At 43.8% G+C, this 288,358-nt stretch overlaps 4 protein-coding genes across 8 annotated transcripts; 3 read left to right on the top strand and 1 right to left on the bottom strand.

Annotated features, from left to right (window-relative positions):
- Positions 1–28,418: 28,418 nt before the first annotated feature.
- On the top strand, positions 28,419–29,937 carry DIO3 (iodothyronine deiodinase 3). Its single transcript, XM_066607953.1, has one exon. It carries the CDS (start codon positions 28,495–28,497, stop codon positions 29,299–29,301), a length of 807 nt encoding a protein of 268 aa, XP_066464050.1. The 5' UTR covers positions 28,419–28,494; the 3' UTR covers positions 29,302–29,937.
- A 78,265-nt stretch (positions 29,938–108,202) lies between these two features.
- PPP2R5C (protein phosphatase 2 regulatory subunit B'gamma) lies at positions 108,203–180,402 on the top strand. 4 transcript variants are annotated; one of them, XM_066607949.1, is made up of 17 exons: positions 108,203–108,392; positions 111,755–111,820; positions 116,339–116,501; positions 157,376–157,575; positions 158,570–158,680; positions 159,162–159,254; positions 159,346–159,476; positions 163,936–163,995; positions 165,581–165,689; positions 168,000–168,053; positions 168,330–168,500; positions 168,589–168,716; positions 170,606–170,707; positions 171,104–171,176; positions 172,148–172,201; positions 176,404–176,520; positions 177,136–180,402. In XM_066607949.1, the coding sequence occupies exons 1-17, from the start codon at positions 108,366–108,368 to the stop codon at positions 177,265–177,267; spliced, it is 1,791 nt and encodes a 596-aa protein (XP_066464046.1). In that variant the 5' UTR covers positions 108,203–108,365; the 3' UTR covers positions 177,268–180,402. The 4 variants fall into 4 exon arrangements, with proteins under 4 accessions (XP_066464046.1, XP_066464047.1, XP_066464048.1 ...); XM_066607950.1 differs by lacking the exon at positions 172,148–172,201; XM_066607951.1 differs by lacking the exons at positions 108,203–108,392; positions 111,755–111,820; positions 116,339–116,501 and adding an exon at positions 133,436–133,629.
- A 14,390-nt stretch (positions 180,403–194,792) lies between these two features.
- On the top strand, positions 194,793–246,556 carry LOC136632782 (cytoplasmic dynein 1 heavy chain 1). 2 transcript variants are annotated; one of them, XM_066607948.1, is made up of 77 exons: positions 194,793–195,083; positions 199,868–199,955; positions 200,813–200,986; positions 202,166–202,421; positions 202,914–203,100; positions 203,235–203,506; positions 204,468–204,695; positions 205,345–206,421; positions 206,501–206,680; positions 207,678–207,827; positions 207,905–208,051; positions 208,136–208,276; positions 208,669–208,956; positions 209,578–209,697; positions 209,819–210,058; positions 212,566–212,721; positions 212,826–212,939; positions 213,016–213,126; positions 213,205–213,414; positions 214,013–214,159; positions 214,361–214,527; positions 214,792–214,965; positions 215,691–215,856; positions 215,946–216,134; positions 216,220–216,417; positions 216,523–216,805; positions 216,893–216,993; positions 217,073–217,232; positions 217,361–217,601; positions 217,800–217,983; positions 218,098–218,310; positions 219,198–219,436; positions 219,533–219,689; positions 220,748–220,975; positions 221,186–221,416; positions 221,504–221,644; positions 221,722–221,955; positions 222,045–222,251; positions 222,388–222,509; positions 223,030–223,195; positions 223,270–223,433; positions 223,522–223,651; positions 223,767–223,900; positions 224,694–224,808; positions 224,890–225,051; positions 226,466–226,680; positions 226,767–226,971; positions 227,126–227,299; positions 227,437–227,556; positions 228,681–228,801; positions 230,699–230,894; positions 232,462–232,579; positions 232,737–232,952; positions 233,050–233,262; positions 235,501–235,628; positions 235,731–235,884; positions 235,986–236,132; positions 236,206–236,356; positions 236,525–236,778; positions 236,873–237,007; positions 237,217–237,311; positions 237,536–237,710; positions 237,790–237,865; positions 238,654–238,814; positions 238,938–239,049; positions 239,149–239,209; positions 240,178–240,301; positions 240,406–240,519; positions 240,592–240,762; positions 241,739–241,956; positions 242,563–242,666; positions 244,251–244,462; positions 244,545–244,698; positions 245,004–245,146; positions 245,248–245,416; positions 245,785–245,912; positions 246,101–246,556. In XM_066607948.1, the coding sequence occupies exons 1-77, from the start codon at positions 194,831–194,833 to the stop codon at positions 246,227–246,229; spliced, it is 13,938 nt and encodes a 4,645-aa protein (XP_066464045.1). In that variant the 5' UTR covers positions 194,793–194,830; the 3' UTR covers positions 246,230–246,556. The 2 variants fall into 2 exon arrangements, with proteins under 2 accessions (XP_066464045.1, XP_066464044.1); XM_066607947.1 differs by lacking the exon at positions 230,699–230,894 and adding an exon at positions 230,026–230,221.
- A 27,253-nt stretch (positions 246,557–273,809) lies between these two features.
- On the bottom strand, positions 273,810–282,575 carry LOC136632781 (amyloid beta precursor like protein 2-like). The gene is made up of 5 exons (XM_066607946.1): positions 282,427–282,575; positions 280,049–280,125; positions 279,747–279,821; positions 278,010–278,165; positions 273,810–275,402 (listed from the first exon to the last, which is right to left on the bottom strand). The coding sequence occupies exons 2-5, from the start codon at positions 280,115–280,117 to the stop codon at positions 275,301–275,303; spliced, it is 402 nt and encodes a 133-aa protein (XP_066464043.1). The 5' UTR covers positions 280,118–280,125; positions 282,427–282,575; the 3' UTR covers positions 273,810–275,300.
- Between the last annotated feature and the right edge of the window lie 5,783 nt (positions 282,576–288,358).

The raw sequence follows: 288,358 nt of genomic DNA, 5'->3' as shown, positions 1-288,358 counted from the left end.
ACTGTGCTGTTTTCCTGCTAATGTGTCACAGAACGTGAGGGTAGCAGAGTTATTAACTGTGGCAGAGCAGGTATTTTTTTTCCCAATTAAGGAAAGCAAATGGCGAAGCCAGGAGTAAAACGTAGCTGGGTGCGTATGATTTTTACAGGTTGCACACGCAGCCGACACGTGTCCACCGGCGTTAGGACGGACAGAGGCAGGACAAATAGAATTATTTTCACTTGTTTTACAAGCAAAAGGCAGCACTGCGTATATTCAATGAATAATAACTGTGTTGTGGCCCTGCCTATACAATTCTTTCCCTGCAGTATCAATGGAGGGTGCAATGCTCTGCAGAGGCGATTTTGAGAAGCAAAAAAAAATGCAGCACAGCTAACAGCAGCCTGGACAGTACTGCACACGGATAAATATGGCCCTAGAAAGGACCGTTGAGGTTCTTGAAGGCTACACTCACTCCTAACACTCTTCCTGCCTATGCAGCACTTCTGTCCCTAATGCCGGGTGCAACGCTCTGCAGAGCCGATTTTGAGAGAAAAAAAAATGGCACTGCTAACAGCAGCCAACACACAGCTATCAGTGGCCCTAATAAGGACCTTTGGGGGGTCTTGAAGCCTACACTAACTACCAATTCTTTCCCTACAGCAGCTCCGGTACAAACAGCACTGTCCCTCATCTAACTCACACGGCATCTGAGCCGAACCGCGGGAGGGGCCGACTTTTATGTTCGGGTGACAGCTGATCTTCCCAGCCACTCACAGCAGGGGGGTGGTATAGGGCTTGAATGTCACAGGGGGAAGTTGTAATGCCTTCCCTGTCTTTCAATTGGCCAAAAAAAGCGCGCTAACGTCTCAGGGAAGGAAGTGAAAGTAACCAGAACACCGCATGGTGTTCGTTACGAATAACGAACATCCCGAACACCCTAATATTCGCACGAATATCAAGCTCGGAAGAACACGTTCGCTCATCTCTATTCACTATCCATCATCCTCTCAGTGGTTTATAAACTTTTTCAATACCTTAAAAGGAAAAACTTGCATGCCATCTGCATGTACTGTACATCTCCAAAAGGGTGAGTTGTCACCAATATGTTGGTGGCCTTTTGACGACTGACATCTAATAGACGTCTTGTAATGCATATATTTTTAACTGTCCTGTGGTGCAGCCCACATACTGCTCTCTGTATATTTCACACAGGGCTAGGTAAACCACGTATGACATATTACAATTTTATTACAGTTTATAGAATTGCAAAGTTTATATTTTTGACTCGTCACATAAAATTCAAGCTCTCCATAGATAGTGTAATTATATACCAGAAGATACCTAGGTCATCACAGCATGATGATTAGATGATTAGAGATTGTCCTCAGGAGCCGGTCACATAAGGTCTCTGGATCCTGCTCTGAACTGTGGCCTGAGTGACAGCTTTACTTTTACAAACTCCCCCCATTGAAGATAATTATTCTTGAAGTCAGTGCCCCTAGTTCACCACAAGAGGCCAGATGGGTCAGGGATTAATGAACATGCTTGTCGAGTTTACCTAGATGTCAGTTAACATAAGAAACAATAGCAGTGGTCCTGCTGGAGAGAGAATAGAAATTCAAGGGTATATAGAAGTACAAAACAATAACATAAAAATGTATATAGTACAACATGAAGTAAAAGCATATTACGTATCAATAATGAAAAATATTAGACTGCCCCTGTTGTTTAGAACAATCCCTCAATGTTAAGCTGATCACTGCCAGGAAAACCCAGTGATCAACTACTATATGTGAGGGACCTTGACTGCAAGTCTTGCCCTACCACACCAGCATAAGTGAAATTAAGCACTACACAGTCCGCATTATTGGGCTGCCTGTGTAATGTATGGACATGCTGCTTCCACCAGAGCAAGAGATGCTCCTTGCAGATGATTCCCACTCAGAATTCTCTAAGATGTCATCCCTGCAAAAGTCAGCATCCTCATCACAGGGTCCTTATTAAGGTGCATTTAATTTAAAGGGAAGGTCCAGATTCTAGGAAGTACATTTATAACAGCTAAAAAATATATATTTTATTGCATTTTTCTTTTGCTCGATTTGAAAATTGGTTTGTGTTTTGCAGTCTATTAGAATTATAGGGGTTTCTCCATAACTTGAAATTACTTCACAACCACTTTGTCATGGTTGCTTCTGACCAGGACATGTGACTGCTGCAGCCAATCACTGGCTCTAGAAGGTTAAGGCAGTGGCTAGTGATTGGCTGCAGCAGTCACATGTCTTTGTCAGCTATAATCAGGAAGAATGGAGTGGTCAGGAAGTAGTCATAATCCTCTTTAATTGCAGAGTCAATTTGTAAGGCTGCGCTCACACGGGGGTGATTTCTAGCAGAATGTCCACAGCGGATATTCACTTGCAGATAAACCGCGGAATGCCTGCCTCCAAACTTGCACTATGTGCAGAATTCACCCCCTTCATGTCAAAGAAATGGGGATACAAAAAGACAAAAATACAGAAACCACGGTTACATGTAGTAATCAGTTGAAGGAAACAGTAGGGATGTGGGTCCTGCTCCAACGAGCTTACATACTACAAATGATGGGGTGATACAGAAGGTAAAGGTCTGGAGATGTGCACGGTATGGCGAGGTGGAGAGTGTGACATGCTAAAAACATAAACAATGGTCAGACATTCAGCCGTGGGGTGGCTGAATCGGTATGACTGCAGGGGGCGGTTGTTGGTGGCTAGCAGGGATTGCAGTCAGTAGGTCAAGGAGCATGTTATCAGACAGAGTACAGAGGGGTTTGCTTTAGTAGATATGGTATGCCTCCCTGAAGAGGTGTGCGTTTTTAGGGCTTGCCTGAAGTTACAACTAGGTTCACTGTTCTATTACAAACTAACATAGTAAATGTCCTGTTCATTTTTTGGAAATTCAGAAAGTCAAACTCAAATTTGTTTTTTATCTACTGATAAATAAAATAAAGTATCTGTAAGGTATATAAATAAGTATATAAAAGTGATTTTCATATGGATTTGTGGAAAAATAATCCTTTAAAAGTGGGCTGATTTTCCATGACATTTAGTCAGTCAAATATTAACAGAAGACGTAAAAATAAGATTTTTTTACTTACTTTATGGCCAGTCACATGTACTTCCAAGTATCGTTGCCCATTTTGTATTATTTGAAAGTACAGATGCCTGTACAACGCCTTTTTGTTTGTTTCCTTCAGTTTAAATTGCAATTATTTTTCCAGGCATCTTTATCCAATTCAATGTTCTCATTGGACACGAGTCAAGCATCTTCATGTTTACTCGGCACGATAGCATCGCTCAATGACGCCATTACTCATGTTCCAAGCTTTCTAAACACAGTATCCAGATATGTGATAGTATATTTCTAAACATGGACTCACAAGCTAAAAAGCGTCTGGTAAGGACTTCTCCATAGAGAGCAATTTTATAGTAAATACATTCTCTACACAGGAGCAGTATTATAGTAGTTATATCCTTGTACATAGGAGGCAGTATTATAGTAGTTATATTCTTGTACATAGGGGCAGTATTATAGTAGTTATATTCTTGTACATAGGAGCAGTATTGTAGTAGTTATATTCTTGTACATAGGGGGCAGTATTATAGTAGTTATATTCTTGTACATAGGGGCAGTATTATAGTAGTTATATTCTTGTACATAGGGGCAGTATTATAGTAGTTATATTCTTGTACATAGGGGGCAGTATTATAGTAGTTATATTTTTGTACATAGCAGGCAGTATTATAGTAGGTACATTCTTGTACATAGGAGCAGTATTGTAGTAGTTATATTCTAGTACATAGGGTACAGTATTATAGTAGGTATATTCTTGTACATAGGGGGCAGTATTATAGTAGTTATATTCTTCTAAATAGGGGGCAGTATTACAGTAGTTATATTCTTGTACATAGGAGGCAGTATTATAGTAGTTATATTCTTGTACATAGGAGGGCAGTATTATAGTAGTTATATTCTTGTATATAGGAGGCAGTATTATAGTAGTTATATTCTTGCACATAGGAGGCAGTATTATAGTAGTTATATTCTTGTACATAAGGAGCAGTATTATAGTAGTTATATTCTTGTACATATAAGGCAGTATTATAGTAGTTATATTCTTGTACATAGGGGGCAGTATTATAGTAGTTATATTCTTGTACATAGGAGCAGTATTATAGTAGTTTTTGTTCTTGTACATAGGGGGCAGTATTGTGGTAGTTATATTATTGTACCTAGGGACTAGTATTATAGTAGTTATATTCCTGTACATAGGGGGCAGTATTATAGTAGTTATATTTTTGTACATAGCAGGCAGTATTATAGTAGTTATATTCTTGTACATAGGGGGCAGTATTATAGTAGTTATATTTTTGTACATAGCAGGCAGTATTATAGTAGGTATATTCTTGTACATAGGAGCAGTATTGTAGTAGTTATATTCTAGTACATAGGGGGCAGTATTATAGTGGGTATATTCTGGTACATAGGGGCAGAATTATAGTAGGTATATTCTAGTACATAGGGGGCAGTATTATAGTAGGTATATTCTGGTACATAGGAGTAGTATTATAGTAGTTATATTCTTGTACATAGGAGGCAGTATTATAGTAGTTATATTCTTGTACATAGGAGGGCAGTATTATAGTAGTTATATGCTTGTACATAGGGGGCAGTATTACAGTAGTTATATTCTTGTACATAGGAGGCAGTATTATAGTAGTTATATTCTTGTACATAGGTGGCAGTATTATAATAGTTATATTCTTGTACATGATGGGCAGTATTATAGTAGTTATATTCTTGTACATAGGAGCAGTATTATAGTAGTTTTTATTCTTGTACATAGGGAGCAGTATTATAGTAGTTATATTCTTGTACCTAGGGGCTAGTATTATAGTAGTTATATTCCTGTACACAGGGGGCAGTATTATAGTAGTTATATTCTTGTATATAGGAGGGCAGTATTATAGTAGCTATATTCTTGTACATAAGGAGCAGTATTATAGTAGTTATATTCTTGTACATAGGAGCAGTATTATAATAGTTAAATTCTTGTACATAGCAGAATGTATTATACTATTATACTCTTAAACAAAGGAAGCAGCAGTAAAGTGGTTGCATTCTTGTTCACTGGGGATAGTATAATAAAAATGGACCAGTCTTTAAAATAGAAGCAGGGAGACTATATCCTTATAGCACGTGTGGAGTTGTGGTTCTAAATACGCCAAATTAATCACTCCTTATGGGCTAGGCTGAAGCTGCATCTACACCTGCAGCTCTGCTCCTGCACACTTCCTTTGTTTAGGTCCATCCTCAAAGCTGAACAACAAAAATACCGGAACCGCTGTATACAGCACATGCTAGAGCCGAACAGACCCCAGTGACTATTAATGGGGTCCCTCCGGCTTCCAGCACTCCAGACGGTATTTTTTTGGACAAAATAGCTCAGTATGCTGCTCTATTTCATCCAGGATTTTCTGCTGGATCTGCGCAGGACGCTCTGAATGGAACCTGCAAAGCAGAAGCTAATGGGCCCTAAAGGTATCTTTACACAGAGTAACTTTAACGCAGATAACACTGGCTAACAAAAAAAATATTTTGGAATGTTTCCTTAACTTCATGAGTCAAATCTTACTAATTTTGGGCTGAGAAAAACGAATATGACAAAGAAAAATTTTTATTAGCTCTAGTTTCTGTGATATACAATAGGTTTCGGAAGTATGTTATTTTAACAGATTAAGGGAAAATGATACATTTTAATTGCACATGCTAACAACATTGAAAGTGCATTTGAATTTTTTTTTTAATGACAGTTACATTCTAAATTGATGGAAGAATTCCTGGCAGGTGGTTCGGTGTGAAGAGAATCATGTGGCGACTTCATGATATCGTTTTCTTTTGTCTTGCCTCTCGTAAGGGGGTTCCGGAGCATCCCTACACACAGACCAGCAGTAATCCGCAAGCATTGCTTCAGTCCAACGGCCCTGATATCTTTGTTCCCTTACAGAAATATCCTGGTGGAATCTTTCTCCATGTTCATCATTGACAGCTCCACAACGAGGAGGGAACAAGTCTAGGTGGGAGTGGAGAAAATGGATTTTCAGCATGTGTTCAGCATATTTGATTGAGTCGAGGAGGGCTGTCCTGTTTGCATAAGTCTTCTTCACGTGAACTGCATGACCAACAGGAATAGAAGGAAGACTGTTGCCGTTGTGAAGTAATACAGCTTCCAAACTAAGCTTGGAGGAGTCTATGAATAGCCTCCATTCAGTTGGATCATGGTTCAAATTCAAACATTTAATCAAGCCATTAACGTCGCAGCAAACAACCAGATTGTTTTTCTTCTCAAAATAAGGTTCTCTGTACTGTGAGACCCTGACATCACGTTGGAGAAGATTCCATTGCTGTAGTCCTGACCCTAGAAGTTCCGCCTTTTCCTCTGACAACTCAAGGTCTTGAATGTGATCACTCAATTCCGCTTGACTCAGTCTACGCGGTGTATCATCTTTTACCTCAAAGTCAGGGTCATGGGGTGTGGAAGGCTTGTTGGTTTCTTCTTTTTCCACACTTTCTTCATTTTCTACTTCAAGCTCATAATGTTGGGGTGGAGTATGAACTGGTTAACTATCTTTATGTGGAATAGGTTGAATAGCAAAGGGAAGATTCGGGTATTGAACTGTTCCTGTTTTCTTCATTGACATTCCTGCCTTTATAGGCGGAGCCAAGCAGAAATAGCAGTCATCTGTATGGTTCGTAGGCTCCCGCCAAACCATAGGCACAGCAAAAGCCATAGATCATTTTTTATTTTTCAGCCATTCTCGTAGTTTAATTAAACAAGAGTTGCAACGTATATGTGGAGCCCATGACTTATCCTGGTCCCCGAGCTTCATACCAAAATAATGATGATAGCCAGTCTTAACAAGAGGCGTCACATTGCGTTTCTGTGACAAAAATGTTATTTCACCACAAATGTAACAAAAATTGTTCACTAAATTTACACATTTTCGTGGCATTTTGATATGGCAAATTTTACACTTCAAAAGCACTCTAAAACCAGAAATTCCAAAAAAAAGAAAAACCAGAAACAATACGAAACTCAGTCATAGTAACATTTATTATGTTTAGAACCTACAAACATATGAAGAATGTTGTGTTATGTCAGTTGAGAGGTGCTTTTTAGTAATGCGACATTGCCTGTTGGTGCCTAAGGTTGTCTGAACTCTACCTCGTTACCCAATAAATGATCAGAAGCTGTTCTGTCCCTCCGCCATGTTTTACACTGCTGCTCTGCTTGTTTAGATTGGCTGCTGTACATAAGCACATTCTCAAGTCAGTACATAGAGAAATTATTTTCATTACAATAAACACAATGATTATAACCTACAAGCAACTAAACCACCAGTGAGGAACTAAAGTTTATACGGAAACTGCTCCTCATATACTACAAGAATCATCAACTCTCATCCAATATAGTTACACGCTGACTGACATGAAACCTGTTGCTTCAGTCATGGTACAGAAATTAAGTTGAAATAAACAAATATTTCATTCTTTAAGATTCAAAGGAACTTCGTAACATACTTTAGGGCTAATTCCCATGGATGGATTTCTGCCGGCGGTGTAAATCGGCTGCGGAATAACGCAGCTGTTAGGTTCTATTGAACCTAATAGCTCAGTCCTCACATGTGAGATTCTGCTGCGGATCTACGGCATGTTCTATTTTACAAGTTTTTCCGCGGCAGGAGGTCTCCATTAAAGGAGATGTCCCGCGCCGAAACGGGTTTTTTTTTTTTTAAACCCCCCCCCCCGTTCGGCGCGAGACAACCCCGATGCAGGGGTTAAAAAAACCACCCGCACAGCGCTTACCTGAATCCCGGCGGTCCGGCGTCTTCATACTCACCTGCTGAAGATGGCCGCCGGGATCTTCTGTCTTCGTGGACCGCAGCTCTTCTGTGCGGTCCACTGCCGATTCCAGCCTCCTGATTGGCTGGAATCGGCACGTGACGGGGCGGAGCTACACGGAGCCGCTCTCTGGCACGAGCGGCTCCATAGAAGACTGCTGAAGACCCGGACTGCGCAAGCGCGGCTAATTTGGCCATCGGAGGCCAAAAATTAGTCGGCACCATGGAGACGAGGACGCTAGCAACGGAGCAGGTAAGTAAAAAACTTTTTATAACTTCTGTATGGCTCATAATTAATGCACAATGTACATTACAAAGTGCATTAATATGGCCATACAGAAGTGTATAGACCCACTTGCTGCCTCGGGACAACCCCTTTAATATAGTATTAATGGAGGCCGCGGAAAAACACACATTTTTCCGTGATCGCCAGTGGGGACTTCTTTGTTTACCCCGCGATCCCTCTGGCGTAAAACCGCAGGCGTATCTTGCTCCGTCTGCGGGCAGGAGACCTTAGTGTTTCAGTTCCTCCGCTTACCGTCATTGAATCAGTCTTCTTTCCTTTCAGATGCGGAAAACCTGCACTTATCTTGTCTAGTTGACTCAGTTGTACAGTTTGTTACAGTGTATCAGAAAACTCTCTTATAAAGAGCAGTGCTCCTGTCAGTTCGACACGATTAGGATGAGTTTATCAGTCTCTAGATGTAAACTTTGAATGTTTTCATTCACTGAAAGCAAGGAGAGAACTTGAAATAGTGAGCAAATGAAACACAAGTATATTAGAAAGTTTGATAACTTTTCATTGCACATTCAATAAGATTTATCTATATATAGCAGGAAGAAACAAGCCCAATACTCCCATTTTCTAGTGTTTTCCTTCTTGCAAAGGCAACAGGAAAAATTAGACAATTATTCTAAATTTCACAGGACCTGTTCAATAAGCTGGACAGCGAGATAGGAAACATATAAGGACAATCAAGAATTGATGTTACCATGAGCCAGTGGATGAGACACCATTACTCATAGGCAGGACTAGAGTATGGGGTGGTGATTGGGGTGGAAACACAGTTAAGGACATTTTGTTCTAGCGGCAAGAGTTATGCCAACTTTTTCACTGCAGTAAATTGCATACAGGCTTTTGTACTCACGTACTGTGGCCAGCTTCATACAGTAATGTAAGGCCTGGCTGCCAACACCAGACAAGCCAAAGACGAGACAGCTACAGATCTCTTCTGGATAGAGCAAATGGTTCCAAGCCGGAAAGCAATGAGAGAAGCATGCAACAAACTGATCTATCTATCTATCTGAAACATAAAGGATTGATGGCAGAAAAGGCTCATACACCGGATCCATCTAGTCTGCCCTTGTATCTTTTCTCTTAGGATAGATCTAATCTATGCCCATCCCAGTCAATTTACATTCACTTATTGTTGATTTCCTAATCACAATAATATTTTTTTACATAATTTCTGATCTTCCCCAAACTAATCTCAAATTGTGCTTCCTTGTTCTTGTGTTCAGTTTCTTATTAAAAACCTTCCCCTCCTCATTTTAAAACTTGAACATATTTAAAGATTTCGATCTTGTCCCCTCTCTCCCCTCTTTCCTCCAGGACATCCAGATTAAGTTATTTAAGGGCCGTTGCACCAAAGTTTTGATCTGAGAGCGACAAACAGTTTCTTCTACACAGTTTAGTCCATCATCATAGTTCAAATCCAGGTTCAATTTGATTTCCCAATTTGGGCAGATCAAACTACCCTGTTTCCCTGAAAATAAGACATACCCTGAAAATAAGACATAGCATGATTTTCCAGAATTTTTGAGGATGCAAAATGATTTTTCAGGCTTTTTGAGGATGCTTGAAATATAAGCCCTACTCCAAAATTAAGCCCTGCTAACAATTAATTTAAAAAGTCAATTTAAATAGTGTCCAGGCAGCTATACATGTAAAAAAGTTAAACCTTTTTGAACAAAAATTAATATAAGACACTGTCTTATTTTCGGGGAAACACGGTAGTTGAACTTAGTTGAGCGAAATCCAAGATTGTGGACTCAGCTGATCAAATATAGCCTACTAGGCTTTTCCTGGGTGGTAAAATTGTACACACATTTGCTGCTGTTAGCGGCACTGTTTTTACGATTTCCAGAATGATTGAAAGATCGTTATGAATGCTGGGAAAATCAGCTCACTACAGTAACCAATCACCTTGCATGATACATTACTTCTAGGTCGAATCTTTGATCACACATTACTTGAACTTAGTTTCACAAATCTTAGATCAAAAAGCAATGCTTTTTCCATAAACCAAGTTCAACAGCTGATTGCGGTGCAACCAGTCCTCAGTCTTTCTTCATAAGTTTTATGCTTAAGACCTTCTACCATTTGTGTAGCCCATCTTTAGACCCATTTTATTTTATCAATCTCTTTCTGCCAACAATGTCTCTTTCATGCCAGGACTCAATAGCCGATCATGAAAGAGACTGCTCATGCGCATTATCCCTGGAGTCTCCGGTTACCGTGGTAACCAGCATCATATGACCTTACGACGTCACAACACCCCCCTCCCCCCCAAACACCCTACTTTCGGTGATGTGCGGGAGGATTGTACAAATAATCGGTACCTGGCCATTATGATCGGGAAAGTTTTTGGACAGATCGCAAGACCACTTCCCGAGCAGGTGTAGTGGTTTACCCAGATAAGAAAAAGGGTACTGTAAGCATCTACCTTATATCGATTTTGTCCGAAATGCTGTTGAGAAAGGCGGGATCATCCAATTTACCTATCTCCTCCTCTTCTGTGTGATTGGACCCTGGGAATTAATCCAACCCTGAAGGTGGTACATGAGTCACTATATCTGGAGGGTTTTGACCACAGACCCATTAATGCCTGTAGCCTACCATCAAGGTTACAGGCAAAACCTCATCTTTATTATTTTGCGCCGCACCCAATTTATCTTGGATAGACAGTGTCAGCAGTCACTTTGGTCACAAACGAGGGACTCGAGTACAGCAAGAGTAGTTGCCTTTTTGCTACACAGCAATTTTTCGTATCTTTAAGCTGGGAGCATTAGCAATCTATTGGTTGTCTGTAGCTGAGCCACTTTCAGTGGAAAAGGCTACAACACTGATAGTATTTTGCTCCCCATAACATTGAGGGGCCTTTTCTAACAGAAGCGGGTTTTATTTAAGACAAGACCCACTGTATATTTCCCCTATTCTACTATTGGGTATCTGCCGACACATTGTATAGGTGCCATCAGAATTTTTTTCATTTGGCATATCTGCAATCTCATCGAGCATATTTGCAGCCTCGGGGCTCAGTCACACGGGCATTTTTTCACACGATTTTTTGTGCACAAAAATGATGCGCACAAAAAATCCCGTGACCGAAACCAGCGTCACGGCTGAAAAAATGCTGCTAGCAGCGTTTATCAGCCCAAAGAGCTCAGTCACACAGGCGTTTTACGCTCAAAAAGAGCGCTGCTGAATTCATGAATGGGTGAGTGAGTGCTGCCTCTGATTGGCTTAGGGCTGGGACCAATCAGAGGCAGTCCATTCAGCAGGCGGGGATTTTAAATCCCCGCCTGCTGAATACTACAGAAAGCAGTCGGGTGGACGCGGCTGATCCCCGGCGGCTGCAAAAAGGTGAGTATATATATTTTTTACACTTTTTTTGGATGGTTTTCAGGGAAGGGGTTATATTTGAAGCCCTTCCCCGAAAATTACTACAGCGCTTGCCAGCAGCCCATTGCTTTCAATGGAGCCTGCTGTATTGCTGGCTCCATTGAATTCAATGGGAGAACATCATTCTCCTCTGCCACAGCTGTGACAGCTGTGGCAGAGGGGAACGATCTTTAGTATATGTTCTCAATGGGGTCGACGCTGCTGCCCCTGGCCCCATTGAGCACATACAAGAACACCGATTTGCGCAGAGCGCAGTTACATGCGTTCTGCGAATCGTTGTGTCAAATAATTTTCGGCACATCCACATAAAAAACAGACATGTGACCGCTCCGATTGCAAAGCATTGGGTATACATAGATGTGGATCGTGAGCGCATCTGCAAATCGTGCAAAAAAACGCCAGTGTGACTAAGCCCTCATATTTTAAGCCACGGTTCCTAATGAGCTGTATTATTTACAGCGAAACGTGTTGAACCACGAACCGCTGAAATGTAAAATCGCATGATACTACCAAGTATTAGGACTCATTCCTTATGGCCTATAAGGCAGATTGCCAACTTACAGTCTACATCTGGGCCAAACACCTATTCCCATATGTTGGCTCTATGTAACAAATCTATCAAGAGGTCTTTTTAGTCCCTATCATACTATTGGAATATTAACTTGAGAGGCACTCTATCACATGCATCTGCGGGCTCTCGTGGATTATTGACCCTCGATTGTTAATTATTCCCGTTTCCTACTGTGCTTCCGCAATCACGATACTGTGACCAGGGGGCCAGGAATTCTGTGTTTGTCCTAGCCCTATAGTAATTATTTTTAACGCATCTTGAATAAAATTGAGTTTTAGTATAATTACATCTATTCTGTGATGGGGAACATCATAGAGCTCACCGAAATTGTTCTAAACTTTAAAAAAAGAACCAGAATGTACCTGTTCCAAAAAGATTCATCCACAGTGAAAATCCGGCTAATTTAAAATCTGACAATTTAGGGTTCCTCTAGCGGGGTTGTATATAATAAATCTATCTACTTGTAAAATCTGCTTACATTTATTCCATAATTTAATTTTTAAAGTAATAGTCCATATCATCCCTTTTTTTCCTCCTTTCATCCCTCTCTCACATACTATTACTATTTAACCCCACCCCATTTCTTTCTCCCCTTCAACTGTTGCAACTATATCCAAGCATTTGGAATTGCCAACCCTCCAGACCATTTATTTCTTTGAAGGGTCTCCAATTTAATTACAGCAGATTTCTTATTCCATAATGAATTACTAAATATCGCATAGAGTCTAAAAAATATCCCAATAGAATCCACACTGGAGAATTTTGAAGCATATAAAAAAAACATTTTAATAAGATTTCCTCTGCCAATTATCAACAATGGGAGACTATTCCAGACCTTGACCCCATCCTTAAACTTTTGTACCAGTGGAAGCTGATTGACAAAAAATATAGTCATGAGGCTTAGAAGATACCCCAACTCCCAAATATGTGAATTCCTTCATTATTGGTAACTGCGTATGTTCCAGTGAAAATCCATCAGCAAGGGATCTAAGGGAAGAATTACAGATTTCCGCAAGTTAATAGTGAGATCTGACATCTTACCAAATATATCAAAAATGGGCATAATCGAACTGATTGATGTACTCACATCCCCTTATATGCAACAGCAGATCGTCTGCATACAGTGAGATACGTTGCTCAAATTTTCCATACTGCAATCCAACAATATGGGGTGATTGCCTTATCAAACCAGCCAGTGGCTCGAATGCCAAGGGAAAGAGAAGATGGGATTCCCCTGCCTTATTTCCCTCTCCAACATCATCCATCCAGAAATAGGACCATTTACCTTCACTCTTGCCCCTGCCATTGAATAGAGCAGTTTAACCCATGCCAAAAATTTCTCACCTAAACCCTATTTCTACTTTTTGTAATTCCACAGTTTTTTTTCCTTTCTCTTACTAAAATACCTGAAAAAAGGGTTTATCACCCTCCTTAATAAGTTTGGATATTTTTTTGTACTTTAGCGGCAATAATATTTTGCTTCCTTCTGTCTAATTTGGATGGATAGATAGATAATCTCTATCTATCTAACAACACGTTTTTGGTCATCTATGGTGGAGTCGCCATTGAGTAAAGCGTTTTCGGGATAGTGCCTCATGTGATCTTTGACTCTTATGCCAAGTGTTTGACCCAATCTGATTCTTAACAAATACTCTGCCCTTAAACTCTGCATGTAGTTAAGAATCTGAGAATATCAACCTTGTGCCTGACCTGAGATGACCCCTTTGGTTCCTTATGTTGTACTCAGCTGTGTCCTCTGTTACCGACCTGGATTGTTCCCAACTATGTTACCAGTCACTGTAAACTGCTATCGGCTCTATGTTTATATAGTATTGATGGGACCTGTTGTTCTTCAGGTTCCTGTATAACCAGGATAGTACTTACTTGTCTAAGGCTGTTCAGCTCAAGTCCAAACATCAGCTAATTTCTCGGGAACATGAAACCACACCAAATACCACGAGAGTCCTTTAATCTGGTATCCTATAATTCAGAATATTTGATAATCTGGCACTTTTGTCCTGCAATATAATGTGGAATTTCAGAAGACCAGAAAGAGAAGAACAATGATGAACTCCAATGACTAGTAGATTTTGTATTATCATATGATTGTGGAAACTTGGGAGAAATTATTAACCCTTTCCAATCCACTGTCTGACCTGTGAAGACATTATGATTTAAGGCTGTACAGCTCCGATGTTGGAAGACGTCTGTCGGGGTTCTCTTACTGTATATTGCCAGCCTCTCTGCTGTCGGAGCCTATCCAACGTGTCACCTCATGCAGTACTGGCTTTAGCCAGCAGATAGCGCCGTTGTATAACAGCAGAAAAAGGGTAAGCCCCCTAGGAAAACCAGGATAAAAATTGGATTGGAAAGGGTTAAGGGCCGTGTTCCACTAATATAGCATTAAAAGTTGCACGTTTTTCCTTAAGGCTCTCTCCCCTTACAAGTGAGTCCAATATATTTTTCTATGACTATCTTCTAATCCAGAACATTGATCTGGAACTTTTAGGCTGCATCGATGGAGGGTGAAAAGAATTTTACTCTACAAGGAAACTTGACAATTAGGCTAGGGCTACACAGCACCTTTGACCGCTACAGGGGTTACATCATGAGCAAATATCACTGCTGTATAATCCTGCATCCTCGCACTCTCATTGAGGTCAAAGATGCAGGTTGCAACGACCCGCATGTCGCAAATAATCCGACCTCATTAGATTTTTAATATATTTAATATAATGTATACTACTATGTGTATGTAACTTTAAAGACACGGTGCCGCTGGAGCTATGGTTCCTGGGGTACATTACACGGTTGGAGCACATTCATTGCTTAACCACTATAAAATCCACGTTATAAATATACATCATATTTTGCGCACCGTCCTTGGATATGTTAAAAATAAACTTTCCCGGACTTGGAAACAGACACATTGGATATGAATGGTGCTGGGAACTTGCGGTGTGGGAATTGCTGCAATATTTCTAAGCGGGTTCATTCCTATGTACGCTTGAAGTTAAAATTGACCCATATTTCCTACAATGATGCAGTTGAGATTGTTGAGTTTATGGTCAGTCGCCTTGGTAGGAATATTTTTAAGGTGATTGCTGGTGACCTGAAGTGACCTCTATGTGTGGTCATCTTCTTACCACACTGACAGAACTCTGAGATGCTCTGAGATCCACATAGTCACCCGCTGTGCCAGGCAGGCAGACTCTTAGGTCTCTGAAGCCAAACTGAACCCCTGTCATCCCTGACTGCATACTCATGGGCAAATGTACTAAAGATCCTATATTCATATACGCGTTCACTTAGTATCTAATGCACAAGACAGGCTTCAGAAAAGCAAGGGGAGACCAGATTGGAAGGAACCGAGGCAAAGGGGGAGCAGCAGAGGTGAATTTTTTTTTACAGTATATTACATCTTTCCCCTTCTATAGTAGCTGCAGTGTCAGGGGGGCCTAGGGCCCCCCCTGAGACCTGGCCCCCGTAGTGGCCTTTATGGCTACTACAGTAGTATTTAGGCTCCTGCATTACCTTTTTTATCCTATACTGATCCAAAGTTGCAGCGTATATTATACTCCAGAGCTGCATTCACTATTCTGCTGCTGGATTTACTGTGTACATACATTATTTTACTTCTCTTATATTAATCCTGTATTATAATCTGCAGCAGAGTAATAAATGCAGATCTGGAGTATTATATAGGTTGTAACTCAGGGTCAATACAGGATAAATAATGTAATGCATGTATATAGTGATCAGAATAATGATTGCAGCTCTGGGGTATAATACAAGATGTAACGCAGGATCAGTATAGGATAAGTAATGTAATGTATGTACACACAGATACTACATTATTTAGATTAATTTTATCTATAAACAGTATGGAAACTTTGCATCTCTGAAGAGGTTATGCAGTAGCTTTTCACTCCTGTCAAACATTCTTTCACACTGTCCCATTTTGTGAAACTGTCACAGGGAATAAAACCTCAGGCTCCCTTTCACTTCCAGCACAGTTTCGGCACACTCACAACGTGTGGTTTATATAATGACTGGTTTGTGAATTAAGCTGCTGAAACTATCGCTTTCAGCATATGCAGTTCTGCGCTAAACATAGCAGCAATTACAGAAGGTCACAGGACGTTATGTACATCAGTGATTGTTGTTCTAGAGCACCCATCACAAAAACATTGCAAAATGACAAGAAGGGACATTTAGCTATTGGATACCATGAGGCTTCGATGTGAGGATGGACGATTTTGATCCTATATAGTCTGTTTCGTATCTAATGCAGAACTCTCAACTTTTGAACAACAAAAGTGGGGCAATTCCTGGAGTGTACTACGCAAGTCGCCCCATTTTTTTACATTGAGTCCCCTCACAGTACTAGTGCCTGTTAGTAATTCCCTAACAGTAGTAGTGCCCTTAAGTGACACCCTCACAATATTGATGTTTATGATACCTTCTATTGTGTGGTGCCTCCCCTTCCTCGGAACCATCCCTCCACTTTCCTAACCAGACTCAGCAGAAGAGGACACAGTGGAGGCTGAGTACATCTTTGCCCCTCCTACTTCCACCATACCTGCCCTAATCTTGCTTCCTGCATTGTTCGCATGCCAACAGTTGAGGAGAGGTGTGCATTGGGCAAGAGGTCACCTTTCCATCCTGTTGCAGTAGCTCTGGGACTCTCAGTGTGTATGCTTCCACTGACATCATTGTAGGCACATATAGGGCTCAGCGAGACGAGCGGGGTTTTTTTGCGCAGTTATGTGTGTAAAAAAAATGCGCTTCACACATGTAAAAATACGCGAGTCTGAAGCTCCGTGCCCATTGAAAGCAATGGGATGCATGCAACCCCCAGAGTGATTTTCAGAGAAGGCCTTGAAATATAAGCCCTTCCCTGAAAATCATCTATAGCTGCTGTAAAAAATTTTAAAAATTAATTCAATGAATCGCTGGGTGCTGCCTGTGATTGGCTGAGTGCTCAGCCAATCAGACCCAGCTCTTTCAGGAGGCCCAGGGGAGGGGGTTTAAATTCCCGGCAGGAGAAAGAGTTTCAGAACGTGTCGGGAAAGCCAGCGACAAGACACACCGGAGCCCCGACAGTGGCAGAAGGTGTTATTTTTAATTTTTTTTACAGCAGCTAGGGATGATTTTCAGGGAAGGGCTTATATTTCAAGCCTCTCCTCGAAAATCACTGTGGATGTTGCCTGCATCCCATTGCTTTCAACAGGGGATTACATAAACTCATCGAGCCCCATAGAAAAACTCAAAATTGGACCCCCCAGGCCCTTGCTTCCTCCCCAATACTCCTCATCAGGACTCGTACCAGGTGTATGTGGGCCCTTGGACAGTAGAATCTTAGTGCGACCATTTGCAGTGTGTGACGACATTCCAAGCAGTAAGACTGCAACAGTATATTCCTTTCTTTTTACCAAATCTGTTTATTGCATTTATTTAAAGAAAACCTAGATTTGTTCTAATATGAAGTTGAGGAGTAGAAGAAAAAATCCCATCCTGTCATGAGTCTTGAAAACAAACCAAACCCAAAGCACAAAAGATATGGGACGAGGTCTCCAAGGTGAAACGGCTCCAAGAAGAACACAGCTTCAAGAGACTTCTCGGGAAATTAAGGTTGATAAATTATTGCAACACAGAAAAGAACACGTTGCGCCTGTTCCAAAATGTCACTCTAAATTCATTAAGAGAATTTATCAGTCCGAATACTGCCAAGAAAATCGTTCAGCAAATGTATAGACAGCAGAGTTAATCCAGATGCCTGTTACGCATCTCCTAAGACATCTCAAAGTATCGCAGATGATGTGTCAATTTTAGTGAGACATTTATGGACAGGTAGAAGTATGGACTGCAGTCTGCAGGCACAAAGCCTTTGAAGATCACAAGGTGGCCTGGAGAATAGACCACATGTCTTGAAGAACTGGGGCCATGGGTTCAGATCAGGTCAACATCTTCTTGGATTCAGTATATGAATAAGCAAAAAGGAGCCCTCTGGAAGGAAGTAGTTCAAGCCTGGTAGTAAATACTCAAGAAGTAAAGTGTGGGGGAGAATTGTCTCAAATGTAACATGTTTCAGAGGAAACCTTCCTAGTATGGAGATGGTGTGTTCCCCACATGGCTTTCTTTAAGACTCCTTAATATAGTTTAGCCATTCATAAATCAGTTCTTGTACTTTTATTACTTCTCTTGGCTGATTATCAAAGTCCTTTTAAAAGTAACACATCAGAAAAGAGGAAGAAAGGAAGGAGGGGAAGGGGAAACATTCAGGTGCTTTAAATACTCCCCGACTACATTAAATCAATTGGTTTTACACTGTCAGGCTAGTTTCGCACGGATGATCGCAATTTTGCCACAAGAAAATCGCATCTTTGTTCACTGTGATTTTTGAGCGCCAGCGATGCTTTTTTTAGAGAGTAATCTCGCATCGCTGCCGCCCGTCATACAATTTTTATTGCAAAAGTTAATGGGACTTTCTAATGTTAAAATCGCAGCTTATGTCTGTTGTGTTGCAATGCGATAAAACGCAGGCTCCATAGGGATACATGGGAGTTAAAAAAAATAATATTTTTCACATCACAGAAAGATACAGCATGCTGCGATTTTTTTATCTCTCAACATCGCATCAGTGAAAACAGTGTGAAACTAGCCTCAGGGCTTATTCACATGGACCTATATCGGCCGGGTTTTCACGCCCGGCCGATATACGCTGCACCTCTCTGCAGGGGGAGGAGGCGGGAAAGGGTGGGAGCTAGTATGCTGAGCTCCCGCCCCCTCTCTGCCCCTCACTGCTGTTTGCAATGGGAGGGGCAGGCTCCACCCATCCCATCCCTCCCATTGCAAACAGTGGCAGTGGGCAGCCCCGCCCCATTCCGGCTCCTCCCCTTGCAGAGAGGGGCAGTGTATATCAGCCGGGCGTGAAAACCCGGCTGATATAGGTCTATGTGATAAATGAAAACAGTTCAGGGACACTTGCAGGTAAACAGTATGCACCTATTGTAGGTATATACATACATGTGCTCCTTCAATGTTCATTGCTGCAGTCTACAACTGTTAGGGCTCTTGCACACTTGCATTTTTATTGCATGCTTTTTTCACGTAAAATCACATGCGAATGTCAATGGGACTTTCCAATGCTAAAAGCGCATTGCACAAAAAAACGCAAGTTTGTGCTTTGCGATTTTTCTGCGATGCCTTTTTAACATTATAAAGTCCCATTGACATTCGCGTTAAAAAAACGCAGCGATATCACGTAAAAAATTGCACAAGAAAAACAAGTGTGCAAGAGCCTCTAGCCCGCTCTCACCCCGGATGCTTTTTAACTGCATCCCGAGCGCCGCACTAATTGCGGTGCAATGCTCTCATTGATTTCAATGGGGCCTCACAGACCTAATGACGCAATTTTCGAGCGCTGTCTGCTCTATTTTTCTGTGTTTCACGTTTTTTAACACACCTCATCATCACCCATCACAATGATTGGGTGCGTTTGAAAGTGCTGTCAAACGCTGTACCATGCGTTCAAAAGTGTTGCTTGAAATCATGGTAAAATGCCGTGGTTTCGAGCGGCGTTTATCTGAGCGCATGTATGAGCGTGGCCTAACTGTATCTATGACAAATGTTTTCCCACAAATAATTGGCACCATTCTCTATGTTACTTTTCTTCCCCTATTTAGTTGTGAGGAGTAAACAATGATGTAGCAACTTGACCGCACCCAATTTGCAAAAGATTTAGAACAACATCATAGGAAGTGGTGCATCATGGGAGTAGTGCTGGCCTTATATTAGATGGCACCCTGTGTGGAATTTTTTAACCCACCTCATAAGAAAAAAATTATGTACAGTATATAGCACTAGTAGACAGTCTGCCTGTATGCTAACAGCATACCCACACCAGAACAGGTCAGTGAATAAATAGTGTACCAGAACCAAGTTCATAACATAAATACCATACCAAAACCAAGCTCATAATATAAATACACGCCAGAACCAAATTCATAACATAAATACAACATGAACCAAGCTAATAACTAGAGATGAGCGAACGTACTCGTAATGAGTACTTACGCACCCGAGTACCGCCATTTTCGAGTACTTCAGTACTCGGGCGTAAAGATTCGGGGGGCGCCGGGGGGCGGGGAGAGGCGCGGCGGTGCGGGGGGGAGCAGCGGGGAACAGGGGGGAGCCCTCTCTCTCTCCCTCTCCCCCCCACTCCCCACTGCTACCCCCCGTGCCGCCACAGCGCCCCCCGAATCTTTACGCGCGAGTACTGCTGTACTCGAAAATGGCGGTGCTCGGGTGCGTAAGTACTCGTAACGAGTACGTTCGCTCTTCTCTACTAATAACATAAATATAGCACAAATCAACCTCAGTACATAGATACAATACCAGAAGCAAGCAAGTTCATAACATAAATACAACCATAGAACCGAACAAACTACATAAACACAGTATCAGAACTAAGCGACTGTTGTGAGGGCATTGGTGGACTGACAGCGGTGTCTCTGAACATCAGATGGGAGGAAACAGAGCCAAGAGGAGAAAGATTAGCTCCACAAAAGCTAGCTGAGGAAGAAGGTCCAATCTGGCCAAGCAGACCTAAAGGAGGCGATCGCTCCCAGCTTACATCCGCCTGGTGCCACCCCTACAAGCTAGTGGATGGTACCTTGTGCAACTGCACGAGTCGAGTCACATGTAGTTAACGGGGTTATCTGGGGATTTAAATTTCTTACCGGAATGCACAGTCCAACCTGCCTCTCTCAGTTGTGTTCCGACAAGAGGTCACTTACTATCTCAGCCTCCATAGTTGGGGATGTCATAGGAGAGAGACAGGCTGTCGCCTCATTAAAATGATTAGGCAAGGCCCTCTTTCTATCACTGCGTCAGCCCCGTGACCAGCTGTTCTCTACGTCAATGTGCTTGTGCTCTGATCTGATTTTTGCAGGAAGCATACAGCACCATTCTCACTGCAGTGGTTAGGCTTAACACTGCAGAACACGTTCCCATTCATTTCAATGCCTGCAATACCAAGCCTGGCCACTGCAGTGAGAATGGAGCTGTCTGCTTCCTGCAAAAATCTGCTCAGTGTATAAACGCACCAGGCCAGAAAACAGCTGATCAATGAAGTCCCGGGTGACAGACCCACACCTATCCTGATGATACGCCATCAATAGTTTACAACCGGACAACCCCTCCGGGTCTGGAGAAATAGAGATGGTCACACCAGCTTCTCTGACTGCCTGATGCACCATGTGTATTACTATGCATTCTTGGTCTAACACACTACACCTGTTTTGATGCCCACATGAGTAGTGCTGGCCAGTCAGAGCAGCATGTAGTGTCTTAGACTACTGATGCATACGATTCGGTCATCTTTGATTCTCTGGGCCTGGAGGGTCGCTTTAAAGATTAGCCTTTAATATTAATGAGGGGTGCAGAGGCAGAATCATATCTAGGTTTTCCTTCAAACTGTAAAAAATTAGTTTACTGCCATATTCCCTGGGCAAGACTGAATGACTGGTTGGCACCCAGAGCACATGCCATGACCTGCGTGGTTATGCCCCTGGACAGAGGTAAATGGAGATGGAGGTGAGATTAAGGTGCTCTGCTGAGCATCTACTTCAAAGAGAATTCCTTCGCCCTGATATAATAGCGGAGCCGTCTCCTCATTATTGTGAGAAGGATGTTATGTCTCTGGAGCTATCAGCAGCAGCAGCGAGGAGACCTGCAACAGCGAGGAAAGTTCATTTCACCGGCTTAGACTGAGCGAGCCTTGCCAAGTCCCAGTGTTCAGGAATTCATGATATGTGAGGTCTATAAGCATTGCAGTTATATGCTGCTGAAATGTACAGTTTGAGGGACCCCAGCAGACCAAACAAAGCTGGTGCACACACCCGGCCTGAGGGCTGGAGCCTATTACATTCCACATGACAAGCTCAACATAGAACCAATGAGTGCAAGAAAAAGGGGAACAGGAGGAGGTTCAGTTTAAAAGATTTCTCGATATCTGTGAGATGTCTCTGGAGCATCAGAGAAGACTGATAGATTGCTTCCTAGGGTCTATATACAGTATGTGGTTTCATAGTAACGATCAAGTTGAGGTTACGCCAGGACACTGAGAATCATTGCAGTAACAAATGGAGAAAAAGTTGTAAAACTACTGAGATAGCAAAGTGGCTTAAAGAAATAAAATGAATGTCCGCAAAGAATTGGCAACTTGCACATGATGGTTGTGGAGGAGAGAGCAATGTAAGATTATAGAATAGGTGCTCTATGACAATAAGCCACTATGATGGACAGTGTAGATTATTGTAGACTATTGTAGGGGCAACTGTGGTAGGGACTATTATAGGGGAAATGTGAGTGGCACTATTATAGGGGCACCTTAAGTAAAACTATGGAAGCAGCACTATGGCTAACATTACTGTAGAGGGACTGTAGGTGATCTATAGGAGCATTGTGGTTGGCACTACTATAGAGAAACTATCGCTGACAATATTTTATGGAGAATTTGACTATTTTAGGGGCTGAAACTATTGTAGGGGCACTGTGGCGGAAAAAACTACTGACAGGGAACTGTTGTTAACACTATTACAGTGGTGCAGTGGCTAGCACTATTGTAGGATAACTCTACCTGTCACTATTATAGGGGTACTATAGATGACAGTATTATAGGATACTGCACCTGGCATTGATTTAGATGTACTGTGGTGGACACTATCATGGGCGGTGTTTCTGATTCTGTTCTAGGGCAGTATCTGGCACTATTATATGGGCACTGGGTAGGTAACACTACTATATCATCACTGTGACTATGTGGCTATGTCTGGCTTGGTTATGAGGCACAGTGTCTGTCACTACTATAAGGGCATTGTAGCTATCTTTATTATATCAGTTTGGCTCACAGTATTTCCATTCCAAGTGCAGTCCTTTTATAGCATCCTATTATACGCAATGGCAATCCGTGTCGTAATTCACACAGCGCAGATTTTTCTGCATGTGGATTTTAAAATCCTTGTAGTGGAAAAAAAAGAAGTGCTGTGTGAAATTTTGGCATGCTTGCCTCATGGAAACCATGTTGGGTAGCCACACGGATTTACCATATTGACTAGGGCAAAATCCACATGAGAATCTGAGGCAGAACTCAAGGCTCAAAATCCAAAGTGGATCTGACAGTTCTAAGGCTGTGTGTATGATACCTTATAGTGGGACTGTGGCTTACTCTATTATAATGTCACTGTGGATGACTCTACACTATCACCATGACTGTGTAACTGTAAGTGCCTTAAACTTCATGATGAAAACATCACATTATTTCCAATGATTTGCTCAAGCTATAGGGTCTCCATCATGACTACCCACAAAGACATTAAACCTCATATGTACCCCAATGACACAAATAATCAATAATTCCATTCTCTGTCCATGGTGCTGACATAATAAGACCTCCAGTAATGCAGGGATGATCAATGTTGTTTATTGTCACACATTGTTCATGTTCTTCTGTCTGGTCCTTTGGTGCAGCCAATATTTTAAATTCAATGCTCATTGGACCACCAGAAAGATGGGTTCTGTTCATAGTTCCTATTGATTTTCAGAAAACATATATAACAATGTGCAAAACTTAGTTTGCCTCCCAATCACCCACAATCTTACATATCTTGCTTTCCATTCTTTGGAGCCAACTGTGATACAGAACATCAATGTTTCTGATGGGCTAACTCAAGAAGAGGACTAAGCATAGACCCTCACAAAAGTCAAGCAAATGCTCTTAACCCTTTCCAATCCACTGTCTGACCTCTGAAGACATTATGATTTAAGGCTGTACAGCTCCGATGGTGGAAGACATCCGTCGGGGTTCTCTTACTGTATATTGCCAGCCTCTCTGCTGTCAGAGCCTATCCAACGTGACACCTCATGCAGTACTGGCTTTAGCCAGCATATAGCACCGTTGTATAACGGCAGAAAAAGAGTAAGCCCCCTAGGAAAACCAGGATACAAATTGGATTGAAAAGGGTTAAATAATGTATTTCATTACATATAGGTGCCATTTACCCACTGTTAATTTTCTTCATCATTTGCTGATTTTTACCCCTGCTCCAATACAAGGCACAACTATTATTAATGACTCAAGCTTAGCTGCATTATCTGCCAGAGTCTGTGGTAGTCTGAGATCCACATTCTATCTCATGAAATGCTTAGACCACTGCCCAGGCCGAGTTGAACATTCATGTGGCAGCTGGTGTAACAACTGTCAGACGAACTATCATTGTCCGACAGTTGTTGAATGTCTATGGGCTGCTTTAGGGTCAATGACCCTTGCACATAGGGCACAGCTGTCCAGTGAGTGACAACAGATTTCCCACTGAGTCTTTCCCTATGGTGGAAACACTAACTGAGGGAGAAGAAAGGGAGATAGATGATATGTAGGCAAGTAACTCTGGGGAGGTCAAAGAATGGGGGATTGGCACATCACAGGGGGACAACATCCAACATTACAGATATTGGGTTTGTGTGTGTTTAATATATAAGCACAGCAACATCCACTATCATGCATGAAGTGACATGGTCATCCACCATAAGAGACGGAATGGTCAGAGCTATGGTTATGCATACCAATCACCAGTGTAGCCTGGCTGGACAGTAATCCAGTGTGTGACCACTTAATAGAATTAATCTGCAGAAAATGTTAAGTCATTTTGTGACTACGTTACTTAACTTGAAGTGACCCAGAGTTGCAGACTATATTATATTTCAGAGCTGTAATCACTATTCTGCTGAATGTTAGTGGAATATGTGACAACAATCTTGTTGATTGTTTCCAATAACGGCTTGGCTGAGTAAGGGTGCTTTTACGCAGAATGATTTATCGTTTACACGCGAGAATGATGACAGAGTTCGATCGTGCAACCTGTTTCTACAGGCAGATAAATCATTTACTCATTCGCTTGCAAATCATTCAGTTGTTCACATTCACTGTAGAAGTGAATGAGAAGAACTGAACCATCAGTATTTAAACTGAACGATTAGTGGATGAGCCAATGATGATTTTCATGCTTGCATGAAATGAACGATAAACAAAACGAATGATCATTCATTGTTCGATCATTGGCCGTGTTTATACTGAATGATTCATTCAAACTCGAACAATGCAGCGATTTTTTTAAATGATAATCATTCCATGTAAAAGCACCTCTAGTTTTAGATAACTGTACATTGACTCGTTTAAAGACAACACTTCCCAGGATGCAAACCACCAGAGCAAGATCTGTGAAGACAATGGACAAGCGGAAATGCTGGGAGATTTCAGCTTTGAAGACTGCAGTTCTCAACTTTTTATGGCGTTTAATTGTATATGCCTATGTAGCGGTCTGCTTGTTTCAGTTCCACTGTCAGGGAAGGGAACATACATAAGACCTCTTGAAAGAAACAGAACTACAGACTTGCATGCAATTTTTATTGGTTCCATAAGAGAATGTTTAGCAAGGTTTTGGACCAATACAATCCTTCTTTGGAAAATGAATGGAGTAGTGGTGGACATGTTCGACTACCACACCATTAATGCGGGGACCTTTGAGACTCCCATTCTTGAGACTGGTGGATGTCCCAGCAATTCAGACCCCCACTAATTTGAAAATAATCCCCTATTTTATAGATAAGGGACAGCTTTTAATCCTGGCACAACCTCTTTAAGATATAAATTCTCAAAAATTAGTGGGGTCTATATTTAGTTATTTTGTACTTACATAGGCCATCTGCAGACGGCTGGGTCGGATCTGGCTGCAAGAATTCTCGCAGCAGGACCTGACCCGAGCATCTGCAGAGAGCAGCACGGGCACTCACCTCTTCCACGGCCCCGGCTCTTTCATGTGCCGGCTGCCGGGCAGCCGGTGCATTCGCAGAGCGGGGCTGGCGGCCGGTGAGCGACGTGTCTGTGCGGGGCTCTGCGAGCCCCGCACAGAAATAGAGCATGCTGCGATTTGTTTGCCGCGCGAGATTTCGCACGGCCAAATCGCGGCCATCTGCATAGGATTGCGTTTGTTAACGCAATCCTATGGCAGCTTCCAGGGGCGGAAATTCCGCGGGAAATCCCGCCACGGAATTTCCGCTCATGTGCAGGCGCCCATAGGCACAAGAAATTTGGTTCTTAATTGTAGCTATTGGGGACCACAGCTGCATAAAGAGAATGTATTGATCAATCTATGTATACACACACACACGTAGCAGATTGCATGGACACTATGTATACATTAAAGGTGTTATCCAGTTGTAAACCATTGGTGACCTATCTGCAGGATAAACCATCAGTAGTAGATCAGCAGGGGTCTGCTGCCAGCAATCTGCTGTTCGCTGGGCAAATGTACTAGAGTACTGAGCTGATTTCTACAGGAAGCAGACAGCTCCATTCTCACTGCAATAGTCAGACTTGGTATTACAGGCATTGAAGTGAATGGGACCTTTACTTGTTATACCAAGCCTGGTCACTGCAGTAGGAACGGAGCTGTCTGCTTCCTGGAGAAATCAGCTCAGCATACGAGAACAGTGGCCTCGCAAATAGCTGATCATCAGGGATCCAATCTACTATTGATGGGCTATCCTAACGACAGGTTATCAATAGTTTACTACTAAACAACCCCTTTGGATCCATGGTATGAAGCAGCAGGGGCTCTGTATGGTGCCTCTCAGCAGTGGCTGCCATTGATCTATAATTAATCGATTGAACATGGCACATGTATAAAAATCAGGCATATAGAAGTACCATATGGGCACACATACTTCCAATGGTACTATATTTCAGTTCAGTAGATGTCCATCTATAGAAATAAATATTTCTGCCTGGTGCTTGGAATCAAATTCTACATATTGATTTCATAGCTGGAGCATATCTGTTCAGTTATACAAGCCCTATATGTATAGAACACTTTAAAGAGAAAAACAACTGTTATTAACAGGTTGCATGATACCTTAACAGTAATATGCCAGCTAATAATGAGAGCCTCCTACATTGTATCACGTACCCTGTTAAATGCATCTGATAGAAATAAATAAGTAAAGCATAAATAAAGTAAGTTAGAAAAATCAATTTATGAATATAAGGGGGGAAAAATCCTTCCTTGCTTCTGGGTGGGGTGAAATGAGAATTACTGTAACACTTCTTCGCAGGGTGACCGAAGGCTCCATGGAAGATCAGACAACAGCTACCTCTAGTGGTCATTGGAGGAACGTGTGCTGAGTCTTCCTGCCTACTCGCAACAGGTTACATCTGACAGTTCGCAGATAACTCACCCTGAGCTCAGTAGCAGAGCCGGGATCACCTGCAAATAACCCAGCCTACTACGAAATCCCTTATCGATTCCTCTTCTGCAACAGCATATTATTGGCTTCCCAAGGGACCCACACAAGGTCAGGCACTAAAAGGGGCACGGGTTTGGTAATATTTAGCAAATATACAAGCAGAACATGAGATAATAAGTCGTTTGCAAGGTTTAATAGAAATTTACATTGTATAGTCATTATGTAACTGCAGGCTGGTGCACTGACCCTACTGCAACCCATCATTGTATTCTACCCTTGCACCCCCAAATCTTTTATAGTTCATTATGAGCTAGGGAATAACTTGTAAATTAGGATACATTTGCATGGCTTTGAGTTGAAATAAGCAAATTCAGGAACTTCAGTATGAGATAGAGTAGTACAAGCAGTACTGCATACTTCAATGCCATGTTCTGACTTGTAGTATCGCAGCAGTTGGTGCAGGGTGCCCAAGACTGATAGAGGGGAATAGTGCCCCCACTCGTACAATGCCCATGTAGGAAGGGTTAATGCAATTTAAGTGCAGTCCTAAATATATTGCACACAATCCCAGAGCGGTTTAACCCTTGAGCAAGCTGACAGGTGATGTGTTATAGATGCAAAGTGGATACATAGATTTGGCTTTTGCGCACAGAAAAAGTTATAGTGGGATCAATAATCGCGATAAGCCAGAGGCAGAGGTAGGTGCTGGGTGTAGGTTGAGACTAATTTGATGGAGGCAGGTCTTGTTAATGAGCGTAGTGCAGAATGCCCTGGTACCCTGCATGCCCCCCTGGTGGCATCCTCTGCGCCTGGCAATCGTCGCTTTGTAGGTCATTAGAGTGGAGGGTAGGTAATCCCCAGGCTCAAGTACAGAGAGGCGGTTCTGTCCGGAGGTGGAGTCATCTTTTTCATTTAAATCTGTGGCTATAAAATGGGGAAAAAGAGAAGAGGGATCTCAGAAGAGGCTGGGAGCCCCTTAGGTGGTGGTGCGCCTGGAGCATCGTCAGGGGGTCACCATGCTGCACAGCTCTGGAGCCCACCACACCTGCAAACTTCTCAAACAGGTGGCTGCCTGCTGTCTGCTGCTGCCTCGCTTCCTGCTCACAGCCCTCATGCTGTGGCTTCTGGATTTCCAGTGCATCAGAAGGAGGATCCTACTTAATGTGAAGGAGGAGAACCCTGAGAGAGATGACCCCCCTCTGTGCGTCTCTGACTCCAACCGCATGTGCACTCTGGAGTCCCTCAAGGCTGTGTGGCATGGCCAAAAACTAGACTACTTCAAGTCAGCCCACCTGGGCTGCTCTGCCCCCAACACTGAGGTGGTGATGGTAGAGGGGCAGAAGCTGTGCAGGATCATGGACTTCTCCCAAGGACAGAGACCTCTGATTGTGAATTTTGGCAGTTGCACCTGACCCCCCTTCATGGCTCGCCTGCAGGCGTATCAGAGGCTGGCAACCCAGCACATTGACATTGCAGATTTTTTGCTGGTGTACATAGAGGAAGCCCATCCTTCAGACGGCTGGGTAAGCACAGATGCCTCCTATCAGATCCCAAAGCATCAGAGCCTCCAGGACAGACTGAAAGCTGCTGGCTTGATGCTCCAAGGTGTGCCAGGCTGCAGGGTAGTGGTCGATACTATGTCCAATGCTTCCAATGCAGCCTATGGTGCCTACTTCGAGAGACTCTACATCATCCTGGATGGCAAGGTAGTCTACCAGGGGGGCAGAGGACCAGAGGGTTACAAGATCGCTGAACTGAGGAACTGGCTGGACCAATATCACCATCACATGCTGAACAAGAGCAACCTGGTCATACAGATTTAAAGTGGCATCACAAAGTGTTGTGTATTTTCCCAGTACTGTAAGGCTGCAGTCACACTGGATGCTGCAAAACTGCATCGACTCAATTGCATTAGTTTCCACCGCATCCAAAGCGCCCCGTGTGACTGCAGCCCAGGCAGCCCAGCAGTATTATCAACGTGGAGGACATGCGTTTAACCCATGAGTGTGTCATGCGCCGAGGACAGAGGGGTTAAACGAGACCACCCATGTGGAATTGGAAGCTGCAGAAATAAGCTATGATGATTGCTTTTTTTTATTGTGTGAATGTGTAGAGGGGGTTATGTTAAGCAACAATGTTGCAAGTCCTACCATGGAAGGCTTGCTGGAACTTCTAGTTCCCCGTGTGACAGTAAAATCCCCACCCAGTGTCAGAGTGTATGTGTGTGTGAAGTTGCTTTACTGTAAAAGGGCTGAAGCTGGTGGGTGTTTATAAATGAAGATCGGTTTTTAAATGGCTTCTCGACCAGAAAATCGAGTCTGATGTTAGTAAATACCGGCAGGCTCAGCAGTAGTGATACAGTAACAATATTGTCTTATTTATGTCACTTTTGTAACTTTTATATAAAGGATTTTTTACGATTAAAAATGAAATGATCTAAATAAAAAGTGCAAAAAGAATATCTGAAGCAAATAGATGGTTCGTGTGTAATACAACTTGTAGAGTCCTTCATCGACGTGTCCAGCAGGGGGCGCGCTAAGTGACAGCAGACACATGAGTCAATGGTTTCTGGATGTGGGGTCCGCAGCTCTGCCAAATAACAGTGGTGATTGGTTTGGTTACTACTGAAGTACACAAAACGGATTGAGGCTGGAGGAAGAATTACATCTGATTGTCATATAAAATGTGCTGCAGGTTGGTGATGTTCAGGCTGCACTCACACTTAGTTTTTTTTTGGTTTTAAAAATTATTTTTTTTTGCTGCGATTTTTGGATTGCATGTAGTCTTGATAATGCATGCAGTTTTTTTTTTTTAATTGCTGTGTTCTTAACCCACAGCAAAAAAGCCAAGTGTGAATGTAGCCTGAAGATAGCACAGCATGTTCACCAATGTCACAGTTGCTTATTATACCTCAAACTAAGGCCAGCTTCAAACTAGCTTAAGCGCAATTGCGCACACCTTAGCACAACTTTTTGTGCTATGAACTAGGCATTTTGCGCGCATATCAGTATATTTTAATGCACTTTCTTCCCGCAAACGCACCAATTGAAATGATTAGTTCCAGATGTGTTCTTTACTGAATGTTGTGCATTGACTTCTATGGGAACATTTAGTGTGGCTTGCTAACAAATTCACTGTTCACTAGCTGTAAGTTGTTAATGAGCGCACAATTTTAGGCAAACCACAAAGCCAACAACAGGTTGGCATCATACAGACACGTTTGCATATGAAGTTCGCATTTACATAGTTTGCACGCACATTTCAGTCGTAGAAAAAAAACGCAGTATGCTCTACTTTTCTGCGCAATTGCATACCAAAGGTCGCAATAGAAGTCAATGGGGGTGTGCAAATACATGCGCAATACACAAGGAGATACGCTGCCTAAATGTGCTGGAAAAAGAAAACATCTGGAACTCCTTAGATGAATTAGTTATTTCAATGGGTGCATCTTTGTAGGCAAAAGAACATGCCCTACGGGTGGAAAAAGAAAGGTAAAATACGCCAATATGCAAGCAAAAAAGCCTTGTTTAGTGCACAAAAAAGTTGCACTGAGGCGCACGCAAATGCACAAATGCTCGTGTGACGCCAGCCTTAAGGCTCTTTCACATGAGTGTCGTTTTGCCGCTGAGTAGGTGCGACAGAAAAAAAAAATTGCACCTTAAAGAACCAATGGTTTCCTTTGGGTTCTTTCAGATAAAAGATTTTTTTGACGCGCCAAAAAAAAAAATTTGCACGTCAAAAGTTGGCGCATTTCTTGACGCAGAGATTTCTTTCTCTCAAAAGATAGGACATGCCATATCTTTTGACGGCACAGCACTGTGGGGTCCCATAGACTCCTATGGGAGGCGTCCGGCAAAGGGAGGGGAAGCGGCATACTTGCTAATAGCAGCCGGCTTTTAGCACTCCTCATCATTGATGTGGAGTGCTAAACACCCAAAAATAGAACAGACTCCACTCGAAATTGAGCGGCTGTGTGAGAGGCTACATTGAAAACAATGGGAGCTCTGACAGCGTATTATGAAACCAATGATATTCAATGGTTTCCTTCTCATCTGCGATGTTTTCACTGATGTGATGTTTAGAGAACAAAAAATCACGGCATGCTCTATCTTTCTGCGATGCGTGATTTTTTTTTTTTTTTTTTTTATCTCCCATGTTTCCTTATGGAGCCTCCTTTTTATCGCAACGCAACAAACTTGCATTGCGATGCAACTTTTGCGATTTAAAAATCGCACGATTGTGTCGCGGGATAATTTGCGAGATTATTCTACAAAAACCCATTGCTGATGCCCAAAAATTGCAGGAACAAAGACGCGATTTTCCTGCAGCAAAATCGCTATCGTCCGCGCGAAGCAGGCCTATGGGTGCCATTACACAAAAAAAATACAATAAGTAAAAGCATGTCCGCTATTCGCACAAAATTAGAACATGTTAATGTGTGCTGTCCTGCAGATCAGACAGCAGATGGGATGTCTGTATACATGTAGCCTAAAAGGTACGCGTGCGATAGCAGACTAAGGGCTCTTTCGCACGGGCGTATGTTTCATTAATATTTTTTGAACCAACACCATGAGCAGAATTTACAGAGAAAAAGTATAAAAGATTTGCATTTCTTCCGTATTTTGGACCCATTTCTGGTTTTGGCTTACAAAATACTGATGAAAAATACGCCCATGAATAAGCCCTAAGGGTGACTACCCAGTAGCGTTTTTTTTTCGCTGCGAATTCGCTGCATTTTTTTTCCAACTGTCAATGGGACTTTCTAATGTTAAAAATGCAACGCGACGCAACCTGCATTTTTGGTACGTTGCGTTTTTAACATTAAAAAGTCCCATTAACAATTCGGGAAAAAAAAATCGCAGCTGAAAAAAAACGCTAGTGGGTAGTCACCCTTAGGGCTTATTCAGACGACCCTATATTGGCCAGGTATTCACGCCCAGCCAATATACGGCGTCTCTCTCTGCAGGGGGAGGAGGCTGGAAGAGCCCGGAGCAGTGCTCTGAGCTCCCGCCCCCTCTCTGCCTCCTCTCCACCCCCTCCCAGTATTTGCAATGAGAGGAGGCGGGACAGGGGTGGGGTTAAGTTCTGGGAATTAGCTCCGCCTCCTCCTCTCATTGCAAATAGTGCAGAGGGGCGGAGAGGGGGTGGAGAGTTGGCAGAGAGATGGCGGGAGCTCAGAGCATTGCTCCTGGCTCTTCAAGCCTCCTCCCCCTGCAGAGAGGGATGCCGTATATCGGCCGGCGTGAATACGCGGTCGATATATGGTCGTCTGAATAAGCCCTTAGGCTGGATTCACACGGGGCAAAAAACCCACGGAATGTCTAGAGCAGGACTACACAAAGATTCTGCAGCTGAAGTCCCGCAAGTTTTGAAAGCAGCTTGTTCCGCTGTGGCTTGTTCCCATAGGGAGAAGAGAGCCTGCAGCGGAAACCGCGATAAAATTGACCTGCCGCGACTTTGAACTCCACGTGTTTTAACGCAGCAAGGCCACTACGGACTGTCCGCAGCGTGTGTATGAGATTTTTGCAAATCTCGTCCACTTTGCTACTTAATCTCGAGTTTAAGATTGACAGCGGAATTTCCATGCAGAAAGCCTGCACGGAAATTCCACGCCAATTCCGCCCCATGTGAACCCAGCTTTAGGGCTTTTTCACACAAGCGTGTTTTCACATACAAAATCTGTGCACGCTTAACACATAATAGAACCCATTGATTTCATTGTGTCTATTCTCATAAGTGCGTTTTGCACGCGCAAAAAGTAGGAACTGCTCGACCTTTCTGCATTTTGTGCAGCAAACATTCCATAGAAGTCTACAGGAGGTACGCAAATACGAAAGGGGAAGGGTGTGCCACTGGCTTTTAGTAGGCTTTAATAGCCATTCAACTCACCAGAAAGGATGTGTCATGTACAGTACGTGTGAACTGGCCCTGCATGCGCAAAAATTATGGGATTGTGCTCCAACACACATGCAAAACCCTGATTAAAGCCCTCTCCAAACCAATCTTTGGGTGTTCTATCGGAATGCCTCGCTCATCGTTTTCCATGGGACTTTAAAAGACATGCCGTGGGGTGCACATGCGAGTGCAATGCTCCGCATCGCCATGAAAAAACGAACGTTGGCAGGCGCGATAACGGACCAAGTTTCTCAGCCCAATATTGTACTCACCCATGTGAACTTAGCCTTAAAGTGCTTTCACGTGCGTTTTTTCTGGAATCCGCACCTAAATACACAGCTTCATCTGCTGCTACAGATCTCCGCCATGTAAACCATGTGTATACATTTAAATTTTGGTGCAGAATTCTCTATGCCTTTAGGCCACTCTCACACACAGCGTCCATAAAACGTTGTGTTTTACCGCGATTTTGATTGGAGTTTTTGAACACAGGTTACAGCGTTCGACAGCACTTTTTAACGCACCCCATCATTGTGGTGGGTGATGGGGTTTGATAAAAAAAAATTCACAAAGACGCACAAAAATAAAGCAGGCAGTGCTCAAAAATTCTCTCACACAGCCCGCTTTTTACTGCGATTAGCGTGGCATTTCAAATGCTGCGCTAACTGCGGTACAACGCTCTTATTGATTTCAATGGGGCTTCACAGACCAGGCTCAAACGCAGCGTTTCTGACGCCACAATTTACGAGCCCTGTCTGCTCTATTTTTGTGCGGTTTTTAGCGCTTGTTAACACACCCCGTCATAATGATGGGGTGCGTTAAACACTGTAGCATGCATTCGAAAACGCTGCGCATTTCAAACGAGGCATTTTGTGAACGCATGTATGAGCGAGGCCTAAGTGCTGATTGCAGAAATATTCCACTCATGCTACTACATTAGTGTTTCTTCCCTGCAAAACGTAGTTGGAGCTACACTGATTGCAGCTGGTACCTGGACTTCTCAGTTCAATGATTATGGCGAGTCCAGGTGCTGGCTGCAATCAGCGTTTCTTTGCCTGCGTTTTACATGGGAGAAATGCCTTGTAATAGCAGGTTTGTTGATGCAACATGCCAGATTGTTAAGGAAACCAATAGAGAAAACCACTGTATGAACTCAGGGGCACATGTGAGTACTGTATGGCCCCATACACTTCTGTAGGCACTGTATTACAGCACGCATGTAAGACTGGCCTTGTACCCATGTGTAATGCATTGTCATATGGACACATGAATTGGTATTTGTAAGGGCGCATTCAGACGACTGTATATCGGCTGGGTATTCATGGCGGCCGATATACAGCGTCCCTCTCTGGGGGGGGGGGAGGCTGAAAGAGCCGGAAGGAGTGCACTGAGCTCTTGCCTCCTCTCCACCCCCTCTCTGCCCCTCGGCACTATTTGCAATGGGAAGGGGCGGAATGGTTTCCCGGTGTAGCTCCTCCCCCCATCCCCCATCCCGCCCCCTCCCATTGCAAATGGTGCCGAGGGGCGGGAGCTCAGTGCACTGCTCCCGGCTCTTCCAGCCTCCTACCCCCGCAGAGAGGGACGCCGTATATCGACCGGCGTGAATACCCGGCCTATATACGGTCGTCTGAATGCGCCCTAAGACTGCCTTCAGATCGGCGTTGGAACCTCCATTCGGAAGTTCCGTCGCAGATCCGGTATAAAATACAGAAAGAAATAGCACTGCATGCGTCGCTTTTTCTTCTGGTAAAATGCCTGACAGCTGAGCGGAAACCAAACGCACCCCATAATAGTCAATGGGGTCCATTCGGCGTTGTACCGTTTCGTCATAAGATGGACCTATTCATCTCCTTTCCTTCTTCCCGAATGAAGCAAGAGAATGAAACCCCACACTGGTCTGAAAGCAGCTTAAAGGGGTTGTCCCGCGCCGAAACGGGTTTTTTTTTTTTTCAACCCCCCCCCCGTTCGGCGCGAGACAACCCCGATGCAGGGAGGTAAAGAAAGCTCACCGGAGCGCTTACCTGAATCCCCGCGCTCCGGTGACTTCTCTACTCACCGCTGAAGATGGCCTCTTCCTCCGTGGACCGCAGCTCTTCTGTGCGGTCCACTGCCGATTCCAGCCTCCTGATTGGCTGGAATCGGCACGTGACGGGGCGGAGCTACACGGAGCTACACGGAGCCCCATAGAAGACTGCAGAAGACCCGGACTGCGCAAGCGCGGCTAATTTGGCCATCGGAGGGCGAAAATTAGTCGGCACCATGGAGACGAGGACGCCAGCAACGGAACAGGTAAGTATAAAACTTTTTATAACTTCTGCATGGCTCATAATTAATGCACAATGTACATTACAAAGTGCATTATTATGGCCATGCAGAAGTGTACAGACCCACTTGCTGCCTCGGGACAACCCCTTTAATTTCATCTGACCTGGACACAAAAAATAAGCAAGAATCTTGGATTCCTTGTGATCACAGATCACCTGCAGTATTCTTTTTCTCCATAGGCGTTATATTGAATCTGAATTAAAGGGGTTACCACTAGAGATGAGTGAGCACTCAAATGCTCGGGTCCGCGTTATTCGAGTCGAGCTTTTCGTAAAATTCGAGAGCTCTACTCGAGTAACGAACTCCATTAACTACAATGGGAGACTCGAGCATTTTTGTATGTGGGACGCCGGGTGCCGAGCTTTTTTTTTCTCTCTTTCTACTTACAAGTAGACAACTCCTTTAAATATTCAATTACAAAGATGAGATATTACTACACAATAACGTTTTTTTACCTTCTGATAGTTGACTGCAGAAAAACACATACATAATTGCCATTTTTCTGAAATTGCAAGATATGAATCTACACTATCATATACAAAATTTGTAGTGCAACCTCATTTGAGGTCATATAGCTTCTAGAGATGAGCGAACCTACTCGGACACGCCCCTTTTTCGCCCGAGTACCGCAATTTTCGAGTACTTCCGTACTCAGGCGAAAAGATTCGGGGGGCGCCGTGGGTAAGTGGGGGGTTGCAGCGGGGAGTGGGGGGGGAGAGGGAGAGAGGGCTCCCCCCTGTTCCCCGCTGCTACCCCCCACGCTGCCACGCCTCCCCCCGCCCCCCCCCTGAATCTTTTCACCCGAGTACTGAAGCACTCGAAAATCGCAGTGCTCGATCGAGTAATTACTCGAAACGAGTAGGTTCGCTCATCTCTAATAGCTTCACATTCTGAAACTGCTTACATAGCAATTCCTCAGTCAGCGTAGACAGAATAATAAAGACACTGACAAATTGCTATTTAAGCGATTCTATAAGATATTTTGCAATAGAGCTCCAAGTCACGAGTACATCTATAAGGCAACAAGTCCACGGTGCTTCTTGGTAAATCACAGTGCAATACTGCGGCTATTGCTTTCCTATTGACTTGCATGAATTCAGGTGTTACATGTGACTGGGATATGGCATTTGCAATGAAAATCCTAAATTTTGTTTTTCAATTTGTGCAGATCAGGTGAAATTTCACTCCGATGTGGCCCTATTAAAATCATTCTCCATCGTTTTCTGCAATTAAGGGCAGAGCCTTTTCCCACGATATTGCATTTGATTTTACTACAACTTTATGGGTGGTTTCAGACAGGTTTAAAAAAAATTGTGGCAGCTTTTTTCATGCAATTTTTGAGTCAAAGCCAGAAGTGTATGCAAATATATGGGAAATGTAGAAGAGGAACTTTTACTTCTTCCTGCTGGATACCCTTCTGGTCTGGAGAGAATGCCACAACATCTGTGGTTCTATTCAGATAAAAACCCCGTATGAAACCACCATATGGGAAGAAAAGTTGCATTCCACTATTAGATATTTTGCCAAGTTTTCGTCCCATAGGGAACTATTGAGTTATTTGTGCCACAAATTGCCACTGGAGCTGTAGTCAAACAGTATGATTAGTGGATTACTATTCCAGATGTCACCTGGAAACCATCCATTAGGGCTCTTTCACATGTGCATTGTTTTAGCGCAGAAAAGGTGCGTCAAAAAAAGTTGCGGCTATTAGAACCAATGGTTTCCTATAAAAACGTTCAGATGAAGGAATTTTAGACGCAAAAAAAACTAGCACCTTAAGAAGATAGGACATGTGTGACTGCAATGCATGCATTTAAGGGCTTATTCGCACGAGCGTATATAGGCGGTTTTCACGGCCGGCCGATATACGCTATCATCTGAGCTGTCTTCCCCCTTCCCTTCCCTTTACCAGCTCTCTGCCTCTCTCCTCCCCTCTGGCTGTTTGCAATGGGAGGGCGCAGGACAGGGGTGGAGCTAAGCTACAATGCACGCATCTAAGGACTTATTTACACGAGCGTATATGAGCCGCCATTTTCACAGCCAGCTGATATACGCTACCATCTGAGCTGTATTCCCTCCCCCTCACCAGCTCTCTGCCTCTCTCCTCCCCTCCGGCTGTTTGCAATGGGAGGGGGCCTCCTATCATAGGCTCCCATAGAAGTCTATGGCAGCGGCCGTACTCCGTCCGGAAAAGATAGTTCCAGGGCTATCTTTCCTGCCCGGTGCTATATTGGCTAGCCGGGCGCTTTTATGCCGCAGGAATACGCCCGTGTGATCTGATGCATTGGAATCCAATGCATCAGATGGTAGCGTATATCGGCGGCCGATACACGCTCGTGTGAATAAGCCCTAAGGCTGTATTCACACAACCGATATTCTCGTGCTAGTTCTGTCCGTTTCTGAGATCTTGTACAAAAAATTGACCTATTCATTGGAATGCGTTTACTCACGACTCGGACTAGTGTTCCAAGTTTGAAAAATCACTGCATGTCCTATTTTTGTGTGAGTCTCGCATGAGAACATAACATATAATATGCGGTCTCCTATACATTGCACAGAACACGGACATAGGGTGCAACTCGCTCTCGGCTGTGTGCATACGGCCTTATGCAGCACATACTGAAATGTGCAATGACCACAGACAGGCACCAACTCTACACCAGAACATCTTCCAATAGAATTCTTAGGGACCTTCCACACGGGCCAGAATATTTCCACAACATGCAGCATAATTTCTAGGCACGAAATCCCAACCAAAACCCGTATGCGTAGGACCGGGCTCACATGACTGGATGTGACTTGTGGATTCTGCGATTGCCGTTTGAGCATATAATATATGGGCAATCAAATGCATTGACTTACGCAGTTTATCTGACACTAGTATGTAGGAATTGTGTATTCCGCAAGTGGAAGACAAATCGCAGCATGCTCTATTTTATGGCGGGTTCTGTGCTTATGAGCCCCATTGATCTTCAAAACGCAGTGCATCCACAATTAACATTGCGTATGGACGTGGATTCATACCATACGCACGTTACTAGAAGACCAAATGGAATAAAGAAAGCAAGAATTTGTGAGCAGACAATGCAGAGCAGAGTCTGGGAGCAGCACACCATCCAGGCTGCTGTCTGCAACCTCCGCTTGTTCTTCTGGGCTCTTCTTCCACAAGAATAAGGTCAGCTTCACACGGGCGATAAAATCACACATGTGTAGGTTTTGAGACGCACAACTATGAACCTCAATCATTTGAATGAGTTCATACACATGAGCGATGTTTTCCCGCATAGTGCCGCGATGAGATGCTATGCGGGAGACAAATTGAAAGCAATGGGAGAACTCTGATCCTCTGCCCCAAGTGAGGCGAGACTACTTTTACATGAAAAAACCTGGCATCTCTCGGTATTTCACACGGTGGGGAGCGCCATATGGGGCAGGAATCCTGGCCCCCTTATCGTGCTTGCCTGAGTAAAGCTAGCCTGAAGCTGCCTTCACACGAGCGTATCCAATGCACTTATTCACATGGCCCAGTGTATATACGCTTGTATGAAGGCAGCCAAGGCCTCACACAGGCGTTTTTGTACAGCGTTTAGCGCTGCCTTGTCAGTGCTGCACTAAACGTGTACAAGGCTCCCATTCATTTCAATGGGGCTGTTCACACAAGCGCTGCATGTTCTATCTTTGGCCATTTTCAGCCCTGCGTCGCCTACTGAAATGAATTGGCAGCTGCTGAAAATGTGCAAAACTTCGTAACACGTTTTTGACAGCGCTAAATACAAGTGCTAGCTACACTAATACTCACCTAGCATGCGCCATCTGGGTCCCTGCCGCTGCTCTCCGGAGCTCCGGGCAGGTTTCCAGGCACTTGTCATCGCCGACAAAGCATATTTTGTGGTAATGGGGTTTGAAGACCCCGCCTCCAGCAAGAAATTGCTCTGATTGGTTCATCAAGTGCTGGCTCAGACAATCAGAGCCAGCACTCGATGAACCAATGACAGCCATTCAATACAGTACAAATATCCTGGCAGAAGAGAGGTCTGCGCGGATGCCACTGCCTGCACACACAAGTATGCAGAGTCCTCAGCCGCAGGCAGGGTGTGATTCCATTGTGGGCTCCCACCCACAGAATCTGACCCTTCTGTGGACATGAAGCCTAAATGTGGCTTTTAATGTGGAAGCAAGCCATTTTCAGTTGTGCGTCAATTTCAATTGAAAGGGTGAAATCCACATCAAAAACAGCTGCAATATCCACGCCTATCGCACAGACCTTTACATTTTGGTTTTGGTGCGGAATGTCCATTGCGGACATTATGCTACATGGGAAAGCACCCTTGAAGAGGACATGTCACGTCCTTTAAAAAGTGGAGTGACCTGCATAACTTTACAGCCTTGTCCGCGCCAATTCCCCCACGGTTTTCATATTTGCAGTAGCCCTGCTTATTCACCTGCAATGGCTCCCGTTACCTTCGGAGCTAGATACTAGTCAGTTGTCAAGCAGCCATTCTCCACCGCCCAGTGTCAATGGCTGTCGTGACGTTTGACTGGGCAGTGTAGAGCACACACGGGACAAATGACTCTTAGCAAAACTAACAGATAGTTTTGCAGGAGGGGATGGAACGTGTAATACGTGGTCTACATACGCCCATGTGAGTGAGCCCTTAAATAGGCAGCATGTAATACCCAGCAGTGGCAGCTATCAGGTCCTATGATACAGAAGAGGTTGTCCAGATAGTAGATCCCCAAAGAAACAGCTATATAGAATTTAATTGGCAGACGTTCAGCTGTATTAGTTTTTTTGCCCTTTTTTTTTTTTTTAAATAGTTAAAAACAGGAAAGAAAAAGAAATTGTAAATTGTCGCAATTCAAACAGATTTTACAGTACAAATTGGGAAACAAATATTGCATCACTCATGCTGCTCGTAAAGCACACGTCAGCACAGGTGAAAATCACCTTGGAAATGTACAACCTGGCGGTTTTTATCTGCGTACTTTTCCTTTGCTTATGTCAGTTATTGTGGAGGAACCGGATTCCGTCTGACATCCCTGTCGCCTCAGGCACACAGGAACTTCCAAATGAGGTGAACTCTGGACCTCACATGACAATGTGGAGCTCTCACTGTCATGTTTTATCTCTGACTGACTGAAGTCACCTGGGGAACTACAAGTTTTAGCACGGTGGATGAAGGTGGTCTGCATGAAGAGTTCTTGTGTATGCACAGCCTCCGCCATTTGTAAATTACATATATACCTTAAAAGGGCCAAAGACGCTGTGCACCCAGTGATCGGGGCACACCTTTACACTCCCAATCTTTAGGGGATGTCCACACAGGGCCGATTTGCCATGCGGACCTACCACACAGAAAATCTGCAGCATTTACAGTAGCAGCAAAGTGGACGAGATTGCCACACGCTGCAGAAATAATCTGCTGTGGAAATAGACATGTGGTGCCAAATTTTAATTTGCAGCATGTCAAATATAGAACTGGTGTTGCAATCAAGTTTGTGGAAATGTGCACATATGATGTAAATGTGTAATGATTGGTCCGTTATTCTTTTTAAGGGGAAGAACTATGTCAGTCTGCTCACCGTGAGCAAGAAAGCAGTGGCTTTCGAAACGCGTCTGTCCGTTGGCATGGTGTCACCCGATACCCATCAGTTATGATTTTATGGATTTTTTGTAATAAAAGACGTACAAAAGAAGTATTTTAAATGAGCCGGCTTTGCTCCTTTGTCATTGAAATCAATAGGTTCTATCCACTGCCTATTGCCCCAGCAAATTGGGCCGTGAAACTGGGCCTGATATCATGCACGTGCGATGTCCCCACGGATGGGAGGAGTTTGTGTCAAAAACACCTTCAGTAGAGTTGCGATGCCCTGGTGTGGCTTTCAGGTGCGCCAGAGGATTGACAAGTGTTTCCCATTGCTTTCAATGGGAAACTTCGCATCGCACTCACATGCACCTCGTTTCCTGTCCCATTGAAAACAATGGGAGATGCGTTATAAGGGAACACCCAAAGATAGGACATGCCATGATTTTTTCCTGATATGCGGGATGGGGAGGGGAATGCTGATGTATATGACAGAACTTTCTCAGTACTTACAGTACAAGCCATATGGAGATTTCGCTTGGAGAGGAAAATTTCTCCCCTGAATCAGTACACTGAAGTCTAAATCCACCTATTTATGCTAGTTTTCTTACATTTGGAATACAAGGGTTTAAACCCATAGTAGATTCATAGCAATTAGAGATGAGCGAGTATACTCGCTAAGGCACATTACTTGAGCAAGTAGTGCCTTAGCCGAGTATCTCCCCGCTCGTCTCTAAAGATTCGGGGGCCGGCGGGGGGCGGGGAGCGGCGGGGGGGAACGGAGGGGAGATCTCTCTCTCCCCCTTGCTCCCCGCCGCAACTCACCTGTCACCGGCGCCGGCCCCCGAATCTTTAGAGACGAGCGGGGAGATACTCGGCTAAGGCACTACTCGCTCGAGTAATGTGCCTTAGTGAGTATACTCGCTCATCTCTAGTAGCAATATACTTGGTAAAATAGACTCCATTTACGTGCAGATTTGGCCATTGTGGATTTGCGATGCATTTACTGCGAGTTTTCTGCTGCAGAAAGATTGCAGCAGATCCACACTGTGTGAAGACCAGAAAAAAAACTGCTTTGCGAATGGGGTGTTGGCACCACAAAGACCCTATCTGCAGTACCTTTCATATTTCTCTATTAACCTGCAGCAACGAAAGTCTAGAAGAATGTCACTAGCATCACCCTTTTTTTAGTAAATGCTTTGTGTGAAAGCACCCTCAGTGACGCATTCACAGGTGTGTCCCCATTAGTGCCCCAACCCAGGCTGTGCTCCATTATGCATCCCGACACCATATGTGTCCCTCAAAGGGGTTATCTGAGCCTTTTTTGATCCTTTTTACTGATGATCGGTGGCGGGGGGGAGGGGAGGGGGGCTTCTCAGATCCCCACCAATCAGCTGCCACTATGGACACATCATGCTGAACATATTGCAATGGCCTGAGTTGGTATTGCAGGTGCAGCTCCTATTGAATTCACTACGGTCAGCACAATGTACGTCTTGTGCTTTCGATAGTGACAGCAGTACCGGTGACTAGCTGATTGGCTGGGATCCAAGTATGAAATTCTGGATACAAATTCAATAGGTCCACATTCAGTCAGTAAATAAAACGGACAGAAAATACAACTGCGTGAATGGGCCCCAAGAATCAGCCACAGATGTACCACTTAAAGATATGGAACGGCTGGGCATGAGTTAAAACAAAATAAAAAAAATAAAAAAAACATCATAAGCGCTGATGCCAGGAGTTTGGAAGTTGAAGCTGTAGCCTCTGATTGGCTGAAGTGGTCATCTGATTCCCGCTGGACAGAGCAGATTAGCGCTCTCCGGCGCACTGAAGGAAGGCATGTGTTGTTATTTATTTATTTTTTTAAACTCATGCCTAGCCGTTATATATTTTTAAGTTGAATCTACACAATCCCTTTAACTTACCACAAAAGCGTAAGAGTCCCAATCATAGGCTTACCTAAGGCTCGAACATCCGGATGTCCCCACGCTATGTGATAGGGTACATTAACACACAGCAGTAATGCTGCAGCAGTAAATACACACTGTTTTTGCTATAGTTTTACCATAATTGCAGTTTTATAAAATCATTATTGTAATGGTGGTGGTGTGGTAATGGTGCAGCTTCCTGCCCACGTATGTATGTACACTGGACAGCGGGGAATCAGCCGCCTCACGTTAATTAGCTTCTTTTCTTTGACTTTTTTAATAATTTCAGCTACTCTTTGGCAGAATTCATAAAAAAAAATGTATGACTCATAGCAGAGAGTCCTAGAGGTAAATGTGATGGGCTACAATGTTACATTCACATCACAGAGAAGTCTACTAGCTGCATATAGAGCTCACAGCACTGTACAAGGTAACTCCACCCAATGTGGATGCTTGGGCTGTAGGGTGTACAGGTGAATCAAGGACACACAGCAAACTATTAGGGCTCATTCACATAACTATATGCGTAAAACGCTGCGTGGGTTACGCAGCGTTTTACCAGTTTTTTGTGAGCCAGACGACTATGTCCGCATTTGGCAGTGAGTGCACTGTGCATGACCGTGTATCTAATGCATGTGGTCATGCGCAGTATGACTTTTGTCTTTTTTTTTTAAATCCCTGCTCTGCCTCATAGTAGAGTTGCATATGTATCCTCAACCATACGCAATATATAATGTATTACATATGAACAGCGTTGCATATGCTACCCATAGAAAAAGAATATAGGGCATGTTGCAATCTTTTTCATGCACATATCTACACACAGTGTTTACACGCTAATGTGAACAAATCAATGAAAGTCCATGTACTTTCATTGACTCCATTCACCGTATATCATGCGGCTCTGCATCACAGGCGTAATATGTGCTGAAATTACGGTCGTGTGGATGAGCCCTTAAGGATTGAATGTCTGTATCTATGTTCATCGTATTTGATAGTGTCTACTGACTTTAAATGGGTTTTCTGGTTGTAAAATATTGATGGCCTATCCTCAGGATAGGTTATCAGTAGTAGATTGCCTGAGGTCCATTGCCCAGGACCCCTGCCGATCAGCTGTCTACACTGATCTACTGACCTTAATTCAGCAGGAAGCAGATAACTTAGTTCTCACTGTAGTGGCCAATTTTGGTATTCTATGCCAATTTCCCATTGAAAGGAATGGGAACTTTGCCTGCAATACCAAGCCTGACCACTGTGGTAAGAATGGAGCTGTTTGCTTCCTGCAAAAATCAACCTAGTGCACAATCACAGTGGCATGGAAAACAGCTGATCTGTGGATGTCCCAGACAACTGAGCCCAACCAATCTACTAATGGTGACTTATCCTGGGGATAGAAATTTCCTATATAAAAACCAGGGCTATAGATACGCACAACAAAGTTATAGGTTCAACGCATTTCTATTTTCTATTTATAAATAAAATAAAAGAGCAACAGCAACATCAGCCCAGGTGGCTTTAGCTGCCAGTCTACCATCTGGGCTGATGTTGCTGTTGCTCTTTTATTTAATTTGTTATGGGTAGCTGGAAAGGATTGGTCTCTGAGCTCTCGCATGAAGCATTGGATCTTAGGGTATCATGAAGCTCTGATTTATCTAGGGAGCATTCATTAAGATCATATACTACTTTCCTTTCTGGTGTTCATTTGAAGCGCCCGCCACTTGATATCTAGATGCCAATCAATTCTACTTCAGACTAGTTACTATATCAAATTGACCTACATGGTTCCTGACGAATTGTGATGTCTAATAGAAACGAGTTGAACCTATAACTTTATTTCATTGGGATTGAACCTATAATCCTGTTCTATTGGGATTTTTTTTATCCCCTTTTGATATAATTTGTCACATGATTATATCTGAAGTTGTTCCATACTTTGACATTCTGTGAATCCTTTCAACTAGTAAATCGAACAAACAAACAGTAGCAATTGGGCCTAATGGCCCAATAGGTATATATGTGTATGTTGAATTATCTAGTTCCATCCCTTAAAGGGGTTCTGTCACTAGAAAAAAAAAATCAATACTTACCTATTCCTCCCCAGGCAGTCTTCTTATCGCATCCTCTCCTTGTTGAACTTCGCCTCTCTTCTTCAGTCCCCGGGTCACCTCACCTCCAGCCGTCCGGATCCTTTACTTCCTACGATTTTATGTACATTCTCGGCAGTTTCCTTCTCGCAGGTCACTGTACCCAGTTACTAGTGACGTGCGTTCACTGCCTAGCAGGGAATGCTGAATCCTATGTCAGGCTATTGCCGTGATTGCGCATGTGCGTTGTCTTGCGGTAATAGTATATGAACACTCTCGGCGAGACAGTGAACATGAGAAGTCTCGGCCATAGTCCGGCATAGGATTTGGCATTCCTTGCTAGGCAGCGAACACTATGTCACTAGTGACGTAACGTACACTATCCTGCAGGAAAGAGAATGCCGGCAATGTATGCTTCATAACAGGAAGAAGAGGTTCGTCCGGCTGGAGGTGAGGTGACCAGGGGGAGTGCAGGAGTCAGGAGAAAATAGGTGAGGAGAAGATACGGAAAGAAGACTGATGTGGGACGGAGTATTGATTTTTTTTTCCAAATGACAGAACCCTTTAAAGCTTAGGACAGATGCAATCTGTGTCCTAGTTTTTGGGGGTCTGTAGTGGACCAAAATTGTCTGATATACAACGCTTGTTGCTTTGATCCCCTCTCTTATTGACCTTGAGAGGGTTCACAGTTTCAACTGAGGTGACCCCACTATAGGGACCCCTTATTTCTTGTGTGTTAATTTATAGCCCTGGTTTTTATGTAGATTAATAAAAGTTATATTTTAGGGTTCTGTTTCTGTGAAGGGCTTTCTCTACAAGTACTAGACCCCTCTGCCCCAGTGATTATCCTGGGGATAGGCTATCAAAAGTTTACAACCGGAAAACCCGTTTAAGCCTACAGTTTCTTACACTTTAATTAGTCATGTGTGATACTGTCTGCTGAGCTAGTCTATCTAAGCCTGTCATCACACAGCTCTACATTCCACATACTGTATTTTAGTGTAAAGTTTATAACTTTTCCACCTACACGTTTTACATATTTTTATTGTGCGTAAAACCTGTTTCTGAGAACTGTATAGAGGAATTCAGAGGGAGGAGTGTGAATTATCCCTATAAGACTTATCGCCACTGGCGTCACAGTTACATTGATGCCTGCATTTAGAGCTGACACATGTTGCCTGATGACCAATAACCTAAGAATTTGCCTGTAAACGTTAATAATCGCGGCAAATCTCCAGATCCTATGCCTCCTAGATAACATGTATATAATATTTATGTTTATTCCCTGGCCATAAATTCCAATCCTCCCCTACATTCTCTATCACTAATGCTTAGAATACTTCACCAAACATATACATCTACTACATAGCATTAGTTTTCTGGCTTCTATCTTACCCTAAGGTAAGGTGACCAGACGTCCCACTTTAGGCGGGCCAGTCCCGCTTTGGGACCCTGTATGCCGCTTTCTGCTCGAACCCCGCGGAACAGCCATTTGTCCTAATATTTGGATGTCTGTTCCGCTTTCGGGACGTCTGGTCACCATTAAAGTGATTACCGGCTAGGGTGAGGCAGCTCCTTGGCCAGTAATCACTCTGCAGCACCGTGGCCGGATACACACACTGACGGCAGTTTGTGTATCCCGGAGATTCCTTGCCTCACCTCTCCTCTTTGGTTCCACAAGAGAGGAGAGGAGAAGGGATGAGGTGCTGCTGCAGGCGCACACACCCCCACCAGCAGCAGCGGCACTGTGAAGACCAGGAGTAGGGTAAGTATATGGGTCTTAGGGGAGATCTAATACTACTGGACCACTGCGGGAATCACTATTATTGCTGGGGCTGATATAAGGGAGCGCTACTACTAATGGGGCTACTGTGAGGTGCAAGGGGAGGTGTAGGAACAAGCTGCTTGAAGTCCAACATAACCATGCTCCAGCCCTTGTCATCCTGTGATACTCCTTGGGATGAGTATAGTCAGCATGAGCAAAAAACACATTCTCATAGATCCTTCCTTTGCTTATATGAAGTACATACAGGCATGTGACATACATTTGTCTGTTATGTACAGGATGACAAAAGATGCTTGAAGACTCAATAATGCAAGTTCAAATCTGTGTCATGTTATTAGCTCATCCACTGAGAAATACAACATAAAGGAAATTTAAATATGGCTGTCCACAACCATATAACATTGCCTAATATCACACTTAAATTGGCTGTGCTAAAGCTTCTAGACTTTACTCCCAACCACAGACGTACAAATATGCTACATTATGATGGCCCTGATGACCTCCAGTGAAAACTGTGATTAGGAATAGTAAATCTCAACCCTTACCTGGCTAAGTCTACAAGTGTCATTGTCCTCTACCCTAAGTCTTAAGCCCCATTTACACACACAGATGATCGCTCAAAATTCATCAGAAACTGTCCGTTTTGAGCGATCATTTTACATTAACTACTAATGGGCTAATCAGCCCATTAGTAGCTGTCTTCATTTGCATGTGTTTAGAGAACAGCGCATGGTCTGTTCTCTAAATACATCACTATTGTTCTCCAGCAGGACAGCAGCTGAAAGAAGGTTATCAGCGCTGCCCGTGGAGAACTCAGCATGCGGTCCCTCTTATCAAGGACAACGGATTTTAAGCTGAACTGAACTCAGCGATGGACAAAAAGTACACGGTAAGCACATGATGGGCACACATTTACAATCAATGATTATCGTTCAAAAGATCACTTTTGAGCGATAATCGTTGTGTGTAAAAGGGCCTTTATGGTGTCATTGTCCTGTACCCCAAGTACTAGTGTGACCTTATTGTGTACGCCAGGAGTTAATGTGACATTGTTTTGTACTCTGTTCACTGTGTCATTGTTCTATACCTGAAGTGTCAGTTTCATTGGTCTTTCACCTCAAATGTCAGTGTGTTATAATTGTCACCCCAATGTCATTTAACTGCACCCTGAAATGTCAGCATGTCATTGTTCTGTAGCTCAAGTGTTAATGTGCTTTTGTTCTAGTCCAAAGTGTCAGTGTATGACTATTCTCTCACCCCAAGTGTCATTGCATTGCCCAAAGTGTCAGTGAGTCATGGTTCTGTCAACCCAACTGCGGGTGTGTTATTCTAGACCTCAAATGTCAGTGTGTCATTGTCCTGTACCCTAAGTGCCAGTGTCTTTGTCCTGTACCCTAAGTGCCAGTGTCTTTGTACTGCACCCCAGATATTCCTGAACCTCATTGAAGTTGACGTAAAAATGTTTTGTTACAATCTACCTCCATTGCTCTCAGTAAATCGCCCATGTATAGGTCTTTCTTGCTTATCAGTGGAGATAGCATCCCAGGCTTTGTGCTGGTATTTTGTGGTCACATCACATTTTCTCAGTAGGAATTCTCCTGCTTGCTTCTGTGGTTTACATAGCAGCGTTTTTGGAAGTCTGCACTAAACCGAGTCTTGCAAACAACATTATTTCACCATGAAATATTCTCTGCTGAGTTGATAGGCCTGGCTCCCATCAGGATGGAATGGAATCTGCGGCATCGTGGTCAAACATAAAGATAATGAGCTATAAAAATCAAAGTGTATAAAAAAGAGAGAGTATAACCTGCAGGAATTGGTTCTGACATGTCCTTCTTTCCTGGAATTCTTGGAAGGATCGTGATTCGTGAATATCTAAAAAGACGTTACTGAGTAAGCAATACTTTACTATTATACTGTATTTTACAGGACAGGAAACTCCAGAGGTGAAAGCTCAGCAATGTATGATTGTGCAACTTCTATTAAGTAATCCCAATGTTTCCAAAGTCTGTGTACACTGATCCACAAGTTAATGACAACAGCGCGTAGATTATGGTCAGGCCTGCGTCATAAAGTGAACACATTTAGCAAATATTTTGGATGCACTTACAATGGAAATACACTAGAAATTTCAAAAAGTAACAGCAATAAGCAAAGAAGTCAATGTAATTGTCTGCTCTGCCAATACAGGCATATTGCATTGATCATACAGAGACTCAGTGGAATATCCTACTGCTAGGAGAGAATACAGCAGTTGTCCTATGGCAGCTGATACCCATGATAAGGAACAGCTCAATTTCCCTAGTCAGACACGTAACATGGGAGAGAAGCTTTTTGGACCTTCTAATGATCCTTTGACATAGACTGATTTTTGGGACAAAGCATTCCCATAAACGCTCATTCGCTCAACAACTGGATAAGGCTGTAAGGGACTCACCCAAAGGGATTAATGTTATTATAGTGATGGACTGTAAAGATGTGCCAAAAATTGTACCGAACTTTCCGCTTGCATCTCATTTTGTGCCTAAATTTGGTGTCCTGGGGGAAACTAGCTGATTGGATGATGGTCTGATATAAAAGACAATTCCATAGTAGGCGTAGAGTGTGCATGCAGTGACTATAAGAAGAGACTACAGAGCTGAGCTTAGTGAGCTCCAGACTGGAAGGGCTGGAGAGATATTGCCTGAGCTGCCAGAGGACAAAGAGAGAAGGATCTTAATGTCTCTGAGCGAGAGAGAGACGATCAGTACTGATGAGGAGACAGAGAAAGGAGCTCAGTAGCACTTCCGGCCCTTCAAGATCCCATGGGTAAGTGAAAGCTGCAACTCCCAAGCGTCAAGCCGTAAGTGAGGGCAGCTTCAATAAAGACACAAAGCATGTACTCCAATTAGGAGAGGTACTAATTACCCAGCAGGCCTGCTGCTGCATACACAGAGTGTACTAAGAAGATTGGGCTATGAGAGAAGTTTGACAATGCGCAAGTTCCATATTTATGGACTGAGATACTTTGCAAGGGGAAATAGAAAACAACCAATAGAGGTGGAAAAGTGTTAAATCCTAAAGAGCAAATTGTGTGTTATATTCTTTAAAAATCTATTTCTGTGAGACAGAGCGTTATTGATATAGTTCAGAAGGTATAATTACTAGAGATGAGCGAGCGTACTCGGAAAAGCACTACTCGCTCGAGTAATTTGCTTTATCCGAGTATCGCTGTGCTCGTCCCTGAAGATTCGGGTGCCGGCACGGAGCGGGGAGCTGCAGGGGAGAGCGGGGAGGAACGGAGGGGAGATCTTTCTCTCCCTCTCTCCCGCCCGCTCTCCCCTGCTCCCCGCTGCGACTCACCTGTCAGCCGCAGCGGCACCCGAATCTTCAGGGACGAGCACAGCGATACTCGGATAAAGCAAATTACTCGAGCGAGTAGTGCTTTTCCGAGTACGCTCGCTCATCTCTAATAATTACGTTACGTTCTAGTTAACCGTAGATAGTGTCTAGATAATTCCATTGCTGACACAATATAACTTCATTGTTCATTTTTATTTCTGTGATCTTAAATAAATACTGTACACATTGTACAACTTCATCTGTTGCATCGCATCCTGAATCCTGCGTCGCTTTACCTCCATCTGCGACAAATCAGCTGACGAGAGAGCAAATGCTCATTTGTCAGCCAATCGGCTCATTTATGTGAGCACAAAAATGCTTGCTGGTCCGCGGTACATCTTCCAGTGTGAACAAGGACATGTACAGCCAGCCTATGAAGATGAACCATGATATTAGAGATCGTTCATCCCCATAAACTGAATCTAGGCTAGTGCACAAGAAAATGAAATGAGCGCCAATCAACATGTATGTCTATCAGTGCTCGTTACATTGGGCCAAGAAATCGGCCTGTGAAGAATTACCATTAGGCATCAAGGTGTGAGCTTCATGTTTTTCTAATCCTCAACAACCCCTGAGAGGTATGAGAATGATATCAAATAGCGATTTTTTTTTTACATGGGGCGATTTTTAGTAACACAGTCATCCAGGATTGTTTTTCCGATTAATGTGTGGGAACGTTACACATAAGGTATATTGTTACAGGGTGTTGGGAGGGGCAATCTGGCTTTTCCAGATATATACAATACATACAATATAGGAACCTTTCAATAATTTAATATAGCAAAACTTTTATCTTTCAGCTGACAGCTAGGTGTGGGTGTATGTAATTCTAGTCCGACGTGCATATGATATCCTACCTGTATTCTGAGCTTCAAGGGGTTTCCAGGACATTGAATACAAAGCGTGTGTGTTTAGATTTCTGGTTTCGCACATCCAACTGCATTTTTCTCGCATGCATTTCCGCCATGTGTTTTAAGGATACTTTTTCTCATCTTGGCTTTTTGCCTATAGTTTAGTTAAGTAACATTATGGGTGCATGAAAAATGGGATAAATTGCCATTACTGAAGTTTAATGTCCTGTAAACTAGGGAAACAAATCCAAAATTCTATACAAGGTCTGGGTCAGTAAAACATGTTCGTGGAGTAGTGCTGCCATTTCACCAAATAGTTGGGACAAACTGTGCCTAAATCATACCACCAGATAGTACCTTATTGTAGTACGAGTTCAGTACCAGCATAATGCTGTCACAAAGTATCTACGTAGGTGCTATGCAGGGAACACAATGCTATAGAGTGCCCACATAACATGCGGAGCCTATATAATACGGCCATATATTGTCTACTAAATAAGACTACCATTCAGTAAACACATAATGCATTTTAGTTTCAATATAGATGTGAAAAGTTTATGCATTAATGAATGAGAAGCCTATAGTGTCTGTTCTAGGGTTCAACATGGTAGATGAAATGGAGCAGATACCTGTGCCAAATTATTTCTGGCCACTATTAAAAGCATACCTATGCAATTTTAGTGGAATAGTAACACCCTGACACTTGGGGTCAGAAGCAGACTAACAAAGTTGGCATTAGAGGGCCCATAGCCAGATGACAGGATCTCGGAAAAAGAAATGAGATAAGTGATACGTGCTCCTTAAGTGCATTTCACTAACCCAAACAAGTGTATCATAGCTAAAGTCGTTGTTGGGTGCCATTGGCCTATAATGCCAAAAGGTTCAGATCACTGCTTGTCTCTGCTTGGAGGTTCAAGAAAAATTACACCCTGACACTTGGGTTCTGGGACAATGACATAATGACACTTGGGGTGACAGGACAATGATATACTGACACTTCGGGTACAGGACCATGACACATGGAGTAACGGAACCATGGCATACTGATATTTGAAGAAGAGAAACACCAGCTCAACTATGAAAATATATACCCAAATAAACAGCAGAAATGTTGCAGGCACAAACTAACAGGGACAAGGAGGACAAGGCAAAGAGACATCCAAAAAGTGCAAAAAAGGTCCTGCAACAGCAAATATTATAATAAAAACAGGTACCTTATTAATCCATTTTAAAAAATCACTACAAAAAAATTTCACATGATATTTACGTGTTTCGGACACAGGTCCTTAGCCGTAACATAAACCCTACAAAGAAACTAAATCCATATAACACATAATACCAATCAGATTATTCAAACAACCAATAAGAATAATATCCAGAAAAAAAATCATCAAAAACAATAAAATATGCAAAACCTCTTTGTTATAATGACAAATCAATGCTGATAAATAACATCTTGCTTGATACGCACTCCTTTGGGAGTGCAGGTCTCTAATAGATCCACAAGGTTTATCGATTCAACTATTTGCATTTCTAGTTTCCTCCCCTAAGTGGTCTGGTAACCCTCTGAATGCCTTAAAGGAAAAACCACTACAATCTCCTCTATGTTTATGTCAAAAAATGTTGTGAAATCATAGAAATATTTGAAGCATCTTGATTACTAAGATTAGAGAGATGTGGTTTGATTCTCACTTTGATCGCTGACTTTGAAGTGTCATTTTTTTCAACTGAAAATATTGATGAGATTTATACCCTAACACGAATATCAATGAGTAAAAGATTGGGAATGTTTCTACAGCGACGTTTAATGACGTGTCTCATCTTATATAGTTATGCCAGTGAACATATGAACTGAATCCTGAAACTGTGAATCTGAACTGTTCTTTACAAATGACTAGAGATGAGCGAGCGTACTCGCTAAGGCAAATTACTCGAGCCAGTATCGCCATTTTCGAGTACATGCCCGCTCGTCTCAAAAGAGTCGGCGGGGGTGAGCGGTGAGTTGCTGGAGTGAGCATGGGGGAGGGGGGGGAGAGAGAGATCTCCCCCCCCCCGTTCCTCCCCGCTGCCCCCCGACGGACCCCGAATCTTTTGGCACGAGCGGGCATGTACTCGAAAATGGCAATACTCGCTCGAGTACATGCCCCCGCTCGAGTACATGCCCCCGCTCACCTATGCTCACTCCCGCAATTCACCGTTCACCCCCGCCGGCCCCCGAATCTTTTCTCACGAGCGGACATGTACTCGAAAATAGCAATACTCGCTCGAGTATTTTGCCTTAACGAGTACGCTCACTCATCTCTAGTTACAATCCAATCGTAAAATTCTAATATGTTCTCCTGATATATTAGCCTTGCACTCCCAATGGTTTGAATATTAAGCAAGATTGTATCATTGTTGATTTGTAATTATATTATAGAGATTGTGTATATTTTTTCTGAATTTGCCAATTATTGGTTCTTTGAATCATGTGATTAGTATTATGTCTTATATGCACACTGATACTTGTGGTACAGGACAATAACTTAGCCCAATGTCCACGAGCGGATCTGATTTGCAGAATGCGCAAGCCACCCATAGGGAAGCATGTGCGTCCACACCCCAATTAACACTTGCGGATTTGTTTTCCGGATTCTGCGTGCGGTAAACAAGTCGCAGCATGCTTCATTTTAGCGGGGATTCCATGTGGATGGCTTCCATTAAAGTCAATGGAAGACATCTGATTCCAGGTTAGATTTCACAGGAAAAGCAGGAGATTTGAAAAAAAAATGTGTACTGCACATGTCGGAACCGCAGTACAGAAAATGTGAGGTACGCGCAGGAGCCACTGCCGGCAGGGCCGGATTCTGCTGCAGGATCCTGCAAGTGGATTCCAACCTGCCTGTGGACATAAGGCCTTACTGAAATCTGTGGTAAAAGACAATGACACGCTAACACTTGGAGTGCAAGGCATTGACACACTGACACTTGGGGTACAAGACAATGGCACCCTGACACTTGGGGTACATGGCATTGACACACTGACACTTGGGGTACATGGCATTGACACACTGACACTTGGGGTACAAGACAATGGCACACTGACACTTGGGGTACAAGACAAAAACACAAGGGCACCCTATGGCTCCTGGGCCCGGGTGTAACCGCATCCCCTGCATCCCCTATAGTTATGCCGCTGCTTGAGGTATAAGACAATGACAAACTAGTACTTGGGATGACAGAACACTGCTAGTAAAAAATCAATGGGTGGGCCATGTTTTCCTGTGTTCTCTGGTAGAAGCAACATAAAGAAATAGTAATGCAGGAGAATTACTCTATTATTACATTCTTCTAGTGGTTCTGGCTGGAGCCTCTAGTGACATCGCACTCGCACCGCCAGGCCCCATGGTTTGTTATGTTGGGAGATTTTATCGAAGACAAGCTCACCAGTGATGGACCACTTCCTTGAACTGGACTATAAACTACCATGGAAACGAAATACGATGGAAATGGCTTAAAGCGGATCCTGGAGGATTCATTCATAATCGCATATGGAAATCATTGCCATTGATTATTCTGCTGAGTGATCTGTCCTGGTGGTCTTCACCATCACTGTAAAATAAAACTCTTCTTCTGCTGCATTTAACCACAAAATAAGTATCCTGCAGGTCTACCACATGTACATGCTGATGTGTCTGCTGCTCCAAAATTCCATTATTTTCTGAAAATACCCATTTACAACTATATAGATAGAATATTTTCCTGGGAAATAGCAAATTTATGAAAATGAGTTCTTAAAGTGGAATTACAGGACCCCATTGAAAATATAGTAACTGAGGACAAAATAGGAAATAAAGTCACTTATTTAACCCCAATAAAGTCACTTATTTAATGATTAAGGCCTTAGTCAGACGGGCGATTTTTCGCGCGATTTGCGGATCGCATGACGGATGCGCATCCGCAAATCGCGTGACCAGTGCACGCAAGTCGCCCGCAAATCGCCCAAAAATCTGCTCCTAGCCGCGTTTCATTAGAAACGGGCCGGAGCTGTCCAGCGCATTGCATTCAATGGAGACGGCAATACAGCCGTCTCCATTGAAAGCAATGCGCTGCGGGCGAGCCCGGGATGAATTGTCGGTAAGGGCTTAAATATATAAGCCCTTCCCTGCAATTCATCCTAAAATGTGTAAAAATAAAAAAAAATTGTATACTCACCTTCTGCCGGCAGCCGGAGCTCCGCGCGGCTGTCCTGCAGTGGGTGTGAAGGGGGTGTGAGTCAGACCTGCCCCCTGATTGGCTCAGCGCTGAGCCAATCAGAGGCATGCCTCACTCACACCCATTCATGAATTCATGAATGGATGTGAGTCAGACCTGCCCCTGATTGGCTCAGCGCTGAGAGGCAGCAGTCACTCACCCATTCATGAATTCATGAATGGGTGTGTGAGTGTTTTCAGCCTCTGATTGGTCAGGGCTGTGACCAATCAGAGGCAGATCATTCAGCAGGCGGGGATTTTAAAGCCCCGCCGGCTGAATAGTGCCAAGAAGCAGTTCAGGAGAACTGACAGCGGCCGCGGCTGGACTCCGGCTGCAGCGGAAAGGTGAGTATACAATTTTTTTTTATTTTAACACATTTTAGGATGAATTGCAGGGAAGGGCTTATATATTTAACCCCTTCCCGACAATTCACCCCGCGCACGCCGGCAGCCCATTGCTTTCAATGGAGCGGCTGTATTGCCGCTCCATTGAATTCAATGGGCAAACATCATTCTTCTCTGCCACAGCTGTTACAGCTGTGGCAGAGAAGAATGATTTGTCTTCTATATGTTCTCAATGGGGTCGGCGCTGCTGCTGCCGGCCCCATTGAGCGCATATACAGAAGAGAACAGGAATCGCAGATCGCAGATAGGTGCGATCTGCGATTTTTTGTTCTATAATTTATCGGACGAGCGCATAAAAAGCGCTCATGTGTCCGATACCATTGCAAAGCAATGGTTTTATAAAATCGCCGGACGCATGCGCATGCGCAAATTGCGGCTAAAAACGCCCGTCTGACTAAGGCCTAAGAGTTATTGATACGCCTGTGTCCATGTCACATTCTGCAGATCTGGTATTCCCATTTTCAAAAAATGATAGCTTTTTTATTTTCAGGTGACATATCATCTACATGAAGGCTTGTTTTCTGCAAGTTCTATTTTTCAATGGTACACTTTTCAACATATCATATAATTTATAGACAAATATATTCAGACTCCCAGTATTAGGGCTCTTTCACACAAGTGCTGTTTTAGCGCTCATTAAGTGCGTCAAAAAAATGTCATTTAAAAGAACCCATGGTTTCCTATGGGTTCTTTTAGATGAGCAATTTTTTTGAAAGCTCCGAGAAAATCACGCATCAAAAAATCGCGCAAGAGGTGCATTTTTTTGACGCGGGGATTTTTCGCCTCAAAAGAGAGGACATGTCCGATTTTTTGACAGCGCAACGCCGGCAACTCCCATAGACTCCTATGGGAGCCAGCCGAATGGCAGAGGGAGGGGGAGCTAATCTTGCTAATAGCAGCCGCGACATGCTCGCAGCTGCTCTATATTCACACGATTTAACGCTCTGATAGCCGCGCCGTTTTAGCACAGCTATCTGAGCGCTCAAATAGGGCTCGTATGAAAAAGCCCTAATATCAGACTTATGACAAGATCTGGGAATCTACAGCCATTCCCTATTGGATTAACGCCTATGCTGAGTCCCTTCCACATTCAAAGCCCTTATATTTAGTGGAATATTTTTCTTTTTTTTAGGGGGTAAGGAGCAGGTGGTCCCAGTTAAATATTCACTTCTGGTGGGCTTTCAGAGCTTTCTACTTAAAATTGTCATAATGGGTGAGAAATATATCAGGAAATTAACCAGCGGTTGTCTGAGGATCATATAACATGTTATATTTAATGAACATCTGTTATTTCTTTCATGCCAACATATTTATGGCACTCTCTTGAGTTTTTCCTGGAACCTACAATGTCTATATCTCCTCCCCACAGCCAAATACGTATATAGCAACTATAATACAGCCTCCTGTGAACAGAAATATAACTGCTATAATACTTTCCCCATATATACAAGAATATAAATATTATATTACTGTCCTCTATGTAAAAGAATATAATTACTATAATACTGCTCACTATGTACAAGAATATAACTACTATAATACTGCCTCCTATGTACAAGAATATAATTACTATAATACTGTTCACTATGTACATGATAACTACTATAATACTGCCTCCTATGAACAAGAATATAACTACTATATACTGCCCCTTATGTACAAGAATATAACTACTATAATACTGCCCCCTATGTACAAGAATATAACTACTATAATTCAGCCCCCTATGTACAAGAATATAACTACTATAATACTGCCCCTTATGTACAAGAATATAACTAATATAATACTGCCCCCTATGTACAAGAATATAACTACTATAATTCAGCCCCCTATGTACAAGAATATAACTACTATAATACTGCCCCCTATGTACAAGAATATAACTACTATAATACTGCCTCCTATGTACAAGAATATAATTACTATAATACTGCTCCTATGTACAAGAATATAACTACTATAACACTGCTCCGCATGTACAAGAATATAACTACTATAATACTGTTCCCCATGTACAAGAATATAACTATTATAATACTGCTTCCTGTATAAGAATATAACTACTATAATGTTGTTCACCATGTACAAGAATATAACTACTATAATACTGCCTCCTATGTACAAGAATATAGCTACTATAATACTGCCCCCTATGTACAAGAATATAACTACTATAATACTGCCCCCTATGTACAAGAATATAACTACTATAATACTGCCTCCTATGTACAAGAATATAGCTACTATAATACTGCCCCCTATGTACAAGAATATAACTACTATAATATTGCCCCCTATGTACAAGAATATAACTACTATAATACTGCCTCCTATGTACAAGAATATAGCTACTATAATACTGCCCCCTATGTACAAGAATATAACTACTATAATACTGCTTCCTGTATAAGAATATGACTACTATAATACTGTTCCCCATGTACAAGAATTAGAGATGAGCGAACGTACTCGTTTCGAGTAATTACTCGATTGAGCACCGTGATTTTCGAGTACTTCAGTACTCGGGTGAAAAGATTCAGGGGGCGGGGGGAGGTGTGGCGGCGCGGGGAGTAGCAGCGGGGAACAGGGGGGAGCCCTTTCTCTCTCCCTCCCCCCCCCCCCCACTCCCCGCTGCAACCCCCCACTCACCCACGGCGCCCCCCGAATCTTTTCGCCCGAGTACGGAAGTACTCAAAAATTGCGGTACTCGGCGAAAAAGGGGTGTGGCCGAGTACGCTTGCTCATCTCTAACAAGAATATAACTACTATAATACTGTTCCCCATGTACAAGAATATAACTACTATAATACTGCTTCCTGTATAAGAATATAACTACTATAATATTGTTCCCCATGTACAAGAATATAACTACTATAATACTGCTTTCTATGTATAAGAATATAACTGCTATAATACTGCTTCCTGTATAAGAAAATAACTACTATAATACTGTTCCCCATGTACAAGAATATAAATACTATAATACTGCCTCCTATGTACAAGAATATAACTACTATAATACTGCTTCCTATGTACAAGAATATAGCAACTATAATACTGTCCCCTATGTACAAGAATATAACTACTATAATACTGCTCCTATGTACCAGAATATACCTACTATAATACTGCCCCATTATGTACAAGAATATAACTACTATACTACTGCCTCCTATTTACAAGAATACAACTAAAATAATACTACCTACGATGTATAAGAATAAAACAACTATAATACTGCCCCCTATGTACAAGAATATAACAACTATAATACTGCTCACTATGTACAAGAATATAACTACTATAATACTGTCTCCTATGTACAAGAATATAACTAGTATAATACTGTCTCCTATGTACAAGAATATAACTACTATAATACTGCCCCCTATGTACCAGAATATACCTACTATAATACTGTCTCCTATGTACAAGAATATAACTACTTTAATAGTGCCCCCTATGTACCAGAATATACCTACTATAATACTGCCTTCTATGTACAAGAATATAATGGTAATATTGTAAATTGTCACCACCGGGAGTTAGGGGTGGTGACCAGAGGCGTAACTTGAAGCTCCCAGGCCCCGATGCAAAACTTGGAACAGGGCCCTGAACTATAATGCTTTACTTATAGTACTGGGTTCCCTATATGGAGAAGAGAGGCCTTATGGACCCCCTAAGGCTCCTGGGCCCGGGTGCAACCGTATCCCCTGCATCCTCTATAGTTACGCGCCTGGTGGTGACAAGGTACCAGCTGTCAAACAATTCAATATCGCCCCCAGCTTCTGATTGGCTGGGGGGCGTTACTAAATTCAGACAGGCCAGTAGGATGGCAGAGCCAGAGGCGCCGGAGGAGAAAGGACACTGCCGCTCTGAGATGGCAAGAAGACACCACGGCAGCAGAGGCATAGAAGGAGACTGGCGAGGTAGGAAGCGTTGGCATGTTGAATCCTCTAAGTGCTGTCCTGACACAGCAGGAAGACCGTGGCCAGAGTGGGAGCGGCAGCTGAGGCACACGGACAGCGGACCCTAAGAGTGAATGACTGGGGCAATTGCCGGGCGGGATGGAGCTGGCAGCCGACAGAGCAGGTGCAAAAAAGTGCCCGCACAGACCACTGAGGGAGTGCAGGGACAGCTGCAGCGTGTGTAGTGATTTTTGCCTGCCCTGGAGGGTTACTCTTCCTATTAGGCTTACATTTATAACTGTAAAGGCTTCTGCATTTACAGCTAATAATGTAAACCTAACAGGAAAACTAATCCCTAACCCTCCAGGCCAAGCAAAAATCATTATACACGCTGCTGCTAGGACCTTACTGAATTCACCCAATCAGGAGATAGAGGCGTGACAGGGGCATTTCTCCATCCAAACCTTGTCAAACCCCTAGCTACCAGGTAATGATAAGATACAATAATACCGAATATAACTACTATAAAGGCCCATTTAGACGCAACGATTATCACTCAAAAATCGCTCAAAGCCATCTTTTGAGCAATAATCGTTGTGTCTAACTGCACAGACATCATGCAGTTTTTGTTAAGCCATCGCTCATCGTTGTCTTTCAGTGTGCTGGAAAACAACGATGCAACTTATCAGGGATTCACAGCGGGACACAGCTGATACTATTGTTTCAGCTGTATCCCGCTCCCAGATGACAGGCTGGGTATGAAGAACAGAGCGGTCCAGCTGTGTACTTCATACCCCACATGGAGCGTTCGGCTGTATAACAGCCAGGCGCTCCGTGCAAAAAACAGCTGGATGCAGAAGACAAGCGGGGACACCCCGCTTGTCTTCTGGATCCTCCGCTGGGAGGGCTCGGCTGTATGACAGCCAGGCGCTCCCAGCGGGGAATAGCTGGATGCAGAGAACAAGCAGCCCCCCGCTTGTTCTCTGCATCCTTTAGAGCGCAAGGTGATCGCTCAAAATTTGAGCGATCATCTTGCGATGTAAATGACACAGCGATTATTGCTCAAAAGTCGCTCAAAAAACATCTTTTGAGCGAAAATTGTTGTGTCTAAATGGGCCTAAATGCTGCCCCCTATTTACAAGAATAAACTACAATACTGCTTATAATATTTCCACCAAATTGGGTTTCAGCTAGAGATGAGCGAGCACCAAAATGCTCGGGTGCTCGTTACTCGGGACGAAATTTTCGCGATGCTTGAGGGTTCGTTTCGAGTAACGAACCCCATTGAAGTCAATGGTCGACCCGAGCATTTTTGTATATCGCCAATGCTCGCTACGGTTTCCATTTGTGAAAATCTGGGCAATTGAAGAAAGTGATGGGAACTACACAGCAACGGATAGGGCAGGCGAGGGGCTACATGTTGGGCTGCATCTCAAGTTCCCAGGTCCCACTATTAAGCCACAATAGCGGCAAGAGTGGCCCCCCCCCCCCAACAACTTTTACTTCTGAAAAGCCCTCATTAGCAATGCATACCTTAGCTAAGCACCACACTACCTCCAACAAAGCACAATCACTGCCTGCATGACACTCCGCTGCCACTTCTCCTGGGTTACATGCTGTCCAACCCCCCCCCCCCCCCCCCGCACGATGCAGTGTCCACAGCGCACACCAAAGTGTCCCTGCGCAGCCTTCAGCTGCACTCATGCCACACCACCCTCATGTCTATATATAAGTGCGTCTGCCATGAGGAGGAACCGCAGGCACACACTGCAGAGGATTGGCACGGCTAGGCAGCGACCATCTTTAAAAGGGGCGGGGCGATAGCCCACAATGCTGTACAGAAGCAATGAGAAATATAATCCTGTGCCACCGCCATCAGGAGCTGCACACGTGGGCATAGCAATGGTGAACCTATGTGCCACACACTATTCATTCTGTCAAGGTGTCTGCATGTCCCAGTCAGACCGCGGTTTTTTATAAATAGTCACAGGCAGGTACAACTCCGCAATGGGAATTCCGTGTGCACCCACAGCATGGGTGGCTCCCTGGAACCCACTGGCTGTACATAAATGTATCCCATTGCAGTGCCCATCACAGCTGAGGTAACGTCCGATTAAATGCAGGTGGGCTTCGGCCCACACTGCATGCCCCAGTCAGACTGGGGTTCTTTAGAAGTGGACACATGCAGTTACAACTCCCTGTGGACCCACAGCATGGGTGGCTCCCTGGAACCCACCGGCTGTACATAAATGTATCCCATTGCAGTGCCCATCACAGCTGAGGTAACGTTCGATTAAATGCAGGTGGGCTTCGGCCCACACTGCATGCCCCAGTCTGACTGGGGTTCTTTAGAAGTGGACACATGCAGTTACAACTCCGTGTGGACCGACAGCATGGGTGGGTGCCAGGAAGCCACCGGCGGTACATAAGTATATCCCATTGCAGTGCCCAGCACAGCTGATGTAACGTCAGCTTTAATGCAGGTGGGCAAAAAATTAATTGGATTACACTGTAGGCAAGGGCCCCAAAAAATTGGTGAACCAACAGTACTAATGTACGTCAGAAAAATTGCCCATGCCCAACCAAGATGGCAGATGAAACCCATTAATCGCTTTGGTTAATGTGGCTTAAGTGGTAAAACTAGGCCTGGAGGCAGCCCAGTTTAACGAAAAATTGGTTCAAGTTAAAGTTTCAACGCTTTTAAGAGCATTGAAACGTATAAAAATGGTTTAGAAAAATTATATGAGTGAGCCTTGTGGCCCTAAGAAAAATTGCCCGTTCGGCGTGATTACGTGAGGTTTCAGGAGGAGGAGCAGGAGGAAGAGGAATATTATACACAGATTGATGAAGCAGAAATGTCCCCGTTTTGGATGGTGATTGAGAACGATGCTTCCATCCGCGGGTGCAGCCTACGTATTGCTTAGGTATCGCTGCTGTCCGCTGGTGGAGAAGAGAAGTCTGGGGAAATCCAGGCTTTGTTCATCTTGATGAGTGTAAGCCTGTCGGCACTGTCGGTTGACAGGCGGGTACGCTTATCTGTGATGATTCCCCCAGCCGCACTAAACACCCTCTCTGACAAGACGCTAGCCACAGGACAAGCAAGCACCTCCAGGGCATACAGCGCGAGTTCAGGCCACGTGTCCAGCTTCGACACCCAGTAGTTGTAGGGGGCAGAGGCGTCACGGAGGACGGTCGTGCGATCGGCTACGTACTCCCTCACCATCCTTTTACAGTGCTCCCGCCAACTCAGCCTTGACTGGGGAGCGGTGACACAGTCTTGCTGGGGAGCCAGAAAGCTGTCAAAGGCCTTAGAGAGTGTTCCCCTGCCTGTGCTGTACATGCTGCCTGATCTCTGCGCCTCCCCTGCTACCTGGCCCTCGGAACTGCGCCTTCGGCCACTAGCACTGTCGGATGGGAATTTTACCATCAGTTTGTCCGCCAGGGTCCTGTGGTATAGCATCACTCTCGAACCCCTTTCCTCTTTGGGTATGGGAGTGGAAAGGTTCTCCTTATACCGTGGGTCGAGCAGTGTGTACACCCAGTAATCCGTAGTGCCCAGAATGGCATCCTAACATGAAGTCAGCCATGTGTGCCAAGGTACCTGTACGCAACACATGGCTGTCCTCACTAGGAAGATCACTTTCAGGATCCTCCTCCTCCTCCTCAGGCCATACACGCTGAAAGGATGACAGGCAAGCAGCGTGGGTACCCTCAGCAGTGGGCCAAGCTGTCTCTTCCCCCTCCTCCTCATCCTCCTCATGCTCCTCCTCCTCAACGCGCTGAGATATAGACAGGAGGGTGCTCTGACTATCCAGCGACATACTGTCTTCCCCCGCCTCTGTTTCCGAGTGCAAAGCGTCTGCCTTTATGCTTTGCAGGGAACTTCTCAAGAGGCATAGCAGAGGAATGGTGACGCTAATGATTGCAGCATCGCCGCTCACCATCTGGGTAGACTCCTCAAAGTTTCCAAGGACCTGGCAGATGTCTGCCAACCAGGCCCACTCTTCTGTAAAGAATTGAGGAGGCTGACTCCCACTGCGCCGCCCATGTTGGAGTTGGTATTCCACTATAGCTCTACGCTGCTCATACAGCCTGACCAACATGTGGAGCGTAGAGTTCCACCGTGTGGGCACGTCGAACAGCAGTTGGTGCACTGGCAGATGAAACCGATGTTGCAGGGTGCGCAGGGTGTCAGCGTCTGTGTGGGACTTGCGGAAATGTGCGCAGAGCCGGCGCACCTTTCCGAGCAGGTCTGACAAGTGTGGGTAGCTTTTCAGAAAGCGCTGAACCACCAAATTAAAGACGTGGGCCAGGCATGGCACGTGCGTGAGGCTGCCGAGCTGCAGAGCCGCCACCAGGTTACGGCCGTTGTCACACACGACCATGCCCGGTTGGAGGCTCAGCGGCGCAAGCCAGCGGTCGGTCTGCTCTGTCAGACCCTGCAGCAGTTCGTGGGCCGTGTGCCTCTTCTCTCCTAAGCTGAGTAGTTTCAGCACGGCCTGCTGACGCTTGCCCACCGCTGTGCTGCCACGACGCGCGACACCAACTGCTGGCAACGTGCTGCTGCTGACACATTTTGATTGCGAGACAGAGGTTGTGTAGGAGGAGGAGGAGGAGGAGGAGGAGAAGGGTGGTTGAGTGGAGGAAGCATACACCGCTGCAGATACCACCACCGAGCTGGGGCCCGCAATTCTGGGGGTGGGTAGGACGTGAGCGGTCCCAGGCTCTGACTCTGTCCCAGCCTCCACTAAATTCACCCAATGTGCCGTCAGGGAGATATAGTGGCCCTGCCCGCCTGTGCTTGTCCACGTGTCCGTTGTTAAGTGGACCTTGCCAGTAACCGCGTTGGTGAGGGCGCGTACAATGTTGCAGGAGACATGGTCGTGCAGGGCTGGGACGGCACATCGGGAAAAGTAGTGGCGACTGGGAACTGAGTAGCGCAGGGCCGCCGCCGCCATCATACCTTTGAAAGCCTCCATTTCCACAACCCTATACGGCAGCATCTCCAGGCTGATAAATTTGGCTATGTGCACGTTTAACACTTGAGCGTGGCGGCGTACTTGGGCTTGCGCTCCAACACTTGCGCTAGCGACGGCTGGACGGTGCGCTGAGAGACATTGGTGGATGGGGCCGAGCACAGCGGAGGTGAGGGTGTGGGTGCAGGCCAGGAGACGGTAGTGCCTGTGTCCTGAGAGGGGGGTTGGATCTCAGTGGCAGGTTGGGGCACAGGGGGAGAGGCAGCGGTGCAAACCGGAGGCGGTGAACGGCCTTCGTCCCACCTTGTGGGGTGCTTGGCCATCATATGTCTGCGCATGCTGGTGGTGGTGAGGCTGGTGGTGGTGGCTCCCCGGCTGATCTTGGCGCGACAAAGGTTGCACACCACTGTTCGTCAGTCGTCTGCACTCTCAGTGAAAAACTGCCAGACCTTTGAGTACCTCGGCCTCTGCAGGGTGGCATGGTGCGAGGGGGCGCTTTGGGAAACAGGTGGTGGATTATTCGGTCTGGCCCTGCCTCTACCCCTGGCCACCGCACTGCCTCTTCCAACCTGCCCTGCTGCTGCACTTGCCTCCCCCTCTGAAGACCTGTCCTCAGTAGGCGTAGCAAACCAGGTGGGGTCAGTCACCTCATCGTCCTGCTGCTCTTCCTCCGAATCCTCTGTGCGCTCCTCTCTCGGACTTACTCCAATTACTACTACCTGAGTGATAGACAACTGTGTCTCATCGTCATCGTCCTCCTCACCCACTGAAAGCTCTTGAGACAGTTGCCGGAAGTCCCCAGCCTCATCCCCCGGACCCCGGGAACTTTCCAAAGGTTGGGCATCGGTCACGACAAACTCCTCCAGTGGGAGAGGATTCGGAACCATTGCTGCCCATTCTGGGCAGGGGCCCGAGAACAGTTCCTGGGAGTCTGCCTGCTCCTCAGAATGTGTCATTGTAATGGAGTGTGGAGGCTGGGAGGAAGGAGGAGCAGCAGCCAGAGGATTCAGAGTTGCAGCAGTGGACGGCGCAGAATTCTGGGTGGTCGATAGATTGCTGGATGCACTTTCTGCCATCCACGACAGGACCTGCTCACACTGCTCATTTTCTAATAAAGGTCTACCGCGTGGACCCATTAATTGTGAGATGAATGTGGGGACGCCAGAAACGTGCCTCTCTCCTAATCCCGCAGCAGTTGGCTGCGATACACCTGGATCAGGAGCTCGGCCTGTGCCCACACCCTGACTTGGGCCTCCGCGTCCTCGCCTGCGTCCACGTACTCTAGGCCTACCCCTACCCCTCAGCATGCTGTATTACCAGTAGTGCAGAAACAGAACGCTGTAATTAAATGTGCCGCTTATTGGCCTGTGGTTGGAGGCTGACTTCCCTTACGGAATGCACAGCAGAGCCAGGAAACAATTTTGCGCACGCCTGTAGTGAGACGTAGGTGCGTATGACTGAGCTAGTGGAATTCACAGCGCAGAAGCAGTCAATTGGCCAAAGGCCAGTAGTAGGCCTTAAGTATTTTGCTTCTATTTTTTTAGAATGCTGAGCTGATACAGCAGACAGATACTGTAGGCAGCGTATAATATTATGTATACTCTTTCCCTCTGGCGGGATGACGGCGATCATGTAACAGAGACAGCAGATCCAGGAAACAATTTTGCGCAAGCCTGCTGTAACGCTTAGCTGCGTATTAATTAGGACTACTACCCCCAGCAGATAGATACTGTAGGCAGCGTATAATATTATGTATACTGTTTCCCTCTGGCGGGATGACAGCGCTGATGTAACAGAGACAGCAGATCCAGGAAACAATTTTGCGCAAGCCTGCTGTAACGCTTAGCTGCGTATTAATTAGGACTACTACTCCCAGCAGATTGATACTGTAGGCAGCGTATAATATTATGCATACTGTTTCCCTCTGGCGGGATGACGGCGCTGATGTAACAGAGACAGCAGATCCAGGAAACAATTTTGCGCAAGCCTGCTGTAACGCTTAGCTGCGTATTAATTAGGACTACTACCCCCAGCAGACACGCAGTAAACTGAAGACGGTCACAGGCAGTCCAAATATAGTATTTTTCCCCAATTTTTTGGAAAAAGCCCACTGCCTATATAGCCTGAATATCTCTTTCCCTGCCTCACCAGTACTGGCCCTATACTCTGTACAATGACTGCAGACTGCGGACGCAATGCTCTGCACGCCCGATATACAAAAAAAAAATTGTGCAACACTGCTAAAAGCAGCCTCAACAGTACTGCACACGGTCAGATGTGGCCCTAAGAAGGACCGTTGGGGTTCTTGAAGCCTAAAATAACTCCTAACGCTCTCCCTATAGCAGCTCCGGCACCAGCAGCACTGTCCCTGATCTCTGTCAGAATGCATCTGTGGCGAGCCGCGGGAGGGGCCGATTTATATACTCGGGTGACACCTAATCTCGCCAGCCACTCACTGCAGGGGGGTGGTATAGGGCTTGAACATCGCAGGGGGAAGTTGTAATGCCTTCCCTGTCTTTCTATTGGCCAGAAAAGCGCGCTAACGTCTTAGAGATGAAAGTGAAAGTAACTCAAACATCGCGTGGTACTCGTCTCGAGTAACGAGCATCTTGAACACGCTAATACTCGAACGAGTGTCAAGCTCGGACGAGTACGTTCGCTCATCTCTAGTTTCAGCTGCAAGCAGCATTTAACATGCCAGTCTTAAGAAACAGAGCAGTGGAGTAAAATGCAGTAAGATTACCAGAATTTTAGGAACACAGAAAGTGGACGACTAGTTAGTGTGAGCAGCATCCTACAATTTACTTCTCCATCATCTCAATGTTACACTGCTGATTAGAGATGAGCGAGCATACTCGCTAAGGACAATTGCTCAATCGAGCATTGTCCTTAGCGAGTATCTCCCCGCTCGGGAGAAATGGTTCAGCTGCCGGCGCGGGTGACATTGAGTTGCGGCAGTCAAGAGGGGGGAACGGGGGGGAGAGAGGGAGAGAAATCTCCCCTCCGTTCCTCCCCGCTCTTCCCTGCAGCTCCCCGCCCGCCGCCGGCAGCCGAATCTTTGCTCCCAAACGGCAAGTACTCGCTAAGGGCAATGCCTCATCGAGCAATTGCCCTTAGTGAGTATACTCGCTCATCTCTACTCCTGATATATAAAAAAATATGTGTACAATGGGAGTATAAAGAAGTCTCATATTCTTCCTACGAGTTAATTGGAGTTATAGACATTATATCGGATAGAGCAGCATGCTTGATACTCTCTTTTCAGAGGGTTCAATATTTATCAAAAGAGTTCTTGAAGCTGCAGCCAATCCTAGTTCCTTGCTTTAACATTGCTTTGTAAAACCCTATTGTGTACACTGTACAGTCATCAGACTATCAGGAAGTGGAAAATTTGTTACCATAAATTTGCATTTCCTGAAGTTTGCAGATAGCACAATTACATTAGAACAAATATATTTTTGTTTTATTTCTGGGGCTCTTTCTGGGGCATGCTAATTAATTAATGATTGTGTGTGCTGTTGATTAATTGTGTTTCTTTTATCTGGCAGACAACACATTTGTGCAATTACTATGGACCTGAGTAAATAAAAATTTCAGATGACAAATTTTCAACATAATACTGCTTCCTTTGCATAAGACCATAACTAGTATAACACTGGTGTCTGTGTACAAGAATATAACTACTATAATACTGCCCCTTATGTACAAGAATATAACTACTATAATACTGCCTCCTATGTACAAAAATATAACTACTATAGTACTGCCCCCCATGTACAAGAATGTAACTACTATAATACTGCCCCCCATGTACAAGAATGTAACTACTATAATACTGCCCCCCCATGTACAAGAATATAACTACTATAATAGCGCCCGCTGTGTACAAAAATATAACTACTATAATACTGGTGCCTATGTACAAGAATATCACTGATACAATACTGCCCCCTATGTACAATAATATAACTACTATAATACTGCCCCCTATGTACAAGAATATAACTAGTTTAATACTGCCCCCTATGTAGACGAATATAGCTACTATAATACTACCGCATATTTACAAGAATACAACTACTATAATACTTCCCCGCTGTGTACGAAAATATACCTACTATAATACTGCCTCCCTATGTACAACAACATAACTACTATAATACTGCACCTAGGTACAAGAATATAACTACTATAATACTGCCCCCTATGCACAAGAATATAACTACTATATTGCCCCCCATGTAAAAGAATATAACTACTATAATGCTGCCTCCTACAGTATGTACAAGAATATAACTACTATAATACTGCCCCCTACGTAAAAAAATATAACTACTATAATACTGTCTCCCTATGTACAACTACTATAATACTGCCCCTATTTACAAGAATATAACTACTATAATACTGCCCTCCGTGTACAAGAATATAACTACTATAATACTGTCCTCCTATGTACAAGAATATAACTTCTATAATACTGCCCCTTATGTACAAGAATATAACTACTATAATATTGCCCCATATGTACAAGAATATAACTACTATAATACTGGTGCCTATGTACAAGAATATCACTGATACAATACTGCCCCCTATGTAGACGAATATAGCTACTATAATACTACCGCATATTTACAAGAATACAACTACTATAATACTTCCCCGCTGTGTACGAAAATATACCTACTATAATACTGACTCCTATGTACAAGAATATAACTACTATAACACTGCATGCTATATACGGGAATATACCTACTATAATACTGCCCCCTATGAACAAGAATATAACTACTATAATACAGCCACTATGTACAAGAATAAAACTACTATAAAATTGTTCCCTATCTACAAGTACATAACTAATATAATACTAACTGCTGGGTATAATATAACTACTATAATACTGCCTCCTGTGTACAATGTAACTATTATAATATTGCTTCCTATGTGCTAGAATATAACTACAATAATACTGCCTCCTATGTACAAGAATACAACTACTATAATACTGCCCCCTATGTACCAGTATATAACTGCTATAACACTTCTTCCTTTGTACAAGAATATAACTACTATAATACTGCCTCCTATGTACCAGAATATAATTACTATAATATTACTTCCTATGTACAAGAATATAACTACTATAATACTGCCTTATATGTACACAAATATAACTACTATAATACTGCCCCTGTGTACAAGGATATAACTACTATAATACTGCTCCCTATGTACAAGAATATAACTACTATAATACTGCCCCTATGTACAAGAATATAACTACTATAATACTGCCTTATATGTACACAAATATAACTACTATAATACTGCCCCTGTGTACAAGGATATAACTACTATAATACTGCTCCCTATGTACAAGAATATAACTACTATAATACAGCCTCCTATGTACAAGAATATAACTACTATAAGACTGCCCCCTTATGTACAAGAATATAACTACTATAATACTGCCCCATGTACAAGAATACAACTACTATAATACTGCCCCCTATGTACAAGAATATAACTACTATAATACTGCCCCCTATGTACAAGAATATAACTACTATAACACTGCTCCTATGTACAAGAATATAACTACTATAATACTGCCCCTATGTACAAGAATATAACTACTATAATACTGCCTTATATGTACAAAAATGTAATTCCTCTAACACTGCCCCTATGTACAAGAATACATCTGAATTCCTACTGAAGTGGGAGAAAGAAAACACTGAAAGCTCCCTAAGACTGATTGGGCTGTTATTAGAGGAGGAAAAAGTATCCCTAGAATAAAAACACTAAGCTGTTAGCAGAGGCAAGGGTGAGGGCAAAATCTTTCTCCCTAGACCCTGACTTTCAAATGAAAGAGAAACAGTTACAGGACATTATTGAGAAATACACATATTTTATTATAGAAAGAAAACATCTGTATTTTACACGTGATCTACAAGATTTCAAGGATTATAAGGTGTACAAGAGTCTGGAACCTAGATCCGGAACAGATGTTAGTTCCTCAGAGGCGAAAGGTCTCTGAAGGGGAAGGAAATATAAACATGAAATCTGTTCCTTTTTTAGGGACGAACAAAGGTTGTCGTCGCTCTCGATCCTGGGAAAGAGGGAGACAAGCCTCAACAAGTTGGTCCGTTTTTTTAAGCCAGCCAATCGGCCCCTACTTTATGAGGGAGCGCCGAGACCTGAATTGACTCCAGTAGATGATATATCAATGGCATCTGGACCAAACAAATGGGTAACGACTCTCTGGCCCTCGATGGTATCAGGAACTCAGGTACTCAGGTTTCCTCAGAAGCGGAGATTCTCTGGCACAAGTACAAGCATCTAGGGACACCCCCCCTTGGGGGAAAGGGGAATGATGGAGTATCCTCTGAAACACATGACAAGATGAGAGTCCTCAACTTGTCCACTTGCCCCCTTTCTGGGGTACAGGTCTCCATTTTGGAGAGGGGCCTGTCTTTCGTCCGGCGTGCCACTTCAATAGGTTTGCCTGGATGAAGGACATGGCCCTCTTCTTAGATAAATTAAAGTGGAGAAAATTTTTCACCGTTCAGGATCAGGGCACGATTAATGAACTAGGCCTCGAGATGACCCTTCTACCGGACTTTTGTTACCTTGAATCATTGGAGGCGGATGGCCAAAAAGTTCTGGGGGAAGGTCGCTTTACAGAACTCAAGACACCAAGTACAAAAACTCCTACACCTTCCATCTCGCCGTACATTGATATCTTTGAAAAAATAATGTTCAATGAAATTAAAAATTTGCCAGTTCCCCCATGAATAAGAAGCAACCTGAGCCATAATTAACTGTTAGCATTGAGGAAACTTGAAGCAAAAGAGAATCTTGTTATAAAGTCCTCTGACAAGGGGAACAACATTGTGGTAATGAACAGAGAGAAATATATCACAATGTGCATGCGCCTTTTGGAGGACAGGGAAACATATTGGGTACTCACATCAGATCCAATGGAAGCTTTGAGTAAGAGTTTAAAATCTCTCCTCTCAAAGGCCAAAGAAATACGTTGCATAAACCTCATAGAATTTGCCTTCTCATTCTAAAATAGCAACATTCTACTGCCTCCCGAAAATTCATAAGGGCCTGAAACCCTTGAAAGGGAGGCCTATAGTGTCGGGGGTGGACTGCTTAACACAGAATATGGAGATTTATATAGATAAGATCCTACGTCTATTTGTCACAGCACTCCCTTCGTATGTGCGTGACACAACTGATGTGTTACAGCATATTGATGGAGTGCATATTGATTTGCATGCTTTCCTTGCGAGCCTCGATGCTTTATACAGCTCCATCCCGCACAATAAGGATCCCGAGGCTGTAAGTTTTTTTCTTGAGACAGAGAAGTCAATCTTTCGACGCACATAATCAGTTCACCATCGACTTGCTATCGTTCATATTTGCACATAATTATTTCAGGTTTAACGGACGTTTCTTCCACCAGCTCAGGGGCACTGCGATGGGGAGTTTGTGTGCTCTATCGTATGCCAACCTGTTCCTGGGCTGGTGGGAGAAACGGTTTGTGTTCACTGAAACCAATACTAGGTGGACAGAAAACATTTTGATTTGGCTTCGTTTTATCGACGATGTCCTCCTACTATGGTCCGGAACAAAGGAGAGTTTTGATGAGTTTGTCTTCAACCAGAATGAAAATACTATTAATTTAAAAATTACATCTGAAATCCATGAATCATCCATCACGTTTTGGATATCCAGATTAAGAAACAAACAGATTGTACTTTGTCGACTACTTTGTTCAGGAAACTTTTCCATGATCTAGTTGTTTGGCATGTGACTACATTGATAAAAGTGGTACATTTACAAGTGCACATACGAGTATCTTGTTCAAAAATATAACTACCATAATGCTGCTCTTATGTACAAGAATATAAGTACTATAATACTGCCCCCTATGTTCAAGAATATAACTACTATAGTACTGCTCCTATGTACTAGAATATAACTACTATAGGGCTGCCTCCAATGTACAAGAATATAACTACTATAATACTGCCCCCTATGTACTAGAATATAACTACTATAGGGCTGCCTCCTATGTACAAGAATATAACTACTATAATACTGTTTCCTATGTACAAGAATATAACTACTATAATACTGCCCTCCTATGTACAAGAATATAACTATTATATTACTGCCCCCTGTATACAAGAATATCACCACTATAATGCTGTTCCTATGTAAAAAAATAAAATTACTATAATACTGCTCCAATGTACAAGAATATAACTACTATAATACTGCCCCCTATGTACTAGAATATAACTACTATAGGGCTGCCTCCTATGTACAAGAATATAACTACTATAATACTGTTTCCTATGTACAAAAATAAAAGTACTATAATACTGCCTCCTATGTACAAGAATATAACTACTATAATTCTGCTCCTATGTACAAGAATATAACTACTATAATACTGCCCTCCTATGTACAAGAATATAACTATTATATTACTGCCCCCTGTATACAAGAATATCACCACTATAATGCTGTTCCTATGTAAAAAAATAAAATTACTATAATACTGCTCCTATGTACAAGAATATAACTACTATAATACTGCCTTCTATGTAGAAGAATATAACTACTGTAATACTGCTCCCTATGTACAAGAATATAACTACTATAATACTGCCCCCTATGTACAAGTATATAACTACTATAATACTGCACCCTATGTACAAGAATATAACTACTATAATACTGCTCCCATGTACAAGAATATAACTACTACAATACTGCCTCCTATATACAAGAATATAACTACTATAGTACTGCTCCTATGTACAAGAATATAACTACTATAATACTGCTTCCTATGTATAAAAATATAACTATTATAATACTGCCCCCTATGTACAAGAATATAACTACTATAATACTGCCCCCTCATGTACAAGGATATAACTACTATAATACTGCTCCCTGTGTACAAGAATATAACTACTATAATACTGCCCCTTATGTACAAGAATATAACTATTATAATACTGCCCCCTATATACAAGGATATAACTACTATAATACTGCCCCCTATGTACAAGAATATAACTACTATAATACTGCCTATTGTGGCAGTATTATAGTAGTTATATATAATTGTACCTAGGGGGCAATTAAACTGTCTCTGTTTAATTGCCCCCTAGGTACAATTAAACAGAGACAGGCTTTTAAGCAAGAATTATGTTAATTAATCAAGTACCATACTCCAATAAAGGCTGAACTAACGCTTCATTTACATGGGTGAATTTGCGCAGCTAACTTACAAGTGCAAAAGAAATGTGTCTATTAGAACCAATGGTTTCCTATGGAAACATTCAGAAGATAGAAATTTAGCCACGCCCAAAAAAATCGCAGATAAACAGATAGGACATGAGCGACTGAAATTCAGCAACTGAAATTCCTTGCTGCGTGAGAAGATAGGACCTGACCTATGTTTGGTGCCCAAAGCGCTGAAGGCTCCATAGACTCTTATCGTGTCGTGTCGAGTCGTGTCTGATCCAAAGAAAGCCCATATAATATTAGCTTGATAAAGAAGAGGTGTCACAGCATCCGTGGTGTCATATAAAACGTTCTTTTATTCTTCCAGGCACATAAAATGACGTTTTGACTCCTTAGAGTGATTTGAAAAAGTCTCTAAGGAGTCGAAATGTAATTCTATGTGCCCGAGGAACAAAAGAACTTTTGTATATGACACCACGCATGCTGTCACACCTCTTCTTTATCATACTCAAAAAGTGGTCATAAATGGCTGCACATCCAAGTGGAAGAATGTATCAAGTGGGGTACCACAAGGCTCTATCCTGGGCCCAGTGTTGGTCAACATTTTTATAAATGATCGGGAGGAGGGAATTGATGGGAAACTGATCAAATTTGCTGATGACACAAAGCTAGGAGGAATAGCTAACATTAGAGAAGAGAGAGAGAGAGAGAGAGAGGATTTAAAAATATCTAGAGAAGCTTGAAAAGTGGGTGGCCACTAACAGAATGGTATTTACCAAAGAGAAATGCAAAGTCCTACATCTGGGCAAGAAAAATGAAAAAAGCACATACGGAATGGGAGGAATTGAGCTAAGCAGCAGCACATGTGAAAAAGATGGGTACACTAATAGATCATAGACTGACCATGAATCTACAATGTGATGCAGCAGCCAAAAAGGCAAATACAATTCTGGGATGTATTAAGAGAAGCATAGATTCTAGATCACATGGGGTAATTATCCCCCTCTACTCTTCCTTAGTCAGACATCATCTGGAATACTGTGTCAAGTTCTGGGCACCCCACTTTAAAAAAGACAAAGACAATCTGGAGAAAGTTCAGAGAAGAGTTACCAAAATGGTGAGCGGTCTGCAAATCATGTCCTATGAGGAACGGTTAAAGGATCTGGGAATGTTTAACTTATAAAAAAGAAGGCTGAGAGGAGACTTAATAGCAGTCTACAAATATCTGAAGGGCTGTCACAGTGCAGAGGGATCAGCCTTATTCTCGTCTGCACAAGGAAAGACTAGAAGCAATAAGATGAAATTGAAAGGGAGGAGACACAAATTGGATATTAGAAAAAACTTTCTGACAGTGAGGGTGATCAATGAGTGGAACAGGTGACCACAAGAGGTGGTGAGTTCTCCTTTAATGGAAGTGTTTAAACAAAGGCTGGACAAATATCTGGGATGATCCATTGAATCCTGCACTGAGCAGGGTGTTGGACCAGATGACCGAGGAGGTCCCTTCTAACTCTACCATTCTATAATACTGACCAGGCAGATGCTACCATTCATAAACTGGCGGTTAGCGTGTGGCAGGCATGTTTAGCATTGACTAAATATAAAGGTACCCCTTTGGAAACCCCCCTGTGGGATAATAGAATGCTTCCACACCTTGTGTATCTACCAGATAAGCAGTTCCGGGTGAGCCTGGGAATTACCACGTTGGAACATCTATATAGACGGGGTATTGGCCTCCGTTGAACAGTTACAGCAACTGTACCAGGTTCCTAGGGCTTGTTTTTTAAGATATTTGCAACTCAGGCATGCTCTTGCGACACACTTCCTAGAACTCAGGTAACCTTTCTCTCTATACCCTCTGACAGGCATAATGCATACCCAAGGCCCACTGGGTTTGATATCGGTGTTGTATACCCATCTACTACACTCTAAAATTTCTAATATACCAATGGCTGTGATGGAGAGAGCTTATTCCTTCCCTCACTGGTGAGAACTGGGATGCTGCAATGTCTTCATATACCATGGTATCACCAGCTGCAAATAATACTAACCCAATTGTATATACTTCACCAGTGTTACATGACACCGATTCAGCTTCATAAAATGAACAGAGTAACTACCAAGCAATGCCACCGCTGCCAGGCACCTGGTGCAAACTTTAATCATTTAATACGGAGCTGCCCAGACATTTATGAGTACTGGGGGAAGGTCACAGAATTTCTAAGCCAGCCAATGGGGATACTGGTTCCACTTGACCATATTGGGTATTTTGGATGAGGAGCACTGGCAATTCCATGACAGGGTATTCTTACCTAGGTATTATTTCTGGCCTGTAAGGTGATAGCTCTACGCTGTGCTGATTGGCTGAGCGCTCAGCCAATAACAGCTAGTGCTTAGCTATTGGCTGAGCGCTCAGCCAATTACAGATAGTGCTTAGCTATTTATTCATGAATAACACTATCTTAGCTATTCATGAATGAATAGCTAAGCACTATCTGTAATTGGCTGAGCACTCAGCCAATAGCTAAGCACTAGCTGTTATTGGCTGAGCGCTCAGCCTTTTCAGGAGGCGGGGATTTTTAAATCTCCGCCTGCTGAAAGTGCTGGATAGCAGTGTTGGGGAGCCAGCTGTAAGACGCGTGTGAGCGGCGGATAGGTTAGTACTTTTTTAAAAACTTTTTTAACCACTTATTGATGATTTTCAGGGAAGGGTTTATATTTCAAGCCCTTCCCTGAAAATCATACTGCAGGGTTTGCCAAAAAACCACTGCTTTCAATGGGACCGGCAGCAGCGCCGATCCCATTGAAAGCAATGGGATAGCCACTGCCCTTACTGTTGGACAGTTTTGATAAATCTACCCAATTGTATTTTGATTAAGCAGTATTTATTAAAGGGTGGGAAATCTGTGCTGCCCATGGACTCCAGCAAATACAAATTTTGGGTAAATAAACTTACACTTTTATGATTGCTCTACAGCAGCACAGATGCAAATGGGATTTGATAAGCAATAACCTCTACATGGGTAGAGTAGAAGCATTTCTAGCACTTTTTTGACAAAATTGGAACCCTCTGCCACTTGTCCCATGTGTAGTGGTTGACAAAAGTGAACGAGGATGCCCACATAGCAGCTCTGCAAAACGGTTCCAATGGAATATGACCCACTTCTGCCCACTATGTCGCTGTGACCTTTAATATTTTATGGAGATGATCATTCTCAAAGCTCATAGCACTTTTTAATCATTCCCCTGATTTATCTTACCAATGTATTCTTACTTGCTTGTATTGGGACCCTAATGTAGAAAAAATGCTTCTGACTTCCTGAACGAATAAGTTCTGTAGATGTACATTAGTACTGCCAGAGTATGCCATTTTTCTTGATTTTCAATAACAAAATGGCGGGCAAATTTCTTGATATTACTTGGTGAAGCAACTTTTGGAATGAATCCTAGCTTGTGCATAGTAACAGGCAATCCCCCATATCGCTGACATCAGGTTCTTTGTATGATAGGGTCTATAATTCACTGATACGTCTATGAGACATAGTTGCCACCAGAGAAAAAGTTTTGAACGTTGAGAGCCTTAGAGAGTTATCCCTCAAAGGTTCAAGTGGTTGGTTCACAATAGTTTAGAGGACTTAAATCCCAAAATGGGGCGAGAGCTTGGATGGCTGGCGCTAAATTTTTCAAAGCTCTGAAGTAAGTCCTGACCATACTATTATTGGTGTACTTGCCTAGAAGCTGTGCATTAATGGTGGTAAACTACATTTTATTATATTTAATTTTGGGCCCTCTTTGAAGCAATTTTGCAAAAACTGAAAATAGCCGACAAAGACTCCAGAAAGAGCTTGTTAAGTATGTGCCGGTTTCTAAACAGAGATGAGACCATATTGTAGACTTTTACCATAGATTGTGTCATTAAGTTATCTGGGAATCCAAAGTCTTTCGAAAAATTTGCATTGAGCCTCCAAGCTGTCAGCTTCAACATGAAGGTGTTGGTGAAGAACTCTGTTTTGGGACAATAGATCCTCTCTGAAAGGGCCTCCAGAAATTGGCCCTCAATAGGGTCCATGTCTCGTAAATCCAGATTAGACATGGCCAAAAAGGAAGAATGGCTATTACTTCTGCTTGTTCTTCCAATACTTTGTTGAGGTACTTCTGCTTGTTCTTCCAATACTTTGTTGAGGTACTTGGGTATTGAGGAAAGAGGAGAAAACATGTACACCAGCTAGTTTTTCCAGCTGACTTAGAGTTCATCCAGAGCTAGAGTTCTCGGGGAATGGTAGGGGGAGCAGAACTTGTTTACTTTGGTATTTTCTACCATTGCCATGCCATCTAAGTCTGAGCTCCCCATTCTTTTCACTATCTGAGTAAAAGAACATAGGAGTTGAGACATCATTCCCCTTGAAGGACCGCTTTGTAGCTGAGTCGATCCGCTTTGATTTTTAAAGCCCCCTTTATATGGGTAGCTGAGATCCCTAGCAGATTGTTTTCTGACCATTGCATTAACCGTTTGCATTCACTGGCCATTTGTCAAGTCTTGGTGTACCCTTGTTTTTTGATTAAAAAAGTTGTGGGCAAATTGTCAATTTGTACTGACACCTGATGACTGCAAAGATGAGTCTGAAAATAGATCAACGCTAATCTAACTGCTCTTAGTTTTTTTATGTTGTAAATGAGAGTTCTGACCTTCCCATGCCAGCTCCACTGTACCCACAAATTGTCCACATGGGCACCCTCACCTCAGGAGGGGACATCCATAGTGAGGAGTTCCTGAGGCTGGTGACCCAAGTACCTTCATGTGAGAAGGTGATTGGGACATAGCCACCATTTCAGATCCTGACAGGTGGGTGGACATAGTAGGTGGGATCTGCCTTGAATCTTGTAATATCTGTCCCATGATGGAAGAATGTCAGATGGAAGCGAGATCTTCTGAACCAAAGAGCTTTAAGGTAAGTATTAAAAGGTTATTTTATTCAGTTGAGTAAAAGCAGAAACAAGTTAATGCATTCCACTGCGAAAACTGGAGGCTTCCTCAGACCAGTGGCGGTGAAATGCGTTACACTGTTTATGCTTTTAATCAACTGAATTAAAAAAACTTTTTATACTTACCTTGGAGTTCTCTGGTTTGGAACCTGTGAAGATTCAACTTCTATCTGACATCTGTATCCTCCTCGAGAGCCCTGGAAACATGGCAGCCACTAGCACAACCATCTATTGAATGCTGTGTATAGTCACAGCTACAACAGGTGAGCAGCATTCATCATTCTACTATCCCATTTAACAGAAACACACACGAGGCCCTTCTCTTCCCTGTTTCTCTTTTGTATGGACACTATGCTTACTGGGGATGACTGCATTCTTGGAGGTGTTGAGAAAACAATGATCTCAAAGGAGTTTGAGGAACTTTATGGTGTATCCTTTTTATGGTGGACGAGACCAAGGCATCTGAGGAAGTTACTGACCATTGTTTGAAAAAACTTTCTTAGCCTGGCCTTTATTTTGAGCTCTGAAAAATTGGCATCATACATCCTGGGTTTTTCGGTTGGATGATTTTCATTCGATGCAGCTCTGTCTCTACTTGTATGGAATCCCCTTTTTCTTTCAGAGAAGTTGTTATTCAACCTAAATCTCATAGATCTTTTTCTCGAACTCCCAAAAAACCTAGTTCTTGTTTAATTTCCTACATCTGAAAACATTTTCCCCTTGGGTTCTTTAAGAGTCTCTAGGATGTTCTTGTTCTCCCGTTGAGGACCAAAAAATGACTCTAGTTGGAACGAGAAATTGAAAAAGTGATGCTTAGAAGGTGCATTCCCTGGCCATTGTTTTATCCAGAGGCTCAGTCTGCACAAATTGATTAATGCCATTGATTTAAAAGATAATTTCATAGTATCTAATGAAGAGCCACATAGGAACTCCAAGGCTGGAATTTTTTTCAAAGATTTTTTTCCCTAGATACTGCTTTTTCTAGGTCTCTTGTTATTTTGCTTAGCCACTCTCTCAATCCCCTTCCTACCGGAATGGATGATAGCTATTCTGATCACTGCAGCTGAAGAAAAATAATCCTTCTTTAAAAATGATTCAACATTATGTTCTATGGGTTTCTTTTTAACCCTTTCCAATCCAATTTTGGATTCAGGGTTTCCTAAAAGGCTTATACAACAGTGCCATCTGCTGGCTAAAGCCAGTGTGTGTGCGCCAGAAAGGCTCTTAAAGCAGAGTGGCTGACAATAGACGGTAAGAATACCCTGTTGGACGTCTTCAAACATTGGAGCTGTACAAGCTTCAATCAGAATGTAGGAAGATGTCAGACAGTGGATTGAAAAGGGTTACAGTGATGACTCTTCAAATGGAAGAACTACACCCTTGGAGAACTTTGCTACCACCAGGTTCATTTTGGGTCTTTTTTTCCCAATCTGCAGAAACTTTTTCATCCAGCCTGTAAATTGTCTTGAATCTTGCGTCTCCATCACACCTCTTTTCTGGCTTGTCCCAATCTCTTTTTATCCATTCCTGTAATACTGAGGAAGATGGTGGGTACTCTCCTTATTGGTCAGCCTTAATTGGAGTATGCTACTTGATTAATTAGGGTAGTTTTTGCTTACTACCCTGTCTCTGTTTGATTTTACCTAGGGGATTTAATGCATTTGTGTCTGTGCTGCCGTAGGACAATTAGGAATAACTCCTATAATAATAATGCTGCCTATGTGTTGTACACAGAATATTGTCAGATTTTAAATCCATTCTTAACGAGGGCAAAGGAGTTAATATGTTGAAGGATTTTGAAATAAAATGAAACAGAGAAGAAAACTCCCTGAACCTGATTTTAAGAATAAAAATAGAATAGAATGTGGATATAAATATACAATGTGATAATTCCATTTTACCACCAGAGGGTGTAATTGTCATTCTAGACATAAGCCTAAAGGGAAACTCAGTGGTGTCAGTGACCTCAGCAGTTGGATGTAGCACAACTACTGTTCAGCAGATGGTGGTATTGGGACTGTTTTGGAAGCAGAAAAGTGAATAAAAAGTAAAATAAAAAGCCAAATAAAATATATGGTAATAATATAAATACAACTAAAATAGGTCGCATGGAAAAGTGAATAAAAAAATACTTCACAATAAAAGCTAAACACAGTGTGACTTTTTTAATGTCTCAAAATAAGTTAATTATTACAATAAATTAAGTTTTATAATAAAAGAATGACTATCTTACAATAATCTAAAAACTTTAAAGGAGTAGAAGAAAGAAAAAGCACAGTAGCTCAGTCATTACGGCTGTTGCTTTGTTGTGCTGAGATCCTAGGTTCAAATTTGACCCAATATATAATCTGTATGCTCTTTGTGTCTTTTGTCCTCCTTCTCCAGAGAAGAAAGAGAGAAAGAAGCACAATGATGGTGGCTCAGTTCTTAGTAGTCTTGCCTTGCAGTGTTGGAGGTCCAGGTTCGAATGTGACCAAGGATGATGTTTGTTTTGGTGGTTTATGCTCTCTGTTTATTCTTACTACTCTTCTATTTCTCTAGCAGTGAAAGAACAAGCATGGTGGCTCAGTCCTTAGCACTGCTGCCTTGCAGTGCTGGAGTTGTAAGTTCAAATTTGACCAAGAGTGATGGTTGTTTTTATAAATCCATAACAACACAATAACTATTTTATTAACTTATTTGAAACTTCTCTAAAATCTTGGTATTTCTAAATGACTTGCATATGTATACCATTCAATGTGTATAACTTGGCTAAGACTCAGCTGCCGTCTCACAGCGCAGCACTTTAGCTCAGAACTGGAAACCGTAGCATGCATTATTTAATAGAAACACATGAACATGCAATGGATACCTCCAGTGACTTTCAGGATGGTCATTAGAGAATCTGTACTGATTGATATGTTCATGTCCCGGTTCACAGTTGTATGCACTGACCCACAGATAAAAAGTCCAATAGCTTTGTGATACTGATCCTACTTAGGGTCTCTAAAGTCCCACTTTAAATTATTCTAAAGCCATTAAAATACTGGCTCAAATGTACATTACAACTTCATAATAAATTAAGTGAGAGCCTAAGGAGCTGAATAGGAAGTTGCAAATTATCCCATAATTGTAATATAATGTTATGCAAACTATGACATCTATGACCTTTCCATGAAGATATCAGAGAGGTTGTCACTGCCCCATACAATAGTAATAATAATTAATAATATCTTGTTTAGAGAAATACTCTAATATTAATATTCATGACATTTTCTGTAGATTAAAGGGTGAATTGAACTTAATTGAATAAGGGTCCAGAATTCTTTATAGGTGTAAGAATGCTCTAAATATTCTGCTTTGCTTCACATAATCACTCAGTTAAAGGAGTTTTTTGCTTTTAAAAATAGCTGACAGCGTGGCTCCGCAGCCCATGACCCCAGCAGATCAGCTATTTCCTGGGTTATCTGTCAGCTGTATGTAGCAGGAAGCAGATAGCTCCATACAATGTGCAGTGGCCAAGCGGGGCATTGCAGGCACAGCTCCCAGTCACTGCAGTGGGAGTGGTGCCTGCAATATCTTGTCAGGCCGCTGCACAAGCTATTTGCTTTTTACCCCATATAGGTTGATCTTGGACCCACGCCAATCAGCCATTGATGGCCAACTATGGTAATCAATGCTAGTCCATATACGTAAATCTCTCCTTATCCTATGTGTATCTTTTTCTCCCTATACAAACTTCCAGTATTTTGGAATTTTGGATAATTCAGCACTTTGAGGTTCCAATGTGACCAGATTCACAATCTTGTAAGAACCTTGACATCCCTGTAGCTTTAACCTGATTTGATTCTAAAGCTGGGTCTACACAGGACAACTTCTGGGCGCAGATGTGCTGCAGCCTTCCCAACTATTATCGCTCATGTGCTTTACACAAGGGTGGTAGTCATTCTGTGAATGAAGGCCAGAGATTGCTTCTGGACACCCATTCTTCCTCCATTCACTATAAACAGTCAGTAGATAGATGATAGCTCATATATGAAGAACTGCCTGTTTACACTGACCAATAGCAGTGCAACATAATAAAAACTATATAAAATTGGTATTGTCCTAATTATACTGACCCACAGAATAACGTTAACATGTCATTTATACCGCACAGTGAACACCGTAAAAATGAAACCCAAACTACAATGATAGAATAGCTTTTTTCCCTATTCCATCTTACAAACCTAACATGTTCCCCGAAAATAAGACCTACTCTGAAAATAAGCCCTGTCCAGATTTTTCAGGGTTTTAGGGGAGGTTTGAAATATAAGCCCTACTCCGAAAATAAGCCCTAGCTGCATTACATAAAAAAAGCAATACATCACGTAGCAGACTTGGTCAGTGTCCTCCTGCTGCTCTCTGGAGCTCCAGCGTGCTTGCTGCAGTCCTCGGCTGCCTACAGAAGATCGCTTCCTGGTTACGGGATTCATAAATCCCGCCTTAATGAAGTGATGGCTGTGGTTCGTTCTCGAGTGCTGTTCAGCAAATCAATGCAACGATCGATGACCCAATGCAATGGCTGTGATTGGTTCATCGAGCGCTGCATTGATTGAGCAGAGCTCAAGAACCAATCACAGCCATCACTTTGTGGAGGCAGGATTTATGAATTGGACAATCAGTGCCACAGCTCAGCCAATTCATAAATTCCACCTCCACAACGCGATGCCGTGATTGGTTCACCAAGCGCTGCATTGATTGACTGAACAGCGCTCGAGAACCAATCGCAGCCATCGCTTCCTGGAGGTGGGATTTATGAATCCTGTAACCAGGAAGCGATCTTCTGTGGGCGGGGATGTCTTATTATACTAGGTAAGTATAATAAGACATCCCCCGAAAATAAAACTTAGTGCCTTTTTTGGGGCAAAAATTAAAATAAGACAGGGTCTTATTTTCAGGGAAACAGTATTATGGCACTGCGTCAGGTAGACCATAAAGGGGACGTGTAATTCTTTGTACTACCATCGCCAAATTCAGCTCATTGGCAGGGATGTTAGGAGTTGGCTCTTCAGCAATCAAAATATTGATGGCCTACCCTAATTATAGTAGTTGGAGCTTTGTCTTTCTGATACTGAGTTCTCAAACATCTGTATAGCCATAGAGTTAAATGATGCCTGCAACCACCACTACGGGGATCTCAGGAGCTTAATGCATACTGCTTTATTATTGAGTTCTATGAATGACTAGCAGATGTATAACTATAACTAATCACCAGAATGTTCTGAACTATCTCTACATCAAGCTATTAATGTATCATTGATAGGGGTCCCATGGATCAGGATCCCCTCTTGGATGTGTTACCCGGCACATCCGAATGTCCTGCTGCATCTGGTACTGCAGTGCTACCCCCAGTAGTGCAACAGCCCTTTCATTCTGCTGGTCCGAATAGGACTGGGTATATGGACCAGGAATAGGTGCTCAATATGCATTCCCTTCAAATAGTTTAGAGTAAAGTGAAGTATGTCGTTTATGGATGCATAAATGTCTGGTGAGGTGCTTCTATGTGGCTTTACTGCATTTGCTAATAGGTTGTAATAGGTTTGCTACATTTTTTTATGTACTAAGCTTGGTGTTGACATGTGAACTCCAGGCAGTATGAATAATAATGTAACACTTCCCATTCCTAACATGTGTGATCCTGTGCAGTGTCAGTACCAGATGCTGTCGCTCCTGCACAATGACCTTTTCCAGCCGGATACAGGAGACATGAAGCCCTTATGGCTGCACAGTCAGCAGCGGGTTCTGTTGAATATTATGCAGAAAATATCCTGGGACCGGTGGGAATGAGAAGAAAAGGACAATTATTCCTGTCTGCATAAATAGAGACATGTGAAGAACAACATTGCACAGGGGCAATATTTACAGCATTCTCCCCCCATATTATGAAATAAATATTCACAATCTGCTGGATCGAAAACTTAACCTTCCTGTCCCCGAAACCTGGAATCAGACAGACTGCTGCCATGTATGAATCCCCAGTATCAGCTCTTCAACTTAAAGGGGTTGTCCACTTTTGTTAAAAGTGAACCCCAGTAATAAGCTAATCAAAGGTGACAAAACAATAGGAGCTCTTCTGTTCAGCTGGAATCTGTTGTAGAACCCAATAGCAAGTGCTCTATTTCACTGCAGTACCTCCATAGGGGAAATGATGCATTATACAGTTCTTATTTAAATCAATGGGCTCTCTATATAATGCACAGGTAGGCCTGGTCCTTCAGAGCAAATGAGATACTCTTTATAGCTGCTGTCTGCTCTTAAAGGGGTTTTTACAGACTTTACTATTGATGACCGACCTATCCTCGAAATAGGTCAATAGGAAAGTCTCAGAAAACCCCTTTAGGCCTCCTTAACATGGGCAACAAGGCATCACAGAGAGAAAATCGCAGCAATATGGCATTGCTGGTCTGTGCGATAGCGCTGTGGTTTCTCGCGATGATACCGCGATTTTGTAGTGCTACAAAGTCGTGCAAGGATTTTCAGGGGTGTGGCTTGAAATATAAGCCCTACCCCAAAAATATGCCCTAGCTGCAGGAAAAAAAAAAAGTATACATCACCTTAGAAGCGCTGTCCTGGGTTCCGCCACAGCTTCTTCTCGGTCCCCGACACTCTTTTTCTTCGTCGCTTCTTGCCAGGGATTGAAAAATCTCCGCCTCCTGGAAGCGCTGGTTATGATTGGCTGACGCTTAGCGCTCGATGAATGGCTGTGATTGGTTGATTGAGAGCTGGCTGTGATTGGCTAAGCGTCAGCCAATCGGAGGCAGCACTTCCAGGAGGCGAGGATTTTTCAATCCCTGGCCAGAAGAGATGAAGAGAAACAGGGTCGGGGACCAAAGAGAAAATGCGGCCGGGCTGACCAGCGTTTCTAAGGTGATGTATACTTTTTTAAAATTTTTTCCTGCAGCTAGGGCTTAGGTTATAGCTTTGATAGTAGGATTTCACGAAAATCGTGCAATGCAACAGAGAGGAAGGCTCCATAGGGAAACATGGGCTACAAAACCTCACGAGTCACGTGCATATCGCGGGACCTGTGTTCGGATGTTGCATGCCACAAAACATCGTGGGTTTCACATACATGCGATTTGTAGCATTGTTGCAACACGACAAAATCGCACAACTTTGTCACCCGTGTAAAGGAGGCCTTAAAGGGGTTCTGTCAGTAAAATAAAAAAAATGTATACTCACCTGCATCCTGCCCTGCATCTCTGCAAAGTATAAGCTATAAAAAGAAAAGAATGAAAAAAACAAAGTAAACTCACCTAACCCCGTTGTTCTTCTTTCCGCTGTTTACCTGGCGCGTGAGGGGTAGGCTCCAGCGACTCCTGCGTGCGCATGCGCGCTCTCGTCTACCTTGCCGTCTCTATCCTCTGCCGTCTTCAGAGAGTTCACAGCAAGTGCGCAAGCTTGTGGAAAAGGGGGTTGCATGCGCACTCGCCATTGACTCTCCATGGGCGGCAGAGGTTAGACGCGGCCAGGCCAAGCAGTGGGTGACGCGTCACTTGTGACACATCGACCACTGACCCAGGCTGCAGTAATTGCCATCCAGCATAGTTGGAACAGGGGCGGAAGCTGGAACTTCTGCCCTGTGATCGGACGGCTGCCAGATGGAAAGAAGAAGAGCAGCAGCCTCCCGGTGACCGGCCCCGTAGGGCACAGGTGAGTATGAAATGTTTTTCTCTCTGACAGAACCCCTTTAAGGTTAAGTTCACACTTGCAATTTTTATTTCCATCTAGCTGTTCCGTAGTGGGAGCAGCTAAATGGAAAGAAAACCCTTTAGTTTTTGTGCCCAAAGACATGAATTTAAACCGAAGATCTTCAATTTTAATCCATTTTTCAATTTTCCGCTATTCCATATTTAACCTTTTGCAATCCAATCTCCCTGCTCAGCTCTTATTTAATTTGGGTGGCAAACCATGTTGTGGATTCTTTTGAATTACTTTTACAGAAATGAACTGTCATGATGATCTTATAAGCAATTGTTTTGAAAATTAACAATTTCCAATCCAGTGTTGGCTCTGGTCCAACATTAAGATTTCCTTGCATAGCTCCGATGTCAAAAGGGTGTTCTGCATATGTATGCTACAGTATACAGGACAGTGGACCACTACTTTCAGCTTCACGTCCCACCTGGAGGACATTGACTTAGTGTGCTGTTAAGGATATGCAACACCCCTGGCCGTGCTTCTGGAACCCCGTGTTCATGGTCACATGCATGCTGCCACAAACAGTGTTCTTCAATGCCAGAGACACGTTATCACTCACATGGAGATGTAGGGCAGAGACGGTTTTCTGGGCAAAGAAATGACCGATGGGAATCTGGTACTGCAGGTTAGCACAAAGTACCATGTTGCGGAAGGCAACATTTCCATTGCAGGCAGCTGTGCAATGCTTACATTTAGGTTCTGTTTCCATTGATGGTTGGGGTGCTGTTTTTTCATACATTCCCACAACGGAGGGCTGGAGGGCTGGCTGCTGACCTTGGGAACGCTAGAATATGGGGAAGACATCAATGTTGGTGAAAGTGGTGGCTCAACTTCAACTCTACATTTTCCACTCTTGGTTCTGAAGTCTGCTTAGTAATTGTGGAGGAGAGGCCCAAAATGGGCAAGCTACTGCTTCTACACAAAACTGCCTCTCTGTGCTCAGAGGTTACTGCATTAACAGGGAAGGCGATAGAGGAAGAGGGCATGCACACTAACCCTCATCTTCCTCTTCGGAGGAAAAAAAAAGTTGGATGTTAGTGCAATGTCATGGTCAATCAATGTATTGGTCTTCCCCCTCTGGTTGTTTGGATTGCCCAGTTGACATCCATGACACTGAATGATCAAACTGCTCCTCAGACTGATCCATGTGGACTGCTTCGTAGGGTGCGGGGGATTTGGCGTAGAGTGAAGTAGAGCAGGAATGCTGATGGCCAACTAGTACAGACTGTCGCAGACTGACTGTTGCGTGCCTGCATCTGGGAGGAAGAGGAGGTGGAGGTACTTGAAGCATGCTGTCATCCATCTATGATCTATTCTGCATGCTGCGGATGTAACACACAGGCAGAACCAATTCTAAGAATGGCAGTGGGCTTGCCTCTTCTCCTGCAGAAGGTTTCATGAAACATATCAGCTAACTTTGTAGTTTGCAGAAAACCACTACTAGCTGTGTAAGGGTAAATGCACACGGGTGGAAATTCCGCAGCTGGATTTTCCACAGAATTTCCTATGCTGCGATTTGACTGCATGAAAACTCGCGCAGTAAACAAATCGCGGCATGTTCTATTTCTGTGCAAGCCTCACAGGGGTTCGCACAGAAAGGTCATGGCTGACGCGCCGGCTCTGCACTGTGCATGTCCGGCTGTGCGCCACCTGGCCCATTGCAGTGCAGAGAGAGAAGACGCCGGACGGATGAGTATAAAGTGAATGCCAGGGCACGGGATCCGACTCGGCCGTCTGCATAAGGCCTAAAGCCTGCAATAATTTGTAGTGGCCAGCCTGTCGACTTTGAGTGACATCTGAGGCCGCTGACACACACAGTGTGTATTTGCTGTTTCCCTGTTTACTTTTCTTTCATATCGACAAAAAAAGACAACAAAACAAACCGCAATCCCTGCGCAGCATGATGTATGAGAAAGCAACGCAGTACAGCTTGTATATTTGTACATTGTTGCTATATGACGCACCGAAATTGAAATCCCCAAATGACACTGTTGGTTGTGTAAGGCCTGAAATAATTTATAGTGGCTGGACTGGTGACTTTGAATGATGTCTGAAACCACAGGGAACTGCAATATTCTCCGCGTAAGAGTTTGTTGGTCTGCTTTGCTACTATATATGTTGACAGCAGCAGAAATATACACTCTCCCAATGTACAGACCACGGTTCACATAGGCATATAAATGTAAAGCAGCTTCTCTGCTACATACAATAAATCCCCATTTGAGTTCTCTGCTGGTATACAAGCTTTCACAACCAGTAGCAATATATCCTCTATAGAATACCTCTCCCTAACAACAGACCACGTATTCTATAAGCATATAAACAAGATGCAGCTTCTCTGTCATTAACTCAACTATAAAATGGCCACTGGTTACACTGTGCCTATGTTATATATGGCTAGGTCATGTGATGCAGGCGTCCAACGAAACTGCTGCCCATATGCAAGATAGAGGACACATTTGCTGACAGCCCCAGTTGCCCCAGCTGCTGATTGGCTGCATGCTAGCTTCTGTATCAAGCATTATGAGAAATTCAATGCTCCTGCGATTTTCACCAAAAATCAGTTTAGATTAACCCGATTCGATTTTTCAAAAATCAGGATGATTTCATCACTCGGCTGATCAAGACTAGTAACACTAGTCAAAATCTTGTTTCCCCTTATGGCTGATGCCCCGGAATTCTATAACAGATCCTATACAAAAGCTTGACTGGTGACATGATCTTTTAGCCGCAAGCTTGACTATCTCTACTGTCACATTCTGCTGTAATCAGTTTGTATACAAATAGTCAAAAAGAAGTGTTTTTGTAAAGTATTAGTGGTCTGCATAAAAGTCATTTCGAAGTCGGAACAAAAAAAAAATATTCTAAAAAGCTGTGCAAATAAAGCACTATTAAAAAGCAATTAGTGGAAAGGCTTGATTGTTAATTATGTCACTATATATATATATATATATATATATATATGTATATGTATATATATTTATATATATATATATACACAGATCTTTTTTAGCAGTGAGGTGATGGGAAAAGGTCATGTTTTTGCCTCTTAATTTTTATTTTCAGGTTATGTAAATCACCTTCGTCCAACAAGTAACAGCTGAAGGTCACGCTGCAGGACGGCAGCCAATTATCGCCATTCAGCAGTATTTGTAATAGAAGCGCCGCGCTCAGCCCTGGAACACACTCAGCTCGTTGTGTAGCAACACTTGCTTCTGCTGCTGTTTGTTTCCTGATTACCAAATGTAAAAAACCTCAACAAGTACAAAAAGGGAAACTTGACAGAATATTTTATTTGTAACTAAATTACAGAATAAAAAATAGTGCCCAGTTTAGGAGCAAAAATAATGTAGTGACAAATTCGTATAGCGCTTGATCGCCTTTTTTTTGCTTGTTCCTTGGTGGTGAAAGTTTTCACTTTTTTTTGCATTGCTTAGTCTGTTGGAAGCGAACGCTAAAATATAAACCACCACTAGCAATTTCTACTAAAATGTCAGGCAGCATTGTAGAAAAGTGCTGATGCAACGTTTCCTTTATTTTCAGTCTTTCTATTTTGGTGGCTGCACCCCACTATGTGGTGTTTGTGACTGATTTGCATGCTATAAAATTGGTGCACAAACTGTGTAGTATTGCAGTTTAGCCTCATTCACTTCAATGACAATGAGCAGCAATACCAGACACAACCCACAGACAGGCATGGCACTGTTTTTGGAAAAAGGCATCCATGTTTCTAATATTAAACAACCCCATAAAGCAGTGCTTACACACAGTGAAAGCCTTTTGTGGATGCCTGCGGCAGCCAACAGTTGCACAATCTTACTAATGTCGCCAAATTATGCAAGCATTGGCTGCCTTAAACTTTTATGACATGTCCACAGGTGACAACCATTGAGAGATTCATTGCAGCTACTTCCCAAATGCACTCGATGAAGAGCAAACTGTGCACTCTTTCGATAACTCCCATCGACCTCAATGGAGAGGACATGCTTAACCTATGGAATACTATGAAGACTGCAGTGGGCGCAGTACAAGGACTGGGCTATCCTAGGCAGTCCCATAGAGATGAATGGATTAGTGATGCGCATGTGTGACCAATACTGTATTCATGCAGGAATACTCAGGACTTCCATTCTTTTTTTATAAATTCTTTATTTATGAATTTTCCATTTTTCCAAACACAACAAGTTAAATCACTGTTAAGTAATTCAAAGTAATTGACAACCTGCAACCCAAACAGTGGTACAAAATTCCCCAACTGGATTAAGACAGAGCGCTAAACCTTAAAGGGGTTGTCCCGCGCCGAAACGGGTTTTTTTTTTTTTCAACCCCCCCCCCCCCCCCCCCCCCATTCGGCGCGAGACAACCCCGATGCAGGGGTTAAAAAAGATCACCGGACAGCGCTTACCTGAATCCCCGCGCTCCGGTGACTTCTTACTTACCCGGTGAAGATGGCCGCCGGCATCTTCTCCCTCCGTGGACCGCAGGGCTTCTGTGCGGTCCATTGCCGATTCCAGCCTCCTGATTGGCTGGAATCGGCACGTGACGGGGCGGAGCTACACGGAGCCCCATTGAGAAGATAAGAAGACCCGGACTGCGCAAGCGCGTCTAATTTGGCCATTAGACGGCGAAAATTAGACGGCAACCATGGAGACGAGGACGCCAGCAACGGAGCAGGTAAGTGAAAAACTTTTTATAACTTCTGTATGGCTCATAATTAATGCACAATGTACATTACAAAGTGCATTAATATGGCCATACAGAAGTGTATAGACCCACTTGCTGCCGCGGGACAACCCCTTTAAAGCGTTTACAATAAACCCCAGAAGGTGGGCCCATTCAGGTACTACCTATGGTATTGCAAGTGTGAACTGCAATTAGGCTTGGTCCCGAATTTTGCAATCCCTGTGAAGAGGGAAGAAGACCTTCATTAAAGGTCAATCTCCGACCCATTCCTCCCCACACCTCTGCCCAATCCCCACCCACCCCATGTACCCTCTATATTCCTCTATTCTCGTGATAGTGATGGAGAACCTCCTAATTTTAACACTTTCCAATCCACTGTCTGACCTCTGAAGACATTATGATTTAAGGCTGTACAGCTCTGATGTTGGAAGATGTCCATCAGGGTTCTCTTACTGTATATTGCCAGCCTCTCTACTGTCGTAGCCTATCCAGTGTGTCACCCCATGCAGTACTGGCTTTAGCCAGCAGATAGCGCCGTTGTATAATGGCAGAAAAAGAGTAAGCCCCCTAGGAAGACCAGGATGCAAATTGGATTGGAAAGGGTTAAACAGCTGACTGTGGTGTAACATTAGAACAGTGTAAGATGGTAAAACAAACCATAGCAAAGGAGAAAAAAAAGAAGAAGAGGAAAGAAAAAAGGGGAAATCAAAATCTAAAAAGGAACAGAATAATAGGGGGGAAGAGTACATCATAATGCGTAGTCTTGCGTTTGTCCCCATATTATTTGGCAGGACCTTGGTGTACTGCAGCATCACTTTCTGAACAGTACTAGGGGCGTAATTCTGCTCTTTAGCACTCTTATGAGTTGTATATGTTACGGAATTCCAAAGAATCCTGGAATTCGATCCAATAAAACCATGTTTTCTGAAACTTATCTTGTGTACCTTTTACTGAAGCTGTCAAATCCTCCATCTCCATTATCTCTAACCATTCTAAACCACATCTTAATCGTGGGAGACACATTCTGCTGCCACAGCCTAGGAATACACGTTCTTACTGCATTTACCAGATGGCGTACCACAGACTTTGTATATGTGGACACAGGTATGTCATTGAGATGCAGCAGGAACAGTCCCCCACTGCGGGAACAACATTAAGAACAAACATTTATTTCAGTTGACACCACTCTGGGATACATATAATGTATTGAATAACTTTTATTACATTTTTTTTGGGGGGGGGGGGCGGAGACAGATGAAACACCCCCCAGAAATTCCACCATCATTTTTTGGGTTTTATCTGGAGTGGCACGATTCCTGTGATACCAAGTTTATATAGAGGATATTGGACTGTCAGAACAGGGGCACAATTTAAAGAGGGAGAAAAGTGGTTTAGTTTTCCATGTCAACCAATCATATTCCAGACCTCATTTTCCAAATGCCCCTTGGAAAATGAAAGCAGCAACCTGATTAGTAGACAACTGCTCCATTCAGTTTGGATAAATGCCTCGAATGAGCTTATGTATAAAATAGCTGTGAACCAATCAGATTCCTGCTTTAACTGGCTCCCTGCAGGTTAGGACTGCAAACCGTGATGTGATTGTTATGATGGTTTCACTTTTTGTTTTGCTTCTATACACAAAGCTCAGTCATTCTCTGACTAACAGATGAGACTGAAAAGCAATGTCATCCAGCTTAATGAGACAGTTGCCAGAGAATAGGACGGTTGAAAGGAACTCAAGTGCCCCTTTAGGCTAAAGCTGGCCACACACATTAGATGTATATAACCGGCCTAATGTGTATGGGGCCTCCTGATTCTTGCCCAACGGCAGATGTCAGGGAAGGTAACGATCTGACAGTTGGATTACAACATGCCCAAACCTTTTTTTTCTCAGGTATGTAAATCGCCACCAAAGGGTTAAGGTCCGGACTGTGACTTGGCTATTCCAAAAAAAAAATCTTTTTCTTTTCCAACCATTTTTTAGTTGATTTACTTATGGGCTTGTGGCATTTTCTTATTCCATCACCCAACATGTCTTTAGCTTGAGGTCAGGGACTGCTACTCTTAGGTTCTCCTGTAAAAAGGTTTTGATCCACTTTAGAATCCATCATTCCCTCAATGATCACAGGGTGTCCGGGAACTGAGGTAACAAAGTCATGATGCTTCCACAGCTGGGATGAGGTTTTGGTACTGATACGCAGTGTTCTTTTTCCTCTAAACATAGAATAGTGCATTTGTTCTAAAAAGTTCCACTCTTGTCTCATCTGTCCATAGAACATTTTCCCAAATGCACAGTGGAACTCAGGTGGTGTCGGGCAAACTTTTTGGACAGCAATAGTTTCTTTTGTGGTGTTCTTACGTGAACAGAATACAATGCTCAGTTTGTTTATAGTAGTGGACACACGAAGAAAGGGTTTTGCAGTTTGCATAGTCGTCTGTAGGTCTTTTGCTGTGAGATTTGGGTTCTTCTCACCTCTTTTTCACTACTGCCTGTTGTGCTCTTGGAGTGATCTTAAGGCCCCTCTCACACATGTGTTCAGAAAACGACGCTCAAAATCGCAGCATTTTTACAGCGGTATTTAACGCACCCCATCAATCTGATGGGCGATAAGGTGCATTAAAAAGTGCTGAAACGCACGAAAATAGAACATACAGCACTCCAAAACTGCGGCGTTCAAGCACAGGTGTGCGGTCATCTGCAGATGCTCAGCTGAAAACGCAGCCAAGGAAGCTGAAAAAAAAAGCAATACTCATCTAGCAGGCGCCGTCCAGGTCCCACCCGCTCCGGGCAGGCTTCCGGCCACTTGTCAGCACAGACAGAGCATCTTTTGCTGGTAACACGGTTTGAAAACCTCGCCTCCAGCAAGAGATTGCTCTGATTGGTTCCCTTAAGCACTGGCTCAGCCAAACAGAGCCAGCGTTTGATGAACCAATCATAGACATTCATGTGCAGTAGAGATTTTTTTTTAAATCTCCTGCTCTACCGCGGAATCCGCAGCTCGTCTGCAATTAAATTGCGGACGGGCCGCGGATCGGATGGCTTATATTGACTTCAACGGAAGTCGCCCGTGCAGGAACCTCAGCACACTGTGATTTGTTTTCCAGACCAAAAGGTTCGCAATACTAATCCGCATGCTTTAATTCTGCTGCAGATGCCCATGTCTTCCTATGGGCAGCTTGAACTGCGGATCATCTACGCAGATACCCCGAAATTCAAATTTGCCCGTGGACATTGGGCCTTAGGGTGCTGTTACATAAGTGCCATTATGCTTGTATAACAGCACTAATTGCTGGGCTAAACCTGCATGTACATTTCTCCGAGAAAACGCGAGTGCTAACGGCAGCCGCTAGCTGTCATGTAATAGCTGTTACAGTTGGCAGGCACAGCTGCTGACTTGCCTGTCCTGGCAGCCGCGGCACATAAGCAGTCCCTCCTCGCAGAAGACGCCCGACTCCAGGGTCTGCTCGCTGTATGAAAGAGGCTGTGGGGGCACACACACTCTTAAAGGGCCACTGTTCACAAAATTAATTCTTCCCCTGCCTATCAACTGTTATCCCTAATGATATCTGGTATCATTTCTCTACAAAGGCTGCCTGAGTATTGTAGTATTTTTTGTCTGCTGAAGGTGCTATCAAGTTCATTCTGACTCTGGTTTCCTGATATTGGCTATCCCTGACTTCGTTCCCATCTCTGCTCCCGACTTCAGTGTGTTTTATCAACTACACTTCTGTCCGCTGCTTACGCTGGCGTTTGGCCTGCCTGTCTGTTCTCTGGCTTGATTATTGTGTTGAAGTGTGCCGTCCACCCCAACCCGAACCGTACATTCCTGCTCACACCTTCAGGTACTGCGCCAAGGCCAGCCTCCGCTGTTCCTGGCAACAGCACCCTAACATTGAATTGCAGCTGTAAGTAAAAGTCTGAACAAAAAAGTTTTATCAGCAGAACAGTACGACTTAAGGTATATTGACTGGGAAATTCCATTAAATGTGCCAGACTGCATGCAAGAGGGGTGCTTGTATCGATGGCATCATTCAGTTTAAGATGTTTAGAGAATCCAGAGAACAGTAATGACATCACCGTGCAGTTAGCATGATGTCATTGAGCCTGAGCACTGCACAATAATAACTCCACTGTTCTCATAGATGTGGGGGTGGACTGGAATACCACCCCTCCCTCAATATCAATCCCAGTTCCTACATTATATGACTCCACTGAATGGATTGTGCCGTGAGACATGATGCTTTGAAGCCTGTTTGGCTCTGTTATGTTGCTACTTTCTGGCTGCATAATTAGCAATTTACTAAAGACGTCATCACAGTAAACCGTTAGTCAGCAATAGAGGACTGTAAGTGTAGCTGTGCCAGATGGTGCGATCAGCCCGTGAACATGCCGCCCCCCTGCACTCCTATCAATAAGCAGAGAGAAGGTAAACACTATTTTGGAGATAAATCATTTAGATGAAAAAAGACAGAAGCTGAGGGAAGACAGAGAGGGTACCCGGCCGGGGCGATAGTGACTCCACAATGCCAGTAGGGAGATGTGCTAGTTTTAGAGGAACAGACCCTGCACTGGACTATAATACAAGTTCATTCACTTTTATGTAACAAAACACCCTTAATCATTGTATAGTGAAGTTCTGCAATATGTGCAATGTATGTTGCTTCTCAATGCCTCACAATTGTTAAAGGGCCACTCTGGTGTAAACATATTTTTCCATCCTTTCCCCCTCTTCTGATTGCCTGTCACAATCTGGAGGTTGCCTCTGTGCATTCCAGACACATTTCTGCAGTGCAGCCCCCTGTCTGATGCTTTATCAGGCACCATCTTTCAATCTATCCCATGATGCATCAGCACAGCATTAGCCAAGGCTATCTCACTTTTGCCTGCAGGGGTAGGCAGTTTAATTATCATTACCTTCTATATTAACCTAAATACAGTTAGGGCCAGAAATATTTGGACAGTGACACAAGTTTTGTTAATTTAGCTGTTTACAAAAACATGTTCAGAAATACAATTATATATATAATATGGGCTGAAAGTGCACACTCCCAGCTGCAATATGAGAGTTTCCACATCCAAATCGGAGAAAGGGTTTAGGAATCATAGCTCTGTAATGCATAGCCTCCTCTTTTTCAAGGGACCAAAAGTAATTGGACAATGGACTCTAAGGGCTGCAATTAACTCAGAAGGCGTCTCCCTCGTTAACCTGTAATCAATTAAGTAGTTAAAAGGTCTGCTGTTGATTCCAGGTGTGTGGTTTTGGATTTGGAAGCTGTTGCTGTGACCAGACAACATGCGGTCAAAGGAACTCTCAATTGAGGTGAAGCAGAACATCCTGAGGCTGAAAAAAAAGAAAAAATTCATCAGAGAGATAGCAGACATGCTTGGAGTAGCAAAATCAACAGTCGGGTACATTCTGAGAAAAAAGGAATTCACTAGTGAGCTTGGGAACTCAAAAAGGCCTGGGCGTCCACGGAAGACAACGGTGGTGGATGATCGCCGCATACTTTCTTTGGTGAAGAAGAACCCGTTCACAACATCAACTGAAGTCCAGAACACTCTCAGGGAAGTAGGTGTATCTGTCTCTAAGTCAACAGTAAAGAGAAGACTCCATGAAAGTAAATACAAAGGGTTCACATCTAGATGCAAACCATTCATCAATTCCAAAAATAGACAGGCCAGAGTTAAATTTGCCGAAAAACACCTCAAGAAGCCAGCCCAGTTCTGGAAAAGTATTCTATGGACAGATGAGACAAAGATCAACCTGTACCAGAATGATGGGAAGAAAAAAGTTTGGAGAAGAAAGGGAACGGCACATGATCCAAGGCACACCACATCCTCTGTAAAACATGGTGGAGGCAACGTGATGGCATGGGCATGCATGGCTTTCAATGGCACTGGGTCACTTGTGTTTATTGATGACATAACAGCAGACAAGAGTAGCCGGATGAATTCTGAAGTGTAGCGGGATATACTTTCAGCCCAGATTCAGCCAAATGCTGCAAAGTTGATCGGACGGCGCTTCACAGTACAGATGGACAATGACCCCAAGCATACAGCCAAAGCTACCCAGGAGTTCATGAGTGCAAAAAAGTGGAACATTCTGCAATGGCCAAGTCAATCACCAGATCTTAACCCAATTGAGCATGCATTTCACTTGCTCAAATCCAGACTTCAGACGGAAAGACCCACAAACAAGCAAGACCTGAAGGCTGCGGCTGTAAAGGCCTGGCAAAGCATTAAGAAGGAGGAAACCCAGCGTTTGGTGATGTCCATGGGTTCCAGACTTAAGGCAGTGATTGCCTCCAAAGGATTCGCAACAAAATATTGAAAAAAAAATATTTTGTTTGGGTTATGTTTATTTGTCCAATTACTTTTGAGCTCTTTAAATGTGGAGTGTTTGTAAAGAAATGTGTACAATTCCTACATTTTCTATCAGATATTTTTGTTCAACCCTTTAAATTAAACGTTACAATCTGCACTTGAATTCTGTTGTAGAGGCTTCATTTCAAATCCAATGCGGTGGCATGTAGAGCCCAACTTGCGAAAATTGTGTTACTGTCCAAATATTTCTGGCCCTAACTGTAAGCTACAGACCATAAGAATACAGTCTGGAAGATGAGTCGTGATCTCCTCTATTATAACTGTGCTACAAGAGCTGCGTTTTAATCATCAATAACTGTGACAGGAGTGACTTCAGAAGGGTTGTTGATCTAGGGATTTATTCTGATTGCCACACTTGGAGTCGGAAAGGATTTTTTCCCCTTTAATAAGAAATATTGGCTTTTTTCTCAATGGATCAACATTGGGGGGCAGGAGAGGGGAATACGCTGAAGTGGATAGACATGTTTTTTTTTGGTCGAACATACTGTGTTACTGTTTCTCTCTCTCAGCAATTTCTGTGGTAGATTCATGTAACAGCATCACACAGACTGAGAATCTGACTAGAAAATGAATACATAACCCCAAGCAGATTTCAGCTGGTCAGAACTGAGATGACATGATCATCTGAGGAAAAAGAGGCCAGGAATACCACACGAGCTCAGTTATATATACATGGGGAATAGCTACACAGTGAATGAATAAAAACAAATAACCTGAGTGGTTATTTAATATAACTGCTTACTTTCAGTGAATACAAACATTCCAGATTTCTTCCAAAGGTGGAAAATGGTCATGAGCTACGCTGGGTTCACACTGGGCGTATTCCCGTCGGAAATCTCGCGGTTTGGCCGCAGCAAAAGGCGCGAGATTTCTGCCGGGAGAACCGCCGCAGTTTAAGCCGGGGCGGCTTTGAAGCAGCCCGGCCGCTTGCTTTTCCGTTGCGGCCGGCGCTCCCATAGAGGAGAGCGCGGCCGTGACGTAAATAAACAAAACAAAAAAGTAAATAGACATGCTCAATCTTTTGAAACCGCGGCTGCGGCGGCCGCAGCCGCGGTTTCAGACGGATTTACCGCAGTGGATTAGCCGTCCCATGTGGACGAGGTTTTTGAGAAATCTCGTCCACATGGCTGGCTAACCCCGAGATTAGCGGCCGCAGGCGGTTTTGCCGCGGGCGGATCTGCTGCGGCAAATCTGCCCTGTGTGAACCCAGCCATACAGTTGAGAGTTTGTTACAATATATCAGTGTAGTCAGTACCATATGAGCTAAATACAGAAGCTGCATAAATCTCTCTCCTCTTCTGGACTTCAAGCTAATATGATATACCTTGTTTCCTTGAAAATAAGCCCTACCCTAATGTTTTGGTACGGGTTTGAAATATAGAACCTCCTCTGAAAATAAGCCCTAGCTAAACTACATGAAAAAAAACAGCAATACTTACCTAGCCGGCGGTGTCTGAGTTCCTCCCGCTGGTCTCCGGCGCTGCAGCAGGCTGCCGTGTCCTCAGCGTTGATATAGCACCTTCTTCCTTTTGACATGGCTTTGAATACTCCGATTCCAGCAAACAAGTGCTGTGACTGGATCACGAATGCCGCTGGCTCAGCCAATAAGAGCCGATGCTTGATCATTTACAGCCATTCAGTAAATGACATCACTGAATGGCTGTGATTGGTTCATCGAGAGCCGTTTCTGATTGGCTGAGCCAGTGGCGCTTCTGATCCAATCACAGCACTTGCTTGCTAGAGGGGGGTATTCAAAATCCCCGTTTCCAGGAAGAGAATGCTGTCAGCGGAGAGGACATGGCAGCCTGCTGCAGAGCTAGAGACCAATGTGAGGGACTCGGACGCCGCAGGCCAAATGAGTATAAGACCCCACCACTATCCCCGAAAATAAGACACTGTGCCTCTTTTGGGGCAAAATTTAATATAGGACAATGTCTTATTTTCGTGTAAACACAGTAGTACAAGAATAAACTAAAAGTGTATTGTAAGGAGGTAGCAGCATGGCAGTAGTGGTGATATGGAGGTTATAGTACAGTATACAGAGGTAGCATGATAAGAGAGGTAAAGTGTGATATACATAGGTATATGATGAGAATAATACACGATACGTCTGATGGTGATAGATGAAGTAGAGTATGCAGAGGTAGGACAATAGGAGTGGTGGCAATAGGTGGAATATTGCACCAAGGGTCAGGAGGATGGGTGTGATAGATAAACATGGCAGGTTTTATAGCAAATAGGGCTACAGACAACAGGACTATTTTTAGGAAGTTCTAATAATTTCAATATCATTGGTACTTTAGGGTGGTAAAGGGGTTAATTGTAAATTTCCTAGTTGCCTAAAGCAGTGAATGGGTAAGAGAGGTTGTCCAAATTATAATTTTTTTTTCTAAGCATTGGAAATGTTCTAATAAAAGAAGCTCTACTCAGCAGTTCCATCCTCTACAGCTCCAGCACTGTCGCTCCAGTTCTCCCTGCCAGGATTTATATAGATGGCTGCAGGGTGACATTCCCATACATCCATGTGAAGAGGGGGGAAGGAGAACTAAGGGCTCATGCCCACGGCTGTCGCAGATTTCCACCGCGAGAGTACCGCGGTGGTAAACAAAATGCGCCCACTAGCAAAAGCGGAAAAACACTCCATTAATACAAACATACCTCAATTTAGTTCCTGCGGCGGAAATCCACTGCAAAATTTTGTGTGTCGGCATTGGCAGGTTAGGTTCAATAGGACCTAAGTGCTGTGGAATTCCGCCGCAGGAACTGCAGTAAAAATCCGTTCTTGGGAATTAGCCCTAAGGCTCTGGCATAACCTGTTATACGTTGACTAATAATAAATAATACAGTCGATGGAATTGATTGTTTAGATGTCCACTATATTCAGGAGCAGCAGGTAACACGTTTTGAGGTGCGCAGACCTCTTCATCAGACAGTGCATTAGTATGCAGATAATACAAATTCCTCAGGTTCCAGTTTGCATGAAAACGATTTCCATTGGTGGCCAGTAGAGATGAGCGAGCATACTCGTGAAGGGCAGATACTCGAGGGGGTATTGTCCTTTTTGAGTATCTGCCTGCTTGTCAGAAAAGGTTCGGGTGCTGGCGGGGGTGAGCAGTGGGTTGCGGGAGTGAGCATGGGGGAGCACCCAAATCTTTTCTGACGAGCGGCAGGTACTCGAAAAGGACGATACTCGCTCAAGTATCTGCCCTTAACGAGTATGTTCGCTCATCTCTAGTGGCCAGCAGTATCAAGCAGAGTGGTCAGGATTGTTTTACAAGGTCTATACTTTAGGGCTGTTTCACGATATGGAATCCAATGCATCAGATCACATGGCCATATTCCCGCGACATAAAATCGCCCGACCGAGCCATGGCGCCGGGCACTTTTACATCGGGCCCAAAAGATAGTCCTGGAACTATCTTTCGAGCCGGGATACGTTGGACACTGCATGGGCTCCTATGGGAGGTGCAGAAGGGAGGTGGAAAGGAGTTTAGCAGCATGACTCCTAAACTGCCTCCCTCTTCTCTCCTCCCCTCCGGCTGATTGCAATGGGAGGGGGCGGCGCTAAGCGCCACCCCACCCCACCTCCTCCCATTGCTGGCTGCGGACAAGGGGTGGGACGGGGAGGAGGTGAGCCGTCGAGGGAGAGGGAAGGGGCAATGGCATGTCAGCCTCGGCGTATATGCGACGGGGCCCAGGCTGTCTGAACGGGTGCACAAACGTTAGATTTGTGCGCCCACTTATGAGCTTTTACACCTCCCATCATAGCGTATTTCGGCTGGCCGTGAAAACGGCAGCCGATATACGCCCGTATGAAAGAGCACTTAAAAAAGATCCATTTAATGGACTCTATTCTGCCTACATTTGATGTATAACAGGTTGAGCCAGAGACTAGATCTCTTTTACCTTTCTTCATCCCATATTGTTATGCTAATATGACCCATGTCAGCTTGTGTACTAGGACCCCCAGACCCTAATAATCTGCTAATTAGTCTTAAGGTGCATTTACACATACAGACGATCCCTTAAAATGTGTCAGAAACTGACAATTTTGAGTGATCATTTTGCATAGCTACTAATGGGCTAATCAGCCCTTTAGTACTTTATTTGTGTGTATTTAGAGAACAGTGGGTTGTCTGTTCTCTAAATACATCACTATTGTTCTCCAGCGGGACAGCAGCTGTTAACAGCTGTTAAAGAATGTGATCAGCGCTGCCTGTGGAGAACTTAGCGTGCGGTTCCTCTTATGAGGGACGAGGATTTCATGCTGACCAGAAGTCAGCAATAGACGAAAAGTGTACGCTAAGTGCACGATGGGCACACATTTACACACAACAATTATCTGCCCATATAAAAACAATCAGCCAACAAACGAGCAGATACGTCATTTGTCAGCTGACCAACCAGCTTGTTTATGTAAGCATAAAAAGACTTGCTTGTCAGCTGCACATCTCCCCGTGTATAAGGCCTCCTTCACACAAGTGATGCATTTTCACACTGGCCACATTGCCGCCGAAAATCGAGTGAATGAAGAATAGCCGTGATCAAGTACTGAGCTTCAGCCATGTTTTATCGTCCATTCACACAGCAGTTGTGGTGTATTAGCGAAAATATACGCCACCGCGTGGAAATCCCTCAGTCGGCATAAATCCTCGAAATGCCTTCTAATGGATAACTAGAGGCAGCTGTAATTCTTTCCCGATGCTGGACGCCGCTAAACTCCCTCCCTTTTTTTTCAGCCCCCGTAAGAGTCTATGGGAGCTTCCAGTGTATATTGGCAAAAAGATAGGGCAAGACCTATGTTTTCCAGCCGTGTATAAAATCGGCCGCCGTTTTCCTATTATTCCCGGAGCAACATTTTTACATGCCCAAAAACTGTTCATCTGAATGAATACATTGGAAACCAATGCTTCAGATGGTCACAATATTTTAGCGCGACTAAATCAGCCGTGAAAAAACGCTCGTATGAATAAGGCCTAAGGCTGAGTTCACATCAGTCTTTTCCGTTTTCTGTTAAATCCTAAGGCTGGATTCACACAGCCGTATGTAACAGCGCAATACACAGTGATTAGAACCCATTCATTTCAATAGCTTTGTTCACAAGACTGAATTTTGCATGCGCAATTCTGTCACACAAAAACTATGCAGCACATTCTATTTTCCTGTGAATTTCTGCAGGAAAAGAACACATTTTGATCTCATGAATCCCTTAGTAACGAAACCTGTTTGCGCCTTAATGACCAATTTTTCAGTTTTTTCCATCGCCACATTCTAGTAGCCACAACTTTTTAATTTCTGCGATGTTTTTTGGGTTTCATTTTTACGGCGTTCAGTGTGCAAAATCAATAATGTGATAACATTATTCCCTGGGTCAGCATGATTTCAGCGATGCCGAGTTTATACAGTTTTCTTTATGTTTTGCGATCATTGTACACAAAAATTTTTTTTTTTTAAGATTTGCTTTTGTGTCGCTACATTCCAAGAGCCGTAGCTTTTTTATTTTTCCATTGACTAAGGGCTCTTTCCCACGAGCGTAGGCATTTTTACATGTGCCCATCAGCGCATATACGCCGAGGCCGCTATGCCGTTACCTCCCCTTCCCTCCCCCTCGCTGGCTCACCTCCTCTATCCGGCTGTTTGCAATAGGAGTGGGTGGGATAGGGGTGGAGCTAAGCACCCACCCCTCCCCTCATCTGCAGCCAGCAATGGGAGGGGCAAAGCTTAGCTCCACACCCTCCCATTGCAAATAGCCGGAGGGGAGGAAAGAGGAGGAGAGAAGGGGGAGGGAGTTTGGCAGTCACAAAACCAGGAGTGGAGAGAAAGTATAAATGGAAAGATTTGCAGTTCTTCCATATTTTGGAACCACTCCTGGTTTTGTGAAAGCGCCCTAAGGGCTTGTTTTTTGCAGAATGAACCCTAGTCTTCATTTATCCAATTATTGGAATTATATAACATTTCGATTGCATTTTATTGCATTTTTTTCTAGAGGCAAAATCAATAAAATTTGCAATTCTGGTATGGTTTTAATTGTTATTTTTAACAGTGTTCACCGTGCAGCATAAATAATATGTTAAATGAATTCTGCAGGCCGGTACAATTATGTCAATACCAAATTTATATAGGTTTTTTTTTTCTTGAAACATTTTTCTTTTTTTTTTGTCAATGGTGTTATGAAAGGGTTTTTTTAGGTGGGATAAGTTGTACTTTTTAATGGTGCCATTTGTTGATCCCTGCAACATTTTAATCACTTTCTATTCCGCTTTTTGTAAGGACAGATAGGCAGAATTAACTATTTTCACCATTTTTTTGTATTTTTTTTCATGATGTGCACTGTGCGAGTTAAATAATGTACTGTATTTTCCAGCGTATAAGTCGACTGGGCGTATAAGATGACCCCCAACTGTCAGGAATACGCTGTAGGAAAAAAAAAACAATACTCACCTCCCACGGCGCTGCTGCAGGATGTCATTGAATGGCTGTGATTGGTTAACCCAGCGCCGGGTTTCATTGGCTGACGCCGCGCTGAGTTAGCTAATCAAAGCATTAGCTTTCTGGAGGCGAGGCATTCAAGCCCCGCCTCCAGAAAGCAATGCTCTGTCGGCGTGGAGGAGGGAGTGACAGACTGCAGTAGCGCCATGGGAGGGGAGTATTGATTTTTTTTTCTACAGTGTATTCCCGGCGTATAAGACGACCCCCGACTTTGAAAAAGATTTTCCTGGGTTAAAAAGTCGTCTTATACGCCGGAAAATACGGTACTAACTTTTTTCTCTGTGTCATTAAGAGCGCAGCGATACCTCATGTGATTTTTTTTTTTATTTTTTTTTATATAGTAAAGGGGTAAGGTAGTGTTTTGGCATTTTTATTTTTTAGGCTGCCTGTCCACGGGCGTTTTTACATTGTGTTCCCTATGGCAATAATCCAGCCGCGGGAAACGCAATGCACGCTTTCCATAGCATTGCTATGGAAAGTGCGGCCCCGCTGTCCACGAGCGGAGAATCATAGCGATTCTCCGCTCGCGGACGGCAAATCGCAGCATGCTTTGATTCTCCGCGGTAAGCCTATCTGTCAGATTGGCTCACCGAGGAGATCCGTCTGCTGGCTCCTGCTCCGGGCGGTGGCTTCTGGGCGGAGATCCGCCGCAGGATATCGCAACGCCCGTGGACAGGCAGCCTTATTTCATACTTTTTATTTTTGTCCCACTAGGGGACTTGAATATTAGCATTTTTTATCAATCTTCTAACACACTAATCTACTTCCATATAGTTGTGCATTAGAAAGCCTATGGAGCCTCATAGACCCCTGTAGCTGGCAGACCCAAGGCTATATTCAAGCCTTCAGGTGCCATAGCAACCCATCCGGACCCCGTGATCACAGCGTGGGGATTCGATGAGTGACAAAGGTAGCCTCCTGCCTCTGCAAGCCTTTTATATGCCACGGTCGCAGTGAACGTGGCGTGTAAAGGTTCAAACACCAGGGATCCGAGGTTTCTTTGGTCCCCAGTATTAAAGCAAGTGCCTGGCTGCCACCCGACTGCCAAGCACCCGCTCTTCCAGGCATGGGAGACCCACACCAGGCTTCTAATGCAGCAACGTCAAAAGATGGCGCTGCAGATTAATGCCCCTTAACTGTTGCTGTCAAAAGATATATGGGCGGTCGTTAAGGGGTTAAACTACTTGAACATTTCAATGGCTGACAGCATTGTTGCGTAGTTTTTTTTGTGAGCAAAGAGTACAGTAAAAAACCCAGTTGCGTGCGCAAATACACAATGTCCGATGTGCAAAGACGCATCGCATATAAGCATAGACTTGTGTAAATCCGGCCTAAGAGCAGAAAAAAGAACAAAAAATGGATCCACTAAAATCCCACTGCTAACAAAGGAACTTATTCCGTAAAAAGGAGACTGGACGGAATGGACCATTTTCGTTTACATTGTACTCTAAGGCCCAATGTCCACGTGCGGATTTGATTTGCGAAATCCGTGCAGAAGATCTGCAATTCAGAGTGCCCATTTAGGGCTCCTGTACATTTGCGTTTTTCTTGGATGTTTTTTTTTCACGCGATATCGCTGCGGTTTTTTTCACGCGAATGTTAACATTAGAAGGTCCCATTGGCATTCGCTTGAAAAAAAATGCAGCAATATCGGGTGAAAAAAACGTGCAAGAAAAACGCAAGCGTGCCTAAGCCCTTAAGAGAAGCATTGGCATCCGCAACTGAATTTAAGCATGCTGATCTGATTTGCGGACCGTTTGATGCAAATCGCAGAATGCGGATTCCGTGCGGACGGGCTCAATAAAAGTCATAGGGTGCGGACGAATTGCGGATGCACAGCGGATTTGAAGGTTAAAATCAATTAGGGAGGTGGGGAAAAGGCTGGGAGGTGGGGTTGTGGAATTTGTGCTGCGCGGATGATCTGAAGTGCATTCACGTACATCTGCACCAAAAAAAAAAAAATGCATCTGTGATTGCCGGCTAGCATTTTAAAATAATTTCTGCACTGACATGCAGGTCTTCCGCTGCGGAAATCCGCATGTGCCGTGGACATGAGGCCATAGAAGGAAATTATCTCATTTGTATTCCATTTAACAGATCCGTAAAAACTTTGCGCCGGAAAAAATAGCACATACACGACCGAAATCAGTGACTGGATTTATGCGCTGGCTCTATCTTTCGGCTGATATATGTCAGCGGCTTCCGTAGACTTCTATGGCAGCGGCAGATAAAGGGAGGGGGAGGCAGTTTAGCAGCGGCCAGCGCTGCTAAAACATGACAGATGCCTCTATTCAGGCATTAGAAGTCATCCCGAAGACTTATGTTTACCGAGGGAATTCCAGGTTGCGGTGTATATACTGTAAAAAAGTGATTGCACAACTATTTCACAATCACTGTTAGACGCCGCACGCTGACTGAACTCTATAAGGGTGGGTTTATGTAACATATAGGGTATGTTTCCATGTGGTGGAAACACTGCGGATCGTCCACCAGTAAGTTGTAATTAATGAACTGTGTTTTACAGGTCATGGGTTAGACTAAATAAAAGAAGCAAAATCATAAAACAAAAATAGTATCGCTGCGTCCGTAAAAATCTGATCTATGAAAGTAACGCATTATTTACCACGCGCGGTGAACGTCGTCCAAAAAAAAACTTAAGAACACCAGATATCAGCTTTTTTTGCTCATTCTGTCTCCAAGAAAAAATGCAATAAAAAGTGATCAAAAAGCCGTATGTATTCCAAAATGGTACTAACGCAAACTACAGGACGTCCGCAAGAAATGAGGCCTTGCTCATCTATGTGGACGAAAAATTTAAGTTATTGCATGCAGAAGATGGCAGCAGAAAATAATTGTTTTAAAAATTTAATGTCTTTGAAAAAAAAATACAAGTAGTACAGCAAAAAAAAACTGCATAAGTTTGGTATCGCAGTAATCGTAATGACCCATAGAATAAAGTTATCATGTCTTTTTTGTTGCAGTTTGTGGCCCGTAGAAACAAGACGCAGCAAAAGATGGCGGAATTTTGTTGTTTTTTTTTTCATTTTACTCCACTTAGAACTTTTTAAACGTTTTTCAGTACATTATATGGTACATTAAATAGCACCATTGAAAAATACAACTCGTCCTGCAAAAAACAAGCCCTCATACAGCGACAGCGATGGAAAGATAAAGGAGTTATGAATTTTTTTAAACCCAAAAAATGCTTTGCCACTAACGGGTTAAAAAAATTGAAAGCGAGACGTGCGGCTATTATTCTGTATTACCAGTGGAATCGGCAGGTTTTAGTTTTACGGAAACATAGCAATTACTTACTGTTACAAAAAAATTTAAAAAAATTTGTTGCCCAGTGTTCTGGTTGGTCGCTGGCTGCGGTTAGACTTAACGATTAGCAGTCACTTGTGCTGGTTTGAAGGATAATAGCACAGGACAATTACATCGTGATTACAGAGGGCGATCGCCCACTAATGCCTGCGGGGCACAAGCGGTGCCGGGGAGGAGGATGGAGTGCTGGTCAGGGCACAGAACTCTGGCTAGCACCACGAGCACCGGGCTGCAGTTAGACTTTACTTCTGCCAGGCAGCTCAGGCTGATATCGGCTGTAGCACTGTTCTAATTCTATTACAGTCCGGTCACATGACCGCGGCCGCACACTACTGGTCGGGAGCCCCCTGGATAATAGCGCGGATCCCTCACTTCTCACCATATCCCCCCGAGAGAGAGTAGGGGCGTGTCCAAAACAACGGGGCGGGGCCACGACCTATAGACGTTGACCCATGTGATCCAATGCAGCCAATGGGAGCGGTCGCGGCCGGAGGTGAGGCGCTGCGGCAGCAGCCTGGGAAGAGCTGAGAGGAATAGACGGAGCTGCCTGAGAAGACGAAGAAGAGAAGGAGGCGGGCGGGGGAGGGGTGAGTGTCACCAAGAGCCACCGCCGCTGCCACCACCAGCCGCAGCCTCTCCAGGAGCGCCGCCATGCCGAATAAAAACAAGAAGGACAAAGTGAGTGTTCCGCGTCCGGCCGCAGCGTGTGTGGGGTGGGCGGCGGCTCGGGGGAGGTGCGGCAGCAGAGATTGAACTTTAGCGGGCGCTCCGGGGCCTAGCCGCTGCCCGGGACTGGAGTGCGAGAAGTTGTGGGGAGGCGCCGGCAGACGGGGAAACTTCTGCGCTGCGGCGCACTATAGACAGCGGCGGCTACGTCACTACTACGGCAGCCATGGCAACCAATCAGGACGCTGCTTTCAGTTCCTCCAGCGCCTGTGAGTGAGAGCTGTCATCTGATTGGTTGCTATGGGAAGCTTCACCATGCCTGGCACTAAGCGCAGGGCTGGGAGGGGGCGCTGCCTGCTTGTGCCATCTGATGCCCTCACTTCCCAGGGGCTGTTACCCCAGCAGCAGTGACTGTCAGTGTGACAGATGACAGCGGCAGATCATTGTGGCTCCTGTCTTCCCAACCAAGCTCTTGCTATAAAGTATGCTGGACAACTTCAACTTTCAAAAAGTTCTGTACGGCTGTCTGCTGAGCAGTTCCTTGTAATCTTCCATAGGCTCTGTGCCTTTGGGCTCTTATGTCAGGTTGTTTCATTGTGGCCCTTTCTAGGTCATCTGTGCTGATGGGCCCCGTGTGTTACTTGGCAGCTGAAGCCAAAATAAAGGGACTTCTACTCTGCAGCACTATTTATATGACCACTATATACTGTAGACGGTGTCACTGCACACATTACATTACTTATGGCCCTTTTACACAGGAGCGTTGCCAACGCTACTCGCTCGCTACTTGTGTAACGGCACAGGAGCGCGCATCACCGGGACGTCTGCCCGACAGCTCGTCCTGTGTAAAAGGACCATTACCCTGTATTATACTCCAGAGCTGCACTCACTATCACATAGGATGCAGAGAAGAAGCTCCAGAGCGGCGCACACAATTCTGTTATGTGCTACTGACATCAGTCAGCGCCCCTAATCTGAGCTCCTACTATGCTCTTGGGTAGTTTGTCCTTAAACTAGGTTGCTTTACAGTGTCTGGTGTAAAGAAGACACAAGTCATCAGAGCTAGCTTAGTGCAGACACTTCACTAGCAGAATAGTGAGTGCAGCTCTGGAGTATGATACAGGGTGTAGCTCGGGATGTATGTACACAGAAACTTCACTAGCAGAATAGTGAGTACAGCTCTGGAGTACAATACAGGGTGTAGCTTGGGATGTATGTACACAGTAACTTCACTAGCAGAATAGTGAGTACAGCTCTGGAGTACAATACAGGGTGTAGCTTGGGATGTATGTACACAGTAACTTCACTAGCAGAATAGTGAGTACAGCTCTGGAGTACAATACAGGGTGTAGCTTGGGATGTATGTACACAGTAACTTCACTAGCAGAATAGTGAGTGCAGCTCTGGAGTACAATACAGGGTGTTGCTTGGGATATATGTACACAGTAACTTCACTAGCAGAATAGTGAGTACAGCTCTGGAGTATGTATGATACAGGGTGTAGCTCGGAATGTATGTACACAGTAACTTCACTAGCAGAATAGTGAGTGCAGCTCTGGAGTATGATACAGGGTGTAGCTCGGGATATATGTACACAGTAACTTCACTAGCAGAATAGTGAGTGCAGCTCTGGAGTATGATACAGGGTGTAGCTCGGGATATATGTACACAGTAACTTCACTAGCAAAATAGTGAGTGCAGCTCTGGAGTATGATACAGGGTGTAGCTCGGAATGTATGTATACAGTAACTTCACTAGCAGAATAGTGAGTGCAGCTCTGGAGTATGATACAGGGTGTAGCTCGGGATGTATGTACACAGTAACTTCACTAGCAGAATAGTGAGTACAGCTCTGGAGTACAATACAGGGTGTAGCTTGGGATGTATGTACACAGTAACTTCACTAGCAGAATAGTGAGTGCAGCTCTGGAGTACAATACAGGGTGTTGCTTGGGATATATGTACACTAACTTCACTAGCAGAATAGTGAGTGCAGCTCTGGAGTATGATACAGGGTGTAGCTTGGGATGTACGTACAGAGTAACTTCACCAGCAGTGAACTCTGTATCAATATAGGATAAATGTAATGTGTGTGCACAGGGAGTACAGCTCTGGAGTGTTATTACTTTTTATATTTTTGGAACCTTTGTAAATTAGAGGAAAGGTTCCCGCTCGCAAATCACATTGGGACTACTGCTTGTAGACTTTAGGTGCTAGTTGGACCAATCCATGAGTCAGTTGATGTAAGTAACTCCTGGGACTAAATAAGGGTGATAGTATAGGAATATATATATTTTTTGTGATGTGGGTATACATTTAAGCAGTAAAGCAGCTGTCTGTTTTTGGGACTACATTCTGTCCCGGGGGAAATATCACCTGCAGTTGTTGTTCTGCACTGCAGAGTCCTGTTTTCAGCCATCCTAGTGCGCACTGCTTTTTGATTGGCCAGTGCTGATCACATGAGTAGCTCTAGTCAACCAGAGCAGGCTATTAGGTTTAGTTCACACTTTAGCGTAATCATATAGATTTATTTGTAGGGTATACACATCAGACTAATGTTGGCTGGAATGGCCGGCCGTCTAACGTGTATTAGGCTCTTGGCCGATGTTTCGGTAGATGCCGACAAGAAAAAGGATGGGGCATGTTGGATTTTAACTTGCTTGAGAATTTGTTCTCAAGGGACATAAGCCGTCTGGCACACTTGCATGCTTGAAAAAAAAGTGACAAAACTGCAACATATGAACCTGACCTTATCGCGTTTTGATCATTTTCAATCTGGGTTCCATTCACTGATTACTGTCTGTAGGGGTAACCCAACTAAGCCGACTTCCCCCTGTCAATAAATGGTGCGCGTTGACATTACCTTGTAAGCAGCTGTACTTTGCAGCATTTACTAGAACTTGCGGGGAGAGCCCCAGCGTTGTTTTCAGTTCGCACAAAACTAATGTTTTTCGTCTTTATACCTACGCCCATTGTGCCATTGATTACAGTCTGTTGTTCCCTGATTACAGTCTGTTGTTCCCTGCTATCAGCCATGTCATGCATCTTTCAATGGCATAATTGAGGATAAGGCCAGATTCCCATGAGCATATTTGGACACGCAAAACTTGTCTGCACAATACGCAGTGAATAGAACCCATTGATTTCATTGGCTCGTTCGCCAAAACATGTTTTGCAAGTGCAATTCTGTTGCGCAAAAAAAAGACGCAGCGTGTTCTACTTCCCTGTGAAAAAGGTCTGGATTTTGGGTTTAGTGTCCCCCTAGTAATGTTCCTCCTTCCCTGATGACCCGCACCGTATTGTCTGCCACTTGCAGGATGATTTGGATCTGAGTTTTGCTAATGAAGATGTTTTTTCGTTTTCATGTTATTGCAGGAACCTCCAAAAGCTGGAAAAGGTGGCAAAAGTGGAAAAGAAGGGCAAGATAATCCTGAACATGAAGTGAGTGGTGGCACACATGGGGGTCTGAGCCCCCCCGGGCTGCGCTGGCACGCCTCAGGCTTTACTGTATTGCAGCAGGGGAGCAGTGACATTGGACAAAGCTTAGATCAGCACAGGAGACGAGGAGCAGCCAGCGTCTGATGCAGCATCGAAGCAAGGAGGAGATGCGGGCCTTTTAGGAATGCGGAGAAACTTTGGTGTCTGAAAGACATTCTTGATGACAGAAGTTGGGGGTATTTGTCCATGGATGGAGCTATAGGGATGCATTATCTGCATAGTCTGCTCTAATAGCTTCATATATAGACAAACCTTTAAGCGAGCGACTGATCTAATGTGTATGGGGGCAGCTGGTCCTGCAACATCTGGAAACAAAGATCAGTTATGTCGGATTGTATACCATGGATAAGCAGTGTCTGGCAGATGTTTATAGCAGTAAATGGCACTCTGTCCAGGCCCAGCTTTCAGTCCCAGTCATTGTATCGATGTTTTGTTTGTCATTAAAGGGGTTTTCCGGGTAATTTCTATTGATAACCTATCCTCAGGGTAGGTCATCAATGAGTGATTGGCTGGAGTCTGCCGCTTAGGAAACCCAGCTGATTGGGTGCCTGCGGTCAGTGCCACAACAGTGTATGCACCAATGCCTGTGTAGTGGTTATTGCGGGCTCAGCTCACATTAAAATCAACGGGAGCTGCGCCTGTAATTACCAGTCGGCCAATACACGGATTGGAGCGATCTGCTTCCACTCTGTATGCAGTGTTGTAGCACTCACAGTAGGCATCTGAATGGCTGGGATCCCTGAGCAGCAGACTCCAGCCAATGAACAATTGATGGCTTAACCTGAGAGAGAGGTCATAAATAGAACTTGGCAACTATATTAGATGAGCTTCTGCTGTTCATCACACTTTGAACAACCTGAAAATATGGACTCAGCTGATGATTGCTGTATCTGTGGCCCTCCCCACAATGCCCAGTAGTGACCTTGGGTATCTATCAGTTGGACAAACCTTTTCACGAGTTCCTCATCAACAAACTAAACTCGGGTTTTTCTAATAGGGCCAAAGGGTTATGGTGTTTTTGATGCCACGGATGCGCTAACATTTTGGCTGTTTGTCCAGTGTAGGTAGTGATGTTGGCAAGATGGAGCTGCATTATGTTGTGCGCTGGATACTATGTAAACAGCAGGGCATTCCAAACTTGGCACCGTCAGCTGTTGATCTCTTTTAAGTAAATTTTAGGAGGGCAGGATCATGCAGACACGTGCACTATGAAATGTGGCACTTCTCCAGACACCTGTGTCGGGCTAAGAAGGCTTTCACGCTGCGTTTTGCAGTGCATGGCCTGTCTCACACAAGCGTATTGTCATTACGCTTTGCACACGCCACATGCAATGGCAATGACCCATTGATTTCTATTAAGCCACCACTTGGTTTACTCTCTTTTGGTGCCCCTGTATAGAATAGCGTAGTCAATAAATTCTATTTTTCACTGCAAGAAGGGGGAAAAATAGACATGTCCGACAGATTCCTAAAAGGACAGTTCTTTGGCCAGTCAGGTGAATGAACTCCGGATACATTTGACGTATATGCCGGTGGCTTTCCCAGCACATATGCCAAATATACACCTCAGGCGGAAAGTGAATGCACCCTTAGTCATCCGCACCCGAAACCGTTTTGTATGTAGCACATGGTCTTCATTTGGTGGCAGATGCACAGTAGAAATTTACATATTGGTAGGAGGAATACTTGTGTCAGCCTTTCATCACCATTTTACAGTTTATGTATATAATTTACATGCAAAGTTGAGTCACCTTGTAAACACTTGCTGTGGTTCAGAGTTACAGGGACATTTACACGGGACGGTTAGTGCGCAAAATTAAAAAGAATGAATTTGCGCAATAATCGCGTCTAAATCCACAGCCATTGTACACTATTTGTTTATAGTTTGTTGGTCGCTCACTTTCAACCAGCATGAAAATCATCGCTCACTTCTAGTAGAACGTGAAGCGCTGAGCAAGAACCCAGCGATGATCTGCTTGTCTAAATTCTCTGCACGAGGGCTAACACTCTAGTGGCGACGTCGGCGCTCGTGCAGTCGTTTAGGCGAATGTCGTCCGGTGTAAATGGGACATTACTTCTGTTGTTCTGATGGTTGCAACTAGAAATGGTCAACAAGCTTGTTGACAGACCCTGCTACCAGCTAAGTGCGTGTTATCGGGGAGGGGGAGGCAGTTATTCCTACATCACATCACTGTGCCCTGTGACTCTCCCCAGAATGCAGGTCACCAGAGCACGCCGTCATTGATTTCAGTGGCCTTTTACTTAGAGAGCTCTGTCAGATTTACAGCCGCAGAAATCGGAGCAATGCCTTTAGCTATAGTGTGTAGTGTTTTACCAGAGACCCGTCTGTCCGTTGTTTGCCTATGGACAAACTTGGTACTGTTTCTCGAACAACAGCAGACCCCCCCCCCCCCCCCCCCCCTCCCCATCACCACCACCTTTTTTTCTTAAGTTCTGGACAAACTATTTCTAAGTCAAAATAGGATAGCCATGGAAAAAATGTAAAAACTGCCAAGTGTGAACCTGACCTTCTATGTGTCAATCATCGCACCCTTAAACCACTTATTTCCTCTATAGCAGTTTATAGACTACTTGCTGATGCTACCCCAGCAGTACTCAACCATTTTGCCCATATCATAATATACTTGTGGCCTGTGTTACATTTGAGGTATATCCCCTTCTCCCAAGGTAATACTCTATTAACTTTGTCTCTGAGTCCTCCGTGCACAAAGTAACTTCTGATCTTCCTCCTGCGCACCTGACTTCCTGTGTGATGACATAATCGTACTGTTTTGTTCCGCAGCGCACATCCTGCTGTCATTATTTCTTTGTGCGGCTAGGTTTGACTCTCAATATAAATGACAAATGGATGGTGTGGTGAAGTCAAGTGTGAGCAGGCGATATGCTGAATATTATACAGTAAAGCTTTCTTAACCCCTTAAGGACCAGGCTGCTGGCTGTTTCTTACCTTAAGGACCAGACACTTTTTAGGGATTTTACCCATGTGGTGGTTTTACTGCCCTATTACTTTTCCTTCAGCTACTAAAATGTACTTTTGCTGCATTTTTTTTTTCTTTTTTTTCCCGTGACACATGGGGTTATTTTTTTAACATCTTTTTCATTGACTTTTTTTTTGTTTGTTTGTTTGTTTTATTGGGGATAAAAAGCAAAAAAAATTTCTTTATCGTTATGTGGTGTGTTTTTTTTTTTTTATTGTTATATTTACGCTAAAATAAAGTATGGGAATGGGTTCCTTGTTCTTGTGTTGGACATTTTGTAATATAGCATGTATGGTTTTAGATTACAGGCCGCATGCAGCGACCATTTTGGTTGGCATTGGTTGTGGGTCTTTTTTTTGCCCCTTTTTTATTTACCATTTATGTCCTCCATGATGTCATATAAGACCTCTGGGAGAAATTCACATGGTTGGTGTCGGAAAATTTGTATAGAAAAAGTACATAAAGTTCACATAACTGTTGTGTCCCAAAAGTAAGCAATGGATGATCGGACTTTTGGACGATCAAATGCTTGATTACAGGCATTTCACCCGCAATGGACTTTACAGTATAAAAACCTCTCTGAAATCCTCCCCTGTTGCACCCAACTTTCAAGCATTCCTCCGCTGCTGCAGTGATCTGTCACTTTGTGTCATCTTACAGCAGTGGCCAATTACTGGTGGCTGCACTGATGTTCTATGTCTGGTGGTGGTTGGTTGGCTGCTGCGGAGACGTTATTGTGGACTTCTCAAGGCCAGTGGAAAAACGTACAAACTTCTATGAACTTTCATTTTTCAATTAGCAACAGTCTTAAGTGTGCGTCAACATATAGCAGATTTATTGTGAATTTTTCACAGCAAAAACATCCAGACCAAACGATGGGGATTTTTGCCTTTCATTTAAAGAGATGAAATCTGCACTGAAAATATGCAGCATAAATTGACATGCCGCAGGTTTACTTCCACACAGATCTAGTGCGGATTTTAATTCCTCAGTGTGTGACCAAGATCATCTGCATTGCTGCTACTGGAAATGCTGCAGACTTTCCATGCCGAAAATCCCCCATGTGAACCTGGTCCAAGGGCTTCACACACAGGTGGTTGTGGGGTGCTTTTCCTTTGTAAACATACTTCTATTCCACTTCTGGCTTTGCATCATAATGGCAATAGCAGCAGACTGCGCTACTCTTCTGTCGAAAAAAACTGAAACTTGATGGAATGGAAGCAAACAGAATCTTTTCCGTTTGCTCTCTTTCGGGGTTTTTTTTCCTTTTTTTTGGATCTGTGAGGGCAAAAAAAAGTATCCTGGATTATTTATTTATTTATTTCAGTTTCTCTCCTCCAAAAGCGGGGCAGAGAGACAGAAACCCTGAACTGAGTCCTAACACAGGTGTAAAAGCCGCCTAACTTATCTCAAATAGCTCCACTTGTATATTAATTATTGTGGGTTTTTTTTTTATCTTTAGGTGTCCAACAAGAAGGCAAACAACAGTGTCCCCCCACCAGCTCAGGTATCGAAAATCAAGGTACCCACCCCTCAAGTTGTTGTGAAGAAGGAAAAGCGACAAAGCTCCTCAAGATTCAACGTGAGCAATAATCGTGAACTGCAGAAGCTACCAGCTCTGAAAGGTACAATTGTTTCATTGCTTAAAATTGGGCAATGTGCATTGAAAGATGTTTCCAACACTCTTAAAAAAAAAAATGGCCCTGGGGTAAGTAGGGGAAAAAAAAATAAATTTACTTGCCCTTGGTGCTTTTGGTCCAACCCCACTGATCTGATGCCCTTTGGTCATTGCTGAAATGGAAAGCTATGAACTTGACATCGTCCCTTCCTGTTTTGGAGGGGACTGGGCTGACGGCACTGGGCCAAAGGCTGCAGCAGCAGAGGGTGAGTTTTTTTTACTTTGCCCTGGGGCCACTTTTTAATAGGTGCTATTTTTTATTTTATTTTTTTTGCTTGCACTGTATTTCCTTAGAACAAAATAATTGTCTTCCTCCAGGTCAGCTGAGCAAAAACTGGTATACAACAGCATCTTTCTGACACATTATTTAAGAGGGACCTGCAAGACACACAATTAAGAAGTTAGACTACTTCTACTTCAGCAATGGTTTTGTTATCTACTGCATAATTATTGAAATGACTTCCTTTACAAACTACGTGGACAGAATCCAGGCCACTCATAGACTGTGATGACTGCCGCTATATAATTGCAGCTGCTCCATGTGAACCACTGGCTTATACAGGATCCTATAAATTATCCCAGCGTTTTCCTGATCTTATCTAGAAAGCATGCAGCAATAGGGCCAGGGCTCACTCGCACAGGCATATGTTGTCTGCGTATCGCACGTGTAATGTGTAGTACACAGCCAATACGCAGTAACATGCGTATTGTATGCACCCATAGACTATAATGGTGCATATTATGAGACCCAAAAAGACATGCAGCATTTTTTTTCGCATGTGTAATGCTCAAGTCTGAATAGCCCAATTTTAATCAAACACTTTTAGTACTGTGTACTAGTATGTTGGCTTCACACGAGCGTAAGCGCATTTGCATGGGCCTTATGTTGAACGAAATCCACAAATACACACAGCCTTTCCAAGTAATTTGCCAGAAGCTGCTTTTTTCTTAAAAACTTCCACAGGTTAGGCTATACATCTTGATATAATTTTCCTAATACTTTGACTTTTACAATCCTTGCAGTGTTCAGTCCTGTCTTAGAACACTCGGTTGCTATGGTGCAAAATACGTTAAGCTTCTGTAATGCACCGCGTCCTGCTGCATTGCACTCTGAGTCTTGTCCTTGTGTATCCACCAGAGTACTAGACGGGACCTGGTGTGTATATATATCCATATGCAGTGTATTACAGCACGCTCTGTACAGACCCTGAACTAGCAGGGGGCTCCTGGGACATGCAGGCTCAGAAGTGTAAAGCATAGTGTAGCTACGGCTTTAGTATAAGACTTGGAAGGCAAAGGATTTGAAGCTAAGATGAAAACAATCGGGAGCAGCATCTTGGTAGTTTGTGTGTGCCCCATATTCTGGAAGAAACAAAAGCTTCTCCAGTCTCTCTCACACTTCATATACATAATGGTTAAAGGAGTCTTCCAACCAGAAGCATTTATTACTTATTCGCTAGATAAGTGGTAAATGCTGGACCCTGGTCTCAATGGAGTAGCAGTTGGGCATGCACATTTCCTCCAAGGTGTGTGTGTTAGTTAACCTGCCGGTAATGAGTTTATTGCTGGTTCTACAGTGCGGAGCGAAAACCTTAAGACAGCTTTACCTCCATGCTGCCATTTCTCAGTTGGCTTGGGAGTTCATTTGACAAGCTGCCAAACTGACAGTTTCCCCTTCCCCTTTCATTTCGTTAAAGCTTCGTCCTAGAAAACCTTTTAAATGCCGTGTTTGTTCTTTTACTGGAATATTTTAGCCCAACCCATGTGGCATTGTCACATCCTCCAATAAATTCTTGAGACACAGCTTTCATTACTAGAGAGGAACGTCTTCCTGATACTCTGTATGAGGAAATGCATCTCCATGAGCCTCCTGCTGTAGCCAAGTATCCCAGCCACCGCCAGTGCTGCTTGTAAGACCTTCCTACTTATCTATAGAGATTAAGGGGACTGAAGTCTGTCTGTGGTCAGTTTAATGCTTTCATGGTCAAGGGTCATTGATGTTCCTGCGTCCACGTCACTGTCTGCAGTTCTGGTATTCCCACTTTTGAAAAATCATAACTTTATTTTCCCGGTGACCTATATGAGGGCTTGTTAAAGGGCGAGTTGTATTTTTGAGTGGTACCATATAATGTATTGGAAAGCTTTTAAAAAAATGTTTTAAGTGGAGGAGAAAAAAAATCTCAATTACACACTGCAGTAAAACGGCCCTATTATCTTTTACTGTGGTTCAGTACAACCACAGTGATAGCAAATTTATAAAGTGTTTTTATGTAGCACTATTAAATTTTTTTTATTCTTTTTTAACTGCTTCCTGTCGCCATCTTTTGACAACCTCCCCGCTTTTTTTTGCTGGGCGACCTGTCGTTTTTATTAGTTCCATTTTGGGTTACATACGACTTAAGAATGTGATATTTCAATAAATTGAAACTTGACAGAAGCGACAATGCCAATTTTCTTTTTTTTTTTTATTTCTTTTTTTGTAATTACTACAATAGAGATTTATTTTAATAAAATAAAGATTCAGCCATAGGGTATTTAAAACTTGCAATTATATAATGGTATTGCATTATACTGAATTTTCAGTCTTACTATTTAAGACTTGCCACAAGCAAACAATCATGGCAACCCTGGGGACCTTCAGAAGGCCCCAAGCTACCATGACACCCAGGCGGTACTCCTGCGATCTTATCGCGGCAGGTCCGCGTGAGACATTTAAATCCCTATCAATCATGACATTTAAATGCTGCTGTCAGAATTGACAATGGCATTTAAAGGGTTAACTCCAATCACGACTGTTATCAAAAATTGCAGCTGTTGCAGGCGGGTGTCGGCTGTCAGCCAAAACCCCACGCTGCATACACCATTTATGCTGTGGACGTCTATATTCATCGTGTGTGTGTGTGTTTAAAACGTGTCAGGAAAGGGATAAATACACTTGAAACTTAAAAATGCAGGTGTGACTGCAGCTAATCCTAACGCCCCTCTCACTGGGATTCCGGGAACTTGGGTATTGTCAGTGGCTTCCTATAACAATACAGGGATTTTCTTTACATTAGGCTGGGTTCACACGGGACGGATTTGCCGCGGAAATTTTGTGCAGAATTTCTGTGTAGCAAATCTGCTCGCGGCTCCTAATTCCAGGATTAGCCAGCCAAGTGGATGAGATTCTGCAAAAATCTTGTCCACACGCGGCGGCCAATCTGTCACGGCAAACCCAGGTGGAACCAGTGATAGGGCGCGGAATTGACAGCTGCAGCATGTCAAACTTTTTTTTTTTTTTCTGTAGTGGCCCCTCTTCTCTCTATGGGGAGAGATGGTCGCAGTGCAGATGCAGGCGGTAAGCCGCTTCAAAGACCGCAGGTTTTTGAAGCTGCGCTTATCCTTCGGAAATCTCAACCTGCACATGCATCTTTTTAAGGCAATGACTTGGCTGTGTATTGACAGCCAGGCTTCTGCTGTAACCGCTAGTAGCAGAAAATCCTCAGATCCTGGCAGTTTAACTCCTTACATGCCACAATCAATAGCAACTGTAGCGTGTAAGTAGATGACAGGAAAAAGGGGGTCCTTCAGTGCGATCGCAAAATACCAATGGGTTCCCATGGCTGCTGGAAGCCTGACAAAGGCCTCCATGTCTACCATGTAACTCAACTTATGAAGCCCACCTCTGGCAGAGTCTATTAGGCTACTGCCATTGGCTTACTACACTGTTTTAAGTAATGTAGTGTACTATCCTATCAGTTCAACTCTTGCATCCTCAAGTCCCCTTATGGAATTGAAAAAAAAGTGTCAAAGTTCATTGAAGTCTTTAATTGAAAGAAAGACCAGTTCAAGAAAAAACCCTTTTTTTTTTTACCCCTCAAAAGCTTTTTTCAAAAATTGATATATTCCCGATTTTCCCAAATGACAAAAATATTTTATTTATCATGCATGGTCAATGGTGTAACCATTTTAAAAAGTAATGCTAAAATTGCTAGTTGTTGTTGTTGTGGTTTTTTTTTTATTTTTTGTGTGGGTGTTTTTGAGAGGTATTCTAAAAGTCACATGTGCCTGAAAACGATACCAATAAAAAACTCTTCCTGCAAAAAACAAGTCTTCAGGGCTCCTTCACACTGGTGAGCGCAATATTAGTCCGTGATTCATGGAGTGATATCGCCCTCACAATCCTTCTGAAAACCCCTTCCGAATCCCTCCGGGGGTTCTATTCATATCCGCCATGACTGTCAGAGCCACGGCAGGGGATCCCAATACTCTCCTACTCTTTTAAATGGGTCTGGCACGGCTGCGGCCGGCCCCATTGAGAACATGTGGAAACCCCAGGATGCGACAACCTCACATCCCTGTGGGGTTGAGGGAATCCCCTGCCACAGCTATCACAGGAGTGAAAACATCGCTAATGAGAATGAAACCATTGAAAATAATTGGTTTCATAATCATGCGTTTTCACTCAATCATGCGTGCCCCCCCCTTCCACCTCGCCAGTCTGAAGCCAAACTCGCATAGCTTCATTGATGAAAAATGAAAAGGCTGGAATACAGCGATTCAGATTTTTTTTTTTTTTCTTCTTTTAAAAAGTGTGTGTGGGGGAGGGAGGAGAGGGAGGGGTTTGTGCAAACGTGGTAACAAATGTAAAAAAAAATTATATAACCTTGGTATTGCAGTAATTGTGCTGATCCTGATAAAAAAAAGAAAAAAAAATTGTGTTCTCATTGAATGGTGAACGCTATAAATATAAAGCCCAAAAACAATGGTGGAATCTCTGTGGGGTTTCTCCTTTTTCCCTCCCCTACGCACCCCAAAAAAATAAAATTAAACAAAGTTGTAAGTTATGCAATATGTTATATGTACCCCAGAGTTGTGCCAGGAAAAACAAAAAATTTTTTTAACATCTGGTTCCCCCCCCCCCCCCCCAAAAAAAAAACCCCCAAAAGACCCCCAAACCCTCCTGTGGCGACGTCAACAAGTTATGGCTCTTGTAATGCAATGATAAAAATCACTTCGCACTTAAGGCAAAAAATAGGCTCCTCCTTAAGGGGTTAATGCAGTATTGGTCATAGCAATGTGGAAGTGAGTTTAGTTTGCTAGAGCGTTGTATATACAGTGTAAGAAGTGTTCGTGGACTCTGAACAGCTTTGACTGGACCGGTGTACTGTAAAGGGTTGTCCCAGTATTAAAGATGAGCCTTCTATTCTGCCTGTGAAGGAAGGTGCAGAACATTTACTGTACAGCTGAGAAGACTTTCTGCTGGGATAGTACGGTAAGCGGCTATGTTGTTGGCTGCTACAGCTGTCAGAGGGGGAACAGATTGATTCTGTCCAGAACCCACGCCCAGCAGCACAGATTAGAAGCAACACCCAGAGGCACCCATGCCAGCTAAAAAAGGATGAAATGTATACATTTTTTATAATGCTAGAAACCCCATTAAGTGCTATTAACTGCCTTTTCAAAAACTTTATGAAGATGATTCATTGGATAACCCAGTTAAAGTGGATCTGTCAGCTGAATATACTTCTCTATGCAAGGGGAGCTTATTATAGCTACAGACCTGTTTTCCTATTGGCTAAAAGGTGTGCACTTTAGGAGTGATGAAAGAATACTGCAGACTTGTAGTAGTTAGTAGTCATCTGGTCGGTACTCTCTTTACTTCTCCTCTACCTCATGGCCATGATTGAGAGTCTGCGGTTTACACAGTAGTGTGTCAATCATTCTGGGGAGAGAGCTCTTGAATACAGCAGAAAATTAACCCTTTCCAATCCAATTTGTATCCTGCTTTTCCTGGGGCTTTTTTTTCTGCCATTATACAATGGCGCTATATGCTGGCTAAAGCCAGTACTGCATGAGGTGACACGTTGGATAAGCTTCGACAGCAGAGAGGCTGGCAATATACAGTAAGAGAACCCCGGCGAATGTCTTCCAACATCGGAGCTGTACAGCCTTAAATCATAATGTCTTCAGGGGTCAGACAGTGGATTGGAAAGGGTTAAAGGGAACCTGTCAGGTCCCCCAGTGCTGACCAAATGTGGCCAGTAGGGCATTGAAATCAACGTATCTGACATACTGATCGGTTTAGTGGTTTTGCTAATGTTTACTTTTGAAACTTTCAATCAGCATCTGGACAGAGGAGGACAGGAGGATTTGCATATATGAATAGACTAGCACTAGCTGATATACTCCGTTTTGCCCAAGTTAATTTGGTACAGACATTTGCCTGTTGTTCGCCCAGAAAATCTTAAGAAATCATGGTTACTTCAGAGGAACTGAGAAATAAAATATGTATACACATAGAGGAGCGTTAAATTCTCCTCAGACTGCATGTACCGATGTCCCTCTGCAGAATGCGCCCCCCCCCCCCCCACTCTCTCTCTCCCCCTCTCTCCCCCTCTCTCCCCCTCTCTCCCCCCCTCCCCCCTCCCCCCCTCCCCCCCTCCCCCCCTCCCCCCTCCCCCCCCCTCCCCCCTCCCCCTCCCCCCCCCCTCCCCCCCTCCCCCCCCCTCCCCCCTCCCCCCCCTCCCCCCCCCCCCCCCCTCCCCCCCTCTCCCCCCCTCTCCCCCCCTCTCCCCCCCCCTCCCCCCCCTCCCCCCTCCCCCCCCCTCCCCCCCCCCTCCCCCCCTCTCCCCCCCTCTCCCCCCCTCTCCCCCCCTCTCCCCCCCTCTCCCCCCCTCTCCCCCCCTCTCCCCCCCTCTCCCCCCCTCTCCCCCCCTCTCCCCCCCTCTCCCCCCCCCTCTCCCCCCCCCCCCTCTCCCCCCCCCCCCTCTCCCCCCCTCTCCCCCCCCCCCCCCCCCCTCTCCCCCCCTCCCCCTCCCCCCCTCTCCCCCCCTCTCCCCCCCTCTCCCCCCCTCTCCCCCCCCTCTCCCCCCCTCTCCCCCCCCCCCCTCTCCCCCCCCCTCTCCCCCCCCCCTCTCCCCCCCCCCTCTCCCCCCCCCCTCTCCCCCCCCTCTCCCCCCCCCCTCTCCTCCCCCCCTCTCCTCCCCCCCTCTCCCCCCCTCTCCCCCCCTCCCCCCCCCCCTCCCCCCAAAACAATGGAGCTAATTGCAGAGCTTAGACCACCTGCTGAGTTCTGCAAGCAGCTCTGGAGGCTTATTTGCACACAAATGAGGCTGATAAAGTACTAATGGACATTAGCACTCATTAGTACTTTATGCAAAACGATCGCTAATCTTTCATCATTTGAAAGATTATCTTTGTCTGTAAATGGGCCTTTAGTGGCGACTCAGTCAGTAAATCATCTGTATAAGTGATAGATCTCTGAAATCGCCATACAATTGTTGCCTGCACTTAGGTGACCTGACTGGTTCGCTTTGATTCCACTGTATTCTTTCCAAACTGGTCTTAAAACCCACAAATCTTCTGATTTTTTTTTTTTTTTTGTATCTTTTACGACTTGCGCTCAGAATATGATCAATGTGACATCGGTGGATAGGTCATCCATGTTCTACCGTAGTCCTGGAAAACGCTTTAGTCTGAGTGGCTGGAACCCAACATAGTAGAAATCAGATAGACTGAAGTATTGTGAGTTTGGCAAGTGTTTAAAGCTCTTTGACATGCTACAATTGTAGCTCGTGGCACCTGATTAATAATAACCGGGCCAGAGCACATGTGACTCGGGCATCTGGTTTACTTCACAAACCGCACGTTGACCTTTTGTGTTTCTTCAAGAGGTTCATTATTTAAGGCTCCTTTGTTTGTGCTGTGTAATTTGCAATGAGACCCATGTCCAGCAGGGTATTAGCAGTACAGCTCCCTGCAGATGGTGAGCACCGCCCGTTCTTATACAGGAGAGGAGGCAGAATAATCTTTATATTGTGGAGATTCAAATGGTTACCAGTTCCAAATAATGTAGCTATTTAGTAAATGGTTTTTGTACTGGTGGCTTATAATGTGGGTAAGGGGCTCACTCACACAAGCGTATTATTACATGGTGGTCGGTTCTATCAGTGACTCACAGCTATCTGTTCACGTTTATGCAGAGAAGGCTGTCAATCACTAATAACAGCCCACTGAACTCAGAGCAGGGATATAAATGAGTAAAATACAAGTTCTACTGAATCTTTCCCCATAAAACTATATACGATCCGCTCAGCTCCGCTGTCTGTCTGGACGGTATGTTCCAGCTGACGGGTTCCCTTTAATGCTGTGCAGTTGCTATTCCACCATGTCTTGCTGATAAGAAGCCCACAGCCGTTATTCCTGCCCTCAAACCTCACGGCAGATGATGTAAAGGCTTTTCTTGAATGTACTTATTGGAAGCAGATATCTTGAAAGCCATCAATATCATCACTTTCATTTTTTAAAAGAAATTGAGTTGCGGAACTGTTAAGAAATGTCCTAACCATAGGAAATATACAGTTTGTCTTTGGTACTGTATCAAAATCTACTTTTGCATATCTATTCGCTCTATTTCGCCCCCCCCCCCCAATACAGTGTTTCCCCCAGAATAAGACACTGTCTTATATTGATTCTCCCCCCCCCCCCCCCCCCCCGAAAACTGGGATAGATCTTATCAGGATAGGTCCTATTTTCGGGGAAACAGAGTATTATATTTTATACTACGGTATATACCCTGCTGTGCCTGCACTAGAATGACACTGCAGGCACAGTGAAGAGCGGGCTGTATTTATGATCTCTATGAAGCTGGTGAGACTGATTTTGCTTAGTATCGCTTCTCGGCGGCATAGGGACAGCAGCTCAAGAGGCTTTTTTTTCTGCTAAAAATGTATAGAATAGGCCGATTTTAAACATTAAAAAAAAGGCTTATAATGACCTGCTCAGGTACACTTTTTCACTGTGTACACTAGGTGGCAGCGTGCACAGGAACTGGAGGCATCTTTTGTATGGAAAATGTTTTTGTTTTTTTTATAAGAAAATCAAACCTGTGTTACCCTTGAGCCAGAAATATATAATTGTAACTATTGCAGCCTGTTGGCCACATGAGCTTAGTGGTCTTTTTACTCAGGAACTCCTGCATGCCAATACAGCAAATGGTCAAATATATCCCTGAAGCCGTAATGCCCGCTCTCGTACACAGGAGATGATCCTCATATGCGATACTTGGCATTACCACCTGGTGAATACCACCTCTCTTCTGTAGGTGTCCTGGCTCCTGGCTACTGCTGGCTGTTGGACTCCTAGTGATCCTCCTTTTTTATTTTTGGTTGTTTTTTTTTTGTAAATATCAGTTCACCTTGAAGGAGATGCAGGGAAGCCTTATTTTCACAATGGAATGTCAGATTGTTTTTATCAAAACCTTTATTATATTCTAGACAAGGCCTTCCTCACACAGGCGCTTGCAGAAACAGAGTTTTTCAACGCTGCGTTTACTGCAGATTCCGCCTGGTATCAGCAGCGCTGGCATGCGTTATGACAGCGTTTTGGTTGCATTTTCAGCGCAGCTAAGGCTGCTGATAAAAGAAAAAAATCAATACTCACCTAGCTGGTGAAGTCGCTGTCCCCGGCACCGCTGTCGGGACCTTATGAAGTTGGCAAATTGCTCTGATTGGCTAAGCGCCATTGAGTCACAGCCAGCTGAGCCAATCAGAGCCAGCACTGGATGCATCCACTCACAGCCATTCCATTGATTGGACGCATCCAGTGCTGGCTGTGATTGGCTGAATGGGCTGTCACTCAGCAGCGCTCAGCCAATTGGAGCAATCTCTCGTTGGAGGCAGGTACCGAGTTGTGCCGCGCTTTCAGCATTGCTAAAATCGTTACCTGTTCATTTCGGTGGGCAACGCAGGGCTGAAAACAGCCAAAAATAGAACATGCATCGCTGTTGAAGGCGCTGTGTTTTCAGCCTTGCGTGAGCAGCCCCATTGAAATGAATTGGAGCATTATACAGCGTTAAGCACGGCGCTGAAAATGTCGCGCTAAACGCTGTACAAAAACGCCTGTGTGAGGGCGGCCTACGGGTGTTTTTAAACAGCTGATTGAGAGAAACTTGGACCAATATCACACTTTTAAACCTGCGTGTTTGTTTTTCTGCGAGTATGAGAAATCACTCTACATCGGAGTTCATGCTATGAAAGAATCTCGTGTTGTTCCAATACTTATAATGGTAAGAATCGCATTATATTCGCATGCACATTGCATGGTATGCAGCGCAATATTTAAAAAATGTATTTTGCCTCTCATAGGAAGGAATGGGTGATCTTGCCCAAAAGTAGAAAAATCACAGCATGTCTTATCTTGGCTTCTTGGTCCAAGAGAGAAACTGCTTGTGTAAATGAACCCATTGAAAACCATTGGGTTCTTTTCATGCATGATTTCTGTGCATCTCGCAGCTCACAGAAATTGCACATAAAACTCACCTGCATCAATGCACCCATATTCCACTAACAGCTTTTCCTATAGGCCAGGGGGGGGAGTGTTTTTTTTTTTTTTCTTTTTTCTTTTTTTCCCCCACCAGATGACTGGCCAGTGCCTTGTGTGAAGATCATACTTCCCAGAGCAAGCATAGTGCAGGCACTGAACAAGCAGAGGCTGCAGAGAGGTCTCTTCTGTGAAGCCTGCAGAATAGGAGGGTAACTCAAGCCAAGTGTAAGATAATTAACGTATGTACCGTGACTTGGTGCATGAAGATACGTTTAGGATTGTTTGGCACAGGCTCCTAGGCCTTCTTCCTTGTCCTGTATCTTTCGTCTTTGGACCTTGCATACAGTGTTTGATAAATTCCGTATTAAGCGGGAAAACCTCTTTATGGTCTGGAAGGAAACCCATAGACCTAGCAAATCAAAAGGTGAATTTGGGCTTTGTCACCCGGTGGATATCTACCAGTGATTTTGTGTGGTTTTAGCTTCTCCTTTCTGTATCTTACAAGAACAGCGCATGGCTATCCTTTTTTAATTTAATTACCCTTCAGGTAACGATGATCAGCTGGCAGGATCTGGAGTTGACATATTAAGCTGCAGTCAGTCATTACACCCCTCTCCTTTCTGTGCCGGACCCCCACAGAGCTGCTCAGTTGGTGAACTTTTAATTAAAAGCAGATGGCTTGCATTTTACCCTAATTGGTGTAAATATTATCTATTTGTATGTAGTGATTGGCAAGTCAATGGATTCAATATAAGCTGGAAACATTCTCTGCCATCCTCTTCCAAGCTAGCCATAAACTTCATGGAGACAAGCGGCTACCAAACACCTCTGGCAGCAGCTTATCTTTGCTGTAGAATAAAGGATCTGGCGTGGTGAAATCCAACCTGTCTGATTTCTCGCTGCTTCTTCTTTTCCCTCTCCTCTACAGACCTCTGCTGCTGGAGGACAATGTACATGCTCCAGGCATTGTGTAAAACGCTTAAAGGGGTAATCTGGATGTGAAGCGAATTTTCCAAAATTCAAAAGTTGAAAGATGTTTGTCATATTTATGCACCACTATTTGTGCGTATAACTTGTGAAGACATTACCACCTTATCCTGCCCTCCATTTCTGAGACTTCCCTACATCTATATTTTCCGAGACAACCGCCACATCAATTTACTACAATTGCGCGCTCTGTAATTTCTTACTGTGTATTGCCATTTAGACACAGCGATTATCGCTCAAAAGCTGTCACTCAAGCGACTTTTGAGCAATAATTTTGTCTCATTTGCAGCTCAAGATGAGCGATCACCTTGCGCTATAAGCGGAGGATGCAGAAGACAAGTGGTGTGTCCCCGCTTGTTTTCTGCATCCAGCTGTTCTTCACTCGGAGTGGAGGATGCAGAAGACAAGCAGGGTGTCCCCGCTTGTCTTCTGCATCCAGATGTTTTCTACACCGTGCCAGATATGGAGAACAGAGCTAGACTGCTCTGTTCTTCATACCCAGCCTGTCATCAGGGAGCGGGATACAGCTGAAACCATAGTATCCGCTGTATCCCGCTTCATGCTGCGAATTGCCGCGATTCTCCATGGTGAGCCTGTCGGATAGGCTGACAGCAGATCAGTCTGCCGGCTTCTGCTCCCGATACCGCAACGCCCGTGGACAGGCAGCCTTACACGGCGATAACGAGCTTGTGAGCCCTCACACAGACTGGTAAATGGCTGACTGACCCACACAGCGACTTGCGCATACGGCTGCGTAAGAGGTCTTAGACCTTTTCTTTAGGCAAAGTGTGAAACAACATTTTGTTTTGACATTGTGAAATGAGTCATTCTATAGAATGCCAAAAATAGGATGTTGGAGTATAAAATGATGAATATTTCACACATTTCCTAGACATTCTGTGCAATGCCAAAATGCGAATTGGTGAAGTATAAAATAATCCTGCCAGCAGCGGACCGGGTACTCCGCCCAGGCACGCCATTTTTTTTTTTTTTCTACACCAAAACCTATGATTCCACCCCTCACACGATTGTGCCTCCTCCAGCAAAATTTAAGTGAAACTTTAGACAGAATATGTAAATTGATAGAGCTCTGTATGTTCCTAAAAGAAAAAAACCCAAAAAACTCTTGCCTTAATGCCGCTATTTCATAAATGACCTGCTGTCTACTCCTAGGCCACATCTGCCACCACCATCATAACAAAGTGCTGGCATGAGCCCCCTGGCAAGTAGCATAGGGACTACACCGGCCACTGCAGGCCGCATTGTATTTCCTATATTTTCTATAATCTGTAAGCACTTGTAGCTTTATTTGCACAGCACTTGTAAAGATAAGTGGTTTTTAGTCCTAGGACTGGCCAGTGTGTAATGGGTGTAGGTTTCGCCGCTGGAATCCCAACCAAACGCAGGAGAAGGGGCTGAGTTTTTCTCTAAAGATGGTTGGTATGAAACCTATAAATCATCAAGGCCCGATAATCGAGTTGTTTTGGGTTTTTTTTGGATTGCTGGGGATGATTAGGGGAAGTAGTAATGCGCCTTTTACACTGGACGGTTCTTGTTTAAAGAAGCATACGAGTGAGTAACGTCACTGCTAGTTGTTCGCGCTCGTGCACCCTGTTTAAACAGGGTCGGATCCTGCTGCGAGAATTCTTGCAGCGGGATGCTAGCTGTGAACCAGCACTCGCCTCCTCTCGGTGTCTCACTCTGCGCCGGGTGTCGCAAAGCCGTGCATGTGCAGACCAGAGTCTGTGCGTCACCAGTGACGGTTCTGTGTGAGCCTCGCAGGACATACCCCCGATTTGTTTACCGCCGAGTTTTATCGTGGTCCAATCGCAGCTGTTTGCATCGGATTGCATTATCTAATGCAGTCCTATGGCAGCAGAAACGGGTGGAAATTCAGAGGGAAATCCTGCGTGTGCATTTGGCCTAACTTGGCAATGGACGAAGAATGCGGGTGAGTGCACGATGGGCACACATTTACACACAATGGCTATCACCCAAAAGCCATTGTTTGGACGAATTTTGAGCGATAATCGTTGTGTAAATCAGCCTTTACATGTAAATGGGCCAAACCTTCCAAGAGTTGTTTGAGGCTATTGTCTTACTGGAATGGACCATTGTGCAAATGTCTTTTGTGGCCATTCACATGAATGGGGCGTAAACAATCTCTCCTATCTAATTTCAATCCGTGCGCAATGAAAACAAACAAAGGTTTTTTGCAGTTTGGTGTGGTATTGGCCACTTACAGGAGCTAGCTTACATCATTAAGTGGTTGTCTATAAATACCTCCCGGCTGCTGCACGCCTCTTTACTGCGGAGATGCGACGCAGGTGCCGACCAGTTCAGTCCCCTTCATAACCTTGCTAGTCAATTGAAGGAAGTGGAACCAGCGAGGGAGGAAACCTGACACGCATTATATCCATTGTCCTATGGAAAGTGATCATAGAAGACGATGCCATGAAAGCATCATGCAGACAGAGGCTGCAAACCAGCAAAACAACCCGAAATAACCTTCCCCCCCACTTTACCTGTGCTCCTCACACATAGGAGTGCATGCGCCTGCTGCAGATTACAAGCCCTTTTACACGGAATCAGAAGTATCCTTCAAACGAGCTGAAATGAGCGATAATCGTTCAGCATTTCATTCATCGTTCATTTCATGCACACCTAATAATCATCGTTGGCTCGTTCACTAATCATTGTTTAAATGCTGATCGTTAAGTCGTTCTCATTCACTTATACAGCGAATCTGAACGATTTCTCGTTTGAATGAGCCAACAAGGTACCTCTCAGTATGAGCGGGCTGCCTGAGCGGACTCGGGTGTTGATAACTCGTTTGGCGCAAACAGACTCTTAAGTCCTGGTCAGGACAGAAACGTCTCTGCACAAGCAGCACTTGCCCCACTCTGCTGCATCAAGGGGGTTGGCATCTAGGTTATTTCCCGGCTAGTAAGGGACTTTGTGACCACAAATCCCCATAGCACTTCAGTGTGGCTGAGAGGTCTTGTTATATAGCTCCTGCTAATATGCCCAGTGTGACGGGTACCAGGGTGGGTTTCGCTGTAGTGCCTGGCAGCAGCTCTCCCAGCCCTTGGCTTTCCATGTTGTGTGGGATTTTTGAGTCATTTAAGGTTTTAATCATTGTGATGATGTCAGCCGGCTGAGCTGGTAATCTGCTCCGATAGAGTTGTGAAATGATGATGCACGTGTTCGAGTCTCATTATACAGGGAAATGGCTTCAGTTCTTGTCATTCTCCTCATATTCTAGTAGGGAGTCATTGGCTTATTCAGAGACAGCGGTCAGAGGTGCATGTGTGTACACAGGCCTCCGTGCAGGAACATGTGTCGGGGTGTGTTCACATACAGCTCGTTTGCTGGGGATTTGGTGCTGATCTGCAATAGATTTCTCCTCTTCAGCCGATTTTTCATCCTTTTTAATTGAATTCAAACTGATTTGGTGCAGAAGTACAGCAATGTGTGAACGTACCCAAGAATACCCGTACCCTTAAAGGGATTTTTAATGTATATTGAGGAACGCTTCAACTTTCTGAGATATGCTTTGTTTTAGTTCATTTTCAGTATTTGCTTGCTGTCAGTGAATAGAATCCTGATTTACATTGGCACGTCTTTTATTTTAAAAAAACAAACAAAACGTGCGTCTTCCATCTGATGCCGTATGTGGAGGTAGTCCTTTTAGGGTGAAGATACTTTACAGCAGCATGTGTGCTTCCTACATGACCCCAATGAGGCAATTGGAATAATCCCTGGATCGAATAGATGATGGGAGAGATCTCTGTATTGTTCCCGGATATATTTATACATTGTTAGTAGGTCACCCCTTAGCTGTCTTTTTTTCTAATCTAAATAACCCCAATTTTGATAACCTCTCTGGGTATTGTAGTCCACCCATTCCATTTATTACTTTAGTTGCCCGCCTTTGTACCTGCTCAACCTCAGATATGTCCTTCTCGAGTACCAGTACCCAAAACTACACGATATTCCATGTGTGGTCTGACCAGTGACTTGTAAAAAGGAACAGCAATGTTCTCATCATGTGCCCCATGACCTCTTTTGATGCACCCCATGGTCCTATTTTCCTTGGCAGCAGCTGCCTGATACTGGTTGCTCCAGTTAAACTTACAGGTAACTAAAATCCCCACGTTATGGTTGTGAGCAGCATTAGCTTTGTGGCTATAAATTGTCTACATGCGACATGGGCACCAGAATGGCAAAAACACAGCAGTAATAAGTTTTGCATGGCATTGTACTGGGAGGGGGGGGGGGGGGGGGGGGATTCCTGAACTTCATCTCCTTATTTTGTAACACTGGTTTCAACCAGTTCTGTGGAACAGGAGCTCCAGCTTTACATCTCCCAGAACTGTGGAAAACAGTATATTTCCCCCCAAAATTCCTAGGAGACCAAGAATGGTCACGCTCTGTCATCTATCCGGCCATTTTTCAGTAGTCGGCGTGTGTCGGTCATCTGACCATAGGTATTGTAGTACTTGATATTCGGAGGTGAACCTTCTGCCCAGTCTCCCCACTTAGGGCTCATGTCTACGGCTGTATACATAAAACGCTGCGGGTCCCCCTGCAGCACTTTACATATTCGGCAGCCATATCCCCTGCCAGCAGAGACAGCATATGGTGCGCATGCCCACGAATCACACGGACATCCACTTTTTTTTTGGGGGGGGGGGGGGTAAATTCCCTGCTATGTTTTATAGTGGGGATGCAGTTGGAAACGCTGCTCGTATGCAATGTATAGTGTATGGACAGCGTATACTACGCAGCCCATACAAGTGCATAGGGGTCACGCTCTTGCGTACGTAGAAAAATGGAGCATACTGCAATTAATTTCTCTTGCACAGCGATACAGTGCATGGATCAAGGAAAGTCGCCCCGTCCCCCCATTTTACTGCCTATCATGTGCATGCACCCCAGCTTTCCTACAGTTCTATGTCTCTAAAGAAAAAAGCGACACTTTTGGATTTGATCTACGTGGGGGGGGGGGGGGGGTGTTAGACTGTGAGAGGTTGGGGGGTCGTTATCAAAATAGTTTGCTACTATGTTAGCCAACAAAATAAACAGTTCTCCTTTCTTTGTTGGCCATTGTAATGTATCCTGTATATCAGGGGAGTGAGAACCATCACATTGCATACATTGTAATGCTCATTTGCACTGTAGTACACATGCAGTTCTGGGGTGAGGGGGAAGCCTTGGTCATTCTTGTTAACCCCTTCCTGTCCCATTGGTATCACTGAGCAGAGTTTGTAAAACAATAGCTTTCCGGGGAGGGTAAACTTGATGTACTGGTTCCTCCCCTGCTGGGGTTTGTTGTGTTCTCACCTCTACTTCCCTGCTGTCATAGACTGAGGGGGGGAAGAAAAAAGTTACACTTCAATGGAGGCTGAGCTTCTCCCTGTTCAGTCCCTAATATCCAGAGCAAACCAATCAGATGGCCCTTTCTATTTGTAGTTTTTAGTGTCCCTTTGAGTGAGTGGCCAATCCCCCGCCTCCTGCTTGCTGACGTCTCCTGCTCCAGCCCCTTCCCTCCAGCTGCAGACCTGCCCGCTTCCTTTCTTTTTTTTTTTTTCCCTTTTTTTTTCTAACTAAAATGGAGGCTGGATCCCTGCCTTAAGGAGTACGCTGCTTATTTCTTCCTTCCCCCCTCCGGTGGGTTTTCTTTTTGATGCTGACATGTAACGAACCTGTAAGCAGGATGGTGGTAGACGCAGCAAATTCCAATGGCCCTTTCCAGCCAGCGGCCCTGCTCTATATCCGCGGTGAGTTGCATTTTCCTTGTACAATAGTGGAGGCTTCATTAATAAATGGCTATTGTGGATGCTGGGGAAGAGAAGCAGGAAGTGCTCCAGCTTAACCCTTCCCGCACCCCAGCACATAGACCCAGTCTTGCTGGCTCCAATATAACCCTACCTATGAAATATTGCTGCCTTTTACTGCTTTCTTCTATCTTTTCTTCCCCTCCCCCTTCCACCTTCCCTGAGCGCTACTTATGTCAAAGGATGTGAAATCACCCTCCATGGGAAGGTGGTGGGAGGTAGGGAATCGCATCTACCGCCTGATTAGCCTGCAAATACTGGCATGGGTGTCTTGTAGGAGTATTGCATTATGCCCGTCTCTCTGCTGCTCGATACCTCCCATCCATTTGTTGCTTGTGGAAGCCTTGATCACATGAATTAAACATAAATCACGGCTCTGGGATAGGACACGGCCATTTCAGTGGTCCCTGCTAGTTGCTATATTTGGACTCCTTCTTCTCTAGCGCATGACGGATGGAACATTTTGATCTGTGATGCCCCCCCTTATGCATTTTCTCGGACTCTACCTGGGCTTCAGTATAATGTGTGCAGCGGCAGGCCATGTAAATCAATCAGCCTTTATACATTATGGGAATTCTTTCATTAGATTGCACATGTTGGTGCTGCTTTACAATGTATCTTTTTGTATCAAAATGTTTTAGACTGACTTCCTGTTGCTCATACAATGGCATTGTTTTGGCAGTGTACACAGAATTGCCTGCAGCAGTGGGGCTAAGATCGAAGCGCTGCCTCTCGGTGCTCTTCTGCAGCATGATGAGACTTGTAGTCCACATGTTGCTGCATATGTGATTGATTTAGTGTCTTGTTGGGGTCTCTTGGGACTGTTGATGTTAATTATGGCATGCTCCTAATTAAACAAGTTGTCTGAAAAACTGAGATTCCGTGGGGTTGTTGATGCAAATCCGGCTGCTGAGAATTGTTGCTGGTTCGTGGTTTCGAGATCCCAGGATCTCCTCCTCAGTATTGGCCAACCGCAGCTCATACGGTATGAAAACTATCTGTTGCAATGAAATATATCATGGTATTTGCTATCGGTTTTGCCTCTTGTTGCATGGATTTCATTTGCTATCGATCCATCTGCCCAGGGTTGGATCATATACTATATGGTTTATCCACTAGTTAGACTACTCCAGGGTCCAATTTGGCTTAACTTTTCCCCACAGCATTAAGGGGGTTGTGTCGCAACAGCTCTTGCCTGAAAAGCAACCAGTTTGCGTCGTGAAGGTCCCGAAACATGCAGAAGCACATGAGGAACTTCAGTGGGACTGCTTGAGATGGCAGACTGCAGTCGCATGGAAGTGACTAGGAATGGAGGTCTACATGCATGTTCTCCACTACCACACACTTCAAGAACCTCACGGCGCAGCTGGATTGCTTGTAGGGAACGGGCTATCATGAAATAACCTTTTAAAGAAACACTTGAGGGAAACGTGTTGTACTCTGACTTCTAGTGCAGGGCCCAAGAAGTTCGTTGGATGACATGGTTAATATGCATAGAATAGAGATAATCGGCTCACTGGTTGCTCCATGCTGGTTATTTACTTGTTGCATACAGGCCTGGTTAATATGGAGTTGTCTTCATTGTAAACCATAAGTTACTGTTGGTTACTTTTGGCTATCCTATCAAAAATTACTCGACAGCTAAGTAAGAATCAAAAGTAGTATTCGCATACAGTAGTGGGGCCTCCTCTGGTCCTAAAGACATTGGATACTCTCCATTGCATACTTTCTACAAACAACTGATATACTTTAGCTGGAATTTCCCTCCATTCATCCTGCAAACTTCTGTTGAGTTCTCTCAGAGATGGACACTGGTCATATTTCCTGATCTGACCTTCCAGTTCATCCCAAAGATGTTCAAGTCAGACTCTGTATAGGCCAGTCCAATTGTGGTACATCCATATTCTCAAAGCAACATGAAACAGTATTGGGTTTGTAACAAGGCACGTTGTCTTGTTGGAAGTATGGCTGACCATTCCCAGAGTATTGCCACATTGTTGACAGGATACTAGAATGTCAGGGTATACCTCATGGTTCCTATCCCTACAACTTATCGACAGGGCTCATGCCATGTAAAACTCCCCAGACAATAACGGAGCCTCTGCGGTACTTTACGCTGAGTGCATTGTGCCATTAGTTAAGGCATTCCCCAGACATCCTCCACAAACAGGTATGCCCATCTGATTTGAAGATGAGTAACGTGATTTGTGTCTGCATAGAACATTCTTATGTTGCTCAACTGTTGAATGATGACACTACTTGCACCATTGTAGAATGGCCGATGCATCCTCTTTGAGAAAACTTGCCAGATATTTGCAGCATGAATTGAGGGAAATGTCAGCTGAAATATATCGGACCAGAGGCGTAACGTGGAGCTTCTGGGCCCCAATGCAAAACCTGTAACAGGGCCCCCAACAATAATGCATTATTCATAGTACTGGGCTCCCATTATGGAGAAGAGAGGCCTTATGGGCTCCCTAAGACTCCTGGGCCCGGGTGCAACCGCATCCCCTGCATCCCTTATAGTTACGCAAGTGTATCGAACGTTAATAGAAAGTATGCAACGGAGAGTTTCCAATGTTACCATATGGCAATAAATACTACTTTTGATTCTTTCTCAGGTGTCCAATTACTTTTAGTAGTATAGTGTGTTTAGTGTGTAATGGTGACCTGTATCTCCTCTGCCTACGTGCATAATTTTACATTTTATCAGTGTTTAAACTTCTTGTCACTTTTCTGTCCAAGCTTCCAACTTATACAGATCCATTTGCCACTGTATGCTATCTTCTTAATTACTTTACATAATTTTGTATCATTCAACAATATAGATATTTTACAGTACAATCCCTTTAGATGTCATTAATGGGGCCCAGTACTGCCCCCTGTGGTACACCACTAGTAACCCCATCAGAGTCTGTACCATTTATAACCCCCCTCTGCTTTTTATCACTGACCAGTTACTTACCCGCTTACACACATTCTCCCCAGACCAAGCATTGTCACTTTAATACCAACCTCTTAAGCGGCACAGTATCAACCACTTTGGAGAAGTCCAGATACACAAGATCCAGTGACTCTCCCCGCTCCAGTCTAGAACTTATCTCCTCGTAGAAGCTCATCGTATCAGTATGGTTCTTCTAGATGTCTGTTCTCCTTAAACCAATGTGGAGTTATACAGCTATGTTCATTGAGGTCCTTCAGGATAGCATCTCTTGGAAACCCATCCAACATTTTACCCACAACAGATGCTAGACTTATTGGCCTTCTAGGTGCACTTTTTGATCCATTTTTGAGTATTTCCACCACATTTGCTATGTGCCAACTTCATACAATAGAACCCTTCAAATATGGGCTCTGAGGGAATTAACCCTTAATGACGGCTCATACACCTTTGACTGCAGCCATTAAGGGGGTTTATTCTGATGCAGAGTGTTTTTAATGGCAGGTGGAGTGGGTGTTTGGATGTTGGATAATAGCCTGGCACCTGATCAAACAGCGGGGGCCAGAGAAACCTCTGCTTCCCACTGTTTACCCCTTTACAAGCCATGGCCAGTGTGACCGCAGCATGTAAAACACTGACAGAGTAAGGGGGTGCGCTCTCATCCATATAATCCTCATGATGTGATCACGGGGTCCCAGTGGGTTGCTATGGCACCTGGAGGCTTGAATATGGCCTCTGGGTCTGCCAGCTACAGTGTCCTATGAGGCTCAACCTCTGGCTGAGCTTCATAGGCTTTATAATGCACTGCTATACTGAAGTATAATTAGTGTATTAGAAGAATGATAAAATATGGTGATATTCAAGCCCCCTAGTGGGTCAAAAACTCCCCTTACTTTGTAAGAAAAAAAAATTAAAAATCACATGTAGTATTGCTGCGTTTGTAATGACCCAGTGGAAAAAAAGTTAGTACATTATTTAACCCGCACAGTTTGCATCATGAAAATAATACAGAAAACAGGCAAAATTGGCAATTTTCGCTATGTCTCAACTTGCAAACAACAGAATAGTGATCAAAACGTTGCATGGATCAACAAATGGTACCAATAAATAGAACAACGCCACCCACAAAATAAAACCCCTTACACAGCACCATTAACAAAAAGAGAAAAATATTAGGGGTCGATGAATGCGGCAATTTTAATTTTTTTTTTTTTTTTTTTCAAAGCGGGAAAAAATTGCATGCAGGAAATGTCAATTTGGTATTGACATAATCATGCTGGCCTTCAGAATTAATTTAACATATCATTTATGCTGCACGGTGAACGCGGATCTTGTTAATCTTGCCTCTAGAAAAAAAATGGAATAAAAACCAATCAAAATGTTATGTTCCCAAAAGTTGAATAAATAAAGACGAGTTCATCCTGCAAAAAACAAGCCCCCACAGAGCTCCGTCAATGGAAAAATAAAAAATGCTATGGCTCTTGAAATGCAGGGAGAAAAAAACTGTATACATTTTAGTATTGTCGGGATCGTGCTGACCTAGAGAATAATTTTGTCACATTACTTTGCACTTTGAACACACTGAAAAAAAATTCCAAACAAGGTAGAATTTTTTAAAATTTCTATTTTTTTTCCACAATCCACCTTTTAAAAATAAATAACTTTAATAGGATAAGGCCCATTTACATGGAGCGATGATGGCTCAAAAATTGCTAAAAAGCAATCGTTTGAGCGATCATCGTCGCATCTAAACACGCGCCCATCGCGCACTTTTCATGCACTGCTAGCTGGTCGTTAAATTCAGGCCAACCTAAAAATGATTGTTTGGTCTTATCAGCAGTTCTGGGTAGTACTGATAGCATTGTTTACCGTCTGAGAACAGCTATTGACTGCATTTAGCTGAAGGCTTCATTTGCACACTAAATGGCTATTAAGTAGCTGAGTAGCTACTTAATAGTTTATGTAAAATGATCACTCAAACTGTCTTTTGAGCAATCATCGCTCCGTGTATGTGGGCCTTTATACAACACATTATATGTACCCAAAAATGATGCCGTTAAATTAATACAACTTATCCTGCGAAAACAAGCCTTCGTATGGCTATGTTGACTGAAAAATAAAACAGTTTTGTCTCTGCAAATGCAGCAATGGAAAAAAACTGAAATTAGTTGTCCATTAAGGTGCAAACAGGCTAAGTCACTAAAGGCCTATTTAGATGGGACGAATGTCGGACAAACTATGCCCGACACTCGTCCCCGCATGTACTCGCACCTGTGCACAGGAGTTAGTATCACAGACTCACTCACAGAGTGGCCAGCAGCGGGGCAGGGTGGCTGCAGGAGATTTCACCCCTCGCGCTCCCCCGCCCCTCTCCATTGACTTAACATAGCGGCCATTTAGTACTGAACAGATGCTATTTACACTGAGCGATCAATTCATCATCCATCGTTTATACAGCATAAACGATAGACGATGAGCTGATCGCTCAGTGTAAAGAGCAGCCGTTCAGTATTGAACGGCCGCTATGTTAAGTCAATGGAGAGGGGCGGGGGAGCGCGAGGGGTGAAATCTCCTGCAGCCTCCCCACTCTGAGCCAGCGATACTAGCTCCTGTGCAGCACGAGAGCGAGTATGTGCGGGGACGACTGTCGGGCATCGTTTGTCCGATATTCATCCCATCTAAATGGGCCTTGAGGTGTTAAGTAACGTGATGGACCATTATTTCCTACATTGAGCATAACAAACAGCTAACCAAGAAACTAGAAAATGTAGAGGAAATGAAATACCTATTAATGTTTTGCTTGTTGGTAAATAAGAATATACAGAACTAATTTGCATTGAATACCTGTACAGGCTTTAAAGGGTAAACTTTTGCCTGGATTGGCTTATCGCCCCTCAAGGTAAGCAGCGTATGGAGTCTTGCTGTATGCCCATACACGACTCTGTTTCAGCTCACTGAGGGGAAATGAGAAATCCCAATTACAGCCGAAGGGTGGGGGGAAGCACTCAGCTGATCTCTTCTGGCCCCCCACCGATCAGAACTTGTGACATGTCAGAAGTTTTCATATGTTGTAATGTGAGAGTGCTATAGATGTAGAACTATGTGAACTAAGGATGTGTCCTCCTTTTACCTCTCCTCTTGGTTCCAGATACCCAAAGATTACTAGTATGTGATAGCCAATTTGAAAAAATAGTAATGGTTTCATGATGCCTTCTGCTTTTAACTTTTTTCAACATACCGGTATATAAAGTCGGTCATCTTGTGCCACTCATCATGGGATTTCTCAAACCAAGAGGAAAGATAAGGAACCGCGTATCTTAGAAATACATCGACATTCTATTTCTCTCCTGTGCTCGGTGTGCGATAACTTACAGCACAGATGACCATCCATTTTTTTTCTAGTTTGAATGCAATTTTAACAAAACGTCAGCTGTTTGAAGTATTACACTTGTTATGGTTTGGAGTCTGGGTGTAAATAAGAATGTTCTCAGCAAGCACAGATCTTGATAATAGTGAGGTGTCGAAACACAGCGTGTATGAGAAGTTGCCTCTTGACAAAGGCTGGAATTGTAACATTTGGGTGCATGTGCGCAAGTCTCAGGATAAGGGTGCCTTTCCACTTGCATTTTTTAACGCAGCAATATCGCAGTGTTTTGTTTGTTTTTTTTATGCAAATGTCAATGGGACTTTCTAATGTTAAAAACGCATTGCACAAAAATTGCAAGTGACTACCCACTGCGTTTTTAACATTGGGAAGTCCCATAGGCATCTGAAGAAAAAAAAAACGCTGCAAATTCGCAGTGAAAAAAAAAACCGCTAGTGGGTAGTCACCCTAAAGGTGGCTTTTTTTTTTTTCCGTTTTTTTTTTTTTTTTTGCCTTTTTGGTATACACCATGCCTACTATAGGTGACCTATGGGTATGTAGATCTGTCTAGGAGTAGCGGGTGTACAGGTGTGTGGCCTATGTTGCTTGCAGTACTTTGCTGCCCTTGAAAGATGTTCATACTGTAGTTGGGAATTGTATGTCATATTTGTGTGTTTTTTTGGTACTGGTACGGTAGCTAATAAAGAATTTTGCATTTTTTTTCATTACCATATAGGCCACACATGAATACACATTATGAGTTGACGCCTCGTCCTTTCCAAAACTACTTCTGCTTGCTGACCAAGTATATTAGGAAGTTGCAAAACTTAATTATACAATGATTCAGTTATATTAATATGGAACTGGCAAAACTCCTTTAAATTGGGGCGGGAGAAATTCCAGGAGCCACTTGCTAATTCTGCAAATTGCCATTTGGCACCTAAGGTTTTAGTTGCTTATTGTTGATGCCTTTTGTAAATACTTCTGGTTTATCTGTAACTCCTGAGGTGCTCTAAATTTTTTTTACCGGGACAAGAACCTCAGTCTGCTGCACTATTTGCTCCAGCAAGGGAACTGAAGCAAGTTTTTTTTTTTTTTTGTTTGTTTGTTTTTTTAAACCCATTTAAATCAATTGAGGACAAAACCTGATCATTTTATTTCAGTTTTACTTATGTTTCTCTGCTTCAGTAACGACAATTTAAAACTGAGATCAAAGCAAGTGTGAACAAGCCCTTAATCTGTGGCTGCCCTTTTTAGCTCACGTTGCCTAATAGATACTTCTAGTTGCATGCAGACCTGCCTGGTGACGGGTTCACCTTAAATGGCATTATATCTACATGATGGAAATGGGTGGGTCCATAACCATTCAGAAAGAGGCGTAGCTGTAGGATAAGGTTGGTGAATAATTGTTAATAATAGCCTGTCACATTGTTAAGGGTTAATTTACATGTGGCAGATTCCTTGTAGAAATTGCTGCAACTAATCCATTCATCTGAATAGAGGTTGCAGAAATCAATGTCTTTGCTGCCAAATCGACCCCATTCAGATGAATGGAACTACTAATTTGTAGAAATTCCTAAAAGAAATCTGCCACCTGTGACTATAACCTAACTTTTCTCCTTCAAGTGAGCCTCCAGACCCAGGTCTGGCGAGGGGAGGAATACTACCTGGTTCCCTCCTTTCCTTTTCTTAATACACTGTTGTTAAAATGGAAAGTCTTTCAATAAACAGACATAATGAAGTGTATAAAGAATACATTGCTGTCGCTTAGCAAATCTCTTCCAATATAGAGAAAGCTTACCACCCGGCAGCCAGATGTGGCAGGACGTTTGTATGGGTACACAAAGAGCATTTCTTATCATGGTGGAACAGCTTGCAGAAAAAATGCCATATAGCCAAATGAACATCTGACAATTGGAAGCATACCACACTTTTAATGGTGTAGAATAAGTAATAGTTACACTTCCATCTAAAGTTTCCTTCCTTCAGTTCTGCCATGGCACAAAAGAAAGAGAAACGCCATACTGGATCCGTCAAATGACGGAAGCCTGACTGAACCCGTTGTAGTCTTTTTAGGTTCCGCCAAGTTTCCAGTTTTTGATGGAAATCGTGAAGCAAATGCCCTAACAGACATGTGAACTGACTGCAAATGAAACAGACACAACAAATAAAGGTGACCGAACAGAAACAGGGGAACTGGACAGCGCCTCTTGTGGATAGTCGGTGAAACGTAAACCTGGGGTAGTTTACAGCGAGAAGCACTAAGACAAGCGCAAAGAAAGTGTGGCGGTCACAGTTGGGAGGGGGGGGGCCCTGGCCCAATCCCAATGAGAGCATGCATGGAGAAAGGCTGGGGGATAAGATCCGCAGAAGTTGTGATAATAAAGTTGTTGTGAAAATAAAGAGAAAAAAAGTGGCTGCTGTGCTTAGGGTGACCCATATGGTACCAAATATGACTGCCAGTAGGGAAACTGTAGGTGTGTGGTCTGGTATAGTCCGTAGGACGTGGTAGATGGTAACAGAGTCCTCTGTGGTGAAATAAATCTAGAAATTTATTAAACAGAGTTCCAGTGGACAGTGCAACGCATTTCGGTGCTTGAGCGCTCCTTTATCAAGCACAAGATAACTAAGAGGCGCTCTCCGCTCTGCCGCACGTCTCCTCTGCAGCTTTGGAGCTTGTCTTCAGTTTCCAGTTTTCCAGCATGTTTGACGGAAATCATGAAGGAAATGCCCTAACGGAAATGTGAACTAAGTACAAATGAAACAAAGACACAACAAATGAAGGTGACCGAGAGGGGGAAGAAGATGAAAGGGTTGAAATCCGAGAGAGAGGTGATGTCCAGAAATTTACTGTTGGTCGAAGAGAACTAGTCAAGTATGTACCGCATCCAAATATTCTTCCCACCAGTCTAAATTGAGATTGAAGTTCTCTATTGAGGCTGTAAGGTATTCCATGCAACAGACCTCTGTGATTGGAGCTTGTGCATAGAAGATGCAATGATATGTTTTGTGGAAACTTAGTGTGAAGCATTAACACGTTTTGCTATGCTTGGTATATACAACAATATTGAGCAGGTAACTAAGTGCACCCCTAGGAAGAATAGTGCCTGTGCTTTGAAATAGGAGGGCCTTGATTATGTTTCACATTGAACAAGAAATTATAATGGGGCTATCCCAAAGTGTGTAGACTTGTCTCCATTGCCCCCTGGCATCTCCAGCATGGGCTTGGAACAGATGGGAAAAGTTTATACACAAGATCTGGTATGTAATATCGGTGCAGAAGTATTTTCTAATGACTCTCTTCAGAAGATGTACAAAGAGAACTTTTAACCATCTGGGGACAAATAACTTACTATAAGGAGGGCAGGATGGAGGGGAAGCTATACAAGTGTGCCTTGCATTTGATCATGTAGAAAGGCTTGGGGTATGAGGCATGGAGAGAGAGATTTGTGTGTGTGTGTGTGTGTGTGTGTGTGTATATATATACTCTATAGTATAAAAAAAACAAGCAGGCAGCTAGATATGCAAATGGTTTAGAGTCGTGGAGTGATTAGATGGACGGTCTTGCCACACAAGGCCCCAAAAGTCGCTCCCTTGTCCTTTTAAAAATTTTTCAGAGGCTCCTTGTGTGTAGTGACCTCTTCTTCCGCTTGTGTAGAGCTTGTTGACCACAAGACGCCTCTACGACACACCCAGTTAACAGTTTGAGAGGAATGCAAGAAGCTGGATGGTCATATCGACGAATTGCGGCCACCTGGGCCGTTCTGATCAGACGGTTAAGAGGTGTTGGGACCAGTGGATGGGTGAGGGCACACAAGGTGACCGGGCTCAGGACGCCCTCGACAGACCACCAGTAGAGAAGCTTGTCTGACAAGCACAAGCAGCTCCAACAGTTTCATTCTCCACCATCCAGAGACTGGTTGGCACCATCATTACAGGACCTGTGTCTGTCAGAACTATTTCCAGGTGCTTGGCTGAAAGACCTTTGCTCTCACTGTACCCATCATGTATCTCTGACACCCACCATCTCCCAAGTTTTTGTAGTGCTGAGCAAGGAATGATAATTCGTTCTTCTTGTTTGATATCCAGTTTATGGATGCAGAAAAGTGACTGTAAATGGAGTCGGGCGAGCAAGAGTGATCCCCAGTCCGCTGTCTCCATTGACACAGCTATGCTTATTCCTGTGCAAAAGCAGGGGTTTAACCTTGTTCTCAAAGGGGCCGGCGGCAGCAGCGCCGGTCCCATTGATAACAGTGGCAAACATTGCGATCTCTTTCCATGACTGTTACAGCCGCGGTAGGGATGAAGGGATTTTCCCCGCAGAGCTGCTAGGTTGTCTGCAGATGAAAACTCCTCGCCTCCAGGGGTTTTCAATGGTGCTGGGGGGCAGCGACGCCGGCCCGTTTGAAATTAATGGGAGAAGATCACGATCCCCTGGTGCGGCTGTGACAGCTGCAGCAGGAGATTCCTTCAGCCCTGTAGGGATGTGAGGCTGTTTCCATGTGAAAACTTCTCGCATTCAGGGGTTTTCGGAAAAATTGTGAGGGCGATATTGGGACGTCAATTACAGCCCGAAATGATCTCTCCAGTGAGCAGGAGCCATTATTACTCCCAATACACATTAAACCTCGGTGCTTTGTATGCCCTTGCATTGCCTCCGTGTTATCGCCACCTTGTGTTTATTAATAGCCGCTGTAATCTGTGCTCTCAAACACGCATAAAATGGTGCCACACTGAAAGGTGGGTAGAGGCCTCCCTGGCACAGCTAAACAATTCCTTTTACAAGTATGATAAACAGCTTTATAAAATACATCAACATGTGGAAAGCTCCTTCCCCGAGGTCAGTGTGCCAGGACTGTTCATGTGAAAGGATTGGGTTTTGAAAGCGGTACGTATGGATGTTCTTATGGTGATAGTGACAGCTCTGTTTTCATATACTGGGAAATATTTTTTTTTATTTTTTTTTATTTATTTATTTATTTTTTGCACTTTTTCTCACTATGAATTCATTGACCTGACTGACTATAAATTGACCTACCTCCCTCATTCATGTGCATGGAGGCTGCTGACAGAGATCAATCCTTTAAGCTAGACATGATTTGCCCACAGTTTGAAAAAGTTTATTTTCCCCAGTTGAGACCTTTTAAAGGGGGTGTCCAAGTTATTCAAACTGCATGCAAAGAGGTCCCCCATGGTGAAAAATAACAGAGCAGCTCCTACTAGCCACTCCCCGATCTTCCCCCACCGACTGCTTCTGACTCCGCTGTGCAGTTTTGTTTATTAGTCTGTTATGGCTCTTGGCAATTATTGCTGAGCACTGTCATTCAAAATCCACCCCACAGGTCAATTTATGCAGTAGATTTTTTTTCCACAGCATGTGGATGAGTTTTAGTAAAAATCTAAATCTACAATGCTGCTACTGTAAAATCTGTAGTATTCACTATGACCTAAGTGGTTGTCTTACCTTCATAAGATCAGTGCACCAGCCCATGCAAGAGCCAATGAAAGTGAGCTGCAAGGAATAGAAGAGGCTGCCAGGCTCATCTGGCACAACGTATCTTCTGTTAACATGTATAGCTCAATAGGAAAATTCCAGCCTGGCTAAAAGGACAAGTTGGGGTCCAATAGCCAAATAGACTGCTTATGACCAGTTGTATGGGGCAAATGTAGTTCTCAGGGCTACCATAGCCTAGCAGATCACTGAACACACAATTTTTAAATGTTAACCTATTAACAAGTGTTCCCCAACTCCAGTCCTCAGGGACCGCCAACAGGTCATGTTTTCAGGATCTCCTCAGTAGTGCACAGGTGATGTAATTATTGTCGGTGCCTCAGACATTGCCACAGGAGTTCTTACCATAGGATATCCTGAAAACATGACCTGTTGGTGGTCCCTGAGGACTGAACAAGGGAAACGCTGTATTAACGGTTTACCTCAGTTGTTTCCATATATATGTCTCGGGCTATGTTTGCATCTGCATTCAGAGGTCCTGTCGCAGAAGCAGCCTAAAATGTCGGAAGAAATAGTCCTACATGATGGCCTTTTTTTTGTTCAGTAAAATGCCAGACGAAAACCAAACGGACCTCATTATAGTCAATGTAGTCTGTTCAGTGCCATTCAGTTCTGTCATAAGACAAATCTGTTTGGCTAGGGGATTCCTTTTTCTGGAACCGGAAAAGGGAATTCCCGAATGCAGGAGTAAACATAACTCAACTTTTTAAAGCACTTTACAGATGTTCTGTGGCCCCAATGCCACCTAGACGACCTAAGACCATGCATCTTCTCTGCAGTGGAACCGATAACTGAGGGGATGCTGGGACTCGTCTGGGCAGAACTAGATACTGACTCTACATCTGATGTGTCACCAATGGCACCCACATAGAACATCTGTAAGGGGCATTAAAAACTGGAAGAGTTCTTCAACCTTTTTCATGTCATTCTGGCTGTTGTATGACCGTTCATGTATGAATAAATCAGCTTTTGGCCAAATGCCCACGGACAGATTATCGCTGCGAATATCGTGGTCAGACACCCATCGCAATTTTTGCAGCAATGTCCGTCCATAGAGATGCTGTGTAAAACAATTCTCCCCTGCCCACGAGCGGAAATCTGCTGTGATTTTTTTTTTTTTTTCCCCCGCTCGTGTGGGGAGAATCGTAGCATATTCTAATGACGTGTATCAGATTTAATGCCAGTTCTGAGTGGTATGGGGTATGTATAGAAAATGTATTGCCTAGCTCTGTCTGATGATCCACAAGTGTTGCACTGCTTTCCCCACCCCCTTTTTATCTCTGAAATGCAGATATTTCACATTTTGTTTCCATGTTCAGGCTTGTCTCAGAGCGAACCGTGATGAAGCCTATGAGTAGGTGACTAGGTACTGAGGGTGCGTGATTGCCGGCCGGCCACCTCATTTGCTGCATTCACTGTAAGGGCAGGAGGCTGCTGCTGTCTTAGATTTTTATTCTTTGCTGCAAGTAGATTCTTGTTCCACATGGTGCGTGTGTGTTTTGTTTTTTGTTTTTTCTTCTTTCTTTGGCCTCTTTTACATAAAACGAATATAGCCTGGACTTCCTTTTTTTTTGTTTTGTTTTGTTTTTCAGCACATTTTCTGCAAACTGTAAAAAATGAAATGTGTCCATTAAACACACTGGTTTGGGTTTAATGATTATTGCAGCATTTATTTTTTTTGAACTTGTTACTGTACATTCTACTGTCTATTGTTCCTCGTCATCGGCCATTTCAAGCTGGGGGGAGATTGTGGTGTTTTTCAATGGGACGATTAGCACAGTATTCACGGCTTGTTGTGCTGCATAACCAGTCCAGCCTAGTATTGTAATTCATATCAGCCAGCTGCCAACAGCTGAATGTTATCAGCCTGGTATTAGCCTTAACGCTTTAAAAATGGGGCCTAATGAGGAATCTACTTGAACAAAATAAAGAGGCCCAATGTCTGATATGACTTGGATTTCACTTAGGGCTCATGTCCACGGGCAAAATATGATTTAAGATCCGCAGCGGATCTCCCGCATGCGGATCCGCACCCCATAGGGATGCATTGACCACCCGCGGGTAGATAAATACCCGCGGATCGTCAATAAAAGGGATTTTAAAAAAAATGGAGCATGGAAAAATCTGGACCATGCTCCATTTTCGTGCGGGTCTCCCGCGGGGACGGCTCCCGCGGGCTTCTATTGAAGCCTATGGAAGCCGTCCGGATCCGCGGGAGACCTAAAATAGGAATTTAAAGTATTTACCTATCCGGCGCGGGCGGGGAATGTCAGCTGTTCCTCACGGCCGCATCTTCCTTGCTTCGGCTCGGCGGATGTGCCCGGCGCATGCGCGCGGCACGTCGACGACGTGCCGGCGACGTGCCGCCGGCGTCAGGAATTCATCCGCCGGCCGAAAATGAAGATCCGGCCGTGAGGAACAGCTGACATTCCCCGCCCGCGCCGGATAGGTAAATGTTTTTAAATTGCTATTTTCGGCGCTCATGTCCGCGGGGCAGGAGGGACCCGCTGCAGATTCTCCATGTAGAATCTGCAGCGGATCTGATTTTCCCCGTGGACATGAGGCCTTACAGGACACCTATCTAGATGGTATGCAGAGATCCCCTCAATTCCAATTTGCATTGTAGATTTCTTTGCGAATTCCATGTCAAATCCAACAATCTGTATACAATGCATACGAATGATATTTTTGCAACCCTGTTCAATGGAACAAAAAAGGCCGATTGAAAATAAATATAATATATAAGACGCTTATACTCTGTTGTTTGGGAATAGCTGTGCCTGCACTGGAGAGAACAATGCAGGCACAGCCGGAGCGCCCTCTTCTGATAAGCAGTGAAGACTGATGTCTCAGCCCTGGCTTCACCTAGAAGAGGGGTTTAGTAAGAAAAATGTTCAGAATAGGCTGATAAAACGTATTGCAAAGATTATGGGATCTCCCATCCTGTACATTAAAATAAATAAAAAATGCACCTTTACACATTATAGACCATGCTATATATTTTCCACTAAGATGTACTTCTGACCAATAGAACTTGCTTTGGTTCAGTAAGTGGAACAATCCTACCAATCGTCTCTTTTGTGGTCGAACCCTTCCCTTTACCATAGACACACACGTCTCAGATCAATTGTAAATTGCGTTGTCCTCATAGAGCAGAATTGAGGCCCCTTCAGACATCCATTCTATTATGGAGATAAATTGATTTCTCCATATTCCAGTCTTCGTTCTTTGTGGTGTCCAGTAATTGGACCTTGTCCGGTGGAGGCTCCCGTGTTGTGCACTTGCTCTTGTGTTGCCAGTCCCGATCCGCAGCAGTTGTTCGTGCTTCGCCATCGCTTAGCACCTTTCCAGTTAGAGAGCTCTCAGCCATCAATGGTTTCCAGGCAACGATGACGAAGGCTGTAATTGAGTTTGACTGTGTATTGTGTGTTATTTACTGGGATAACCTGCCCCCACCTCCTGTCTGCTGCTTGTTGCACTGGGTGACGATGATACATTGGTACTCATTAGCAAGCAGGAAAGGGCAGGATAAGCCGTTGCCAGACAAGCGGTGCCAAAAAGAATCCTTGTAGAAAGTTCTAAACATTGCTGCTCCGCAGGAGATCTGCAGGACATACAGTTCTGTCTCGGTTGCTTTGTAGATTTATCGAGCCAGCCGTGTCCATGGGAACATTCTGGTTTACACTCGGAGGATGAAAACCTGTACACCCCTAAGACTGTATTCGGACTGCATGGTAGAGGTGTGGTTCAACATCTGCAGTTTTACCTCAATGTTGCAAGTGGGACTTACTATATAGACAAGGGTTATTTGGCTATGAGACAACATTCCCTGTATACAACCAACTGTGCTAATATAACAATATCAGCTGTACTTAACCATCTTCTGCCTTGCAAACCAGCACTGTAGCCCTGCCGTCCACCCAGTGGAGTTTGAAGATGTCATTGGATATCGCATGATCGCTGCAGCGTCCCCATTCTCAACTCCTGGCATCATGGCTGTTGGGGCATAGGCATATCATAGGTCAGAGTTCCCTGGTCCCCCCTCCTCCATGTCACGCTCCTCTATAGCCTAGAACAGAGTGGCGCTGAATCAGATTGTCTCCCTTTCTGGCATACATTCTGCCCGTAATACTACATTTCCCCTGCTGGGGAATTGTCGGGCTGGACACTGCTTTCCCCAGCAATGTCAGTTGTCTGGGGTGCTAAGAGTGATCTCTGCTGAATGCCCTAGGGCCCACATTCTCAAGGGGTTGTACAATGCCCTTTAAAGGAGATGTCCCGAGGCAGCAAGTGGGTCTATACACTTCTGTATGGCCATAATAATGCACTTTGTAATATACATTGTGCATTAATTATGAGCCATACAGAAGTTATAAAAAGTTTTTTACTTACCTGCTCCGTTGCTAGCGTCCTCGTCTCCATGGTGCCGACTAATTTTTGGCCTCCGATGGCCAAATTAGCCGCGCTTGCGCAGTCCGGGTCTTCTGCTGTTCTCTATGGGGCTCCGTGTAGCTCCGCCCCGTCACGTGCCGATTCCAGCCAATCAGGAGGCTGGAATCGGCAGTGGACCGCACAGAAGAGCTGCGGTCCACGAAGATAGAGGATCCCGGCGGCCATCTTCAGCGGTAAGTATTGAAGTCACCGGACCGCCGGGATTCAGGTAAGCGCTGTGCGGGGGGTTTTTTTAACCCCTGCATCGGGGTTGTCTCGCGCCGAACGGGGGGGGGGTTTAAAAAAAAAAAAACCCGTTTCGGCGCGGGACATCTCCTTTAATCTAAGTATCCCCTGATACTCATCATAGCTGAGAGTTTGCAAGTTGCAACTATTGTGTCCAGTTTAGACTCCTTATTGATACATTGTAACAAACAATCAGGACAGGACAATGCAACTGCTCTTAGAATTTCAAGACTGTTCACATGCCTGAGTATTCCCCTTTACATCTCACTGTTTAGCTATACAGTGGTATATGTCACCCATTGTCCATAAAGTAAAATAAGTAGACTATATGTGGTATACATTTGGGGGTTCCCCTCCACTGTATAAGAAATTGCAGCCTGCTGAGTTTTCCCATACAGTAAATTGCAAATGCATGCCATGCTGACAGAGGCCAAAAGTACATTCTTTTACTCTCCAGGTGAATAGGGTCCTATGGCTATGCTTGGCATGCATATTGGGAGGAATGCTGATGCATATGCAGAGTGTTTACTAATGTGATTTTAGGCAAAGGGCACATGGCGTGTCGGCTCTGCTTCAGAAAACTGCTCTATGTTTCGCATGGTTTGCAAATTGATAATGGCTGTGCTGTTTTAAGGTAAAATTGTCATTTATCTGCAAAAGTATTTTTCACAGCCCTGTGCATCACTTGCTGACCCCGTTGATGCTCACAGTCTGAGTTCCGTATTAGTATGTTTTTGGAGTGCACAAGGAAACCCACGCAAACAGAGGGAGAACGTATAAACCCCATGCTGATGTTGGCCTTGGTGGGATTTGAACCTAGGACTCCAGCTCTACAAGGCAGCAGTGCTAAGCACTGTTTTAAGGCCCATTTACACACAGCGATTATAACTCAAAATTTGTTAAAATGATGGCTTTTGAGCGATAATCGTTGTGTGTAAATGCTACCATTGTGCACTTTTCATCTGAATGATGTTTTTTAGGTGAGCTTAAAAACCATCCTTCACACCGCATGCTGTGTTCTCCATGGAAGCAGGAGATTACATTGTATTCTCTTAGCAGCACATGTCTGAACAATTGCAGAGCTCAGACCACCTGCTGAGCAGTTCCTAGAGGCTCATTTGCACGCAAATTAAGCTGATAAAGTACTAGTGGGCACTAGTACCCATTAGTACTTTATGCAAAACTATCACTAATCTGTCAATTGTTAGAAAGATTGTTTTTGCATGTATATGGGCCTTAAAGACCCATTTACACAGGACGAATGTCCAGCAAAAGATGCCCGACACTCGTCGCCACATGTACTCGCCCCTGTGCTGTCACACAGGAGGGGGCCAGGTGGCTGTAGGAGAGCGAAGAAAGAAATCTCCAGCCTCTACACTGCTAGCCAACGATACTCGCTCCTGTGCAGTAGCACGTGAGCGAGTACATGCGGGGACGAGTGTCGGGCATAGTTTGTCCAACATTCAACCTGTGTAAATGGGGCTTTAGTGATGGGCCTATTTTGTGCCTTAGTGACTAAGCTAATTTCCTTATCTCTTTTTTTTTTTTTTCATTGTCTTATTGAAAGAGCCTGAACTTTAACTTTTTTTCATAAAAAAATAAAGGCTGTAGCTTTTTAATAGCACTATTTTGGTGTACACATAATTGTAAAACCTTTTTTTTACATTTTTTTTTTTTTTCTCTTTTGGGGAGTTGGGTGGTGGTTGATGTAAAAATAAGATAAAAATGAAATTCCACCATTTGCTTTTTAGGTTTTGTTTTATTGGTGTTCACAATTACGTTATTTTCCGGATGAGCACAATTATGGCGATACAAAGTTCATATAGTTTTTTTTTTTTTTTACTATTGCACACTAAGGCACACACGTTTCTCTGTTGCTGCATTACAAGACCCATAGTATTCTTACTTATCAACAAAGTAGTGTAATAGCTTTCTCATTTTATTTTTGAATGGCAACGTTTTTTAGGTTTTTAGTTGTTTTTTTTTTTTTTTTTTGACAGTTTACTTTTTTTTTTTTTTTTTTTAAAACAATATTTTTTAGGTTCTTAAGAGGGCTTGAATATACGATCCTTCAATGGCTAGCATAGAATACTTCATCATTACTACTTTAGAGGATTTTACTACGTCTAGAGGAAAGAATGTTTCTACACGCACATAGAAGAGAGTTCTTTACTGTAAGAGCAGTGAGACTGTGGAACTCTCTGCCTGAGGACGTGGTGATTGCAAATTCAATTAACAAGTTTAAGAGGGGCTGGATGTCTGCCTTGAGCATTATATTATTAAATGTTATATCACTGATTACTTCAAAACGGTCAGGGATTATTTCAATTGCTAGATTGGAGTTGGGGAGTACCCTCCCTCTGGCACCGACTTGCGATTGCTTGCAAGGGGTTAAACTGTCAAAAGGACGTTTCATTGCTCTGTGTTGGGTTAATCTTATGTTTCCATAACCAGATGTATGTGCAGGTTTAAGGCCCCTTAGTGACTGCCGTAAAGAGGCATATGGGATACTAGTGGATTAATGGCATATTAATTGCTGCATGATTTTCTAGCGAACTGTATTCTTACTAACAAAACTGTATACTAGCAGACTGTCGGCAGACGCTGCCCTAGTTTTCCCTGCTTGCCTGCTGCTCCTTACAGCCTTGGGGTATAATCATGTAGCGGATTTGCAAATTTTCCACAACAGCAAATCCGCCACAGAGAATCTAAGTGAAATATGACCAATTGGTGGGGATTTTTGTAAGGATTTCAACCCCCTCATTTGGAACAGTGGAATCTGCAGTGAAAATACGTGGCATAAATTAATAGGCTGCGGATTTTAAAATCCGCACCGCGTGGCAGTTCAGTTCTGTTGCAAATACTAAGTTTATACTGTAAATGTAGCAGACTTTGTGTGGAAATGCCACAATTTTGTGGAAGTAGCCTTAGGGCCCTGTTATGAGCGCCGCTGATTGCAATGCCAAGTATAAACGGCAGGACTAGTACAGGTGCCGGCCACAATCAGCAGGATTTGGCCTTCTTTCAGGGCAGAGCACCCTTCCTGTAACTTGCAGAGGATTGTCTAGATTGGATACATTAGGAGTACCTCCTCCCCTCTGAGCAAGGGTCTGCCATGGGCAACCCTTCAATTCCAGAATGGGGTAATTGCTAGGCAGTGTGTTTATGGCCGGCATGCCTCAGCATCTTCTTATTTATGAAGTTCTTCCTATACTGTGGGATACGTGAATCCGTTGCGGATACAATCATTGCTGCAGCCTGCAGAAAATACTTGCTGCATTAGTTATTTCCATACCACAGAGAACCACACAGTTGGCATTCCTGGCAGCTGAAACTAGTTTCTAGTTGCTGTTTGTCCTGGATCTGCGGCCAGTTTACTGATCTCCACTTCCGCACATACTTTCATTTGAGGCTTTGTATCCCATAGCAGCCACATAAATGACTCGCCTCTTCAGAAGTGTCTGTTTGCCCACAGAAATGGGAACAGTAAACGCTAACATTTTAGTTTTCAAGCTATTTTAACAGGTTTTCGACTTGATACATAAACATTCCGTGCCCGGATCTCATGCATGTTGGATGCTGTATTGACTTACATTGCCCCAGCCTGCAGTTGTCTCCTGAGATGAACTCTCGGGAGCCTAATTGACATAACATGTATTAGAGATGTAGAGCACATTCAGTACTTGGAAAAATTAGCCTTTTTAAAAGTTTACTATCCCTTTTAAGCCACTTCAATCCACCAGAACAGATGCTGCTCTTAATAATGTAGTGATGGTGTGTAGCTAGAGAAGGCAAAAGATTTGAACTAGACATTATCCACATGGAAGCCTCGCAGTGAGAGATACCTGTGCAGTCTGGATGTACGCAGAACGGACACTTCATTAGAGACCCCCGTAGTTGTTCACTTGACTTTCTTAGGACTTCCGAAATGCCATAGATTCCGCTGGGTCATGAAAACCTACTACAGGAATGTTGGCCCATATGGACAAGATAGCTTCTTCTGCTTGCCTCAGATTAGATGTAGGTACTGACATTCACAAAACTTGGGCCAAATTCTGCCCCTCCCATCAGCATGGTGCAAAGGAAATCTGCATTCATCTAAACAGCTGATTTTTTTTTTTGATTGCCCACTAGTCTGTTTTTGTTTCTGTGACAGCAATGGCACTCAAACTGGTCGTCTGCTGGTATAGCCCATCTGGGCTAATTAACAGGTTGTACATGCGGTCACGTTAGTTGGAACATATGCATTGTATTCTGCAGCAGCTTGCTTGACCGTTCAGTGCCTGTTTGTCGAAACAATTCTAGATTCCTCTTTTTTCACCTTTTTGTCACCAAGTTGTTTACACCCACACGATCCCCTTTTGGTGGGTTGCTTTTCCTTGATTACGCAATTTTCAGTATATTCTTGACATTATTATATGAGAGAGCCCCACAAGGTTGACAGTTTTGGAATACTGTCCCCATGTATTCTAGCACCGTGTATCACTGGAAGTTGCTCAGATCGCTGAGTTTCCCCATTTTAATGTAGGGTTACTCTGAAACTGATTCACAGAAAACTGGCTCACTTGATTTTATTTTGCACTCCAGCATCACATTTCTTTTATATCCATACAGGAAAGCTCCAGTCGTGAAGGCGCAGGGGCGGTCAATAAAGTGACCATTTATTGTATTGTGTTACTGCCCTGTACAGTCAGGGTGGATGGATATACACCTCCTTGGGCTTTTGGTCCATTGCACTTTAGGCAATGTTAATACACTGTAGATTTTCACAAAACTGCAGTGTCCCTTTATAGAGAGCTTGCATGGATCTGATGAGGCTGGTTCACCTATAGCAAACAGAAAAAATCCCCATTGAAAACACAAAGCACCAAGTTTTAGATTTTGGAAACTGTCGTCATATGTTCAGATTGCGTTAATGGCTGCAGTCGCTGCATCACTATTTCGTGTAAACATACCTTATAAAAAGGTCACACATAGTGGAAATGCTGCAGAAAACTCTGAAGGTGAAAATACTGCGGTATTTGCCACAAAGTACTCAAAATTCAAACTGGCCAGGATCCGTTATCTCTGATTGTAGAGCTGTATGATACGGCCGGCTACCCCAAGTGATGTTTCGGGCGCAGGTCCTCGGCTTGCTTCATCACTGTAATAGTACAGCACCTCGCAGGAACTATGTAGATTTCACAGCCTACTTTTTACAGTGCAGGTTGGGGATCTCCTTAGGTTTTCCCCCTATAGAAAATGATGATAAATCATTGGGATGTGATGGGAGTCTGACTGCAGGCTACACACAATCCTCAGAATGAGCAGCCCAAACTGTTTAAAGGATTTGTCCAGAATGAGAAAAATACATCTGCTTACTTTCAGAAACAGTGCGCACTTGTCTTATAGGTTGTATGTGGCAGCACAGCTCTGCCCCGTCCACTTCAGTAGAGCTGTAATGTCTGGCACAACCCATAGGCTGGGTTCACCCAGCGTGGAATTTCCCTGCAGACTTTCTGCACAGAAATTCCGCTTGCAATCTTAAACCTGAGATTAAGCAGCAAAGTTGACAAGATTTGCAAAAGTCTCGTCCACATGCTGCGGACAGTCCGTTGTGGCCAAGCTGCACTGAAACTGACATGCCGGGCGGAATTCAAATCCGCAGCATGTCCATTTTATCGCAGTTTCTGCTGCCGACTCTCTCCCCCTTATGGAAAGCCGCTTTCAAAACTCGCAGGACTTCAGCTGTGGAAATCTCGCAGAATTTCCGTGCGGTCCCACGGCGGACATTTTGCGAGATTTCCGCAGGATTTACACCCCATGTGAACCTAGTCTTAGACTGATGTGATGCTGTTTCTTAAAGCAAGCAGCCATGTTTTATTTTTATAAAGGTAATTGTTCTTCTAGCGATAAGACCTCAACCACTTTGTTTCTGGCATCAGCTGTGGTTTTAGGGGTCAGACCCCTGCCAGCCATACTGTCATAGCATATCCTAGCGCCACAACATAAGAAGATGGAAATGCCTTTTTCTCTAATTTCACAGCCAAGAACTTCGCCAATATGCAGACTTGCATACAAAGAAGACCTCTGCTGCTGTGACATGAGCAAAGCCTGCTATCTCCCCTCGTATCATGTCTTTGAGGGAGCCAATTTTTTGGCAGCTTATTGCTGTACATATGGCCCTTCAGTAAATACCACAAGAAGGTCTGGTGATCCTGGCAGCCACACTTAGTTACCGAAGTATCTTTCAATTTCCCTCATTCTTGCACTAGATGTCCGGCGCCAACTTGTTGAAGGGAACGTTTCCTATTGTTTCAAATTTTTTTCACCAATTTGTGAATCCAGGAATTTGTCCGTCCACTTCCTTCACCGCACTTTCCCAGTAATGCCCTTTGACATTGTATAAATGGACACAGTCACCAGTAGTCGTGAACGATAAGCAGGTGCTGCTCAACAGAGTACATCTTTGTGGCACGTGGAGTCAAACGCCTGTTTGGTGGTTGCATCTCAACATCACGGTCACAGTCCACCTCTTCATTGAGAGCGGTGATGATTCGTCAGGTGTGGGGGGAGACTTAAGAAGATGTCTAAAACAAAAACTGTCTATCGCATGTAGCCACCAATCAAGCTCAGCTTTTATTCCTCACAGTGCTCTTAAAAAAATGAAAGCTGCTCTGATTCGTTTCTACAGATTGCAGTTACTAGTGCTGGCCACTACATGGATCGGGCGATCGTCTTCCACTCCATACCCTGTGTGTTTTTGCCAGTGACATCAGACGCCAAAACGGCTGATCAGCTGGCATCCTGAGAGTCGGACTCTAGCTGTTCAACTATTGATGACTTCTCCTTCAGGCTAGATTATCAAAAACATTTTCTGAAAAACCCTTTAATTTTCCTAGGGGACCATACAAAAAGTTAGTGAGGAATGTTTGGGTTTGCTAGCGAATGACCCTGTAGATGGAACTCTTGAGGAGCTACAAGGTTGGAGTAGGAGAGCAGCACCTGTAGAGTTCTGTGAAGCCGGAGTGACTCACAATAGACCCAAATACAAGAGGATAAAGCTAGCCGCAAGATTTTTCATTCCATTAAATCATTAAAAAAAAACTTTCCAGGAGGCTAAACAGGCGGTGTGCTGATTAAAATCTGTATGGCCTTGAAGGAACGTTCTAAGGGCGGCTTTCTTACTCCACGTGTTTGGTTTTTCTCTCTTCAGATGTGCCCCCAGCTGAGCAGGAGAAGCTGTTCGTTCAGAAGCTGCGGCAGTGTTGCGTCCTCTTCGACTTTGTTTCAGACCCACTGAGTGACCTGAAATGGAAGGAAGTAAAGAGAGCCGCTTTGAGCGAGATGGTGGAGTATATAACCCACAATCGCAATGTCATCACAGAACCGATCTACCCTGAGGTCGTTCACATGGTGAGCTCATAGATTTCAACGTGATCTGAAAAATGTTTGGATGTGTCTTGAGCTACACTATTCTGCACGGAAACCAATTTAAGGAATAGACCGACCAATATCCGCCCTAACCAGTGCTATTATAAATGGTATATTAAGATAAATGGAAAGATCACTGTTAAAGGGGTTGTTCGATTATCAAACAACTTCAGGGGCCTTAAAATAATAAAAATAACAGTGCTTACCCACCCTATGCCGCACGGAGATTCAGCGCCATCGCCACACCATTTGTCCGGTGATTGCTGTGCCAATGCCACAGGAAGTCTCCTGACCGCTGCAGCCGATCAGAGGTTGCAGCATCACTGCCCGTTTTCCTGGCATCAGCGCTGATATCCTGGGCATGGTGATGCCAGGAATTCAGAACAATGACGCTGCAGATTCTGATTGGTTGTTAATGGTGGAAAAGCTGACTTAACATAATGTAAAATAATATATTCATGGCCAATAAGAACACACAACATCCAAAGAAAAACGTGTGAAGCGCCAGCATAAAAAAGCAGTATATTTATTATCTCAACATAAATAAGACAAGGTCAATATAGAAAAATTCCCAAGGGATAACTTCATCCAAAATGGACCAATACACATATCTCATGTCGGTAATACGTAAGACTAAGGCCCAATTATATAAGAAAATGGGCGCGCGCGCGTGTGTGTGTGTGTGTGTGTATGTATGTGTGTGTGTGTGTATGTATGTGTGTATATATATATATATATATATATATATATATATATATATGTGTGTGTGTATATATATAGTATGTATGTATGTGTGTGTGTGTGTGTGTATATGTATATATGTGTGTGTGTGTGTGTATGCATACATACATACATACATACGCGCATGCCAGTTTGTCGTTTTGTCTTCAGATGTCCCAACCTGAATTGCCATTGAGCACCCCAGCACTGCTACAAACAGAAGTCTTAACATAATGTCTGTACTTTTTGTTTCTAGTTTGCAGTGAACATGTTTCGGACATTACCTCCGTCCTCCAACCCAACAGGAGCAGAGTTTGACCCAGAGGAAGACGAGCCAACTCTGGAGGCCGCATGGCCTCACTTGCAGGTATTGGCCTCCAATCTCTCTACTAGACTCCTGAGTCTGTTTCTTAAGGCCAGAGAATAAATTGATTGGAAAGAGGACAGTCGGTCACATTCAGCTACACAGCCTGAGCAAGTTTTGTGCTTGTTTCATTGTGTGAAACTTGTACAAAGATGACCCCTTTTAGGTGACCTTCACTGAGAATATTAGTATGCAATATAGCGCTTCAGCCAGTAGATTTGCTGTATTTTTAGGACTACAAAAGTGTAAGCCTGCTGTTCACTACAGGCAGCCATTGTAGTTCTAGCTTGTCTCTAGTGATCGATGTTCAGTCTCTGGACCCCTGCCTTATTAACAGCATGTTCTAGTAGTATTCCACTATTGTCTATTATCTGACTACCCGTTTAAATTATCTCACTCATGGGGGTTTGCAAATATGAAAATCTATAAAATATCTATAGAAAGGATTATTTCGCTTGGTTAATAACTTTTTGTTTTCTTTCAGCTTGTATATGAATTTTTCTTGAGATTCTTGGAATCTCCTGATTTCCAACCCAATGTAGCAAAGAAATACATTGATCAGAAGTTTGTTCTTCAGGTACGTAGGGTTTTAAAAATATCTTTACCTACTTTTGAACTGTGGTCCCTTTTTGTTTCCTCGTGTTTATTGAATCTGTCTTATTTCCTAGTTATTGGAGCTCTTTGACAGTGAAGACCCAAGAGAGAGAGATTTCCTGAAGACAACTCTTCACCGGATCTATGGGAAGTTTTTAGGCCTCCGGGCTTACATCAGGAAACAAATCAATAATATATTTTATAGGTAGGTTTCAACAAGGACAAGTGAGTTGTCTGAATGTTTAGCAGGTGCTGGGGTGGTTGCAATGCACATTGTTCCTGATTAATAACTTGACCAACTTAAAGGGGTTGTACCAGAATTAACTTTTATCACCGATCCATAGGATTAGTGATTCATGTCTGATTGGTGGGGGTCTCACCAGTGAAACCACCACCAATCCAGTAAACAAAGGGACCCATATCCCCTTCTCCTATACTGCAGGGTTGCTTCCCCATGATGGCAAATTTTAATGGAGCGATGGCAGTGCATGTGCTTCCACTACTCTGTTCATGTCAAAGATAGAAAGGAAATGCCAACAGCACAATCCTCACACCAACGTTTGGCTGGATGATTACATGCAAAGTCACTGTATGGGTCCGATCCTTAAGACCCTAAACAATACTGTATCATGAAAAGGCAATGGTATAAAGACTGTATTGAGTCGAAATGTTGTGGTTTTTTTGGTCAAGAAGAATAAAGAAACCTATTTGAAATTGCACCGCTTATGCTGTCACATTGCTTTTTCATGGTACTCTGTTCATGTCAGTGGGGCTGATGGAAATAGCCGAGCGCATGCATTCCGTTATTTCCAGTAGTCCTATTGAAAATGAATGGAGTAGCACCATGCATGTGCAACTAGCACTCTATTCATTTGCCTCTTCATTAGGGGTGGGTGCAGCAAACCTGCAGTGAGGACGACTGGAAAGAAGACCCATGATGTTGGAATCGGTGTGAGGTCTCATTGGTTAGGTGATAAAAGCTAATTCTAGTAAACCCCTTTAAAGTTTCAGTATATCTACACCATAGGAAGCCGTAGCTAAATACTGTATCTCCTGGGGCAGGTAGGAAAACGTTAAACAATGTGTTCCATTGGGAAAAAATGATAGCCAATAGCTTTTCTCCAGGAGGAAGAATCTTCATCAAGATGTAAAGGGGATTGCCTGGAGTCTCCTCATCTTACAGCACGTTCTTCCAAAGAAAAACTGTTTTCTAAGTACATTTGACTTGGTTAACCAGAACAGTGCGGTTTGCTGATTAGGTCTAACGGACCTGTAACAAGTGAATGTTTGTCAAGTTCTTCTTAAGTGAGATTTGGCTTACATAAACAGATCTTTCTACATGCTAGAGGAGCACTAATGGCGTGCTAAGCCACAAAACAATATTGCCACAATATGTTGGTTGTGGTGTTTGGGTGTTGTGCCACACACTGCTCAACTCTGTTTCTTGGCTTTCATCTGTTTCCTGGATAATCTGAATGACAACTAATTTGACAGCCATCCCAGCTCAATCATGGGATGACACTCAACTTCAGCATTCCAGAATGGCATGTACCACCGGGGTACCAACACCACTCCTCGGTAGCACATCCGCTTGGGGGTCATATGTGATTCCAACCTTTCCTTCACTCCCTGTATTCAGTCACTTGCTCACACATGTCACCTACACCACAAAAAATCTTCCAAATCCACCCCTTCCTAACTGTGGAGACATCAAGAATTTACTGTCCCACTTATCCAGCCTCGGATTGATTACTGCAACTCGCTACTAATTCGGACTCCCCTTCTCTAAACTCTGTCCACCACCCTACCTGCTCCCTCCACTCTGCTAATGACCTTCGATTAAATTCCTCTGTAATCCGGACCTACCGCCTCCAAGATTTTTCCTGAGCTGCACCTTTTCTCTGGAACGCTCTACCTCAGGCGATTGGGTTAATTCCCAACGCCCACAGTTTTTCTTAAGTGTCATCAAAACACCTCTTTTGAAGGAGGCCTGTCATACTCCCTAATCCAAACCCTTCTCCATATACCCTGCCTCTACACTTCCCTCTGGAAACCTGACATCCTTCTTCCTACTGCATCCCCCAAACCCTCCCTATTACAACTCCTACCTGTTTGTTCCCAAACACGATTGATGATCGACTCACACAGCTGTATGTATGTATAGACATATAATACCCCATACATATACAGCTTTATAGTCTGTAAACTCTTTCGAGCAGGTTCCTCACCCCTATTTAAGATTCACATCAGTTTAATACTGCATGTTATGACTGTGTATGTCTCTCCTGATTTCCAAAGTGTAGAATATGTTGGCGCTTTGCAAATAAAGACGATGGTTATCATGCGGGTAACACTACAGGTTTGAGATTCAGGGGCTTAGAAAGCTGTGTCACATCCCAATAGATGGAGCTATAATGATGGGGGATATTTGCCACCAGGCTTTCTAAGAAATGTATAGAACTAATATATTGTTAATGGTTTATGTAGTTCAGTTGTCTGCCAACTCCAGCTGTAACAAAACTAGACCCACAATGCCTTTCATTGGCCGGCAGGGCAAGCTTGGGAGCTGCAGGTTGTGTTTCACTGATCTAGTGTCTATTATGTCTTTATTTCACCTCCGTGTAGGCTACCTGTACAGAATGTATTAGGGTGCAACAGACTTTTATTTTTTTTTATTACTTCAAGCTCCTGATTGAAGGATCTGGCCGTATGAATTGTTTGTCTCTCTGCATGCCAGAAGAGAAAATATACATTTTATTGCTCTTTTTCTGCTTTCATGTGAGCTGCTGCTCTATGATATCATTGTTTCAAACATGCTGTAGAGCGTCTGACCTCACCACCGCATTGTAATAATGAGCCCCCGTTAGACTTTTTGTTGATTAGATTGGTTTAACTGTAACACTGCATATAAACCTACAGTATAGGATCAAGACGCTTGCACCATATTAGTTGCTACTGGGGGATGGGGTGGTGTTTTCACAGGTTTCAGTGTACAGAAGATACATCCATGCTATTCTTGTGGTGCATCACAATGTACAGAAAATATTCCCCGACTAGGTGATACATTTAGAACCATGTCAGACTGCTGGGACCCTCACTGACTGCTATCAGGGCGCACTGTGCTTTTTCCAACACTTTGCAGCAAGGAGGTTGCTTGTATGCTTGACTGCTACTCCTGTATGGAAGTGACGGAACTGTTGGGCACTGGGGGGTGGAAGTGGTAGGTTAGTCTATGAATGTGCTGACACTTTATAGTAGTCATCGGCACAATATATGTAAATGGAGTGGGTGGTCGCAGCTGGTGACATTACTCAGCAGTATCTGTCTGCTCGCACCGTTCTGAAGCTGGAAGTGGAGCCTCTGCAATAATCAAGATCCCCCAAAAGACTAGACAGTTGCGCATATATATATATATATATATTGGCAAATACTCACAATGTGTCTGGCCTATCAGGAGAGATGGGGTCCTGCGATGCCTGAGCCCCCCACCCATTTGTCACTTATAACCAGACATTATATCTGGAGAATTGTGAAACAAGTTTGTGTTTTGCACGAAGAGCTGTATATTTCATTGGTACCATTTAACATGCTATATAATATACTGGAAACTGTGAAAAATTTTTGAGTGGGAAGAAATGGAAAAAGTACAACTGCACCGTTTTTGGTGGGTGTTTGCTTTTACGGCGCTCAAATGACGGGTCATCTTTATTTAGTGGATTAGTACGATTACATGGCATTTTTTTAATGTAGCAAAAAAAAAAATTGAGCCCATAACTTTGCTTTGGTCATTCGTCTGCTGTGAGGGCTTGTGCAGTAACCTGTAGTTTTATTATCATTTTGGTATACATATGATTTTTGGATCGCTTTTTTATTCCATTTTTTTTTTTCTGGACTATGGGGTGATCAAAAAGGTACAGTTTGGACATTGGGTTTATCTGTTTTTCTGTTGTTCACTGGGCGTGATTAATGTAATATTTTAATAATCTAGACTTTTGCAGACACAATGATACCAAATTTATTTATTTATTTTTTTTAACTTTTTTTCTTTCTAGGAGACTGGGAAAGGTGGAGTGGGGGTGGGGGTGTTACCGTTCACTACTTCTTTTTTTTTTTTTTTTTTTAAACTTTCCATAAGGGATTTGAACTTGCAATAATTTGATCACTCATACAGTATAATGCAATACCATAATCTGACAGGCACGCCTTTACACACCTAGATAGGCAATCCTTCACAGCAGCCCTGGGGGTATTCAACTGCCATGACAACTGAACGTCAGCCCCCGATCGCATTATGCTGGGATCCCGAATATTGATTGGGGCATTTTACATGCCACTGTCAAAATTTACAGCAGCATTTAAAGGGTTAACAGGCACGATTAGCATGAATGCTGATTGCGGCTGTTGCGTGACACCCGCCACGTATGTAGTGGGCTCGACTCCCGACATATACAGTGCAGGTCAGGAAGGAGTTGGGATGTGAATGCACATTTATAAACCATCTGAGAATATGTTGTATAAGGATTATTATGGACGTTGTTCTTTACTGATGATGATTAGCGCTCCCGCTATGTACAGTGTCAGTGTTGCGTACACCTTCCAAAAGACAGTTGTGTTGTGCTTTTGAATAGACTTATGTGCCTCTAATTGATGTTTTTTTATATTAGGTTTATTTATGAAACAGAACATCACAATGGCATAGCAGAGCTATTGGAAATCCTCGGAAGGTCAGTATATGTTATACTTGTTAATGCATGACTTGAGCAGGAAGCAAAAATCAATTTTAATGTAATATTGCGCCTCTTCCACTACAAACGAAGCAAAATGTATTAAACCTGAAACCTGTGAATATTATATGTAGAAATGTTTTATTCTTTTTGTTATAACTGGCATACACTATAATATGTAGTGTTTTTTTGTTTTTTTTATTTCATGTTCACCTTTTGCACATGGAGGATCACATATTCAGTTTACAATCCTCTCCATTTTTCTCATGCTAGCCACCAAAGATTATGGCTTAAGCTCATTTCAGACTACCGTTACGGCTTCAGTCATAATTGCGTCTCCCTGCTCCAAATTTTTATTTATTTTTGGTGCAGAGAAACTGAATTAAAAAGGAAATGGATCTATTTTTCCATCATTGATTTTTCAATAGTTAAAAAAAAAAATTAAATCAAAAGGAAAGCTTTCTATTATTTAGCGCAGTCTCAAGCTCTATATAGAGGCTATCACCATTCACATCAGTCAGTGTCTTCGGTGGCGTTCACAATCCAGTTTCTCTTTTGCAAGCACACATGCACTACGACCACTTAACTTATTAATGTGTATTTGAAGTCAACCCCATTATAGGAAACCTAAGGGGGCTTTATTTTAGCAAGATCTTAATAGATGAGCAAAATGAGAATTGGTTCTATACTAACCAAATATCTCAGCCAACCAATTTCATAGTCTACATGATTAGTCAGAAATGGCTAATAGCTAGAGATGAGCGAACGTACTCGGATAAGCACTACTCGTCCGAGTAATGTGCTTTATCCGAGTACCTCCCCGCTCGTCCTGAAAGATTCGGGACGCGCTGCGGAGCGGGGAGCTGCAGGGAAGAGCGGGGAGGAACGGAGGGGAGATCTTTCTCTCCTTCTCTCCCGCCCGCTCTCCCCTGCTCCCCGCTGCGACTCACCTGTCAGCAGTGGAGCGCCCCGAATCTTTCAGGACGAGCGGCGAGCTACTCGGATAAAGCACATTACTCGGACGAGTAGTGCTTATCCGAGTACGTTCGCTCATCTCTACTAATAGCACATGTGATGGCACCCTTGGGGTCCTTTGCACAGGCAGATTTCTGAATGAGCGCCCATTCATGTTATAGTAAGTCAATTGGCACTTTTTTTTTCCTACACTGAACAATTATCTGGAGGGGTTGTAACAAATGATCATTCAATGTTCCCTCTTCCCATAAACGTTGCATTGTTGTCACTGCACATCCACATGGAAAGCAGTGCATGTGCAGAAAACTGTACGCAAACAATGGAGTGGTTTGTCATTTGGTTGCGAGGCCTTTTACACTGGGCACTGATGGAGAACAAAAGTAAACAATAAGTTTGTGCGAACATTTGTTTGCCTGTTCATCTACCCATGAAAAATGGCCTTAACCCTTGCTTTAGTAGACCCACAACAGGCTTTGTTCTCATCACCCTGGTGATTGAGGAGCGCCATCTGGTGTTAGAGATTTGCTGCTGTTGATTTGCCTCATGTTCCGCTAAAGGAGCACCTATATTTCTGTAATCTTGTGATACACTTGTTCTTTTTGTTTTATAGTATAATTAATGGATTTGCCTTACCGTTAAAAGAAGAGCACAAAATATTCTTACTGAAGGTGTTATTACCGTTACACAAAGTGAAGTCACTCAGCGTCTACCATCCACAGGTAAGGAAGGCTTACAGCTACTGCATCATGGCTTTGAAGGTCCCGTCTCCCACACTTGCCTTTAGCATTATATAAAATAGAAGTAGTTTCCAGAATTTGAATGCAAAAAGTCGACCTCACCACGTTTTTGAAATACCAATAAGTGTAATGGCTAATTATATTTAAAATGTTATAGACAATCGCTTGATTGACAACCGCTCAATTGGTAGTTCCAGAGGGCGAAAGTCAATCGTTTCACCAACAATGGCTGAAATGTTAATTTCAGAGAGAGCTACAAGCACTTGGGGGACGGCAGAGAACGAACTTTCGAGGATGTGAAAAATGCTATGAAAACCTTTAAATCATTTTACTATTGAATACAGTGGGAGAAATTGACTACGGCCAGCAATTCCAACAGCGGTCTTAGTATAATTTACTATGGCGCATGATGCACCGAATACGTGAAGAGGTGTTTACTCAGCGTTTTACACATACTGCCATGTCAATGAGCCCTAAGATGACGCCACATAGTCTACTGAAAAGCAAAGTGTCTAGAATGCACAAATTTGGCACAAGGCATGTTCCTTTCGTTTTTTCGGCATACATTGAGCCAGAATTGTGGCTCATTTAGCCTAGTAACCCCACACCCCACCATTGAACGTCACTGTTTCTATTGTCCCAGTGGTCATGTGACTCGCATGATTGCCAGGATGCCAATAGTGGTGTTTGTGTAAGGCCTCATGTCCACTAGGGAATTCGAGCCCGCTCGGATTCTTCATGCAGAATCCCGCAGCTGGTCTCTCCTTTCCCGCGGACATGAGACCTGAAAAATGATTTAACTCACCTGTCCAGACACTGCGGATTCCTGTCCGTCGCGGCCGGATCTTCTTTCCCTCTGCCCGGTGGATGAGCTCGGCACACCGGCAGCATGCCGCACACATGCGCCGTGCACTCTTTATTTATTTATTTTTGAACTCCTGCTCTCCCACGCCGGACAGCAGAAATTCAGCTGCGGGTATACCGCGGATCCGGACGGCTTCCATAGGCTTCTATGGAAGCCTGCTGGAGCCGGCCGCGCGGGAGACCTGCAGAAAATGGAGCATGCTGCGGGTGAAGTCCCTCAATAATCGGTCATGACCTTTTGAGAGACAGAGCATAAAGATAAAAGTAACAAAATCTAAAATGAAGAAATTCTGTATCAAGGTGTGGCTGCAGGGTGGGCAGACGTGAGTGGGGATGAATGGTGATTTTCTTAATGTCTGTTTGTTTTGTGCATGCTTGCTTCTGCTTGCGTATCTATGGTTATTTCTTGAGCAATGAGCTTGTCTCCGATTTCAGAATTGCATTAAAAATGCTTATATATCCAGTGGTTTAGATTATATGACTTCTACGCTTCCCTGCTATACCATTGCTTGATTTAGATTTGTTGTTTAAAAGTTTGTATGATTAAGGCCGAATGCACACGAACGTTATTGATTCCAGCTGCAAGGTCTCGCAGCATAATCCAACCCTCGGCGGGACCCCTGCGTATCTGTCCAGCATCTGCGTGTGGAGTCGGCCTCTAGGCTGCGGATGTGCCAGCTGGCGCTGACCGGTTCCCGCGACCCTTCTGCAGTGCTCACTGCAGAAGTTCCACGGGACTGATGGCTTCCATTGACTTCAATGGAAGCCATCTGTGTGAGGCTCGTACCAGAATAGAGCATGCTGCGATTTCCTTCCCCTTCGAACTTGATTTCTGCTTGTGGGCAAGGAAAAGTTCCTTTTTTTTTTTCTTCTTTTATTTGCATAGCATGTTATGGCAAGTATCTTCTGCGGAATCCAGGGATGGACGCTGGCCCCGGATTCTGCACTGCAAATACGCCCGTCTGCATTGGGCCTTTATTTAAAGTTAAAGAATAAAACCTTTTAGAAAAAAAATAAAGTGCATAAAATAAACCACCCCAGATGAATGCTCCCACAACACGAGCTCCAACCCAATTACCCTAAAAGGGACATTTTATCAAGTTACAATAGACAAAACACTAATGCATTCTTTAAGTTACTATACAGCAATGTTATCTATTTACTATATGCCTAAAATGCTTTATTTTTCCTTTTTTTTGTCTAAAGTAAGAAACCTGCATTATCAACAAAAAAAGTGCAAAAATGCATGAAACTAGTAAAATTAACGTGTACTTAAAACTGTCTGGTCCTGAAGGCCTGAAATACCCTGAACATCATGAACACTTTGCTTGTCATGCTGAAAATAAACCTTTACCACACTACATTTGTGCATATAGACTATTTTGTTAGTTTTGTGAGTTTTAAATAATTTTCTGTTTTTGTTTTTAGCTGGCGTATTGTGTAGTTCAGTTTCTGGAGAAGGACAGTACGCTCACTGAACCGGTAAGTTTCAATCCCTTTTATTTTGGCTAGACTAGAGTAATTCTCCTCATAGTGCTGGAAGAAAACTAAGACGGAAATATATTTTATGCATATTTGCTAACTGCTTGAAGTTCCAACTAGTTAAAGTGAGGTGCTGGGTTAGGGTGAGAGCTGGGCTGAGTGCAATTCACACCCCGCACAACCTTATGTATTATAGCTTTCTAGATCGAACATGGTGTTGCTGAAGGAAAATGTACACTTCTGTGAAGTAGCCTTACGCTTCTGTTTCTCCTCCAGGTGGTCATGGCACTCCTGAAGTATTGGCCGAAGACCCACAGTCCAAAGGAAGTTATGTTTTTAAACGAGCTAGAGGAAATTTTAGATGTCATAGAGCCTTCTGAGTTTGTGAAGGTGATGGAACCACTCTTCAGGCAGCTGGCGAAGTGTGTGTCCAGCCCGCATTTCCAGGTATACTGTCCTGTAAGAGGAAGCTCCCTCCCCCAATTGTGTTACATTCTAAAACAGATGTTGCAACCTTTTTCTTTAATTGTTTCAGGTGGCAGAAAGGGCTTTGTATTATTGGAATAACGAGTACATCATGAGCTTAATCAGTGATAATGCAGCTAAGATCCTTCCCATTATGTTCCCATCCTTGTACCGAAACTCCAAGACACATTGGAACAAGTAAGAAATCTTTTTCTTCTGCACAACATAATTACCCATTAAGCAAACTGTTTAACGTGAACCTGTTGCTAGGTCCCTGCTTCCCTAACTCCAGGCAGCATGTAAAGACAGGCACTGCTATTGGGACTTGTAGGGTTCATTTGTTTCAGAAAAAAAACACTTTTTAGAAAGCCACTCAGACCGGGGCTAGCAGTCATGGAGGTGGCAGCTTCTCCTCACCTGGATAGTTTACACTGACAGGTCTCCCCTTATACTCAAACGGCAAGAGACCTATTGTCCTAGCCAATTTTGGGTGGAGAGAAGCCGGCCAGCAGCCGCCGCTTCCTCTGACGTTTAGCCCAGTGAGCAGCATTTCAGTAACAAACATACAAGTCTGCAGTGGCCATGCCTGTGGTTCGGGCAGCATGAATCTAGTGACAAGTGACATTTTAATAGGCTTTGTACTGACAGTATCTCGGCAGTCACATGCCCTGTGTGGCAGATGGTTGAGCTGCGTAATGGCTTTCAGCTCAATACACATATGATTAGCAATGAATAATGGTACAATAAACTTATGTTTGCCCTCTTTCAAAACCTGCTAAGATTACAAAATTGCTGTGTTGTGGTGGTGTGTTTTTTTTTTTGTTTGTTTTTTTAATCTTTGCTCACTTAAAAAGAAAGTTTTGCAATGCATTTTATGTAACGCAATTATGTCCTGAAGGCCAATGTAGAGCATATATTTAAGGCCTCATGCCCACGGCCGTGTCTGATTCAGACAACGGAATATCTCAGAGTAGTCTGACACTGTGTCCCCCAGAGACACCATATTTGCCTCTCTGGATCCGCCGCGAGAGTCCCGTCCAACAAGCTAGCACGCATCCCCAGTGCAGCGTATGACTCGCCGGCGGTGGGCAGTGGCGCGTATTCCCCGTGATACTTCCGCTGTGCTCACGGGACGAACGGCTTCCATTGACTGCAATGGAAGCTGGCCGTGCGTATTTCCGCAGAAAATAGAACATGGCGCGATTTCTTTCATGCTGTGGAAATCTGCGCTAGAATTCCGCAGCGTGAGCTTTGGAAGGCAGAAAGCGATTAGGTTCAATAGAACTTAATAGCTGTGGGAAACGCGTCAGAAATCCGTCCATGGGCATCAGCCCTAAAGGGTTTAAAAAGATTAGGCCAACATTACTTCAGTACAATCCTACTGAAATGACTGGGAGTGAAAATAGCCTGGATTTGGTGTTAGTTTTGGCAGACAGTACTAATAAATTGTCATGTGGGCAGTCTCCACAACCCATAGTCAGTGACTAAGGTGACATTCCATTGACATGGGGTGGTGGAGACCACCTATATTTACTACTACGGTTAACTAGTTTGGGGCAACAAGTTTAAAAAAAAAAAGGATCAGAATTTGGCGGTGAGGTGTCTGTAAAGGCAAGCAGTCTATTTCAGTCGCGTGAGAATGTGACAGGTCCTTTTTTAAAAACCCTGCTCTTGTTTTAGTACTATATAAAAGCCCAATCAATGCCGCAAATATAAAAAAAGATATTCATCCTGAGGGTGAAGTTCTGACGTAGACATTAAGGCACCTTAGTCCTTGGACACAAGGGGGTTAACCCTTTGCAATCCAATTTTGGATTTAGGGTTTTCCTAGGGGGCTCTCTCTTTCTGCTATTATACTATGGCGCCATCTGCTTGCTAGAGCCAGTACTCTGGTACTGGATATGCCGGAGAGGCCCCCCCTACAACAGAGTGGCCAGTAATATACAGTAAGAAGACCATGCCGGACGTCTTCCGACATCGGAGCTGTACAGGCTTTAATCAGAATGTCTTCAGACGTCAGACAGTGGATTGGAAAGGGTTAAGTTATGGTTCTTTGATTATTTATTTTTTCTTTATCTTCAACCCAGGACTATACATGGCTTGATATATAATGCGCTGAAGCTGTTTATGGAAATGAACCAAAAACTCTTTGATGACTGCACTCAACAGTTCAAGGCAGAGAAGCAGAAGTAAGTCTGATAGTTAAAGTCCCTGATACTTGCTGTAATAGTTATTGCTGGAAGATCCAGGTTCATCTACACTGAACATGTAGCAGCTTCCAGGGAACCTCGGAGAATGACATGTCAGACAGAATGATGGAGGCAGGCAGTTGTCAAGTGTGAATTGTCCTTATGCGGTGATCCATACATGTACCAGATATCTTCTTGTGCAGAACACTCAAAGAGTCCACACTGGCAGCGCTCCTTATGCGGACCACCCAGCGGTTATCTTGCACTGAGAGCTGTAGATCAAACTTAATTATAATTTGTGGAATGAGATCCACAGTTGTGTTTTGCAGAGAATTTGAGCAAATTCTAGGACCAGTTTTATAGGTTATAACTTTTTTTTGCATGTCTGTTTTTCAGGGAAAAGCTAAAGCTAAAAGAAAGAGAAGAAGCTTGGGTTAAAATTGAGAATCTAGCCAAATCCAACCCCCAGGTGTGTGGTGCTATTAATCTGATGATCTTGCATATGACACACAGATTTGCTGCAGACCCTTCTGTGACCATCACATTCTTCTGAATGGTGTTTGCAGAAATCAATGGGCTTGCTGCAGGAAAGGCTCCGTTCAGATGAATGGAAGTGATTTTCAGTCACAGAAATGTTTCCATTGCATTTGCAGCATGTGAATATAAGCTAAGGAGTCCTATGGTATAAAGGAACACTACAGGGGGGAAAAACTTACATTGTGTTATGGTTAGTGCAGAGAGTGAGGGGGCAGAGCATGACTAACACCAAAGCATGACTCCCCCGGTTATTGCCTACCTCCTGCATTAGGCATAACACCGGGTAATTGTTTTCCTGGAGTGTTCCATTAAACATTAGATGTTCATTGTACCAATCTTGTTTCTCAACTGTGTGGGCAACATGTGTATTGCTCTAAAATGCTGTCCCACCATTTAGTATCCATTGTATGGTTGATAAGAAATTATAGGAATTATGTCCTAGCATTCAGTTCCACGAGTCTGATCATGACAGCACACATGGAGGTTGACCTCTGATCTGTAGAGACGGGAAAACTGAGACTTTAAAAGCACCTTCAGTGACTTGCAATAACTGCAATGGATATAGACTTCATCCTTTATAAATAGAAATAATCTATATCACGTCATGTGCATAATTACAACACCTTAAGGGTGGGAAGGTAGAGGTGCTGTCATGACTGACTCATGGCAACCGAATTAACAGTAAGACATAATTCTTTTATTCCACATCGTCCAGTCGTGTCAGCACACATCATGCAGCAGTACCGTTTCTCATCCGTATCGTTGGGAGACACCGAAAACCTTGGGTATAGCTGCTGCCACTAGGAGGCAGCAGCTATACCCAAGGTCTTCTGTATCCCCAATGAACGGGAGGAGAAAAGGATTTTACGGTAAGTAACAAAATCCTGTTATTACAATCTACAGGGGGGACTACAGCCTGGAGGACTTTCCATCCAAAAGCCAGTTCTCTGTTGGAATGTAAGTCCAGTTGGTAATGTTTTTTGTAAAGGCACATTTTTTTTTTTATTTATCTTTTTTTTTTTTTTAGCTGCCTTCTTGAGATCAGGCCTAGATCGTAGTTTCTTTGTCACCCTGTAAATGACATGAAGCTCTTGTATTGCCATATAAACAATAATGCATTATAGATGTTTGCCCAGGAGGACCACTCATGGTTTGTTGGGTTTCCACATCTCCTTTATGGCCATCCATGGCACTGCTGAAGTAAGTCAAGAATGTACTGATAAGTTGCAGGCTAAGAGGAGTCCACCACTAACTTCTCTGATGGTAGGGGATTTGATTATGGCGCTATAGTGGGGGTAAACGCTACTTCCAAGGAGGCTCAGTGACGTCAAAGTCTCGCCTCTTCCATCTAGCGTGCCTCCATGCGCTGCAGCGCATGCCCACATTCAAGCGTATGCCCACGTGGGGGTGCATGCTTGTCTGGCGTTAGTGTGCAGTGATCTAGTCGCCTCTAGTACACCGAGTGATCCTGCGCTGGGGTCGGCGTACTAACAATCGCTTCACTGCTCCTTATCCACCAGGAGAAGGCCAAGGGACCCACAAAGGGTTTTAGCCTGTGTAGACCAGGGAGGGAGGAGAGCCACAGCCCCTGACCAAGCCCAGTCCACCTCGTCCACACAAAAGGAACTTTCCTGTCTGTGTCCACTATAGGGGTAGGAAGACCACTGGACATGTGGGGGGGAGGTGCTTTTAAACTCTCCGTCTTGCTGTCCCTACAGAGGGCAACTTTCAGGTTTGCTGTCATGACTGGATGGTGTGGGACAAAAAAAAATTGTCATTTGCTCATATACTTACGTAGTATGGCGCCACATGGTGTTCAAAGTGTATAGCAATGTGTATGTCCACCTATTGAGTTGCGTGAGGGTGGACATGCATGCTGAGTCCCTCTCCCCACGGCCAGAGCATCACTCCTCTTTTCCAGCGTAGTGATCTTCTATGTACTGAACAGCAGCCTATACAAATTACATGTACTCTGCGTATCTCAGAGGACCAGAGCCTGTGAAGTAGTATAGCAGTAGAGTTTGGTAGACACCTTCTGTAGGATAAGTAAGAAAGGACTATATGATTGACTACTACCGGGTGTAGTGCTAATTCTGCAGCAGCACCAAAGGGACACAGGGAAGCAAAAACATTTTCTTTAACACTAGAAAATCAGCAAAATACTTTAATATGACTATTAACTGCCTTTAAGACTTTAGGAGGGAAAATTATTACATAAGATAACTTTTTTATAAATACATTAAAAATAACATTTTTCAGGTATATTATATACAGAGGGAAAACTGGAATTATAAATATGAAAAATGGGGATAATTATATGAACGTAAACAAGGCCGTCGCTGAACATTTGAATTGCTAGTTTTGTTCAGCATTTTCAAAAGTTGTTTTTCAGACTGATAATGCTTGAACCTGTTGGCACTTCTAGTTGTAAGGGCTCAGATCTAGTGTTTTTGGAAGTTGACGTTTTAGGTGAAGCTGCACATTTAAAGCAAAAGGCAATGGCTCTAGATAGCACCCACCCCAGAGTTCTTCAAGAAATCCAGTCTGTGATTGCCGCAGCTAGAACTGATGTGTTTAACCAGACCCATCTAACAGGTGATGTTCAATGATGATTGGAGAATGCCCACTGTTATACAGGCCAGTTAGTTTGACATCTGTAATAGTTTAATGGAAACTCTCCTGAAAAAGAGGATATCTGACCTCTGATGTCAAATCGATTTCCATCAATATCTTTGACTATGTTACAAAAGTGGTGGATGAAGATGGTGCCATGGGCAGCGCTTATCTGGATTTCAGTAAAGGTTTTGATAGTTTAACATGGCAAGCTTACAGATGATTAAGTGCAAATTTCAATCACTTCTTTAATTTAAAGGGGTTGCATCAGCTTTAAAAAAAAAAAAAAAAAAAATTGCCACTTTCTTAAAGAATAGCTCTACTGTTGTCCGTGGACTTTGCCTCGTACTGGAGCTCAGCCCCATTCAAATCAGTAAGCCTGAGTTGCAGTGCACAACCCATGGACAAGAATGGCACTGTTTGTGGAAGAAGGTGGCCATGGTTATTATAAGCTGCTACAACCCCTTTAAGTCACATGAGTGCTGCATTTAATGTCTATAGCCCACCCCACTAAGTATATATGAAGTGTATGTATGCTGTGTATGTGTATATGTATATGTATGTATATATATGTATATATATATATATATATATATATATATATATATATATATATATATATATATATATATATATATATATATATATATATATATATATAAATAAATAAAATTTTAGTGTATACTTACATGCGTATACATTTTTTATTTATTTACTGCACTTAATCATTCAAGTAGCAGATGGTTGCATAGAAACAGCAGCAGCGTGTTCATTGTCTATAGAATTTGCTTGCGCTTCCCAATCTATGCCTTTTTATCAGCAGGTTTCGCTTTTATCAATTAATGTGTCAGAAAAAGCTGCTAACTAAAGCCAGATGCTTACAGCTGAGAGCATCCACTGTCTGCCAAGTGTTGTTGTGCTTGGGGTGACGGGTCACCCTGTGGCTATTACTGACAAGTAGTGGTGTTTACAGAGCAGCCCCCCAGCTCCGCGGTGTTTAACAGGGCCATACAGAGATTCCTGCACTCCTACAGAGATGTAATGTCATGTCTGATATGGTGCAAGGGAAAACTGAACTTCTATCTGGCTGCAATAAGCCTTTCCTCTCCTGGATCTTTTAGGTTACTTTGCTATCCAACACCCAAATCGTATGCTGGTTGACCTACACTAATGGGTACTATGGGTTGTTACACAGACTTGGGATAGCATTTAGATCTATTGTCAGAATCCGTATTGCTATCAATTGGACAAAATAATAAATTTGCAGAAATGATGCCTTTCTAAAGGCAACCTGTTAGGTTCCTGAAGTTGCCCTGGCTGTGGGCAGTATGGTATCGTGATAGACGGACAAATTTCATTGGTTTGTTACTTATATCCATAGGTTGAGTGGTTTTGAAAACCTGACTTAAAAGTTTGCGGCACCAGTCCAGAGACAAGTCTGATGAAGCTCGTGCATTTTCAAATATGTAGGCTTCCTCTGCCTCCCATCAGGCACTGATTGCAAATACACAGATCTCTGAGTGGAAGTGGTGGAAGTCTCTGCTCCGACCTCTGTGAAGTGGCCGGCACTTGTAACTGCAGGGACGGCTCCCATTGATTTCAATCAGAGCTGCACTTGCAGTTACAACTGCTGGCCACTGCACAGAGGTCAGAGCAGAGGCTTCCACTCAGACTCCTGTGTAATTGCGACGCTGTCAGCGGGCGCACAATTAGCTGATCGGTCGGGATCCTGAGTGACAGACCCCAGCCGATCAACTATTGATGACCTATCCTTCAAGTTACTTGTACTCCCTAAATGTAAGAGGTTTTATTACAGACTTTATGCACACTAATTCTATTGCTACAAGACAATTGTACACTATTTTCTTTACATTTTCCTTGTTACGTTTTTTTACACTTTTTTTTTTTTTTTTTTAGAAACCCTAATAAAGGATTGCTATTTAACATATTTATTTCAAACTTGCATATCATTGTGGTAACTGCAATAGGTTGTATGCCAAATCTATCCAACTTTACAGGAGAGACAAATAACATTCCCATTTTGCCCCCATAATCTTGATTCGTCCTATAGAAAGAGGGAATTTGACGGTTTCTCATTGGTCTGTTGACACACGACATATTGCAGTTGGTGTAGGATGCAATAAACCAAACTTAGATTATTTTTTTTTGCATACTACCTATTGCAGTTGCCACAATGATATGTACTGACGTACTCCTGTACGCTAATACATTACAACACAAGCTACTGTTATGGCAGTGCTTGGTGTACAGACAGTCCTGTAGTCCTTCTTCATTCTACTGGGCGGCCTGTGCAAGAATTCCCTGTCCCCAGTGTGTCACCACGGCAACTAGAGGGTTAAATAGCGGGGATTAGGGTTACCTTTGGTCCCAACTGTTAGAGCAGGCGCTAGACTGCCTCTTGTCAGCTGAGGATCTGCTCCAATACCACCTTTTAGTACCTGTGTATTGTTGCCCATTAAGGGGTTAAACACCTTTTCCTTTTGATAAATAGCGATTATTCAGCTGATTATTGCTTTGCCTTTCAGTACCCCATGTATACTGACACGTCCGCTCTGAACAGTCCTGTTGCAATGGAAACAGATGGACCCTTACTTGAAGACGTACAGATGCTTAAGAAGACAGTGAGGGAAGAGGCGTCTCAGGTAACTGAGGATACTTTTATTTGTTTGTTTTTTTTACTTTTGAGTTGATGCAGTCTTCCGGTTCAACGGATTAAAGTAGTTTCCCTGCCACTTGCCTTCAAGTATGGCAGTAAATCTCACTGAGGTCACCTTGTGTTGATTGCGCTAATGAATATGTTGTGCTGCACTGAGATTCTTAAAGGGCAACTCCCAGGAAAGGTAACAATGGAAGTTTACAAGTGGGGGTGAAGATCAGGGTTTCCATGGGGCAGAAGTGCCTAGCCACAATGCCGCACATGCTTCCACAGACTACCCTTCTGGTTCAATCTCTGGCTGTCATGTTTCAGGAGATTAGGGAACTTTTTTTAATCAGCTGTTTTGATTTGCAAGCAGCAATTATCTTTATGCATAGCCTCATTGATTATGCGTCACCTCCAGCTTAAATGTTCAGAAGTAATTATGATCATTGATTGGTTGAGTGATCAAGGCAAATCTGCTGTCAACCATTTGATACATGGGTCAGTCACAAACCTTTCTATATTCACTTACTAATGTATCAGTATGAAAGTTTATAACTGCTTGTCACCCTGTATTCCTTTTTTTTGACTTTTTTTTTTTTTTTGACCCAATTTCCAGGTCCAAAAAGATTTGAAGAAGGAAAGACCTCTCGTACGACGCAAGTCAGAATTGCCTCAGGACATCTATACCATGAAAGCCTTGGAATCTCATTGCAGAGCTGACGATTTAATAACGCACGACGGGCATTAGACTTTGACAACTAAATATTTTGTGGATTTTTTTTTTTCTTCTTCCGGAAGCAGTTACATAGCAGATTTTTTTTTTTTTTTGTGCCATACCGGTCTGTTTAATGCAGTCAGTTTTCTTCAACCCAGTTCTGTAGGCAATAACGTAAAACAATGTACAGCCTAAGATCAGATGTTCAAACAATGGTTAAAAAAAAAATCACAAACTTTTTATCGTATATGCAGAACATTTGGGTTACATGTTATTCATCAGCCCACTCCAGCGGCTGCTTAAACACAGTTACCGTCGTCCTACAAGAGATACACCGTCTATAGATCACCACCCACTCCGCTGTGATTGCAAACCACATGACAGCCATGCAAAATGACGATGGTGCTTCAGACAGATCTCTCCTTTACTGGTCCATGTACTAACCTTTCTTGTAATCTCTTTTAACAGAGTGTCTGGTCTAATTTCAACTAGGGGGAACAAAATAGAGGCTTTAACTGCATGTGCCGCGTAGAATTTTATGGGGTAACTTTCTTTTGTTCTATCTACACGATAGATAATTTCCCCCCGTCCCCCTTTCAGTTATGTATATTGTTTGCTTCGGATAAGCTTCATATACTGTTGAACTCCTTTTTTTTCCCGTCTAATGAAAGCCATATTCTTGTCAGTCGCTGTCATTGCCATCCTTATATATATTTTTTTAAAGTATTACAATGCCATTTCTAGAAAGTGCACTAACCAAGCCATTGTGTTACCGTGGGGGTCAAGCAAACAACTTAGGAAAACGGGAGGGAAAAAAATCAAGCTGGAAAAAGTGTTTAAAAATTTGTTCTTGTTCTTGAAATAAAATACCGTTTCACTGCTGATCTGGTTCCTGGGCATGGGCGCTGATTAAGTTCTGTTTTTTTTTTTTGTTTGTTTTATTCTCATTTATTTCAGTGAAGATACATTAGATAATTGGGGTTTTGGTGTTTTTGTTTTTTGTTTTTTTTTGTTTGTTCTTTTTTCTAATATGCTTGTAGCAAGCATGCATACTATAGAAGCTACTTCTGATTTATTTGCAAAAACATTTATGTAAGGAGGATTAAGTAGAGTGAAAATGGTAATAAAGGACGGTGAGGAAAATGAAGACTGTACTGACAGGAGCAGCTCCAGGTGGAAGATGTTCTAAAGTTCTATTTTAGAAGCGCACAATGTCCACAGAGTTCATCGTTGAACAGGTTGTAAATATGTCCAAATTGCTGTTTTCACTTTTAGATGCTGCTAAACATTCAACAAGGTTTCACAATGGAAAGGCACCAAAATATTGTGCTGTTATTTTTATAGGGGTGGGTTTTCTTTGGGGTTTTTTTGGCTTTTTTTTTTCCAGAGTGGCCAGTATTCAGGTTTATATACTTTCCACTAATTGTATAAATTCACTTGTGACAAAGTGTTGGAGTGAAATTTTTCACATTTTGATTTCAGAAATCATCCCTTCTGGTCCCCCTCTTTGCGGCCATAATAAATATGTTGCTGCCATAGGCTCGTATAGATGACCATCGGCGGGATCCGATGACTGACTGTTGGCACTATCGGACCACCATAGCTAGTAAATAAGCAATAGGGCGAAATGGAAATCGGCCTAGTAGGACTTTTTGCTGAGATTGGGAGGGGGGTTCTCATTTGATAAGCCAACCCCTATGCTCTTAGAGTTGAGAAACTTGCTTGTACAGGCAGGACAAACTTTTTCTGTGGTGAGAGCTAGGAAGAAAAACCTTTTTTTGCAAATGTGTATTTGCTCGTGTCTAGTCAAAAAGGCAGTCTTAATGGCCTCTGCTAAGCTTTGCTTAAATTGGTTGTAGTAAATTCATTATTTAAAAAAAAAATCTGGTTAATTAAGCCGATATAGTATTTGGCATGGTTTGTCAACAGAAAAGTGGTAATGCAATTTGCAGAACAGTACCAGTCCAGCTAAGGCTGTTTCACACATTGCATACTAGTTGCAGAATTTTGGTAGCAAAATCTGCAACAAAATACAATGTTAGTGAATTAGGTTTTGACAAACCCCACTTACAACAGAAAAGATTTGCTGCATAATTTAGTTCTATTTTGCTCCCAATCCACACTAAAATCCACCACAAAATCGTGTGGATTTCATTGTGGATTGTGCTGTGGACGTTTAGTGCTGATCCACAGCAGAAAACTGTGTGAAATTGGCCTAGGTCATGGGAGACATGCTGTGTATCCCCTAGCAAGCCCCTAACAACTTTAGCTCTGGGCCTAAATGGCTGAAAGCTGCTAAGGGTCAAGGAGGCTTTTCTCTTACTACTGTATTCATCCAATTCTTGTTGCAACGTGTTTTATTACTTTTCAGGGTGTGCGTTTCAGCAGAGGTTTTGCAGGTTTATCCCCCTGTGTGCTGACGATCCTTCCTGTTAAACTTGAAGATGTAATGCTTTACAGAGTCTTTTGGATTAGGAGTAGTGATACCATCGTTTTAAGGGACAGTGGGTGCTCGTACATTATATGTATATATGGTATACCATTGTTTGAACTTCCATCTTTTGCTGTTTTTGTTTTGTTTTTTTTTCTCCTAAGTTTGGTTGTTTAATTCCAGGGGCATCATATTTCCAAAAAAAAAAAAAAATCCCCAACTTGCAACCTGTTTTTAGCCATATTTGTTTGACTGTGTAATACTCCATTTCTACCAATCGTCTATTGTCTAGATTTTATTTGTGCTTTTTATAGAGACAAACCTCCACCAAATAAGGGAAAACACCACGGGACTGCTGGGATACATTTCTCCTGTAGACTTTGTTTTAAATACCATGGAAACTAAAAAGAAAAATTCCGTACTTGGATTCGAATAACCATTTTGTGTTTTAATCTTTCTGGTCCTGTAGACCTATACCAAACTAATCTGTTTTACATGGGGGTGAGGCCCAGTAGGCTTTGTCTTTTTTTTTTTTTTTTTTTGTGATTTGTTATTTTTTTTTCCTTGATAAAACTTTATTGTACACACCTTTTTCAGAGATTTTACCTGTACATGAGGAATGTCAACAGTACTATGACGAGTGTCTTTTTAGTGTGGCTTTAGTATGGCTTCATTTTAATATTGTACATACATTGTACTTTGTTTTATGGTAATAAGTAATAAAACTTTAGACTTCATATTTTGTACAAAATGGTCCTGTGTACAAATTCCAGCTTCGCGAAAAACAGTACTTTAAACTTCAAGGGTTTAACTTTCTGGTTTCTTTTGCACACTGTAAATTTAAAGGGATTCTACGGAATTTAAAGTTAAAACGGCTGAAAATTAATAATTCTGAATACTTTGCCTATTCCAGCGGCTCCCGGTCCACCGCTGCAGCCATGGTGCCCAATGCATGGATTCTGAAAGTAATGGTGGGTGGCATACACTGCTGCAGCCTGTGTGTGTATGGCACAATGAATGGCACGTGCCCACGACTTCCAGGTTCTGGATAGCAGGCATCAGGGCTGGAGTGTTGGGTGGGAAACCGTCCGGATAGGTGAGTATTCCATTTTTATTTTCACTTTAAGACCCGGAAAACTACTTTTAACCTTGATTTGCCTACAGTTACAATATTAGATTTTTAGTTATTTTATTTCTAGGGAGTGGGGTGGGAGCTACTGTCCCTGTAGACATTCTGCATAGCACCTAATTTTTTGTGCTGTTGACAAGCTTTTGGTGTATTTGCAATCGCTAAAGAATATGACTTTCAATATGGCAGCTGTCATCTTGTGAGTTGTAAGGTCTAAATAAAGATACTATTCTATCAAGGTCAACCTATTGTGACTTCTCACTTGTGTTGAACCATGGAAAGGTAGCTTTATGCTGGTCCTTGTGGTAGGAGGCCATGTCTTTTTCACTATATCATAGAGTCCTGAATCAAATAAACCTCCCTTAAAAGGGTTGTCCACTTTGGACAGTCCCATTATGTTGAAGCTGTTCCTCGATAATAAACTGATCACAGCGTTCAGTTCTTCTGCAACGCCTCTATATGAGAAATGAAGTATTACACAGTTCTCATTGAGATCAATGGGCTGTTAGTGTAATGCACTGGGCATGTTCGGTCTTTAGTGAGAGATGCTGTTTGCTCCAGTTAAGAACCTTCTCTGTTGAGTTCGTACATACAATGACCTGATACAATACCGGCCAGAATTCTAAATATCACTAAAGATCCAAACAATTTGGCCATTCATTCACCATATTCTGGTTCCAACCCAATAGACAGTGCCTCTTGAGTCATTGAATATTAACTGAAAGCTTACCAAGTCTACGTGGTCTTTGAACTGAGTCCTCAGAGCACAAAGTGAAGCCCACTTTTGCAAGATTATAATATGGAAATCGTTTTGTTTTTTTTAATGGAAAGTTCACTACTTTGGTACTATAGATCAGACGCTGCATAGCCTTTATTACAAAGGTGCATGCCCTGGCTGGATTACTGCACCCATAGGAGTTTATAGGGCCTCAGTGTACCTCAGATTTCATATGTAATACAGTAGCACACCACTTACACAGCTCTCTAAAGTGGGTCCAAAAATACTAAATGTGCCTCCATACAGCCTTCTGTATATTCGTCTGCCATATGCTTGTGGTATAAAACACAGCAAGAGCCAAGGGGAATGGGAGGAGAGAGTGGGGTCTATGCATTTCTGTTCCTCCCCCCCCCCCCCCCAAAATAGTAAAGGGTAGTATATAAAGGAAAGCTGCACGCCCCACTTCTTGCGACCTGATGTAGAGCTGCTGTACGACTCCCTGAATCTGCAGTTCTGTGTTGAATTTTTTTTTTCTGGCCTTTATATCCTCTGTCAGCTGGATAACAGAAGATGGTGTCTGTAATCTGTTCTGATGCATTAAGACTCAATGGAGAAAAGTAAAATTACGCCCACATCCCAACTGTCCTCCTGAGGACTCAAGCATAAGTGTCCCTTTTTTATTTTTAAACTCTACAGAGATTGTTGGTAATCTGTTGGAATAAGCCAGGCAAATCATTGTCTTCTGCTTCTACCCATTTACTTCATTCAAATTAGCACAATACAGTGCAGGTAAAAGGGTGGTTTTGCACAGTAATCTCTGTCCAAATACTGAATTTTCCACTTTTTTTTTACACCCCCCCCCCCCCTAAAAAAAAAACTGTGCCAAATGTTAGAGGAAGGGCAATAGAAAATATGAGATGTACTACACTTTCCTTGCATCTGTTCTTAGTTGTCTCGCATTTTATTTTGGTGCATGGCTGTTTTTGTTCTTTTTCTACACACTGTATACTAAGCCCTTTTTTATGCATTTCCCGACAGACTTCTCTATAAGTTAAAAAAAAACAAAAAAACAGCCAAAACCCATGATATACATGGCACTTTTTATACACGACTCAACAAAATTCTGTCCTAAGGAAACCTAAAGGGATTTGCCCAATATGGATATTAACTTCCTACCCACAAAAAAGTTGATGTGTGTCAGTGGGAGTCTGATCGACCACTATAATGGGGGTCCCTCGTTTGAATGGAGCAGCCGTCTAGCATGTGTGCTGTTACTCCATTCATGGCGATCGGGTATTTCCGTCAGCCCCATAGAGTTAAATGGAGTGGCAGTGCGCAAGTTCTTTCGCCACTTCAGTTGAGTGAGGGACTCAAGATCCTCTTTTCTTAGTAGGAAGGGTCTTCACTAATGGACTCCCACCGATAAGGCACTAATTTGTTTATCCTGTGGGTAGATACTTTTTAACCTTGGGCCAACCCTTTTAAGGCCACGTCCAGATGTGCTGGGTTAGTCAGCAGCACTCACCAGAGAAACCAAAATATGGTGGAGTGATGAAGAGATGCACACCTTCAATGGATTAGACCCAAATCCAAGCCTTACAGTCCAAATAATGTAGTAAGAGGCAGTAGAATCCTAATGTGTTAGCTTTATTCCCAATGGTCCATAAACAGCCATACTAGATTATTTATGCTGGGTTTTCACAACGTCACTTCTGTGAAGTAGCGATCCTTTGAGACGCGTTAGAGGATCGCCAAGTATTTCCCGTTTGTTTTTAATGGGAAACCGTTACATCGCACTGCATATGATGCTTTTATTGTCCCATTGAGAACAATGGGCAATGTGGTCCAAGGAACATGAAAGATAGGACATCGCTTATGTATACGACTCCATTCAAAAGAGTGGGGTTATATTCCCATGAGTTTTGTGCCTCTGTGGAATTATTTTTGCAGATTTCTAACATACAAGAGATGTAATTCTGCAATTATACCATCTAGTTGTCAATTTATTCATAAACATTTAGGGTGAGTCACTGCACAAGTTCTAAAGAATGGTCCTGAATTATTTTATGAAGAATACAGAAAATTAAGGAAATGGACATGAACGGAGATCTAACAGCTCTTCTATAACGAGGTCATCTCATGAAGACAACTCTCGCTATGCCTTAGTAGGGTGTATGGATATGGGGAACTCCTGCAGTCGTTGTCTATATGGCAAAAAGCAGCTCTTTACCAGGATCTGGAGTGGAGATGATCAACTGTGACGAGACAACCCTTTTGTTACATCTGCTATAGGTGAGAACCAATATGGCCATCACTACTATTCCTAAACCGATGCCTAAGCAAGTATTAGGCCATGTGCAGATTCCCCACCACAAATCAGTGGCAAACAGTACAATAAATGTTTTCTAAAACCCACCCGTAGTGGAAAAAGGAGCGTTCGCATTAGGATTCCTTCTCCGTGAGGAGCTCACTAATTTGAAGGGAGAAATCTGTGAAAATCTGCTGCATAAATTGTCCTGCGCCTACTTTAAAAGCCACATCAGAAATCCAATTATGCTGCAATTTTTTCCCACAGTGTTGTAGATGAGAATTCTTGAAATCTCAAAAATGTGGCCTCTGCTGTAATACGCTACGTATGTAAATCTATGTCAGAAAGCTTGCCGCATATGTCAGGTGTGATACGTTAAGGTCTCCTTCAGACACATTTCTTTAAAGTGTTTTTAAGGCCTTGTTCACAAAGGCGACGCGGCATCGCCACGAGAAAATTGCTGCGATATCTCATTGCTGGTACGTGCGATATCGCTGTACCTTGAAATATAAGCCCTTCTTTGAAAAAAAATACGTATACATCCCCTTAAAAGCGCTATCCGGGGCTCCGCTGCAGCTTCCTTCTGTCCCCGGGCCTGGTCTTCTTCATCTCTTCTGGCAGGGATTGAAAAATCCCGCCTCCTGGAAACGCTAGCTGTGATTGGCTGACGCTTAGCGAATCAGAGCCAGCTCTCGATAAATGGCTGTAATTGGTTCATCACACGCTGGCTGTGATTGGTTCATCACACGCTGGCTGTGATTGGTTAAGCATCAGCCAATCAGAGCCAGCACTTCCAGGAGGCGCAAATTTTTCAATTCCCGGACAGAAGAGCTCAAGGAGAATAGGGTCGGGGAGAAGATGTGGCCGGACTGATAGCGCTTCTAAGGTGATGTATACTTTTTTTTTCATTTTTTCCCTGCAGTTGGGGCTTACTTAGGTTATGGCTTTGACAGTAGGATTTCCAACTGTCAAAGTTGCATGGCGATGCGATGCAACAGAGAGGAAGGCTCCACAGGGAAAAATGGGCTACACAACCTCACAAGTCACGTGCATATCACGGGACCCACGAGGGTTTTGTGTCGGGGTGTCGCATGTTACAAACCATTGCATGTTTGAAGTAACCCATAGGAAGGCATGGGCTTCACATACATGTGATTTGTAGCAACGCGACAAAAATCGCTCTATTTTTTTTTCTTTTTGTGCCTGTGTGAACGAGGCCTTAATGCTTGTTAAAAAAAAAAAAAAAAGCCATGGATTGCAGGCATTTTTCATAGCGTTTTGGGGGGGAATCTTTTAATTCCTCTAGAGAGGCCTGTAGCAAAAAAGCATTATACCCGCAGGATACTGCAATTAATAAAAAAAAAAATGCCACTGACCTCAAAAAGGTAAAAGCCCCCAGAAAGTACAATTCTCCATGTGAAACCAATTTAAGAGTACGTTCACACATAGCTGATTTATCCAAAATGTTATGTAGATTTGATTTAGATTTAGATTTTTTCTGTGGCACAAAGTCCACAACAAATCGGCTTTGTGTGAACTCAGCGTAAGGCAAATAAATGATGATCAAGAACACGCAAAGAACATTTGCTTAGGATTTTGGCAGAAGTAAAAGAATATTGCAGAGAGGGCTCCACCTAGTGTTAGTACACAGTAATGAAAGTGTCTAATATTTCTGTATTCCTCTCCCAGGCTCATAGACTCACCATACTATATTACTGATAGAGAACAGTTTCCAGAAAAGTGAACCCTATGGATTTTTACATTAATTACTAATAGAATGTAATGTGCTTATTATGTAAGCCACAATTAGGCTTGGCGTTCACACCGTGGTAACTGCATGCGGTCAAAGCCCAGTCCAGCTGTAGTGGCCAATGGCTGGCAAAAGAAAAGGAACCCAACGGTAACAGCAGAAGATATGCAGAAGACTGTACAAGCTGCAGAAACCATGGTTCACGGCTTACCACGGACCTAATAGTGGACACAAAGAGAATAGAGACCATTCATTTCAACGGGTTCATCCCCATTTTTGTCAGCGCAAAAAGTACAGTAAACTGCGCAATGCTCAAGGTGTAAATACGTTACACTAAGGCCAGTGGCACATGACCGGATTTGAATTGTGGAATTCGTGATCGTCAACCGTGCTGTCGATCCGCGGTGTTTTGCAGCCATTGAAAAAATAGAACATTTGCTCGTCCGCTCACATGATTTCGATTTCCGCGAGCGGAATTAAAATCGCAGTATGTTCTATTCTTGTGCAGTTTCCAGAGGAACGGCTTCCATTGAAGTCAATGGAAGCCATCCGATCTGTGGCCCATCCACAATTGAGTCATCACCTAGTGACGGCGCAGGAATAACAAAGATTTAAAGAAAAAAAATCTGTAGTGCACATGATCGCAGCGGTCATCTGCAATACCGAAGAGACCAGGTACGCAAAGTCCCCAGCTGGGGACAGAGCCGGATTCTGCTGTGGGCTCCTGCATGCGGAATCTGACACGTGTGTGCCACCAGGCTAATGTGTGTTTTTGCCCATATGCCCATGTGAAGCCACCCTTAGAATAACACTGAACATGGATAATGTTCATGGAAGAACAACAACAAAGGAAGTCAATGCTGCTGTATAATGTTCTCCATGCTGAATGCTTCTGAGCATAGAGAGATAGGGGAACAGTAGCTCCACTTCTCTCTGTGTGCTGTATATGGAGCCATCATAAGTTAATCTCCACCTGCCAACTCAGGGAAAGTGAAAATGGGAAAATGAGCCCGCAGAAGGGGAAGGCTAGTGAAAATGCAGGATACAAGTCGTAAAATGGCCAGAAACAGTGTTATTCCTCATATACAGACACCTGATAGCTTATTCTGAAAAGTCACCTGAGAACGACAGGTACACCTTAAGGGCTATTTCACACTGGTGAGGGCGATATCGATTCACGGCCCCGTGGATGCGAGGTGGTTTCATGTGGAAACAGCCTTGCATCACTGCAGGAATGAAGGGAATCCCCGCAGCGGCTGAACAAATCTCGGATTCCCAGTGTTTAATCATTTACACTCCACGGTCAGTGCGGCCGCAGCATGTAAACCTCACTCTTTGGACCCCACCATGTGATTGCGGGGTCCCGATGGGATGCTACGGCACCCGGAGGCTATATTTAAGCCTGCCAGTTATGGTGGCCTATGAGGCTTGATCCTCATAGGCTATCTAATGCATTACTATAGTGCAGTATAGTTGTGTATTAGAGGAATGATAAAATATGGTGCTAATCAAGTCCCCTAGTGGGACAAAAAGTAAAACAAAAACCTCAAAACCCCACCTTTCCCCCTTTACTATGTAAAAAATAAATAACAATCACATATGTGGTATCGCTATGTTCGTAATGACCCAAATAAAAAAGTTTGTATATTTCCTATGCTGCACAGTACACATCATTAACAAAAAATACAAAAAACATAGCTCATTTTGCTTATCTTGTCTTATAAAAAACGGAATAGAAAGTGATCAAAACAACACGGATCAACAAATAGTGCTATTAAAAAGTACAACCCATCCCACAAAAAGTAAAACCCTTTCACAGCACCGTTGACAAAAATAGAAAAAAGTTAGGGGTCTTCGAATGCAACGATAAAAAATACATTTTTTTTTTTTAAAGTGTGAAAAAGTTGCAAAAAAAAAAAACATTTGGTGTTGATAAAATCATACCGGCCTGCAGAATTTATTTAACATATTATTTATACTGCACGGTGAATGAACGCTGCTAAGGCTGCAAATGGAACTAGAGTCCCTCCGGGGGCCTGGATGCAATACTTCCAGCTAAGGGGCTTTATAAAATCTCTGACACCTCAGGTGAATAGGACTAAGCAACTTACTCCTTTCGAGGAATTGTGTTTGTCCTGGGATTCTCCCAAACACTTGACCTCTGTATTATATAAGAAGCTGCTGTCCCAGGAGACGGGGAAGAAGCTCTGGGATATGTGGCTATTTAGGGAAGAGAGATTGTTAGGTGCCTGCCTCGGGAACTCTGGAACAAAGGTCATATTCTAACACACAAGATAGCAGACTCATGTACATTGCAAGAACTCAATGACAAGAACCCCTGAGACGCTGAATAAAATGTCCAATCAAATCTCCCCTTTGTGTTGGAGGTGCTCCGCTGCCATTGGCTCCATAATCCACAACTGGTGGAAATGTCCCCCTATATGCTTTGTAGCAGGATATCCTGGGCCTATACAATTATACGTGTGGATCGTCTATTAGGCTTACCCCAAGGCTGCCCTACTTCCGTGTTCCCCTGAAAATAAGACACTGTCTTATATTAAGGCACAGTGTCTTATTTTTGGGGTGTCTAATAATATTCAACTAGCACCTGGCGTTTGGGTCTCTCCTGCTGGGCTGCGGCACTGCTGCAGGTTGCCTTGTTCTCCTTCTCGCCGACATAGCAGTTCTTCCTGGAAGTGGGACGTAAATAGCCTGCCTCCAGAAAGCTAATGCTCTGATTGGTTAATCAGGCAATGAGAGCCAGCGCTCAATTAACCAAACACAGCCATTCATTGAATGACATCATTGGAGGGACCTGAATGCCAGCTGCTAGGTGAGTATTGTTTTTTTTTTTTCATGTAGCTTCGCTTAGGACTTATTTTCAGGGGAGGGCTTTTTTTTTCAAGTTCCCCAAAAATCGGGATAGGTCTTATTATCGGGGAAACATGGTATCTATATTCCGGTGGTTCTGTCTCACTAATTAAGAAAGGCCTTCTCTACTATTTCCTCCTTACCCATAGACAAATTATTCCCAGGATGTGGCATGTTTTTTTGTATACAAAAATAGCAAAACATAAGAGTCTGTATAAGGGTGCCTACCCACTAGCGATATTTTTTCTTGTGATGCAAGAGCGATGATTATGAAACCAATGCTTTTCAATGGTTTCATACTCATTTGCGGTTTTTTTTCTTAAGTCTTGCAGCGCAGAGAAAATAAATATCGCTCAGTGTTTTCAACGCCATCCCCATTGAAAACTTCTGCCCCTGCGGGGTTGAAGGAATCCTCTGCCACTGCTGTGGCAGTAGTCCTGCATGCTATCCCATTTATTTCAATGGGACCAGCACTGCTGCGGCCCCATTGAAAGCAGTGGATTGCAGGCAACCCCCGTAGCGATGATTTTCAGGGAAGGACTTGAAATATAAGCCCTTCCCTGAAATTAATGGCTAGCTGTAAAAAAAAGTTAAAATATATATATATAGCTAGCTGATACACCCGGCTTCGCCTGAGTTAATTTGGTACTGGTGTTTATCTGGTGTTCACACGGAAAATCTTATGAAGTCGTGGTTACTTGAGAGATACTGAGGAAAAACATATGTTCCCCATTTTGCATAGTTCTCTGCGTTACCCAGGAAACACCACGTGGAGGTAACCATGCGACGTTTCCTTCATATAAAATGACATCAGGAAGTGAGAGAATTAGATTACGTACGTAAAATTTGGACACTAATTCTTTTGCGCTTAGAATTGAATAATCGAGTTGGGACCCATTAGCTTTTCCTATTTATGACATAATCAATGCTTGTGCCAAATTTCAAGTTTCTATGACATTGGGAAGCGAGAAAATTAGATTCCATACATAAAATTTGGACGCTAATTCTTTGGCACTTAGAATTGAATAATCGAGTTGGGACCTATTAACTTTTCCTATTTATGACATAATCAATGCTTGTGCCAAATTTCATCGGGAAGTGAGAGAATTAGTGGCAATGATGGAAATCGAACGATCTACGTGGGGGGGGGGGGCTAACTGTTGACGACGCTCGCACGCGCGCCATTTATCATAGCGTAAATGTACTATGCCCATAATCTTCCCAGGAGTGTACTCAGCAACTTCCCAAAGTTTCATGGTGATCGGATGAATGGTGTAGTAGCGCATAAAGGACAAACAGACAGACAGACATGCAGACATACATTCAATTTTATATATATAGATACTCACTTAGAAGAGCTGTCTGGCTCTTCTGTCCAGCCTCGACAGTTGTCTTCTGTGTTCTGGAGGCCGGGGATTGAAATATCCTTTGACCGCCATACACCGGGCTCCCATAGACTCCTATGGGAGCTGGAAAAAAGGGAGGCAGTTTAGCAGCGTTGACGCAGGGAAAAGCTTACAGGTGCCTCTATGTAGGCATTAGAAATCATTCTGAGGATTTAAGCCGAGTGAGGGTTTTTCCGGGCTGTGACATATTTTTTCACTTAAACGTCGCACCCAGCCGTGCGAATTGACAAGAAAACGCTCATTATCTGTGGCTGTCATCGCCGAAAATCGCTCATTCATGTGAATTTACTGTGTGCACAAGAGAGCGTAAAAACGCATACGCTTGTGTGAAAGAGCCCTTACGCCCTAGGGATTGGATGGGGATGATGCATCAGGGAGTATGAGGGCTCTTTCACACAAGCGAATAAACGTTGCGTTTTTACGGTTAATCAATATATGCGACCATCTGAGGCATTGGCTTCACATGCTTCCGTTCACACAGGCGAATATGCGTATATACGTCGGGCTGTGAAAAATGGAACATACGTGATTGAAATACGTGCCGACGCATATACGGCGGCTCTCATAGACTCCAATGGGAGCTGGAAAAAAGGGAGGGGGAGGCAGTTTAGCAGCGTCCAACGCAGGGGAAAAGCTTACTGGTGCTTATATCTAGGCATTGGAAGGCATCCTGAGGATTTTGGCAGAGCGAGAGATTTCCGGGATGTGACAGATTTTTTTTAGTTAAAAAACGTTGCTCTCGGTCATGTGAATGGGCATGAAAACACTGGCCGTGATCGCGGCAAAATGGCCATTAATGCAATTTTACGGCGTGGCTGAGAAAACGTAGGATGGTGGGTCAGTAAATATGAGGTATAGTACATAGGGCAGGGTCGATCAGTTAGTATAAGGGCTTATTCACACGTCCATATATAGGCTGGGTTTTCACTCTGCAGGAGGAGGCGGGCCGGGAGAAATGCACGGAGCTCCTGCCCCCTCTCCACTGTTTACAATGGGAGGGGCGGGACAGGGGTGGAGCTCAGTGCACTGCTCTCGGCCTGCCTCCTCCACCTGCAGAAAGGGACACTGTGTATCATCCGGGCGTGAAAACCCGGCCGATATAGAGATGTGTGAATAAGCCCTTAGGGTGAGGGGGAATGAGGCTGGTGATTAGTGTATCAGTGAGGATCAGAGGGTCACTATGAGGCTGGGGATGGTGGATCTGTAGGAACCTGGTAGATCCCTGAGTGAGGGGCGATCAGTGAATATAAGACCGTAGCCAACATAATCCAGATTGTCCTGACGCGCTGGGAGTTCGTCAATAAACATCCGTTTTTCACCGCTCTGCATTCTCCGGTTTATTTTTACGTGGTCTCCATAGTAACATACGTTACAAACATAGACATGGCGGGTGACTGCATTGCTTTCCTTATGCTCCCATGGATACTAATGGGGGTTCTTGGGAAAGATTCGCGGGACATGTGGCATCTTTTTTCATTCGGACAATTGGTCCAAGAGAAAAATCGCTTGTATGAACTAACCCATTCAGGTGAGAGGGGTCTTTTCCCATGCGAGTTCTGGCCATCTTGGAGTCGAACAGTACTTGCGTTGGAAAATCACCTGTGTGTATACAGTCTGAGGCTGAGCTCTCACGGCCGGAAGCGCAAAACGCTGCGAGAGTCCCGCAGCGTTTTTACAGCTGTGGAGCCAATCGTGCCTATGTGTACTTTCGGCGCAATTGTACTGTGTTCGGCTGCGGACTCATGCACTCTGTCATGCGCATGACACCTGTTTTTTTTTATTTATTTCCCACGCCGTTGCTTAGCGATGATGCGTATATACCTGCCGTCCATGTGCACTGAAATTACACACCCAATGTATATACACACCCATAGAGAATGGGCTCTATCTCCCGTATATATATGTGTCAAAATAGAACATGCTGCAGTTTATTTTGCGCTTGTATATTACGTAATTCTGACACACAAATGTGAGCGGAACTGCGTGAGTCAATGTAATTGATTGCTTGTGAGTCACCGCGTATCACACGGGCGTACCGCACCCCGCAGAATAAACGGTAAACATACGGTTGTGTGAGCCCGGCCTAAGACTAGCTGCACACTTGTGTTAAAAAAAGTGTTACATCCGCAAAAATTTTTCGTTTTTTCATACATGCGCAGCTCCGTGTGGCCTCTATATTGGTTTTGTGTGTCAGGTTTTTTTTCTCTGTATGACATGCAATTTTTATTTCCGCAAAAGAACTGAAACAATCACAATGCTTTTTTTTTTTTTTTTTATAGCGCACAGATGGCATCTGTTTGTTGTCCTTTTTTTATCTCCCCATTGACTTGAATGAGTGACTCACGTCCGTGAAATGGATCCGTCTATGTGATAAAACTCAGTCGTGCGTGTGGCACCATGGAATAACATAGATTCATCTGTGTTTTTTATGATGGACTACACGGATCAAAAGACGCCAGTGTGCTGGATAAAAGTGCCGGCTTCACACTGGCGAGGAAATTAGGTGAGATTTGTGCGTTGCAAGATGCACAAATATGAACCCCATTCTTTTGAATGGCGTCATACACATGAGCGATGTTTTCCCGCACTGCAGGAAACAAATCGCAGCATGTTCTATCTTCCTGCGTGTTCTCGCATCGCAGCGCCCATTGTCTTCAATCGCTACATCCCCGAAGTAATGCAAGGGATTTTTCTCTCAGACAGTAGATGGAAGATCAACTGATCTTCCCTGTGCTACTGGGGGAATAAAAGAATGCAGGCTATCTGTAAGCAGAGAGATGGTGAGGGAACACTTTGCTAACTTAAATGAATTCAAGTCTCAAGGTCCAGGTGAATTACATCCTAGGATACTAAAGGAAGCAGCGGAGGTAATTGCTGAACCACACGCCATAATCCTTAAAAACGCCTGGCGAACAGAAGAAGTCCCAGAAGAATGGAAAAGGGCAAATGTTGTCCCTATCTTCAAAAAAGGGAAGAAACTACAGGCCTGTGAGCCTGACTTCCATACTGGGAAAGATCTTTGAACACATTATTAAACAGCATTTATGCAAATACTTGGATGAGAATGGAGTAAATAACCAGAGCCAGCATGGGTTTGTAACAAACAAGTCATGCCAGACGAATCTTATTTCATTCTATGACAGAATCACCAACTGGGTTGATCAGGAAAATGTGGTGGATATAGTTTTTCTTGACCTTAGTAAAGCATTTGACAAAGTATCTCATACTATACTTATTGAAAAAATGACTAAATATGGGATTGACAGGGCAACTGTTAGGTGGATTCACAACTGGCTAAATGATCGTACTCAAAGAGTGGCCATAAATGGCTGCACATCCAAGTGGAAGAATGTATCAAGTGGGGTACCACAAGGCTCTGTCCTAGGCCCAGTGTTGGTCAACATTTTTTATAAATGATCTGGAGGAGGGAATTGAGGGGAAACTGATCAAATTTGCCAACGACACAAAGCTAGGAGAGATGGCCAACATTAGAGAAGAGAGAGGATTCAAAAAGATCTAGAAAAGCTTGAACAGTGGGCGGCGATTAACAGAATGGTATTTAACAAGGAGAAATGCAAAGTCCTACATCTGGGCAAGAAAAATGAAAAAAGCACATGCAGAATGGGAGGAATTGGGCTAAGCTGCAGGGCGTGTGAAAAAGACTTAGGTATACTAATAGATCATAGACTGAACATGAGCCAACAATGTGATGCAGCAGCCAAAAGGCAAACACAATTCTGGAATGTATTAAGAGAAGCATAGATTCTAGATCACATGGGGTAAATATCCCCCTCTACTCTTCCTTAGTCAGACCTCATCTGGAATACTGTGTCCAGTTCTGGGCACCCCACTTTAAAAAAGACAGACAAACTGGAGCAAGTTCAGAGAAGAGTTACCAAGATGGTGAGCGGTCTGCAAATCATGTCCTATGAGGAACAGTTAAAGAATCTGGGAATGTTTAGCTTGCAAAAGCTTTCTGACAGTGAGGGTGATCAATGAGAGGAACAGGTTACCAAGGGAGGTGGTGTGTTTTCCTTCAATGGAAGTGTTCAGACAGACGCTGGACAAATATCTGTCTGGGATGATTTAGTGAATCCTGTTCTGAGCAGGGGGTTGGACCCGATGACCCTGGAGGTCCCTAACAACTCTACCATTCTATGATAATATAGGGGCGGGATTCATTTCCCAATATGGCCCCTTCCTCCGTGTTAAGTTAGGTTTAGGCCGCCTGCACACAGCAGAGCCCATGCGAAAGCCGCTTCTGCATGTACCTATCATTTTCGCTTCTCCATCTGTACTGCGGATAGCCGCCGTCGGACACACACAGTTCAGATGTTTTTTCAAATGTTTATTGTTCCAGCGCCGTTGCTACGTGATGATGTGGAATCTGCATTTTGTCCACAATGTTAATTGCGGGTCGCATGACTTCAATGGAAGCCGTCTGCACAGAATCCGCGCAAAAATGGAGTCAGCGGAAACCGCAATTAGAATTAATTTCTCATGTATTTTGTGCGGACGCTCGCCACGGATTCTGCATCAAAAATCTGCCCGTGTTAGGCTGAGAATGGCGGCATCACTGAGTATGAGCTGGGGATGGGAGGATGTATTTCACTTCTTTATGTCACAACAACATATTCTGTAGCGCTGTACAGAGATGGTCATCAAGAGGAAACCCCACCACAGGCAGGCAGGCCGTACAAGCCCCATCATGGAGGGTGAGGCGGGAGTGTCAGTCAGAGCATTAGTCAGACAAAAGCGCTCTGTAATGCTGCGGTACCGCCTTGTCGCAGCTCTCCGCGGTGCATCTTGGGAACTGTAGTTCTTGTCATTCCCGGACACTAAGCCTAGACGGGGGATTGGCCTGCAGTTCCCAGAAGCCCTCGCGGCCAGTAGGCTCCTCCCACTCCCTGCTGTGTGTCACAGCCCAGCCTCTCCCTGTCACTCGGCTCCCGGCAGTGGTGCAGAGCAGTTGGTGCTGCAGACATGACGGACACGGGCGGAGGTGATGACGGCTCCGGTAACCTGGAGGTGTCGGCGGCGGTACAGAATGTGGCGGATGCCTCGGTGCTGCAGAAGCACATCAGGAAGCTGGTGCCGCTGCTGTTGGAAGATGGCGGCGACGCCCCGGCTTCACTTGAGGCTGTGCTGGAAGAGAAGAGCGCCCTGGAGCAGATGAGGAAATTCCTGTCTGACCCGCAGGTGCACACCATTCTGGTCGAGCGGACAACGCTGAAAGGTGAGGGCGCTGCCACCCGCGGAGCCCTGGGTCCTGCTGGAGCGTTGCGTGCAGGGGGGTTACAGCTCCCTCTGCCGGTTAATTGCTCGCGCTACACTTAACCGGCGCTCCCCGCCTGATGTACATTATTATCTGGTGTAGTCATCCTCACAGCGCCACCTGCAGGCCAAAAGCGCTCACTAACGGCTGTAAGTACAGGTTGGTCACGGAAAAGTAGCCATCACCGCACACTGAGGTGAGATGAAAGCTGCGATGTGATTGGTTGCTATGGGCAACAGACAGGCTTTCTTCTAGGCCGCTCTCATAAGACTGGTGAGGAGCTGATTTTCCATGGCCCACCCAGTATAATTAGACTGTAGCGCCCCCTGTGAGGTCACGTATAAGACCTGATGTGGGGGTCCCTGTCTTGTTGAGTATATCTGGATTGTACCAGAATTTCCAGTTATCCCCTATCTACTGTTGAGACCTCTGCTGATCTTAAGATCGGGGGTCCTGTGTCCCTCCTGCCCCCGCCTTATGTCCACAGACGGGTTGGGTTCTGCGTGCGGGAGCCCACAGTGGAATCTGACCCTGCGTACCTGTGTGGGCAGACTGCGGTGTTCGTGCGGCCCTCTATACTTCTGGGTCTTGCTGTACTGCAGATGGTCACGCTGCTCGCCGTCGGACATGTGCAGTACAGATTTAAAAGAAAAATGATAAATCTGCTTTCCCGCGGGATCCGTGGCCCGTTCGCAGTGTCAGCTGCAGATGGGCCGCAGATCAGACAGCTTCCATTCACTTCAATGGAAGCCGTCCATGCGGGATCTGCACTGAAATGGAGCATGCTTTAATTCATTTGCGGCCGCCCATGCTTTCCTGCAGGTCGTTTGATTTGTGGATATCCCGGGCGGGATACCACAAATCAAACCCGCCCGTGGACATTGGGCCTTACTGCGCCCTCTACTGCGGAGAGGAGACTGAAGAAAGTGCACAGACGCTCCGTTCACTTTAACCCCTTCCCGCTCCAGGATGTACATTTACGTCCTGGAGCGTCGGGGTATGTATGCAGAGAGGTTGCGGGGCGATCTCTCTGCGTACAGCGCGGGCGTCAGCTGTTTACTACAGCCGACACCCGCAGGCAATAGCCCAATCGTGGCTATTAACCCTTGAAATGCTGCTGTCAAGTCTGGCAGCGGCATTTAAAGCTCTGGAACTCTGTTTGGGGGTCCCGTACGGCCCACCCCTGTGGTGAGATCAGGGGAGCTGTGTAGGTGTCATGGCTGACGGCCTTCTGAAAAGCCCCAGGGTTGCCTTGAGAGACTGCCTATCAAGCCATCCCCGTGGGGTGGCTTGATAGGCTGCCTGTCAGAATGCAGCATGACGTAATGCTATAGCATTACATCATACTGCAGGAGCGATCAAAGCATTGCTGGTTGTAGTCCCCTTTTGCCATATCTATAATTAAAAAGTCTAAATAATAAAATAAAAATACATATCTGGTATCGCCGCGTCAGTAAAAGTCTGATCTATCAAAGTACCACATTATTTACCCCGCACGGTGAACGTCATCTGAAAAAGAACACCAGAAACGCAATAAAAAGCGATCAAAAAGCCGTATATATTCCGAATTAGTACTAACGGAAACTTCCTGACATCCCGCAAAAAATGAGCCCTCGCTGAATTATGTCGATGGAAAAATAAAAAAGCTATTGCGCGCACAAAATGACCGCAGAAAATAATTTTAAAAAATGAAATGTCTTTGAAAAAAAATAGTATAGTAAAAAAAACTATATAAGTTTGGTATCGTAGTAATCGTACCGACCCAAAGAATAAAGCTGTTTTTGTTGCAGTTTGTGTGCTGTAGAAACAAGATGCACTGAAAGATGGCGGAATGTCTTTTTTTTTTTTTTTTTTTCTTTCATTTTACTCCATTATATGGTACATTGAATAATACAACTCGTCCCACAAAAAACAAGCCCTCATACAGCGACGGCGATGGATAAATAAAGGAGTTATGGGGTTTTTTAAGGGGGGGAGGAAAAAACGAAAACGGGGAGTGCGGAGGAAAGGGCCGCGTCATGAAGGGGGTTAAGTGAGACTGCGCTATACCCAAGCCTCACCCGCTCAGGCATTACCATCAACCCCATTGCAGTGAATGGCGCGCTGACAGCACGTGCTTGGCCAGCGCTCCCTTTATGGTGATGTCACTGTGGGAGAAGTGACCCCCAGAGTGATAGGGATACAGGAGTTCTCAGGATTGGCGGTGGTCTCCGCGATGAGCCCCCCACCGATCAGCACGTTTCCCCCGTCCTGGTACAGCCCCTCTCACTACCGTCTACACAGGCAACTATTCTGCCATCTAACCTATAGTGGCTGACAGCATGCTGATTGGCGCTCGTGGCTGCCGTTCACACGGATGATTGCTAGCGGCGATGAACAATCAGTTAGTCCCACGCAGATCACATTTACGGTGAGACGCACTTCTGGTGAGCGGACATTTATTTCTTTTGGCCTGTATAAAAGATGTGATCAGCCAACAAAGGAGCTTTTCTTATCTCGCCACAGGCAAATGAGGATAAATGTCCGCACCCAATCACTGATTGTATAGATGCGTCCTCAGGACCCTACCCCCCCCCCACGACCTCTGCCCCCGGGTCCTGTGGATCTGAGGAGTCCTTTATATGTACACGTCACCAACAGCATGATTCCTTTGTCTCTGTCATTCCCTGCCCCGGGACATGACGCTCCGTCAGCTAGAACTACGGAACACACTCTGCCGGCAGTGACCCTACTGCTTCAGTTCCTCGGGGGCGGGGCTGCAGACAAACTTTTTTTTTTGTTTGTTTGATCCATATAAACTAAACATAAATAACCAAATAAAGAGCCCAATGATAATAGTAGCCCCTGCGCCCCAAGAACAGTCAGTCAGGAACATTGAACTAGTTTCTGATTTAAACAACCAATCAGAGCTCAGCTTTAATTACCGGCGCTGTGCCAGAATTGTAGCGGAAATTGCTCCTTTTTTGTGGTTGAGATTAATTTAGACAAATGAAGTGACTTGTTCCAGAGGGAGCAGATGTTACTCCTCCCTCCGCTATACAAGTGTCTAGACAAGGGGGCGGGGTCTGAGTGGACTGACGTTTTCAGACAGTTACGACATGTGACTTTTAAAAACAAAGTCGCTAAATTTGTCACAGTCTCATGCCGGTAGCTGCGTGACTCCAGAGGTATTTAAAGACGTGACAAATTTATCAACATCGTGTGACACTTGATAAATTTCTCTTTTTTAACCTCTTAGTGACCAGTTAAATAGGCTTTTATGGCAATCACTAATGGGGCCTTAGGCTAGGCTGCCTAATCTAAGCTCTGTGCAGGGAAGAGCCAGGCGTCAGATGACAGCCGCGAGCGGAGAAACCGGATCCAATCGTTTAACTCTTTACATGCCATGATCAATAGCGATCACAACATGTAAGCAGCTGATGGGGGGAGGTAGTTTCTCCTGTCATTCATCGGCACCCTGCAATGTGATCACAGGGTGCTGGTAAATTTGCATGGCAGCTGGAAGCTCATTAAAGGGGTTGTCCCGAGGCAGCAAGTGGGTCTATACACTTCTGTATGGCCATAATAATGCACTTTGTAATGTACATTGTGCATTAATTATGAGCCATACAGAAGTTATAAAAAGTTTTATACTTACCTGCTCCGTTGCTGGCGTCCTCGTTCCCATGGTGCCGACTAATTTTCGCCCTCCGATGGCCAAATTAGCCGCGCTTGCGCAGTCCGGGTCTTCTGCTTTCTTCTATGGAGCCGCTCGTGCCAGAGAGCGGCTCCGTGTAGCTCCGCCCCGTCACGTGCCGATTCCAGCCAATCAGGAGGCTGGAATCGGCAGTGGACCGCACAGAAGAGCTGCGGTCCACGAAGGTAGAAGATCCCGGCGGCCATCTTCCGCGGTAAGTATTGAAGTCACCGGACCGCCGGGATTCAGGTAAGCGCTGTGCGGGTGGTTTTTTTAACCCCTGCATCGGGGTTGTCTCGCGCCGAACGGGGGGGGGTTTTAAAAAAAAAAAAACCCGTTTCGGCGCGGGACATCTCCTTTAAGGCCTCCAGATCTGCCAGGCATGCCAGCTTATCGGGCCGTGCCGCCGGCTGTATTTGGCACCAGGGAAGTCTACAGGTTATGGCCCACATGTAGAGCTGACAAGCAGTTATATGCTATACAGTTGCCAATGGAATCTATAGAATCTCCATGCAAAAATTATATTGTTTTGTGTTTACTTGACGACACAGTAAAGAACAGGAAGAGAACATGTAGACGTATACCAGCCTGGTGGATGCCGAAGGGTCATATTCAGCACCTCGATATCTACCAGCAGCCGTGCTGAATGTGGTGTGAACACAGCCCCATTAGACAGCATGGGCACTGCCACAGATGTGCATCCACAGGGGCTCCCGGGCGCAGTGTGGCTAATCCTTGGCTTTACCACCTGGAATCTACAGGCAAATATGTGACGTGCATTTCGCTCATTGACAAACCAAAAATAGGGATGCGCAAATGCGTGAGCTAGGAGGCCGCATGTGGTACTATAGCGGAGCACGGCTGCATTTGTATTAAGCCTCCCCTGTGTAAGGATCCCAGTATAGGGGCTGCGGGACCCTGAGCGATGGCCATGAGACATGACCTCTCGGGACAGAAAATTGTTTGCAAGGTCCTGCTTGACCGCCGCCAGGACTATGGAGACTGATGGGGGTAGAACCGATTAATGTCACCCTCTCATCACAATGACACTTATTGTTTGTCCCCACAGAGGATGTTGGTGATGAAGGAGAAGAGGAGAGGGAATTCATCTCGTATAATGTCAACATCGACATCCACTATGGACTGAAGTCCAACAGGTAACATAGCAGTGGGGGGTATTATAGAACTGCCTCATGCCTTCCCGGCAAGTAATAGCCCTTTTACAAGGGACGGCAGTCCTGTAACTGCATGAGCGCTGATGTCACCGCTAAGGTCGTCAACGCTCGTACAGAGTGTTTACACTGACAGACTTCACCGCTGGATCATAGGCGTCTCGCTTAGCGCTTCACCTTCTATGTGAAATGGGGAGTGTTTACACAAAACTACAAGCCTGCGGTCCAGCAATGGTTTTTAAAGTGACCAGTTTAACAATCTGTGAGTGATTTTTGAGCCTTTACACTGCATGAATATCAAGAAAATTGAGAATATAGCTAGCTATATCTATATATTTTTAACGAGTTTTGAGCAATAATCATCCTGTGTAAATGGCCCATTACTTGCGTACCTGTGTCTTGCAGGCTGCGGCGTCCGCGCAGACCTCGCTACTCCCAGGTTCACTGTACTGTTCATTATCCTCATGGCTTGCCGTTGGACATGTGCAGTGCAATTTTTTTTGTAGTGAATCTGCTTTCCTGTGGGATCAGCGGGACTTCTGCAGTGTCGGCTGTGGGTGTGCCGTGAATCAGACAGCACCCATTGACTTCAATGGAAGCTGTCCGTGCGGTAACCGCACTGAAATGGAGCATGCTGCGATTTGTTTTCCAGGCCGAAAGGTCCACAAAACAAATCCGCCTGCTTTAATTCCAGTTCGGACGCCCATGCTTCCCTATGGGCAGCTTGAACTGCAGTTCGTCCACATGGGTGCACTGCGCAGATTCCGCGATTTAAATCCGCCTGTGGACATTGGGCTAATTGGTGTACACATTTCATCTTTATTGTGTTTTTGGTCTTCCAGCCTGGCGTTCATTAAAAGGACACTTGTCATCGACGCTGACAAACCCATTTCCTCTCAGCTGCGAGTTCTGACACTCAGCGAGGATTCCCCTTATGAAACATTACACTCCTTCATCAGCAATGCTGTCGCTCCCTTCTTTAAATCGTACATCCGTGAATCGGGCAAAGCAGACAGGTAAGAGGCGGGGGGGGGGGGGGTTGTATAGACTTGTCACTCATCTAGGTTCCTGGGTCCTACTAAGTGAACTGTCATTCTATACCGGACATTGAGCAAAACTCTGCTTTGCTGTTACATAGTTTCAAATTCTCTGTTTTCCTTCACCCAATCATAGGTATGAGTGCAGCTCTGAAGTATAATGTAAGATGTAACTCTGCATCACTATAGGAAAGGTGATGCATGTATACATAGTATTAATCTAAATGTAGTTTATGTGGAAACTTTACATTTCTGAAGAGATTCTGCAGCAGCTTTCACTCCTGTCTTTTACACAGTCTCACTCTGCAAAAACTGTCACGGGAGGACTACAGGGGGTGGACAAAAAATGGAAACGCCGTAAAAAAAAAGGCATGGGATTTTAATCATTAGCACTGAGCTGCCCTTTTCACCCCTGCTTGGCTGAGAGCTTTCCTGCCAAATTTGTGTTTACTTCACCTCTTGCCCTGCTCTGGGCTGTTTTTGGAGCCAGCTGGTAACAGCAGCTGAGTGGCTCAAACCCCTGACCAATGGAACCTTGTTGCTCAGGCATATATTCCCTTCTGCCTGGCAGCATCTGTGTCATATTACTGCCACTTAAAATCAGTCTTATTGAAATATGACTTATAATCCTATGTAACTTAAGACATGCATTTCATACAGTGTTTCCATATTTTTGTCCACCCCTGTATATGTACCTAAGGGACTCAACTTGTTATGTAGATTAATGGGTTTATACCACGGAACTGTGGATAACCTACTGATCATTGGGCGCCTAACTGCTTGGACCTCCCCTGATATGGAACGGCAGTCCAGAGCGTTCCGCAGTGAACAGAGTCACACATTTGCACACCACTCCATTATTTCAGTGGGACTGTTGGAGACTACAGAATGCAAAAACTGTGGGTAGGGGATATTGTATATTTTGGTGGGACTGCCCCTTTAATTTTTTTCCTTCCTCTGTTCTACATTTTAATGATAAAACATTGCCTGCAGCCATCATTAGGAGGTCCTCTTACGTTGTCATTGAGCTCGACCTGGTTAACCATGTCTTTGAAAAAAATGTCACTTTATAAAATTGACTCATTTTTGCAAGAATTAGATTTTTCCAGCAAGTGCATTTCAGTGTGTGATGAGACATTGTTTGATGCTTTCCTTCAGAGATGGGGACAAAATGGCTCCCTCTGTGGAGAAGAAGATTGCTGAGCTGGAGATGGGTCTCTTACATCTGCAGCAGAACATTGAAATCCCAGAAATCAGCTTGATGATTCACCCCAACATTACCAATGTGGCCAAGCAATGCTACGAGAGAGGCGAAAAGCCGAAAGTTACAGACTTTGGAGACAAGGTGGAGGACCCTACGTTCCTGAATCAGCTGCAGTCCGGTGTAAACCGCTGGATTAGGGAAATACAGAAGGTATATTCGAGTTGTCTATAGAACAATTAACCTTAAAGTGGATTTTCCTGCTTTATGGTCTGCATTTCTATCACTCACCAATTTTAACATCTCTGTATGCTGTCAGTGAATGGGAATATTTGTGTTTACATTCAGTGAAAAATCCTGATCTACTTAAGGGCCATTTACATGGGACGATTGCCGCTCAAAATGACCGAAATTGAGCGATAATTGCCCCGTGTAAATGCAAACAAAATCTATTCGTTCACTTCTTGTTATCGCTGACTTTCGGTCAGCATAAAAAAACCTGTCTGGATTGCGGGATTCTCGCTCAGTGTAAACGCTCAATGCTCCCCACTCAGTGCTTTGAATATAAGGTGAAGTGCTGAGCGCGAAGCCTGCAATCCAGCAGCGATGTTCTATGTAGGTGTTTAAGCACCACTTTACAGGCAGTCTATATAAAAATGTCAGTGTACATACATTACACTATAACCGCATGATCTGATTTTGCAGGTGACAAAACTCGACCGTGATCCTGCTTCTGGAACAGCTTTGCAAGAAATTAGTTTTTGGTTGAACCTGGAGAGGGCGCTATACCGTATTCAAGAGAAGCGTGAGAGCCCAGAGGTTCTCCTCACACTGGACATTTTGAAGCATGGAAAGCGTTTTCATGCCACTGTCAGCTTTGACACAGACACAGGTAAAAGTCTGACTTTAACTCCTGCCCCTGGCAGCACATCAAGTAGTCATGTGACTGTAGCTATAGAATTGTTGGGGGCATTAGGACATGAACCACTACCAATAACATTTCTTCTTCCATATCTCGCCCATCAGGTCTGAAGCAAGCACTGGAAACAGTGAATGACTACAACCCTCTAATGAAGGACTTTCCCTTGAATGACCTGTTGTCTGCCACCGAACTGGACAAAATCAGGCAAGCTCTTGTTGCCATTTTTACCCATCTCCGGAAGATCAGAAACACAAAATATCCAATTCAGAGAGCCCTGAGACTGGTTGAAGCCATTTCCAGGGACCTCAGTTCTCAGCTACTAAAAGTCTTGGGTACAAGAAAACTCATGCACGTGGCCTATGAAGAGTTTGAGAAGGTAGGAGCCCTGTAAATGCCGTCTCAAGTAAGGAAATCATTCCAAATGTTCCTCTGCCTTGTGTGTAAAGGCTCATTTACACGCAATGATTATCGCTCAAAAGCCAGAGTTTGAGCGATGATCGTGTAAATGCTCCCATCTTTCACTCTTCGGCTGAACGAGGATTTTTAGGTGAGCATAAAATCCATCATTCAGAAGGAGAGAAGATAAAACAGACAGCATGCTGTGTTTGATGTCCATGGTGCTGTATTCTTCACAGGAGCACTGATTACATTGTATTCAGCTTGCAGCCCTAAGGCCGAACAAAGGACCTGAATGCAGCGAATGGGCACCTGCCGTTCTCTGCATACAGGTCCTGGAGGCTCATTTACATGCAAATGAATGTGATAAGCTTATAATGGACCTTAGTGTCCATTAGCAGTTTATGCAAAGCAATCACTTTTGTGATTTTTGTAAATGGGCCTTTAGACAGCACTGCATTTTATGTGCTCTTCTCCCCCCCCCCCCAAAAAAAAAAAGATACAGTAAACTTGGCTTGCTCACAATTAGCTTTGTCCTTAATTGCAATCTTTTATTTTCTGGTGGCAGCTATTTTAAATGTGGATTGGGCTGAGATACAAATTTGTGTAACAATTACACATATATTTATACGCTGCATTTAAAGTTAAATCTGTTGCAATCTCTGGTTGCTGTCAGTGAATGGAAAGCGGATCACAATTGGGCAAACCGATAAACTTCTAGTTTGCTTATACAGGAACTTGGCTGGTTAAGTGCAGGGTTTCCCTTCCCCTTAATGTCTGCAATCACTCACACCCAATCATAAGTCTATTTTATTGGGGCAGATGTACAACACCAGGCACAGCCTATGGACAAGAGTGATGCGGATTCTAAATCAAAGCCATGGTTTGTCTCATCTCTGACAAATGTTTCCTAGTTTGTTTGTTTGTTTTTTCTTCATTAGGTCATGGTTGCCTGTTTTGAAGTGTTCCAAACCTGGGACGATGAGTATGAGAAACTTCAAGTTCTTCTGAGAGACATTGTAAAACGAAAGCGAGAGGAGAACCTAAAAATGGTTTGGAGGATTAATCCAGCTCACAGAAAGCTTCAGTCCCGGCTGGACCAGATGAGGAAGTTCAGGCGCCAACATGAACAGCTGAGAGCAGTCATCGTCCGGGTCCTGAGACCTCAGGTATAACCTTACCAACTAGAAAGAATGGCACATATATTCAAAGTGTATATGGATGCACAAGCACTTTAAGGGCTCCTCCAAACAGTGTATTCATGGACCAACCCCTCCCCTATTCCCTGTGTATTTGGGGCCCCCAACTCTCTTTTTTTTTTTTTTTTTTTTAACATGTGTAAATTGTACATAATGCTGGCAGTGACGCCAAAGATGACAATGGTGGGTGCCTGATAGCATGTTCACACAGCGGAATTTTTAATGCGAAACCAGTCTCTAAAATCCAAGCAAGAATCCATGGCTAAGCCTCATATTTTGCTGTGGATCTGATGGGAAAATAGAAATGGGGCAATGAAAAACCCTAAAATTGTTTTAACCTGAAGACCAGAAATGGCCTGATTCTTAAGAGGTTAGTTAGGGTTATTTTGCGAAGGGTAAAGTTGGCAAACTGTGGACCACTTGAGTCTGCTGGTGTCATTGAGGGCATATGGACAGGGATTATCTTGCTTGTACAATCTATTTAATTGGTATTTGAAATCTTGCAAGTTTGGTTTCCATCTGAATTTCTTTTGAACTACTTGGACCATGCTTGATGCATCTGCATTTCCAATATCCTGCAGGCATATTAATATGGGTGTAACTTGGTTTTACTTTATAGGTCACTGCTGTTGCTCAGCAGAACCAAGGGGATGTCCCAGAGCCTCAGGACATGAAGGTGGCAGAAGTCCTATTTGATGCAGCAGATGCAAATGCCATCGAGGAAGTAAACCTCGCATATGAAAATGTAAAGGAGGTTGATGGTTTAGATGTTTCAAAAGAAGGCACAGAAGCATGGGAAGCTGCACTGAAGAGATACGATGAAAGAATTGACAGAGTGGAGACCAGGATTACTGCCCGTCTCAGAGATCAGCTTGGCACAGCAAAGAATGCCAATGAAATGTTTAGGATCTTCTCCCGATTCAATGCCTTGTTTGTTAGACCCCACATCAGAGGAGCCATCCGTGAATATCAGACTCAGCTTATCCAACGTGTGAAAGATGACATCGAGTCTCTCCATGACAAGTTCAAAGTGCAGTACCCTCAAAGCCAGGCCTGTAAAATGAGCCATGTCAGGGACCTTCCTCCAGTCTCTGGCTCTATAATCTGGGCCAAGCAGATTGACCGCCAGCTCACTGCTTATATGAAGCGAGTGGAAGATGTTCTTGGCAAAGGGTGGGAAAACCACGTTGAAGGACAAAAGCTGAAGCAAGATGGAGACAGCTTCCGCATGAAGCTCAATACCCAAGAAATCTTTGACGACTGGGCAAGGAAAGTTCAACAACGCAATCTTGGAGTGGCGGGACGAATCTTTGCCATCGAGAGCACACGTGCCAGGGGAAAGTCTGGAAATGTGCTCAAGTTGAAGGTGAACTTCCTTCCAGAGATTATAACCTTGTCCAAAGAAGTCCGCAATCTGAAGTGGCTTGGGTTCCGAGTGCCATTGGCCATTGTCAACAAGGCCCACCAGGCAAACCAGCTGTATCCATTTGCCATCTCGCTCATAGAAAGTGTCCGTACATACGAGCGCACGTGTGAGAAAGTAGAAGAACGCAACAGCATAAGCTTATTGGTTGCAGGTCTTAAGAAGGAAGTCCAGGCTCTCATTGCTGAGGGTATTGCTCTAGTGTGGGAGTCCTACAAGCTTGATCCTTATGTCCAGCGTTTGGCAGAGACGGTCTTCAACTTCCAAGAAAAGGTGTGTACCAGTCTATACTTGTATTGTAGCCTCCATAAGAGAGTTGTGTGCAGTAATTTTGTAATTAATTTTCCTGTAGGTGGACGACCTCCTTATTATCGAAGAGAAAATTGACTTGGAAGTGCGGTCTCTGGAAACCTGCCTGTATGACAACAAAACTTTCTCTGAGATCCTGAACAGAGTCCAAAAGGCTGTTGATGACTTGAACCTTCATTCTTATTCCAACCTTCCCATCTGGGTCAACAAACTGGATATGGAGGTAACTGCCATGGATGAAACGAAAAAAAAGTTTGGTACCGTGTTAGCCAGTAGTGCAAAATGTGATTATTCTCAGCAAGAGAAACCAAGTAATCTTGTAGATATGATACCTTTAAGGCTGGGTTCACACGGGGCGTATTCCCGTCGGAAATCTCGCGGTTTGGCCGCAGCAAAAACCGCGAGATTTCCGTTGGGAGAACCGCCGCGGTTTAGGCCGCGGCGGCTTTGAAGCGACCCGGCCGCTCGCTTTTCCGTTGCGGCCGGCGCTCCATAGAGGAGCGCGCGTCCGCGACGAAAATAAAGAAAAGTAAACAGACATGCTGCATCTTCTAAAACCGCGGCTGCCGCAGCCGCGGTTTCAGCCGGACTTACTGCAGCGGATTGGCCGTCCCGTGTGGACGAGATTTCTGAGAAATCTCGTCCACATGGCTGGCTATTCCCGAGATTAGCGGCCTCGGGCGGACTTGCCGCGGCAAATCCGCCCTGTGTAAACCCAGCCTTAATGGCCAACTAAAATACATGATATAGCAAGCTTTCGGATCCGATTAGCAAAAACTCCACTGCCCTACGTAGGAGTCTCTCCAGTTTAGCTGATAACTAGTTATGTCTCAAGGCTCCATAATGGGTCAGACAATGACTTTGCAGGGTAGTTGCCTATATGTGGCACGAGAGACATTGATAGTATTTTGCTGTCTTGTTTTTGTAGATGTTCAATAGGTATACTTGTTTCCCAGGGGAGCATTGTCAGGATATGTTTATTAAGCATCTCTTGGAAGTTACAGAGCCTTTCTTAAAGGGGTTGTACAAGATTATAAAAACATGGGTTTGTTCCTCTAAGAACAGTGACACACCTGTCCATGTGTTTTATGTACTATTGCGCGTGTTTTTTAAAAAATTCTAATTAAGGCAAACTCATTAATTTTGATAATGGCGTAGGTTTCAATATTGAAATGGCATATGTATCCCTTGCATTCAATGCTTGTTCTTTCGCCATGTAGATTGAAAGGATCTTGGGAGTCCGTCTGCAATTTGGTTTGAAAACATGGACCCAGGTTCTCATGGGTCAGGTTGATGACAAAGCAGAAGTTGACATGGACACTGATGCACCCCAAGTCAGCCACAAACCAGGTGGTGAACCCAAAATCAAGGTAAGTGAATTTTCTGGTTCATGTAATCTTGGACACTCCAATTTTTCCACCGGAGCTCATTTATCTTTTCCTTGCAGAATGTTGTCCATGAACTGCGCATTACCAATCAGGTAATTTATCTGAATCCACCTATTGAAGACTGCAGATACAAACTTTATCAAGAACTGTTCAACTGGAAAACGGTGATTCTTTCACTACCCAGAATTCAGAGTCAGAGATACCAGGTAGGTTCACCACCATATGCATTCAGCACCCTTAATATTGTTTTAATTAGACCTGACAAGCTATAACTCTGTACCATGCAATAGGTTGGAGTCCACTATGAACTGTCAGAAGAGGAGAAGTACTATCGCAATGCATTGACCCGAATGCCGGATGGACCTGCTGGATTAGAAGAAGCCTACAATGCAGTTATGGACATTGTCACAGAGGTGGAGCAGTATGTGAAGGTGAGAAAGCCATGGGTTAAATTGGACATCTGATGTAGTTGGTACAAATATATGGTGAAATAGGGTACCCAGTAACTCAGAAATCCGATTAATCCTTTATACACACTTATGCCAGATTAGCAGAGAAATAGTTTGCCAGTGGAATCTCCAGAGGTGGTCCTGGGACGACTCTCATACTTGTAAGCTATTCTCTCCATAGGGGAACTCCATTATCAGGGTAATGCATGCCCAGTAGGGTTCCATAAAGCTGCAATACCATTGCTGATATATATGTGGAGCTGATCTTTCATTACTTTGCAATTTCCAATGCTTTGGCATTTAAGTTGCCATAGATTTTGTGGTTTTGGAGTTTTATCTTACAGTTTTCTTTCTGAATTGTCTTTGCTCTGCAGGTGTGGCTTCAATACCAGTGCCTATGGGATATGCAGGCAGAAAACATTTACAATCGACTGGGAGAAGATCTGACCAAATGGCAGGCGCTACTAGTTCAGATTAGAAAGGCCAGAGGGACCTTTGACAATGCAGAGACCAGGAAGGAGTTTGGTCCGGTCATCATAGATTATGGAAAAGTTCAATCCAAAGTGAACTTGAAATACGATTCTTGGCACAAAGAGGTTCTCAGCAAATTTGGACAGATGCTTGGGCAGAACATGACCGAATTTCATACTCAGATTTCCAAGGTGCGTGAAAAGAAGTTTATGGCATATTGTAATGTCTCAGTTATCCTGAATACCTGTTACTCTTTTCCTGATAAGTGTCTTGACCCCGAAAATGAGTGTTTCTGTGGGTTGGCCTTGTGTGTTACAATCCACTATAATGAATGAATGACGTGAGCGGCCGCCTTTCTGTGTTCCCAAAGGTCAGACGTACATGGTGTATTCTAGTATTTCTAAGGGTGGCTTCACATCTGCGTCAGAACCTCTGGCCAGAGGTTCTGTCGGGGATTTGTCTGAAAATACCAGAAGAGAGAGCTCTGCATGCAGGGTTTTTTCTTCTGACCAAAAGCTGGGCCAGATAGCTGGCAGACCCTATTACATTCAATGGGATCCGCTCAACGCTGTTTGGTTTTGGCCGAAGGGATTCCCCTTTCAGGCTCCCTGAATGGAGAAGGAAAGCGATATCCCCAGTGCAGATGTGAAAGCACCCTAAATCAAGTACCTTGCTCAGAATGTATCAAAGTGCCCTCTGGGGTAAACCTTGGGTATCTTCAAGTTGATTTTTCCACAAAGGTTCTTGGCTGGAAAACTTTAAGACAGTCGATGGAGTTGTCATTTACTTCCAATGTAATCTTTTGTCTGCAGTCTCGTCAAGAGCTGGAGCAGCATTCTGTGGACACTGCTAGTACATCTGATGCCGTGACATTTATTACTTATGTGCAGTCTCTGAAGCGGAAGATCAAGCAGTTTGAGAAACAAGTCGATGTAAGTGTAACACTTATTTCAAGTTGCCATCCTTTTACTACTTGTCTTGCTATCCCCCCTCCCCCCCCAGTTGTCAACTGGTTGTGAGATCCAGAGAGTAACTGTATTCTGCCCTCTACAGCTTTATAGGAATGGGCAGCGTCTGCTGGAAAAACAGCGTTTCCAGTTCCCCTCTTCCTGGCTCTACATTGACAACATTGAGGGTGAATGGGGTGCGTTTAATGACATCATGCGGCGCAAAGATTCTGCCATACAGCAGCAAGTGGCAAATCTACAAATGAAGATTGTTCAGGAAGACCGAGCAGTGGAGAGCCGCACTATTGATCTGCTAACTGACTGGGAGAAGACCAAGCCTGTTGCTGTAAGATGTTTGCCTGTTTCTGTTCCTCTGGCTCCATATGGAGTATACATGTGTATCATGAAATGTGATGGTGCATGCCATGATATTTTTCTTATGTGGTCCTTAACCCCTTAGTGACCGCCCATTGCCTTTTTACCTCCAGGCTAAGTGGGCTTTAATCCTCAAGTTCGTAAAAACACGTTCGCCCTGAGGATTAAAACTGCGGGGGCTGTGGACGTGACAGCTCCAGAGGTAGCCAACAACCTGGAGCTGTCGGAAGGGTTAAAGGGGTTGTCCCGCGCCGAAACAGGGTTTTTTTTTTTTCAATAGCCCCCCCCGTTCGGTGCGAGACAAACCCGATGCAGGGATAAAAAAAAAACCCAGATAGTACTTACCCGAATCCCCGCGGTCCAGCGTCTTCATACTTACCTTGTGAAGATGGCCGCCGGGATCTTCACACTCGGTGGACCGCAGGGCTTCTGTGCGGTCCATTGCCGATTCCAGCCTCCTGATTGGCTGGAATTGGCACACGTGACGGGGCGGAGCTACGAGGAGCCGCTCTCCGGCACGAGCGGCCCCATTCAGCAAAGGAGAAGACCGGACTGCGCAAGCGCGTCTAATAGGGCGATTAGACACTGAAGATTAGACGGCTCCATGGAGACGGGGACGCTAGCAACGGAACAGGTAAGCGAATAACTTCTGTATGGCTCATAATTAATGCACAATGTACATTACAAAGTGCATTAATATGGCCATACAGAAGTGTATACCCCCACTTGCTTTCGCGGGACAACCCCTTTAAAGAGTTAATGATTTGGCTCACATCATGGATCGGATCCATGAGGGAAGCTGAAAGTACTCTCCTTCGTCCTCAACGATGTCCTGCAACGTTGGGCGCGTGCAAAGAAGGGTTCGTGGCCTGATGACTTTAAAATCTCTCTGCCTCCCGGCTAGCATGTGTAGCAGAAAGAGCTCACCGGGGACCGCTGTATGCGGTTCCTGGTCACATGATCGCCGTTATCCAATGGAGAACTGCAATCATTTTAAAGTTAAAAAAAAAAAAAAAAGGTTTAAGCTTTATCTCCCGTCACGGATCATATCTGTGAGGGAAGATGGTATTACATAAGGCCCCCGGATTTATCAGTGGACCTTTCCCCATCTTATGCGTACTTGCCCCTCAACAAAATGGTGGATGCATGCGCAAAAGCGAGAAGTTGCCAGAGTATTTTTAAAATCACCCTGCTCCTCGCTACTAAATGTAGCCGAGAGCCTGGAGATTTCAATGAGTGCCTGTGGTACACTGCCCTTGTCATGTGATTGCCACTAGCCATTGGATAACGGCGATCACATAAAAAAAATAAAAAAAAATTTCACCTACCGTCATAGATCTAATCCGTGAGGGGAGGTGAAATTACTTACCTAATGCCTGTGGCAATGTTCCCTGACGGGATCTTTATACACGGACTTTTCCCCAACTTTGGTGCCTGCGCCTATCTGCAAAATGGCAGACATAAGTGCAGAAGCTGGGGAGGACCCAGGAAACTTAAAATCTCCTGGCAACCAAACGTAGTCGAGAGCCTGGAGCAGTGACTGAGGGCTGCACTATAGGAAAAAAAAAACTCGTTAAATGACATATTTGCAAAAAATATGAAGTTTTAATTTTTCTCTTCTAAATTACATTAACTCCTGAAACTGGGGTTAAAATACTCAACACCCCTCAGTGAATACATTAAGGGGTGTAGTTTTTAAAATAGGGTCATTTGTGGAGGTATCTAGTATTCTGACACATATGAGCCTTTGCACTCTTGGCTTGGTGTAGGAAAACCAAGTCTTCCTCAAAATATTACTAATTAATGTTAAATTGTACGTCTCCCAAATGCTTAAAAAAAAAAAAAATTCCAATGTGCTTTCTGAATAAAGTAAACAGATGGAAATATATATTGTATCATAAATTTGTACCGTATCTTTACACATATTTGACATATTGCAGTTGAAAATGAAAAAGGCTTTCTTTTTTCCAATTTTGGTGCTTTTACTAAATGTACACATATTCTATCAGACTATTTTTACGACCCAAATGAAGTACAATATGGGGTTAAAAATGTCAATTTCTTTCTGTTAAAGTGACACATGTCAGATTTCCAAAATCTGGCTTTGTCACTAAGGTATTAATATATTATTTATCTCCTATTCCACAGAGGACTTTTGTGCTGCTATACAGCCTGCTGTGCTTTACAAAATGTATACTGTGGGGTAGAATGACGTTTTTGGAATTTTTTTTTTTTTTTTTTTTTTTTTATAGAAATTTGGTTTGTGGACTGATATACCGTCACATAAATCACAAGTATATGCTGAAAGTATTTCCGTAATTTTTGTTTCCTCATATATACATTGGACAGATACCACAGTGCAGTGTGTAACTAGGGCCTTAAGCTGACACTTCACATTTGAGTATGATGCACTTAACTGGAAAGCATAGACTTTTAGGGCTCCAAAACCTGCACCTCACTTGTTATATAATTCTCTAGGGAAGCCTGCGACCGGAGGAGGCCCTTCAGGCCCTCACAATATACGAAGGAAAGTTTGGCAGATTGAAAGATGATCGGGAAAAATGTGCCAAAGCCAAAGAGGCCTTGGAGCTGACAGACACTGGATTGCTGAGTGGCAGCGAAGAGCGAGTTCAGGTGAAATTTTGACTTGTCCTTTTTGCTGAGCTTTGTGCAATTTTAACAACTTGCAGACTGTGAAATTATGAATACATTGCATTGAGGGCTCTTGTTCCATGTAGGTCGCTTTGGAAGAATTACAAGATCTCAAAGGTGTCTGGTCTGAACTCTCCAAAGTGTGGGAACAGATTGACCAAATGAAGGAGCAGCCATGGGTGTCTGTACAGCCACGTAAGGTATGTAACCACCTGGAGGAAAGATCGCCATACAAATCTGGGCTGGTTTGTATCTCAATGCTTATCCTTTTTACAGCTACGACAAAGCCTGGATGGCTTGCTGAATCAGCTGAAGAACTTTCCAGCCCGCTTACGACAATATGCATCCTATGAATATGTGCAGAGACTTCTGAAGGGTTACATGAAGGTAAAACTTTTTCTTTTTGCAAACTAATTGATTTGTGAATGTACCTCAGTATTTGCAACAATCTACTGTTTTCACTAGGTGAACATGCTGGTAATTGAGCTCAAGTCAGAAGCCCTGAAAGATCGCCATTGGAAACAGCTCATGAAGAGATTGCACGTCAATTGGGTGGTTTCTGAGCTCACTCTTGGCCAAATCTGGGATGTCGATCTGCAGAGGAATGAGGCAATCGTTAAAGATGTTCTTCTTGTTGCTCAAGGAGAAATGGCTCTGGAGGAATTCTTAAAGCAGGTAAGGATTTTGCTTTGTCATTTTGGCTTGCTGTATGTTCTACTGTTATGTGAAGTCTTTAGAAACCCATTAAAAAGGTCTTCAGGGGTAGAAGAATATTATAAGGTTCAGAAAATATCTTTAAGCAATTATGTTCTCCATGTGATGTCACCCAAGAACACCCGACATCCATGTGATGTCACCCAACAGCAGTTTAAGTGACTGTTTTGAGTGATCACTTTGCATAAGCTCTTAAGTAGCTAATTAGCTACCTAAGGCTGCCTGCCCACAGGCGGGTTTGCATTGCATTCCCCGCAGCAATCCAGTTGCGGGGAACGCAATGCACGCTTTCCATAGCGTTGCTTGCTAAAAGTTAGCGATGAACAAAAAGTGCACGAAGGCCGCGCACTTAGATTATATCTTTTGAGCAAATTTTGAGTGCTAATTGTTGTCTAAATGGGCCTTTTACTCATGGCCATATTTACACACAGCACAGGTATTTTCTGCACACATTAGTAAGTTACTTGCCCTTAACAGCTCGACATGGAAACCTTTGCTGCAACTGGTCTTGTAGGTGTATCAGTAATCTTCTTTTTTTAAAATTTTTTTTTTAATTCAGATCAGAGAAGTGTGGAACGCGTATGAACTGGATCTTGTCAACTACCAGAACAAATGTCGACTGATCCGTGGCTGGGACGATCTGTTCAATAAAGTCAAGGAACACATAAACAGCGTTTCTGCTATGAAGCTTTCTCCCTACTACAAGGTAATATTTTGTACATAAGTATCCATATGCCATAATGGAGCATATAGACCTTATAGGGGGGTCAGTCACTTGAGACCTTCCTGAGCTACAACTGTGATCTGTAAGAGTGGCTCCCATTAGCAGACCCATGTTGTTAATTTTGTTACATTAATTCTATGGTTTTCTTCATGGATCTATTCTTGCATTCAAACATCTCGTTAGGTATTTGAAGAAGATGCCTTGAGCTGGGAAGATAAGCTTAACAGAATTATGTCCCTTTTCGATGTGTGGATTGATGTCCAGAGGCGTTGGGTTTACCTAGAGGGCATCTTTACTGGCAGTGCCGACATTAAACACCTGCTTCCTGTGGAGACGCAGCGTTTCCAGAGGTAGTATTTTTATCTTTCTCTTGATACACTTTAGTATATTGACACGTCTGATTCGGATGCTTCCCAGATCAGCACAAAGATTTAGCTATATTTAATGAGGCAGAACAGTCATTTATTTTGCTGTGCGTGAAAAAGGTATAAAATAGATCATTTACTTGCATTGGATGAAGACTTGGGATTTGATGAGGCGTTTGCTCCTCTTGTGTGAGCAAACCTTCATAAGATTGATATCTCTAAATGTATAATGTCTTGTTTCTACAACAGCATCAGTACAGAATTTGTGTCCCTCATGAAGAAAGTCACAAAGTCGCCTCTTGTAATGGATGTTCTGAACATCCAAGGAGTGCAAAGATCTCTGGAGAGACTGGCTGACTTACTGGGCAAGATCCAGAAAGCTCTTGGAGAATATTTGGAAAGGGAGCGTTCTTCATTTCCACGGTGAGTTCGGAGGCTGTGGCGTCTATTGACTTATTTTTTTAGCTGATTAGCAACAGTATCGTTCAGGCACACTTGACCTAGTTGGCCTGAAATTAATTTAAAAATATGTTCTAACTAATGATTCCTTTCATGGGGAAACTCTTTTTAATAAAAAGAACAGCCCATGACTTCTTAGAAAGGTCCAGTCCTTAAGAGGGGTGCACAGTCCTCCATTCAAAGTGAAAAGCTGGAAAAGTTCTCTTGGCTTTTTCTGTAGTAAATGCACACTGACGGTAAATGTCCATATGTAGAGATTTTGCTAAAAATGGTGGCCTCGTCACAGTTCTTAAATCCTTGGGTCCACCCATCCTGTCCCCCCTTCTTTCCCTGGTTTGTGAGAAAGTTAAAAATGTCAAAGCATTTTTATATTGAAATGTATGTGCAATTTAGCCTTATACTAACTGACAGCATCTAGCCATTGTATAACGCTGTCAATGTATTTTCAGTAAAAAAAAGAATTGACCAAAAAAGATCCTTGAGGATCACATATAAGAATTCGGTATTTATCGTAATCAAATGTATCTACATTTCTTGGAAAACCTTGATTTGACTGCACAGAAACAACTAGAATTACCCTTTCATTTGCATTGATGCTTTCTTACTATAAAACATATATGGGGCATGAGCTCTGTGCTAATATGAAAAAATATTCTTCACTGTTTTTGTTTCTCTAATCTATGTTTCAGATTCTACTTTGTTGGTGATGAAGATCTTCTGGAAATTATTGGAAACAGCAAAAATGTGGCCAAACTGCAGAAACACTTCAAGAAGATGTTTGCTGGTGTGTCCAGCATCATTCTGAATGAAGACAGTTCTGTGGTGCTGGGAATCTCTTCACGAGAGGGAGAAGAGGTAAAGACTAGACTAAAATGTTAATGAAGGCCGTGGGATCTTCTCTCCACAGGGCTCAGTAAATGCATTCTGTGTGTTTGTCTTTACAGGTAATGTTCAAGACTCCAGTGTCCATAACGGAGCATCCAAAGATCAATGAATGGCTTACTCTTGTGGAGAAAGAAATGAGATTCACTCTGGCTAAGTTGTTGGCTGAGTCAGTGACTGAAATTGAGATATTTGGGAAGTCAAATACTATCGATCTTGACACATACATCTCCTGGATTGACAAGTACCAGGTAACTCACTTCTGGTTCTTAAGTACTGATCTTGGGTTTCTTTTCAACACTTGACGTGTTTTTTGTTTGTGTTTTTCCTCCATAGGCTCAGCTTGTGGTCCTCTCGGCTCAGATTGCCTGGTCTGAGAATGTTGAATCTGCTCTCAACAGCATGTCCAATGGTGGAGGTGACTCCAGCTTCATGCAGTCTGTGCTTGTCAATGTGGAGGCCACACTGACTGTCTTGGCTGATTCAGTGTTGATGGAGCAGCCGCCCCTGCGGAGGAGGAAACTGGAGCACTTGGTAAATAAGCAACGCTTTGCTAGATCTGGCAACTTTTTTTTTTTTTTTTTTGTCTGTTAGGATGTGTCTAACGGCTCTGTGTCTAACGGCTCTATTGCTTCACAGATCACAGAACTGGTGCACCAGAGAGATGTCACCAGATCCCTCGTGAAACTCAAGGTTGACAACCCCAAGTCATTTGAGTGGTTAAGTCAGATGAGGTTTTACTTTGATCCAAAACAGACCGAGGTTCTGCAGCAGCTCTCCATCCAGATGGCAAATGCAAAATTCAACTATGGCTTTGAATATCTGGGTGTCCAGGATAAACTTGTGCAAACCCCTCTGACTGACCGATGCTACCTGACCATGACCCAGGCTTTGGAGGCCAGACTTGGAGGGTCACCTTTTGGTAAATATATATCCCACTTAACAGTCAATAAAAAGCTTCAATGTATCAGTATAATGTGTGACTGTTTAATGTGGATATGTTAAACAGGTCCTGCAGGTACTGGAAAAACCGAATCTGTCAAAGCCCTTGGACACCAACTTGGCCGATTTGTGCTGGTTTTCAACTGTGATGAAACCTTTGACTTCCAGGTAGAGAATGGTTTAGTTGTTGTGCTGATCCCTTGGCTTTTTGGCTTCTGCTAAACAATCCTCTCCCTTTTGCTTTCAGGCGATGGGTCGCATTTTTGTGGGTCTGTGCCAGGTTGGAGCTTGGGGCTGTTTTGATGAGTTCAACAGATTGGAGGAACGCATGTTGTCTGCGGTTTCTCAGCAAGTGCAGTGCATCCAGGAGGCTCTAAGGGAACACTCCAATCCAAACAGAGACAAAAGTAAGTGGTGGAAAACTTTTTATTCCAGAAGAAAATTGTTTTCTATGTAAACTGTTGCAGAATAATAAAACTTCTTACCTAGGGGTGGTTGTACTTTGTATTACACTATCTGTTCTACTGTCTTTCAGCTCTCACAGTCACTTGTGAACTGCTGAACAAACAAGTGAAAGTCAGCCCTGACATGGCAATCTTCATCACCATGAATCCTGGTTATGCTGGAAGATCCAACCTGCCAGACAACTTGAAGAAACTGTTCCGCAGCTTGGCCATGACCAAACCTGACCGTCAGCTCATTGCACAGGTTATGTTGTATTCTCAAGGCTTCCGGACTGCTGAAGTGCTGGCCAACAAAATTGTACCGTTCTTCAAGTAAGTAAATGTGGATTTACATTCTCTTAGCTTAGCCACTGTCCTGAAGGGACTGATACACAATAGTTGGCTTCTCCTTTTACTGCTGTAAATCCATAGAGAGTATTTACAGAGGGGTTTTGGCTCCGTTTTTGGTAATGGTTGCTAGATTTTAAAATGGCAACATCCTAGAAGTTGTAATCTTCCTCTTGCCTACAGATTGTGTGATGAACAGCTGTCATCTCAGAGCCACTATGACTTTGGTCTTCGAGCCCTGAAGAGCGTCTTGGTGAGCGCTGGCAATGTCAAGAGAGAGCGCATTCAGAAAATCAAGAAGGAGAAGGAAGAGCGTGGAGAATCTACCGATGAAGGGGAAGTTGCAGAGAACCTACCTGAACAAGAAGTATGATTTATCCCCATGAGTATCACACATTGACACACACCTTGTGGAATCACAAGGTGAAAGCCTGTAAATCTAGGTATAACAGTAGAGATTTTTACTTTTTGTCCTATTTAGATCCTGATCCAAAGTGTCTGTGAGACCATGGTTCCCAAGCTGGTTGCAGAAGACATACCACTGCTTTTCTCTCTGTTGTCTGATGTTTTCCCTGGAGTTCAGTACCATCGCGGTGAAATGACTGCACTTCGAGAGGAGCTGAAGAAGGTTTGCCAAGAGATGTACCTCACCTATGGAGATGGAGAAGAAGTTGGTGGAATGTGGGTGGAAAAGGTTAGAAACATTCTATTTGTAAATGTCTGCTAAATTGTTTTAAAGAGAAATTGTCATGTTGAAAATGCTGCCTATTCTGCAGGGAGAAGTGAGTAGATTGATGATGCTATATTTATTTATTTTTTCCCACAAGACTATGTCTTGAATTTATTGCTGTAAACATTTTGCTCATTTTAGAATTAAGAAGCGTGCAGTAGGAAGTCTCACTGACTCCATGCTATTTGTAGACTGCTTATGACACTTTATGAACTTAGGTGGTTAAAATTCCTCACAAGTGCTGGCCCTGCACAAGTTAAACAATCCACGGGTAAAAGAACGATCAAGCTGTCATAAATCTGAGAAACATTTAGGCTGGGGTCACACTAGGCGGATTCCCGCCGGAAATCCCGCGGTTTGGCCGCAGCAAAAACCGCGAGATTTCCGCTGGGAGAACCGCCGCGGAAAACCCGCGGCGGCTCTGAAGCGGTGCGGCCGCAGCGGAAAGAAAAAAAATACATGCTGCATATTCTGAAGCCTGACTTACCGCAGCGGATTGGCCGCCCCGTGTGGACGAGATTTCTGAGAAATCTCGTCCACATGACTGGCTAATGCCGAGATTAGCGGCCGCAGGCGGATTTGCCACGGCGAAATTCCGCGCGGATTTGCCGCGGCAAATCCGCCCTGTGTGAACCCAGCCTCAGGGTAGGGCAAGAGTCAACTGCTTTTGAAGTCTAAATGGGATCTATAGAAAGAACTGTAGGAACTGTTAAAACCTATTACACAGAGGCTTTTTTATGTTTCTCAATAGAGCTAGTATGAAAAATTAATTGCGACAGTTTACATAATGTTGGCAATGAACCTGTAATGTAATTGAACTTTCATTTCAATCCATGCTTCTTTTCATGTAGGTCCTTCAGCTCTATCAGATCACTCAAATCAACCATGGCCTGATGATGGTCGGACCTTCAGGCAGTGGCAAGTCCTTGGCATGGAGAGTGCTGCTGAAAGCTTTAGAAAGACTGGAAGGAGTGGAAGGTGTTGCTCATATCATTGATCCTAAAGCCATCAGCAAAGACCATCTGTATGGTACCCTGGATCCAAACACCCGAGAATGGACAGACGGATTGTTCACCCACGTTCTCAGGAAGTGAGTCTGGCCCAAACGCCACAAGGCACCTTTTTAGAACTGCAGATTTAGTTTTAATCAATGCAAACCTGTTCCTTAAATGTTTTCTGCTTGCAGAATTATTGACAATGTCCGTGGGGAGCTTCAGAAACGCCAGTGGATTATCTTTGATGGTGATGTGGATCCTGAATGGGTTGAGAACTTGAACTCAGTCTTGGATGATAACAAACTGCTTACTCTTCCCAATGGAGAGCGTCTCAGCCTGCCTCCAAATGTAATTTTCTCATTCTACTAAATGGATGTTTAAAGGTCTTATGACTTGATGAATTGTCTCCCAAGACCTTCCTCACATGCTTATGTAGCAATTTATTGTTTTGTTTTTTTTTTTCTTTTCTTTTTTTTTTTTTTTTGCAGCCAAAGGGGAGGCTTGTTTTTTAAGCCGCAATTCTGTTAAAATATTCTGTGAACTTTGTTTACCCCTTTAAAATAGCTTTTCCGTTAACAGGCTAAACAAAATGTCTGATTGTTGGGTTTCGACCATTGAAACCCCTGTGATCTGATGTACTTGATTGCCCCATATGACAAGAGCGACAGTTCGCATGCGTGACCGCTGCTTCCTTCCCTTTTATGGGAAGGAATGGGATTGCTAAGCTTATAGTTCTCTTCCTTTCCCATACAATCAAATAGAGCAGTGGTCGAGCGATGCATACTACCGCTCCATTTGGATGCACTAGCTTGGCATTGCTAGGGGTCCCAGTGATTTGAACTTCTAGCAATCAGATACTTTAGCTCCTTTCCTGTGGATAGCTCTTTAATGGGAAAACATATTAAAGTCCCAGCAGACTTATAGAAAATACACAGAAATTACAATACACTGGAGATATGAGATTTATAATTGGAATCTATTTTCCTTCCTATAACACCATCCACATGTAGCGAATAAAATGCATGTGTATCGGAGCATGCTTCTTGTGCACAAAAGCTGCACATTTTCACTATAGTTTGTACTCTGTAATCCATAGAATGACGCACATTCTTTTATTAGACTGAAAGATTTAGAAAACTGATGTAACTATATTAAAAACAAAATTAAAAACAATCTAAGAGTAATTTAAAGGGAACCTGTCACATTCCCACAGCACCATAAAGTAATTTATTTGAAGATCAACTAATTTATGGTGCCCTGACAGAGCCGGGCGCTGTTTTTTTTTGTTCTTTTTTTTTACATACACTCACAATCCAACAGTGCAGGAAAATTAGATTTTTTTTTGGAGTCCTGTGTGCACGCTCTCCCATAGCCTTCTAACCAGGCCTTACCTTTTCTCATGCTAGGTCCGCATCATGTTTGAAGTCCAGGACTTGAAGTATGCTACTCTGGCCACTGTGTCTAGATGCGGTATGGTCTGGTTCAGTGAGGATGTTCTGAGCACTGACATGATCTTTAACAACTTCCTGGCGAGATTGCGCAGTATTCCACTCGATGAAGGTGAAGATGAAGCTCAGCGAATGAGGAAAGGCAAAGAAGATGAGGGAGAAGAATCTTCATCTCCTATGCTGCAGGTATACACTTGGACATCGGTCACTTGCTTAATATCCCTTCACACTTTTTAATTTTAGCCAGAAAACCTTTGGGGTCACTTTTTAAGGGATTGTCGAAACCTGGGCTGAAACTTGCTGAAAGAACTTTTCTGTAATATTTCATATATTAAGGCCAAGGCAGTGTGACCCTCTTCACTAGTTGTTGACAACTTTTGGCTATTTTTATTAAAGATTCAGCGAGATGCTGCAACAGTTTTGCAGCCATACTTCACATCCAGTGGGCTGGTGATCAAAGCTCTTGAGCATGCCTTCAAACTAGAACACATCATGGATCTGACCCGTCTGCGCTGCTTGGGTTCTCTGTTCTCCATGCTGCACCAAGCCTGTCGTAACATCGCTCAGTACAACGCTAATCACCCAGATTTTCCCATGCCAGTTGAGCAGCTGGAGCGCTATATACAGGTGAGTGGCTTTAGGCTAGAGCTGAATTTTTATGCTTCGCTCAGTTTTAACTGGTGATTCATTTGGTATTTGTGTCCTTTTCTGTAGCGATACCTCATTTATGCCGTACTATGGTCATTCTCTGGAGATGGCCGACTGAAAATGAGGGCAGAACTTGGAGAGTACATCAGGAGGATCACCACTATTCCACTACCAACTGCACCCAACATCCCTATCATTGACTATGAGGTATGAGATTGCTTTTATCAGTTTTGGTGATTAATGTTCTTTATACAGTATATGGCAACAATATTGCTAATCTATAGGTGTCCATCAGCGGCGAGTGGCTTCCTTGGCAATGTAAAGTTCCTCAAATCGAAGTTGAAACTCACAAAGTGGCAGCACCTGATGTTGTTGTACCCACTCTGGATACAGTGCGGCACGAGGCTCTCCTGTACACTTGGTTGGCAGAACACAAACCTCTGGTCCTGTGTGGTCCTCCTGGTTCGGGAAAGACCATGACACTCTTTAGTGCTTTGAGGGCTCTGCCTGACATGGAGGTAAAGTTTGAACGTTTTTCCTTTTTTTGAGGGTTGTCTGCTTAATTTCACACTGCCTGAGTATTATCGTTTATCATTGTTACGTCTAGGTTGTCGGCTTAAACTTCTCTAGTGCGACCACTCCAGAGTTGCTCCTGAAAACCTTTGATCACTACTGTGAGTACCGTCGAACACCAAATGGTGTGGTCCTAGCACCTGTGCAACTTGGAAAATGGTTGGTGCTGTTCTGTGATGAAATCAACTTGCCAGATATGGACAAATATGGCACCCAGAGGGTCATCTCCTTTATCAGACAGGTGTGTATATCCTAATGTGCCATATAGCTACATATTGCACTCACAAATCATATTCTTTTAGGGATGATACGTTTATACTGCTTATCTATTAACCAGCTGATCTAACATTGTATGATTTATTTTTTTGTTTTCATAGATGGTAGAACATGGTGGTTTCTACAGGACGTCTGATCAAACTTGGGTGAAACTAGAAAGAATTCAGTTTGTTGGAGCTTGCAACCCTCCTACTGATCCTGGAAGAAAGCCCCTATCCCACAGGTAAGTGGCATTTTCAGTTTCTTAGCCTTTTCGATCTGGTTTGACTTCAGTTTGTCATTTTTAGCTCTTTAACTGCTCATATGTATTTTTAGAACAGCCATTAAGGGGTTTTAATCTAAAATGCCATATATTTAACTGAGGTGTAAAATAAACCTGCACACATACAAGCTCAATAAAGGGAGCGCCACACTTCTATCGCGCTCCTAGTGACATGATCGATGCTGGGAGACTCCCCGTGCAGCTAGCCTTGTGGGACTAGAAAGGGCTTCATAGTGGCAGATATATGCTACTTCATTAGAAGCATAAAATAAACACTAATCCCCTTTTTTGAGAATAAAAAATTAATAGGTCTGCAAAATACCAAAAAATGGGATTTGGTCTCGAATACATTTTTCACTTTCATGCAAATACAGAAAAATACTTGGGTAGTCACATGACTAAAAGCCAGAATAATTAGTTTATTCAGTGTAAAACACGTTCACTTTTATCTTTTTATTACGCCAATATTACTTCTATCCAGGTTCTTGCGCCATGTTCCAGTGGTGTATGTGGATTATCCAGGTCCTGCATCATTGACCCAGATCTATGGTACCTTCAATCGTGCAATGCTGAGGCTCATTCCATCACTGCGCACATATGCAGAACCACTTACTGCTGCCATGGTTGAGTTCTACACCATGTCACAGGTAGGTAGTGTAGAATGAGATCTCATTTCATATATCTCCATGGAGCTGCACTGCATCATTGTCTGTGATTGCAGGAGAGATTTACTCAGGACACACAGCCTCACTACATCTACTCTCCCCGTGAAATGACACGGTGGGTCAGAGGCATTTTTGAAGCATTGCGTCCACTTGAGACATTGGCAGTGGAAGGACTGATCAGAATTTGGGCCCACGAAGCTCTTCGGCTCTTCCAGGACAGGTAACTTTCCACTCTATATGGTTGCAAGCGTTGCAGATGATCTCCTCATTGAATATTGTTCTATAGACTTGTCTATTTCTTACGTCAGGCTTGTCGAAGATGAAGAGAGACGTTGGACTGATGAGAACATTGACATGGTCGCGCTGAAACACTTCCCCAATGTGGAGAAAGAGAAGGCTTTAAATAGACCCATCTTGTATAGCAACTGGTTATCCAAGGTATTCCCAGAATACATGTAACATTGCAATGAGCTTGTCTTCACTTGGCTTTGAACATTTAAAAGTTGTAATCTGACTCTCTTGATTTCCCACTAAAGCTCAATTGTTCTTGTAGGATTACATCCCTGTGGACCAAGAAGAGCTGAGAGATTATGTCAAAGCTCGCCTCAAAGTTTTCTACGAGGAAGAACTGGATGTGCCGCTCGTACTGTTCAATGAAGTCCTGGACCATGTCTTAAGAATTGACAGGTAATGTAACTCCAGCAGAGAGCAATATTGATGTAGGGTGCATCAACTTAATGTCAAAGAAAATGGTACAAATGATGGTGAATTTCTTGGGTGTGGTTTACGTCTTGAAAATTGGCTCCATCTCATGAGTGATATCTGTTTACAACTACTTTATGCCATGTAATTGATAAATTTTGAAATCCTCTTAGCTAAATGTTTTTGTTTTTTGCCAGTTATCAGGTTGGTGCAACTTGCAACAGAATTTTGACTTGACACTAAGTGCACTGCAAATCTACAAAAGAAAAATAAAAGCAATTAAAGTGTACCTACATTATAATGTTTTAGATGGCAGCTACAAAAGTTCCAATAAACTTGATGAGGCTTGTCAGTACAGATCATTTATAATCTGTTAACCTTGTGTGCACATACACATTGGAGCCTCTGTTGGAACCCTTTTGTCGCCTATACCCAAAAAAGCCAGGCAAAATTGTGCATCATCTTGTTTTTTAATGGGGGGAATCCCAGACACTGATGGAAACCTAACAGAGCTCATAGTAAGGGGGGTCTATTCGGCACTGCTGTCAGCCATTAGGCATGTCTGTTATCTTAGTTCTGCTCCTGTGTGCAGAATAATGAAAATGTGGATGTAACCAAAACTTAGCCAGCTTCTAAATATTGTTAGTGCCTGTTGTCACCACTAGGGGCAGACCTGTGTGCTGCTTATTCAAGTTAATAGGTGTATATACAGCTGTGTATAGTGCCTCTTCCCCTCCCTTTAAAGTGTGGTGTTTTTAAATGCTTTTTTTCTTCTTAGAATCTTCCGACAGCCACAGGGTCACTTGCTGCTTATTGGAGTGAGTGGAGCAGGGAAGACCACACTGTCCCGCTTTGTCGCCTGGATGAACGGTCTTAGCGTTTACCAGATTAAGGTATGTCGTGGTCTAAAACTTAGATCATTGTAGCTGACTCTACTTCCTTCCCATTAACTGTGTATTCTCCTATTGGTGTAGGTGCACAGAAAATATACAGGAGAAGACTTTGATGAAGATCTTAGGACTGTGCTGAGGCGCTCTGGCTGCAAAAATGAGAAGATTGCCTTTATAATGGACGAGTCCAATGTTTTGGATTCTGGATTCCTTGAGAGAATGAACACCTTGTTGGCCAACGGAGAGGTAAGGTTTATGTAAAATGATCCGGTTTGGCCATGAAACTGTGGCTGCATGTAATACCTTCCTGACCTGCAGGCTACTGCTATATTGTGGCAGCTAAGCCATTAATGGAAGCTGACATAATGGCTCATCGCAGTGATGGATGCAGGCATAACAGCTGTGCCCGTGATATGCCTTGCAGCCGCTGGTTTCATTGTATAGCTAGCACCCTGTTCTAGCAGTCATAATTGAAATTAATTCTGTTTCCGGCCATTTATCCTCTTTTTAAGCTGTGGTCAATGGCATTTAAGTGACTTTTCAGAGGTAAAGTGCTTCCAATCACCCCTCCTGCAAAGTGATTGCAGAAATCCAATGGGCTGCCATGTAACTAGGGGTTTAACAATATGGGAAAATAAAAGCGCTATATATGCAGTATCAACTTCATATTATAGAAAATGCAGCTGAGCTGCTCCTTTTTGTACACACATCAGCAAAACTCAAGGATAAGTCTGAGATGCAGCATTCCGTTGTCACTCAGCTCATGGATGTCCTGGACCAGGTCAGCAGTTGGCATGAATATGGAGGAGTGGGCTGGGCAGCGCAGATACAGCAGACCCAAAAAATTGGCAAGCCAGCATGACAATACTTTTTGCTCCCTCCTGTAAGCCCAACACCACACATGCAGAATGATTGCAAGATGCCAATGCATTGCCGTGCAATCGGGAACTTAATAGCGCCCATGTCTCCTATGTACATAAATTATAGTTTCTCAGCTCTGTCATTGGGGGATAAAGTGAAGACCTTCTACCATGGTCTCCACTGTGTTACCCAGTGAAAAGGATTTTACAGTAAAAAAAAAAATAGTTATTGCAGTGTATTAAAGAAGCAAATCTGGGATTGCATGTGCTCCAATAGGAAAGGAAAAAACATTCCATGCCAGCAGTGGAGGTGGTTTTTTTTTTTTTTTTTTATCTCTCATAACAAAAAATAGGCCATAGAGGTTTTACCTAACACAAAATAAAAACTATGGATTGTGGAATGTGTCGGCACAAAAATTAATTACTTTCTGTCACACAAGTAACAAATAAAAACTGTATAAATTTAGTATTTCAAGATCTATAGCTTTTTGTCTATGGCTAACCTTCAGGAGCCTTTTTTTTTTTTTTTTTTTAAATATGGGATGAATTGTAGACATTGGTAATTGACCTTTTTCAGGTACATAACTGTTTTCAACATACACTTTTTGGATAGGGGAGAAACTTCATTTCTGGCATGGATTTTTTTTATTTTCTGTGTCCTCCAATGAATAAGACAAGAAACTTTATGTTAAGTACAAAAACCTCATCCTGTAAAAAAATAAACCTCCATATGCCTACATACTGATAAAATAAACTGCATCCTTTAAGAATTTTATGCTCTTTTCTCGCTGTGACAATAGGTTCCTGGCTTGTTTGAGGGTGATGAGTATTCCACCCTGATGACACAGTGCAAGGAGGGAGCCCAGAAGGAAGGCCTCATGCTAGACTCCCATGAAGAGCTGTACAAATGGTTCACCAGCCAGGTCATACGCAATCTACATGTTGTCTTCACCATGAACCCATCTTCAGAAGGCCTGAAGGACCGAGCAGCAACCTCACCCGCTCTGTTCAACAGGTCTGTTGGCTGAAGATGATCCAAAACTCTGAGGTTACTGTTATTTCTTAGGCAAATGTTAACTCTCCTGTTCCCCCATCTCCTAGGTGTGTGCTTAACTGGTTTGGTGATTGGTCAACTGAGGCCCTCTACCAAGTTGGAAAGGAGTTCACAAGCAAAATGGATCTTGAGAAGCCAAACTACATTGTGCCTGACTATATGCCTATAGTGTACGACAAGCTGCCCCAGCCCCCATCTCACAGGGAAGCAATCGTCAATGGCTGTGTGTTTGTTCACCAAACTCTTCACCAGGTACTTTGAAATCTCCCCTGTGTGTATGTTGGCATAGAGAACTGCTGCATTGGCCATCTTAGTATAATATGTAAAGCATGCATTAAACGAAGTGCCTGGCTATTATCCAGCTGAATGTGGGAAAGTTCTGTTTTGACTAAGGTTGTACCTGCAGGCAAATGCTCGTCTAGCCAAGAGAGGAGGCAGAACCATGGCCATCACTCCACGTCATTATCTGGACTTCATCAACCACTATGCAGATCTGTTTAACGAGAAGCGTAGCGAGCTGGAGGAACAGCAGATGCACTTGAATGTGGGCCTGCGAAAGATCAAAGAAACTGTAGATCAGGTTGGTGAAAGAAACCCAAGACAATCCACCTACAAGGAAGTGGGGATGTGCCATGGAACCCAAATTTTTAACAAACTTGCATGATCATATAAAAGTAAAGGCAGCCACTGTCAGTAAGCTTATTTTCTTGGCCTCAGGTGGAAGAACTGCGTCGTGACTTGAGGATAAAAAGTCAGGAACTGGAAGTGAAGAATGCAGCTGCTAATGACAAGTTGAAGAAAATGGTTAAGGATCAACAAGAGGCTGAAAAGAAGAAGGTAAGGAGTTGATTGATTTCTGTAGGATTTATGCTCTTTTTAGTTTAGTAAATGCCTTAATGCGTATAGATTTGGAGGTCCCTTTGTGGGCCAGCATTATTGATTGTGTGTTAGTGACCCTCTGAGCCTGGACAAACAAAGATGTCTGGACTTCTTCCCTGACTACCTGATGCATGCTGTGCATTAGTATGCATTTGCAGTTTGACACTACATGCTACTCCTACTGGCCAGTGATGCCCACATGGACAGCACTGGTTAATCAAAACAGGCGCAGTGCCTTAAACTAATGAGTTGGTAGGGATATCATTTTCTCATTAAGGAGAGCACCTAGAAGGCGAGTTAAAAGACTTATAAGGCCATTCGTGCTCCTGAGAAATATGCTAATAAGGAGTGGAACAATACCTCTGCAGTGCCACCTATCGGAAGGCAGCCTTCCTGCAAGTCAATGTCCGACTCTTTATACAAAGCTTATAACAATTGGGAATTGAAAGCTAAAGTCCTTATACAGATGGCTGTTTCAGGGTTTTGCCCCTGCTTTTTAATTCCCAGTCATGGTTATGAGGATCGTATAAAGAGTCTAACATTGGCTTGCAGGAATGCTGCCTTCCAATAGGTGGTGCTGCAGAGGTATTGTTCCATCTTCCTTATTTTGACCAATGATGCATACTAATGCACAGTGTGCATCAGGTAGTCAGAAGCTGGTGTGGCCATCTTTGTCCAGGTCGGGAGGGTCACTTTAAGAGAATAAAATGATTGGTGCAGATTTACTACACTTTAGACACTTCTTTGTCTGAAAAAGGGGTGTGGCTTTGTGGGCTATAAGCTGTGGCCTACATGCGACTTTTCATAAAAGTTTTAATGCAACGTTAACTAAGTGCTATAAAGTTAGACTAGACGTTCTAAAGATGCACCAAATGCATCCTTCAGCAGTCACTGTGCTAAATCTGGTGTATATTAAGACTATATGTTTTCGTCTTTATTTTTGAAATCGGCATATTCTATTACATTAAACCTGAAATGTGCCTTCTATTCAGACAAAAAAGGTCTCTGACACTACAGGCTGTCTACTGTTTGCACTGTCTTTTAGACTGTATTAGTAAATTGGTCCCATTGTATCTCTTCAGGTCATGAGTCAGGAAATTCAGGAGCAGCTTCATAAACAACAAGCTGTTATTGCTGACAAGCAGATGAGCGTGAAGGAGGATCTGGATCAAGTAGAACCAGCAGTCATTGAGGCTCAGAATGGTACGTGTCATCAATGACTATACATCAGATCTATATAGAAGCACTCAGAGATCATGGTGATCATCTTTATACAAAATCTGTACTATACAAGCCTTGCAGTAACAGATCCAAGTACCTAGGCAATGCTTCTCTCTCCAGTCAGTGCAGATGACTGAAACATGTTGACGTTATCAATCGGAATATTTGAACATATTGGTTCCTGTGTTAGGTATTGGGTAAATATAATTTCTAACCTGGGACTTGCGTATTAGTAGTATTGTAGTCCAGTTTTAGCAATACCTTTTACACCTGTTGGGCAGTCATGACTGCAGTTTGGGAAACACTGGTGTAATACATTGCTGCACAGTTGACCAGCGTGCGCTCTAACTAATACTAGCTACACACTACCTGTGTTACACCTGAGATGCTTGGGCGGGACTCATCAGACAGCACGCAGACACCAGTCCCTCTGTCTTGATTTACGCTCATGCAGCACACTGACATGCACTGGACATAGCTTTACGGACGTGAAATAGGTTGAAAGAAATGGGACATGCTATGAGTTTTTACACGTGGACCATTGGTCCATAAGAGAACTTCAATGCAGGGGGACCTAATAGTGACTGGGGGGAAAATCTACCATTATACCTCACCAGATTGTTCAGCCACCAGTACCTATTAAACAAGTGCTCTTAATGGTACTGAAACCATAAGCATGTCCATTTCTCTAAGACCAGCTCCTTCTCACAGCCATTGAAGGGACTTCCTGACTCTATTAAGAATATTTTCCAATAGTGTTCACATAATACCTTGCCTTTTTATAAATCTGTGCTGTTTATTGGGATGCCCTGACACTTCTTACTGACATCCGTGTGACAACTTGTTGAGTATCGCTTCCTCACCAGTGGTTGGCTGCTGTGTTAACGATGCCTTCTGAGGCGACCAGCGACTTGGCTGAAGCTATGCTGGGAAGCGAGCTGCAAGTGACTTTACTCATGACTGGCAAGGGTTGTATGGAGGCATCTGGTCTCAGAAACCTTTTTATTACGTGTACTCTTGAACAGACCTATAGAGTCTAAAGAATGTTGGAAAAAACTGTCAAAATGATTGTTTTTATATTGTGACCAAAATGACTTTTTAATCATATTTCTTCACTTTGTTTCCTGTGTGTTATTGTTACAACTCTTCTTTTTTTTTTCCCCCCTTCTTTCTGTCAATTTGATCGTCCTTGATCCCGTCGGGTAGCTGTTAAATCTATAAAGAAGCAGCATCTGGTAGAAGTCCGTTCTATGGCTAATCCTCCAGCAGCAGTGAAGCTGGCTCTAGAGTCCATCTGTCTGCTGCTGGGCGAGAGTACAACGGACTGGAAGCAGATTCGTTCCATCATAATGAGGGAAAACTTCATTCCAACTATTGTAAACTTTTCTGCTGAAGAGATCAGGTGAATAGATATGTTTAGAACTGCTGCTCTCGGGAAGGGGAAAAGAAATTGTTCATAATGGCTCTATCAATGGGTAAAAAAAACTGCAAGGACAAGAATATGCTTCACCACTAGGTGGCAGTAAATATGGAATGAATTATTTTGCCAGTTATAAGGGGTTGGCTTGCAACTTGTGGTATTACTACAGCTCTTAGCGTGCCCACACAGCTGGACCACAGCTTGAAGATGAAAATCTTACGATTTATGACTCTACTGTGTTTAATCCCAGACAACCCTCAGCCTAAAAGCAATTCATTGGTCGTTGGGTCATACCACATACTCCATAGTAGTTGTAATCCCTTAGGTTTAGATCAGGCTATTGTATCCCAATCCAGTTATTTACTTCCTGGAACTTAAATTTCCTTCACCCTTCCTCAGCGGCAGTTCTCTGTACTAACCCTGCATGTGAGCTTTAATCCTGTTTTCACCATTCAATAGCGGTGAGCTCTATAAAGAGGCAGCACCTTGTTGAAGTAAAAGCAATGGGCAACCCTCCTGCCGCAGTAAAACTGGCCCTAGAGTCTATCTGTCTCCTTTTGGGAGAGGAGACGACTGACTGGAAAAAGATCAGAACAGTTGTACAAAGGGATAATTTCATCAGCAACATTCTCAACCTAAGCTCAGAAGATCTAAGGTATTTTCTCTTGCTGCTGGAGAGCATTAACACGCTTGCTCTTTATAGCTCCGGCTTGCCTGTTTCTACCTGTCATCTACCGTAAGAGCAGATGCCTCTATTCTCTATCCATTTTTGCACTGGCTTTCCAAATTGCATGTTTTTGCATTACTTGATTGTACTAAATAACTGACACCTTCAGTCATCCTTACCATGCAGGACAGACTAATCCGTCCTGCAGATGAGCCCGGCCATCCTGCAGACTCTCATAGGATTTAGATCCTGGTTACTCACGTTGGAGGGGAGTTCCCATCTGTAATGGTCTTGTTACATGGGATGGTTATCGTTCAAAATTTGTACGATAATCGTCCCGTGTGAATGTATGCACCGACTGAATGAGAATTGTTCAGTTATTCAGTTTCTGCATGCGTAAAACTGAATGATGTGCTGTTCAGTATAAGTAGCAGTCATTTACCTTTTGAACCACTGTCTGCTTACTGTGAATGGAGGCCTTTGGGGAGAGGACGCTCTCTGCCCCTCTGTCTCCATTCTAGCAGCGCTAGGAGCAATGTCAACAATACTCACTCCTGTTTAATAGCACAGGAGCGAGCATCACTGGGACGAGTGTCAGCATTTGCCCGACAGGTCGCCCTGTGTAAAAGGACCCTAAGGTGACAACGCCAGAATCGCACCAGCTGTTGCAGATTTCACCACCTTCAATAGAGGGGGCAAAGTCTGGTGGCGATTCATGACAAAGGGGGTTTATTTTTCTGCTGCAGAAAATCCACACTAAATTGTATGACCACTCCTTAATAGACAGTGCGATTTTATGCCCCATTTACATGGTACGAGTGTCGTGCACACTATGCCTACCAGATAATCCCAGTGATGCTCGCTCCTGAGCTGTTACACAGAAGCGAGTATCACTGGCATCACTCGCAGCACTGCCAGAATGGAGGCGGAGTGGGCTGAGGAGCTTTCTTTCCCCGACCGCCTCCATTCACAGTAAGCAGCCAGTCATTCAGAAGTGAATGACTGTTTACTCTGAACGGTGTGTCGTTCAGTTTTCTGTATGCAGAAACTAAACATTCTCGTACAGTCACTGCATGCATTTACAAGTTACGATATCGTTCAAATTCCCGCAGGAGCGCAGGAATTTGGACAATTCTGAACAATAATCATCCTGTCTAACTTTATGCCACCTATTCATTGCTTTAGTTTACACCAGTGCCAAAATTTCTTATTGTTAGTCTGAACTCCTTTCGTTAAGCAAAGCTCCTTCTTTTACCCTAAAGTGCATTCTAAATGTGGCACAAAACATTTAATTTGTGCCAGAACACTTGTGCATTTTCAAAAGTAAATTTGCCCCACAATATATAGTAGCCAAAGCCCCCCTCCTTAGTGGTGACTGCAGCCAGTCAGAATAACATAACTTCGCTCTGTCTATGCACATATTATGGAGCTCTGAGTTGACAAAATGAAATGAATGGGCACACCACTCTGGACCTAATCCAGATGTACGAAGTCCTATGTTAAGTTGGTTGTGCACCATTAATTGTGTCTGATCGATAATCTTCTGTTCCTCTAGTGATGCTATCCGTGAGAAAATGAAGAAGAATTATTTATCAAATCCAAGCTACAACTACGAGATTGTTAACAGAGCTTCCCTGGCATGCGGGCCTATGGTGAAATGGGCAATTGCTCAGGTAAAGTTCATGAACCTCTTCTTTTTTTTTTTTTTTTTGGCATTCTGAATGAGTCGGCTGTATAGGGACTGGGTTACTAGTGGCACCTCCGTCTTGCCCCACAGTCTGACTACTTTTCTACATCCCTAAACTTTCCACAACTTCTTACCTTTACCAGCTAAACTATGCTGATATGCTGAAACGTGTGGAGCCCCTGAGAAACGAGCTGCAGAAGCTGGAAGATGATGCTAAAGACAACCAGCAAAAAGCTAACGAAGTGGAGCAAATGATTCGAGATCTGGAGGCCAGCATCGCTCGCTACAAAGAAGAATATGCTGTGCTCATCTCAGAAGCACAGGCCATCAAGGCTGACCTGGCGGCAGTGGAGGCCAAGGTAAAATTCCTGGTAGCAGGTTATGCTGGGGGTTGTAGTCACTGGGGCAGGGTGATGCTCCTGACAGTTTTACAGCAACCCAGTATGGCCATTGCAGGTGAACCGAAGTACAGCTCTTCTGAAGAGTTTGTCAGCGGAGAGAGATCGGTGGGAGAAGACCAGCGAGACCTTCAAGAACCAGATGTCCACCATCGCTGGCGACTGCTTGTTATCAGCAGCCTTCATTGCCTATGCTGGATACTTTGATCAGCAGATGCGCCAGAACTTGTTCACCACATGGTCCCATCACTTACAGCAAGCCAATGTCCAGGTAGGCTTTGTTTTAACTTTTCTAATCCTATCTCCCCATTAACTACGTGGTGACCATTGTGTGTTGCTCCTAATTGCCCAGACAATTTTTAGCAATTTTGTGCACATGGTGGCTTAACGGCTCTAATTTCTGTTGTGCTACCAAAAGGTTTGCCACATATTATTATTTTTTTTTTTTGTACATGGCTGTTTTTACTAAGCTTTTGTTTACTTCCTTTTTAATTTTTATATTTGCAAACTGACACTATAAAGGTTCCTTTGGATTCCACCATCTTATTTTGACCATGTTGATGCATAAACCCCTAAACCTAGCAATTAAAGGGGTTGTCCCGAGGCAGCAAGTGGGTCTATACACTTCTGTATGGCCATAATAATGCACTTTGTAATATACATTGTGCATTAATTATGAGCCATACAGAAGTTATAAAAAGTTTTTTACTTACCTGCTCCGTTGCTAGCGTCCTCGTCTCCATGGTGCCGACTAATTTTTGGCCTCCGATGGCCAAATTAGCCGCGCTTGCGCAGTCCGGGTCTTCAGCAGTCTTCTATGGAGCCGCTCATGCCAGAGAGCGGCTCCGTGTAGCTCCGCCCCGTCACGTGCCGATTCCAGCCAATCAGGAGGCTGGAATCGGCAGTGGACCGCACAGAAGAGCTGCGGTCCACGAAGACAGAGGATCCCGGCGGCCATCTTCAGCAGGTGAGTATGCAGACGCCGGACCGCCGGGATTCAGGTAAGCGCTGTGCGGGTGGTTTTTTTAACCCCTGCATCGGGGTTGTCTCGCGCCGAACGGGGGGGGGGGGGTTTAAAAAAAAAAAAAACCCGTTTCGGCGCGGGACATCTCCTTTAAGAATTTTATCTCTCCATCCTTTTACCCGCTCGTCTGACTTCCTCTGCAGACCTCTTTCTAAACATTTAAATTCTTTTCGCTCTAAAACGCACATGACCACCTCGAGCTCAGACAGCCCACCTACCATCGCTTCCTCCTTACCACTATTGAATTTTTATTTTTTTAAATCCTGAACCCCTCCACAAATTTCCACGATCACATCTTGCACTGAATATCATTCAGCTTACACATTTCTGTAACCATTTGCTTGACCACTGCTTACACAGTCCTCTGGTGCATTTTTAGAATGCATTTTCTGTCTGCAACAAACTTTACCACATTCACAGCGTCTTCATTCTTCCACATTCCATCCAGCGGCCTGCAGACTATCACTTCCTCCCTTGGCCTCCTAGTCGTCCTCCACAACCACTTACCCTGGACCTTATTGTCACCTGCCTCTGTTCTCTATCCAGCACCTCCAACTCTTCTCTTCCCACATCTGGCTACAGTTCACTTCTCTATTCTCTTTAGCTGTCCCTCCACCCCTCAGTCCAGAAACTAGCACACCCTTGTAGAAACCATCCACATCTTGACTTTGACACTTTTGTTCTGTTCCACCACTGTCCACAACTTTTCCCCCTCAAGACAGTTTTCTCTCCTTGTTTTGCTTCTCACAGTCACCTCCAAGATTTCTCCTGTGCTTCCCTCATACTCTGGACTCATTACTCCAATCTTTTTCTCTCCTCCACCTTTTAGGTTTCTTTTCAAGACTTTAAAAACACGCCTCTTCAGAAAAGTCTACAATAAAATGTGCTGCCACTACCCTATAATATGAAAAGCAACTGCCTCATTTGTCTCCTTACCCCCTTCCGCGAAAGGCCAATAGCGTCAGAGGGAGCGCGCTCCCACTCTGAGCCCTCTACATGCCACAAAGTACATTGATCACGGCATATAGGGGGTTAACAGCAGGGATCGCTGTTGCAGTGGGAAGCCAAATGTAAGTCACAGCCGGCTGCCGTGGACTCCCTTCTGAGCCTGCACAATCTATAGGACATAAAACAACAAGACCTAAAAACTTAAGTACTATGCGCTTAGGATGTAAACTTGCATCCTGTGGCATTAGGGGTTAACAATGGTCTATTATGCTTTGCCTGTCGCAGAGTTTAATAGACAATACATGGCAGCCGTGGGAGTCTTCACTTAGGCACTTGGTAGCCATGTAAACTCATCGGTACCACACAATTGTGCTATGGAAGAAGGGGGGGGACTCAATGGAGCACTGGAGGGTTGCTTAAATGTGCTGTCAATTTTGATAGCCCCATCTAAAAAGTTACTTGCAGTGACCCTTTCCTGCTTATTTGATAACAATTGAAAATTGCACTTTTTTACTTTTCCTCCTGTGATCTATATAGTTCCGCACAGATATTGCAAGAACTGAATACCTCTCTAATGCTGATGAGAGACTTCGTTGGCAAGCCAGCTCATTGCCTGCAGATGACTTGTGTACAGAAAATGCCATAATGCTCAAACGGTTCAATAGGTAAGCACATGTGTATAACGCACTTGAGACGAGCTAATATAGATTAGGGGATTGAGTGTCCTTTACAAGGGATGTAGACATAACTTCTGGTTGTGTCTGTAGGTATCCCTTGATCATTGATCCATCAGGCCAAGCCACAGAGTTCATCATGAATGAGTACAAGGATCGGAAGATAACTCGCACAAGCTTCTTGGATGATGCCTTCAGGAAAAACTTGGAAAGTGCTCTCCGGTTTGGTAATCCGCTCCTTGTCCAGGTGAGTGTCTCACACAAATGCAACCACAGATTGTGGAATACATGATGTCCAGTCGCTCTTGAGTCCAGGAGAGTGTAGTTAGTCTTGTGGTCTCTTCGCAGGATGTGGAAAGCTACGATCCCATCCTAAACCCTGTACTGAATCGTGAGGTTCGTAGGACTGGAGGAAGAGTGCTCATTACACTTGGGGATCAAGACATCGATTTGTCTCCATCTTTTGTCATCTTCCTTTCCACCAGGGACCCCACAGTATGTAACATTCTGCTCACTCGTATATTCTGTTTTTTGCCTGCACAATAGTGACATTTTATACTGCTTTTAGGTTGAATTCCCACCAGATCTGTGCTCACGAGTGACATTCGTCAATTTCACTGTGACTCGCAGCAGCCTCCAGAGCCAATGTCTGAATGAAGTCTTGAAGGCGGAAAGACCTGATGTTGATGAGAAACGATCTGACCTCCTCAAACTGCAGGGTATATATCCATAGAGCTCATGTATCACACTACTGCCTGTGCCAGAACTATTCTGCACACGTTCCACCAAGGCAGAATGGCATGGGGCGGTTGCTGTCAATTCCATATCAACCTAATTGGGTATATGAGGTTTCATGATTGTTATCAATCTTCTCTGTTCATCTACAGGTGAATTCCAGCTCCGCTTGCGACAGCTGGAGAAGTCTCTGCTTCAGGCACTCAATGAGGTCAAAGGTCGTATTCTAGACGATGACACAATTATTACAACATTGGAGAACCTGAAAAAAGAAGCGGCGGAGGTCACCCGTAAAGTGGAGGAGACTGATATTGTCATGCAGGAAGTGGAAAATGTGTCTCAACAATACCTGCCCCTCTCCACTGCTTGCAGTAGCATCTACTTCACAATGGAGTCCCTGAAACAAGTAATATCATAACTAGAGTTGGGGGGTTTGGGAGTGGGCCATTCATATAACTGTCGGCTGCATTCTCATGAATTGTGTATTTGATCTTGTTCAGATTCACTTCCTGTACCAGTACTCCCTGCAGTTCTTTCTTGATATCTACCATACTGTGCTGTATGAGAATGCCAACCTCAAAAACACCACGGACCACACTCAGCGTCTCTCGGTTATTACCAAGGACCTATTCCAGGTACAGTTCCTCAAGCATTCTCTTTATGACTATTCTAGCTCAAGTGGGTTGTACCAATTGGGAAATCATTGCTCCCTGCAATTTCCTAGCTTTTTTTTTTTTTTGCTGAGAATTGTGTGTTTTGCAACACTAAATTTTTTTCTGATCGCATATCTTTACCTTCATCTTTATGCAATGGATTAAGACCTTAAAATGCTTTTTGTTTTCAGGTGGCTTTCAACAGGGTGGCTCGTGGAATGTTGCACCAAGACCACATAACCTTTGCAATGCTGCTGGCTAGGATTAAACTGAAGGGAACTATTGGGTAACTTTTTTTATTTATTTTTGGGTCACCTGTCACTACATTTACATAATTAGTAGATTAAGACACCTGTGAAAGATGATGCAAGACGGATACTGAGACATGGGGCATATTGCGTCCCGCGCGCCAGTTTTTTTGGCTTATGAAAGCTGCAGTTTTTGTAGCTAGATTGGTCTCCACAATGCCATTACACTGGTTCATTGATTTCTCTCCTTCTTTGTATGCAGAGAGCCGACTTATGATCACGAGTTCCAGCACTTCCTTAGAGGAAAGGAGATTGTACTTGGTTCTTCTTCAGTGTCAAAGATGAACGGTCTATCAGAAGAACAGGTGGAGGCCATGATAAGACTTTCTAACCTGCCTGCCTTCAGAGATGTCATGTCCAAGGTCGCTGCTGATGATGTAAGTGTCTTGTGTATTATTGATTAGGAAAGGTCTAATGTAGTAGATGCACTTCTCAATGAACCTTGTGTCTCTGCAGCAATTCTGCATTTGGCTGGAGAGCAGTTCTCCTGAACAGACTGCCCCTTACTTATGGACTGAAGAGAAACCTGCAAGTACGTAGAGCTGGAAGAGTGTTCACTGCTAAGTATCTAACATTAAATGGTGTTCCATCTATTGTAACTAATGCTTAATGTAAAATTAAGGGGAACTTTTTTTTTAATCTATCTAAGGGATTGGAAAAATTTGAGCTTGCGTCGTAAGGGCTCATTCACATGAGCGTATGAGTACAACACTGCAAGTCTCAAAGCATTGTACTCATCGCAGCCCCTATGTTTTGCTGGCAGAGATTGCGTAGGGTTGTGTGACACCCCCCCCCCCCCCCCTTTTTTTTTTTTCCCAAAATCCCTCACTCTGTGCTGAGTGGGACTCCGTATTAAATGCTGTCCAGGCATTGCGAAGGGGCAGCGTTTTTAATACACAGCCCTTCAAGGGCTCAGTATGAAACGCAGAGAAATAGAGCAAGTTAAATTATCAATACCTTCGATGTACACCTAAATAGGCTTGATTGGCTTTAGGCCCTTTTACACAGGCCAGCAGTCTTCTGGATGATTGTACGAGCGCTGACGTCATGGGTAAGATCGTCTGTGCTCGTGCAGAGCATTCAAACAGACTTACCGCTAGCTTCTCGGTCAGCGCTTCACCTCCTATGGGAAGCGCTGAACTGTGAGCTTTTACACAGGATGAAGAGCCAGTGAGCCAACATGGTTTTTTGTTTTTTTTAAGCTGACTGAAAATGTTTTCACACTTTAAGACATGCCACCTTGTCTAGTGAGGGGCAATAGTATAAATGATTTGATTGAATGTAGTTTCTTGTAACGATCTTCCTGTGGTTTCTCTGTAGCACCAATTGGTCAATCTGTCCATCGCCTACTCCTGATCCAAGCGTTCCGTCCTGACCGTTTGTTGGCCATGGCACACATTTTTGTCTCCAACATCCTTGGGGATACCTTCATGTCTGTCATTGATCAACCTTTGGACCTGGCACACATTGTAGACACAGAGGTAATGCTGTGTTCTTTAGTTGCTGATATGCTCAACATGTATAGCACTACAGTTACATAGAATATCTGGCATTGTTGTGTTTGCTGCATTGTTCATCCATAATGGGTTTTCCATTCACTACAGGTTAAACCAAGCACTCCAGTCCTGATGTGCTCCGTCCCTGGGTATGATGCTAGCGGCCGCGTGGAGGATCTTGCAGCTGAACAGAACACTCAGATCACATCTATTGCTATTGGTTTGTTCTGATTCTAGCTTACTCTTCTGGTGGATTTCTGGCTAATCTTGAATATTTTGATTTTCATGAGCTTAATGCATGAATATTTAAAATTTCCAGGTTCTGCTGAAGGCTTTAATCAAGCTGAAAAGGCTATTAATACTGCGGTGAAGTCTGGAAGGTGAGAACATTCTAGGATTATCAAACTTCCTGATTTTAAAACACTAGTCCCATTTTATAAAGTGGTGGCATATTGCCAGATTATAATTTCCAAAGGTCAGACCCAAATGATCCTGGGAATAAAGGAGGTGCAGTGTGGATGTTAAACTGCATCCCCTGCTAAGTGTCTTTCTCCCCTACATCAGTGTTGCCCTGGCCCCACCTGGTTCTGCAGGAAACTGTTGACCTTCATAATAGGCTGACACTTCTCAAAAAAAAAAAAAAGATCACATTTCAGTACTAATGTCATTACAGGCAGGATTACAGTGAAAGGTAACAGTCAGGGTGCATATGGAGTGCACCACAGTCTCTCTATAGGTCACAGAGAATGCCCAATGATTATCGCTCTAGTGTATCCACAAAGGAGTGATAATTGCTCACTGGAGGCGGAGCACACCAGACATCTCTTCTGGCCATCTGCCTCTATCCAGAGCAAACAGGTGGTTGTTCATAGATGAATGACTGCATGTTTACATAGGCCAATAGTTGCTTGGCTTTAGGTGAGCTAAAAGCCAAGAGACTGACAAGTGAGCAATTTTCACTCACTTGTCCTGTTGGGTCCCTTGCGCACATTGGACAATAATTGCTCTTCTGAGCAATTAATTGGGAGGCTATTGACCTTTGTAAAAGTATCCTAAGCAATCAATGACTTATCCCTAATACAGGGCATCTGCCAGTCAGTGGTAAATGGGGTTGAGCTGCAGTACCAGGCATAACCAAACACCATTGTATTGGACTATGAAAAAGTTGAAGGGAATGTGCTGATCACTAGAAAGCTGTACCCTTTTTTTGCTGATCACTGGTAGTCCTCAGGTCACACCCTCGCTAGTCAATTTATGACCTAGGCTGCTAATCTGCAAAATTCAGGGAAAGCTAAAAAGCACACAAAATATGAACATGATCTACAGTCCTGTGACCTCCTTCCTGCAGGTGGGTGATGCTGAAGAACGTGCACTTGGCTCCTGGCTGGCTTATGCAGTTGGAGAAGAAACTTCATTCCATGCAGCCACATTCTTCTTTCCGACTCTTCTTAACCATGGAAATTAATCCAAAGGTGATGTAGATTAACTGGCTTCCTGCATTACATTGGTTTACAGGTTGTCTCTTCCTGGATCCTGTTAAGTAACGATCCTTTTTTTTTTTTTCCCCCTAATCCAGGTACCAGTGAATCTGCTGCGAGCCGGACGTATTTTTGTGTTTGAACCACCTCCTGGTGTGAAGGCCAACATGTTGCGAACATTCAGTAGCATCCCTGTGTCCAGGATCTGTAAGGTATGTGGAGACGGTGGTATTGGTAGACAATTGTACTGTATGAACCCTAATCCTATGTTCTCTTGCATTTAGTCACCGAATGAGCGTGCTCGCCTTTATTTCCTGCTGGCCTGGTTCCATGCAATCATCCAGGAACGTCTGCGTTATGCTCCACTGGGTTGGTCTAAGAAATATGAATTTGGGGAATCTGATCTGAGGTCAGCATGTGACACTGTGGACACCTGGCTGGATGACACTGCAAAGGTAAGTGACAGTCTTGTCATCAAAGATCTTAAGACTCTTTGGTTGGTACAATCCTTTTACCCTCTTGGGTATCGTGGACACACAGGGTCCATTTCTGACCGTGGATGGAGAAGGCCTAATCAGTGCTTTTCAAAAGAAAGGTGGATTTACTAGTGGCTGAAAAACTATGCAATTTACTTTCCCCGGCCATTGTTAGTGAATGGAAGCATATATTTACATTCAGACTGGTGCTAAACTTATGACTTGGTCACCAAGGCTTGTTCCAGCTGACAGCCCTTACCTATAGGGTGCATGCACACGGATGGATTTGAATTGTGGAAACTGGAGCAGGCCGCCTCCAGATTCCGCAGCAAATCCCGCCCATACCATGCAAAAGTGATTCTTCACGCACAGGAGCGGAAACCAAATTGCAGGTTTCTGCTTGCGAGTGAAAATCACAGCATGCTCCATTTTTGCACGGATTCTACACAAACTGCTTCTATTGAAGTGAATGGAAGCCATCCGATCCGCGGCCCTTTTGCAAATGGCATTGAGGAAAGGTCGCGTTTTCTGCATCATCGTTAAGCGATGACGTGGGAAAAGCATGAGTTGAAAAAAATTAATAAATCTGTACTGTCCATGTCCAGCGAGCCGTGCAGACCATCCGGAGTACAGATGAAGAAAAATAAAGCAGGCCCACACGGATGATGCTGCTGCCAGGGCCCGATTCTGTATGCGGAATCCAGCTCTGCCGTGTGCATGGGGCGTTACACTGTTGGATTTTTGTACAGCTGTGTTTAGATCACAGACCTTTTACTGATCTAGTCTTTCTTTCATATATCAGCAGTCTTCTATTTGCTTACAGCAAGCTGAGATATTGAAATTGGAAGGGAACTAAAATCCAAAGAATATTGGAGAGCTGCAGAGCTTTTTATTTTGCAACCACTAAGCTTTGTATGAACCTGTATTTCATGATTGCATTGGGGTCTCGTTACAGGGTCGTCAGAACATTTCTCCAGATAAGATCCCATGGTCCGCCTTGAAGACTCTTATGGCACAATCTATTTATGGAGGCCGAATTGATAATGAGTTTGATCAACGTCTGCTCAACACCTTCCTGGAGAGACTCTTCACTACGTCTAGTTTTGATGGGGACTTTAAGCTAGCCTGTAAGGTGGATGGACACAAGGATATCCAAATGCCAGATGGCATCAGGTATTGAAGCATGGTGCTGGTGGCGGCACATCCTCGTGGTGTTATGGGGTTGTACATTATTTTCTAAAGGTATTTTCTAGGACTTAAACTTCTATTCATGACTGAGAACCTGCGGCTTGGATGCCCGCTGATCAGCTGATTCCTAGTGCCACTATTGCCATGGTCAGCGGAGGAAAGGGAAAGCGCTGACCATAGCGCAGCAGCTCAGGTTGGTATTGCAGCACAGCTTTCGTTGAATTACATGGGAGTTGCAACTGCAATACCAACCCAGGACACTCTGCTATGGACAGCACTTTCTGCTTCCTCCGCTGACCATGGGTGACAGCGGCACTGGGAATCAGCTGATTAGTTGCGATCTGTGCAACAGGCAACCGCCGATCATCAATAGAAGAAAAAGTCCTGAAGTACCCCTTTAAAAACAAAAGTTCTTTCAAACAGTAGCACCTCTCCTCAGTTTCTCTGGTACTGCACCTCTGCTCCATTAAAGAGAATGGTGCTGAGCTGCAATACCACAACCCTTGGAGAGTTATGGAGCTGCTTTTAGATGAAACAATGTTTTTGTTATCCTGTACAGCCTGTTTAATCATATGGTCACTTATTTTTTAGGCGTGATGAGTTTGTGCAATGGGTGGAGCTGCTCCCGGACTCTCAGACACCATCTTGGCTGGGGTTGCCGAACAATGCTGAGCGTGTTCTGCTCACTACACAGGGTAACATGTGCCATATTCTGTTCTTTCATTTCTTTCCAGCAAATATCATACTGTTTCTTGTGGACTAAATTTCTGTCATCTTCAGCATTAACCTTTTTGTCACATTCTCCACTCTCCTCATGTGTCCTAACTGGGGATGTGCGATTGAGGTGGAGATTCCTTCCTCTCAACCGCATATTCCTGGCTGGATATCCTGCAGTCCGTTCTCATCCTTCAACAGTCTTGTATTTTCCTTGTGTTTCTGTGAGCCATCAGCCTGCCATGTCTTAACATTGCCTCATTGCTTTGTTTTACGTTACTTTTCTTTTCCTTGTTCTTCATCTGTCTGCATAGAAAACAAAGTGACTGACTACCAATCACAAGTTCTCTAGTCTCATGTTTGTACACTAATGTTTTAACCAAAGTCACATTGATAATACCAGTGTGGTTTTATTGGACCACCTTCTGTAGTGGAAATATCCCTCTAAGCTAGAGCATCAATGTGTCTAAATTGTTGTTTTTGGGGGGGAGAAGTTGGGGAAAGAATTATCAAGTTTTTATCAGTGTATAACGAAAAGTTATGAAACTTGATAAGTGATGGATAAAACTCAAAACTATTTTACAAGATCTCTTGTAATCAGTGAATGGAAACCAGACTGAAACATCCTTAACGTCATATTTAATACAGGTGCACAACTTGTTTGTTCAGGACAGGTCTTCAACCACTAATCTTAGAGTAGTAAATGGCATCTATAGGAAAGTCGTACAATCCATCCTCTTCATTATAAAACATAGAATAGTTATGACGATGCCATTTTTTAAATTCTAAATTACATTATACTGCAATCTGACAGGCAACCAGCCATGGCAGTGCTGGGGGCCTTCAGAAAGCCCAAGGCTGCCATGACAACCTTGCCAAAACAGTCATGGGATTTAAATGCCACTGTCAGGAAAAAAAACAGCATTTACAGGGTTAATGGCCGCAGTCAGTGTTCATGCTGATCACAACTGTTGCCGCGGGTATCAGATGATAAGAAACAGCCGGCGCTTGCATTGTATGGATCGGCATCAGACTCTGATTCCCCTCCGTACAAACTCAGGATGCACAGGACATAATTGTATGTCTTGTGTCGGTAAGGGCTTAAAGGGATTTTCCAGTGCAGCACAGCAGGTTTATTCATTGTATAACGAAAGCTCTGCAATTTCCTAATAAGCTTTGGTATTATCAATTCCTCCAACTTTATATACATATAACTAGAATATATTAATATGTAAGAATGAAATCTTCTTACTTAACACCAATAGAACATCCTGAAGCTGTACTTCGGCAGCTTTATTTTCTTTGCACCAAAAGTGAAACGGGAAACCCTTATTACCACGAGTTGGCCCTCCTGACAGCCACGGTTCAGTGTCCATAATACCACCACGCACCTCCCTCAGTTTTGCTAGAACCATAGGGTTAATATCGTGCAGACATCTGAACAAGGTCTTAGTCTGGGGGTTATTGTTCCACCTTTTCTACTTATTTTTTGTTGCGTTTTCCCCCCTTCTCTTTGAGTTTGCTTTACGTTGCCCTGCATTGTTTTGTTCTTCCCTGTGGTTCAGGCATTGACATGATCAGTAAACTGCTGAAAATGCAAATGCTGGAGGATGAGGATGACTTAGCTTACGCAGAAACTGAGAAGAAGCAGAGGACAGATTCCACATCTGATGGCCGCCCGGCTTGGATGAGGACGCTGCACACTACTGCCTCCAACTGGCTCAGTGTCATTCCCCAAGCCCTCAACCACCTGAAACGTACAGTGGATAACATAAAGGTGAGTGCAGCTAGAGCTGCCACTATAGGAACTGCACCTTGTGCCTTTGACTATAAACTTCTAACGCTGACCTTCATTCCAGGATCCTTTGTTCCGATTCTTTGAACGGGAGGTGAAAATGGGCGCCAAGTTACTGCAGGACGTGCGCCAGGATCTTACAGATGTCGTCCAAGTATGTGAAGGAAAGAAGAAGCAGACAAACTATCTGCGCACCCTGATCAATGAGCTTGTGAAAGGTAAGGCTGAGTAGAGTATTGTGGTCTGCGCTGTAGTTAAAAATTGGTCTAGTGATCCAATATGCAGTAGGGGGAGTTTTGAGGACAGGAAACTGACATTATTCATTGTTTTACCTGCCCTGTTAGTGGAGAGCTGCTTCCAGGACTAGCTCTGTCCGTGGAGAACACAACATGGCCATGTTCACCCATTCATTAATTACCACATAGTCTCTTTGCTATGCATATACCCCATTTGATAATCTGTAAGATTTTTCAGAATTCCTGTTCTGGCATAACCAACACGACGTCCTCTTTCTTCTCCTTAGGGATCCTGCCAAGGAGTTGGTCTCGATTCACGGTCCCTGCGGGCTTGACCGTCATCCAGTGGGTTGCAGATTTCAGTGACCGCATCAAACAGCTTCAGAACATCTCTCAAGCAGCTGCAGCCAGTGGAGCCAAGGAACTAAAGGTCTGACTGATGAAGGTTTTATATAGAGGAGGTGCCATATCTTGTAGTAGATGCTGATTTAGTTAATACTGCACTTTCTGATGCATTATTCTCTTCCTCAGAACATCCATGTATGGCTGGGCGGCTTGTTTGTTCCTGAAGCATACATTACCGCCACCAGACAGTACGTGGCGCAAGCGAACAGTTGGTCTCTGGAGGAGCTGTGTCTTGAAGTGAACGTAACCACAATACAGAATGCAGTGCTGGATGCGTATAGCTTTGGAATAACAGGTACTAACTGGAGACTGATGACCTGAATGATCCACTGCAAATTTACAACCGTTCACCAATTGTCTGCAGCAGCATCCATGTCAGCGAAGGAGTAATGGAGGCCTGCTGTTATTATCTGCAGTATGATAACATAAGGCTTGTAGCTATTGGGTGAAGTACAGCTCTCAGCCTGCAGATGGAGGGTTAAACTGCAAGTAATTAGAAAATTAGTGTAGTGCTGATAGTGACAGGGTTCTGGTCCTTACACTATACCAGTGGTCTCTGAATTGCAATCCTCCATTTACAACATTACAACTCCCAACATGTTCTGGCTGCTGCAAAAGCTATAGAATCCCATATTCTAACAGTTCATATATAATTGATTTTAGGTCTGAAGCTTCAAGGAGCAATCTGTACAAATAACAAGCTATCTCTGTCTAATTCCATCTCTACTGTACTGGCCCTGACACATCTGCGCTGGACCAAGCAGACCTATGCTGAAAAGAAAGCCAATGTGGTGAGTGGTCTTTAAAAGGGTGTTTAAGAGTCCAGCTCAATGTAAAACCACCGTGGGGGGTGAATAAATCGGAGAGATGCCCATGTGTGCTTGAACCTTGTCCACTGCAGATGAGACTTCATGGGTGCATGGGCTGTGATTGTATACAGAAATTCTTTCGGTCACATGGAGTTTTTGTTTTTCCTCAGGTGACTCTGCCAGTCTACCTAAACTTCACAAGGGCCGACTTGATCTTCACAGTCGACTTTGAAATTGCCACCAAAGAAGATCCTCACAGCTTCTATGAACGAGGGGTGGCAATCCTGAGCACCGAGTAATGGGGAGTTGATCATCAGCACATTAGTCTCTACTGTTTTGTGCTTAGTGTTGTGTTTTTTCTTTTTGTTCTGTGGCTACTGGAAGGATGTGAAGGATCTGGGTCATGTGAAACAAGAAAGGCAGCTGAATAGTTTGGAGGGGATTGTGAGTTGTTAAAAATGGAAAAGTTGGTCAGAAGAACAGATGTTAGAGGGAAGAGAAAGTGATTTATGACAAGTCTTTGTTAGGTGTACAGTCAGGAGGAGATTTGCACGTGGAACTAAAATGTGTCTGTGTAACCTGCTTTTTAATCTAATAATAAATATGAATTGCATTTAGCAGCCGAACCCATCAGTGTCTGTGTTTCTTGGATGAATTCTGGTCATGTTTTAGAACTAGCAACACAGCCAGATGATATGGGGGGTTGTATCCTTTTTATTCTTGAACAATTCACTGGGACAGAGGGGGCTCGGTATTCAATTATAAGCCCTTCACAGAAAAGAACCCTTTAAAACCTAACCTTTATTAATGATCCAAAAGCTGAGGGCTACAGACAACCAGTGTCCAGGATAAGATACACTAAAAATAAAGGTGTTCTCCCTCCCCCCGGGGTATCGCAAATTAAAAAAAATAGGATCAGGGCTTGGAAGCGACAGTCTGACTCCTGGTCTACTAAATAACCAATAGCCCAGAATGCCCCATTGTGGATTTCTAGGACATCTGATGTGAGTTAATGGGACTCAGATATCCATTAATCATGTATCCTATTTCTGCCTGTTCAATACATGGCCCAGTTGAGTCACAGAGGAGATATGCCCTAACTACAGGAGAAATAGTATGGTTCTCTATAGATTAACCCTATAGTTATGGATTAATCCTATAGATTAACTCAAGATGAAAAAGGTTCAGTATGGTTCGCTAAAGATTAAGCAGAGATGAAAAAGGTTTAAGGTTCAACACGTTTCGGTTGGACGTCGCAACTCATCAGGAACCATATAGGTCTTGAAAAAGTATATGCTAGGGTTTTGATATGATAGGGATTTAGTTCTTATAGGGTGTTTATCATTCTAAGGGCTTACTCTAGGAGCTCCAAAGGCACAATCACCCCTGGCCTAAATTGTAAGCTTGGAGTCCAATCCCCTTAAACTAAAGAGAATAAAATGGAGAAGCAGCAGCACCGCTAGCCCTAATGGTGGACTGACATCTGTATGAATCAACTTGTGCCAACTCAGTGTTTTATAGCCCAGTTCAGCCTGACCCAACCCATAGGGCAGGATCATGCATAATTCCTTCAAAGCCCTTTTCATTAACAAGGTCCAATAGGAGATGGTTGTCATAGGTACATGGGTGCTTAAGTGGACATAAACAGCATATGCATGCAATCTATTGGTTATACCTGAAAGGTGGGAGTGTCCCCCAGGAGGAGGCTCTACCCAGCTCACACATCATATAGTTATTTATGCAAAGACCCCATAATTGCCAGATCAGTGGGCAAACTTTAGACCAATGATTTGCAATGTGTTTAGGCGTATGACACATGGCTGCACCTGTCTGCTTATCTGTTTAGATCTTATTTTAGTGTATGGCTTACGACTTTTTATATAGTAGCACAAATTGTGGAAACGTGGAAATCAAATTGTGGACGTGTCATACTTTATGAAATGGCTCATCAGTTGTTACTGAATACAGCAAGATGGTTATAAATGGACTTGCTGTCTTTCCTTTGTCTAATATCTTCTACTCTGACAGGGACCTATGAATTGGTTTTCTTTTATCGAAGATCATTTCTCGTGTGTTTGCTCCAAATCATCTGCTGTGATCTCTTCTACACAAGTAGAATTTAATTTTAATTACACCTTTCAGGGCTGTAATGGCCCCTTCCTCAGGTCTGTCACCCACAATCATACCACAGAAATACCATGTAGCCATTCCGTGAACTTGAGTGCCAAACGGGGTTTGTTTGCCACGGCTCCACCTGTCAAGTCTATTTCAAATGCTTCATTGAAAAAAAATTGATCCCCCTTGTAGTAAAATCATAAAGTCTGATTTTTTTTTTTTTTTCCTTTATCTTATCTTGTTAATTGGGCTGCTGAAGCAAGGCATTTTAATAATTCACATTTTTAAGAAAACTGCTGGATTCTTCACGTGAGGCATTTTAAATGGATTTTTAATGCTACAGTTTCCCAATTTGGTGTTGGCCATGCTGTTTTATTAGCTGAGATTAATAGGAACATCCAAGGTTAATTGAATCCACTAACTCATTTACTCAAGTTCCATTTATGTATGGACTTAATTGACAAGCTAATATTTTATTTATCTATTTAATAGAGCTTTCATTTTTTTTTATTTTATTTTAAATAAAGCATTTGAATATCCTCAGTCCATTACTTCAGACATGTTGCGCCGCAGTGTCGGCCCTTTTGAGTTGCAAGTTCATAGGACGGTTAAGGGATATTTGTGGAAGGATTCTGGGTATAGAAATGTTCTCTAAAGGTGCCTTTGCCCACTTATGATGGAACCTTGCCCAGCTGCAATCTATTAACCCTTTCCAATCCAATTTGTATCCTGGTTTTCCTAGGGGGCTTACTCTTTCTCTGCTGTTATATAACAGAGCTATCTGCTGGCTAAAGCCAGTACTGTATGACATGACACGTTGGATAGACTCCGACAGCAGAGAGGCTGGCAATATACAGTAAGAGAACCCCAACGGACGTCTTCCAACATCGGAGCTGTACAGCCTTAAATCATAATGTCTTTAGACGTCAAGACAGTGGATTGGAAAGGGTTTATTCAGACTGTGAGGTCAAGCCTTGTGGCAAATCTGTCATAATGGTGTGGTTTGGTTTTTTTTTTTGGTTTGTTTTGTTTTTCTCTGAAATTCCTGCAAAACTGTAGTATTTTGATATGATTTCCACATCACTATTAGGGCTTAGTCACACGACCGTATAAAGGACACCATTTTCACGGCCGGCTGATATATGCTACTATCTGATGCATTGGATTCCAATGTGGACTTTTGCTTTTTCACTTGGGGGAAATGAATTGTGTATTCCACAAACGTAGGAAAAATCACAGCATGCTCTATTTAGCTGCGGATGGCCTCCATTGAAGTCTATGGAGGCAGTCTGTCCTACAGCCCATACACAATTAACCCACATCATCACTTGGCGTTCAACAAAAAAAAAAACCTGTACTGCGCATGACCAGCAAGCTGCCGCAGTCATCCGCAATACAGAACGGGTAAAATTAGGAGAGCCAGGGCTATGTAGATTGAACTAAGACACATTTGATGTCCTCTTACTAATAATAAAAAGACAGTGTCCTTGTGAAAGGCACATCCAAGGTAATAATATTGAAGATGGGTACCAGTTAAAACTGACCAGAAATGATGAGTGGAGAGAAAAGCATGAAAAGAGGAGGCGATGGAAGGAACGAGAGAAATGCACATGGAGGGGAAGGAACACGACCAACACCACCTCCATAAGTTATAAAACCAAATGATAAAAAGTGTTTAAAATTCTCAAGCAGGGCTAGAAAACAAGCTCAACCCATAAGAGTGCGATGGATAGATGGTAGTTTAAATTCAATCCAGTGATACCAGGTATTTGTGCACTAGTTGGGGCCTCAGCGCTATGGACAATCGGGTCCTCTATCCATTGCATCGTGTTTGTCACCAAGCCAATCTTTCAAAGTTGGGGGTCTCCCTGGAGCTTCACATATGTTGGATCACTAATTTGCTTGTAGAAGGTGACGAGTGAAGGATCATTTGTAAGCTGAGGTCTTGGGGGAGAATATAAAGTAAAAGTGCCTCAAGGTAGGCTAAGATAGATCTACTGATGATAGTCATCCATGAGATTATGTGCCAGAAGCACCTTAGAGATGGACATGAGTCCTGGTTGGGTCAAATATGCCATACCAACCAGCAATTATTAGGTACTGAGGGATACCACCTAGATAAGGTTGTAAAGCTAGTTTATTATCTAGCTGCAATCACAACCTTAGGACTCAGTCACACAGGCGCCGATCCGCCCGTGTTTCAGGACGGGAAGACGGCCGCACCGCGTGTCTGACGAATCTCCACATGACCGGCTCCATTGCTAGCCATATGTTCTTTTTCCGGCAGGTGCAGAGATTCGTCCACACTGTCGTCTTCTCGTCCTGAAACGGGCGGATTGGCGCCCGTGTGACTGAGCCCTTATGGGAAAGGTTAAAGCACCTGGCCCACTGTGCTGCTGTTAACTGTGTGCCCAATGCCTCCTCCCATCCCAAGGAGTAAGCAGGTATGCTGAAAGATCTTGTGGTATAGGGGAAGCCGTCCAACATACAGACTCAAAGGCTGTGACGGAACGGTGAAGAGTAGTATAAGTTTTAGGGCTTCTTCAGACGGCCGTGTTTGTGCGTGTAAAATATACATGCACAGAGAATAGAATCCATTGATGTAAATGGGTTTGCTCTCATTAACATGTTTTGCATGTGAGCGCACATTTTGTGCATGTGCAAAAAAAAAAAAACAATAGGAACTTCTCTTTCTGCGTATTGTGCAACAAATCCCCCATAGAAGTCTATGGAAGATGCGCAAAAGTGCAATTCTGTGAAAAACAGAACTCCTCTGGACCTCATTAGGCTAAATAACCTTTTAAATCAGGGCCCGGGGTGTTTTGCGTTTGCAAAAAGTACAGTATTATGGGCCAGTATACATGCAACTTGGAACTCGTTCACCGCACAAATGTGTTGCACTGAAGCGTGCACAATTCCGCGTATATGGTCATCTTATAATAACATGAAGGGCCGCTTCAAAGTGTTTCAACTAGTGGTAGTCAGAGGTCAAATGAGGGGCCTGCGAGGACTTCTGCAAGTGTAAGTAATGGCCCTTGTACACGGGACGATTATCGTTCAGAATACTGCGCTCCCACGGGAATTTGAGTGACAATTGTCACATGTAAGAGCATGCAGCGACTGAACGAGAATTGTTCAGTTTCTGAATGCAGAAAGCTGAATGACGCGCCGGTCGGTGTAAACAATGTCGGAACGACTGCCTATTTACTGTGAATGAAGGCAAATTGGAGGGAGAACGCTCCCCGGCCCAATGCCAGCAATACTCCCTCCTGTATACAGGATAGGAGTGAGCATCACTGGGACGAATATCGGGCCATGTGAATGGACCTTAAGGAAGAGCTGGACACTACTTGTAAGAAATAAAAGGCAGTTTTGAAGGGAGCCCACCTAAGAAGGAATGGTTTGTGCATCCTGGGGGAAGCTGAGCGCTCCGAGCGGGAGGATGCAGAAGACAAGCGGGGCCGCTTGTCCTCTGCATCCAACTGTTCTCTGCTCGGAACGCCCAGCTGTTAAATAGGCGAGCGCTCCAAGCGGAGGATGCAGAAGACAAGGTGGTCCGCTTGTCTTCTGCATCCAGCTGTTCTTTGCTCGGAGCACCCGACTGTTATACAGCTGAGCGCTCCGAGCAGAGGATGCAGAAGACAAGTTGGGTGATAGACAGATTGTTGTTTCTTATATTTAAGGACTCTATAGTAATGGTGTCTGTTTCATTGAATTAGGGCATAGCCAATGTGGTGCGAAATTTAAAAAAAAAAAAGGGGGGGGGGCAACGAGTGAACATGGAAACTAAAAACCGGTAAGTCTTCTTTCCTGGAATACCTCAAGAAAATAGCTGTATTACTCCATATCAGCATGGGTTTATGAGAGATCACTCCTGTCAAACCAACCTGATCAGCTTCTACGAGGAGGTAAGTTCTAGATTGGACTGGGGAGAGTCACTGGATCTTCTGTATCTGGACTTCTCCAAAGTGTTTGATACTGTGCCACACAAAGGTTGGTATATAAAGTGACAATGCTTGGCCTTAGTGTGTAAGGGGGTAAGTAACAGGTCAGTGATAGAAAGCAAGGGTGGTTATTAATGGTACAGACTCTGATTGGGTCACCGTTACCAGTGGGGTACCACAGGGGGCAGTACTGGGCCCAATTCCTTTTAATATATTTATTAATGACCTGATAGGATTGTACAGTAAAATATCAATATTTGCAGATGATACAAAACTATGTAAAATAATTAACACAAGAGAGGACAGAATGCAGTTGCAAGAGGATCTAGATAAGTTGGGGGTAGAAAAGTGGCAAATGTGGTTTGACACTGATAAATGTAAGGTTCTGCTCATGGTCAGGGAAATACATGTCACCATTACACTGTAAAATGGGAAACCGCTGGGTAAGGGTGCATTCACACGAACGTATATCGGCTCGGTTTTTACGCCGAGCCGATATAAGTTATCCTCGTGTGCAGAGGGGGGAGGATGGAAGAGCCAGGAGCAGGAACTGAGCTCCCGCCCCCTCTCTGCCTCCTCTCCGCCCCTCTGCACTATTTGCAATGGGGAGAGGTGGGGAAGGGGCGGGGCTAATTCTTGGACCTTAGCCCCGCCCCATCCCGCCTCCTCTTATTGCAAATAGTGCAGAGGGGCGGAAAGGAGGCAGAGAAGGGGTGGGAGCTCAGTTCCTGCTTTTGGCTCTTCCATCCCCCCCCTTCCCCCCTTCCCCCCTGCAGAGAGAGACAACGTATATCGGCTCGGCGTGAAAACCGAGCCGATATACGTTCGTGTGAATGCACCCTAACACTGACATGGAAAAGGACTTGGGGATTTTAGTTAACTGTAAACTTACCTGGAGCAACCAGGGAATTGCTAGGCTTGGAGTCAGGCAGGAATTTGTTTTCCATTGAATTAATAAAATTGGCTTCTACTTCATTGGGGTTCTTTGCCTTCCTCTGGATCAACATTGGAGGGTAATAGGCTGAAAAAAGACATATGTCCTGCTAGTTCATCCTAAAATGCTATGTTACTATGTAAGCCTGTATGCCTAGGCACATGGAAAGTGAAGAAATGGAAACTTTGAGTAGTATATACTCTAGAGACTTAAATGTGTCATATGGTAACGCTAGTGATCACCGTCAACAAGAAGAATGTTGGTTTCAGTTAGCAGCTCCAATTCTTGAAGCACTAGTATTATTCCAACACATAGTATAACAGACAGTGTTACTAGTTGGCTATCTTCTCCATGTAACTTAGAAGTACACCAAAACAAATCCATCATGAAAGAAGGCAGCTGTCCATTACATGCATCCAAACAATAGTGTGAAGGAGTCCCTCTCTGAAGACAGTCTAGCTCTCTCTTGAGAGGTCTGCCTCAGGTCAAAATTAAAATAGTCAATAACTCTCAATTAGGCCTTATGTCGACAGCCGTATAGGTAAAGCTCTGCACGTTACCCCGCAGTGTTTTTCTGATCTTTATAAATAGCAGGTCTGCCGGCAGAGACCGCATATGGCTATGAGTGTACTGCGCATGCTCACGTATCACACACATGCGGTCATGAGCGGTGTGACTTTTTTTTTCAAATTTAATTCCCTGCTCTGTTTCATATCAGAGATGCATATGAAAACTCCAAAATATGGAAAACTTAAAGATCATGCCATGATTCTGGCTCTCTTTTCCACTCCTGCTTTTGGCTTACAAATACTGATGCAAGGTATTGCCATGTGAAATGACTTTTGCTTGACCATGATGCAATCTGTAGGGGAAAATTTGTAACCAATTTCAGGGTTTTTTTAGTGACAAAGGTCAAGTAGCTTAAGACTAGTGATGAGCAATTATTGGAATAATTGGTTTGGGTCTGAATCATCCCAATTTTACATACATTGTCAGGACAGCCAATCTTGCTCTCTAAAAGGTTCTCAAAGATTATATGGAAATACTGTCGTGGTTATGCTTTGTGGAACCACGGCTTACTCAATTTGGAATGTTTACACCCTTACATATTAATTCTGAATTGATTATATGCGCATAAGAAGTTTCCACACTGACTCAGGTTCAGCATGTATAGCTTCCTCAATTCTACTTTAATGTTGGGCCCGTAGCCTCTTTTAAAGAGTTTAACATATGGGCAGGTCAAAAGATTACATAGATACAACGTATTGTTTAATTATTGGATAAGCATCTTGCAATTCTTCCATCCTCCGGTCATCTGTGATTGGCCATCAGGTGGTGGATTAGATGAGTGGGTTGTCTTGGCCCACGTGTGGTTCCTCCGATGTGATTGGATGTTACATCATGAACTATAAATTGCACAAACCTCCCATGTTATTTGCATACGTTTCCAGTAAAATTGCTTGGGTAATTATTGCGGTAGCTGTTTCAGACTGCGGTTATCTATGTCTGAGTTATACTTCTCCTAAAGGCACGAACAGCTGGAAAAATAGATATATATATATAGATTGGTTTCATGTTGGCTTCCCCATGTCAGCAGAGTTATAAAACAGATATTTTCATATGAGCGGAAGTACCTATTGCATAACTGTAAGAACATTATATTTGTAGCAAGACAGAAAACAAATATGTATACAGGATGTTAAATTGACAACTGTCTACTGCCAAGGCCCACCGATCCATATAGATATATATTGGGTTTCCACTACAATACAGCCACACATCTGGGGAACACTTTGCTTATAAAAAAAAAATTGGTAAAAATAGTGTCCAGGGATGCGTGGGTGACTCGAAGCACATGGTTGTTTTTACAGTAAATGGCATTATTCAAGGGAAAAATTATGCCAGGTGAAAAGAAGACCCAAGCACAGGCCTTCTCCAAGAAAAAAGCAGTGCAAGTGGGCAGAACTTCATCTCGGCCGCAGTCAGAGTGGTAGCAGCCACCTACGCACTACAGTCGAAGGGGCAGAAGCACTCTTATACTCGCCTTGGACTGGCTGAGATGCTGTATGCTTGCCATCTGTATGTAGTATATAAATACAGAGTATATTCCCCTGCAAGCCAATCTAAACCTGCTCCCAGCTACGCTAAACACCCTTTCTGATAGCACACTGGCAGTGGGTTAGGCAAGCACCTCTAAAACATGTTGGGCAAGCTCTAGCCACTCATCCAGCTTAGACACACAGAAGTCAATAGGGCCAAAACCATGTCTGAGTACATCCACATGGAAGTACACATAGTTTTGGACCATCATGGATAAGTGCTGCCTGTGACTGTTAATTTCAGCAGACAGACAACAGTATTGGTCATTCTGATCACTGCGTCATCACAACAGACTATTTTGTCGCTTCCTCAAAGCAGGTAAAAACACGGCACAAATGTCTTTAACCTACAGCCACTCCACAGGCGTCAAGTGACCGACCTCTATACAGCGCCTGCTAATGACATACACTATCTATCTGATCGTTCTCTGCTGCAGGCTTAGCCTTTGCAACGCACGTAATGTGGAATTCTACCATGTAGCCATGTCACAGATGAGACGGTTGGGCAGTAGACCGAACTATCAGTGTGTTAAGGATATGTAATGCCCTTGGCTATGCTTGCTGGGCCACTTATCTGTGGTCAAGTGCGAGCTGCCACTGACAGTGTTATGCAACGCCAGGGCCGGCCCTGCTACTGCCTCTAGACAAAATGCCTCTCTGTGCTCAGAGGCTACTGCATGAAGGGAGGTAGAGGCCAGACTTGCGACTCTGAAAAATTTGTGACATCAGAAAGTGTCTTTGGCTTTTTACTTGCTTTATTTTATTTAGTTCACAAAAACCCACAGGCAGAATCATTAGAATCTAATAGGCCAGAATGACAGACTATTCCCCACACTATGGTGCACTTTATCTGTCTGCTGGTATATCGTGCTTGACAGCAGCAGAAATATATAGAGTTTTGGAGGGATACTCTGCAGAGCAAAGCACTGTGCCTATGGGCATATAAACTTGCTGCAGTTCCCCACAGTATCTTGTAACTCCTCTGCGCGGAGCGGTTAACACAGTGCCTGGGTCATGTAAGGCAGGCATTTAGTGAAAGTGCTGCCCATATGTAAGATGGAGGTCACATCAAGGCACCCTGCCTGCCGATAGGCTGCATGCCGACCTACTTTAGTATGCGATTTTTGCCAAAAGTTTTATTAAAAAGTTTTATTAAACACTGCGTTTCTGCAAACGCCCTGTGTGAGGGAGGCCTAAAGGGTTTATTTTTTGCAAGATGAGCATATGTTTTCATTGATACTAGTTTTGGGTACAGATGACTTTTTGATCTCTTTTTATTGTGTGTTTTGTAAGCTAAGGTGTACAAAAAAGCAACAATTTTTTTTTGTGCCGTTCTCAATACTGTATAATATGGATGTTAAGCTTATTCTAGGAGTCATAGCATAGAAAAATGTTTTTTGCATCACCGTATTCAGTAAGCCCTAATTTTTTTTTCTTCATCTACATAATTAAATTATTTCAGCAGCACTGAAACTGTTCACAAACAGATAAGATGCCAGACGGGGTACTGGTGTACCTTGACGCCACCGGAAGTGGTGAGTGTACACCAGTGCTAGGCTGTTTGACAACCAGGTGACGCCCCCACTTCGTGATTGGCTGAAAAGCTCCTGGCTGCTGCAAGCTGCTAGGAGTGTGGAAGGAGTATTGTAATGGATGGCAGGTTAAAGTTAGGGGTAGTTTAACATTATGCACATGAACATGGATGCATGTTCAGCTGATAACTTACCACTAACTGTGAAAGAACCCCTAACCAGCCATCCATTACGCTACTAGGCCACGAAGCAATCACGTTAGGCGCCCGTGTGTTAAGCCCCCCCCATTGCCGGCAGTGCTGCCGCCACGGCCCCCGCTGCCAATGCAGCGGATCACTTGCAATGCTGGCCAATCTGCCCGCTGATCCTCCACTCTCCAGCGTTGCTCTCCGTCCCCTGCTGTCACGCTCCGCTGGAGCCTCTGCTGTTGGCCCGCTGCTGTGCCTTCTCCCATGCTGCTCCGGCTGTGTAGTTCCCCCGCTGTGAAGGTCCCCGTGCGCCACAGGAGGCTCCGCTGTTGCACCTCTGCTCTGCCTTGACCCCTGATACTCCGGCGCTGTTGGACCCTCGCTCTGAAGCTCCTCTATACCACCACTGCTGTGCCTTCTCCCTTGTGCCCCTCCGTAATCCCTTTCAATGTGGCCGGCGCTCAGCCAATGAAGTGGGGGCGTCACCTGGCTGTCAAGCAGCCTAACAGTCGTGTACACCCACCACTTCCGGTGGCATCAAGGTACACCAGTACCACCAGACAGATCATCTAAAGGACACAACCACCATCCCTCAGGCTACAGTAGTGGCATTACTTCTTTGTATTTTAAGACTCTTCCCATGGCCGTATGCGTAGGACACTGCAGGGAGACCCGCAGCAGTTTACACATTCTGCAGCCATACTCTCCACCGTTGTAGACATGGATATGTACAGTGCAATTTCATTTTTCATCGTTTTTTAATTTTTTTTATTTCATGCTCTGTTCAGAGCAGGGATGCGTATGAAAACGCTGCCTGTATGCAATGTATTGCATACGGACAGCATATCATACACAGCTTATACAAGTGTATAGGCCTCACAGCCTGTCTCCCAGCACAGGTGACTGTGGGCTCACCACACTACTTGTGTAAAGTGCAGGAAGACTGTCATCTGGGTGGAGTCTGCAGGAGGGGGAAGATAGGAGAGGCACCAGACAGTCATTCAGCCTGGCTAAGGGCCCTTTTACACGGAATGATAATCATTCAGATGATCTTAGGATTGCAGGAATTTGAATGACAATCAACTGAAGAAGGAATATTAATCAGTTCGCTCATCAGTTATGCCTGCCTAAACTGATTGGCCTGTGTAATAACTGCCTGTTTACTCTGAATGGAGGTGGACAGGTAGAAGCAATCTCCTGCTGCTCCGCCTCCATTAAATGAGCGATCAGCTTTCTTGTGTTAACGCATGGGAGTAATTATTGCTGAGATGGCAGATGGAAGCTTCTCTGTTCCGTGTAAAAGGACCCCAAGTACTAGGCAGCAGATTTTTCCCTGTCAAAAAGCAGCTAACTGCAAGATTAGGGCTCCTTAAGATGGACGTATTCGCTTGTGCAAAACTTGTGCATGCAATATGTACAGCCTAGAACCCATTGATATCAATAGGTTCATTCTTATTTCCTTTTTTTGCGCACGCATTTCGCATGTACAGAAGAAACTGCAGCCTGCTCTATTCTTGTGCATCAAGGGTCACCATAGAAGTCTATGGGAGGGGTGCAAATGTGTGCTACGCTGTGCAATTCTGTGGGGAAAAAAAACATACCTGGACCTCATTAGCCTTTTAAGTTATGGCGGGAGGGTGTGAGGGTGTGAACATGCCCTGCGTGCGCAAATAGTACAGTAAAATACACAATGTGCACAAATGTAGTTCATAGTGCAAATACGTTGCACTTAAGCGTGCGCAATTTTGCATATGTCTGTTTGAAGGAGTCCTTGTTTTGGCAGGGTGTATATTAACTCCGCTCTTAGTTGCTATTTTCAGATGTCCAGACCATCTTCTGTTGTATCTTGAAAAAGAAAGACAAAAGCATTATGCATCTCCTGTTGCCAACCTCTACCTGCGGATTGTCCTGACTGTAGTAATTGCCATCCCCTTCCTGATGATGCACTTCAGGCTAAAGTAAAAGGGTTCTTTGGTTGTTTTCGCTCCCAGCTTGCTGACACTTTTGAAGAAATGAAAGCTTCTTTTAAAACGACTTAAAAGCAGTCACATAAGAGACGCAGATCGTCTTCATCTCCTGAGGCACAGGAGGGTCCGGCGTCTTATGATCCTTCATCTTCCTCCCATTCCAATACAGATAACATCTTCATTGTCAAAAAAGGAACCTTTTTCTAAATTAATAAAATCCGTTATGAAACCTGTTGAGGCGGAGAAAGATAAAGTCTCAGAAGAAAGAAAAAGATTGTTAGATTTTCTGAGAGTAGATGAAAAAGACTTCCATAGCCGTCCAGTTGTTGGCCAGGTCATGCAGAAAGAATAGGGCAAGCCTGATAAAAGGGCCAAGATGGGAAATCGATTTAAGGCGGTGTATGAGCTTCAGGATAGTGTGTGAATTTTGGAGCAGCCCTCGTAAGGTAGGCCTAAGCATGGCGAAACTATTCTCAGTCTTTTCTGCACAGGATTCATCTATCCTGAAAAACTACATGGATAGAAAAGCTGATACTTTTCTTAACTGAGCCGAAGATGTGGCAAAGTTTCACTTAAGGCCTCTTCAGTCTCTCTACCAGTTGCCTATGTGTTACGGATATGGCTGACTCAGTTAAGAAAAGAGATTGCAGCTGGCAGTCCGACAGGATTTGTTGATGTTCCCAGGTATGAAGAGTTCAACAGACTTAGATGACTTTGCCTTAGTTTCAGTAGGTTTATCTGCCAGACTTAGGGCAACCTTCAGTGCTGTGTGGACAGCAATCTGGATCAAGCCATGGAATGGGGATACTTTATCTAAACATTATCTCTTCCATTTGAATTGGGGGCTCATTTTGGAGAGAAACACAAAAATTTTGAAATGCTTGAATGAGGACAAAGGTTTCAAATACCTTTGCGGTGGCCCAGAGGGTCCTCCAGACTAGGCACGCATTCATGGTCCTGTTACACTTTGATATGTGCTTCCAGGAGACATAGAAAGTGCTGTACGTTGGCAAAACCTTGTTTCCCCCTACTTCCTTAAAGCTTGGCAACAGCTGGCTGCTTATTGGCTGTATCTCATGCCCTCACTGATTGGTCAAGGGGTGTGGGGAGAGCTTAGAGCAGGAAACTGTATAGTGAGCTAGTATGCTGAGGGGGAGGAGGAGAGGAAAGGAGAAAGTGGGGGAACAACACGGGAAGTGAAGGAGGAGTTGGTAAGTAGTCTGCTTAGAGAGTCGTTGGAGGAGGTCATGTAGCAGGAGGTCAGCAGAGCCAGCAGCTACAACACACTATTTCAACAGGAAAGCCAGGATTCATCAGCTCCTTAGTCTGCCAGCAGTGAGGAGGAGAGAAGCTGGGACCTGTTCCACTAAAACAGTGAGTTACACAACACCCAGTGAGGTCAAAGCCAGGTGCAGTACAGAGGTCCATCTTCATCTCAACTCAAATTACTGCATCACCAACTTCCAGTAAGACCAAAAGAGAACTAGGCCTGTGGGAATTTCTACTGTGTAACCTCTAGATACAGATAGAGGGAACGTTGAAGAGGAAACTTCATTCAACTTCAACTGTATTACCACATGTTTCACTGCATGATCAGTTTCTCTGCCAGACTTCTGCAAGACTGCCATTGTCATATTGTATTACCAACTTTAAGCTTCAGTAAAACTGTGCACTTCCAGTTTACTAATCAAAAGCTACCAGGAGTTGTGTCAAGTTATTTCCACCACTGATCCTTATAGTCCCGGATGAAGTGCTGACAAACCACCGTTCATTATAGAAGGAAATCGTGCCACTGTGCTGTGACCGAGTAGTACACCTTTGCCGCCATTGTTGGGAGAGATTGCAGAGCCACCCGTGACATCCATCTTGCAAACCCACGTGGTCTCCCCCACTTTGGCACATTTCGCTCAGGCACTTCACCTTTAAAAGGGTAAGCCAGTGGTATTTAAGAATAACAAGACATCCCCACAAAGATTTAGAAGACTTTTCAGTCTGGTCAAAAAAAGAGAGCAAGGAATCAAGAGGCGTAATCAAAAGTAAACTGGCTCTTCTTACCCCAAAAAGAAGTTTTGACGCCAAACAGACCCTATTGTCTTGGCCATATTAACACTTTTTTTCTACAGCCTGGCAGGAATCCACCACAGATGACTGGGTTCTGTACATTATCAAAGAAAGCTATCAACTGGAATTTGTAGTTCTTCACTCTTCAAAGTTCATCATAATCTCAAGACAAGCAAATCACAGTGAGATTTCGAATCTATATAGTCAGAGTAACGCCCTTCACAGATATAGATTAAAACTAATAATTTTTATTATCAACTAATTAAAAATAGGGCCACATACAACATAAAACAAACATGGACTAACAACATAGATCGTGCTCAATAAACCCAGTGAGCGGATAGTATGAGGGTATCAATTCCCTCAGGTAACCAGTCTAGTTAAACCCTATTAACAATATTCGGGGACTGGGTCACTGGTCGAGAGCGGTTCGTCACGTTTCGTGAAGTGATCAGAGGTGTCAGACTTCCAATCGTTAGGTAGTATCGTAACTTAGATACTCCTATTCATAATTCAGGAATGGAAGCTATCTGACTATGAATGTCGCCGCTTCAGTGTTTATACACGTATTTTCACAGTAGGGATTTGTATGGTTGTTCAGATGTTTTTGCATGTTTCACCCTAGAGGGTGATCTAGTCACTCAGATGTTTTTACATATTTCAACATTAGAGGTAGAGTTATTGCTCAATTGTCGCTCGACGCGTTTCTCCGTCCCTGTCTAGGGCGGTTCCTCAGGAGCGGGGCCGATGATCGCCCAGAATTGTGCGTGATTATCCCTATTTGTCCTATCACGGTGATTCAGACCCTTTTTGATAGTCCTTTAAGAGATTGAATTTTGTCGTTGGTTTGGACAAAAATTCCCCTATAACTCCTCTACCTGTCTTAGCTCATGACCTTGATGTAGTAGGTCACTTGTTAGATGAATTAGCACAGAGTCTAACTTCACCCTAGATAAATTTATCGGAGACCACACCGAGCCGCTTCGAGATGCCGATCAGGGTATTATAATAATCTCGAAGCAGGTAGGTGGGAGTTAGCAGCCCCGATATCTCACCACAGAGGGAGAGTCAGGAGACAGAGGTCTATCTCCTATAGCGCACTCTATAACCTGTCGTATATGGCAGGGAACTATTCTAGGTGGACCGTATGGTCCAAGCACAATAGTTCTAAGATAGTTTCCTATTGTTAGATAAAGACGAGAAAGGCCTATAGAAGATAATAATAAGGCTCTTGATCCATAAAAATTCCCTATTGCGGGAATGGATCAGAGTGCGCTTATGTGGGCTAGCAGTGGTACCCAAATTGCAAAGCAGTACTGCGTTGCCCCACTAGCTAGGGGAAGTATAGTATAGGTAAAGATTGCCAGCCGCTCACCATCAGAGCCGCAGGCGCTGCACCTCTTCTCCTATCCTTTACCTATACTATACTTCCCCTAGCTAGTGGGGCAACGCAGTACTGCTTTGCAATTTGGGTACCACTGCTAGCCCACATAAGTGCACTCTGATCCATTCCCGCAATAGGGAATTTTTATGGATCAAGATCCTTATTATTATCTTCTATAGGCCTTTCTCGTCTTTATCTAACAATAGGAAACTATCTCAGAACTATTGTGCTTGGACCATACGGTCCACCTAGAATAGTTCCTTGCCATATACGGGCAGGTTATAGAGTGCGCTATAGGAGATAGACCTCTGTCTCCTGACTCTGTTGTATGTGGCCCTATTTTTGTCCAAACCAACGACAAAATTCAATCTCTTAAAGGACTATCAAAAAGGGTCTGAATCACCGTGATAGGACGAATAGGGCTAATCACGCACAATTCTGGGCGATCGTCGGCCCCGCTCCTGAGGAACCGCCCCAGACAGGGACGGAGAAACGCGTCGAGCGACAATTGAGCAATAACTCTACCTCTAATGTTGAAATATGTAAAAACATCTGAGTGACTATATCACCCTCTATGGTGAAACATGCAAAAACATCTGAACAACCATACAAATCCCTACTGTGAAAATACGTGTATAAACACTGAAGCGGCGACATTAATAGTCAGATAGCTTCCATTCCTGAATTATGAATAGGAGTATCTAAGTTACGATACTACCTAACGATTGGAAGTCTGACACCTCTGATCACTTCACGAAACGTGACGTACCGCTCTAGACCAGTGACCCAGTCCCCGAATATTGTTAATAGGGTTTAACTAGACTGGTTACCTGAGGGAATTGATACCCTCATACTATCCGCTCACTGGGTTTATTGAGCACTATCTATGTTGTTAGTCCATGTTTGTTTTATGTTGTATGTGGCCCTATTTTTAATTAGTTGATAATAAAAATTATTAGTTTTAATCTATATCTGTGAAGGGCGTAATCTCAAGACAAGGCATCGGATCTTCTGGACAAATTTCTGGAAAAAGGTGCTTTAGGAGTTAGTCCCTGTTCATATTCAAGGAGAAGGCTTATATTCCCAAGTTCTTGCTTTACCCAATGTGGGAAAAAAATGCATATTATATTTAGAATTATTTTTCGGAGAGGGGGGGGGGGAGGTAGCACACGAAAACATTTTTATTTTACCATATTTATTTGTCTTACAAAAATACTTGAAGATGTTTGTCAAAACATTTGCTTAATACACTGCAATTGTTCAATTAAATAAAAAACAAAAAAAACCCCACAAAAACGGGAAGGTTTCCGTTTGCCTCCATCCAATCACGCTTCCTTTTTTTTGGACAGGAGAATAGTGCAGTCTGCAGCATCAGGTTTACATTTTTTTTATCAGAAAAATAACAGAATGGAAACTGAAGCTTGTTTGCTTTTTGTTGTTTTTTTTTTAAACCACATAGAAATCAATGGAAATAGAACAGATTCATTGTTTTTCATTTTACTTCAGTTTCTCCCGGCACAAAGGGAGTCGAGACAAACCCTGACCTGAGCCTTAACACAGGTGTGAAAGCAGCCGGGCCGTGATGAAACAGACATCTCAAAGTCACAGTACATGGCAGACCAATACGCCATCATTTGGCCTCCGGCTACCATGGCAACTGTTGCTATGCTGTGATTGGGTTGATGAAGTACTGATGGTGTGAAGGAGGGAGCCTCCTCTCTCTCTAAATCTCATACATGCTGCTCTACTTATTGGGTGGCTGATTGTTACAATTATGTTAATAGCCTTTGCATATATGTGCCCCAATTTATACTCCATTTATCCAACGTCCGGTTTCGGATCTGCGGTGTCCCCCGTTTGGATACCTGGATTGGGGACAGATTTCCTGACATTATACAAGTTCTTTCTGTATTCTTGAAGGCATGTATTAAATCAGCATAAGAGGCATCTGCAGGACTTGCATCATATAAGCGTAATTTAAAGTTATATTTCAGCTGATATACCATAGTAGGAATTTTCCCCCTTTCTAACATGCATATAGATCTTTGCTAGAGATGAGCGAGCACCAAAATGCTCGGGTGCTCGTTATTCGGGATGAACTTCCCGCGATGTTCGAGGGTTCGTTTCGAGTAATGAACCCCATTGAAGTCAATGGGCGACCCGAGCATTTTTGTATTTCGCCGATGCTCGCTAAGGTTTCCTTGTGTGAAAATCTGGGCAATTCAAGAAAGTGATGGGAACGACACAGCAACGGATAGGGCAGGCGAGGGGCTACATGTTGGGCTGCATCTCAAGTTCACAGGTCCCACTATTAAGCCACAATAGCGGCAAGAGTGGCCCCCCCCCTCCCAAAAACTTTTACTTCTGAAAAGCCCTCATTAGCAATGCATACCTTAGCTAAGCACCACACTACCTCCAACAAAGCACAATCACTGCCTGCATGACACTCCACTGCCACTTCTCCTGGCTTACATGCTGCCCAACCGCCTCCCCTCCCCCCCACAGCGCACACCAAAGTGTCCCTGCGCAGCCTTCAGCTGCCCTAATGCCTCACCACCCTCATGTCTATTTAGAAGTGCGTCTGCCATTAGGAGGAACCGCAGGCACACACTGCAGAGGTTGGCACGGCTAGGCAGCGACCCTCTTTAAAAGGGGCGGGGCGATAGCCCACAATGCTGTACAGAAGCAATGAGAAATAGAATCCTGTGCCACCGCCATCAGGAGCTGCACACGTGGGCATAGCAATGGGGAACCTATGTGTCACACACTATTCATTCTGACAAGGTGTCTCTGCATGCCCCAGTCAGACCGGGCTTTTTAATTCATAGACACAGGCAGGTACAACTCCCTATTGTGAAGTCCCTGTCGACCGACAGCATGGGTGGCTCCCTGGAACCCACCGGCGATACACAAAAATATCCCATTGCATTGCCCAACACAGCTGAGGTAGTAATGTCGTGCTTAATGCAGGTGGGCTTCGGCCCACACTGCATGCCCCAGTCTGACTGGGGTTCTTTACAAGTGGAAACAGATGCATTTATAATTCCCTGTGGACCCACAGCAGGGGTGGGTGCCAGGAAGCCACCGGCGGTACATAGAAATATCCCATTGCATTGCCCAACACAGCTGAGGTAGTAATGTCGTGCTTAATGCAGGTGGGCTTCGGCCCACACTGCATGCCCCAGTCAGAATGTACTACAAGTGGACACATGTAGGTTAAACTCTGTGTGCACCTACAGCATGGGTGGCTCCCTGGAACCCACCGGCGATACACAAAAATATCCCATTGCATTGCCCAACACAGCGGATGTAACGTCAGCTGTAATGCAGGTGGGCTAAAAATTCATTTGATTACACTGTAGGCGAGGGCCCACAAAAATTGCTGTATCAACAGTACTAATGTACATCCAAAAAATTGGCCATGGCCAACCAAGAGGGCAGGTGAAACCCATTAATCGCTTTGGTTAATGTGGCTTAAGTGGTAACTAGGCCTGGAGGCAGCCCAGTTTAACGAAAAATTGGTTCAAGTTAAAGTTTCAACGCTTTTAAGAGCATTGAAACATATAAAAATTGTTTAGAAAAATTAGATGAGTGAGCCTTGTGGCCCTAAGAAAAATTGCCCGTTCAGCGTGATTACGTGAGGTTTCAGGAGGAGGAGCAGGAGGAGGAATATTAGACACAGATTGATGAAGCAGAAATGTCCCCGTTTTGGATGGTGAGAGAGAACGTAGCTTCCATCCGCGGGTGCAGCCTACGTATTGCTTACGTATCGCTGCTGTCCGCTGGTGGAGAAGAGAAGTCTGGGGAAATCCAGGCTTTGTTCATCTTGATGAGTGTAAGCCTGTCGGCACTGTCGGTTGACAGGTGGGTACGCTTATCCGTGATGATTCCCCCAGCCACACTAAACACACTCTCTGACAAGACGCTAGCCGCAGGACAAGCAAGCACCTCCAGGGCATACAGCGCGAGTTCAGGCCACGTGTCCAGCTTCGACACCCAGTAGTTGTAGGGGGCAGAGGCGTCACGGAGGACGGTCGTGCGATCGGCTACGTACTCCCTCACCATCCTTTTACAGTGCTCCCGCCGACTCAGCCTTGACTGGGGAGCGGTGACACAGTCTTGCTGGGGAGCCATAAAGCTGGCAAAGGCCTTGGAGAATGTTCCCCTGCCTGCGCTGTACATGCTGCCTGATCTCTGCGCCTCCCCTGCTACCTGGCCCTCGGAACTGCGCCTTCTGCCACTAGCGCTGTCGGATGGGAAGTTTACCATCAGTTTGTCCACCAGCGCCCTGTGGTATAGCATCATTCTCGAACCCCTTTCCTCTTCGGGAATGAGAGTGCAAAGGCTCTCCTTATACCGTGGATCGAGCAGTGTGTACACCCAGTAATCCGTAGTGGCCAGAATGCGTGTAACGCGAGGGTCACGAGAAAGGCATCCTAACATGAAGTCAGCCATGTGTGCCAGGGTACCTGTATGCAACACATGGCTGTCCTCACTAGGAAGATCACTTTCAGGATCCTCCTCCTCCTCCTCTTCCTCAGGCCATACACGCTGAAAGGATGACAGCCCAGCAGCATGTGTACCCTCACCAGTGGGCCAAGCTGTCTCTTCCCCCTCCTCCTCATCCTCCTCATGCTCCTCCTCCTCCTCAACGCGCTGAGATATAGACAGGCGGGTGCTCTGACTATCCAGCGACATACTGTCTTCCCCCGGCTCTGTTTCCGAGCGCAAAGCGTCTGCCTTTATGCTTTGCAGGGAACTTCTCAAGATGCATAGCAGAGGAATGGTGACGCTAATGATTGCAGCATCGCCGCTCACCACCTGGGTAGATTCCTCAAATTTTCCAAGGACCTGGCAGATGGCTGCCAACCAGGGCCACTCTTCTGTAAATAATTGAGGAGGCTGACTCCCACTGCGCCGCGCAAGTTGGAGTTGGTATTCCACTATAGCTCTACGCTGCTCATAGAGTCTGGCCAACATGTGGAGCGTAGAGTTCCACCGTGTGGGCACGTCGCACAGCCGTCGGTGCACTGGCAGATTAAACCTATGTTGCAGTGTCCGCAGGGTGGCAGCGTGCGTGTGGGATTTGCGGAAATGTGCGCAGAGCTGGCGCACCTTTCCGAGCAGGTATGACAAGTGGGGGTAGCTTTTCAGAAAGCAATGAACCACCAAATTAAACACATGGGCCAGGCATGGCACGTGCGTGAGGCTGCCGAGCTGCAGAGCCGCCACCAGCTTACGGCCGTTGTCACACACGACCATGCCCGGTTGGAGGCTCAGCGGCGCAAGCCAGTGGTCGGTCTGCTCTGTCAGACCCTGCAGCAGTTCGTGGGCCGTGTGCCTCTTCTCTCCTAGGCTGAGTAGTTTCAGCACGGCCTGCTGACGCTTGCCCACCGCTGTGCTGCCACGCCACGTGACACCGACTGCTGGCGACGTGCTGCTGACACATCTTGATTGCGAGACAGAGGTTGCGTTGGAGGAGGAGGAGGAGGAGGAAGGTGCTTTAGTGGAGGAAGCATACACCGCCGCAGATACCACCACCGAGCTGTGGCCCGCAATTCTGGGGGTGGGTAGGACGTGAGCGGTCCCAGGCTCTGACTCTGTCCCAGCCTCCACTAAATTCACCCAATGTGCCGTCAGGGAGATATAGTGGCCCTGCCCGCCTGTGCTTGTCCACGTGTCCGTTGTTAAGTGGACCTTGGGAGTAACCGCGTTGGTGAGGGCGAGTACAATGTTGCGGGAGACGTGGTCGTGCAGGGCTGGGACGGCACATCGGGAAAAGTAGTGGCGACTGGGAACCGAGTAGCGCGGGGCAGCCGCCGCCATCATGCTTTTGAAAGCCTCCGTTTCCACAAGCCTATACGGCAGCATCTCTAGGCTGATCAATTTTGCAATGTGCACGTTTAACGCTTGAGCGTGCGGGTGCATGGCGGCGTACTTGCGCTTGCGCTCAAACTGTGGCACTAGCGACGTCTGGACGCCAGAGACATTGCTGGATGGGGCCGAGGACAGCGGAGGTGAGGGTGTGGGTGCAGGCCAGGAGACGGTAGTGCCTGTGTCCTCAGAGGGGGGTTGGATCTCAGTGGCAGGTTGGGGCACAGGGGGAGAGGCAGTGGTGCATACCGGAGGCGGTGAACGGGCATCGTCCCACCTTGTGGGGTGCTTGGCCATCATATGCCTGCGCATGCTGTTGGTGGTGCCTCCCCAGCTGATCTTGGCGCGACAAAGGTTGCACACCACTGTTCGTCGGTCGTCAGGCGTCTCTGTGAAAAACTGCCACACCGTAGAGCACCTTGACCTGTGCAGGGTGGCATGGCGCGAGGGGGCGCTTTGGGAAACAGTTGGTGGATTATTCGGTCTGGCCCTGCCTCTACCCCTGGCCACCGCACTGGCTCGGCCTGTGCCCACACCCTCACTTGACCCTCCGCGTCCTCGGCCGCATCCACGTCCTCTAGGCCTACCCCTACCCCTCAGCATGCTGTATTACCAGTGATTTGATTTCCCAGGCAGGAAATAAATTGGCGCAAGCCTGCAGGCCAAATATAATTTTTTAGCTTTTTTGCAAAGGGAAGGCCCCACTGCGTATATTCAATGAACAATACGTTTAATAACTGTGGTGTGGCCCTGAAAAAGTGTCACACAACTTTAGTGTAGCAGAGTTATTAACTCTAGCAGAGCAGGTATTTGCCAGTCAGGAAAGACAATGGCGCAAGCCTGCAGTAAACCGTAGCTGGTTGCGTCTGATTTTTGTACGTTGTCCACGCAGCACACACGTACACGGAGACCTTAGGACTGACACAGGCTGGCCAAATATAATTTTTTGTCCTTTTTAGCAAAGGGAAGACCCCACTGCGTATATTCAATGAACAAGAAGTTTAATATCTGTGGTGTGGCCCTCAAAAAGTGTCACAACTATAGTGTAGCAGAGTTATTAACTCTAGCAGAGCAGGTATTTGCCAGTCAGGAAAGACAATGGCGCAAGCCTGCAGTAAACCGTAGCTGGTTGCGTCTGATTTTTGTACGTTGTCCACGCAGCACACACGTACACGGAGATCTTAGGACTGACACAGGCTGGCCAAATATAATTTTTTTCCTTTTTAGCAAAGGGAAGACCCCACTGCGTATATTCAATGAACAATAACTGTGTTGTGGCCCTGCCTACACAATTCTGTCCCTGTAGTATCAATGGAGGGTGTAATGCTCTGCACAGACGATTTTTAGAAGAAAAAAAATATGCAACACTGCTAACAGCAGCCAGCACAGTACTGCACACGCTTAAATTTGGCCCTAGAATGGACCGTTGAGGTTCTTGAAGGCTACACTCACTCCTAACACTCTCCCTGCCTATACACCACTTCTGTCCCTAATGCCGGGTGCAATGCTCTGCACTGCCGATTTTGAGGAAAAAAAACAAAAACCCACTGCTAGCAGCAGCCTGCACACAGGTAGATGTGGCCCTGAGAAGGACCGTTGGGGTTCTTGAAGCCTACACTGACTCCTAACGCTCTCCCTACAGCAGCACCAGCACGATAGTACTTTCCCTCAGCTAACTCACAAGGCATGTGTGGCGAGCCGCGGGAGGGGCCGACTTTTATACTCGGGTGACATCTGATCTTCCCAGCCACTCACTGCAGGGGGGTGGTATAGGGCTTGAACGTCACAGGGGGAAGTTGTAATGCCTTCCCTGTCTTTCAATTGGCCAGAAAAGCGCGCTAACGTCTCAGAGAGGAAACTGAAAGTAACCAGAACACCGCGTGGTATTCGTTTCGAGTAACGAGCATCCCGAACACCCTAATATTCGCACGAATATCAAGCTCGGACGAGTACGTTCGCTCATCTCTAATCTTTGCACATGTGGTGTGAGATACTGCAATGGCCTACTGATAATATTGCCTTTGGCTATGCCAAATAGCGTTTTGTGAAGTACTCTCTCCAAGCGCTGGCTGTGTAAGAGCCCATTCACATGGGCATATTTCTCGGCCAAGTATTGCAGTTTTTGAAATGGCGCACTTCTATTTAGCTGCGCTCACAACCCATCAGTAGAACCTCTACAGAGCCGGTCTGACTGCTTCTTCAGGCTGGAGGACAGCATTCTCTCTCCTGGAGACCACTTTCTCTGTACCCAACTGTTCTATACATGGCCACGCCAACTGGATACTGAAATATCCACCCGAAGTACTTTCTTCTAGTGGATCAGATCTTCTGGACAGATGACTCCCTTCCCAACTTCAGATCTTGCCAGGAATGGTTTAGAATTTTGATGTCAAGCAAAAGGTGGTTGTCCCAACAAAAAGGCCCAACTTCTTGTCCCTACTGCACAGCATTTACTGCATAGGGCTAGGTGGACCATAGAGGCTTAGGTGCAACTCGCATCAGACAGTACATGGACACCAGTCCGTATGCTGTCCGATTTACATAGACTGTAACCTACTTGCCACCACGGATATGGACAGGAATAGGACATGTGATGAGGTTTTTCACGCACCTCATTAGGAGTATAATGGGGCCATGTGCCATCCATTGAGTAAAGTCCCATTTAAATGGAGCGATGATCACTCAAAAATTGCTAAAAAGCGATCGTTTGAGCAATTATTGCATCTAAATACACAGCCATTGCACACTTTTCATGCACTGCTAGCTGAAAATTCCAGCCAACCTAAAAATCGTCCTTCGGCCTTATCAGGAGTTCTCCACGGGGAGTGCTGATAACATTGTTTTTCCGTCGGAGAACAAAGGAACTGAAAGCAGATAAGAGCCCTCGGGCTATTAACTGCATTCAGCTAAAGGCTTCAATTGCACACTAAATAGCTATTAAGTAGCTACTTAATAGGTTTATGCAATATGATCACTTAAAGCTGCTACTCAAACTGTCATTTGAGCGATCTTGTAAATGGGCCTTAACACTGCACACAACCCCAAATACGCTATTGTGTAGTGGGCTTAGGTTAGGTAGCTTAATATTATTACTGCTTTGACTGAGGACCATGAGTGATAAACCATATATTCCACTTAGACAACCAAGTGGAAAATAATCTTGCACCGACAGTTTCACAGTCATCCAATGAGAATTCAAGAAGAATCTGCCATCTGTTGAACAGTGAAAATCTCCCATGTAATACTCCCCTTTCACCAGCAGGTGGCAGACAGTTACATACAGACTTGTAAATAAACACAAACAGAACAGTTTAATTCCAGAAGGAATGAAAACATTATGTCTTTTGTTCTGGGATATGGTAGGAGTTCTCATCGTGCAATAGCTAAAGTGCCACAAGTTGGAGTCCTTACATAATTGGTTGGGTATCCCTCATTATACACGCACAGGCTGCATTGGGATCCTGTGGCAAACGTTACACCACATTCTGCACACCTCAGACAGTACTTTGTATCAACAAACGGAAGAAAGTGACTGAAGCGAAGAATAGAAATTTAGACTGAGGGCAAGACTTTCAAGAGCGGAATGAGTTTATACTGACATGACGGTATGTAAATGCATTAGGAAGTAGCATTAGCTCATGTGACGGCTTGGGAACGCCCGTGCCTGTAGACGTTGTGAGATTTTATTTTGAGAGTGAAGCTGAACACCGGCCAGCGTGCTCATGGTGAGGTGACAATTATTGTAGTTCCAGTGAGGCATAATAGTGGGTGCCAGATGAATGAGACATTCCATTTCCAAAGTTGTATGGGCATTTAACATTCCTTGATCCACAGTGTCACGTGTGCACCACAAATACATCATAGACAGCATTATCAACCACAGTGGATGCCCACGGGTGTTTAATGATCATGACAGTCAGCAATTGTCTCTGCACGCAGACAACGACTCAGATAGAAATCTCATCCCAATTTGATGCAGGAGACCCTGCTCACATATCTTGCAGGTCAGTGTAGCATGAGCTTCCATAGGATATGGGAGCAGAGGACCCATCAGAGTGCCTCTTAACAGCACAGCACTGGACATGGCGCCTTGCCTAAGCTTGGGGGGTTACTAACTGGATCCTGGAGGACTGGCAACATGTGGTGTGGTTCAATAAGTCATGGTACCAATGGTTTCAGGCTGTCGGTAGGGTTCATGTGTGGTGTAGACCTTATGAAGCCATGGACCACAATGTCAACAAGGCTCTGTGCAAAATGTTGGTGGTTCCATACTGGTATGGGGTTTGTTCTCATGGCATGGGTTGGGTCTACTCATCCTCCTAAACATCTCATGAAGAGCTAAAAATCACCAAGCAGTGAAATGTAGTACGGACCAGTCCAATGGACTTCATGTACCTCCATGATAATAGGATATTCCAGCAGAATAATGCACTGTGCCATCGCACCCACGTTCACCAGAATTGATTCAAATACCATTCTATAGGGTTCCTATGAATGGCGTGTCCTGCATGTTCACCTGACATAAGCCCAATCAAGCATTTATGGGATACGGTGGGGAGGTCCATTTACACGCAAGATCCTACACCTACAAATATTACACAGCTGTGGTTGGCTATGCAGATGGCATGGCTTAACATCCCGCCAGATGCCTTCCATCCACTTGTGGAATTGATGCCATGTGAAACTGCTGCACTTCGCTGGGCTAGAGGCGATCCTACATGATATTAGCTCCTGTTCCATGACATTTGTCATGTCAGTGTATAATGCATGATTACACAGGGAACAAGGGAGTGGTTTCCTGCACTAGGCCACATCTCTTCTGTAGGTGAGAGTTCTATGGCGAATGGTCCACCTGCCAGTGCAGTACATGATAGACATGGCCTTTAATCCTTTTACTATCCTAAAAATTTTTTTTTTGTATTGCCCCATTGAATCTCAGATAAGCAATACATTTGCAACCTACATTCTAAAGTTCAGCTTTATAGCTACAATTCTCCAGCATTCCCTGCATGCTCCGTGTTCTGTACTCGTAAAAAAACAAACAAGAAAAGCAAAAAAAACCCCCAATACTTCAAACTATTCCCTCTAGGACAGACAAGTGTTTGACCATAAGCAGCACAATAGTGAGTGCAGCTCTGGAGTATAATACAGGCTACAGCCCAGGATATATAATGGACTTCCATAATGCTGGTTAAAGATGATGCGATGCTGCTGTTCTTCTTACCTGTCCGTTTCAGTATTTTTTTCCCCCATGAAAAATAAAAACCGTTCTGAAGTATTTCAGTAAGAACTCTACATTGTGCTGTTCCACCTAGAAATGTATGCATAAATTCACAGCTGGGCATTACCAGTTGGGGGTGTGGCCTACACAGTCTGATACTGTCCAATCAGAGCTAACAATATTAGATTGATGTACACACCCCTTTGTCAACTGGATGTTGTCATTTTTTGTCAGTTTATGCAATAGGATAAAGGCCCATTTAGACCCCACGATTATTGCTCAAAATTCGCTCAGAAGTCATCTTTTGAACGATAATCGTTGTGTCTAACTGCTCCCTGAACACAGGCACGGTCTGAAAAACACAGCGGTCCAGCTGTGTTCTGCATACCCCGCTCGGAGCGCTCAGCTGTATAACAGCCAGGTGCTCCGTCAGAGAACAGCTGGATGCAGAAGACAAGGTTTTGCAGTAGAAGCTACGGTTCCTACAACCAAGTCTTGCACAGACAATACCTACATATTACAGATGTGAAATTCATATAAACCACCCAGAGGCACTTGAGTTATGGAAGTTAGTGTTTATTGACGTGTTTTCTCCAATTTTTACATTCCCCACAGAACACACAAGGGATCTTGCAGGTTAAAGTTAAATCTGTGCATAGTGCGATTGAAATTAAAAATTCAGATAGAGGAAATATGATAAAAATTTAAAGAAAAAAACAAAAAAAACAACAAAAGAACAAAACGAGAGCGTGGGGTAAAGGACACAACCACAGGTTACCAGAACCTTAAACTCTGAGATGATGCGCTGATTACAAGCCAAAACAGACACAGGGTGGTTGGGGGAGCCACGTCGCACAACAGGGCGATAGGCGAGAAGGAGCTGCCAGTCGCCGCACTCCGACACACAGTGAATTATTGACTCTGGACCCAAAACCAGAATGCGGAATATGACGCTAGTCAACGCCTACACCACATGCAAATGTTTCACCGCCATCTTGTTCTCATTACAAATAAAGTTTTTTTTTGTTTTGTTACATAGGAAGGGGGTGGAGTTAGTAAAGTGCAGCAGTTCCAATGTGGCAAGAGATCCTCAACAGAACCCCACCAGGAATGAAACGATTGACTTCATTAGTAACAAGGACAAGAACAAAAGCCAGGCGGTCACTGTGGCGGTCATGCATCGGTTTAGAATAAGCATCAGTAGTATAAAGTCTGCAGGTTCTCATCATTCTCCATTCTGGAACATTGTTATGAAGGTGGTGGTGGGGTCACATGGTCAGGAAGTACCGACCCACCCGCACCTTTAAATTTACCTCCATAGTAAAGAAAAAAAAAGGGGGGGGTTGGCAACATCTGGTGTAACATTAGCAGTTGTATTAGATGACAGCATGGATTTTCAGCACAGGCTGGGAGTTGCAGTCCCACAGCTGCCACATCAGTGCAGATTACACCTGCCTGCCATCACTTCATAAAGTGCCATCCGATAAGAAAATCTACAGCGATATCCATAGTTTCCATCCTGACAATGATTGTTCGCGTCTTTTGCAATTTGATTAGTTCTTTCTTTTTAATTAGACAATTTTTTTTATCCTACATTTTGAACATTTTTTTTTTGTCCCTTAAATAAGCAAACAGAAAGAGGCGACAAGCGTCCTACCGAGACCCACGGAAACAAGGTCCCGCCCATATATATATATATATATTTATATCTATGTATATTGTATGCAGGAAACTCACACAGTGATGGCATCTGATTCATAAAAAACAAAATACGACAAAAAGATAAAATATTCAGTGAAGACTCTGTATTAACCCTATCCTGTCACCCGTCTAAAAGAATGGAAGAAAAAAAAAAAAAAAGTCTCAGAAGTGATCAAAGAGTCCACGAGCGCCCGGGGTAATGGACAAGCTCTCTTCAACACCATTGGTCAGCAGTGAAACCCAAATCAATGCCCGCCCAATAACTTTGGCCCCATTTCCAACTACATGCCCGACCCAGGCTTATGTAGACCCCTCCCCCCCACCCCTTCCCACACCCCCTTCCCCAGCTCTTAGATCTGCATCTGCTCCAGGTATTTGTAGGTGGGGTTCTCATAGCCGTGATTCTGCATCTTGTTCAGGTGACGCTCCTCGGGGGTTAACATGGGATCCACCTATAATAAATCAGAGGTTTAACGATGAAACTTTGGACAGGTGAAAATAAGTTACATCAGTAAGGGTGCTACCGTGTTTTCCCTGAGAATAAGATCTATCCAGAAAATAAGCCTTAGCCTGATTATAGGGGGTTGGGGCATGATATATAAGCCCTAGTTACACTAGAATAAAAAAAAAAGGAATACATTGCCTAGCAGGCTCAGTCCAGGTCCCTCCCGCTGCTCTGCAGAGGTCCACAGGTTTTCACAGTCCTAGCCACTCTTACAGGAAGTGATGGCTGTTGATTGGCTAAGCAATGGTCGAAGAACCAATCAATGCAGTGCTCAATGAACTAATGTGATGGCTGTGGTTGGTTCTTCGAGCGCTGCATTGATTGGTTTTTCAAGCTCAGCCGATCACAGCCATCGCTTCCTGGGGATGGGGGTTTCTGAATCCTGTAACCAGGAAGTAATGTTGTACAATAGGCCGAGGAACGCAGGAAGCGCGACTGACCTGGACCGAGCCTGCTAAGTAAAATAAGATATTCACCGAAAAGAAGACCTAGCGCCTCTTTTCGGGCAAAAATTAAGACATGGCCTTATTTTTGGGTAAACACTGTATTACATGAGTGCCAGGGGTGGCTGCTATCGATCGCATTTTCTTGACAGTTGCCAGGTGCTGCCCAGTAATCATGTAATCGCACCCTAAGGGCTCATGTCCACGGGCAAAATATGATTTAAGATCCGCAGCGGATCTCCCGCATGCGGATCCGCATCCCATAGGGATGCATTGACCACCCGCGGGTAGATAAATACCCGCGGATCGTCAATAAAAGGGATTTTAAAAAAAATGGAGCATGGAAAAATCTGGACCATGCTCCATTTTCATGCGGGTCTCCCGCGGGGACGGCTCCCGCGGGCTTCTATTGAAGCCTATGGAAGCCGTCCGGATCCGCGGGAGACCTAAAATAGGAATTTAAAGTATTTACCATCCGTAGCGGACCGGGAAGGTCTCCTCTTCCTCACGGCCGCATCTTCCTTGCTTCGGCTCGGCGGATGTGCCCGGCGCATGCGCGCGGCACGTCGACGATGTGCCGGCGACGTGCCGCCGGCGTCAGGAATTCATCCGCCGGCCGAAAATGAAGATCCGGCCGTGAGGAACAGCTGACCTTCCCCGCCCGCGCCGGATAGGTAAATGCTTTTAAATTCTTATTTTCGGCGCTCATGTCCGCGGGGCAGGAGGGACCCGCTGCAGATTCTCCATGGAGAATCTGCAGCGGATCTTATTTTCCCCGTGGACATGAGGCCTAAGGCTACATTCCCATTGTGTTTGCAGTGTAGGCTTGCTGATTGTGGCAGGAAATCTCCTGGCGTACATGTCAAACATATTCATGGTACTCCATTCACTCGATAGAGGCCAAAAGTATACCTTTGTAGCTTTGCATACAGCAGGAAAAAAAATGACTAGACTATTCTATACCAAGGAATCCAGTAATAATAATAATAAAATATGAATACAGCCCATGGGTGACATATGCCTCTTTATGTCTTTAAAGCAGCATACTATTCAGCCTTCCATCAGAGGGATATGTCAGGAAATCCTTGAATCAAATTTCTGATATACGTGATGAGCAATAAAAACACGTATGTCTGAGATATCAGGTTCAGTCTAACAATATAGCCTTTGCTAATGTTCTGTGCAGTTTCCTATATTCCATAAGCCATGCCCCCTCATTCCGCAACTGCCCAAGCACAGAAGTCAGGCACAGTGTGTTTGAATGGAAGAGGCTGGGCGATGTGTTTGGTCACATGTCCCCCCATCAGCAGCCAATTTATGGATGTGAAGAAAAAATGAAACACTGGCGCTATGGTATGAACATCTTAATATGGAGCGAAGTCAGAAATGTAAAGCTATCTGAATAACTGTGCTTTTAAAGATTTTACTGAGTTTATCATTTTGTTTGGTTGTCCCTCTATGTATGAGCTGCTCACTTTTAATCTCATTTTTGCTATTCCTCTTACATCTGCCCATATTCCTCCTCTTTTTTTCTTTGCCTTTGATCCTCGTTCATGCATTTCCGGTTTTGGTACATTGTATGTAACAGGACACCCCCAGCATTACCGAGGAAGAGACTTGTTGCCTCGAAACACATCTACTGTGCTGGTGCTATCAATAAAAGAAGTCAGGCTTACACGGCTGACTCTGTGCTTTTGCCTCCATACCCAAAAAGTTGCACTCCATCCCCAGTATATATTATGCCAACTGCCTCATGTGTGGCGTAGTCCTGGGGCTGGCAGCCTATGTGTGGCGTAGTCCTGGGGCTGGCAGCACCTTCCATTATTCATTCTGTACTTACTTTCACCCACGATATTACCCCAAACTGTGGCTCACACCAAAGCCATTTCCAGGGCGCTACACCCTTTTTGTACTCTGCATAAACAGTGTGAATAGGACCTCTGTGCAGATGGTACAGAAGACTTACCAAACAAGGTGGAAAGTCTTACAACCTTTATTAATGTTCTGTGCCATTTTCAAAATTTTTTATTACAAAGTCTCAACATTAGTAACAAACATGGAGTGGAAAGGCTAAAAAGTGGAGGATCCCTAAAATGCAGATCAATCCTTACCTCTACAATCCCATGACTGATAGTGCCATACTGTCTCTTCCTCAGTAGGACCAGGCTAATGACAATGATGGTGGCAATTGCCACAGCGATGACCAGAAGGCCAATTAATGTGCCGCTGCTAAAACTGAACTCATTGCGGAGAGATCCATCTGTGTCCTGGAGGAGAAAGCAGAGCAGGAAAATGAAGACCCTAATAAAAGCAATTGAGGGAATTTGAAGACATATGACTTAAGTAGGGAGGCACAGGAGCCACCTGGGCACTGAAGGCCACCACCACAGCTGCAGGGACTCTGACTTGTGAGCCTGTACTGTCACCATGGCCTAATCATTCCCCTCAATTGACTGGGATAATGGCTAGGGAATAAATGTCATATATAAAACTTAATTCCTTCATATATCTTGCACAGATCCAGACTGTCTTACATGCATTCATACTCCAGTCACAATGTTACATCAGGTCTTAGACATGATTTAAGGCAAATCAACAGATGGACAGTTAATCAGTCATTCTTCACATTCGGAGCGACTTTTGCAATTCAGGAAAAGTTCGATGTAAATAAAGCAAATGTAATATAATAAATCACAGTTGCATCCCACAACCAGCAGCACATGCTCTGCTGCATAATTAATCCAAAAATAAAGGGTCATCACTAGAGATGAGCGAGCGTACTCGGATAAGCACTACTCGCTCGAGTAATTGGCTTTATCCGAGTATCGCTGTGCTCGGGTCTGAAGATTCGGGTGCCGGCACGGAGCGGGGAGCTGCAGGAGAGAGCGGGGAGGAACGGAGGTAAGATCTTTCTCTCCTTCTCTCCCGCCCGCTCTCCCCTGCTCCCCGCTGCGACTCACCTGTCAGCCGCAGCGGCACCCGAATCTTTAGCCCCAAGCACAGCGATACTCGGATAAAGCCAATTACTCGAGCGAGTAGTGCTTATCCGAGTACGCTCGCTCATCTCTCGTCATCACGCAAGTCTTCCATAAAAAAAAACAAAAAAAAAACCACCTTTCCTATATTTTATTCATTACAATTAAAAAGATGTTACAGTACAAAAGAGGAGTCTCCAAAGTGCAGCAGACAGGCGGAAGGAAGGCATACAACATATCAAGTTCATAGAATTAGGCATATGCTCAAAAAATGTGTGTATGCAAAATCATAAATAAAATATATGATTATATATGATATATACAATATATAATTTGGATACATGCATTTTTGAGCATATACTTAATTCTTTAAACTTTATATGTTGTATGCCTTCCTTCTGCCTGTCTGCTGCACATTAGAGACTCATCTCTTTTGTACTCAACGTCTTTTTAATTGTAATGAATAAAATATTTAAAAAAATTTTTATGGAAGCTTTGTGTGCTAAGCTATTTTTGTAAATAAAGTATTTACAAAGTTTAATTAAATGGGAATTTAAATTAAATTAAGAATTTTCCTTTAAGTTATCATTACGGCAGTAGCAGCAATGATCCCACACACAACAGACAGGACAAGAAGAGGCTCATCAGATAAAATGTATCACCCAGAGATAATCTGCACACCACACGCACCATACAGCCGGGGGTGAGACTGAGCTGTTAATGTCTATAAATACTGCTGTATGGGACACATGTGGAGAGGGGACTACCTGGATTTATTCCTTATGAACAATGAGGGTGGGGGACAAAATGGGAAAACGCACAACATACAAGTAGCCTCCAGTGGCCTTGGCTGCATCTCGCAGACATACATACCGGCTCATCCACAAGTCCACTGACTCTTTCTGCATTGAAAATCATTTCCTTCACATCCAGGGTCTCATCAATGACCTGGAAACAGTCATGAAGTTAACAAAAAATATAAATCCAAAAACAAAACAAAAAGAAAAACAAAGTATGGAGAAGTGATGGAAGGGTCACAAAGTAGAGGGGGTCCTGGTGGGTAGGGGGCAGGGGAGGAAGGGTCTGTACAGTATACAGGAACCTTCTGCGAGGGGACCACACAGACTCGATATTTCATCTCTATGGACAGAGGACGACACAGAAGATGTTCTCACCACTTTCTTATTGTCTTTGCTGTTCAGGATCTTCTCCTCTGCACCAATAAGCGGCTTGTTGTCCGCCATGCCGGAGCCTGGGCAGAGAAGAAACAGTGTTATCAAAGCAGACATGAGAATTATTGCTATGAAGCCACCACCACTTGAAGGTTGAGAACAGAGCGCATCCACTGAAGACCACCGCTATGCCCCTGCCCCCCACTGGAAACTAATCAGGACCCATGGTGTTAGAATTGAGAATATGGACTTAAAAGAAGCTTATCAGCCTAGAGGAGAAGCCCCGACCTTACAGGAACTGCTTAGATGCACCCTGTAATTACACTGCCATCATGCTGTACATGTTCCAACACAGCATCCATTGAGACCCCAGCAAACGCCATGCTGTGATACATGTTGCTATGATCGGGATGAGATGTGCGTTTGGGGGGCTGGAACGTGAAAGCTTTTTATTCTTTCAATGCATACAAAGAGAAAGTGAAGAAACTCAGCAGTGGGTCTTAATTAAAAGTTTCCTATTTTGTTTCTACCGATCCTGCGCAGACCAGGAGGCGTATCGACCAATAGTGTCTAAAAGTTAGGGCTCTCCCATGTGAGTGTTTTAGTCCGTATTACGTACTCGGGTTTCGCACATGTAATATGCGGTAACAAACTTTACTTTCTTTCAACGGTTCCTTCCACACACCGTGCGCGAAATGCGTGCCCAAAATAACGCAACATGCACTATCTTGGCCCATATTACGCACGCATACACGCCAACATATAATGTATGGGGATTTCTTGGCACGCACTAGTATGCAATGTATTGTGTACTGCTGCATGTGAGATACGCGTGCGGTAAGCACTGGTAAACGCTTGTGTTTAAGAGCCCTTAGACGGTCCTAAAATGCGCTAGTTTACAAAATTAGCTCCGCTGAATGATAAATCTGTCAAACTTTAACCCTTTCCAATCCACTGTCTGACGTGTAAAGACATTCTGATTGAAGGCTGTACAGCTCGAATGTCAAAAAAACATCCAGGAGGGTATTCTTACTGTAGATTACTCGCCGATCTGTTGTTGGGGGCCTCTGCAGCATGTCAGATACCACAGTACTGGCTCTTGCCAGCAGATGGTGCCATTGTATAATGGCAGAAAGACAAAGCACCCTAGGAAACCCTGAATCCAAAATTGGATTGAAAAGGGTTAAGACTGTCTAGTCTAAGTTTAGACCACCTTCTTTTAGTTGGCTTAATTTATCCCCAAATTGCACCAAAATTTTGGCACAAATTTAGGCTACATCTATTTTTTAAAACAAAAATCTGCCTTTTTTTGGCGCAAAGCATGTTTGACGGTTTCCCGATGCAATTCGTCTTGAGTTTTCAATAGTAAAACAGACTCTGTTTCCATGGTAACAGATAAGCCATCATGCAGACTGATCCTACAGTTATAGTCCCTTTTAAAATACCAAATGCATGTCAGCACAAAGTAAGAGGGCAAGGGCAAAAAAAATAAAAAAATTAGACGGCAAGATTACACTATACAGAATTTGTTTGCCGCCTGTTACTATGGAAGAGCTTTGTTTGCAAAACAGCTGGAGAAACAAAATACCAAACGTTCAACTAAGACCAACTGCAAAGTTTTGGTTGAGAAGGCATAGAGGTTTTAATCGCCGTACAACAAAGTTCTACAGCTTTTTTTCGGACCGTTTCATAAGCCTTCTCCAAAGTATCTGTTGCCCATAGCAACCACAGTGCAGCTTTCATTTCTTATAACACATTTGGAAAATGGAAGCTGTGCAGTGATTGGTTGCCATGGGCAAAAAAAAGTATTTTTTAGGCAGTTTCACAAATCTGTCACTTTTTTTTGTTATTTTTTTTGTTGTTTTAACAGCAAGCAGAGATCTTTGAATTGGTGAAGAATTGAAACAATATGTGAACAGAATGGGAAGCAGCAAGACACTGTTCATAAATCTTTCCCCCCCCCCCCCCAATAAAGGTTCTGGAGGGAGTGTAAAAAGTTCAACCAACTCCACTCTTGATCTATAGCAAGGTCTTCACAATTGGAGTTGTGAAATACTAGAAGGGCAGGGATGTTCCAGGAAACGCTCGTTTTCACCCGCCATGTGGTAGCAGCGCTATGCATACACCAACAGCCACCATCTAGCACTCCTACACCTCACCAATTACACTAGAGTGGATGAACACCAAGAGAACAGGAGTAGTAGTGATCCCCATTCACCAGGAGGAAGGCAGCAAGTCACCCAGGATACATTGATCAGAGCGGAAAAGCGTTTACAAATCTGGCGCCAATCTGATTTGCTGTCTTCAGCAGGCGACTTGTAGGAATTAATGTGAAGAGACAGAAACAGATGGGATGGGAGCAGTGCAAGAGCACGACCAACCTTTTCTCACTGGAAGGTAGGAGTTCCGTGATGACTCTACGCAGAAGATTGAGGGGAGGTGCGAGGAAGGGGAGGAGGAAAATAAAAAGATAGAAAAAGCAGAAGAGATTAAAAAATAACTGAAAAGTTTGTGAAGCTTCAGGACTGACGAGTGATATCACATGTTCCTGTGCGGTAAATAGAGCGCTGGTCACATGACCTGTTACAGAGGCATGCAGGGGGTCAATAGGCGATAACATAAGCTGTGACCTCAGAGGTGCATTCTGGGAATGTGGAGACATGCGCCATGCTGAGTAGTGTTAATGCTGCACCGATCACCAAGCACAGGCCAGTGCTGAGCAGATGATGGCAGCTCTATTGTTGCTAGGCACAACCACATTGTAATGTTAAATCTAATTACACAATATTACATCTCCATAGACTCTATACATGTATTACTAAGGCCAAGTCTCAGTCTGTATTTTTTCTCCAGAGCTGCACTCTCTATTTTGCTGGTGTAGTCTCCATATACATTATTTATCCTGTACTGATCCTGAGCTAAAGCTTGTATAAAACTACAGGGCTGCACTCCTTATTCTGCTGGTGTAGTCTCCATATACATTACTTATCCTGTACTGATCCTGAGCTAAAGCTTGTACAACACTGCAGAGCTGCACTCCCTATTCTGCTGGTATAGTCTCCATATACATTATTTATCCTATACTGATCCTGAGCTAAAGCTTGTACAAAACTACAGGGCTGCACTCCCTATTCTGCTGGTGTAGTGTCCATATACATTACTTATCCTGTACTGATCCTGAGCTAAAGATTGTGTAGCACCGCAGAGCTGCACTCACTATTCTGCAGCTTCAGCCATCCAGCATTCTCTACTTGTTCAGTGTTACCATAGAGTCTGCTCTAATTTGCATTCTGGGAAGAATCATCTTTACTCCATGCAGTTAGCTGATGTCACTAACTGCCCTCCTGCATCTTTCTTTTTTTTTTTTTTGGGGGGGGGGGGGGGTGAGGGGTGAAATTTGCCACAAGCTTGCTGACTATTTGCAGTAATAACCAGCATCTCTGTAGAGTATAATACAGTAATCTAATGGATGTACGGCAGAATAGTGAGCGCATCTCTGGAGCATAATACCGTCCGCATCACAGGATTAGTAACAGTAATATAATGTGACTTTATAACTTGTAATATATCAGAAACTTTGACTGTACTGGTAAACCATTAACTAAAAGCTGAAACATTAAAAAAGGGCCACTCCAATTATTTTTCTTTATTATGTAGTATTCTGTACTGCACATGTGCGCCGGCCGGCACGACCGCAGCACAGATATGAAGACAGTGGATAGGTACGCAAGGGTCACCGGATGGGCACAGGGTCGGAGTCCGATGTGGGATCCCGCATGCAGAATCCAACCTGGCCGTGTACAGGCGATCTTACAGTGATCTACCACTGAAATAGCTTCTAGTGGGATACAGGCACTCCTGACAGAGTTACTGATGATGATCACACAGCTCCCGTCACACAGTTATAATAGAGGAGATCACAGCTCATCCTCCTGACTGTATACTTAGGGTACGTAGCTTATTTAGAAGAATATAGAAGGTAATGAAAATTAAACTGTCCCCTCCCCACCACCCCAGTAGGTAGAATGGTATAGCTTTAGGGTACTTTTACATGAAGCGAGAAATTGTTCGCCCGAGCAAACGATGGCACAGTTTGCTTGGGCGGTCATTTTAAAACACACAGATAGATTTTATTGTTCAGTCGTTCAGTTCAATGTACTAGTGAATGAGAACGAATGAACGATTAGTGTTTATTGTTCAAGCGTTGGCCGTGTTTTCATTGAACAATTATTGTTCAAATTCAATCGAAGCTGTGATTTTTTTAAACAATAATCGCTCCGTGTAAAAGGGTCCTTCGTTAATGCTGTGAGGATGCATCATGGGATTAATTAAAAGTCAAAAATCTCAGCCTCAAGATTATGTCTGATAAGCATCAGACCAGGTAGGCGGGGGTGCATTGCATGGAAGTTGCTGGAATACACAGAGGAGACCTGTGAGAGGGGGCGGGGATGGGAAAAATGTGTTTTCACTGGAGTGGCCCTTTAAATAATGTAAATTTAGCTGAACATTTATCAATAAATGGGTCGGTACATTTTTCTAATGTAGATTAGTCAATGGAAGCCATCCGATCTGTGGCCCATCCACAATTGAGTCATCACCTAGCGACGGCGCAGGAATAACAAAGATTTAAAGAAAAAAAATCTGTAGTGCACATGATCGCGGCGGTCATCTGCAATACCGAAGAGACCAGGTACGCAAAGTCCCCAGCTGGGGACAGAGCCGGATTCTGCTGTGGGCTCCTGCATGCGGAATCTGACACGTGTGTGCCACCAGGCTAATGTGTGTTTTTGCCCATATGCCCATGTGAAGCCACCCTTAGAATAACACTGAACATGGATAATGTTCATGGAAGAACAACAACAAAGGAAGTCAATGCTGCTGTATAATGTTCTCCATGCTGAATGCTTCTGAGCATAGAGAGATAGGGGAACAGTAGCTCCACTTCTCTCTGTGTGCTGTATATGGAGCCATCATAAGTTAATCTCCACCTGCCAACTCAGGGAAAGTGAAAATGGGAAAATGAGCCCGCAGAAGGGGAAGGCTAGTGAAAATGCAGGATACAAGTCGTAAAATGGCCAGAAACAGTGTTATTCCTCATGTACAGACACCTGATAGCTTATTCTGAAAAGTCACCTGAGAACGACAGGTACACCTTAAGGGCTATTTCACACTGGTGAGGGCGATATCGATTCACGGCCCCGTGGATGCGAGGTGGTTTCATGTGGAAACAGCCTTTATCACTGCAGGAATGAAGGGAATCCCCGCAGTGGCTGAACAAATCTCGGATTCCCAGTGTTTAATCATTTACACTCCACGGTCAGTGCGGCCGCAGCATGTAAACCTCACTCTTTGGACCCCACCATGTGATTGCGGGGTCCCGATGGGATGCTACGGCACCTGGAGGCTTAAATATAGCCTCCGGGTCTGCCAGTTATGGTGGCCTATGAGGCTTGATCCTCATAGGCTATCTAATGCATTACTATAGTGCAGTATAGTTGTGTATTAGAGGAATGATAAAATATGGTGCTAATCAAGTCCCCTAGTGGGACAAAAAGTAAAAAAAAAAACTCAAAACCCCACCTTTCCCCCTTTACTATGTAAAAAATAAATAACAATCACATATGTGGTATCGCTATGTTCGTAATGACCCAAATAAAAAAGTTTGTATATTTCCTATGCTGCACAGTACACATCATTATTAACAAAAAATACAAAAAACATAGCTAATTTTGCTTATCTTGCCTTATAAAAAACGGAACAGAAAGTGATCAAAACATAACACGGATCAACAAATAGTGCTATTAAAAAGTACAACCCATCCCACAAAAAGTAAAACCCTTTCACAGCACCGTTGACAAAAATAGAAAAAAGTTAGGGGTCTTCGAATGCAACGATAAAAAATAAATTTTTTTTTTTTTTTAAAGTGTGAAAAAGTTGCAAAAAAAAAAAACATTTGGTGTTGATAAAATCATACCGGCCTGCAGAATTTATTTAACATATTATTTATACTGCACGGTGAATGAACGCTGCTAAGGCTGCAAATGGAACTAGAGTCCCTCCGGGGGCCTGGATGCAATACTTCCAGCTAAGGGGCTTTATAAAATCTCTGACACCTAAGGCGAATATGACTAAGCAACTTACTCCTTTCGAGGAATTGTGTTTGTCCTGGGATTCTCCCAAACACTTGACCTCTGTATTATATAAGAAGCTGCTGTCCCAGGAGACGGGGAAGAAGCTCTGGGATATGTGGCTTTTTAGGGAAGAGAGATTGTTAGGTGCCTGCCTCGGGAACTCTGGAACAAAGGTCATATTCTAACACAAGATAGCAGACTCATGTACATTGCAAGAACTCAATGACAAGAACCCCTGAGACACTGAATAAAATATCCAATCAGATCTCCCCTTTGTGTTGGAGGTGCTCAGGTGCCATTGGCTCCATAATCTACAACTGGTGGAAATGTCCCCCTATATGCTTTGTAGCAGGATATCCTGGGCCTATACAATTATACGTGGATCGTCTATTAGGCTTACCCCAAGGCTGCCCTACTTCCGTGTTCCCCTGAAAATAAGACAAATTAACCAAACGCAGCCATTCATTGAATGACATCATTGGAGGGACCTATGCAGCTTAGGGCTTATTTTCGGGGGAGGGCTATTTTTTTCAAGTTACCCTGAAAACCAGGGTAGGTCTCTATCCGGATGTCCATGTGATTAGATAATTGGATCTTAACAGGGTAGGCCCGAGGAGTCTGTTCCCATGATAGAGGTGACTCATTAGTGTTCTAAGAACAGTGTCCCTTCCTGCTTCTTGCCGCCCTTTCCTTCTCTCCCCCCCCCCCCCTCCCCACCCGATACAGAGTGTTTAGTTTCAATTGTTACTTTCTCTATCCATTGAAAATTTGGGACAGTGGTGCTTCTCAAAACATGTATTAGCATTTTCCAATGGGGATTGAGTAATGTAACGCTTCCTTCTATGATAATTGTATTTACATAATTGTTATTTGAGAAACTGCTGCCTTAATAAAAATGTGTTAAACAAAAAAAATGCAAATAAAAAACATGCCAGAATTGCAGATTTTGTTAATCTTGCTTCTAGAAAAAAATGGAATAAAAAGCAATCAAAATGCTATATGTTGCTAAGGGTGCGTTCACACGAGCGCATAAACGGCGCGTTTTTGCGCCCAATCGTATAAACGTGACCATCTGAGGCATTGGTTTCCAATGTATTCGTTCGCACGGGCGATTTTACGGCGCGTAAAAACGGCAACCCGAAAAAAAAACGGAACATATGCGACCGAAATACGCGCCAACGCATATTCGATGGCCGAAAAGACCGTTTGAAAAGTAGGAACAAACGAAAATACGCTTTCTAGCTCTAGTCATGATCAGCGAAAAACGTTCTTTCCGGTGATTATACGCTGCGCTTGTGCGAACGTAAATACGCCTACGCTCGTGTGAACGCACATTAGGCTGCATTCACGCGAACGTATATCAGCTCGGTTTTCACGCCAAGCCGATATACGTCGTCCTCATGTGCAGGGGGGGGAGGATGGAAGAGCCAGGAGCAGGCACTGAGCTCCCGCCCCTCTGCACTATTTGCAATGAAAGGAGGCGGGATGGGGGCGGGGCTAATTCTTGCCACTTAGCCCCACCCCATCCCGCCTCCTTTCATTGCAAATAGTGCAGAGGGGTAGAGAGGAGGCAGGGAGGGGGCGGGAGCTCAGTTCCTGCTCCTGGCTCTTCCATCCCCCCCCCCCCCCCGCAGATGAGGACGACGTATATCGGCTCGGCGTGAAAACCGAGCCGATATACGCTCATGTGAATGCAGCCCAAAAAATGGAATAAAGACTAGTGTTCCACCAACAAAAAAACAAGTCCTGTAGACCCCGTCGATGGAAAAATGAAAATGTTATGGCTCTTGGAATGCAGTGACACAAAAGCAAATCTTAAAAAAAAAAATAAGTGTTTTTTTGTATACAAAAACAGCAAAACATAAAAAACTGTATAAAGGTGCCTACCCACTAGCGATATTTTACCTGCGATGCAAGAGCGATGATTATGAAACCAATGATTTTCAATGGTTTCATACTCATTTGCTATTTTTTTCCTTAAGTCTCGCAGCGCAGAGAAAAAATCTGCGATATCGCTCAGTGTCTTCAACGCCAGCCCCATTGAAAACATAGAGAGTACATCGCGGACTTCTGCCACAGCTGTGACAGTAAGGCAGAGGATCCCTTCATCCCTGTGGGGATAAAGGAATCCTCTGCCACTGCTGTGGTAGTAGTCCGTCATGCTATCCTATTTCTTTCAATG

The sequence above is a fragment of the Eleutherodactylus coqui genome, chromosome 6 (genome assembly GCF_035609145.1).
Source record: "Eleutherodactylus coqui strain aEleCoq1 chromosome 6, aEleCoq1.hap1, whole genome shotgun sequence".
In the NCBI taxonomy this organism is placed as follows: domain Eukaryota; kingdom Metazoa; phylum Chordata; class Amphibia; order Anura; family Eleutherodactylidae; genus Eleutherodactylus; species Eleutherodactylus coqui.
This window is presented reverse-complemented; position numbering and strand designations above follow the sequence as displayed.

Bases quoted from the DNA above. Each gene is read 5' to 3' on its own strand.
- LOC136632781 (XM_066607946.1), bottom strand. From the start codon at position 280,117: ATGGCGGACAACAAGCCGCTTATTGGTGCAGAGGAGAAGATCCTGAAC. The intron at 278,166-279,746 runs GTATGTATGTCT...TTTCTCCTCCAG, and splicing joins GTGGACTTGTGGATGAGCCG to GACACAGATGGATCTCTCCG. The intron at 275,403-278,009 runs GTAAGGATTGAT...GATTTATTATAG, and splicing joins TCAGTCATGGGATTGTAGAG to GTGGATCCCATGTTAACCCC.
- PPP2R5C (XM_066607949.1), top strand. From the start codon at position 108,366: ATGCCGAATAAAAACAAGAAGGACAAA. The intron at 158,681-159,161 runs GTATTGGCCTCC...GTTTTCTTTCAG, and splicing joins CCGCATGGCCTCACTTGCAG to CTTGTATATGAATTTTTCTT. The intron at 176,521-177,135 runs GTAACTGAGGAT...CCCAATTTCCAG, and splicing joins TGAGGGAAGAGGCGTCTCAG to GTCCAAAAAGATTTGAAGAA.
- LOC136632782 (XM_066607948.1), top strand. From the start codon at position 194,831: ATGACGGACACGGGCGGAGGTGATGACGGCTCCGGTAACCTGGAGGTG. The intron at 214,528-214,791 runs GTAGTATTTTTA...TTTCTACAACAG, and splicing joins GAGACGCAGCGTTTCCAGAG to CATCAGTACAGAATTTGTGT. The intron at 240,763-241,738 runs GTAAGTGACAGT...GTCTCGTTACAG, and splicing joins GGCTGGATGACACTGCAAAG to GGTCGTCAGAACATTTCTCC.